At 42.3% G+C, this 288,358-nt stretch overlaps 8 protein-coding genes, 2 long non-coding RNA genes and 3 pseudogenes across 14 annotated transcripts; 9 read left to right on the forward strand and 4 right to left on the reverse strand.

Annotated features, from left to right (window-relative positions):
- Positions 1-2,416, reverse strand: part of LOC121403712 — a 13,226-nt pseudogene extending 10,810 nt beyond the window's left edge.
- Positions 2,417-4,536: 2,120 nt separating this feature from the next.
- On the forward strand, positions 4,537-29,045 carry LOC121393386 (filamin-B-like). The gene is made up of 14 exons (XM_041561840.1): positions 4,537-4,699; positions 6,307-6,435; positions 6,664-6,837; positions 7,761-7,919; positions 8,107-8,310; positions 9,368-9,520; positions 10,097-10,219; positions 17,602-17,868; positions 18,062-18,199; positions 18,306-18,421; positions 20,713-20,845; positions 21,988-22,164; positions 25,418-25,616; positions 28,904-29,045. The coding sequence occupies exons 1-13, from the start codon at positions 4,570-4,572 to the stop codon at positions 25,444-25,446; spliced, it is 1,932 nt and encodes a 643-aa protein (XP_041417774.1). The 5' UTR covers positions 4,537-4,569; the 3' UTR covers positions 25,447-25,616; positions 28,904-29,045.
- Positions 29,046-47,596: 18,551 nt separating this feature from the next.
- LOC121393393 (monoacylglycerol lipase abhd6-A-like) lies at positions 47,597-58,110 on the reverse strand. Its single transcript, XM_041561847.1, has 6 exons — positions 58,074-58,110; positions 55,895-56,027; positions 54,636-54,793; positions 51,570-51,624; positions 49,937-50,037; positions 47,597-48,647 (listed from the first exon to the last, which is right to left on the reverse strand). Exons 2-6 carry the CDS (start codon positions 55,971-55,973, stop codon positions 48,471-48,473), a joined length of 570 nt encoding a protein of 189 aa, XP_041417781.1. The 5' UTR covers positions 55,974-56,027; positions 58,074-58,110; the 3' UTR covers positions 47,597-48,470.
- A 9,219-nt stretch (positions 58,111-67,329) lies between these two features.
- On the forward strand, positions 67,330-136,148 carry LOC121393385 (filamin-B-like). Its single transcript, XM_041561839.1, has 28 exons — positions 67,330-67,468; positions 67,938-68,200; positions 71,000-71,597; positions 72,921-73,094; positions 76,812-76,974; positions 78,378-78,538; positions 80,860-81,027; positions 89,891-90,014; positions 93,496-93,652; positions 95,057-95,246; positions 99,502-99,749; positions 101,250-101,321; positions 102,238-102,340; positions 112,221-112,361; positions 113,978-114,106; positions 114,335-114,508; positions 115,436-115,594; positions 115,782-115,985; positions 117,043-117,195; positions 117,865-117,987; positions 124,708-124,974; positions 125,168-125,305; positions 125,404-125,519; positions 127,842-127,974; positions 129,069-129,245; positions 132,362-132,580; positions 133,748-133,951; positions 135,656-136,148. The coding sequence occupies exons 3-28, from the start codon at positions 71,258-71,260 to the stop codon at positions 135,841-135,843; spliced, it is 4,425 nt and encodes a 1,474-aa protein (XP_041417773.1). The 5' UTR covers positions 67,330-67,468; positions 67,938-68,200; positions 71,000-71,257; the 3' UTR covers positions 135,844-136,148.
- Positions 136,149-141,074: 4,926 nt separating this feature from the next.
- LOC121393396 lies at positions 141,075-143,721 on the forward strand (annotated as a pseudogene).
- A 1,497-nt stretch (positions 143,722-145,218) lies between these two features.
- Positions 145,219-152,782, forward strand: LOC121393388 (extended synaptotagmin-1-like). The gene is made up of 17 exons (XM_041561842.1): positions 145,219-145,708; positions 146,442-146,483; positions 147,138-147,272; positions 147,362-147,435; positions 147,522-147,591; positions 147,675-147,764; positions 147,900-147,955; positions 148,125-148,245; positions 148,740-148,901; positions 149,525-149,607; positions 149,713-149,761; positions 149,860-149,949; positions 150,038-150,142; positions 150,253-150,324; positions 150,599-150,685; positions 150,821-150,967; positions 151,148-152,782. The coding sequence occupies exons 1-17, from the start codon at positions 145,490-145,492 to the stop codon at positions 151,181-151,183; spliced, it is 1,638 nt and encodes a 545-aa protein (XP_041417776.1). The 5' UTR covers positions 145,219-145,489; the 3' UTR covers positions 151,184-152,782.
- A 2,851-nt stretch (positions 152,783-155,633) lies between these two features.
- Positions 155,634-162,845, forward strand: LOC121393390 (extended synaptotagmin-1-like). Its single transcript, XM_041561844.1, has 17 exons — positions 155,634-155,804; positions 156,536-156,577; positions 157,558-157,692; positions 157,782-157,855; positions 157,942-158,011; positions 158,095-158,184; positions 158,318-158,373; positions 158,543-158,663; positions 159,044-159,205; positions 159,790-159,872; positions 159,978-160,026; positions 160,126-160,215; positions 160,304-160,408; positions 160,519-160,590; positions 160,865-160,951; positions 161,087-161,233; positions 161,414-162,845. The coding sequence occupies exons 1-17, from the start codon at positions 155,697-155,699 to the stop codon at positions 161,447-161,449; spliced, it is 1,527 nt and encodes a 508-aa protein (XP_041417778.1). The 5' UTR covers positions 155,634-155,696; the 3' UTR covers positions 161,450-162,845.
- Positions 162,846-175,948: 13,103 nt separating this feature from the next.
- Positions 175,949-228,470, reverse strand: LOC121393401. 2 transcript variants are annotated; one of them, XR_005961043.1, is made up of 3 exons: positions 228,252-228,470; positions 177,080-177,212; positions 175,949-175,978 (listed from the first exon to the last, which is right to left on the reverse strand). It is a non-coding gene; the product is annotated as an uncharacterized LOC121393401 (long non-coding RNA). The 2 variants fall into 2 exon arrangements; XR_005961044.1 differs by lacking the exon at positions 228,252-228,470 and adding an exon at positions 179,247-179,306.
- On the forward strand, positions 183,308-252,441 carry LOC121393384 (filamin-B-like). Its single transcript, XM_041561838.1, has 28 exons — positions 183,308-183,449; positions 183,919-184,181; positions 186,981-187,578; positions 188,907-189,080; positions 192,812-192,977; positions 194,376-194,536; positions 197,133-197,300; positions 208,109-208,232; positions 209,822-209,978; positions 211,380-211,569; positions 214,940-215,187; positions 218,415-218,486; positions 219,404-219,506; positions 221,455-221,595; positions 223,201-223,329; positions 223,564-223,737; positions 224,661-224,819; positions 225,007-225,210; positions 226,268-226,420; positions 227,090-227,212; positions 238,277-238,543; positions 238,737-238,874; positions 238,981-239,096; positions 241,909-242,041; positions 243,498-243,674; positions 244,874-245,092; positions 248,264-248,467; positions 251,860-252,441. Exons 3-28 carry the CDS (start codon positions 187,239-187,241, stop codon positions 252,045-252,047), a joined length of 4,428 nt encoding a protein of 1,475 aa, XP_041417772.1. The 5' UTR covers positions 183,308-183,449; positions 183,919-184,181; positions 186,981-187,238; the 3' UTR covers positions 252,048-252,441.
- On the reverse strand, positions 249,515-251,798 carry LOC121393402. Of its 2 annotated transcripts, XR_005961046.1 has the most exons (3): positions 251,404-251,798; positions 250,099-250,226; positions 249,515-249,911 (listed from the first exon to the last, which is right to left on the reverse strand). It is a non-coding gene; the product is annotated as an uncharacterized LOC121393402 (long non-coding RNA). The 2 variants fall into 2 exon arrangements; XR_005961045.1 differs by lacking the exon at positions 249,515-249,911 and having other exon boundaries at positions 250,028-250,226.
- Positions 252,442-262,636: 10,195 nt separating the features above from the next.
- Positions 262,637-264,803, forward strand: LOC121393395 (annotated as a pseudogene).
- A 1,451-nt stretch (positions 264,804-266,254) lies between these two features.
- LOC121393403 (extended synaptotagmin-1-like) lies at positions 266,255-276,516 on the forward strand. Of its 3 annotated transcripts, XM_041561852.1 has the most exons (19): positions 266,255-266,993; positions 267,725-267,766; positions 268,380-268,514; positions 268,604-268,677; positions 268,764-268,833; positions 268,917-269,006; positions 269,141-269,196; positions 269,366-269,486; positions 269,920-270,081; positions 270,658-270,740; positions 270,846-270,894; positions 270,993-271,082; positions 271,171-271,275; positions 271,386-271,457; positions 271,732-271,818; positions 271,954-272,100; positions 272,281-275,370; positions 275,839-276,292; positions 276,376-276,450. In XM_041561852.1, exons 1-17 carry the CDS (start codon positions 266,775-266,777, stop codon positions 272,314-272,316), a joined length of 1,638 nt encoding a protein of 545 aa, XP_041417786.1. In that variant the 5' UTR covers positions 266,255-266,774; the 3' UTR covers positions 272,317-275,370; positions 275,839-276,292; positions 276,376-276,450. The 3 variants fall into 3 exon arrangements, with proteins under 3 accessions (XP_041417786.1, XP_041417785.1, XP_041417787.1); XM_041561851.1 differs by having other exon boundaries at positions 275,839-276,516; XM_041561853.1 differs by lacking the exons at positions 275,839-276,292; positions 276,376-276,450 and having other exon boundaries at positions 272,281-274,601; positions 275,329-275,370.
- Positions 274,506-279,274, forward strand: LOC121403713 (extended synaptotagmin-1-like). The gene is made up of 15 exons (XM_041591516.1): positions 274,506-274,601; positions 275,329-275,370; positions 275,839-275,973; positions 276,063-276,136; positions 276,223-276,292; positions 276,376-276,465; positions 276,600-276,655; positions 276,825-276,870; positions 277,352-277,537; positions 278,111-278,193; positions 278,299-278,347; positions 278,446-278,535; positions 278,624-278,728; positions 278,839-278,910; positions 279,185-279,274. Exons 1-15 carry the CDS (start codon positions 274,506-274,508, stop codon positions 279,272-279,274), a joined length of 1,284 nt encoding a protein of 427 aa, XP_041447450.1.
- Positions 279,275-288,358: the final 9,084 nt, after the last annotated feature.

Genomic DNA, 288,358 nt, shown 5'->3' on the forward strand with positions numbered 1-288,358 from the left:
ATTACTGATTATCAGATAAAATCAACAATAAATTGAAGTCACTTCTGCATTTTCTTACACTTGCAGACGTGTGATGCAAGATACACAAGTGCAAAGATTACGGGAGAAATTTTTCTGTAGCAGCGGCACAAGCACATAAGCTGCATTTTTATTAACTGAAACTTATTTAATTAGAAAAAATAGTAACAACAACATAACCCACAATATAATACTCCTCTCTTGTTGTACTGCAAATGCAGTACAATAATATGAAATAATAGATTCACATCTGTCTAGAGAATAATAAAAAGAGTTTAACCTGTACCAATGAGTGAATCGGGTATGGATCCAAACTGCGTCAAGTTTACCTTCATGTCATGAAAAAGATCCAGACATAGGAGATACAGAAAAAATACAGATGAGTATGAAACAGTAAAGTTAAAAATATTTGCTGTGGTTAAAAGTTCCTGAGCCAGCAGCCTGACAAAAGAGGAAGTTACAAAACAGTGAGAGAAGTTAAGCATCTGAAACATTGTGCAACGGAGGATTCTGGGAAGTGTAGTTTTTATGACAGTACCAGCAAATAGAATCCTTCTTGTTATTAATTAATTAGACAACTGACCATGATTTATTCGGTCGTCAAGTTTGTCTTCAGAAGTACTACTGTTAATATACTACTGTTAATATACTACTGTTAATAAGCTTAAAACATTCTGAACCATTAGCTCAATAAGAATCTTCATTACTGGGGGCTGCACCGTCTGTGAAACAAAAAGTTCTGAGACTGTGTAACCCTGTATCACTCTAAAATTGCCAATAGGCACATTCAAAATAGCATTTAATTGCTCCTTAGTATCCATATAAAGGACTGGATCTAAGTTTGCTGAGCAAGGAGCAGAGAATAGGTGTAATGTCTCAGCTGAAGTATATGTGAGAAATATCACTTTCTATTGTTGGCAAAAGCCTGCTAAATCTAATGGCATGTAATTTGTATAGTAAAATATTTACTCTTTCACATATCCTTTATCTGTCACAGCAGACTTTCAAGTTGTGAGAGGAGAGAAAACTATCGCATTCTGGCCAGGAAAACGCAGTCTTGTCCCCTCCACTGTGACACTTAACAAAGGCTTTGAAACTTAAAATGTTTTGGGCACTCAACTAGCATATCTAGGAGGATTGTTAGATATTCTAAACTGATGGAACATGTTTTTTTCTTTCAGATCACAAGTAAAACATAATACACTTAGAAAAGAGTTATCAATCTGACACATAAAGATAAAAAAGAGAAATAAGGTTTGTTTGAGACAAAAAACTTCAACAAAGAACATTTAAAGAGACAACACTAATATTTCTTCACAAGAAAGACAAGTGGAGTGAATTAACCTTATTCACGAGTAACCCATTCACAAACAGAAATACACAAGAGAACTAATGTTACTATGAGAATAATAACAAAGAAGACAATGGTAGGATAAGATACGAATAGTGACATGATAGTTAAAGACAAAAATGACAATATTGTAGTGACAGACACATAGAACAAATATTATATTACAAGAGGTACCTATGAAAACTTATAAACATTAACGAGAACCAAAAACAGTAAGGTAAACATATTCATTACAGACACATCAAAGTCATATAACTGTCAAGTCAAGTCAAGTCAAGTCCTTTTCTTTCTAACATACACACAAGTATTACATTCTAAATATGCTCTAACAGACCTGTAGGATGCAAAAAAGCTTAGCAGCGAGCTATTAACATTGGTTTATAAAACAAACAGGGCAAACAAACATACATATAAACTGGAGTCACCTGCAGGAAAAAATTATGTTATACTTTTCTCTGTAATTTAGAAGAGGCTTACAATTGAGTGTAAAGGGAGAAAACAGGTTTGAAGTTGCAGATACAATGTTTGTATGACTCTCGTTTTTCATCTGACAATTCAAACGGACAGGAAAGTGATTCACACTTCACACTCTAAAGAATTTCCTTCAGAAAACCTAGTTTTCCGTATTTCTGGCCTGCTAGGTCGCCCCATAAACAGGAACCGCAGAAAAACTCCTAAACAACAAGCAGACTCTGAGATAGAGCCACAAATTCTCTCATGTACACCATTACACATATGACAGTTACACTAAAGTTATTCACACACTCGGCTAGGCAAACATACAACATTCATGGATCCTTTTGCATACATCAAACAACATACAGTACACGTGTAATTTCTATTTCAAGATGTTTTAGACTACACTTCATGATAAGGAATAACAAACATACAAAATACAAAAACAGGAAGGAAACTTCGGATTCCTATCATGAATGGCAGATAATTTCAGCTGATTAACACAACAATTAACAAAACAATAGGCAAAAAGAAGAAGCTAGAAAAACATATATACCCCACCCAGGGGGGTACTTACGCGCGTGTATCCATCATCCGTTAAAGTAAAGCTTTACGGGGAAACCATCCTGGAAAAGAAAATATCCACGGGTATCTACAGACATCCGAGAACAAAGGTCCTCAGGTACACTCCAGTAAGACAGCCTGGAGCCCTCCATTGCCTGAAAAAAATGACTGGAAAAAACCGGATCACAGTCGTCGGGTCACCATATGATGGTATTTTTTGTAGTACCATCTTGACCTCGTGTAAGACAAAACTCAGTAAAGGAAAACCTTTAGTAATAGTCAGGCAATTTATTCTTACATAATACAACATAACAGTTTTGTCTGGGTAAGCTGTTGGAGTAACACACAGAATGTCACCCAAGGACTTACCAAAGACCCACCTCTTGGTCCAGGCATTATATAGCTTTCAGAAGGCTTTTACAATAAGTGTGACAAGGGTTTCACGGAAATACCATACATAGTCTGTCTCCTCCTTGTACAATTAATGTCTAAATGATTTACTTAGTCTTACATGTTATCAAAGGAATGTTGTAACATACTGTGCCTAGCTCCAACGGTCCACAGCCTCGCAATCAGCTATGGCTAACCAAGGCCATTGTGATATTTCAAGTAATTCGAGCAGCACGTCTGCAGGAGGGGGCCACACCAGACAGACTGGCGTTATGCTAACACTCTGGAATTTAAGTAACAGAGTGATGATCTTTTGTTTGTATGGCCTAGTATAAGCTATATGAGTGACCATTGTCCACAGTAGACCATTAGCCATAATAGTCCATCCTGCCTTGGGCCATATAGCGTTATGGCGTCATAGAGGGTGGGGGTGACAACTATCAACCCTCTGACACTAGCCATTCGTCCGTCATAGGAATTGGACCGTTCCAGATATTTTTATATTTACATGCTCTCCAACCCCTTGGATGTTGCTCCCAGTGGCCTCAAAGCAGGAGCTTATTTTTGAATTCCAGGCTTTTAGGCAAGTTTTAGTTTCATAAAAACCAGGTGCACTGCCAAACAGAGTCTTAATGTAGATTGACAATCCACATAGGGGCTACCAAATGGCCAATCACAGCACTTATTTGGCACCCCAAGAACATTTTTTATGCTAGTGTTGCTCCCCATCTCCTTTTGCTTCTGAATGTTGCTCACGGGTTCAAAAGGTTGGGGATCCCTGCCCTAAAGGAAGCTTATTGGATAAAAACAAATATGCCAGTGCAATAAAGTTAATATATGTAGGACGGGTCCAAGACAGTATTTTAAAGTTTCAGACAAGGCCCTTTATCAAGTGTGATGAATCAATAAAAATGAATTGCAGTGAAAACACTGCCTTGGACTCGTCCTACATATGTTAACTTTATCGGATGACCTTTTTGGGATATTTGCACAGGATATCCAGTGGGATGAGCTTGAACACTAATCGGTGAGCTACAGTTCAACCTCTTTGGAAATATGCCAGTGCATTATACTCTTTTAACTATATACGGATTTTCTTTAAAAAAAGATTTCTGCAAAAACCCTATTATTCCACTTCCTGCTGCCTCCTTTTCCAGACTGTGCAGGGAAGCAGGTGGCACTGTAGAATAGGAACCAATCAGAAGCTAGGCTGACCTAATAGGGAACTGAAACCTGTTTTCTGCCTGTGTGTGGGCCAACCCGCGGGTAAACCCTTATTGGGTTGACATCAACACAGCCATTGCAGGCTACGGTACTGGTAGCGCTGAATTTCGCCTTGCTCCCATCCTGACCGAACTGTGCCCAATTTCCACCAGTGGTGATGTCCTTTTATACTTTCATCCCTGCAGGGGGTATAAATACAAGCAATTGCCTGGTTAGGATCAGGTGTGGGTTCCAAATGACCAGGTTAGGGTCGGGTGCAGGTTGACTTTTAGTTGACTCGCAGGGACTGTTAGGGTATTCTCACCCATCGCTTTAAACATGGACAAAGACCATACAGATCTATAGTAGCTCCAATAAGGGAGACATTTTTAAAGATAATATTAATTTTTGGCCTAAAGTAAAACCAGCACCATATATTATTGCCTACAATTTGGAGGGTTTATTTTTTCAGTTATGGTATATTTGTCCTTTAAAATAATGTGGATAGTGTATTTTTTGCCTCAGTGTTATTTTACATGTTTTGGGAAAAAAAATGAGTTTTTGTTTGTTCCTCAGGGGAAGTTCACATGCCTTCTGGGAAGACAGCCCCCGCAGATATTGTTGACAACAAAGATGGTACTGTGTCTATTCGATACGTTCCCACAGAAACTGGACTGCACGAGCTGGCCATTAAATGTAATGGAGCTCACATCCCAGGTAAGGCATGGCAAAACTCTTACAACTATACACCTGTATGTCTGTGTGAATATATAAGAGCATGGCAAAGATGCAGGCCACCAGGTATTGCTATTATCTAATACCTAGAACCCCCTGACAGCCTAATTTAAAGGAACAGTTCAATGTAAATATAAAAACGGAGTAAATAAATAGGCAGTGCAAAATAAAAAATGTTTCTAATATAGTTAGTTAGTTAGCCAAAACTGTAATCTATAAAGGCTGGAGTGAGTGGATGTGTAACATAATAGCCAGAACACTACTTCCTGCTTTTCAGCTCTCTAACTCTGAGTTAGTCAGTGACTATAAGGGGGGCCACATGGGACATAACTGTTCAGTGAGTTTGCAATTGATCCTCAGCATTCAGCTCAGATTCAAAAGCAACAGCTATGTCCCATGTGCCCCCCCTCAAGTCACTGATTGGTTACTGCCTGGTAACCAATCAGTGGAAACCAAGAGAACTGAAAAGCAGGAAGTAGTGTTCTGGCTATTATGTTACACATCCACTCACTCCAGCCTTTATACCTTAAATTTTTGCCTAACTAACTATATTAGAAACATTTTTTTATTTTGCACATACTATCTATTTACCCAGTTTTTATTTTTATACTGAGCAAATTATTTAAAGATTCATTGTCACATAGTTATCCATTTTCCTAATTCTTACCAAATTGTTCAATTTAATCATGAGAATGTGATCTATCTCAGAGATTCATAAATATTGTTGTCATTTTAAGGAGAAGGAAAGCTACCGAAGCAGTTTATTGCCAATAGATATAACACTATATTTATTCTGCAGAAAGATTTACCATACCCGAGTAAACAGCTATAGAAGCTCTCTCTGTTTCTTTAGGATAGTAGCTGCCATATTAGCTTGGTGTGACATCACTTCCTGCCTGAGTCTCTCCCTGCTCATTCATATCTCTGGGCTCAGATTAGAGCAGGGAGAAGGAGGGAGGGGGGGAAAGGAAGGGAGAGAGGAGCAAACTGAGCATGCTCAAGCCCTAGCCCTGGAGGTTTAAGCTGAAAACAGGAAGTCTGATACAGAAGCCCATGAGTACACAATAGAAGGAAAGAAATGTGATGTTTCTTTTGACAGAGGACTCAGAGCAGCATTACTTTGAGGGTTTACTGGTATATTTATATAGACCTTTCTCATAAAGCTTATTTAATTTTAGCCTTTCCTTCTCCTTTAAAAACCAGAGTTGTCTACAAGCAGCAGTGCAGTAAATCAACCTTTCATATTATGTTTACATGATCCTGATGTGTGGTGATCTAGAACCAAAAAGCAACACAGAACTGCAGTTTATTGCTAGAGAGAATGTAGAAAAGGTCACGTGGCAACCAGCAATACATTTACATTTCCCACAAAACGACACTATTCTATATATTACATATTTTCACATGTAAGATAACTTTTTATTCTGCCGTCGGGATCCCTACAAGGGAGAATATATGGACTATAAATGGGATATGTATTATTTCCCTCAAACTTCAATATTGGTGGCATAAAGTATAGTGTCTTTGTTTTCTGGTTATATTTTTATTTTTGTCTCCATTATTGACATAACACTTGTGTTTAACCCCAGAAAGCCCACTGCAGTTCTTCGTGAATTATCCAAACACAGGAAGTGTCTCTGCATATGGACCAGGCCTTATCTATGGGGTCGCCAAGAAGCCAGCCACATTCACAATTATAACAGAAGATGCTGGAGAAGGTATTTTGTTTTTTATTTTTTCATTCCATTTGTTTATGTTGTATTGTATCAGTGCTCTTTTTGCCTCGGAAGGTTAATTATTCATTATATAAAATGTGCTTTGCTTCCCCTTGCCTTAAATGTAGGATAGGAGAAATGTAGGGGGGTGTAGTGTAGTAGAAAATCTGAAGAGGATTTCTAATTAATGATATTTGAATTTCATGTTGGCTTTGTTTCATCCCTATAAAGGGGGCCTGGATCTGGCAATAGAAGGGCCCTCCAAGGCAGAGATCAGCTGCATTGATAACAAAGATGGCACTTGCACTGTGACATATCTGCCCACCCTTCCAGGAGATTATAACATCCTAGTGAAATATAATGACATACACATCGCTGGAAGCCCTTTTGTTGCAAAAATCACAGGTAACTGTTTAATCTTTTTTCCCATAGCTCCCCATATCCCATTTGTAGGTATCCCATTTCTATATCCCCTGTGTCATAGTTTTAGGTATCCCGTTCCACGTTGTCTCATCCCTGCTATCTAATTCCTTGTATACTTTTGGTAGTTTTGTCCCATATGCCAGTTCTAGATCTCCTATCATCATCATTTATTTATATAGCGCTGTCAAGATACGCAGTGCTTATCTCCTATCCCTTCTATTCCATATATTCAAATATCATGTATCCTTTATGAGTATAAAATTTCCCAGTTGTAAGTATGCCATTCCCTTGATTCCAGTTTGAGGTATCCTGCTCCCCATATCTCAGTCCAGGTATCCTATTCCTCATATCATTGTTCAAGGTTTCTCTTATCCAAGTTCTCAGTGTCCTGTTTCCCATATCCCAGTTCTAGATACACAATCACTTCTGTTCTGTAGTCTCCATTCCATCATCTCAGTTTTATGTATGCTATTCCTAATATTCCAGTTCTATGTAGCCCACTGCTATATTTAATTTACTTTGCTAGGCATCCTTGGGAAGGCAAAGACTCCATTGGACTGCATCGGACTGGGTCCCTCTCCACCACCCCTTCAGCCCCCCTGACCCAGCCGCAACACCGTTCCTACCCCCGCTAGAGATTAGCTTTTGTTCTCCGCTCTTTGCGATTGGGGCAGGGAGGAGCAGCAGTAAGGTGCCGGGAGCACAATTTAAAGGGAGTGGGTCTGGACCAGTGGGGGGCTACTGGTTTTCTCCCTGCCAGCCCAGTCCTACACTTGGACCAGTTTTATTAATGTCCATAGAAAACACCTGTCTTAAGACTGGATATCTGTCTGTGTAAAATTGCAAACATGCCAAAAAGGAATATCTGTTTTCGATCATGTGAATTGATTTCTTTTCTTTCCCAGATGATAGCAGGCGGCGCTCACAAGTAAAACTCGGTTCCACGGCAGACTTTTTATTGGATATCACGGAGACTGATTTGAGCCTTCTGTCTGCCAGTATAAAAGCCCCATCTGGTCGTGATGAGCCCTGTCTTCTGAAAAGGCTTCCAAACAACCATATTGGTAAGGGCAGGTCTGAGTAAATGCGGTTACATTTTTATTAGGTCGATATATATGTTACATTGCGTGCTGTGTAGCTGCTTCTCCGATATGTTTTACCTTTATCCATTCCTATATCATCGTTAGCATCTTTAATTTACAAATATATATGCTAAGAGATAACACTGTCTCATTTTCTTGTTTATTCCAGGAATTTCATTCATCCCAAGGGAAGTTGGGGAGCACTTAGTCAGCATTAAGAAAAATAGCCGCCACATACCCAACAGTCCTATATCCATCATGGTTTACCAGTCAGAAATAGGGGACGCCAGCAAGGTGAAAGCCTTTGGGCCAGGTCTGATTGAAGGGCGGTCGTATGAGATGTCAGATTTTATTGTGGATACCAGAGAGGCAGGTCAGTACCATTTCTCACCGGACTCTCTACCCCTTTGCAGTTGTCTGTGCAAGGCCTATGCACTGTATCTTTTAGATTTTATTTTTATGAAAGCTGTTTTGCATTTCTGAGAACCAAAAAAGCAATAAAGTTTATTTGTTATACTAAAAATGTCGGAAAATAAGAGGAAAATATGCAGTTTTCCTCGCAGCTGTGATATTATCTATATTCGCGGGAGACTGATTTATCTGACATCTTCCCAAGGGGATATTATTGAGTACTGTCTGAGTAACACATGAGCACTTTCTTGAGTAGAGATTTTTGGCACTTACACAATCACAGCTGTTCTTGTACTGGAATCGTTGCTTTATTTATCATTCCATAATTATGCTGCTTTTGTTTGCTTGGCATAAGCAAATTACCAAAGCATGAGGTTTTTGTTTTTGGCCAATGTAAGATATTCTATCCTCAAACTGCCAGTACAGGATTTTATATTGACTGATTGAATTAAAAGGATTTGTGCAGACTCCAGGGCACCCAAAATAGGTTCAAAAACGTCTTTTTATTGCACCATTTAAGACGCCAACACTGTTCTTTTAAGGTGCACACTCCTTGTGTTAAAGACACCATGCCTTTTCCACTGTAAGCCGCCAATAGAGTGTACTAAACCCACAGCCTTCCTGTCCATCACCCATGGGCTTCCACTAGTATGTTTTAACCTGATGCACTGGTTGGTTGGTTCTAGTCCACCCTACTGGCTGAGATAAAGGCTCCGGCCTCTCAGCACCACCTTATATCTACAGCACAGCCATCACAGAGTTGTTGGAGCTCATTATTTCCCTTGCTTTGGAAGGGTAGAGAGATAGAAGTCATACTCTGTATGCACATGTAAAGCAAAATGATAATATATAGCCCTGCTATTAGTCTAAAATGTAGTGTTATGAAAAATACATACATTTTCCTTATAGAATTATAACTGATACAGATATACAGAATTCTGTTACTCTGCCCTGTGTTATATTGTATGTCATTTAATTGAAATACTCTTGAGTCCTTATTGCTACTACATCTGTTCCAGGCTACGGTGGGCTCTTGCTGGCAGTGGAAGGACCCAGTAAAGTAGACATCCAAACAGAGGACCTAGAGGATGGCACATGCCAGGTCTCCTATTGTCCAACAGAACCAGGAGTTTACATTGTATCCATCAAGTTTGCAGATGAGCATGTTCCAGGTATAATTCACAAATTATGTTTCTAGTTAAATGCTGATGTGTTAAAGGGGTAGTTCACCTTTAGGCTATGGCCACACTAGGCGATAGCGCTGCGATTTGACTCGCGGCGACTTTTAAGCCACAATCGCTGGGGAAACTTTTGCGCTGGCGTCTATGGGGAATCGCGAAAAATCGCCAGCGTAAAAACACACGCGGCGATCTTTTCTCTACTGTCGCTCGAAATTGCCTCGCTAGGCGATTTCGAGCGACAATAGAAAAAAGATCGCCGCTGAAACTGCTAACCGGAGAGCTGGTGAATATAAAGCTAAATAACTCAAAAACCGCAAACAAAAAACGAAAACCAATATCAAATTGTCTCAGAATATCACTCTCTACATCATACTAAACGTTAATGCAAAGGTGAACAACCCCTTCAAGATGAATTGCTCTTTATTAATTGGGTGGGGTGTAAAAGCTATTTAACTTATTGGCTGAGCATTTTTGAAATTGCCACCTTTGTCTTGGGTGCCGCACCTCCTTGTGTTCACGGTTATATCAGCCTACAAGGTCCTTCATCATTTCCATTTTATTTTGCAGGAAGCCCATTCACAGCCAAAGTGATTGGGGAGGGAAGAATGAAGGAGAGCATCACACGCAGGAGGAAAGCACCATCTGTGGCCTCAGTGGGTGGCCTTTGCGAGCTGAACCTGAAAATACCAGGTATTCAGGAGCTGTGTTGTGTTTGCAAGGGGGTGCAAGGATTTTCAGTTAGTTGCAGGTAGGTTAAAGGGGTTGTTCACCTTCATATAACTTTCAAAAATGTAACAGTTCAGGTAAAAATAAATAAGCTTTGCCATATAAATGTTTAACAAAAAATGTGCAGTTGATAGGGTTGCCACCTTTATTAAAAAATTTTAAGGGCCAGTGGGGGGGCGGTCACCAAAAGGGGCGGAGCTACGCGGCGTGACGCTAAAAGGGGGCAGCGCTACGCGGCGTGACGCTAAAAGGGGCGGAGCAACAGTGCTGGAAAAAAGGTAAGTTATTTTCTAATTGGGGGCAGGCCAGGGGCTTTTTTTAAAGGGTATTTCAAATTACCGGTAAATTTGCAATACCGGCCCTGGCCTTGGCAGGTGTTTTACCGGCTAGACCTGTAAAATACCGGCCGGGTGGCAACTCTAGCAGTTGATGCATACCTCCCAACATTTTGGAAGTAAAAAGAGGGGCAAAAATTTTTTTTACGCATGTAGTGCAGCAATTTTTTGACCACACCCCTTTCTGTGGCCACACCCCCTAATTACCATGTTTGTTTTAAAAAATTTGGCAGGTTATGAAAGTTTGAAAATATTTCTCCTTATCTAAACTGTGTTTTTGTGTCTCAAAATTGTTACAAAGTATCTTATTTGCACCTGTTAGCTGTTCTGGGCTCTCTGCTAAAAGCCAATTAAGTGAGAAACTTTGTTTCTTTTTCTGGCTGTTCAGTGCAGAGAAAAGAGGGACTTTCCAGTACAAATGAGGGACTTCGGGTTGAGCTGTCAAAAGAGGGACTGTCCCTCCAAAAAAGGGACAGTTGGGAGGTATGGATATTCACCTCAGATGGATCCCTTTGCAGATGGGGTCCTTTCATCATGGGCCCCCTGTTGGGGGGGTCGCCGACCCCCAAAAACACTACAGTGACTGTTGTACTTCCTTATTTTACATCATACACACTCCTGGCAGAAGCAGGTGCAGCAGTTTCTGAAGCTAAACTCTGATTGGCTGATTCTCCTGTCAGTCTCCTTCTGATCCCTAGTCAGTGTGGTTCATTTGCATACACACTGCTCTGTAGGGAGGGGCTGGGCCAGTGTGTGAGGAGAGGAGAAGTCTTCTGGTGGGACTTGGTGTGACAGTGTGTATGTACAGAGATGTTGAAGGGGCTGACTTGAAGGAGGTGAATGTTTAGTTGTGTGTGTATTGGGAGGAGAGGGTGACATTTTCACAGGGGGGAAGAGAAGTGTGTAGGGGCCCAGGCTTGTGTGGGGTTGGAGGAGGAGCTGCTGTGTGAAGGGACAAGTGATCTGTGACTGATCCACATGGAGGGAGGAGGGGCTTCATGGAGTGTCTGTGTGTGAGGGAAGGTAAAGTCAGTGCTGGCTGGAAGGTCTGTCACTTGTGGGGACGTGTGAGGAGAGAGAACTCTGTCTTGTGTGTGTGTGTGTGGGGGGGGTGACTGTGTTATAATGGGGTTTGTGAGGAGAAAATGTCATGTTTGTACTTGGGGAGGGCTGGTGAATAGTCTCATGTGGAGGGAGAGCTCAGTCACTTTCAGGCAGGGCTCAGCTGACATTTCTCACTGTTTGGGGGTCAGTTGTAAGTGGACAGACTCCATTTTGTAGAGGGGAATAAGTGTTGAGAGGGTGTCTTCATCTTGGTTATGGAGCGTGTCTTTCACATGATACTTAAATGTACCAATAAATGAGCAATACAAGCACATCACCTCAGCAGAGTGTTCTTATTGTGTCTGTATTCTACACTCAATGACTCTGCACTTTAACTTTCCAACACACAACTCTGCCCGTGTCACATACATTACATTTTAGCAGGATTTGCTGAAGTAAGAGGATTTCTTTTATTAATTACTCTATAATCATTACACCAGGCAGCCCTGAGATTTATTATAAACCTTCAACTCCTGTGTACCTGTGTCACTGAAGGAAAATATATATATATATATTTGTTTGATTAGAGAATTGGAAAGGACTTTGCAGTGGTATTTTTCATTTTTCACATACAGTAAGGGATTTCTGATAATTGTGCCAATATGAGGATATAAAGTAATAATATTAAAAGGCAATAGCAGAAGAACTGCTTGTTGGACAATAGTGAATTGTGTGTGTTTGTCAGATTTAATAGACAGATAATGACCTGTGTGCATCAATGATTGTCTAAGGGGAACTACCTTTGCTTGTACCAGAGAATACCACTTATATACACACAATGCTGCTAGAACTTAAACACCCGTTTTCTATAAGAAATTAGTCCCCATAGCCTGTGATATTTTTTTTCCTTTTAATAAAATTGCTATTTAATCTCATTTATACACAAACGACACACAATACCAGCTACAGGGATTTTTATGGTTCTGAAAAGTAGGGTATTATTCCATATTACAGAATTCCCAGAGTACTGGCACACATGGAGATTTGTTGTGGTACAGGTATGGGACCTTTTATCCAGAGTGCTCAGGACCTGGGGTTTTCCAGATAGCGGATCTTTCCAGAATTTGGATCCTTATACCTTAAGTTGACTAGAAAATGAAGAAAACATTAAATAAACCCAAATACAAGCTACTGTTTTATTACTACAGAGAAAAAGGAAATCATTTTTTTAAAATGTGGATAGAATGGAGTCTGTGGGAGATCTTTCTGGATAATGGGTTTCTGGATTATGCATCCGATACCTGTAGTTAATGTTTACTATGGGCAAGAAATCTCATAAAAATGCTTTCTCCTTGCCAAAAAATCATAGTGGTGATCCAGTTTAATATGAGGAAAAGAAGGCAATGTTACTGGGATTCATTTGGATTGCTGCATAATGTATTTTAGGCAAGTGGAAGGATTTTTGGCAGACAAATCTCTGTGTGTTTGGGCTATACTATAATATATAGCAAACCAAAAGTATGTCTAATTAGAGAAAATTCACTCCTGGGGCTCATACACAGGGGTATTATTTTATGCATTTGATGTGCAGGTTTGAGTGTTTCACACAGACACATGTAAGCTCTGAATGCAGGTGCAACATTCTGTGTTTGGCGCTTACACGGGCCTGTGTCACTACTAGGGATGCACCGAATCCACCATTTTGGATTCAGCTGAACCCCCAAATCCTTCTTGAAAGATTTGGCCGAATACCAAACCAAATTCTAATTTGCATATGCAAATTAGGGGTGAGAAGGGGTAAACATTTTTTACTTCCTTGTTTTGTGACAAAAAGTCACGCAATTTCCCTCCCCGTCCCTAATTTGCATATGCAAATTCGGTTCAGCCTGGCAGAAGGATTCGGCCGAATCCTGCTGAAAAAGGCCGAATCCCAAACCGAATCCTGGATTCGGTGTATCCCTAGTCACTACGGGGGCCATTTTAAAGAGTTGTGTGTGTTTCTTCCTGTGCTCCACCGGCTGAACGCACTGGATTTAATTATCTAAAGATGGTCAAGTTATTCTACTATAACCTCCAACCTGCTATCTATAGTCTGTGGGCAAGGAGAAAAGTGTCTTGTAAGTAAATCAGACTGAAAACCCCCAATAAGCACATCCACATGCATCTGATCCACTTGCTGTTTTGATTACCCCCTGACAGGATAAAATGTGCACTCATGTACTTCATCTATTACATATACTGGCCTTGTACACCTATAGCCCAAGGTTACTGTGTAATGATAGATACTACACCACCATTCTCATTCTTCCTCCCCTGTTCTAGTCTGGTGCATTTGCAGTAGATACATTGCAGGAGCATTATGTACTGTGCAGGCAAAAAACATGGTAGATTTTGTGTTTTGCATTTGAATCCTTCTCTGAACTAAAAATTGCAGCAAATCTCTGCACTCCAAAGCAAAGTGCAAAGACCTGCTTCCCCCAAAGAATACCGTACTACCTGCGTTTGAAGTTCTCAATTGAGCCCTATACTTTAACACTGTATATGCTGGCAGACAAGGGCTCTATCTGCCAAGAACGTACTAGGAACATTACTGACCAGATTTGAGTGTATGAGTGAGTGGGGTTAAATGTTGTAGTGGGATTACATGTATGAGTGAGATTAAGCATATGAGTGAGTGGGATTATGCATGTGAGTGGGGTTACATGTATGAGTGGGATTATGCCTATGAGTGAGTGGGATTATGCATATGTATGTTTGGGGTTATGCATATGAGTGAGTGGGATTACATGTATGAGTGGGATTACATGTATGAGTGGGATTATGCATATGAGTGAGTTGTATAAAATGTATGAGTGGGATTATGCATATGTATGTGTGGGATTACATGTATGGGTGGTATTAAGCATATGTATGAGTGGAATTACATGTATGAGTGGGATTATGCATATGTATGAGTGGGATTATGCATATGAGTGAGTTGGATTACATGTGTGATTCGGATTATATGTATGAGTGGGATTATGCATATGTATGTGTGGGATTACACATATGAGTGGGATCATACATATGAGTGAGTGGTACTACATGCGTGAGTGGGATTACATGTAGGAGTGAATAGGATTACACATACTTGTTAATAAAGTTACATAACAAAACTTCTGAGCAAGGACATCAGGCTGGATATACAAATATAAATGATGATGTAGCCGATAGAAAATGGCCGCCTGGTTGAAGCAGATCTTGTATTCAGGAAAACACTACAATGCGGCTAACGGAGGGGAAAAATACAGCGACAATGATGAATTTTGTGTGGGAAATATGTGCCCAATTTAAAGACATGGTAAGGGTTTATAGTAGGGGTCCCCAACCGCCGGGCCACGGACACGCCCGCACTGGGCCGCCAAGCCCAGTGCGCACAAACGAGGCGCATCGAATTGGACGCAGGCGCACCAAAATTGGACGCCGGCACTACAAATTTGCTGCCGACCCCACCCCTCGTCGCAAAAAAAAAAAATGACCCCTGGTTTATAGGGTTTACATGTCCATTAATGTATATGATTATTTGCATAGTAAAAATGTGTTCGATTTGGGCTCTTTTTGAGACTCAAGTAATGCACACAAGATGGCAGCCAATGCAAGGGAGAAATTAACCAATGGCCTTTGAATTTATGTGACTGCTTACAAGTGCACAAGCAACCAATGAATTACAAGGGGAGGGCAGTATCAATGGCCAATAAGAAGCAAGTAAGGGCAAAGCCTGAGAGTGATGATGTAATCAAATAGGAAGTGCAGGTGTAAAACAGGCCACTCCCATCCTTCAGAAAACTGATCAGTGAGACAGGAGAAGGACAGATTTAAATGGTATATAAACTAGCTTTTACATTGACCTTTTTACTTTTTTTTTTATGTCAAATGGGTTTTCTAACACAATGAGAGCATTTTTAGTGGTTTAATAAGATTTGGACATTGAAGGTGAACAACCCCTTTAAAGGAGAAGGAAAGGCTAAAACTAAGTAATTTTTATCAGAAAGGTCTATATAAATACTAAGTAATGCTGCTCTGAGTCCTCTGTCAAAAGAAACAGCACATTTCTTTCCTTCTATTGTGTACTCATGGGCTTCTGTATCAGACTTCCTGTTTTCATCTTAAACCTCCAGGGCTTGGGCTTGAGCATGCTCAGTTTGTTCCTCTCTCCCTCCCTCCTCCCATCCCTGCTGTAATCTGAGCCCAGAGCTATGAGTGAGCAGGGAGAGACTCAAGCAGGAAGTGATGTCACACCAAGCTAATATGGCAGCTTCTAGAGCTTTTTACTCATATATGGTAAAACTTGGTAGAGAATAAATATAGTGTTGTAGTTTGCACTTTTGTGGCTAATCTATTGGCAATATACTGCTTCGGTAGCTTTCCTTCTCCTTTAATAGGAGTCAATAATTTATGGTCCTTCTCCTTTAATAGGAGTCAATAATTTATGGTCCATCTGTCACATGTATCCAGGGGCATAACTACTGCAGGTGACTACACTTAGCCATTGTGAAATGAAAAGAAATGAAGATTTTTCACTTTAGTTGCCAGGAAACTTACTTAAACCCCTGTATAAGGCATATGTTGACATAATAGCCGGGGAGTAAAACTAACAAAATTAGAGACTTGTTCATTTGAACGACTAACCCGCTGGGCCTAAGTGTTTGTGGGTGACATGTGAAAGGTCATCCAAAACACAAGCACCAATGGAGCATATCTTCCAACACTCCTGATTTATTATGCCCCTCCTATTTATGGCAAGATCCACTCTTGTTGAGCTACCCCCCCTAAATTTGGAGAATAGAAGGTAATCTAAGTAAAATGAACCAGTGATTATATTGTATTTTAGGGGTATGGACCAACAAAATCAATTATCAGTCAATTTTAGTCATTAATACCAAGCATACGAGCTCTACCAGCTGAGAATGATGGTGTTTACTGATTATTCGCCATTAGATTATGCATCATTTTCAATTTGGTACTTGCGAAGAATATGAAATATGTTTTCATATTTGTGAGAGAGCAACAAGTCTCTGGAGTGGGATATTTAAAAAGTTGATGTTTATTGGGGATACGTATTTCCCAGCAGGCTATAGTTGTATGTCTGTTCCAAATAGCGCTTTCCTGGGAGATGCTGTTACTTGCCTCAAATTCAGTTCCCTGTGGCCAACCAAAGCCAAACAATCACACACCCATTTTATATATATATCTTAATATATATTTTTATATATATCTCAGGGCAGAGACAGCCTTCTCACAGCAGGAGCCGTTTGCTCAGAGGGATCAGTAATGTGTTTGGAGTGGGCAGATTTGCCTTTACATGGAGAGCTTTGTTCATTTACATGGATAGCTCACTGTATTGGAAAAATACCTCTGTTTCTTAGAATGTTAGTAATTCGTGCTTCGCTTCACCACCAAATATAAAAATATTCCCTCAGATGGAACACTGCATGTTTTTAAACTACATATGATTTGGGTGTGATACATGGGGGTCCTGTTTCCTGCATGTCCTTATTTGAGTTCTACAGAACTAAAAGATCCTGTGTTGTCCCCCCCCAACATTTTTTCAGGGGATCATGGCACTTGTAGTTTAAAATGAGTTAGTTTAACATTTGGCCTACCACAGGTTTTGACATAAATATTGTTAAATATCATTTGAACTTAGCTTTAATAATAAAGGACCATACTGCCTTCAACTTTTCCATCTGAATCTTTCTCAGTACTGGGATCAGCCAGCATGGACCTTTGACACCTGTTAATAAAGGCTATAAGAAAACCCAGATTCTTTCTAAAATTTGCATTTAGAAAGCAAACTGAAAATAAATAAAAGCCTTTGATATTTCCGTAAGGAGGGAGAAAACAGTAAAGGTGTATTGGCCCTTAAATGTGCAGTGAGTTACTGAATTGTTAATAATAAGGTAATTTTTTATTATGTAATTCCCCCAGAAATTGACCGACATGAACTGACGGCAAAGGTCATCAGCCCATCAGGGAGGAAACAAGAAGCAGAGATTGTTGATCTTGGACAGAACACGTCGTGTGTGCGTTTTGTGCCACAAGAGACCGGGATCCACACCGTGAGCGTAAAATACAAAGGGGAGCATGTGCCAGGGAGCCCATTCCAGTTCACCGTGGGACCCCTGGGAGACGGTGGAGCTGAGAAAGTGAAGGCTGGAGGCCCTGGATTAGAAAGAGGAGAGGCTGGAGTTCCAGGTAAGCTGACCATACACCTAATGACTTGTGTCTAAATTGGGCATCGACTTGCTAGGCCAAAGCAGACTGAACCAATCTTTTGGCCCCACCATATAACTCTGAGGATTACCCCATTTACAAGGATCCTATTGCAAATCAATAAATAGATCATGCTATGTTGTCTGTTAACACTGGTGGTTCTGTCGCTCTCTAGCTGAATTCAGTATATGGACCCGGGAAGCTGGTGCCGGAGGCCTCTCCATTGCTGTAGAAGGCCCAAGTAAAGCTGAACTTTCATTTGAAGACCGGAAAGATGGCTCTTCTGGAGTTTCCTATGTTGTACAAGAGCCTGGTAAGTCCAATTATGGGGAGCAAGTAAATTTTCAGTTGGCCGTTATGTTTTTGTTCTATTTTTTTTCCCCAATGTAATCTCTTTTTTTCCTTTCTACTTCCTACAGGTGACTACGAAGTGATTATCAAGTTCAACGATGAACATATTCCCCAGAGCCCATTCCTAGTTCCCATCGTTGCCACTTCGGACGATGCCCGTCGGCTCACTGTCACCAGCCTTCAGGTGAGGCACAAGGAAACATCGCTACACTTCACCACATTGACCCATTAACTCCTTGCCCTCCACAGATTACATTGACTAGATGCCTGCTTGGAACAGTCTTATAGTGCTAGCAGAGAATTAAAGGATAAGTAAACCTTTAAAATAAATGAATGTAAAATTGATGAGAGAAATTGAACATTCATTATTTATTTTGTTTTTATTCTGAGATATTAAGGGATACATGTACTGTTAATATAAATTTATTTTGTTACAACAGCGTCACCTGCTGGTCATTTTCCAATGGTGATGCACCGAATCCACTATTTTGGATTCGGCGGAACCCCCAAATCCTTTGCGGAAGATTCAGCAGATTGGTGAACCAAATGCGAATTAGGAGTGGGATGGGGGAAAAATTTTTACTTCCTTGTTTTGTGACAAAGAGTGCCGTCAATTCCCGCCCCTAATTTGCATATACAAATTAGGATTTGGTTCAGCCGGGCAGAAGGATTCAGCCGAATCTGAATCCATCTGAAAAAGCCCAAATCCTGGTGTCGCTGCATCCCTATTTTCCCACCAGTCTGACCAGCAAGTAGTCAAGGAAGTTGTCAGGAGAAAGAAAGAGGCTGATGTTCTTCTGCTTAGGAAAAAAATAGAAACCTTTCTCACATCTTTCCTAAGCAGAAGAACATCAGAGCAGCCTCTTTCTTTCTCCTGACAACTTCCTTGACTACTTGGTGGTCAGACTGGTGGGAAACTGACCAGCGGGTGGCGCTGTTGTAACAAAATTCAATCAAATTAACAGCACATGTATCCCTTAATATCTTGGAATAAAAATTTAAAAAAATAATGAATGTACTTTGCAAAATTTCTTAGAATAGCCCCCTCATCAATTTTACATTAACTTATTTTAAATTTTTACTTGAAATCTCTATCCCAGCAGGTGATGTTGCACGACATTTCCCCGTATACTAACTACCCAGGTGTTCAGGGATTTGCTGCAGGTTGTCGTTTAAAAGAGCTTCACCATTTCATTTGATTTGGTATATGATTGGGCAAAATGACCAAGCAAAGATGCACTTCCATTATTGCCGAATGGTTTGCTATGTAGCTCTGCCCATTGATAGTAGAAAATATAACGAAATATAACCATTTCTTGTAGTGCGAGGAGATAGCTGAACATTCTGATAATTGTAGGCCCATGTTTTTCCGTCATAAATATGGAGAATCAGCCAGGGCAGTCAGTAACAGGAGCCTGTCGGGAGACTGAATATAATCGAGATCCAATGTTACGGACACAATAGAGAACAAGGAAGGTTTCCGTAACTATGACTCTGGTCTCTGCAAAGATGTTAATTGGTCAATGTGGCACTTGGATGGTTTTCTTGTGTTTCATTTAAAAGCTTCTGACAGGAATTCTCTTCAGATGCTGCAGCTAAAAGCTAAAGAGGGTGACAGACAAACTACACAATGATCTTACCCCCATCACACCAACTAGTATTGCCCCTCCATTCTGTAGTTGTTCTGTTCCAACAGAATTCCGTCTCCCTCTTTCGCATTTAGCTGAGAATACGGTAATGTGATACACCTCGGCCTTTCTTTTTTCTTTAACTGCTGCACTGCCTCCGGGACTATTGGGTTCCCCTAATAGAACCGTGATTAAAGGAGAAGTTGACCTGGGTATGTTGTAGCCCAGTGATTCTCATTATCTGACTTTAATAAACTGGCTTTAAAAAGTTGGCTATTGCTGACCTCGGCATACAGAGAGTTAAAGTGAACTTCCTCCTTTCCTAATACTAATTTACCTTTCATTAAAATGGGGGAATCTGTTGTTTTACTTTTTACTGCAAAACAGGGTCTTAACTTCTGGTAGATGCAGGGAATATGAAGTCACTCAAATATCAGGGGTGTCTTGGTCAGGGCCTTCGGAGACGGAGCTCAGTTGAAAAATTAGCCCTGGAATCTACAGGTCCTAGTTATGATAGTACAGGTATGAGATCTGTTATCCAGAATGACATAGACCTGGGGTTTTTCGGATAACAGATATTTCTGTAATTTGGATCTTCTACTAGAAAATCATATAAACATGAAATAAAGCCAATAGGCTGGTTTTGCTTCCAATAAGGATTAATTATATCTTAGTTGGGATCAAGTACAAATTACTGTTTTATTATTACAGAGTAAAAGGAAATCATTTTTTAAACATTTGGATTATTTGGATAAAATGGTCGTCACACATCACAACTGGCCTGCAGAGACCCACTGAAACGCACTAGTTTGCCTCCTTTTTCGGATTGATTGAATTCTATTTTCAGGAATCTGGATTGAGAGTTAACCAACCAGCATCCTTTGCCATACGGCTTAATGGGGCTAGAGGCAAGATTGATGCCAAGGTTCATAGCCCGTCTGGAGCGGTGGAGGACTGCTTTGTCACTGAACTGGAACCAGGTAAATCTATTGCCTTGGAGGCCCATTTATCAAGGTCCGAATTTATCTCAATATTTTCTGAAACCAAATCCACACAGGTTTTTTCGCCTTATTTATAAATACACTTTTCCAAAAATTTTGTTAACAGGGAAAACACGCAAAAAATCGTGAAAAATACAAATCGTACACATTTTTCTGATTTTCCACCCGAAAACTCGGGTTTCTGATTTGTGCCCAAAAAACACAAACTCCTCGGATTATTGCACGAAACCCATCGCAGATCAAAAAATCTTTGGGACTTCTCCCATTGATTTATATGCAACCTCGGCAGGTCTGAGATGCTGGATTTTCGGAATCTGACTTTTTCCATCCTCGGGGTATAATAAATCCCAAAAATTTTGGGAGTTTTTCCCTCAAAAAAATCGGATTTTATACTAAAAAAAAAGCACACATTTTTGGGTTTTTTTGGCATTCGGAGTTTAGTAAATAACCCCTTATTGTGTGTCTAGATAGAACATTACCTCTTTTATATTTATATATTATAGTGGGAGCTTCCACCCTTACATATTAGGGATGCACCAAATCCACTATTTTCGATTTGCCCAAACCCTCGAATCCTTTGTTAAAGATTCGACCGAACCAAATCCAAACCCTAATTTGCATAAGCAAATCAGTGAGGGGGAGCGAAAAATAGAGGCACGCACGGAAAAAAACTTTTTACTTCCTTGTTTTGTGACGAAAAGTCACATGATATTAAGGATTTGTTGCGGCTAGGCACAAGGATTCGGCTGAATCCTGCTGAAAATGGCGGCGCACCATGGAAAAAAATGTTTTTTTTACTTCCTTGTTTTGTGACAAAAAGTCACATGATTTTAAGGATTGGTTCAGCCAGGCACAAGGATTCGGCCGGATCCTGCTGAAAATGGCCACGCACCATGGAAAAATTGTTTTTTTACTTCCTTGTTTGTGACAAAAAGTTACATGATTTTAAGGATTCGGTTCGGCTAGGCACAGTAATCTTGGCCGAATACCGAATCGAATTCTGGATTCGGTGCATCCCTAGTTCATATAAATACGAATATACTAAGAATGTTTCTTACATTGTGCATGATTTAAAATAATGTTATGCCAAAACCTGATAATTATTGCTGCTGTGCCAACAGATAAGTATGCTGTACGCTTTATGCCCCGGGAGAATGGGATCCACATGGTTGACGTCAAGTTTAATGGGAGCCACGTTCCTGGGAGTCCATTTAAAGTCCGAGTAGGGGAGGCAGGACAGGAAGGAGATCCAGGGCTAGTTACAGCCTACGGAGATGGACTGGAGACTGGTACTACAGGTGAGTAATGACTGCACCCTAATCATGGACATGACACCAGTCTGAAATGGGCCAGTGCACCCAGGGGTTTTTAGCCATGTCCATAGACCTTCAGTTGTGCCGGTGTCATATGGGGACAGCTGGATAAAGGAAGCTCACCTCAACCTTAAAGGGATACGGTCATGGGAAAAAATGTTTTTATCAAAACACATCAGTTAATAGTGTTGCTCCAGCAGAACTCTGCACTGAAATCCGTTTCTCAAAAGAGCAAACAGATTTTTTTATATTTAACTTTGAAATTAGCCATTCTATAATATACTAAAAGTTTACTTCAAAGGAGAACTAAACCCTAAAAATTAATGTGGCTAAAAATGCTATATTTTATATAGTGACCTCTGAGCAGCTGTTGAGAAGCTAAGCTTAGGGCTCGTCACTAATTATCCAGCAGAAAATGAGCTTCCCTGGCTGTAATATAAGCTGATGCTACAGGTTTGCTGATTATTCAATTCTGATGCTAATTGCACTGGTTTCTGTGCTGCCATGTAGTAAGTATGTGTATTAATTACTAATTAGCCTTATATTGTGACATTTCTATTCTATGTGTACTGTATATTGTGAGTGGCTCCCTAAGCTCAGTAAGTGACAGCAGCACAGAGCATGTGAATCAGTGAATCAGCTGTTTTCTGATAGAAAACAGCAGCATCAGACATCAGTCGGGGGCGGCACATTTATCAAGAGTCGAATTTCAAATTTTGATAACTCCCTTAAATTCGATTGAAGTCGAAATTCGACTTTGGCAAAATTATTAATAAATCCAAATTTTAAAAACTCGGACGCATTTAAAACGAACCGAAAACTTGAATCGAATTCGATCAAACTCGATTTGAGTTTTTTTCTCTGAAAAAAACTTGAATTGTCAGGAAGGCTACAATCATCCCCAAATTGATCCCTGGACCTCTCCCATTGACTGATACAGTAATTCAGCAGCTTTAAGGTGGCGAATAGTTGAATTTTAATCCTTAAAGGGCCAGAGTATGAAAAATCTCAAAAATCTAATTTTTTAAAAAACTTGAATTGAGTTTGAATAATTCCCTAGTCAATTTTGACAGTTTTGACATAAAACGAATTTGAATTCGAATTTTCAATTCGACCGTTAATACATCTGCCCCTAAGTTTTTGACAATTAGAAAGTTGGCTATATATTCTCAGATTTGTCAGGGCAGTTTGAACAATCCTTATTATACTGCCAGACATCAGCATTTATTAATCACATTTTACACTAAATTGTATGTATAAGCAGCTTGAAAGTAGGCAGGGCTATACTTGCATATATAGCCAATCAAAGCATTCGAATTCTAGCGTTTCATTGTAATATGGGCAGAAATTTACCCTGGCCTTAAGTCCTGCCGCAGATCGGGTACCTATGTGTTACCCGCAAAAAAAGCAGGCACCCTGCGAAAGGGGAGGATTTTCAGGTTTGGGTATAGCTGCGGGTCGGGTTGCGGGTATCGTCTAAATTTTTTATCTTATGTAATATTGTCTATATTTTACTCCTTTTAAAGTTTTACAAAATTGTGTCTGTCCCTGCCCACTGTTGATGACGTCACTTCTGGTTTGCAGCACCATCACTTCCTGTTTGATGGTGGTTGGCTGGTTGCGGATAAGGCAGTTGCGGGTCCGGGTCGGGTAGCGGATCAAAGTGGATAAAATATGCGGGTTGCGGTTCGGGTCGGGTCTGGGTCTTGGAAATTGGTTCCACACAGGACTCTACCCTGGCCTGATACCCATAGCAGCCAATCAGACATTTGCTTTTAACATTCTGTTACTTCTAGACCATTTGGATGCTGATTGGTAACTGGCTAAATTTCCTTACAGTATAACTGTACAAAACTGGCATATATATATATATATTTATTTATATGTGTATATATTCCGAGCCCTGTGAGTTACATTACGTGACATTTGTTATTAGGTGAAATTCCTGCCCTACAGCTGAATGAGGGAACAACCCAATATGTTGCTGCCAAGCACAATGCAGGTCAAGAAGGTAACGCTGTAGGTGTGGATATTGTATTTATTAATATAATTATGTTAATTAACCTTACGCTATAATGTTTTCTAACAGCAGCAGTGTTTGCACATAGATTAAACACTCTAATTCCAGGCAAACTATTTCACTTTCTCACTTCCATGTTCTGTCCGATTCCGTGAGGATTGTTATAAAATATTCCCATGAAGCAAAGTTGCTAACCTTTTCCCCTATGTCTGAACAGTATCTTAAACAACCCTCTCTCTATGGGCAAATTTATTAAAGGTGAAGTGTATGCTGATAAAATAAAATCACATCCTCCTCAATCTTATGTCAGTGAAATCATATCCTGTATGCTGATAAGATGAAGCTACATCAGCCTCAATCTTATGTCAGTGACATCATATCCTTTATGCTGAAAATTCATAAAAAACTACAGAACGCTGGCGTTTTTTTCCCCATATTTTAAAGTGCCATTATGTTTAAAAGTTGTAGCTGTTCAACCATTTGAAGGTCGGGCCACATTTGGGCTCATGTCATTAGAGTATCTCTGTAAAGACTTTGTAATAAATATATAAGGATCTCTAATAAATACATATATATATATAATACAGGTATGAGATCAGTTATCCAGAAAGCTCCGAATTATGGAAAGGCCCATAGACTCCATTTTAATCAAATAATCCAAATTTTTAAAAATTATTTTCATTTTTCTGTGTAATAGTAAAACAGTAGCTTGTACTTGATCCCAACTAAGATATAATTAATCTTATTGGAAGCAAAACCTGCCTATTGGGTTTATTTAATGTTTACATGATTTTCTAGTAGACTTAAGGTATGAAGATCCAAATTATAGAGAGATCCATTATTCAGAAAACCCCAGGTCCTGAGCAGTCTGGATAACAGGTCTCATACCTGTATATAATATAATAAATAAATATATAAGGATCTGTAATAAAGATATATACACGACCTATATGTACCCGCCCTATGTAAATTGACGTGTTTTAGTGAAATTTCGCTAGGAAGAAAGTAACGCTAGTGAAAGTTCGCTTAGAAATGTTCGTGCTGACGAATTTTCGATGGGGAAACATCTCGTTTTAATGAGTAATCATATAGGCTGCAAATTGACGTCTGATGAAGTTGCGCAACGTGTGGCGGAGCCAAAATTCACCTGTTAGTAAATTTCCCCTATGTCTTCAGCTGGTGGAACACTCTCTTACCCAGTGTGCATTTCTTCATCAGCGCCTTGTGGGTATCGGTGGTACCAGTGAAACCTCCTCTATCATCGTTCAGTCCGTAACCCGAGCTTCCACGGAGACCACGTACAGCGCTTTGCCGAGATTTGCATCAGATGCCACCAAAGTGACGTCCAAAGGCGCCGGCCTATCAAAAGCTTTCTTGGGACAAAAGAGCACTTTTACTGTAGACTGCAGCAAAGCAGGTAAGGACACTGATCGTTCTTTTGAGGAACCTGTCACTTATAAACTGTAACATCTGATAAAATACAGTAGTTTTCTAACTAGTCAGTGGGGGTCATTTATCAACACTGGGCAAATTTGCCCATGGGCAGTAACCCATAGCAACCAATCAAATTGCTGCATTCATTGTTCTACTTGCAGCTGGCTTTAAAAAGCTAATCACTGATTGGTTGCTGTAGGTTACTGCTCATGGGCAAATTTGCCCAGTGTTGATAAATGAGCCCCACTGTGTTTCATTCATGCCGGGTGCAAGTGCCCAAATAACTTTTATTGAGTTACCAGTGGTGCAAGTTACATGCCCAACACACAGATCTATTTGAGGTTATTTAATCCTAGTGGGAAAGGTGTGTGTGTTTTGCACACATATTGTAACAGTCAAAAAATTAAAAAAAAGACTAACTGCAAGTTGTCTAACAACAATGCAGTCTACATTTTGCTTAAAGTTTATTTTAAACCAAGCTGCACCTTTACGCTGGAGCCGGCCCATGTGCAACAATGCCCATGTGCCTAAATTAGTAGCGTTTTAGGGCCCCAGGCTGGAGTCACAGTCATACCTTTAGTATGATGTGGAGAGTATTATTCTGAGACAACTTGCATTTGTTATTTAGCCTTTTATTCAGCAGCTCTCCAGTTTGCATTTTCAGTAATCCGGCTGCTAGGGTGCAAATTCCCCTAGCAACCATGCACTGATTTGAATAAGAGACTGGAATATGAATAGGAGAGACCTGAATAGAAAGACGAGTAATAAAAAGTAGCAGTAACTATACATTCATAGTTTTACAGAGCATTTAGATGGGGTCAGTGACCCCTTATTTGACAGCTTGAAAGAGACAGAAGAAAATAATTCCAAAACTATAAACTGAGCTGCTTAGAATTAGCCATTCTATATAAATGCATGGTTGCTAAGGAAATTTTTGCCCCTTAAACCAGATGGCTGAAATTGCAAACCGGAGAGCTGCTGAATAAAAAGCTAAATAATTCAAAACACAAATAATAAAAAATGAAAAATAATTGCAAATTGTCTCAGAATACCACTCTCTACAACTACATCATGCAAAAAGTTACATTAAAGGTGAACAACCCCGTTAAGTGGGTGAACTTGCAACCCTAAGACAAATCAAACCAGATTAACCTTTTAAAGACAAAGGCCTATAAAATAAACTGAACCGATGATCCCTTTCACTATGTGTGTTTATTTTTAGAACTGAAAAATGCCGTCAGTTATAGTCCCACCCACAGCTTGTGTTTCAACTCCCCTCCCCCTGTAAGCTTCCATCGGCATGTTTTAGTCCCACCTCCTGCATTATACATTCCATGCCCCTCCCCCTGTAATCTGACATTAGAGCGTTCTAGTCCCACCTCCTGCGTTATACATTCCATGCCCCTCCCCCTGTAATATGACATCAGAGCGTTCTAGTCCCACCTCCTGCGTTATACATTCCATGCCCCTCCCCCTGTAATCTGACATCAAAACGTTCTAGTCCCACCTCCTGCGTTATACATTCCATGCCCCTCCCCCTGTGATCTGACATCAGAGCGTTCTAGTCCCACCTCCTGCGTTATACATTCCATGCCCCTCCCCCTGTGATCTGACATCAGAGCGTTCTAGTCCCACCTCCTGCGTTATACATTTCTTGCCCCTCCCCTGTAAGCTTCCATCAGAGTGTTTTGGTCCCACCTCCTGCGTTATACATTCCATGCCCCTCCCCCTATAATCTGACATCAGAGCGTTCTAGTCCCACCTCCTGCGTTATATTATACATCAATTGGGAGTCCACATCTGATTAACATTTAATTAAGCCTAAGGGACTCGCCCCAGTTCTCAGGCGATCACATATAAGAAAGTCCTTTATCCAAAGATAACTGTCCCAAGGCTTTTGTTTTCATAAAAAATATTGTTTTATTAAATTAGCATTAAAATTCAGTTACAAACAACCCCACCAGGCCCACCTTACGCGTTTCGCACCCTCCGGCGCTTAGTCATAGGTGTATCTGTGAACAGCATGTCCTCTGCGGGATTTATACCCTGTCAATCCCTCCCATTTTCTTTAAAACCAATCAAATTCTGTGAGGGATTAACCCTACTTTGTTAATTCCTTCCCAAACTTGCCTGTGTGGGGTATTTGTATTCTTTTACATGTATCACTGTTGGTAGATTCAGATATTATTTTAAATTTAACAATAACCATAGAATACATACATCATATATCACTTTAAGACAGTATAATTCCAAAAAATATAAATTGCCCTTACTTTTTTTGCACTTATTATTTATAAAACCCTCATTAGCTCTCTCTTTGTTCTAGACTTCACAACCCCAAAACCCTAAACATTATTAACCTCTTCAGGTATAGCAGGTAACGTCAAACTCATGGTTGAGGCCTAGGGGCAAACGTGTGCCCAGATGAAAGATCCAGAATACTTCTCTCCTTTCTAAAAGGCTCAACTGGTCACCTCCTCTCTCTCCCAATCTGACTCTCTCTATGCCTTGAATACTGAAAGATTCCAAGTCCCCCCCCATTACAGGCAGTAAAGTGTCTGGTAATATTACTCTTCTCCGCCATTCGTGGGTTTTTTATCTGGCCCATATGCTCCCTTGCTCTTTCCTTCAATTTTCTAGTTCTACATCCCACATATTGTATTTGGCATTTAAGGCACGTGATCAGATATATCACATAAGCAGTATTGCAATTTATATACCCTTTAATGTCAAACTCCCTCCCTGTCACCTCCTGCGTTATACATTCCTTGCCCCTCCCCTGTAAGCTTCCATCAGAGTGTTTTGGTCCCACCTCCTGCGTTATACATTCCATGCCCCTCCCCCTGTAATCTGACATCAGAGCGTTCTAGTCCCACCTCCTGCGTTATACATTCCTTGCCCCTCCCCTGTAAGCTTCCATCAGAGTGTTTTGGTCCCACCTCCTGCGTTATACATTCCATGCCCCTCCCCCTGTAATCTGACATCAGAGCGTTCTAGTCCCACCTCCTGCATTATACATTCCATGCCCCTCCCCCTGTAATCTGACATCAAAACGTTCTAGTCCCACCTCCTGCGTTATACATTCCATGCCCCTCCCCCTGTAATCTGACATCAGAGCGTTCTAGTCCCACCTCCTGCGTTATACATTCCATGCCCCTCCCCCTGTAAGCTTTTGCTGTTACAATGTAATTTATCCAACATTTATTTATTCCCGTTATATTTGCAAATGGAATTTATTTCTTAATATAAAATTTCTGTTGCTTTTTAAAGTTCCAACATTCTGCTGGTGGGGGTCCACGGCCCCACCCTGCCCTGCGAGGAGGTCTCTATTAAACACATGGGGAACAAACACTACACTGTCACTTACCATGTGAAGGAGAGAGGGGATTATTTGCTGGTGGTGAAATGGGGAGAAGAGCACATTCCCGGGAGCCCATTCCACATCACTGTCCCATAATTCCTGGATAAAAAAAAATCATAAAAATGAATTGATTATATGGAGCTGAGAAAAACATTGCGTAAAATTTTATATTTGACTTTTTTTATATTAGAGAAATTACAAATTTTATGTGCATTTTAGAAGACCGGACAATAATTGAAATACTGGCCCGTCCTACGCTGCTTATGGGTTTATTTATATGTTTAATATTATTAACCCCTGCGGCTCCACAGAACAACAACCAATCACGTTCCCAATGATGAAATGATATTAAAGTATGAATAAAATAAACTGGAATTATTCATTATCACATGATCCATAACTACTGACCCCTCCTCTTTTCTCATCTCTTAACCATGAACCAATAAAATCTCTCACTTTGGATTAATCCTTAACTGCCCCTGCAGCATTGGTCTCCTGTTCATTGTATGTACTGGGTGACAGTGGGTATAACTGGCTGACCGTACCATTATTATGAATAGGGATTACCTGCCATGTAGTTTGCATGCAGTAGGTATGACGGGTGCCTTATTTCATGCAAATAATGGTCGTTGTATTTATATACGTAGGGGTGAGAGCTGCCATATTGGATCTCTTAGAGGGTGAAGCTTGATATGTGCACACAATATTTATTCTCTGTATATTTGTACTTGGGTGGGAGCTACCATATTGTTTCCCTTATACATCCTATTAGTACACTATGGGGTTATAGGTATAGCGACTACATTGCTGCTTCTACAGATTCTCCATAAGGTGTAAAGAACAGCACTCCTACTGGTCCAAACTAATAAACCTGTGTTTTTACTGTCACTTTAGCCTTTCCTATATAACGGCCAGTACGGCTGGGCGCCCTAGGCAACCCAGCCGACCACCCCCTGGTGACCTGGGCACAACGGAGAGGGAGGAGACTGAGGGGAGAGAGGAGGGAGGGGACAGCGACAGAGGGGAGGGTAACAGGAGGGAGGGGAGAGTGACAGAGGGGAGGGTAGCAGGAGGGAGGTGGGAGAGTGACAGGAGGGAGGGGAGAGTGACAGGAGGGGGGGAGAGTGACAGAGGGGAGCGGAGAGTGACCGAGGGAAGGGTGACAGGAAGGAGGGGAGAGTGACAGAGGGGAGGGTAGCAGGAGGGAGGTGGGAGGGGAGAGTGACAGGAGGGGGGACAGTGACAGAGGGGAGGGGAGAGTGACCGAGGGAAGGGTGACAGGAGGGAGGGGAAAGTGACAGAGGGGAGGGTGACAGGAGGGGGGGAGAGTGACAGAGGGGAGGGGAGAGTGACCGAGGGAAGGGTGACAGGAGGGAGGGAAAAGTGACAGAGGGGAGGGTGACAGGAGGGATGGGAGAGTGAGGGAAGGGTGACAGAGGGGAGGGTGATGGGAGGGAGCGGAGAGTGAGGGGAGGGAGCGGAGAGTGAGGGTAGGGTGATGGGAGGGAGGGAAGAGTGACAGAGGGGTGGATGACCAAGGGAAGGGGATTAAGACTGGGGGCTGCGGACTAGGGGTAGGCAGAAGACTATTTTAGAGGTTGCTACCCTGCACCCCCCTATCATTGCACCCTACTCTTCTGCCTACCCCTAGTTCTGGCCCTGCTATACAATAATGCCCACACATAAGCACCCGTGCACTTGCCCTGTGGGCTAAATCCCTGCTTCCCATGAGGAGAGACCCTTTCCTACAGCTTGTGTAACACTATTCTGTATATCGTATTGTGTATTGTGTGTCAGATGAGAGAATTGGATTTGAGATCTACTGGAACAGCACTTTAATAATAGTATCTCCAAGAAACTCATGTACGAGTGATATGATTTCATAAATGGAGCTACAAGAAAATAGAGGGGCATTGCCATGTGTTTGGGAACCTCTGCCATAGAAACATTTCCAACATGAAGTCGCCTGTAATGGAACTCAATGCCCTGCTGCCTGATACTTGTACAGTCCTGATAAGGTTTCCTCTATATAGTAATAATGTGGTTGCAGACATGATTTTCCCATAATCCCCCAAGTCTGGGAGAGAGTATAGTCAGCCCACAGGATTAAGAAGCCCCTGGAATGTATCGTTTTATACGTTCAGCTTCTATACTGTATGAGGGCATGACTTTTTCATAGGCTTCTCCATAGGCCTTATGATTGTGTAGGTATTTAAAGGAGAACTAAAGCCTAACTAAAGAAGTAGGTAGAAATGTTGTACATGTTTTGTGCTTCTGTACCAGTCCAAGGCAACCACACCCCTTTAGCAGTAAAGATCTGTGTCTCCAAAGATGCCCCAGTAGCTCCCCATCTTCTTTTCTGCTGATTCACTGCACATGCTCTGTGCTGCTGTCACTTACTGAGCTTAGGGAGCCACTCACAATATACAGTACACATAGAATAGAAATGTCACAATATAAGGCTGATTAGTAATTAATACACATAATTACTACATGGCAGCACAGAAACCAGTGCAATTAGCATCAGAATTGAATAATCAGCAAACCTGTAGCATCAGCTTATATTACAGCCAGGGAAGCTCATTTTCTGCTGGATAATTAGTGACGAGCCCTAAGCTTAGCTTCTCAACAGCCAATCAGAGCCCACTGAGCATGTGAGTGTCACAGACACTTTCCAAGATGGTGACCCCCTGTGACAAGTTTGAAGTCCTGGATCATTGCTGCTATTGACAAGCTCAAACTTTAGCCTCGTGCAATAAGTTCACTCTATAAAATATGAAATTTTTAGCCATATTTATTTTTAGGATTTAGTTCTCCTTTAAGAGACCAATGGAGAAGAACACTAGGCGCTGGTGGATAACAGACCTATAACTCTAGTTTGCCTTTGGCTTTACAGTTGTTACTTTGGAATCAGCTGAGACAAGTAACATGGCGGCGCAGGAGAAGGAATATTTAGTGCTCATAATCCTCAAACCAAATAGAATTCAAGGCACATCATTAACAGGAATGAGCTGGGACACATTTTATATTCACTCACTTGTGATGGCTTATCTGAAGCAATTGTACTGAATTGCAACTCCCAGCACCCTCTAATAGCCAGTGGCTTCTCATATCCCGGGCTGGGCTGCTTAGATGCAGGTGAGGGCTGCAGAATATGGTCACATATGTTATCTGTGAATCAAGCTTATAATGCTGGTCCAGTGACCAATGGAAGGACAGAAACATTTTGGCTTATAGAGACCTATGGTACACAAGGTAAATGCCCCTTGGGGGGGGAGGGGTCACTTTCTCAACTGATGATAAAATCTCAATGTTATTGGCTAAATCCTTTGTACAGAATAACTCCCTAGTTACCCGGAGCAGCTCCGCCCACTCACCCTTGTAGGGTATTTAGTACTCACTTAACACTATGGAAACAATCGACTGTGAGTTTGTGATGCTTCTTATTGTGCTTTGCACCTCACTGTGAAATTCTCCATGTAACAAATAAACTGGAATAAATGCTGCAGTCTTCAATATAACCCCCGCCTTCTTCTCTTGTCTGTCTGTGAGCTCATTGGTTGTGTGTTATAAGGGATAATGTACCCCTACTGTAAATGATAAGGATATTAGAAGTCACTGAGGGGTTGTTCTGTGACCATATAAAGGCACAAGGCTGCAGGCTGATTTATACAGGGAACTCGGAGTATCACTCATGTATTATAAGGGATAATGTACCCCCTACTGTAAATGATAAGGATATTAGAAGTCACTGAGGGGTTGTTATGATAAGGATATTAGAAGTCACTGAGGGGTTGTTCTGTGACCATATAAAGGCACAAGGCTGCAGGCTGAGTTATACAGGGAACTCTGAGTATCACTCATGTATTATAAGGGATAATGTACCCCCTACTGTAAATGATAAGGATATTAGAAGTCACTGAGGGGTTGTTCTGTGACCATATAAAGACACAAGGCTGCAGGCTGAGTTATACAGGGAACTCTGAGTATCACTCATGTATTATAAGGGATAATGTACCCCCTACTAGGGATGTCGCGGACTGTTCGCCTGCGAACTAATTCGCGCGAACATCGACTGTTCGCGTCCGCCGAATGTTCGCGAACGTCGCGCGACGTTCGCCAATTTGGGTTCGCCTTAGCTGGCGCTTATTTTTGACCTCTCACCCCAGACCAGCAGATACATGGCAGCCAATCAGGAAGCTCTCCCTCCTGGACCACCCCTACACCCCCTGGACCACTCTCCTTCCATATATAAACTGAAGCCCTGCAGCGTTTTTTCATTCTGCCTGTGTGTGCTTGGAAGAGCTAGTGTAGGGAGAGAGCTGGTTAGTGATTTGAGGGACAGTTGATAGTAACTTTGCTGGCTAGTAATCTACTTGATACTGCTCTGTATTGTAGGGACAGAACTCTGCAGGGATTTGAGGGACATTTTAGGTTAGGTAGCTTTGCTGGCTAGTAATCTACCTTCTACTGCAGTGCTCTGTATGTAGCTGCTGTGGGCAGCTGTCCTGCTGCTGATCTCTCATCTGCTGACTGCTGCCTGTAACCCAATAGTCCTTGTAAGGACTGCTTTTATTTTCTTTTTTGTTTTTTTACTTTGCTACTATAAGAGCCCAGTGCTATTAGTCTAGCTGTGTTGGGGAGTGGGACTGGTGTGCTGCTCCTCCTAGTAGTTCACCACTACCAGCACCAACCAGAGTCAAAATTGTTACAAAGTATCTTATTTGCACCTGTTAGCTGTTCTGAGCTCTTTGCCAAAAGCTAATTAAGTTAGCTGTTCAGTTCAGAGAAAAGAGGGACTTTCCAGTACAAAAGAGGGACAGGGGGTTGAGTGGTCAAAAGAGGGACAGTTGGGAGGTATGCAAGTGCCACCTAGCTGTGTGAGCTTTTTCACATTCTGTCTAAATAACAATAATAATTCTGTGTCCGTAAAACATCACCTGAGTGATACAGCAGCAATAATATATTCCGTATCCACTACTGTATACGTTGCCCTTGCAGGCATTGGTTTGCCCAGTCTTTAACCAAGTGCCACCTCGCTGTGTGAGCTTTTTCACATTCCGTGTCCAGAAACATCACCTGAGTGACGTAGTGTGATTTCTGCCCTTTACAGCACAAAACGCAGCGCCTGTGTCAACAATGTATTTTTCAGATACATTTTTGCCCTTGATCCCCCTCTGGCATGCCACTGTCCAGGTCGTTGCACCCTTTAAACAACTTTAAAATCATTTTTCTGGCCAGAAATGTCTTTTCTAGCTTTTAAAATTCGCCTTCCAATTGAAGTCTATGGGGTTCGCGACGTTCGCGAACCGTTCGCATTTTTGACGCAAGTTCGCGAATATGTTCGCGAACATTTTTTCCGCCGTTCGCTACATCCCTACCCCCTACTGTAAATGATAAGGATATTAGAAGTCACTGAGGAATTGTTCTGTGACCATATAAAGGCACAAGGCTGCAGGCTGAGTTATACAGGGAACTCTGAGTATCACTCATGTATTATAAGGGATAATGTACCCCCTACTGTAAATGATAAGGATATTAGAAGTCACTGAGGGGTTGTTCTGTGACCATATAAAGGCACAAGGCTGCAGGCTGAGTTATACAGGGAACTCTGAGTATCACTCATGTATTATAAGGGATAATGTACCCCCTACTGTAAATGATAAGGATATTAGAAGTCACTGAGGGGTTGTTCTGTGACCATATAAAGGCACAAGGCTGCAGGCTGAGTTATACAGGGAACTCTGAGTATCACTCATGTATTATAAGGGATAATGTACCCCCTACTGTAAATGATAAGGATATTAGAAGTCACTGAGGGGTTGTTCTGTGGCCATATAAAGGCACAAGGCTGCAGGCTGAGTTATACAGGGAACTCTGAGTATCACTCATGTATTATAAGGGATAATGTACCCCCTACTGTAAATGATAAGGATATTAGAAGTCACTGAGGGGTTGTTCTGTGACCATATAAAGGCACAAGGCTGCAGGCTGACTGATACAGGGAACTCTGAGTATCACTCATGTATTATAAGGGATAATGTACCCCCTACTGTAAATGATAAGGATATTAGAAGTCACTGAGGGGTTGTTCTGTGGCCATATAAAGGCACAAGGCTGCAGGCTGAGTTATACAGGGAACTCTGAGTATCACTCGTGTATTATTAGGGATAATGTACCCCCTACTGTAAATGATAAGGATATTAGAAGTCACTAAGGAGTTGTTCTGTGACCATATAAAGGCACAAGGCTGCAGGCTAAGTTATACAGGGAACTCTGAGTATCACTCATGTATTATAAGGGATAATGTACCCCCTACTGTAAATGATAAGGATATTAGAAGTCACTGAGGGGTTGTTCTGTGACCATATAAAGGCACAAGGCTGCAGGCTGAGTTATACAGGGAACTCTGAGTATCACTCATGTATTATAAGGGATAATGTACCCCCTACTGTAAATGATAAGGATATTAGAAGTCACTTAGGGGTTGTTCTGTGACCATATAAAGGCACAAGGCTGCAGGCTGAGTTATACAGGGAACTCTGAGTATCACTGTAATAACTTACCCCGGTAGGGGTTGTGGAGTGCGACGGGGACGCTCGTCGCACTCCAAGCGGGGACGCCCGCAGGGATCTTCTGCGCCTAGGGCGCGCGCGCCGCTTCCGTCCGCGTCTTAAAGGCGCAGGCGCGCTGACGTGTGACGTCAGCGTGCAATGGCGCGAGTTTTGAATGTATTTAAAGGGACAGTTTGTAATTTTAGATTGCCCGTGATAGGATTTGTTCCTGGTGCTTTAGCTGTTGCTATTCTGTGTGAATCTGTTCCTGATTATCTGTTTTGACCCTTTGCCTGCCTGTTTGACTATTCTGATCTCTGGAACCTGACCCTTGCCTGAAACCGACCTTGACTCTGCTTAATCCTCCTGTTTGATGTTCCGGTTTGACCTCTGCCTGTTATTTGACTCTGATTCTGCCTCAACCCATCTGATTGATCACCTGGTTTTGACCCTTTGCCTTCCTGACGATTCTGTTATCCACCTGCCTTGATCCAGCCTGTCTGACCATCCGCTTGCCTTGACCTTTTGTACCGTGACCTTCGGCCTAAAGACTCTGCTAAACAGCCGTGCCCCTTTGCCAGCCAGAACATCTAGCCTTGCACCCCTCGTAAAGTCCAGGTGGCACCCAAGTAAGCTGAGGGCTCCTCCCGAAGCCCAACGGTGGTCACACTACTGGTGAAGCCGAGCCGAGACCAGGGTGCTTGGCATTTGTTCTGGTATCGGGTGCCGGCCGTGACAATCACTCATATATTATAAGGGATAATGTACCCCCTACTGTAAATGATAAGGATATTAGAAGTCACTGAGGGGTTGTTCTGTGACCATATAAAGACACAAGGCTACAGGCTGAGTTATACAGGGAACTCTGAGTATCACTCATGTATTAGAAGGGATAATGTACCCCCTACTGTAAATGATAAGGATATTAGAAGTCACTGAGGGGTTGTTCTGTGACCATATAAAGGCACAAGGCTGCAGGCTGAGTTATACAGGGAACTCTGAGTATCACTCATGTATTATAAGGGATAATGTACCCCCTACTGTAAATGATAAGGATATTAGAAGTCACTGAGGGGTTGTTCTGTGGCCATATAAAGGCACAAGGCTGCAGGCTGAGTTATACAGGGAACTCTGAGTATCACTCATGTATTATAAGGGATAATGTACCCCCTACTGTAAATGATAAGGATATTAGAAGTCACTGAGGGGTTGTTCTGTGACCATATAAAGGCACAAGGCTGCAGGCTGACTTATACAGGGAACTCTGAGTATCACTCATGTATTATAAGGGATAATGTACCCCCTACTGTAAATGATAAGGATATTAGAAGTCACTGAGGGGTTGTTCTGTGGCCATATAAAGGCACAAGGCTGCAGGCTGAGTTATACAGGGAACTCTGAGTATCACTCATGTATTATAAGGGATAATGTACCCCCTACTGTAAATGATAAGGATATTAGAAGTCACTGAGGGTTGTTCTGTGACCATATAAAGGCACAAGGCTGCAGGCTGACTTATACAGGGAACTCTGAGTATCACTCATGTATTATAAGGGATAATGTACCCCCTACTGTAAATGATAAGGATATTAGAAGTCACTGAGGGGTTGTTCTGTGACCATATAAAGGCACAAGGCTGCAGGCTGACTTATACAGGGAACTCTGAGTATCACTCATGTATTATAAGGGATAATGTACCCCCTACTGTAAATGATAAGGATATTAGAAGTCACTGAGGGGTTGTTCTGTGACCATATAAAGGCACAAGGCTGCAGGCTGACTTATACAGGGAACTCTGAGTATCACTCATGTATTAGAAGGGATAATGTACCCCCTACTGTAAATGATAAGGATATTAGAAGTCACTGAGGGGTTGTTCTGTGACCATATAAAGGCACAAGGCTGCAGGCTGACTTATACAGGGAACTCTGAGTATCACTCATGTATTAGAAGGGATAATGTACCCCCTACTGTAAATGATAAGGATATTAGAAGTCACTGAGGGGTTGTTCTGTGACCATATAAAGGCACAAGGCTGCAGGCTGACTTATACAGGGAACTCTGAGTATCACTCATGTATTAGAAGGGATAATGTACCCCCTACTGTAAATGATAAGGATATTAGAAGTCACTGAGGGGTTGTTCTGTGACCATATAAAGGCACAAGGCTGCAGGCTGACTTATACAGGGAACTCTGAGTATCACTCATGTATTAGAAGGGATAATGTACCCCTACTGTAAATGATAAGGATATTAGAAGTCACTGAGGGGTTGTTCTGTGACCATATAAAGGCACAAGGCTGCAGGCTGACTTATACAGGGAACTCTGAGTATCACTCATGTATTATAAGGGATAATGTACCCCCTACTGTAAATGATAAGGATATTAGAAGTCACTGAGGGGTTGTTCTGTGACCATATAAAGGCACAAGGCTGCAGGCTGACTTATACAGGGAACTCTGAGTATCACTCATGTATTATAAGGGATAATGTACCCCTACTGTAAATGATAAGGATATTAGAAGTCACTGAGGGTTGTTCTGTGACCATATAAAGGCACAAGGCTGCAGGCTGAGTTATACAGGGAACTCTGAGTATCACTCATGTATTATAAGGGATAATGTACCCCCTACTGTAAATGATAAGGATATTAGAAGTCACTGAGGGGTTGTTCTGTGACCATATAAAGGCACAAGGCTGCAGGCTGACTTATACAGGGAACTCTGAGTATCACTCATGTATTATAAGGGATAATGTACCCCCTACTGTAAATGATAAGGATATTAGAAGTCACTGAGGGGTTGTTCTGTGACCATATAAAGGCACAAGGCTGCAGGCTGAGTTATACAGGGAACTCTGAGTATCACTCATGTATTATAAGGATAATGTACCCCCTACTGTAAATGATAAGGATATTAGAAGTCACTGAGGGGTTGTTCTGTGACCATATAAAGGCACAAGGCTGCAGGCTGACTTATACAGGGAACTCTGAGTATCACTCATGTATTAGAAGGGATAATGTACCCCCTACTGTAAATGATAAGGATATTAGAAGTCACTGAGGGGTTGTTCTGTGACCATATAAAGGCACAAGGCTGCAGGCTGACTTATACAGGGAACTCTGAGTATCACTCATGTATTAAAGGGATAATGTACCCCCTACTGTAAATGATAAGGATATTAGAAGTCACTGAGGGGTTGTTCTGTGGCCATATAAAGGCACAAGGCTGCAGGCTGAGTTATACAGGGAACTCTGAGTATCACTCATGTATTATAAGGGATAATGTACCCCCTACTGTAAATGATAAGGATATTAGAAGTCACTGAGGGGTTGTTCTGTGACCATATAAAAGGCACAAGGCTGCAGGCTGACTTATACAGGGAACTCTGAGTATCACTCATGTATTAGAAGGGATAATGTACCCCCTACTGTAAATGATAAGGATATTAGAAGTCACTGAGGGGTTGTTCTGTGACCATATAAAGGCACAAGGCTGCAGGCTGACTTATACAGGGAACTCTGAGTATCACTCATGTATTATAAGGGATAATGTACCCCCTACTGTAAATGATAAGGATATTAGAAGTCATGAGGGGTTGTTCTGTGACCATATAAAGGCACAAGGGCTGCAGGCTGACTTATACAGGGAACTCTGAGTATCACTCATGTATTATAAGGGATAATGTACCCCCTACTGTAAATGATAAGGATATTAGAAGTTCACTGAGGGTTGTTCTGTGACCATATAAAGGCACAAGGCTGCAGGCTGAGTTATACAGGGAACTCTGAGTATCACTCATGTATTATAAGGGATAATGTACCCCCTACTGTAAATGATAAGGATATTAGAAGTCACTGAGGGGTTGTTCTGTGACCATATAAAGCACAAGGCTGCAGGCTGAGTTATACAGGGAACTCTGAGTATCACTCATGTATTATAAGGGATAATGTACCCCCTACTGTAAATGATAAGGATATTAGAAGTCACTGAGGGGTTGTTCTGTGACCATATAAAGGCACAAGGCTGCAGGCTGACTTATACAGGGAACTCTGAGTATCACTCATGTATTATAAAGGATAATGTACACCCTACTGTAAATGATAAGGATATTAGAAGTCACTGAGGGGTTGTTCTGTGGCCATATAAAGGCACAAGGCTGCAGGCTGAGTTATACAGGGAACTTGAGTATCACTCGTGTATTATAAGGGATAATGTACCCTACTGTAAATGATAAGATATTAGAAGTCACTGAGGGATTGTTCTGTGACCATATAAGGCACAAGGCTGCAGGCTGAGTTATACAGGGAACTCTTGAGTATCACTCATGTATTATAAGGGATAATGTACCCCCTACTGTAAATGATAAGGATATTAGAAGTCACTAAGGAGTTGTTCTGTGACCATATAAAGGCACAAGGCTGCAGGCTGAGTTATACAGGGAACTCTGAGTATCACTCATGTTATTATAAGGGATAATATACTCCTACTGTAAATTGATAAGATATTCGAAGTCACTGAGGGGTTTTGTTTCAGTGACCATATAATAGGCACAAGGCGCAGGCTGAGTTATATCAAGGGAACGCTGAGTATCACGTCGTATTATAAGGGATAATGTACCTCCCTACTGAAATGATAAGAATATTAGAAGTCACTGACACATATTAAAGGCAACAAGGCTGCAGGCTGAGTTATACAGGGATACTCTGAGTATACTCATGTTTTAAGGGATAATGACCCCTCTGTATAATGATAAGTGATATTAGAAGTCACTGGGGGGGGTTGTTCTGTTGACATTATAAAGGCATCAAGGCGCAGGCTTGAGTATATCTAGGGAACTCTGAGTATTCACTCATGTATTATAAGGATCATGTACCCCCTAACTGGTAATATGATAAGGATATAGAAGTCACTGAGGGTTGTTCTTTACCATTATAAAGATACAAGCTGCCGGGCTGAGTTATACAGGGTAACTCTGAGTTTCACTCATGTATTATAAGGATAATGTAACCCTACTGTAAATGATAAGGATATTGAAGTCACTGAGGGATTGCTTCTGTGACCATATAAAGACACACAGGACTGCAGGCTGAGTTTATATCAGGGAACTTCTTGAGATACACCATGTAATTTAAAGGATAATTGTACCCCCTACTGTAATGATAAGGATATTAGACAGTCACTGAGGTTGTTCTGTGACCATAGTAAAGGCACAAGGCGGCAGGCTGAGTTATACAGGGACTCTGAGTATCCCATGTATTATAGAGGATAATAATACCCCCTACTGTAAAATGATAAGGATATTCGAAGTCCACTGAGGGGTTGTTCTGTGACCATATAAAGGCCAAGGCGCCAGGCTGAGTTATACAGGGAACTGAGTATCACTCATGTATTATAAGGGATAATGTACCCCCTACTGTAACTGATAAGGATATAGAAGTCCAACGAGGGGTTGTTCTGTGACCAATATAAAGGCACAAGGCTGCAGGCTGAGTTATACAGGGAACGCTGAGTATCACTCGTATTATAAGGGATAAACTGTACCCCCTACTGTAAATGATAAGAATATTGAAGTTCACTGACCATATAAGCACAGGCTGCCGGCTGAGTTATATAAAAAGGGAACTCTGAGTATCACTCATGTTTATAAGGGATAATGTACCCCCTCACTGTAAATGATAAGGATTTAGAAGTCACTGGGGGGTTTGTTCTGTGGACCAATAAAGGCACCAGGCTGCAGGCTGCAGGCTGCAGCTAAAAGTTATACAGGGAACTTTTGGTACACTCATGTATTATAAGGGATAATGTACGCTCCTACTGTAAATGATAAGGATATTAGAAGTCACTGAGGGGTTTGTTCTGTGACCAATAAAGGCACAAGCTACAGGCTTAATTATACCAGGAAATCTGAGTATCACTCATGTATTATAAGGGATAAAATGTACCCCTGCTGTAAATTTCAAGGATATTAGAAGTCACTAAGGGATTGTTTCTGTGACCCTTAAAAGACCAGGGCTTTGCAGGCTGAGTTATATACAGGGAACTCTGAGTATCACTCAATGGTATATAGGGAATAATGTCCCCCCTACTGTAAATGATAAGGATATTAGAAATCACTGAGGGGTTGTTCTGTGACCATAATAAGGCACAAGGCTGGCAGGCTGAGTTATACAGGGAACTCTGAGTATCACTCATAGTATTATAAGGGGATAATGTACGCCCATAACTGGTAATATGATAAAGGATATTAGAAGTCACTGGGACCATATAAAGGCACAAGGCTGCGGCTGAGTTATACAGGGAACTCCTGAGTATCACTCATGCCACAAGCCTAATCAAACAATGATTTTATGCTTTCAAAGTTGGCCACAGGGGGTCACCATCTTGTAACTTTGTTATACATCTTTGCAAGACAAGACTGTGCACATGCTCAGTGAGGTCTGTGCTGCTTAGGGATCGTCATAAATGATCAAAACAGCACAAGTCAAATAATATCTGCCAGAAGCCGATACAGCAAGAACTGATTAATAATCAGAATATACAGACTGCACTGGCTCCTGTGTTGTCATGTAATCTAATGTGGATTTTATAGTTTTTCTATTTGTTAATACAATACAGTTAAACAAATGTCTTGCATTTAACTTGCTTCTGCCTAATGAGCTCCTTTAATTAGCTTTGAGCTCCTTTAATTGGCCTGATGACTAAATGCAAATCTGCCCCAGACCCATCCTGCAAATAACCGGGGCAGGAGGAGCTCCACCCCACGCGCCCGGAGACCAATAGAAGAGCCGAAGTTGTTATTATAATTTATTATCAGAAGTAGAAATGCTCTGCATGCGGCTGTGCATCATGGAGCCAGAATGTCAAGTCTCACCCAGATCATTGTCACAGTATTTTTGTGCATTTTGTGATCTCTATACAAAATACAGTTACAGTACTTTCATTAGTGTTACTCGTTAGGGTTAATTAGTGGCGCAGAACATTCCTACATTAACCCATCAAACCTCCAGTGATTGGGTCAGTCCATGTGACACAGGGGAGGGGGGGGACTTGTGACCTTCCAAATGTCGTTTTCATACAATCAGCCCAATTATTAACACTATGTGTGCACTATCTGTGCTCTCTGATTTAACTGGTTACATTATTATTGGCTGCTGGGGCCTTTCCCTGAAGTTACACACAGTATTGTAGACACACGTCCATCAAGTTCAACCTTTTCACTCTATTTCACCTGTCTAACTGCCAGTTATCATCTTACTATCATTGATATAGCGCCAACATTCCCTGCAGCGCGGTATCTAAGCCCAAATGAAAAATAAGAATTTCTAAAAGGACCAAAATGCCAGTTCTTGTTGAACTACATGCAAACAGGCTGAGAGCCTAAAGACATGGCAGACTATAATGGGTCTTATGGGCCATAATTCGGGTTTTCATGGTTTGGACCAGACACAGGTCCTACTGAGAATAACGAGATACAGAATTATCGGGCCGACGTCCGTATCTTCATCCCCAGTCCCAGAGGCTTGTGCCATTGGTCACCCTCCTCTGGCCTCAGATCAATTCCATTGGGGCATGTCGGGCCAAATATATTTTAATGATTTATTATAACTGACTTTATTGGGGAGGGGTGATGGTAGGGGGACAATCTATTATTAACCCCAAACAATGAATTGTTGTAAGCTAACTCAAGCAGCTTCCCTGATCACTCTTGCAATTTTTCAATCACTTTTTTATTCGTTTCTGAGATATTTGCATTTTTAGACTGCTAGTATTAGGCTTTGGTGCAACTGAGAGTCAGCACTGCAAGGGTTAAAGGAATTCTGGCGGTGCATAGAAAGTGCCAAGGGGCTGACACTCTGGACCTTCCCAAAGAGCTGTGGACAGGCCCGGACTTTGTGAGGTGGCGCCCCAAGGCCGCAGTGCCGGCTGCTTCTTGTGCGTCTCATGGTCCTAGCGCTGACCCAGCCTGGATCCTCCCCGCACAAGCGCAAGCAAGCGCACTTCTCAAGCATTTGAGCTTTGAGTCCCCAGTGCTCCTTAGGAAAGAGAACTGGATGGCATGCCGTCCCTATCATTTTGTTTGCCCTAGGCCTGGGGTCTCGCCACAAATCCGGGCCTGGCTGTTGAGGTGACCCCTGCCTAGCAGTATAAAAGTGCTGAAAACTGCTAATATGGCTGAAAACAGAAAAGGAATGGGGAAAATGATGAGAGCACCTACAGTGTAGGGTTGCCATCTATCCGGATTTTCTCCCAAAACAGCCCTGTTTTTGGATGGTCTGTCCCGTACTTCCAAATTAGGAAATCCAGACAGGACATTGAAGTTAATGACACGGCAATTAGCCAATCAATCGCCACATCATCAGCCCTGAACCCCATTATCCACCCTGTCCCAACACCACTGGCGCCGCCCCTGTCATTCGCACCGCCCCCAATTGAAAAGGTATCAACCCTAATACAAAATCATAAAAATGCTTCGCTGACAAAAAAAAAAAAAAAAAGCACATTTTGAAAACCAAAATCTTACAATGACAGACCTGCAAGTCCCAGCCCAGGGAAATAATGTATGTGTGTATCTATGTCTTTCAACTGGACCCATAACAATTCAAGCTGAATGTGATTGTGATTCTATTCCTCTTGCACCTTTGATGCTGCCCCATTGCTCCCCAGTGACAGGGCCGGACTGGGAGTAAAAAAGCAGCCCTGGCAAAAAAAATCAAAGCAGCCCACACTGGTCTTTTACTTACACACACGCATATTTCATATGTATATATAGATATATATATTATAGGGATGCACCGAACCCCGAATCAGTCGCGAAAGATTCGGACGAGAACCGAATCCTAATTTGCATATGCAAATTAGGGGTAGAAAGGGGAAAACAAAGGTTTGGCTGGGCAGAAGGATTCGGCCAAATCCCTGCCTGAAAAGGCCGAATTCCGAACCGAATCCTGGATACGGTGCATAACTAATATATTATATAGTGGATAATGTACCCCTACTGTAATTTATAAAGATATCACAAGTCACAGAGGAGTTATGTGACCATATAAAAACACGAGGCCGCATAACTCCAATGTGATCACATATCTATAAATTAGGGGGTACATTATGAATTATAATTTACAGCAGGGGTGTCCAACCTTTTGGCTTCCCGGGGCCACATTCGAAAATTTTTCTTGGGCCGCACATGAAATACATAACACTTTTGATTTCTAAAAATAAAGGAAATACACAGAAATGAACTACAATACCTGTGCAGTAAAAAAAAAAGTCTAGAAAATAAATGAATATATTTGAAAATATGCCTTTTTCAAATTTTGCAAATTTTTCCACGAAGCAAAATGGGACAGATTTGACCATCACCAGGGGTTGTAACTACAAACGGAGGGCGCCCAATAAGGCCCTAATTAGCTCTACTACCATTCCCTAGGACTGACCCAGTTCATCAAGCAGCTGCCACAGGTGGAAACTCACCTTTCTGCTTTAAACATCCAACACTGAGGCATGAGGGCCCCATAAAACAAATAGCAAGGAGTGAACTTATAATGGGGACTGGATGTCAGGATTTGGGGGTGTTGTACTTCAAAAACAACACATTTCCATTACAGATACACCTTGGGTAACACAATGTTCTCTAAGCCGGCAGTAATTGTAATACAGGTATGGGACCTGTTATCCAGAATGGCTCGGGACCTGGGTTTTCTGGATAACTGATCTTTGTGTAATGTGGGTCTTCATACCTTAAGTCTACTAGAAAATCATATAAACATTAAATAAAGCCAATAGGCTGGTTCTGCTTCCAATAAGGATTAATTATATCTTCGTTGGGATCAAGTACAAGCAATCCCAGTTGCCTCTTTAGCCTATAGGAATGTACCCCCTAATCTCACCCTTCAGTTTACATTTGTGAGGCCCCTGAGGGGGAAGCAATAGACTCTGGAAACTCGGATCAGAACACTGTAACATCTTCCCATAACAAGCAAATTTAACTGCCAGTGTTTTCTTATTGTCCACCACTAGGGCAGTGTCACCTGCAGACTTTACACATGATCCCCCCCAGGCTGAGCACATGATTCAAGTGAATTGTTCAGTGTAAAAATAAAAACTGGTAAATCGATAGACTGTGCAAAATAAATAATGTATCTAATATAGTTAGTTTAGGCAAAAATGTAATGTATAAAGGCTGGAGTGGTTGGATGTATATGTATTGATGTCAGTCAGACACTACTTCCTGCTTTTTCAGCTCTCTTGGTTTACACTGACAGGTTACCCTGGCTACAAGGCAGTATACCAATCAGAGACTTGAGGGGAGGTCACATGGGACATAACTGTTGCTTTTGAATCTGAGCTGAATGCTGAGGATCAATTACAAACTCACTGAACAGAAATGTACCATGTGGCCCCCCTTATAGTCACTGACTAACTCAGAGTTATAGAGCTGAAAAGCATGAAGTTGGATTCTGGCTGTTTTATTAGACATCTGTTCACTCCAGCCTTTATACATTACATTTTTGCCTCACTACTATATTAAAAACATTTTTTATTTTGCACAGCCTATTTATTTACCCCAGTTTTTCTTTTCACACTGAACTATTCCTTGAAATGATAAAGTCCACAGTGGGGGGGACTTACCTGACAAGGCCAAAGTCATATTATTAGTAATTGCCCCACACATTAGAAACATTCTGTGGCAACATGGAGCCAAGAGGATTTTCCTTGGGGAGGTACAATCGTAGTGAACAGCACAGATGCTATTGGTCACTTTGTAGCACAACTATTATCGCCACATTTACACTCTGGATATGGACAGGTTTATTCCCACCTGCCTGAGAGGCTGCAAAGAACTGGCCCAGAGCATTGCACAAAATATAAAGGGAGGGTGGGCGTTCTACAGGAAAATAATTTCTTCTCTCATTTTTTAAAAACCAAATACAGAAAAATGATGGATTTTAACAGGTACTGCAAATCTAATGCCTGGAATAAACCAAAAGGACCTTATCTTAATTGTTGAGGTATTATAATATATTTATATAGTGAATAAAGTACCCCCTCTTGTAAAATATAAGGATATTATAAGTTACCGAGGAGTTTTATGATCATATAAAAACACGAGGCCGAAGGCCGAGTGTTTTTATACAGGTCATGGAACTCCGAGGTAACTTCTAATATCCTCATATTTTACAACTGGGGGTACTTTATTTATTATAATACACAAATTTCAGTGCGTCATGTGACTGAAATGACATCAGAACTCACCGTTTATAACTGATGACATCAGAACTCACCGTTTATAAGGATATAATTTACAAGATATTCATGGCTTTTGTGTATTATATATATATACAGTGTACACTGAAATCACCTCAAACCAACGATAGAGACCGCTCTAAACTCACACTCCTATGGCTGCTCTTATATTATTATTATGCAGGTGATCTGTCCACAGGGCCTCCACCAACAATATGTAGCGAAAAGCAAAAAGAAGGACGTGAGGTTGATTTCAGTGCAGATGTAAAAAGTAAAGAGTAAAATAGAATAATACTAGAAATGCTGTATTTTGTATACTAAACATAAACATGAACTTACTGCACCACAAGCCTAATCAAACAAATGATTTATGCTTTCAAAGTTGGCCACAGGGGGCACCATCTTGTAACTTTGTTATACATCTTTGCAAGACCAAGACTGTGCACATGCTCAGTGTGGTCTGGGCTGCTTAGGGATCGTCATGAATGATCAAAACAGCACAAGTCAAATAATATCTGCCAGAAGCCGATACAACAAGACTGATTAATAATCAGAATATACAGACTGCACTGGGTCCTGTGTTGTCATGTAATCTAATGTGGATTTTATAGTTTTTGTATTGTTTAATACAATACAATTAAACAAATGTCTTGCATTACATTCACTTGCCTTCTGCCTAATGAGCTCCTTTGATTAGTCTGATTGCCTAAATGCAAATCTGCCCCAGGCCCATCCTGCAAATAACCCGGGGCAGGAGGAGCTCCACCCCACGCGCCCGGGAGACCAATAGAAAGAGCCAAAGTTGTTATTATAATTTATTATCAGAAGTAGAAATGCTCTGCATGCGGCTGTGCATCATGGAGCCAGAATGTCAAGTCTCACCCAGATCATTGTCACAGTATTTTTGTGCATTTTGTGATCTCTATACAAAATACAGTTACAGTACTTTCATTAGTGTTACTCGTTAGGGTTAATTAGTGGCGCCAGAACATTCCTCACATTAACCCATCAAACCCTCCAGTGATTGGGTCAGTCCATGGGACACAGGGGAGGGGGGGGGACTTGTGACCTTCCCAAATGTCAGTTTCATACAATCAGCCCAATTATTAACACTATGTGTGCCACTATCTGTGCTCTCTGATTTAACTGGTTACATTATTATTGGCTGCTGGGGGCCATTTCCCTGAAGTTACACACAGTATTGTAGTCACACGTCCATCAAGTTCAACCTTTTCACTCTATTTCACCTGTAACTGCCAGTTATCATCTTACTATCATTGATATAGCGCCAACATTCCCTTTAGCGCGGTATCTAAGCCCAAATGAAAAATAAGAATTTCTAAAAGGACCAAAATGCCAGTTCTTGTTGAACTACATGCAGCAGGCTGAGAGCCTAAAGACATGGCAGACTATAATGGGTTTTATGGGCCATAATTCGGGTTTTCATGGTTTGGACCAGACACAGGGTCCTACTGAGAAATAACGAGATACAGAATTATTGGGCCGACGTCCGTATCTTCATCCCCAGTCCCAGAGGCTTGTGCCATTGGTCGCCCTTATCTGCGGCACAGAACAAAGTCATTGTTGGGTCTCGGCCCAGGAACTACATTCTATTCCTAGTGGTTCTGCCGGATCCCTGAGAGACTCAACGCGACGGGAGAGAAGGACCAGAAATATTATTCGTGTTTCTTGTTGTTCTCTGTGCTCTGAATTGAAGACAAGAAGTCCGTCATGAGTTTGGCGCTTTTCCTGGGCCTTTCCATCACTACTGAGTGGCCGCAGTTCTCCAGAATCTCTACTTGGCACCCGCGGATAGAACCGGCCAAAACCTCAGCCCCAGATACATCCAGAACCTACAACAAAAGAAAGGTACTGCCATTGTTTCAGATGATTTTGATAAATATCTCACATCTGTGTCCCATTCCTCATTGAGCAAGAGATATTTTTATAGCCCCAAAACTTCTGGTTCTGGTGTTTGTAACACTCTTTGATCACTGGATAATTGATTCATTAGTTCATTAGGCTCTGGTTTACTCAACCAGCTGCATATAAATTCAGGCCCAGCATAGGGGATGACATTAGTGATAAAATTTTACTGCTTATAAATGGCAGTAAAAATGGCAGTTGGACAAGGCTCTAGGAACTGGATTCCATTCAATCAACATTGAACCAGCTGGGATATCAAGGAAACACTGATTTGTTTGTTACTTCCCACTTCAAAATGTTTACTCTGTATTTCTCCTCTTTGCACTTTCCTCTCTGCTCTTTGCAATCTCTTCTCTGCACGCTCTTCTCTGCACTTTGCTCTTTGCACTCTCCTCTTTGCACTCTCATGCTTCATAAACATTTTTTCGTCACTTCCTCCAACAAGTCACAAAGGGATAGAAATTTCAGCCTCTCTCCATTCCTCCAACTTTTTCCCAACCTTTCTGCTTTACATCTCTTTAAACTCTTTAGAGAAGCCTCCCCTCCCTCTGTTTAGCTACCAAATGTATTACCTTATGTTACATCTCTTACCTGCTTATTTCTGATCTTGCCACTCCCACACCTTGTGTCTCAATCCCTTCCCTTTAGATTGTAAGCTCTTTTCCACAGGGCCTTCCTCACCTGGTTGTTATATATGTTACTCTGTATGTTATATTATGCACAATATGTTGGCACTCTTAAAATACATGTTAATAATAATGTGGGACCTCAGGCCTCATTTATGTGTGACACAACATGACATCGGTAGAACACAACACTGGGGTGCACAATGCAGCCCTGGCCAAACCGCATGTACTAAGGAGTTCTTTTTGCAACCTGCACCAGGTGTTACAATCTCTAATGATATACAAGTTTGGGTGTGGGATAGGGACACACGCATAGCACCCACAGCCTGCCCCATGTAAATAAAGTGTTACTGAACTCAGGCTGCTCTGTATTCAGCTAAGGACTGGCCAGAGCATTCATACCTCACCTATCTGCCCAAAGCCACACCCACCAGCACCCTAATATTAGTCCTCCCTTGTTCCTCCAGATGGTGGCGCTGTATCCCAACTCTGCTTTAAACAAAGTGCTAATAATCCAGTGATTTTAGTCCCACCTGATGTTGCCCCTGAAAATCCCCCCAGCCCTGCACAAGTCTGATGGAGACTCTTACCTGGTCTTGTTTGCCCCAGATTATCTGAGTGGGAGCCACAATTTTGTTCATGTTTTCCTGCAAACTGTGTCTCGACTTCTCATTGACAAGAGCCATAAACACTAGAGAAAGAAAAAATAATGGGAATTAAAAGGAACCTCTCATAGCAGTGTCCCCAGTACATTTAGACCAGTGAATCCCAACTAATGACTCGTGAATAACATGTTCCTCCCAAACCCCTTGGCTGTTGCTCCCAGTGGCCTCAGAGCAGGCGATTATTTTTCAATTCCAGGCTTGGAGGCAAGTTTTAGTTGTATAAAACCAGATATACTGCCAAACAGAGCCAGTCCACATAGCGGTTACCAATAGCCAATCACAGCCCTTATTTGGCACCTCAAGGACTTTGTTTAATGCTTGTGTTGCTCCCCAACTCCTTTTATAATTGATTGTGGCTCATGGGTAAAAAACATTGGGAGCCTTGATCTAGACGGAGGACAGACTACAATTCCCTTTTCAAAAGCACTTCCTTCATCTGACAAAAGCCTGACTTCAACCAGGGAGCACAATCTGTTACTATATTGCCCCCATTGGGTTTAAGGTCCTGCCAATGAGTTAATGATGTCACTGCCAGGGATAATGACACGTAGTCAATGCCAATGGGTTTATGATGTCACTGCCAGGGATAATGACACTTAGTCAATGCCAATGGGTTTATGATGTCACTGCCTGGGATAATGACACGTAGTCAATGCCAATGGGTTTATGATGTCACTGCCAGGGATAATGACATGTAGTCAATGCCAATGGGTTTATGATGTCACTGCCAGGGATAATGACACGTAGTCAATGCCAATGGGTTTATGATGTCACTGCCAGGGATAATGACAACTAATCAACATTGCATCATAAATGCCTCGCAGCGATTCTTCTGTGCTTTATGGCTAATCTCTGCCTAAAGCTCTTATCCATTATACATCACTCTGTGTAATCAAATTGCACTTAATTATCCGTCTCTGCAGACAAAAAGCAGGTCACATCCAGCCGGGGAGATTGGCTCTTTGGTGAATGGGATTCATGGGAAGAATTGTCTCCAGTTCTGGTTTAAATCAATGTCCAATATGGGACCAGTGAGTTCAGTTTTGCTGCTCACAAATAAACTGTTACTGGTTTCTAATTGTCTGGGGAAGTGCAGGGGCTCTGGGGTCCATGCTAAAGCCCAGCATCCTTGTCTTGCTTTATGGCAGGGATTCTAGACATAAACTCAATCTCATAACAACCGTCTCATAGGAACAGTCGCCCATTAGCTGAAAGTCTCATTTACATTTACAGCACTGCTGGCTGGAAGCACCGGAGACGGATTTTGCTGAGAGAGTGAGGAAAGTGCAGCCAAACACTTCTAGTTGAGTAATTAGCCTCTCTAAGGGGGCCTGCAAAGTAAGAGGGGGTCGCAGGTGACCCACAAATCATGGGTGGCCCAGGCTAGAAGGCGATGCACGGTTTGCAGGGGGCCTGGACTCGGCTAATTATGTGACTGGTTTTGGATATGGAATGTGAAAGTAAGGGTTACATCAATGAGATGGCAGGATGGACTGGCAGGGCATTCTGGGATTTGTAGTAGCACATATACATGGTCTTGTGGTTCATCTTAACTTACATTGTCTGTAAAATTCATTATGGGGAATGCGCACGTCAACGAGCCCCTGCAGGACCTGGAAGGAAGGAGCAATAAATATTGACAGTCAGCACTTGGCTTTTAAAGGGCAACACACCTGCATAAACCCTGATAATATACATTTAAAGGGTAAGTAAAGTGTAAAATAGAATAAGGCTAGAAATGTTGTCTTTTGTATACTAAACATAAACTTACTGCACCACAAGTCTAATCAAACAAATGATTTATGCTTTCAAAGTTGGCCACAGGGGGTCACCATCTTGTAACTTTGTTAAACATCTTTGCAAGACCAAGACTGTGCACATGCTCAGTGTGGTCTGGGCTGCTTAGGGATCGTCATAATTGATCAAAACAGCACAAGTCAAATAATATCTGCCAGAAGCCGATACAACAAGACTGATTAATAATCAGAATATACAGACTGCACTGGGTCCTGTGTTGTCATGTAATCTAATGGGGATTATATAGATTTTGTATTGTTTAATACAAACTTTCTCCAACTCTGCAGAACCAGTGGCTGCAGCAAAATAATCCTCCAAATAGAATCCCAGTTTATCTGTTTAAATCTGGCTCCATGATCTTTGTCCCTGCAGCTGGAGTTGGAGACAGTAAAGGGGATGTAAAGGCAAAAATAAAATCCAATACAAATCTCTACACAGTCTCCGACTGCTCTACAGGGAAACAAACAAAGCTGCTTGAGTTCTGCATGGCTGGGAAGTAAGGTGGGGGCTCCCCCTGCTGTTCATAAGTATGATTGTTTCCCTGCAGAGCAGTTAGGGACCGTCTGACAATTCCTATCCACAGCATTAAATGAAGGGAGAATTTCACTGTATACAGTCAGGTTTCTTATAAAAAACGGTACACATTTTTTTTATTAAAGTATATTGGAGATAGGTTTCTTTTTCATTAAAGAAAGTAAAAATGGGATTTTATTTTTTTGCCTTTACATGCCCTTTTAGGTGTCTTTGCTTTCATTTTGCAGGATAATACAAACCTTACAGAAGGGTTTATTTGCACTTATAACATTGCATTTTGCCCTTTATGACATGGCTCAGTCACTTACTGAAACACTGACCTCAAAATGCACTGGCGCCACATTCAGTCACATTTATGCCAAAGATCCCCCTGCTAAACGTACCCCTGAATATTATGATATGATTCATCACTGTACAAAATAAAGACCAAATTATTAGAAAATTCAAATTCTATATAGAAATCTGTCAAATTCTGGGAGCTAGAGGCAAAATACAGTAATAGTGACAGACGTCAGTGTATCAGTGGGAGAGATAAGGAAGCCGAGTCAAAGCAGAGAAAACAAACCCACCGAACGTTTAATTTACTTAAATATATAAAATCCGAACCTCTAATGTGACACAAGTAAAAGTAACCGGATCATAAAAAGTTGAGAAATAGGACCTTTAAATAGTGACATTTTCTACTTCAAGTCAATCTTAAGAATGAGCAGTTTGGGTTGTGTTTGTGCTGCAGATATTCTGTACAATCCGAACCTGAAACTCAACAAATGACATCAAACCATGTCCCAAAATGATCAGTCAGTTCACATCTCTTTGGTCATTGGGCAGCGCCCCCTGCTGGCTCCATAAAAGGGGATTGTAGCACAACAGGAGGGCTAAGGGAGCTGATGCAGGAGCTACAGGAACAGTTTCATAGAGGAGGGGAATCATGATACTTTCATTATATTTCCTAGAAACAAAAATGTAAGGGGCAAATAAAATAAAATTTGAAGGCAGAATAGCTCCGCCATTACCCAGGATTGCAAAACCCAGAAGTGCAACAATTAATATGAAAAAGTAGGGATGCACCGAATCTAGGATTCAGCCAAATCCTTCTGCCCGGCCGAACCGAATCCTAATTTGCATATGCAAATTAGGGGCGGGGAGGGAAATTGCATGAAATTTTGTCAGAAAACAAGGAAGTAAAAAATGTAATCCCCTTCCCACCCCTAATTTGCATATGCAAATTAGAATCCGGTTTTGTTATTCGGCTAAATCCTTCGTGAAGGATACGTGGGTTCAGCCGAATCCAAAAAAGTGGATTCGGTGCATCCCTATCAAAGAGCAAAACGATGAATAATCTGCGCCCCATTTTATTGTATAACAGGAACCACTGGACTGTCCCCCTCAATACCCAATTGGGACCCGCAGGTTTGGGCCGACCCCGGAATCCCACTCGGCGAATTCAGGTTTAACTCTTCTGCTGTTCTCCCCACCCGCACCCTTACACTGCCAGCTTCCTTTGCGAAGCCGTTGCATAAGATTTGGCCAAATACCGAACCAAATTTTGTATATGCAAATTAGGGGTGGGAAGGGGAAAACATTTTTTACTTCCTTGTTTTGTGTCAAAAAGTCACGTGATTTCCCTCCCCACCCCTAATTTGCATATGCAAATTAGAATTCGGATTGCGGGCCGGGCAGAAGGATTCAGCCGAATCAGAATCCTGCTGAAAAAGGCCAAATCCTGGATTCAGTGCATCCCTATTAGGAATTAGTTGGGGCTGGCTGTACAGGTATGGGACCCGTTATTCAAAATCCTTGGGTACCGGGTTTTCTGGCTAATGGATCTTTCCGTAATTTGGATCTTCATACCTTAAATCCACAAAAAAAATCATGTAAACATGAAATAAACCCAATAGGCTGGTTTTGCCTCCAATAAGGATTAATTATATCTTAGTTGGGATCATGTACAAGCGACTGTTTTATTATTACACAGAAAAAGGAAATCGGTTTAAAAATTTTTGATTTTTTTTTTTTGGATAAAATGGAGTCTATAGGAGATGGCCTTTCTGTAATTCGGGGGTTTCTGGATAATGGGTTTCCATATAACGGATCCAATACCCGTACTTTGCTTCTCATTGTTGGACAATTGAAAGTAAATGATATTTCTGTACCCACTAAACCCTATTTCTTTCCTCTGAGTGATACAATGTAAACGGATTGTTGGCCCATGAGATGACGATTTTCTATAGAGACATAAATGTCTTTTCCAGGTGGAGAACAGGGGAGAGAGAACTAAGCAGCGCTCAGTTACCTGCTGGGGGATCTTGAAGCGAACACAAGAGCAGAGTCTCAGCATGTCCTCCATTTCTCCGGCTGTGGACGGGATGAGCAGGATCCTCTGGTCGTCGCCAGATTTTTCCAGGCCCTTCAGGTGTTTTAGGAACTTACTCTCGGTTGGATACATCAAACCTAATTGTCGTGGCCCAGGAGAGAGACATGTGCAACGAGTTAAACTCTTATTCCAGGTGTCATGTTCTCCTCTGCACAAGGTCTGGCCAACAACTCCCAGCATCTTACTCCAATGTCAGCTCAAGAACTATCCATGGGGAGCCTGGGGGGTTTATGGGGGATCAGAGACAAACAGACCTAACACCCCCATGTAAAATACCAAGGGTCACCTGGAGGGGGGTAAAGGCACCGGCACTGGGCCCCCTGATTCCAGTGAAGCATTTAAACTAAAGGGCACAATGACATTCCTGTGTTTCCTACTTTGTGGTTTGGGGGGCTCTTCCCTGTTTCAGCACAATAATGTCCCCCATACACAGAGCCAGGACCCTACAGAATGGATTTGTTGAGATGGGAAGAACCTGACGGCACAGAACCCTCAACCCAACTGAACCCCTGTGGTAGAGTCCTGGGTGGGTCCAGTTGGGAAGACCTAAGCCCAACCCGGACCCGCTCGGCAAGAGCTGAACCCGGACCCTCTATAAATCCCCCCTCTTCCTGCTCCCGAAACCAACCCGCAGTGTCTTAATTTTAGGCCTGACCCGGGACCCACGAAAACCTGAAGTGATGTCACTGGGGGACAGAAGTGACATCACTCCGGAGGTGGATCAACCAGGTCGGGGGAAATAGTTGCATTTAACTGCAGGACTCAACCCCTGTGGGATGAACTGGAACCCCGACTGTGAGACTGATCCCCAACATCAGGGCCCAACCTCATTCTTGTGGCTGAATGGAAGCAACTCCCAGCAACAATGTTCCAACATCTAGTGGGAACCTTCCCAGAAGCACCGGGGCAGTTATAGCAGCAAAGAGAGGGGCAACTTTCATTTAATCCTCTTGGGTTGCCAAAGGGCTGTTGGGTGTCAGAGGTCCCTGTATTTTGGGCCATATATTACATCCTTGGCTTATATCAGACAATCGCATGTCATTATGCAGTAACAAGCCGCGTCTATATGAGACACTTTATATACATTAAGCTCCCAGTCTTCTTCATGCCCATTCCCAGGATTCCCATTAGACTGTTCCTTTACAGAGAAGAGCAGCTTGTCTGGAGGAAGGATTTACCTGCAGGACAGATGAGGGTGAGGCTGCTGATATCAGTTGGGTGCTGGGCGGCATAAACACCTGCCACATTCCCCCCCATCCAGGTGCCGACCAAATGGAAAGGCCTCTTGTTCAGTCCGATGCTTTCCACAAACTGTAGGACAAATCATATCAATTATTTACACAACTGGATGAACAGTAAATGATACTTAGATACATGTATGTGGCAGTCCACTAGGGGGCAGTGACAGCACACGGGACAATGAGCAACATAACAAACAGCAATTGAGACTTTGCAATTATGTACTGATGTGAATAAGAGACTGGAATGTGAATAGGAGAGGCCTGAATAGACAGAGGAGCAATAAAAAGTAACAATAACAATACATGTGTAGCCTTACAGAGCATTTGTTTTTAGATGGGGTCAGTGACCCCCATTTGAAAGCTGGAAAGAGTCAGAAGAAAAGGGCAAATATTTTTACAAAAACTACAAAAAATAAATAATGGGGACCAATTGAAAAGTTGCTTAAAATTGGACATTCTATAACATATTAAAAGTTAACGTAAAGATGAACCGCCCCTTTAACCCTTTAAGTGCCACAGAACGTAGAATCTACGTTCTGTGGAAAAGTAACTTGAAATGCCACAGAACGTAGATCCTACGTTCTGCAGCACTTCCGGGTTGTGGAGCGGAGGAGCGGCTGTTAGAGCCGCTCGCTCCGTTCCGCTTCGATCCCCTGCCCCTAGGCAACGAGCAGAGCAGGGGATCGAGTGGCCCCTGGGGCGCGATCGCCCAGGGGCCCAAAAGCAGCAGCAGGCACGTGTTACTTACGTGTCCTGCTGCTGCAGCCTGCACTGCGCCGTCGATCTCCGCCCCCACAGCACAGGAACACGCAGATCGTCGCAGATGTCTTCCTGGGACCCCTCCACATCGTGTGCAACAGTCTTCAGCGACTTTTTCAGGTTAGTGCAACAATTACACACACAAACACACCAACACACACTTATTACAGTAATACACACTTAGATTCACACTTACACACACTTACACATACATTTTTGGGGATTGGGGGCGTCACTTACACTCACTGCACTTACACACACGTGCACACGCACACACGCGCACATAACATGTAATTTACCATTTGTACACACGCACATACATGGCATTGTGGCTTTTTTTTTTTTTTCTTATCGCATCGTCTCTTTTTTGGCTGAAAAAAATGTTTTATTGCCATTACGAATAGCGTATTCGCTAACCGTACTGTGCAATATCTTTTGTATGTTATTTCGGTGATTATATTGCAATTTTGGGTATTTTGGTGCATTTTTAGCCATTTTATTGAATTTTTAGCCATGTTATTGCATTTTCAGCTCTGCATATGTTGTGTTCACTTGTTTCTAGCCGTATAACCTGTTTGGCCCAGCTAAAATATTCAAACTGTGATTCTGACGACCGATAACACTAGTCTGGAAAAAAAGCATTGATTTTTGTGGTTTTATTGGATTTTTTTTCATTTCACTCTTTACTGCCTTATTTTGTTTTGCCTTGTAAATTTTATCTACTATATATCCATTTGGGGGTCTCTGTGCGCCACATAGTTTGGTATATCTGTAACACCTATTTGGGCTGCATAGCACACAAATAGTTAAACTGTCCAGCTAGCAGTAGAGTCATGGGTTACACGCGACTTCACACAACAGGGTCAGGGCCTTGGCCATGTGGAAGTGTTGCCTCTATGGTGTAGTGCAACTACATCCCCCAGGCTACTGTGCATACAACAAAAGATGGGCGCCAGGAGGTTCTTGCAGTAAAACAGAAAACGGTTTATGTAACTATGCACGAGGCAAGTGACCACAGGTTTAGTAGTCACACAGGAGCTGAGGCAATAGCACATTTCTCACACAGAGCTGCAGGCATTAGGCATTTCTCACAGAGGAAAGGTCTCCATTAGGCATTTGCAGAATTCACACACATTCCCTCCTGGAAGTTGTCAGGAAGCAGCTTGTACCCTACAGTCCCTCTTCACTGAGGTCCCTGACTGGAGGCAACACATAAAGCCTCTGGGAAGCTCCTCCCTTACTGCAAATCCTTGTTGGAGCTTCAGCTGCTCTTTCTCTCTCACCTCTCTGCCTTTCTCTCCTAGAGAGACTATAACAAGTCTGCCCTAGTGTAACTATTCCTCATTCACGAGGTTACCTGGTCCCCGACTTCTTCTTCCAAAGCACATGGGCCTTTCTGGGCCTAGCTGTACCCAGGCTCCCCTGAGCTCACCCAGCTGGATCACCATCCACAGGCCAAAGAGGAAGTGGCCACTCCCTACACTCACTATATAGCAGTGTAGCAGGGGCGTGGCATTCTCTCCTGGCAGATCACTCTAAGAAAAAGGTGGGGGCCTTAAAGCTGCAGGGCAGATTACCCAGTAGGGGTCCCTACATATCTATGCATATTGGGCATCAAAGTGTTCAGTAGACCCCTGGCGTTCATATTTAGGATGTTTTATGCTGATACGTTACGAAATGTGGGGCATATAATGGGGTAAAATTCAATCTTTCTGACGATTTTCAAAAATTTGATAAAAACTGTTATGTTCAGCATTGCTTTGCAGTTTGGCAGTTTGCAGTAGAAACACATATTTACCCATATTGGATTCGTCAGAATGTGTACTTTCTGAAAATATATGGTTTTCTGGGGTCTCTGTACTGTTAGGGGGGTCTAATGTCGCATAATACACACCAGGTGCTCATATTGCAGCAGCCAACGCGTCAGCCGTGAAAATGTATATTGATGTATTGATGTGACCGAAGCCATCGCTGGCAAATTTTCGGAGGTTAGTCAATTTGCCCCATAGGCTGACTATCTCCACAGTTCAAGTGTAAATAGTCATAATGAAGAATTGCGTCTTATACAGATGAGGTCTAATTCATCAAAAACCCATGGGATGGTGCAGTTTCTGGCATCCGCACATAATTCTTTAGGCAAAAGTCTTCTTCAAATTGTAAACAGGGGCCCCCCCCCTAATAAGGAATTTTAACATATATTGGCAAAACAGGACAATCTCTGGATATGTTGGGGGCCATAAAGTTAATTTGCTGTGGGGCTGAGTAACATCTAATTACCCTGGGGGGCCCAGCCCTGGACTGGAAATCTGTGGGTTCTGGCAAGTGCCAGAGGGGCTGCTATAAGGTCCCATAGAAAGTCAGTATTTAGTGGGCTGGTGGGGGCTGTTTGGGCCTCTATGTACCTGAAATGCCAGGGCCTATTTTAATTCTCAGTCCGGACCTGTCGGGGCCCATCGGGGCTTCTGCCTCAGGGCCCCACTCCGGACCCTGGGGGATGCTGCCTCGGCAACTCCCGTCCGGCAACCCACCCGACGCATGTGTGCGAGCGTCAGCGCGCATACTACTTTTTTGTGCCGTGAGGAAGAAAACCAGGGTGCGGATCTGGGCCGGTGGGGCCCACTGGAGCCGGGGGCCCACCGGGTTTTTTTCCGAGGTCCTGCTGACCCAGTCCGACCCTGTAGTTACTCCACTGGTTGTGAATGAGCCCTTTCACACAAGTGTGATATAATTATAATTACACTTTACCTGCAGGCGTGTTGTTTACAGGAATAAGTGAACCTTTTTAGCTCTCACGACTGTATTCCTTAAAAGAGAAAGATCGATGTATATTTCCAGGATTGAGTTGTTTCCTGAGTAACGATTGCCATAAATCTTCCCCCATAATGAGTTCTGGGTTTTTGTTGCTGAGGAGCAAAGTTTTCTGTTTCTATTCAGTGAAACCCAATATTCACCGTGTGAGCTTTCATTGCTACAAAAAAAAGCCACTTATAGATGAAAAAGGTACCTGGTTAAAGGCAAAATGTGAGCAAACAAAAAAATGTAATGCCCTAATTAACTAAAAAGTGAAATTGTGCTGCTTCCAAGTCAATGAATTGATCTCATAAATATCTTTCTCAGGCTGATTAAATACATAACAATTATACAAGATTCTGAGATGAGCTCCTGTTTCAAAATGCTTCATTTAACTATCTTCAAATTAGTTTTGCTTCATCAATGGTTATATGTAATGTGATATCAGTTGGTTCTGCATTTACAGTATGTTACATTAGAACTAACTGCACTGGGAGGTTGATAGACAGATTAAAGGAGAACTAACCCCTAAAAAATAATATGGCTAAAAATGGCATATTTTATATAGTGAATCTGTATTAATGACTAATCAGCCTTATATTGTGACATTTCTATTCTATGTGTACTGTATATTGTGAGTGGCTCCCTAAGCTCAGTAAGTGACAGCAGCACAGAGCATGTGAATCAGTGAATCAGCAGAAAAGAAGATGGGGAGCTACTGGGGCATCTTCGGAGACAGGCCCGGACTGGCCATCTGTGAGATCGGGCAATTGCCCGTTGGGCTGCCCTCTTCCTAAAATAAATGGGCCTCTGGGACCTTTCCATTATACAAATAGAGATAAAGAAGACTGATGTAATGTGACAGCATGTAAAAAGAATCGGAACATCAGTACTGACTTGAGCCTGTGCAGCAGGAATTGTGTGTGTGTGTAGGAGCCGATTGCAGACTGAGAAGAATTCCCTCCCCCTTCCTGGGTCCTGAACTGCTGCACATTTACATAATCACTACGCAGTCAGCCCAGCCAATGCTTTCTATAGGTCAGTTGTCTTACTCACTGACCTATAGGAGATGATACAATAGGGGACTGGTGCTGTGTGACCATACACTGATCGATTAACCCTCTCAGCCTGGATCTGCACAAGGAGGGATCAGTAAAGCAGCTGAGCATAGCAGGCAGGTTGAAGACTGACAAAACTGTAAGAACTTTTACCTGTAATTGGCAGCAAGGGCAAAATGCTCAAAATAGGAGATGTCTGCCTGATTTTTTATAATATAACTCTGTCATTAAAATAAAAGAAATGTTCAAGCGTCCATTGAATTGCCCACATTTTAATAGAATAGTTACCTAATTCAGCACATGCTAGCAGTGATTGTGTACATCATCCTGTTAAATGTGGTAGAACTACAGCTCTCAGATTTTGCGGGTATTCTAGCCTCTAATTCATTATTTAATCATTCTGCTTCCAACCACAATGAATTATCTGTAAAACCATTTGGAGGAACTGGAATATCGGTTAATGTTGTCCACCCATAATTAGAGAGTTGTAGTACAACCATATAAGGTATACCTTATTACTTCCTCATTAGGTATTATGTGTTGGTCAGACGCAGCCAGAGGGTCTTTAGGGAGAGTGTATTGCCTGCAGATAGAGATTTTTAGTTGTTTTGACTTCACTGTAATCGTTGTTGAATTTCAAGTCGCAGCATTTTATAGCAGCATCCAGTAGCGTAACTAGAGGGGGACGGGCCCTGGTGCGTGACATGCAGCCGGGCCCCTCCCCCCTCCGTACCGCCCGCATTTTCAGTGGCGCACGGGCTGCCGGGGGGCCCTAAGAGGGTGCGGGCCCAGGCCCACTCGCACCCCTTGCTCCCTCGGTAGATCCGCCACTGGCAGCATCTGAGGACCTGATGCTGTATAGCTAATCTATTTACTGCACTTGATAGCCCACTTTTCAAAGAATGTTTACAATAATGTCTTCTGTTTATATAGCCACTTATGCAGGGTGTTGATAAAGGCTTAATGGTTCAAAGGATGCAGCAGGTAATTACCATACTATTACTCACAATGCCTGTTATTTTAGGTGGTTTAAACTCTCTTGGTTTTTGGTGAATTTATACTTTATGGTGACCTTGTTATATTCAGAGAAATTCCACTGTGACTATGGGATAGCAGGTATAGTAGGGAGAGATGGTGCCTATAGTAACAGTGGATAATAGTCTCTGGGAAGGGAGTGTGACTGTGGGATAGCAGGTATAGTAGGGAGAGATGGTGTCTATAGTAACAGTGGATAATAGTCTCTGGGAAGGGAGTGTGACTGTGGGATAGCAGGTATAGTAGGGAGAGATGGTGTCTATAGTAACAGTGGATAATAGTCTCTGGGAAGGGAGTGTGACTGTGGGATAGCAGGTATAGTAGGGAGAGATGGTGCCTATAGTAACAGTGGATAATAGTCTCTGGGAAGGGAGTGTGACTGTGGGATAGCAGGTATAGTAGGGAGAGATGGTGCCTATAGTAACAGTGGATAATAGTCTCTGGGAAGGGAGTGTGACTGTGGGATAGCAGGTATAGTAGGGAGAGATGGTGCCTATAGTAACAGTGGATAATAGTCTCTGGGAAGGGAGTGTGACTGTGGGATAGCAGGTATAGTAGGGAGAGATGGTGTCTATAGTCAGGGCCGCCATCAGGGGGGTACAGGGGGTACACCTGTACCGGGCCCGGGGCTAAAGGGGGGCCCGGCTGTGCTGAAGACCCGAAGTCGCGCCGAAAATTGGATGTGGAGGAGAAGTGCAAAGTTAGGGATTATCTGCAAGTTCCACTATCAGTAAACTCAATTTCAAGCTGTGACACAATGCACAACTGAAGTTTTCATCAGCAGTATGAAATTTGCAGACGATCCCTAACTCTGCAATCTCGCCCTGCCCCAGTGCTTTTCAGCCAATGACAGCGTCTCCCTTCCTTATGTCCCGCCCCTGTAAGCACACGGTTCCTCTTTGGGCTCTTTTCTTTATGACACAGAGAGAGTTGAGTGGCAGCATCCTGGAGCTTGCAGAGAAACAGAACATGAGGGAGACAAAGCAGTTATGTGTATGTTGTGCTTAATATTTGCCTAACTATGACTCTTTGTAGTGTCATATATTTAACTACCACAGACCCTGTGTACAGAGTTTGCCTAGTGCTGGTATCAGTAGAAACCTGGATCCTGTTATATACAGTGTGTGCAATGCCCACTTATACAATGATTTTTTTTGTAGGGGGGCCCTGGCACTGATAGTTTTTTTTTAACTTATGGGGGGCCCTGACCACCAATGTTTTTTTAGAAAAACATTTACGGGGCCCCTGGTGCCAATAGTTTTTTTTTTTAACTTATGGGGGGGTCCTGACCACCAATGCTTTTTTATAAAACATTTATGGGGCCCCTGGTGCAAATAGTTTTTTTTTTAACTTATAGGGGGGCCTGACCACCAATGCTTTTTTAAAAAACATTTATGGGGCCCCTGGTGCCAATAGTTTTTTTTTTAACTTATAGGGGGGGCCTGACCACCAATGCTTTTTTAAAAAACATTTATGGGGCCCCTGGTGCCAATAGTTTTTTTTTATACTTATCGGGGGGGGCTGACCACCAATGCTTTTTTAAAAAACATTTATGGGGCCCCTGGTGCCAGTAGTTTTTTTTTTAACTTATGGGGGGGCCCTGACCACTAATGTTTTTTTAAAAAACTTTTATGTGGGACCCCTGTCGCCAATTTTTTTTGTTTTTTAAATTATAAGGGGGCCCTGACCACCAATGGCTTTTTTTTGTGAGTGGGGGGTTTACCATTTTAAGCAGTTGTGTCTTTGTGGACATTTTACTGTGGTGTGGGCGGGATCTGCGGTGGGCCTTGGGGGTGGGCGGGGACCGGGGGCCCAGAAAATTTTGCTGTACGGGGCCCCGTGATTTCTGATGGCAGCCCTGTCTATAGTAACAGATACCCTACAGTAAATAATAAGGATATTAGAAGGGGTTCTGGACCATATAAAGACACAAGGCTGCAGAATATTTAACATATTTTACATGAATTACACAAGCGAGAAAGACAGCTCTTTATGCACATAATTCTTTGCAGTTTTATCCCAATAAATGCGTGGATGTGTACAAGATGATCATAAGTTTACATGTGGGCTGCTTTGATGTTTTTGCCCGGGCTGCTTTTTACTCCCAGTCCGGCCCTGTTCGGAGACACAGATCTTTACTGCTAAAGAAGCACAAAAGATCATGTACAACATTTCTACTTTTTTAAGCTTTACTTCTCCTTTAACGCACCAGAAAAAAATACTTTTTGAAATACATTTCATTAGAAATGAATGCAGATTAGAAATTTCGGCGCACACAATCACCCCCTAATTCTTATTCTTGTTTTTCTTCATTTTTTCCTCTGTTTCTTTCTTTTCTTTCCTCCCCAGTATCATGTAAAACGGAGGGTGTTGTATTCCGTGTGTTTATAATGAGAAATGATGTGTAACGCATACAATAGTAACCTGGTTCTCTGCTTCAGTGAAAGTCCGGATTCCTCCTGCTCTGGGAACATAGAAACGGACTGTGTTGCTCTGTTTGCTTATGCTTCCAGTTATGTTCAAAAGGAATCACTCCGAATCAGCACCCGTATTAATGTAAATAGCGAGGTACCCTGGGAGGGAAATATGGTACCAATCATCTATACCCTGGTAACAATGCAAATAATAACAGAAGAATCTGATTGCCAGCCATACTGAATATTGCTGAGTGCTGATATTTATGAGGGTGATATTCAGATATTCAGCTAAAATCACAAAATATCAGATTTTAAGTTGAAGGAAGCTGATGCTAAACCACCGAGGGGCTGCAGAGTCGGAGCATAGCTGTGCCTCATTTGTTTTTAACCAGCCAAAGTGATGTGTTTTCAGGAAGTATCGCTATTTGCAAGCAAATTAATATATCATTTTTGCAGCTTTGGGCTGAGGCATTTCAGTAAGTGGGAAGATACAAGGATAATGACTGGAATTGGTAAAGAAATGGGATCAGTTATCCAGAAACCCATTATCCAGAAATTGAAAGGCTGTCTCCCATAGACTCCATTATAATCAAATAATCCAATTTTTTTTAAATGATTTCCTTTTTCCTGAAAAAACAGTAACTTGTACTTGATCCCAACTAAGATATAATTAATCCTTATTGGAAGCAAAACCAGCCTATTGGGTTTATTTAATGTTTACATGATAGCCTTAAAGGGGACCTGTCACCCAAAAAAATTATTCAAAATCCTATTTTATCACAGCCAAGCAAAATGAACTTTAATTACACTATATAAATTATTTGAATCTTGTTTCCTTCACTTTGGGAACTCATAATTATAACAAGCAGGCAGGAGCCCTTTTGTGGACACTGTTATTAAGACAAGACTTGTATCATCTCAGAATCTTATTTGTGCACCAGAATGGGGGACCTGATGTCCATCCCCATGTCCTGGCTACACAATTAAATGGTGAAAAGAACGAGGGAATGCGGGAAGAGCAGTGACATGTAGAGAGAGCTGAATGGAAAGTGAAAGTAATTGTCTGCCCCGCCTCATGGCATAGAGGAGGGGCAGACAATATTTGATTGACAGCTGAGATTTTTAAATGAGTTTACAACAGCTATGAATGCTTTAATAAAAAATAGAAATTGGAATTCATGTTTAATTTGAAAAGGATTTTTATTACACAGATTTTTGTGTCTGGGTGACAGGTCCACTTTAAGGTATGAAGATCTAAATTACGGAAAGATCCGTTATCCGGAAAACCCCAGGTCCCGAGCATTCTGGATAACAGGTCCCATACCTGTACCACAGTGCTGATCTAGGTACTACTCTGATATTTCAGAGTCAGGAAGGTACTTTTTCCTCTTGATGAGGGTAAACATGATTTAAAGGGAGTTATTTTAATGCCTTCTGTATTAGTGTTGGGTAGCATTGGCTTGAGCAAAAGGTTTAACTTGATGGATCCATATATTTTTCAACCTTGGCTACTATGCTCAAAGTAACACAAGGTGTAGGAAATATATTGCAGACTATCCATTCTTCAGAATGCCGGACCCGTTGAAAGAAAAAGAAAAAGCCCTGTGAGTTTGCGGTGCCATTAACCCTTGCTTCCCTGTATGCCCATGGTATAGGAGCTTGCTCTGTTGCTTGAGGCATTTTACTGTAGTTCTTTATTCACACAGTACAGACCCAAGAATTGTATCCGGTGCAGTTCTGATTGCTCGAGTAACATTCCCCCTCCAATGCTTCTCTGGGTTCAACTAATTCAATAGATGTAAATTGAAACAGAGGCAACTTGTACGGATTCCTCATGTGAAATGCCACACAGGGAATGTTTATATTCACGGCTAATTTATAAGGTGCCAGCTCTTGTGTAACGTGATGCACTCCCTGTTCTGGATAAAGACAAATGGAAAACGGATTTGGCAAGAAGAGAAGCACTTTGTTCAGCTTTGAGCATCGTAGCACTTTGGCAGCGAGCGAGATCCGTGTAGAATAAAATCAGAGCCAAACTGTGCAAAACAAGCTCCGTGAGTAATCTCAGTGGCAGCGATTTGGAACTGTCTTCCAGAAATGTGCTTGTCTGAGCCCAATTTGTGCGCGGCCCCTGAATGTCTTGGATTCTCAGTTGTTCAACAAAATATGGGCATTTTCTGTTGGTTCGGTGTGTAAGAACAAGGCTCTGATTTGTACATAATCTGAAACGTTGGTTTGGAGTTATCAGACTCCATACATTTACAACAGCCGGTTCATATTGATTAGGAAGTTGGGATAATTATCCCTTCCCAGATGTAGTGCACATGTGCATTATGCTATTGTTGCCATACGGGCCCTTTGTGGCTACTCAGCTTTCAGTTCCTGCAAATAAACCATTGTTTACAAAAAGGACCAGATTTTGGATGGCAGGGCCACATGTAGATGGCAAAACTGTCAAATAATAGGTTCCATTGCTCTTCTCATTAATAGAAATTCCGTTATCCCTTGTGTGGCATCATTTGGGATTTTTTAAAGGTTCAGTTCACTTGGTCTGATTCATTATCATTGGTTCAATTCCCAGTGTTATTCCCATGACCTGCGTTTTGACAAGACTCCCAGCTGACCTAGTGCACAAATTTTTGGGATTGTGGGGGGCTGTTTCGGTCTCTGTGTACTTGAAATTTCAGGGCCTATTTCAAATCTCAGTCTGGATCTTTGCATGAGCCGATAATTATTGTTGTATCATCTGGAAGGCCATGGCCATTAATACCTTGCACTACAAGTTGCTTGAGGTTTGAACTATGGAGCTCATAGTAATAATGGCTGCCAATTACTAATTTCCTGGCAGAACATCAGTCTGGGTATAGGGCCAAATCTGTCCCCTTATTTTGTCCTTCCAGTTTTTAACTAAAAAGGGATGGAGACGTCTTGTCTCTTTAGCAAATCATATCCCATTACAGGTTTAAGAAAAGGGATGTCAGAATCACCACCAGCTAAACATCTGGCTGTAACTGAAGTGGCTGCGGGGAATTGTAATTGACTGTTAACGGCCGCATAACATTCCTGTTTAATTTGAAGATTGAAATATAACATCCATATACCATGCCAGGTCCAGTTCTAGTTAATATTTCTATTGGTTACTGTTATTCTTATCTAATAATAGAATTGGCCAACCCATTGACTGCCATTAGGCTTTAGCGTCAGCAGCTAGAAAACCACAAACTAGTACTCTAGAGAGAGAGAGAGCACACAAAATACTCGTATACATTTCTGTAGAGGGAACATCACTAGCTCACCATCTTGCTTCCTACTGTGTTCTTTTGAACTCTTCTAGGGCAAAATGAAAGTGTCTGTGAATTACGGCGGTGACCCTATTCCGAAGAGCCCCTTTACCGTAGGGGTGGCAGCGCCGCTGGACTTGAACAAGATCCGAATAAATGGCCTGGAAAGTAGTAAGTTAAAGGGACATTATTTGAACCGGTTATAGATTTCATAAATCAGTGGTTTCTACAGAAACGTGTCTAACATAGTAAAACTGAGCTATTAACTACATCTGACAGACGTTCTATTCACAGTTTGTGGAAAAGCCAAGCATGCATTCCATGCCTCTCCTGTGCTTTTTCTGGATTGTAAGCGCCTATTGTAATTAACTTTTCACATCTCACCTCACACAAATAATTAAAATATTCCCAATACAAGTGTCACCTGCCAACTGCTATAGGAACAGCCAAAGAAACAACTGTATGAAGAGCAAACATCCAACTTGTTCATGAAAAGTCCATGACAGATCATCGTCTAAACTTACACTTACATTAGTACAGATGCTTTCCAAACAAGTGGTCCCAGTCTACAGAGCTGGCTCCCCCACAGGTGCCCAACTTTTCAACCGGTAAGGGTGACGTATGTCTTTATATTTAACAGGAGTGGAGGTTGGCAAAGATCAGCTGTTTACTGTGGATCCTAATGGAGCTGGTGGGCAAGGAAAACTGGAGGTGAAGATCTCCAGCCCTAGCCGAAAATCAGTCCCGTGTCTGGTGGAACCTGTTGGTGGTAAAGAGTGCAGCACTGTGAAATATATTCCCAAAGAGGAGGGTCTGTACAATGTTGATGTGACTTATGATGGGAATCCAGTTCCTGGAAGTCCATATGTAGTGGAAGCCACTTTGCCTCCTGATCCATCAAAGGTAAAATGACAACTCTCCTTGGAGAGGAACGCAACTCAATAGAACAAGTTTTCATTAATAAGTTATTGTATGTTGTACTGGCAGCCCAGTGTATCCCATGTTAAGTTTCTAATCCCCACACTAATACAAAGTTGCTCTTTGAAGCAATATTTAAAATACTTGATCTGAGCAGAAATGAACTGATAGAAAGGCAGCTGAGCTTCATAGGAATCGGGTAATAATATGAAGAAAGGTGTAAATACATTGAGGATCAGAAGAGGGATCTTATCAGGGAAACTTGTAATTCCAAGAACCATGCCATTCCTTATAATTGAAGGATGGTATCATTAGGTACCAGAAAAGGAAGGGGTTCAGTATCATTAAAGTCAATGTTGGCCTTTGTTTTGTAGACCATAAATAGAATTGGACCCTTGAAAGTTTGAATTTTATGGATGTTTATCTATTTATCAGCCTTTGCTGCTGCATTGCTATCAGTTTGATTCTGTGGTGTCCAATATAAATGGACAACGTTCTCACATATCTACAGTGGTGTGAAAAACTATTTGCCCCCTTCCTGATTTCTTATTCTTTTGCATGTTTGTCACACTTAAATGTTTCTGCTCAAGATAACATAATTGAACACAAAATGCAGTTTTTAAATGAAGGTTTACGTTATTAAGGGAGAAAAAAAACTCCAAATCTACATGGGCCTGTGTGAAAAAGTGATTGCCCCCCTTGTTAAAAAATAACTTAACTGTGGTTTATCACACCTGAGTTCAATTTCAAAGGTTATAAAGCCATTTCTAAAGCTTTGGGATGCCAGCGAACCACAGTGAGAGCCATTATCCACAAATGACAAAAAATGGAACAGTGGTGAAGCTTCCCAGGAGTGGCCGGCCGACCAAAATTACCCAAGAGCGCAGAGACAACTCATCCGAGAGGCCACAAAAGACCCCAGGACAACATCTAAAGAACTGCAGGCCTCACTTGCCTCAATTAAGGTCAGTGTTCACGACTCCACCATAAGAAAGAGACTGGGCAAAAACGGCCTGCATGGCACATTTCCAAGGCGCAAACCACTTTTAAGCAAAAAGAACATTAAGGCTCGTCTCAATTTTGCTAAAAAACATCTCAATGATTGCCAAGATTTTTGGGAAAATACCTTGTGGACCGACGAGACAAAAGTTGAACTTTTTGGAAGGTGCGCGTCCCGTTACATCTGGCGTAAAAGTAACACAGCATTTCAGAAAAAGAACATCATACCAACAGTAAAATATGGTGGTGGTAGTGTGATGGTCTGGGGTTGTTTTGCTGCTTCAGGACCTGGAAGACTTGCTGTGATAGATGGAACCATGATTTCTACTGTCTACCAAAAAATCCTGAAGGAGAATGTCCGGCCATCTGTTCGTCAACTCAAGCTGAAGCGATCTTGGGTGCTGCAGCAGGACAATGACCCAAAACACACCAGCAAATCCACCTCTGAATGGCTGAAGAAAAACAAAATGAAGACTTTGGAGTGGCCTAGTCAAAGTCCTGACCTGAATCCTATTGAGATGTTGTGGCATGACCTTAAAAAAGGCGGTTCATGCTAGAAAACCCTCAAATAAAGCTGAATTACAACAATTCTGCAAAGATGAGTGGGCCAAAATTCCTCCAGAGCGCTGTAAAAGACTCATTGCAAGTTATCGCAAACGCTTGATTGCAGTTATTGCTGCTAAGGGTGGCCCAACCAGTTATTAGGTTCAGGGGGCAATTACTTTTTCACACAGGTTTGGATTTCTTTTCTCCCTAAATAATAAAAACCCTCATTTAAAAACTGCATTTTGTGTTTACTTGTGTTATCTTTGACTAATAGTTAAATGTGTTTGATGATCAGAAACATTTTGTGTGACAAACATGCAAAAGAATAAGAAATCAGGAAGGGGGCAAATAGTTTTTCACACCACTGTATGTGTGACCCCAAAGTGAGAATTTATCACAAGTCACAACAAGTGAGCTCCATGTTAATCATATTCTGTACAGACCTGGGATTTGAGATACCCCAAGAGTGTAACCCAGCTAAGTGCCTGGTGCTCTGCAGAGTGTTACATGTGCTTGATGTGTGCTGATGCATTGATGGAAAACATGGATTTGTAACAAAAATTAATTGGCACGGCTTAGCTGTAATACCTTCCAAGCTTTTATTTCTTCATGTTCCCATGAGGTACAGAAATCCTCCAGTGAGAGAGGCCTTTGTTACATTTAAGCCAACAATGTTCAGCCAGTGTAAAGTCAACCATAGACTTTAATGGCAATGGCTTTTTGGGCCATTCTGTTCAGTGGCATGTAGATCAAGAAGTTCCCAACAGGGCAAGTGTCTGATATACTTTAAGGGGTATAATACTGTTATCAGTCCTTGATTGAGTTGCAGGACTAATTCATATTTACGTTACCAGAAGATATCAGATTATAAGGGATTTCAAGGTTTTGATGCAGACTATTTGTATTAATCACAGGATGCAAGTCAACACAAAAAGGCATGGCCAACCGTTTCCTTAGTGATTCCTATAGGGGATAGTGGGGCCCCTCAGGATAAGGGGGGTAGTCTGTACTGTGGATGGAAGCAGCAGGACAGAAGGGAGATAGTAACGCTTTATTAGGCTTGTCAAACTTACAGTCCCTCTTGTTGTTTTTGAAGTAAAACTCCCATTAAAAACTTAGGGTTTTCTGTCCAAGGATATATCAAAGTTCAGTACATGCAAACTATGGTCCAGAGATCTATTTTGGTCTATATTTTTGTAACTCTTGTTTTGTCTGCCCAATGGGCAACTTTCTATTTAGGTGAAGGCCTATGGACCAGGTCTCAAAGGTGGTCTTGTTGGAAAACCTGCCGAGTTTACCATTGATACAAAAGGAGCTGGAACTGGTGGTTTGGGTCTAACTGTTGAAGGACCTTGTGAAGCAAAGATTGAATGTTCTGACAATGGCGATGGCACATGTTCTGTCTCCTACCTCCCTACTACACCAGGAGAATATTTTGTTAACATCCTGTTTGAGGAAACCCACATTCCGGGGTAACCTTTTCAAGCAAATGTTGAAATGCCCTTTGATCCTTCCAAAGTAATCGCCACGGGTCCAGGCCTCGAGCATGGCAAAGTAGGAGAAACTGGCTTGATTCATGTGGACTGTTCCCAAGCAGGACCAGGTGACCTGGCAGTTGAGTCTGTCTCTGATTCTGGGTCACAAGCGGAGGTTAATGTACAGGATAACAAAGACGGGACATACACAGTCACCTACGTGCCACTTTTTGCTGGCATGTATACACTGGCATTGAAATACGGTGGAGAACAAGTGTCAAAGTTCCCTGCCCGAGTTAAAGTTGATCCAGCTGTGGATACCAGTAATATTAAAGTGTTCAGACCAGGAATTGAAGAAAAAGGTAAGCAAATTTGATAACCCTGATAGGGTTAGCTGTTAAGGTGAACTTTTTCATAAATTCTATGACACATAAGGCCATAGACGTAACAATTACGCTCTTTACAGGAAAAATTGTTCTTTTCAATACACACGTGTGGAGCTGAATCGTCAGATATACAGATAGAAACAATAGAATTCTGCCTGTATCTGATGATTCAGCACTAACAATGGGCGATGTTTGGGTGCCCAATCAAAATTTTCCGGCCAGCCCAAGTCTTCTGCCGATATCGGTCGGCTCATCTGCCACCATACACGCTCCGAAAATCGCACAAAAGTTTGTTTCATACGATATTATTGGTGCATCTATGGCCACCTTTAGACCGCTGAATGGGAGATTGCAGTGTTAAACTCCCACTTAGTTCCAATTAGTATGATCTTGATCCCTTGGAACATACAGAAAACAGAGGAGGAAGGTGCTGGGCACATAATTGATAATTCCTCCATAACTTTATCAGTACCCAGAGCTTGAAACAAATCAGATAGATGCAGCTTGCTTTTTGCTGGCGGGGACCCACCAACTCTGATCAGCCGTAACAGAGTAGACACTGGCGACTAGTGATGTGCGGGCTGGTCCAATAGCCGCAGGTCTGGCGGGTTTGGGCCGACCTCTCATGCTTCTTCGCAGGTGCGGGATGAGCTCAAATGCCATCCAGATTTGTCTTTTATAGACGATGCACCTGCTCGCCTCTTTTGTGATGGGGTGGGCGGGTCTATAAAAGCAACCCGGAAGTGCGGATGCAGGCGGGCTAAGGGAGGGCGGGTTAGGGTCGGGTGCTGGTCGGGGAAATCCCAAACCACACATCACTACTGGGGACTCCAGAATTCTTATCATTCTGTACAAAGCTGGCATTTGCTGGCTTTTCCAGGTTATTAAAATAGGTTGTTCACCTTTAAGTATGATGTAGAGAAAGAAAGTTGAATAATAAAAAGTAGCAACAAAAATACATTTGTAGCCTTACAGAGCATTTGTGTTTTAGATGGGGTCAGTGATCCCCATTTGAAAGCTGGAAAGGGTCAGAAGAAGAAGGCAAATTATTCAAAAACTAATAAAAATGAAAAAATAAAGACCAATTGAATAGTTGCTTAGAATTAGTAATAGTATAACATACAACGGTGAACACAAAGGTGAACCGCACCTTCAAGGGCAGATGGAATGTTTTACTCAAAAGCAGAATGTGCAGTTCCTGTCTATGGATTGTCATGGTGGCGCAATAAAATTAATTTCGGGATACATTCATTTTGATTGTGTGTTTTGCTGGGTGATTGCCATTTTCTTCCATCGCAGGGGTTTTTAGAGAAGCTACAACAGACTTTACCGTGGATGCCAAATCACTAGCCAAAACTGGAGGCGATCACGTCGAAACCAAAATCACTAATCCGTCCGGTGCGTCCACCGATTATGTTCTAAGAGATAATGGAGATGGAACTTACTTTGTGGAGTACACTCCCTTTGAAAAAGGTAACGTATTGAAGGAAAGATATACATCTGATACACTGGTTATATTTCTTCATGCTGTGTGGATGCCATTCAAGCAAACTCATTTTAAAGCCAGTATAATACAGATATTTACTAGGCATAGGAATATTTCTTTAAATCTTTTTGGATATATCCCTGACATTCAAAGCACTTCTTAACTCTGTCCCTCCCTACATCTCTGAACTCATCTGTAGATCTGTTCACTATGCTCCTCTACTGACCTGCTCCTCAACTCTTCTCTCATTACCTCCTCACACGCTCACATTCAAGACTTTGCAAGGGCTGCACTCCTCCTCTGGAACTCTCTCCCACAGTTGGTCCGACTCTCTCCCAAACTTTCTGCTTTCAAAAGATCTCTTAAAAACACAGTTATTTAGAGAAGCCTAGCCTCACTCTGTTTAGCTACCATATGTAATACCTTATGCTATATCTCTCACCTGCTTATTTTTGATTTATTTCGATTGTTGCCCACTACCACACCTTGTGTCTCATTCCCTTTCCCTTTAGATTGTAAGCCTTTTGGCACAGGGTCTTCCTCACCTTTTGTATCGGTTGTTATTTATGTAATTCTGTATGTTACATGTATGTAATTCATGTGATATATAAGCTAGGGATGCACCGAATCCACTCCTTTGCGAGAGATTCAGCATATGCAAATTAGGGGTGGGAAGGGGAAAACATTTTTTACTTCCTTGTTTTGTGACAAAAAGTCATGCAATTCCCCTCCCCGCCCTTAATTTGCATATGCAAATTCGGATTTGGTTCGGCAGGGCAGAAGGATTCGGCGGAATCCTGCTGAAAAAGGCCGAATCCCGAACCGAATCCTGGATTCGGTGCATCCCTAATATAAGCACATTCATTTCACAGGGCTAATAATAATAATAATAATAATAATATGTTCAAGGAAGCATTACATTTGCAGCAATTGTATAAAAAAATATATTTCCCTTTAGTTCACATTTTTTGTTATAGGATGGGGCACATTGTTTCTGAACCTGACCCAGTGTGAATTTTACCCAAAATAAATATCCCCCTCGGAAACTGAATTTATAGTTAAGTGCATGACTTAAATATACTCTATAGGCTGCTCTCCTGCCAGCATTAAGGTAGGGGGCTTGTAGGTGGGGCTTGTTCCTTTCCATACTTCCTGCGTCTTGGCTGTTCTCCTATCAGTATTAAAAGGGACCTGTCATCCACTCATGAAAATACTGTATGTATAATAAAAGTCCTTTTAAATTAATCAACCAAATTATTTTTTTTATTAAAGCAGCTATACTGGTTATAAACTAATTTAAAACCTTCAGCTGTCAATCATATATTGCCTGTCCCTCTTTTAAGCCTTAGTCATAGAGGCGGGGCAGGCAATTACTTTCACTTTCCATTCTGCAGTTCGTACATGTCACTGCCCTCCTTACATTCCCCCCATTAATTTTGTAGCCAGTGCATGGGCATCAGGTGCTCCATTATGGTGTATCAACATGATTTGGCAAGATTTTAGCTTGCCTTACTAACAGTGTAAACAAAATGGCTGCTGCCTGCTTGATGTGATTGTGATTTACAAGACTAAAAGAAATAAAATTGAAATCATGTATATGGTATAAGTGAAGTTTATTTTGCTTGAATAACATCATAAAACAGGATTTGAAATTATTTTTTAGGGTGACAGATCCCCTTTAAGGAAAAGAGGTGGAGTTTGGTTTTTATGTTTCCTGCTTTTTGGATGCTCTTGATAGGCGGAGCATAAATTATTTTTGTAGGCTGCTCTCCTCCCCAGTGTTAAGCCAAGGAGGCACAGCTTTGTCATAACTTTTCTAGTTCCCAATAATCAATTTAATTACATTTTTGAACCGGTATCTCCCGGAAATGACATTGCCCTTAGACTGAATCAGCTGGAGAAACTCAAAGCTACAGTTATATAGACTGTCCAGCATTATATATTCAGTACGCTCTGGCCCTTGTGATGTGTAAATTAGAGGGATTGTTATAAAATTTCAACATTATACATTAAGAGGGTTATTTATCAAGCTCCAAATTTATCTCAGTAATTCTAAGATAAAAATCAGAGCACCTCCGAATTCCCGAATGGACCTTATTTATCATTCAAAAAAAAAAGTTTGGGCGAAAACTTTTTAGGACTTTTTTGCAAAAAATACTTTTTGGCCCAAAATCATCAGATATCTGTATTGACAGCAGCGCAGACACTGGGACCTTTCCTATTGACTAATACAGGACCCCGAGATGCCGGGTTTTTGGATTCTGAGTTTTCATACCATCGTACTTAAATAAATTCTGAAAAATTAAGTTGTTTTTTTTTAAGGTCTGAAAATCCGAATTTTTTGGATTTCGGGTATTTGGAGCTTAATAAATAACCACAAGTGTAAGAGTGACATATCACTTGTGTATACAACATTGTAGAACACACTGACTTATGGACCCTTTTAATACAGAACTCCAAGAAGTCTGGATTTTAAAAGGCCGGTAATGCAGTTTCCCCCCCCACACACACTATGACCTCACGCTCGCATCGTAATTCATTCGAGCCTTGCGAGCCAATTAAAATACAGCTGTAACTCAGGCCTGTGTCAGTAACCAAGAAACCTTACCGAGGGGCTGCCATCGTCTGACTACTATAATGCTCACTTCTTGGAGCAATTAAAATGAATAAGGATGGGGGTGCCCTGGCGTTTATTTTATTTACTGTTGAAACCACATACTTTTTTCTTCTTTAATCCATCTAACTTCTCTATTTTTAATCTGTCTATCGATCTTAAAATGTAATCATTTCCTTGTTTACACTGCATGATCTACTGTTAAACATGCAATCCACTATCGGGCATATGGCTTTCTGTGTGCACAGAGCTCTTGCTCATTTGCACGTTTAAATTTAGCAGGGGAGCTGCCTTGCTAAGGTTTTCAAAAACAAAGGGTCATAGGGACTTTGAGGGTCGCTCATTGCTCAATCAGCAAAGACTGTGCTGGTTGGAGAGTGGACAGGACATGCTGTGGGCCAATGCCTAGGGCTGGATCTAAATTAAACTCTGGTTCCTACTGTGCAGTATATCCAGGCAACAAAGTAAAACACCTGCTTGACTGTGGGAGTAAGCCAACAGAGCTCCAGGCATGTTCTTGTGCTATTTGTCTTTATCATGATCCTTAATCATTGTCGGACTAGGACACGAGGGGCCCACCCAAAAACCTTAGACCAGGGGCCCACCAAAGAACCATAGACCAGGGGCCCACTCTGAGTACTATTATTATTCTTCCTCTCCTCACTCAACCTCTATTCTCCTAGTCTCTTTTCTTTACATACTATAATCTATTATTCCATCTACTGTATTTAGCATCTTTGTTCTCCTAGAAATAGGAAATGGCCATGAAATAGGCCAAATCTTTAGCAGCAGAAGGGCCTCCTGACACCTGGGCCCACCAGGAGTTTTCCTGGTATCCCGGTGGGCCAGTCCAACACTGTCCTTAATCACTTTATTCTAATTATTTTAAATATTTTTTTAACATTTAAAATATTCCCAGAACTTTATTTTTATTCTGATTAAAATAAACCTACAGCTATCAAATTGTAACCATTGAGAGAACGACATGACTTTCTACCACACATCCAATCACTGTTTTGTGAGTTGCAGATCAAAAGCAGTTGGAAGTTCCACGCCAAGTTTAACCCATACTCTATGTTTGATGTTTCAGGTGTTCATACAATTAAGGTGACCTATGATGATGAAGCCGTCCCCAACAGCCCATTCAAAGTAGGAGTGACAGAGGGGTGCTACCCTGACCGTGTGAAAGCCCAAGGTGCTGGACTCACAGAAGCTGTGACAAGCAAGCCAAACTTGTTCTCAGTCATTACAAGGTTAGTAGAGGACACCCCAGCCTAGTTCCATTCCTACCGATGCACTTTGTTGTTTTTATTGACTTGTACATGAATTAAATAATATACTATGATACTAATAGAATAGAATCTGCGTTCTAAGGCCAGCAGGGAGTTATTTTGTTGCACAGGATGATTTTGAGAGGTAGAAAGTAAAATGGTCTAAGGGTTTTGCTTAATTCTCTCCCAGTAGACAGCACTCCAGTTTCAATAAAACCGTCTTTATTGTGTATGGGACAGCAGCATAAAATTACAACGTTTCGAGTGGCACTCCACTCTTTGTCAAGCATGACAAAGAGTGGAGTGCCACTCGAAACATTGTAATTTTATGCTGCTGTCCCATACACAATAAAGACAGTTTTATTGAAACTGGAGTGCTGTCTACTGGGAGAGAATTAATGCAACAATGGAGCCTTGATGAACAGGCCACATGACGTGCACCCGATGATACACTGGCCTTTTCAGTAAGTGCGGTCTAACTGGAATTGTTTGTAAGGGTTTTGCTTATACAGTATAGTTCAGCATTAGATTCACTAGTAACGCTAGTGCCATTGCTCCTTGGCAAAATTATCCCCTTAGAAAACTTGAAACCACTCTGGGAACTCCATTTTCCTTCCATACGCCAAGAACATCCAGACACGTTAATTGGCCCATAATAAAATTGACCCTACTGTGTGTAAATATGGTAGGTTCCTTAGATTGTAAGCTCTACTGGGGCAGGGACTGATGTGTGTGTAAAATATGTGTGTGTTAATGTGTTGGCACTGTATAAGCAACATAATAAATAAGGCAAATTATACAGCACCTTCCACCCATATGTGTATATATATATATATATATATATATATATATATATATATATATATATATATATATATATATATATATATATACAGAAAATTGCCTAGTTACAGGAAATCAAAAGCAGATAAACACTAATTATAGACTGATGTTGGTTACAAGATTGATATTTATATACACTAAGAATTCATGCGTAAAGCTTTGGTTCCCATTTCTCACTGTATATTGTACAAGATTGTCTTTGATCTTCCCTTTGATTGCAGGGCGCACAAATAGAACATATTTTAAACTTGACCAGATATATTTTTAATTTCACTAAGCAGTCATGCATTGAACATAACATTGTAATTGCCCTTCCAACATAATAAAATGTGGGGACTTTTTAATTTCTGTTTCTGTACTTTTCTGCTCAGATATAATACAGGCAATGAACAATGAGGAGCTTTTGTGTTATAAACAGTAATGGGTATACCAGATAAAGGCAGCAGGGAGGAGAATGGGATTGTGGTTAAGTGGAGCACTATACAATACAGGGGCACAAAATATTTTGACTTGTAATTGTGCAAATAATATTTTTTTTGCAGGGGGGCTGGGATTGGTGGTCTGGGAATTACAGTTGAAGGACCCTCGGAATCCAAAATGTCTTGTAAAGACAACAAAGATGGCAGCTGCAGTGTGGAATACACTCCATATGTTCCAGGGGACTATGATGTGAATATAACATATAATGGAGAGCATATTCCAGGTATTAGGGAAACTCTATTGGTTATTCCAGTAATTGTTATTTCTTATTATTTTTACAATGGAGGAAAAGGTGTCATTTTAAACCTGTGTTTAGTTAAAGGGATTCTAGGTATTTTGTTGGGATTCTGGAGAACAGCCTGCAAAAATAGCTTGGATCTAAAAATAATGAAATGTATGTGTATTTAACCCAAGCCAGCATTCTGGGCATCCGGTAGATTTAGATTTTTACATTAGGGGCAGATGAGATGCATGGAATCCACTATTTTGAGATTTGGCTTAGGGTAGGACTGCACAGACGTTTTCGGCGCAATCCGACGCGCTGCAAAATAATACATGTGACGGAACTAAGGTAAGAGATAGAATGAAGGATGAAGTGGCAGTGTTGTTCCGACGCGACACTACTGTCGAATGCAGACGCAGCATTTGCATCCGACAGTTGTGTTGCGTCGGACACTCCCCCTCACTCTCATTAGCTGTAAGTGTTTCCCGGTTACCTCACAGGACACTCCCCCCTCACTCTCTCATTAGCTATAAGTGTTTCCTGGTTACCTCACAGGACACTCCCCCTCACTCTCTCATTGCTGAAAGTGCTTCCAGGTTATCTCACGGGACACTCCCCCTCACTCTCTCATTTGCTGTAAGTACTTCCTGGTTACCTCACAGGACACTCCCCATTCACTCTCTCATTTGCTGTAAATGCTTCCTGGTTACCTACCAGGACACTCCCCCCCTCACTCTCATTTGCTGTAAGTACTTCCTGGTTACCTCACAGGACACTCCTCCTCACTCTTTCATTTGCTGTAAGTACTTCCTGGTTACCTCACAGGACACTCCCCCTCACTCTCTCATTTGCTGTAAGTACTTCCTGGTTACCTCACAGGACACTCCCCCTTCACTCTCTCATTTGCTGTAAGTACTTCCTGGTTACCTCACAGGACACTCCCCCTTCACTCTCTCATTTGCTGTAAATGCTTCCTGGTTACCTCACGGGACACTCCCCCTCACTCTCTCATTTGCTGAAAGTACTTCCTGGTTACCTCACAGGACACTCCCCCTCACTCTCTCATTTGCTGTAAGTACTTCCTGGTTACCTCACGGGACACTCCCCCTCACTCTCTCATTTGCTGAAAGTGCTTCCAGGTTACCTCACGTGTAGGGTTGCCACCCGCCCGGTATTTTACCGGCCTAGCCGGTAAAATACCTGCCAAGGCCGGGGCCGTTATTACAAATTTACCGGCAATGTAGCTGCCGGTAAAGTTGTAATACGATTAAAAGGAGCCCTCGGCCTGCCCCCAATCCCCTGCAACTTACCTTTTCTTTTGCCTCTTCTACGTCCATGGTGTCTGTGGCCCTGCCCCTTTTGATGTCACGTCCCGCCCCTTTTGACATCACGTCCTGCCCCGTTGAGGCCCCGCCCCCCAGCAGCCGTTAAATTTTTTTATAAAAGGTGGCAACCCTACTCACAGGACACTCCACCTCACTCTCATTTGCTGAAAGTGCTTCCAGGTTACCTCACGGGACACTCTCCCTCACTCTCTCATTTACTGAAAGTGCTTCCAGGTTACCTCACAGGACACTCCCCCTCACTCTCTCATTTGCTGAAAGTGCTTCCCAGTTACCTCACAGGACACTCCCCCCTCACTCTCTCATTTGCTGTAAGTACTTCCCGGTTACCTCACAGGACACTCCCCCTCACTCTCGTTTGCTGTAAGTACTTCCTGGTTACCTCACAGGACACTCTCCCTCACTCTCTCATTTGCTGTAAGTACTTCCTGGTTACCTCACAGGACACTCCCCCTCATGCTCTCATTTGCTGTAAGTACTTCCTGGTTACCTCACAGGACACTCCCCCTCACTCTCTCATTTGCTGTAAGTGCTTCCCTGTTACCTCACAGGACACTCCCCCCTCACTCTCTCATTTGCTGTAAGTACTTCCTGGTTACCTCACAGGACACTCCCCCTTCACTCTCATTTGCTGTAAATGCTTCCTGGTTACCACATGGGACACTCCCCCTCACTCTCTCATTTGCTGTAAGTGCTTCCCGGTTACCTCACAGGACACTCCCCCCTCACTCTCTCATTTGCTGTAAGTACTTCCTGGTTACCTCACAGGATACTCCCCCTCACTCTCTCATTTGCTGTAAGTATTTCCTGGTTACCTCACAGGACACTTCCCATCATGCTCTCTTAATGGACCTATCCTCCCCTCCACCATTGAAGTATTTGTTGGAGGAAACACTTGTGTTCTAGAAAGCTGAATGTTGTCCTACTATGAGCCTTTGCTCCTGCAGACTTACATTTTTCTCTGTATATACTTTGCAGGCAGTCCATTCAGAGTACCAGTGAAAGATGTTGTGGATCCCGGCAAGGTCAAGACATCTGGGCCTGGGCTGGGCACAGCAGTACGAGCAAATATCCCCCAGCAGTTTACTGTGAATAGCAGCAAAGCTGGAATTGCTCCCCTGGCAGTGCAGGTGACGGGACCAAGAGGTAAGCAACCCTGAGAGACAACACCAGTTAATACATCCATGTTCTTTCTGAGCCAATCATAACTGTGTGTGTGTGTCTGGGCTTTGTCATGTCTCCAAACTGGGTCTAAAAGAGATTTTGACCTGTCAATACACCAAATTAAGATAATCATTTTCCAGAACATAAATGTTGAGCCTTTCACCTTCTGTATCTTGTTAACCTGCAACTCTCAGGTGGATATTTATTAATGTGCAATTTTTTTGTGGCGTCAGGGCGGATTTATTATGCAATGAGCTGTTTCAAGTCCGAATCCAAAAATACGCCATCTAAAAACCTGCCGAATTCATGTAAAAGTCAATGGCAGATGTCCCCTTAACCTCAAGAAATGTTCAGAGTTTTCAGGGGTTGACGCTTTTTTTTCCTCAAAAACTCAAACTCAACCCCAAATTTTTCCCGTTTGAAGCCCGAAAACAACTAAAAATTTTAGTTTCGGAGGAAAAACCAGTGTCAAACCCCGACAATCCAAAAAGGCTGCGTTTTTTCCTGATCCGATTTTTTTTCAAGTTTTTTTTATTGATAAATAAGGGCAAACCGTGTATTCTAGACTAAAAAATCCGATTCTCTTGGTAACTTTCATCTATTAGGGTATGTTGCAGATTTGTTTAGTTACCAATCCTATGGGGGGGGTCAGTTTGCCATCATTATCAGAGTTTAACTGCTGATCTGGCCAAAGTGTGACACCAAAGAAGTAGATTTGTCTTTGTATGAATAATGTACAAACTGCTCTAGCTATTTCATTTCACAAATTCCACACAAAAAAAGCCAAGTTGGGTGGCTCATAGTAAATACAACTCAATTTCAGAGTTTATTTTAGGGATGCACCGAATCTGGGATTCGCCAGGATTCGGCCAAATCCTTCTCCCCGGCCGAACCGAATCCTAATTTGCATATGCAAATTAGGGTCGTGGAGGGAAATTGTGTAACTTTTTGTCACAAAACAAGGAAGTAAAAAAAAATTTCACCTTCCCACCCCTAATTTTCATATGCAAATTAGGATTTGGGTTTGTTATTCCGCCAAATTTTTCGAAAAGGATTCGGGGGTTCGGCCGAATCCAAAATAGTGGATTCGGTGCATCCCTAGTTTATCTACAGGTCAAATTTAATATTTCCATTAGACAATGACAAAAAGAAAATAAAAAAACAATAGCATTTAAAGGTTTGCCATTTCTTTCCTATGCCTCATTCCTTTGGCCTTCCTCCCTTTAGTTGTTGTGAACTAAGGCTGGCTGGGGGAGCTGGGAGTTCTAGTTTCCAACAGATGGAAGCCATGCTTTTTTTTTTTATAAATATCCCTCCGAAGGCCACACTACAGGGGGGAATGTGGGAGGGGGAGTGGGATATTGTCGGAAGTATCCCTGGTGTCCTGTATAATGTCAGTCAGGAAAACATCAAGCAGATCCCTTATGAGTCTTGTTATTCTTTTCATCTGTTCGTACGTCCAGGGAAAATCCTGTGATCAGATACAAATATAGGTTCATGTGAGGTCACAATGCAGCAATATTTCCACTGTAGCCTCACTTAAAGCATAAGTAGAGCAATACATTCATAAATCACACAGGGATCATTCAGAGGAAAAGGGCTTTTGTCATTACATTTAGGTTATCTTACATGGGGCAGACTATATGGACATATCACAGCTCTACAGTGCTGTTAGCATGTTTTAACGGTGTAGTCTAAATTACATTTAAAGGAGAAGTCAACCATTTAAGAAAAAAACCCGTACCCCCCCACACCATGGAGACTCCCCCCCCAGCCTAACTCCCCCCCCCCGGGGAAATGCCCTATACTTTATAAATAACCCTCGTGCAGATTCTGGAATAGGAGTTCCACGCAGCCATCTTCCGGGTCTTCAGCAAGCTGAGTGGGAGATCGGCATGTTGGCGCATGCACAGTTGGTGCATTTTGCTGGTTCGCGACAACTGCGACTGTGCCGAAACTCACGAAAATTGCCGAAGCGCCAGAAGACACAGAAGATGGCTGTGTGGAACTCCGATGCCAGAATCTGCACTGAGGGGTAAGTATAAAGAATGGGGCAGTTAGGCTGGGGGGAGGGGGCCTCTGTGGGGTGGGGTACAGGTTTTAAAGGGTTGACGTCTCCTTTAAAGGCAGATTTATTAAGGGTCGAATAGTAAATTATAATTTTCAAATTTTTATTGGTGTCAAAATTCACACATTCAAATGTTAATCCCCCTATTCAAATGCAGGGTCAGACTGGCCTGGCGGGACACGAGGAAAAAACCCAGTGAGCCCCGACCCTCATGGGCCCCTGCCGGGCCAGACCCCCTCTACCCCAGACCCCCTCTACAGTGCATGCCCACTGAGAGGCGCGTCACAATAGGGGGGCCCTGGACAGCAGTCCTGGTGGGCCCCCCAGTCCGACCCTGTTCGAATGTAAATTCAAATGTGAGATTTATCAAACCTCGACCATGGAAACAGTCCTAATTCGAATATTCACCTCCTAAACTCTGCTGAGTTCATGTACAAGTCAATGGCAGAGGTCCGTTGAGCCATTTGAAGATGTTAATAGCCTTCTTGAAATTCGAGGTTTTTTCGGAGGGACGTTCAAATTTTTTCTTAAATAACCTCACATTATTTGCATATGCAAATTAGGGTTTGGTATTCGGCCAGATCTTTCACGAAGGATTCGGGGGTTCAGCCGAATCCAAAATAGTGTATTTGGTGCATTCCTACTTTTGAGTTATTTAGCTTTTTAGTAGGGATGCACCGAATCCAGGATTCGGTTCGGGATTCGGCCAGAATGTGTCCTTTTTCAGCAGGATTCGGATTAGCCCTAATCCTTCTGCCCTGCCGAACCTATTCCGAATCCTAATTTGCATATGCAAATTAGGGACGGGGAGATAAATTGCGTGACTTTTTGTCACAATACAAGGGAAAAATGTTTTCCCCTTCCCAACCCTAATTTACATATGCAAATTAGGACTCAGCTTTGGGTTGGTATTAGGCTGAATCTTTCGCGAAGGATTCGGGGGTTCAGCCGAATCCAAAATAGTGGATTCAGTGCATCCCTCAGCAGTCTGGTTGCTAGGGACCAAATTAGATTTAAATAAGAGACTGGAATATGAATAGGAGAGGCCTGAATAGAAGGATCAGTAATAAAAAGTAGCAATAACAATACATTTGTAGCCTTACAGAGCATTTGTTTTTTAGATGAGTTCAGTGACCCCCATATGAAAGCTGAAAAGTGTCAGAAGAAGAAGGCGAATAATTCAAAAACTATAAAACAATAAAGACCATTTGAAAAGTTGCTTAGAATTAGTCATAGTATAACATACTAAAAGTGAACATAGTATAACTATAACAAACAAGGGAAACTTGTGCTCACCACTAATTTTTGAAACCATTAGGCGGGGGTGCAATGAGGGTGTGACCACAAAATACATATAGACAAATACAAGAGTCCTCTGCACTCAACCCATTATCAATATATATAAGACAGAGACATTTTGTGCTACTGCTACTGAAAAATGCCTTACCCTTTAAACAAAACAGGGATTGTTTGTCCATATATTACAATATATTTAAGCTGAACAACTACGTCATAGTCATCCCATAACTGGCCAGTCCTACGCTTAATTTTATCTGATTCATTAAGAATTCTGTTGCTTCATTATACATTTTACAAAGGGACTAAGTTTTACCTGCAACTTACTTGCTGCTTTCAAAGTAAAACTCCCAAACTTGGCATTTTTCAGTAGCAGTAGCACAAAATGTCTCTGTCTTAAATATATTGATAATGGGTTGAGTGCAGAGGAATCTTGTATTTGTCTATATGTATTTTGTGGTCACACCCTCATTGCACCCCCGCCTAATGGTTTTAAAAAATAGTGGTGAGCACAACTTTCCCTTGTTTGTTTTATATAGATAGATAGATAGATACCTCCCACAAATATTCCAATGGAATGTTCTTGCATACAATAAGCAAATAAGCAGCCCTGTGTTTAAGAGAAAACGCATGACACTTTAATCTTTATGCTGCAAAATGTTGCCCGTCTAATCTCTTGATACCCCCTCCAGCCTGATATAAAATTGGTAAATCAGAGCAACAAATTCTTTCCCCCCAAGTACAAATACATTTTCTGCTCAGAACCCCAGGCACTGATATTGTTTTTACATGACTGGGCACAGGCTTTTTAACCATGTCGTGGGAATGCACCTTCCAGGCAGCAGGCTGTCCAATGCAATTGAGTGAGCTGACATATACAATGGCGTGGCTACTGCAAAACAGATTCAGACAGTAGCCCTTTTGTTTTGTAAAGCTGCTATGGCACTCTGGGATTTCAGAACAGGACTCCTGCCGAGTGCTGAAAACTAAATCTGATTGACAGTTTATGTGCATTGCGTGCTTGTACTGGGGAGTTCTAGCTTTGCCTTTGCTTTCTACCTGGACATGAGAAATAGCACTTTTCCATATGAAACGCTAGGCCCGTGTTGTAAGGGACATTTTTCACATAGTTGGGGCTTCTCTGCTGATAATTTTTCCATTTGGGAAGCGCCGGATTTGGAATCGTAGGGCCCAATCTATGCAAGAAAGAAAAATGTTTTTGTTTTTTTTTCAAAACACATCAGTTAATAGTGCTGCTCCAGCAGAATTCTGCTCTGAAATCCGTTTCTCAAAGATTTACACATGCAAATTAGGGAAAGGAAAGGGAAAAGAGCGCCTAGTGAGAGGCTAAATCTTCTTTTTACGTTCTTGTTGTATAATGAAAAGTCACATGATTTTTTGGATTTGGTTTGGCCAGGCTCTTGGATTCATCTGAATCCTGCTAAACAATGCAGAATACTGGCTGAATCCTAAACTGAATCCTGGATTTGGTGGATCCCTACAATGTACTGTAGTGTATCCGACATCTTCTGAATAACAAGACGATGCTCTAACCATGGGCTGACTCTGGGCCAGTTTTACCTGAATAAAAGGCATAGGAGATTTATAAATGCATATAGTTATGTCAAGGGTTTCTTAAAGGGATACTGTTGTGAGAAAACAATTTTTTTCAAAATGCAACAGTGCTGCTCCAGACTTCTACACTGAAATCTGTTTCTCATAAGAGCAAACAGATTTTTTAATATTTAATTTTGAAATCTGACATGGGGCTAGACATATTGTCAGTTTCCCAGCTGCCCTTGGTCATGTGACTTGTGCTCTGATCAACTTGCAGTACAGAAGTAAAGAGTGACTGAAATTTGAGTGATATCACCCCCCTCCCTTTCCCCCCAGCAGCCTAACAACAGAACAGTGGGAAGGGAACCAGATAGCAGCTCCCTAACACAAGATAACAGCTGCCTGGTAGATCTATGAACAGCACTCAATAGTAAAATCCAGGTCCCACTGAGACACACTCAGTTACATTGAGTAGGAGAAACAACAGCCTGCCAGAAAGCAGTTCCATCCTAAAGTGCTGGCTCTTTCTGAAAGCACATGACCAGGCAACTTGGATATTACAAATAAGAAAAAATACACTTGCAGAATTGTAGAATGAATTATTTGCATTGTAAACCGTGTCATTTAGAAATAAAAACTCATAAAAATCATGGACAGAATCCCTTTAAAGACGCACTGCTAGGGAAACTCCATCCAGAAATTCTAAGCTTCTTTCCATAACAAAAATAAATAGCAGTGATTTACACAAAGAAAAATAGGTCCATCATTGTTGTATAATAATCAGGGGCCCCCATAACTGGCCCACAGTATATGGAAATTTAAGGAAAAACATGTTGTTTATGTTTAGCAGAAGAAGAAGCTGCTCATTCCTCCCTGTTGAAAGGCTGTTGTAAAAAACACATGGGGAGATGCAATTGTTATTTGTTCGCAGGGACAACTCCAGAGACCGCTACAATGAGCCTAAGCGGAGACAAGCCATATAATACCTCTAAGGGTCTGGCTACACAAGAGATTCGGGGAGATCAGTCGCCACAGCGACAGATCTCCTCTTCTTCGGGGCGACAATGTCCCTGAACTGCCTTCCCCCTGCCCTCCGCCGGCTAAAATGAAAATCTCCTGCGGCAATGCACTTGCGGCATTTCGATTTCCGAAGTCACCCAAAGTTTCCTCGTGAGGCAACGTTGGGCGACTTCTGAAAACGAAGCACTGCGTGTGACTTCCCCCAGGCGATTTTAACTTCAGCCAGCGGAGGGCAGGGGAAGGCAGTTCGGGGAGATTTGTCACTGGGGCAACTAATCTCCCCGAAGCTGCTCGTGTGGCCAGACCCTTACACTCCGGTGCTGCACATGAGCAATCAATCTGTGCTGTTTATCTTTCAATATCGCATTACTTTACTAATAGGATGCAGATAAGCGTGTTACCTCAGATAACCTGGATAGCCTGCTGCTTCTGACATTAAATCATTATTCTGTGGTTTGTGAGCTGCTCCTTCCCATCCAATCAAACTCTCTGTGATTGTAAGAGCCACATAATGTGCTGCTGGAAAGGCTACTGGCCCCTTTGCCAAATAAATAGATCATGCTGAGAACTTCACTTATGTTAAAGGAGAAGGAAAGCTACTGAAGCAGTTTGCCAATAGATTAGCCACAACAGTGCGAGCTATAGCTATTTTTTCTGCAGAATGCTTTACCATACCTGAATAAACAGCTCTTGAAGTGTTCTCTGTTTGTTTAGGATAGCAACTGCCATATTGGCTTGGTGTGACATCACTTCCTGCCTGAGTCTCTCCCTGCTCACTTATAGCTCTGGGCTCAGATTACAGCAGGGAGGGGAGGAGGGAGGGAGAGAGGAGCAAACTGAGCATGCTCAAGGCTGTGCCCTGGAGCAGAGTCCTGCGTGGGTCCATTTTTTGGGACTCGTACCCGCAACCTGCAATCCGCAACCCGGACACGCAACCCGCATTCTTACCCGCTTGGACCCGCAAGTACCTTATCCGCAACCCAGACCCGCGACCCGCTGACCATCAAGAATCAGGAAGTCGGAAGTGACATCATCGAAACTAGCCGTAATCGGGAAAAAAAGGAGTAAAACATGAAGTGCTGTCGCAAACTGGAAGTGACGTCATCTGAAGTAGCCGTGACCAGTAAAAAGGAGTAAATATCACTATTGACATGACACGCGGCCCGACCCGCAGAACCGCGTCTATGCCCGCACTCGGAACTTCTATCCGCAACCCGCAGGGTGCCGCAGGTTCTTGCGGGTAACAGTACCCGACCCGCTGCAGGACTCTACCCTGGAGGTTTAAGCTGAAAACAGTAAGTCTGATACAGAAGCCCATGAGTACACAATAGAAGGAAAGAAATGTGCTGTTTCTTTTGACAGAGGACTCAGAGCAGCATTACTTAGTATTTATATAGACCTTTCTGATAAAGCTTACTTACTTTTAGCCTTTCCTTATCCTTTAATATTGACTAACAATTGGATAATAACCCCTAGCTCACAGTTCTGCCTTCTTGGTATTGTCCTTTCAACCCAATGTGCTCTAGAACGCTCAGCCTATGCTGTTGAAGAATGCTGGGAGTTGTAGTCCAACAGCAGATGAACGCTTTTCAAGTAACTGTTTCAGTTGCACGCATCTCCCCAGTAATCGCTTTTAATTGTTTCCTGGAGCACAGAAATTCTTTATGTAGATGCATTCGCAACTGATCAAAGCAGGTCCAGAGGATTGAACACTCTCCAGTTAAACTTCAGCTGGAGACCCTGACTTCCCCCTGTGCCTGCTGAGGATTGTGTAGTTCTTAAACTACAAGTTTGTTTTTTGGACAAACAATGGTTTTATTGTCTTGTTTCAAGGGGCTAAAAGATTAAAGGGGAAGTTCACTTTTCAATAACCTACAAAAAAAACCCCTTTTTTTATTCATTTAACATTACTTTTAAGTCGTTCAATAGATATTGAAATAAATGCAAGTTTGTGCTGTATCTGCACCTTCGCCCTTTAAGTTCAGAGGCATTATGTTATTCCAATACCCAATGTGTCACTGAATAGAGAGGAACTTAGGAAGGCAATGAAATCAAATAAACTGTGCCTTTGTCTGTAGCATTATAAAGGTGTTTTTTAAAGATGAGCTTCCTTTTTAAATGACAGCTATATCCACAAAATGAATACTTGAGATTGTTTATATCAAATTAAGTGTCATATTAAAGAATCTTATCTAACTGGAATATATATTTAAGTAGATATTGCCCTTTTACATCTCTTGCCTTGAACCACCATTTTGTAATGGTCTGTGTGCTGCCTCAGAGATCACCTGACCAGAAATACTGCAGCTCAAACTGTAACAGGAATAGATCGCCTGACCATAAATACTCCAGCTCTAACTGTAACAGGAAGAGATCACCTGACCAGAAATACTGCAGCTCTAACTGTAACAGAAAGAGATCACCTGACCAGAAATACTGCAGCTCTAACTGTAACAGAAAGAGATCACCTGACCAGAAATACTGCAGCTCTAACTGTAACAGGAAGAAGTGTGGAAGTAAAAGACAGAACTCTGTTAATTGGCTCATGTGACCTAACATGTATGGTTTGTCTGTGTGCACCATGAATCATACGATCCCAGGGGGCGGCCCTTGTTTTTTAAAATGCCAATTTTCTATTTATGATTACCCAATGGCACATACCACTAAAAAGTATATTATTGTGAAAATGGTTTATTTACATGAAGCAGAGTTTTACACATGAGCTGTTATATGCAATATCTTTTTATAGAGACCTAAATTGGTTGAGGGGTATAGTTTTCCTTTAATAGCTGTAAAGGGGATAGAAATAAAAGCTGCAACTTGTTCAAGTTGGGGCTTTATTAAGCTCTTTTCCTCGTCAGTCATTTCAGGGTGAGTTTTAAATCTTGCTTGTTTATTGTACAGGGACGGTGGAACCAGTAGACATAGTGGATAATGGAGACGGGACTCACACAGTGAGTTATACGCCCACGCTGGAGGGCCCCTATACCGTAGCTGTCCAGTATGCAGATGAAGAGATCCCACGAAGGTAAACTTGCTGTTCTCCTTGAACCTCAGATTTATTTATTTTTAATTCATCTGACAGCAACCCAGATATCTCATAGTATAACAATGCAGAGGCACAAGTTTTTTTCCTTTCTATGATGTTTGTTTTTAAGATGTGTTTTTAGGAACCCATGTCTCCTGGTACTACCAGTTCCAGCTTCATTTTATATGCAAAGCAATGTATCCAATAAGCCTGCTCGGCAGATTGTCAGGCTTCCTGCATGTGATAATGTGCTTCACAGTGAAAGGATTTGACTATCCTGTTATCCTTACACTTCTCCTCTTTATCCTGTTTAGGCAGAAATATCATTTTCTCTCTGAGCATGGTTTTGATTTGTCATGTATGGGTACCATATAGTACAGGTATGGGACCTGTTATCCAGAATGCTCAGGACCTGGGATTTTCCAGATAATGTTTTTTTTCCGTAATTTAGCTCTTTATATATATATATACCCTAATACTTCTAATAATAATACCCTAATAATATGAATAATTAATAATAATATTAATAATAATTGGTAATAATAATACCCTAAGTCTACTAGAAAATCATGTAAACATTAATTTAGCCATTTACAGAGTGTAAATCATCACAAATAAGAAATTGAAGTATTTGTTTAGGAAATCGAGAAAAAAAAAAGCAGAAAAATCTTGTGGGGAATGTTCCCAGAAAACGGAGGGAAAGGGAAACTCTGGGCAAGGTCTCAAGAAATGTCCTTGTGTAATCAAACGTGCTCATTAAGAGCTTTCCAAACGAGATGTTCTTTCATTGATACTTGTATTAAAACAATATTGTGCAGAAACATGTTACTTGATCTGGCTGTTTATTTAAACTGATTAATCAATCCCTCTGAGGTGGTTAGAAACGCAAGTCGCTGTACCCTATTTTTATAGCCAGCGGGTAGAATTTTCCAGGTTTTTTTTTTTTTTTAAATGCCTGTATATGAGATTTTTTTTAAACATTTTTAACATCTTTTGACTGTAGGATCAAGAAGGGAAGCCAAAGAAAGCACATATTCAGGACAACAATGATGGCACCTATTCTGTATCTTACATCCCAGACAGGACTGGGCGCTACCATGTTGCTGTGAAATATGGAGGAGATGACATCCCTTACTCCCCATATAGAATTCGTGCCATGTCCATAGGAGATGCCAGCAAGTGCACAGCAGCAGGTAAATGTGTATCTAAGGTGTTAGGAGGGTATGTCACTAATGGGTAGCCTTGTATGAAAAACAGCTCCATCTTTAAGCGTAGAAAAAAATGTTTTTTTTTGTAGAATTATCTAGTTATGCAAATACTTAAAGGATTACTGTCATGGGAAAACATGTTTTTTTTTAAAAAAAAAATTTATCCGTTAATATAGCTGTTCCAGCAGACTTCTGCACGTTCAAAAGAGCAAACATATTTTTTTATGTTTAATTTTTCAATCTGACATGAGATTAGACATATTCTCAGTTTCCCAGATGCCTACAGTCATGTGACTTGTGCTCTGATAAACTTCAGTCACTTTTAGGGTCTGGCCACATGGGCAGATTCCGGAAGATTAGTCACCAGACGACAAATCTCCTCCTCTTCAAGGCGACTTATCTCCCCGATCTGCCTTCCGTCGTCTAAAATGAAAATCACCCGGTGGCAGGCACTGGTAGCACTTTGTTTTTCGAAAACACCCGTAATTGCCTCACGAGGAAATTTCGGGCGACTTCGGAAAACGAAGTGCTCCTTTTCATTTTAGATGGCGGAAGGTAGATCGGGAGAATATTAGTCTCCAGGCGGCAAATCTCCCTGAATCTGCCCGTGTGGCCAGAGCCTTACTGCAAGTTGGAGTGATGTCACCCCCTCCCTGTTCCCCCCCAGAAGCCTAACAATAGAACAATGGGAAGATAACAGCTGCCTGGTAGATATAAGAACAGCACTCAATAGTAAAAATCCATGTCCCACTGTGACTCCTTCAGTTGCATTGAGTAAGAGAAAAAACAACCTGTCAGGAAAGCAGTTCCATCCTAAAGTGCTGGCTCTTTCTGAAAGCACATGACCAGGCAAAATTACATGCACCTTCACACCAATATTACAACTAAATGCATTTGTTAGTAGGAATGCTATATCTTTACATAGGGTTGCCATCTGGGGGGGGCCTCAAATGGGCGGGGCGTGACGTCAAAAAAGTCGGGGCCATGCGACGGAGACCCGCGGACGCTAGAAGAGCCAAAAAAAAGGTAAGTTGCAGGGGATTGGGGGCAGGCTGAGGGCTTCTTTTGATCGTATTACAAATTTACCGGCAGCTACATTGCCGGTAAATTTGTAATACTGGCCCCGGCCTTGGCAGGTATTTTTTTCCGTAATTTAGCTCTTTATATATACAGTATATATACCCTAATACTACTAATAATAATACCCTAATAATATGAATAATAATATTAATAATAATTGGTAATAATAATACCCTAAGTCTACTAGAAAATCATGTAAACATTAATTAAAGCCAATAGGCTGGTTTTGCTTCCAATAAGGATTAATTATATTTTAGTTGGTACAAGCGACTGTTTTATTATTATGGAGAAAAAGGAAATCACTTTTTAAAAATTGGATTATTTGATTATAATAGTGTCTATAGGAGATGGCTTTTCCATAATACAGAGCTTTCTGGTTCTGGTTTCCAGGATTCGGTTCGGGATGTGGCCTTTTTCAGCAGAATTCAGATTCGGCTGAATCCTTCTGGCCGGCAGAACCTAATCCTAATTTGCATATGCAAAATAGGTACATATGCAAATTAGGATTAGGGAAATTGCATGACTTTTTGTCACAAAACAAGGAAGTAAAAAATGTTTTCTCCTTCCAACCCCTAATTTGCATATGCAAATTAGTATTTGTTATTCGGCTGAATCTTTTGCAAAGGATTCAGGGGTTCAGCCGAATCCAAAATAGTGGATTCGGTGCATCCCTACTGGATAATGGGTTTCCAGATAATGGATCCCATACCTGTATAGAAAAGTCCACAGTTAAAGTTTTTGGCACCTTGAAGAAAAGTTAGCATAAAAGTTTTTGATATGCCAAATGTTTGTGTGATTGCTGTATCCTGGGGACCTGCTAAGAGCCTTATGGTGTGAAGGATCATGGCCTACACAGATGGTAAAACCACTCTAATCTGTATTGTTATCTAGCCACCATATTAGTATTATAATATTCTTAAAGAGATGGGGGAGTCTATGCTATGAGTCCAAAATCGGCAGCAGGGTAGTAGGGACGTGCCCCAGTTCCCAATGCACCATTAAATAGTATTAAACAAAATATATGTCCCATAGCCCATAATTCACAAAATTCAAACGTTTATTCAATTTAACATACTAACATGTTAATATTAGTACATACAGACCCCATATAACCCACCTATATTATATATTTATATAGATATGACTAGCATATTAGTATTGGTTCAAGACTAATTTTTGATTTGCTGTTCAAGTCCCTTTAAGGTGAAGGTCTTGCCAACGTATGATGCCAGCAAGGTGACTGCCAGCGGTCCTGGACTCTGCGCTCAAGGAGTTTCTGCCAGCCTGCCAGTTAATTTTGCTGTAGATGCCAAGAATGCAGGACTAGGACCTCTGTCGGTCCAAATCACGGTGAGTTGGATTGGGTGAAATGTGGGGCCATTGACCCCCTACACCAGTGGTCCCCAACCAGTAGCTTGTGAGCAACATGTTGCTCCCAGTAGTCTCATAAGCAGGTGCTTATTTTTAATCTCTGGCTTAGAGGCAAGTTTTGGTTGCTGCCAAAAGGTATACTGCCAAACAGAGCCTCCTATACGCTACCAGTTCATATAGGGGCTACCAAACAGCCAATCACAGCTCTTATTTGACATCCCCATGGACTTTTTCACGTTTGTGTTGCTCTCCAACTCTATTTTAACATTTAAATGTGGCTGACGAGTAAAAAAGGTTGGGGACCCCTGAAATAGAATGCAAAAGAAGCGCACACATAGAGTAGTATTGTCTCAATTAAGATAAGCAATTAACCCTCTTGAGCCACAGAGTGTTTAAAAAATGGTGCCTGGAGAGCTATATTGCAGAAGATCCACCAGTGTGATATTCTTCAAGATTCCCTCTTTCGGGTAAATACTCACAAGATTTCTTGGATTTTTGATGCATAAAGTAATGTTCGTTCTTCACCTTATAAGTTTTCTCCAGTCATCCTCCAAGTAGTATAATGAAGATATAAAGCAAAATATAGTATAATGAAAGCCCTACACAATGAAAGCACTGAATTCCAAATAAGGAGTGTGTAACTTTAAGAATGTCCAGAATTATCCAGCTAGTAGATATTGCATATTAGACATGGGTTAATTACCCTATAATTACCCCTGACACACAGTAGCACAGCAATAACAACCACTTACTTGTAAAATAAACTCTCGGAAAAAGGCTATAAACAAATATGTTGGTACCATATTACCACATGATGATTTTTCTCTGTTTGTTATTATTTTTAATTTCTCTTGCTGGCCTTTAAATGAGGCTTTTTTTCATCGGAATGTTTCCGGCAGCTCCAAGAGTGGCAGTTTTATTTCCCAGCCATCCCAGGAATCCGAGGATTACAGGATATTCCCTTTAGCCATTTACAGAGTGTAAATCATCACAAATAAGAAATTGAAGTATTTGTTTAGGAAATCGAGAAAAAAAAAAGCAGAAAAATCTTGTGGGGAATGTTCACAGAAAACGGAGGGAAAGGGAAACTCTGGGCAAGGTCTCAAGAAATGTCCTTGTGTAATCAAACGTGCTCATTAAGAGCTTTCCAAACGAGATGTTCTTTCATTGATACTTGTATTAAAACAATATTGTGCAGAAACATGTTACTTGATCTGGCTGTTTATTTTAACTGATTAATCAATCCCTCTGAGGTGGTTAGAAACGCAAGTCGCTGTACCCTATTTTTATAGCCAGCGGGTAGAATTTTCCAGGTTTTTTTTTTTTTTTAAATGCCTGTATATGAGATTTTTTTTAAACATTTTTAACATCTTTTGACTGTAGGATCAAGAAGGGAAGCCAAAGAAAGCACATATTCAGGACAACAATGATGGCACCTATTCTGTATCTTACATCCCAGACAGGACTGGGCGCTACCATGTTGCTGTGAAATATGGAGGAGATGACATCCCTTACTCCCCATATAGAATTCGTGCCATGTCCATAGGAGATGCCAGCAAGTGCACAGCAGCAGGTAAATGCGTATCTAAGGTGTTAGGAGGGTATGTCACTAATGGGTAGCCTTGTATGAAAAACAGCTCCATCTTTAAGCGTAGAAAAAAATGGTTTTTTTTGTAGAATTATCTAGTTATGCAAATACTTAAAGGATTACTGTCATGGGAAAACATGTTTTTTTTAAAAAAAAAATTATCCGTTAATATAGCTGTTCCAGCAGACTTCTGCACGTTCAAAAGAGCAAACATATTTTTTTATGTTTAATTTTTCAATCTAACATGAGATTAGACATATTCTCAGTTTCCCAGATGCCTACAGTCATGTGGCTTGTGCTCTGATAAACTTCAGTCACTTTTAGGGTCTGGCCACATGGGCAGATTCCGGAAGATTAGTCACCAGACGACAAATCTCCTCCTCTTCATGGCGACTTATCTCCCCGATCTGCCTTCCGTCGTCTAAAATGAAAATCACCCGGTGGCAGGCACTGGTAGCACTTTGTTTTTCGAAAACACCCGTAATTGCCTCACGAGGAAATTTCGGGCGACTTCGGAAAACGAAGTGCTCCTTTTCATTTTAGATGGCGGAAGGTAGATCGGGGGAAGATTAGTCTCCAGGCGGCAAATCTCCCTGAATCTGCCCGTGTGGCCAGAGCCTTACTGCAAGTTGGAGTGATGTCACCCCCTCCCTGTTCCCCCCCAGAAGCCTAACAATAGAACAATGGGAAGATAACAGCTGCCTGGTAGATATAAGAACAGCACTCAATAGTAAAAATCCATGTCCCACTGTGACTCCTTCAGTTGCATTGAGTAAGAGAAAAAACAACCTGTCAGGAAAGCAGTTCCATCCTAAAGTGCTGGCTCTTTCTGAAAGCACATGACCAGGCAAAATTACATGCACCTTCACACCAATATTACAACTAAATGCATTTGTTAGTAGGAATGCTATATCTTTACATAGGGTTGCCACCTGGCGGGGGCCTCAAATGGGCGGGGCGTGACGTCAAAAAAGTCGGGGCCATGCGACGGAGACCCGCGGACGCTAGAAGAGCCAAAAAAAAGGTAAGTTGCAGGGGATTGGGGGCAGGCTGAGGGCTTCTTTTGATCGTATTACAAATTTACCGGCAGCTACATTGCCGGTAAATTTGTAATACTGGCCCCGGCCTTGGCAGGTATTTTACCGGCTAGGCCTGTAAAATACCGGCCGGGTGGCAACTCTATCTTTACATGGTAGAGTGAATTATTTGCAGTGTAAACAGTGTCATTTAGAAATAAAAACGACACCATAAAAATCATGACAGAATCCCTTTAAAGCCATTTTTTGCTGCAAAAGGTGAATCTACAGAAATGCAAATATAACCCATTCTGTGTTTGTCAAAACATAAAATGAATGTGTGCCTGGGAACAAAAGATCGTAGTTTTGTATTTCAGTGTTTGGCCAAAGGGATGATTAGGGTTGATCACTTTTGCAAGGTAATTAGTATTTTCTCTCATGTTAGGGGCCTTCTTTCATCACCTAGGACCTTCATTTTGCATACTGTTGTCCCTGCTCCATACAAAAAATACAACTATTGGTTTGCTCCTCCAGTTGTTTCACCAAACGCTCCAATTTTGCAGCAGCTGCAGACTTTTAGCCACCACTTTCTGTGCAGCACGTGTTGTTTTTCTTCATTATCAGATCATTACTGTGGTATGGAACTTATCTGGTGACCGACAACATGTATTTGCTGTTAGTGTTCTGCAGAAATCCTGGCAGTGCGATGTGTAGAATGTCATTTGATACTTACAGATTCTTTCTGTCCTGGAAGTAAAAATATGCCAAATGTTCTAGGTTTTGTCTTAAGTAGGTTTGATCTACAATTTAAGGGCATAACTACTTACATTGTACTGATATTACAGTATCAGTGATTAAATTGTGTTCAAAACTTTGCTTGCCATACAGTAAGTATTTTACTTATTTTGTGCCCAGAACATTCCTTCTCTGTATATTTGTATTTATATATATGGGAGGGAGGTGCCATATTGATTCCTTTAGACAGTACAGTATGAGGGTATAGCTTATTGTGTGCCCAGAACATTCCTTCTCTGTATATTTGTATTTATACATATGGGAGGAGGAGGTGCCATATTGATTCCCTTAGACAGTACAGTATGAGGGTATAGCTTATTGTGTGCCCAGAACATTCCTTCTCTGTATATTTGTATTTATACATATGGGAGGAGGTGCCATATTGATTCCCTTAGACAGTACAGTATGAGGGTATAACTGATTGTGTGCCCAGAACATTCCTTCTCTGTATATTTGTATTTATACACATGGGAGGAGGAGGTGCCATATTGATTCCCTTAGACAGTACAGTATGAGGGTATAGCTTATTGTGTGCCCAGAACATTCCTTCTCTGTATATTTGTATTTATACATATGGGAGGAGGAGGTGCCATATTGATTCCCTTAGACAGTACAGTATGAGGGTATAGCTTATTGTGTGCCCAGAACATTCCTTCTCTGTATATTTGTATTTATACATATGGGAGGAGGAGGTGCCATATTGATTACCTTAGACAGTACAGTATGAGGGTATAGCTTATTGTGTGCCCAGAACATTCCTTCTCTGTATATTTGTATTTATACATATGGGAGGAGGAGGTGCCATATTGATTCCCTTAGACAGTACAGTATGAGAGTATAGCTTATTGTGTGCCCAGAACATTCCTTCTCTGTATATTTGTATTTATACATATGGGAGGAGGAGGTGCCATATTGATTACCTTAGACAGTACAGTATGAGGGTATAGCTTATTGTGTGCCCAGAACATTCCTTCTCTGTATATTTGTATTTATACATATGGGAGGAGGAGGTGCCATATTGATTCCCTTAGACAGTACAGTATGAGGGTATAGTTTGTGTGCCCAGAACATTCCTTCTCTGTATATTTGTATTTATACATATGGGAGGAGGAGGTGCCATATTGATTCCCTTAGACAGTATAGTATGAGGGTATAGTTTGTGTGCCCAGAACATTCCTTCTCTGTATATTTGTATTTATACATATGGGAGGAGGGAGGTGCCATATTGATTCCCTTAGACAGTACAGTATGAGGGTATAGCTTATTGTGTGCCCAGAACATTCCTTCTCTGTATATTTGTATTTATACATATGGATAAGGGATATGCGTATTGTGTGCTCAAATGGCTGCTAAGGTCTGTGAAAAGCACACAGCAGCTTCAGTTAAAAGCTGGATTGCTGTAAAATGATTAACTCATACAAATTGATAATAATAGAAATCTAACTGCAAAATGTCCTGGAATGTCATTCATTGTATATATTATACTGAATGTTTTGTGTAAGGGGATCTTCCCCTTGAAACTTGTGCAGTTCCAGATTTCTCGGATATGATTGGACAAGAGAGATACATTATACTTTGGGAAATGTGGCAGAATGAATGCTTTGCTTATACCTGCCTGCTCTTTCCCAGCCCTGGAGACCAAACCAGTTCAATACTGGGGCAGATCCTGTTTCCTTTACGATTCCACTTCATTTGACAAACTTCTTTCTTTGCTCTTGTATTGTAAAATAGAAGTTTCCGACCCCTTTTTTTTGTTTTTCCTTTAATTCCTCCTATACTTTAGGAATGTTATTCATAGTGTTTGTCTGATGGATTTCCTATGTACGATCGGCTTATTGTAACCTGTGACCGTGGGCAACAGTAATCAGTATAACTATTTAGCGGTGTGTTTTATGTGTATAATTTTTATCTCTTAAAACAAACTTCTAGCTGTGCCAAAGGAAACAATATGGCTACAGGCCTGTATGTACCGTATATACTCGAGTATAAGCCGAGTTTTTCAGCCCCCAAAATATGCTGAAAAACTCTACCTCGGCTTATACTCGGGTCAATCGCGAAAACGTTCGCCGGCGTCCAAGAATAGTCTCCAAGAATATTCGCCGGCATCCAAGAATGGTTGCCGGCATCCAAAAATGAGACGCCGGCACCTCCAATGGGAGCAGAAACCCTCAATTTTTTGATTGAAACTTACCAGAAGCTGCTGCATTTCTCACCCTAGGCTTATACTCGAGTCAATAAGCTTTCCCAGTTTTTGGAGGTAAAATTAGGTACCTCGGCTTATACTCGGGACGGCTTATACTTGAGTATATACGGTATAAATGCAAACATACAGAGAGGGAATGATCTGTGCACAAACTAAACGGATTTTATTCGTATAATCAGACTGTACATTTGAATTACGGATATTGGACAGACCTGTGTGTTTTTAGGTCCCGGTATCCAGGCAGCAGTAAAAACAGGGGAGGAAGTTGGTTTTGTGGTCGATGCCACAACCGCTGGTAAAGGGAAAGTCACGTGCAGCATCCTCGGCCCAGATGGGTTGGAGACTGAAGCAGATGTGATCGAGAACGCGGACGGCACTTATGACATTTACTACACTACAGCTAAAACCGGACCCTACGTCATCCACGTTCGCTTTGGTGGAGCTGACATCCCCAATAGCCCCTTTACTGTAATGGTAAGATGATTGTGTTGTTCATGTGCCCTCCCTTATCTGCCAAATTCTGACAGTGATGCCTTTCTGCATAGTCTGTATCTAATAGGCCCTGGAACTAAAGCTGATGGATTTAACAGGGCAGGATGTTCTTTCTTAGTCCTTCCAGAGGAACAGTTATGTATCTGTAGGCACAAAGGGATAACATTATAAATCAACTGCAACCAAACAATCGGTGTCTCTAGTCAGTTATCCAGAGCATGAAAAACAGGGCAGAGCATCATACCCAGCATTACACAAACTAACAGCATTATCCTAGCTATAGCAAATAGCTCCGGCTCAGAGCATTATGCTGGGCACAGTGCAGCAACACAGGTTTGGAGCATTATCCTGGACACTCCAACAAAGCACAGCAACACAGACGTAGTATAGTTTTCGATTAAAAAAACAAAAACAGCAAACTATACTACAACAGGTGTTATCCTGGGCACAGCAACTAAGGCTTAGTATGTTGTCCTGGGTACAGCAACTCGGGCTTAGAACGTTGTCCTGGGCACAGCAACTCAGGCTTAGAACATTGTCCTGGGCAAATTCAGCAACTCTGGCTTAGAACATTGTCCAGGGCACTGCAACTCAGGCTTAGAAAGTTGTCCTGGGCTCAGCAACTGAGGCTTAGAACGTTGTCCAGGGCTCAGCAACTCGGGCTTAGAACATTGTCCTCGGCACAGCAATTTAGTCTTAGAACGTTATCCTGGGCTCAGCAACTCAGGCTTAGAACGTTGTCCAGGGCACAGCAATTGAATCACCAGTTAAAGATTGCATTTTTATACCTGTTATCCTAAAACAATCCCCAGAGGTCTTAATGCAGACTGAAATTCTAACAGCCAAAGACTGGTGGTGGGGTTTACAGTAATTAAAGTTCAGCAACATCTTAAGGGCCACCGTCTGCCCATTATATACATTATGAGTATCAGAGATTTCCAACCCAGTGTCCTGCCTGAGGGGGTTGCTTAACTGTAAAGGGGATACTGGGAGGTGTAGTAAAACAAATAAAGGCTGGGGGTTGGAAATTAGTTTTCTGTACATGAATTAATTTCTAGGGTACTTTGGGTTACTTTAAAGGGTACAGCTTGGATAGTGAAATTCTTTAAAACAGAAGTGCAGGAAGAAAATGTAGGTATTGTTATAATAAATGGCTGTGTTATATACATGAGGAATGTGCTTACTCTTAGAGCCCATTAAATCCTACACAGAAATTGTTTTTGATGAATGGCCAGTTTATTCTCACAAATGAAACAGTACGTCGCCACCTCCTGGCTCTCAGTGGTAAAGCAGGACTTTGGGTTGTAAATAACAAACTGGGGACAACATTTAACCTCTATGATCAGTTTCTTACATTCTGCTCCAATGCACCAATTTGTTTTCCTTCTGCTGTTTGATAATAATATTTGTTGTTTTGTTCTTATGATCTGGGATTATAACCTATGTTTTGTGTCCTTGTGATCCCCTTGTTCCAAACACCAGGCTACAGATGAAGTCCCCGTACAGGTGCAGCAGCAGTCCCTTAGTGCATGTCCTCCAGGCTACCAGTCCTTGGTATATTTTTATTTATTGCCCACACCCTCTCTCTTTCCACATTTCTTCCCTCACAGCCAATCATGTTGCTGCTTTTTGGAACTGCTTGAGCCAATCTTGGCCCTCACTGATCACGTCTTCCATTTGATCCATGAACGTTTCACTTTTAGGGCACCAATCACATCTCAGCCGGACCCATTCTGCTTTGAGCATGGCTCCGTGCTCTATTGTTTCCTGATTCCCGGAGGGGTCTCTACTTTGGTTTTTGCTTTATGCTTATTTTTGAACCTCCGGTCTGCAAGTACTGGCCGCCCATTTCATTTCCAGCTGTTACCAATCATTAATGGGAATGTAATAAAAGGTGCATAGTATTTCTGGGTCTAGTAACCCATTGCAGCCAGTTATCTGGCCAGTAAATGCTGCATGCTAAGTGGTTGCCATGGGTTACTAGACCTGTGGCAAGTTTCACCCCATTATTACATTACCTATGACCTGTGTCACCATGATGGGATGTGGATTTTTTCACTCCTCCCGATCACCCTGCGGCACCAGATTAACTTTTTCTTTCAGATTTCCAGGAAATCTAAATATTCACATTTCCATGAATTGTTTTTTTTTTGCCTTAAATCCATACTTGGTAGCTAAGCAAACAGACTCAGACGGTGGTGTGGATCAACAAAAATTCTGTGTCAGTCCTATGGAAAAAAAATGCCAGTTTAACCCACCCTTCAAAATCTAGTTATATTTTGATACAAACTAATATGGGAATTGTAAGGGTTTATGACTTCTATTAGATTACTCTCTTGCACACTCCACTTCCTGTTCTGGAGAAAAAGAAGTCTCTGTTCTTGATCTGTTTGCATTGTCACCAGCATGGACGGGGCTCCTTGGTTCAGACACATTACTTTCAGAGACTAATAACATAATTTTTTTGTAGGTATCGGAGGCAGATTATGCTCCTGTTGGCTCAATGAATGGTCTGGGTTTCCGGCCTTTTGATTTGGTTATTCCATTTGCCGTACGAACTGGAGAGATAACAGGTAAGTGGTGTTTTTAAGCTGCTCTTTCACCTTTACATTAACAATTAGTATGATGTAGAGAGGGATATTCTGAGATGATTTGTAGATGATTTTTATTTTTTATTATTTGTGGAATTTGAGTTATTTAGCTTTTTATTCAGCGGCTCTCCAGTTTGCAGTTTGGTTGCTAGCAACCATACATTACTTTGTACAAGATACTGGAATATGAATAGGAGAGGTTTGAATATATGGATGAGTAATAAAAAGTAACTTAAAGAGCCATTGTTTCTTAGATGGAGTCATTGACCCCCATTTGAAAGCTGGAAAGCATCAGCAGAAATAGGCAAATAGTCCAAAAAAAGAAGGCCAATTGAAAAGGTGCTAAGAATTAGTCATTCCATTCCATTAACTTAAAGGTGAACCACCCCTTTAAGTTACTAATTTCCTCATAGAGATTTTCAATCAGCACATTTAGAGACAAGACAATTTGCTATTGATTTTCATTTTTTATTATTTGTGTTTTTTGAATTATTTAGCGTTTTATTCGGCAGCTCTTCAATTTGCATCTTAATTAATCTGGCAGCTAGGATCTAAATTCCCCTAAGTTCAATGCAAAATATCGTTCAAATGGGGGGATATTTATTGCAACCTTTTATTGCACATTTTGATCAGTAGGGAAGGGCACCTTAAAGCAGTGTTGCTCTCCAACTCCTTGGAAGTTGCTCCCAGTGGTCTCAAATCAGGAGCTTATTTTTGAATTCCAGGCTTTTAGGCAAGTTTTAGTTTCATAAAAACCAGGTGCACTGCCAAACAGAGTCTCAATGTAGATTGACAATCCACATAGGGGCTACCAAATGGCCAATCACAGCACTTATTTGGCACCCCAAGAACATTTTTTATGCTAGTGTTGCTCCCCATCTCCTTTTGCTTCTGAATGTTGCTCACGGGTTCAAAAGGTCCCTGCCCTAAAGGAAGCTTATTGGATAAAAACAAATATGCCAGTGCAATAAAGTTAATATATGTAGGACGGGTCCAAGACAGTATTTTAAAGTTTCAGACAAGGCCCTTTATCAAGTGTGATGAATCAATAAAAATGAATTGCAGTGAAAACACTGCCTTGGACTCGTCCTACATATGTTAACTTTATCGGATGACCTTTTTGGGATATTTGCACAGGATATCCAGTGGGATGAGCTGGAACACTAATCGGTGAGCTACAGTTCAACCTCTTTGGAAATATGCCAGTGCATTATACTCTTTTAACTATATAAGGATTTTCTTTAAAAAAAAAAAAAAGTTTTGTTTTTATTGAAGATTTCTGCAAAAACCCTATTATTCCACTTCCTGCTGCCTCCTTTTCCAGACTGTGCAGGGAAGCAGGTGGCACTGTAGAATAGGAACCAATCAGAAGCTAGGCTGACCTAATAGGGAACTGAAACCTGTTTTCTGCCTGTGTGTGGGCCAACCCGCGGGTAAACCCTTATTGGGTTGACATCAACACAGCCATTGCAGGCTACGGTACTGGTAGCGCTGAATTTCGCCATGATCCCATCCTGACCGAACTGTGCCCAATTTCCACCAGTGGTGATGTCCTTTTATACTTTCATCCCTGCAGGGGGTATAAATACAAGCAATTGCCTGGTTAGGATCAGGTGTGGGTTCCAAATGACCAGGTTAGGGTCGGGTGCAGGTCGACTTTTAGTTGACTCGCAGGGACTGTTAGGGTATTCTCACCCATCGCTTTAAACATGGACAAAGACCATACAGATCTATAGTAGCTCCAATAAGGGAGAAATTTTTAAAGATAATATTAATTTTTGGCCTAAAGTAAAACCAGCACCGGGGGAGTGGCCAAGATGGCGGATTGAGCAGACGTGCTTTTGTGTTGCTCCGCACTTTCAGCTAACATCCTGAATATACCTCTGAGGACAACGGTCTCCTGTGCGGCGACTAAACACCCTGACCACCCGGCAGCAATATGGGTAAACATGGGACCAGAGCGAGGTCTGAGAACCGCATGGACAGATATCTGAGTCCTTCCCAGGACGCTGACAAGGCCGCGGACGCGGACCCGCCAAATCCAGTGTCGGACAGCAACGACTCTGATTCTGTAGTGGCCGAGCCTTCCAACGCAGAGATCCTCATGGCGATAAAAGGCACTCATGCGTCCACCACCGCGCAGCTTGAAACCATTAAGGTGGATCTTTCGCTTCTGCGCCAGGACTTCCAGAACCTCCGCGAGCGTACGGCAGAGGCAGAGCGGCGAGTGTCGGAGTTAGAGGACACAGTCCGCCCCATCCCTGACGACATCGCCCAACTGCGGCAACAAGTGCAGATCCTTACCAACCGGGCCGAGGATCTGGAGAACAGGAACCGCCGCAACAACTTGCGCCTGGTGGGGCTCCCTGAAAAATCTGAAGGCGCTACCCCAGAAGCCTTTGCCGAGAACTGGTTAAGAGAGAACCTGGGAGCGGATGCCTTCTCACAGGTCCTGATCATCGAGCGGGCGCATCGTATCCCCACTAGGCCTCTGCCGCCTGGCGCTAATCCGAGGCCGTTCATCATGCGGTTCCTGAATTACAGAGACAGGGATGCGGCGCTTGTAACAGCTCGGAAGAAGGGCCCCATTACCTGGAATGGGTCCCCTATCAGCCTCTACCCAGACTACTCGCCAGCGGTACAAAAGCAACGCGCCTCTTTTCAAGGTGTCAAGAGAAGGCTGCGAGAAGTGGGATTAATCTACTCGCTCATCTATCCTGCGAAGCTGCGGATCGTAGACGGCGATTCTACACGGTTCTTTGGATCCCCCTCAGAAGTAGACCAGTGGCTTAATATGCGGCGGCAACAAAACAACCCGCGCCACAGTCCACCTCATCGTCAGTAACGCAACCCAGGAGGGTGTGTGAGTATAAGTGCCATTGCCTGTTCACTACATTATGTGGGGCTCCATGGCTATGTTTGGGGGGGTTACCCCCCCCTTTTTTTTTTTTGGTGCAATTTACCCTGAGAGTCGTGCCTGGTCCTGCAGTCCACTAGACGCGCAAGGCCGTCACATTACCATCGAGCCCTAGTACGTGGTTTAGTACTAACTCTGTCTGACTGTTCCTTAGGATCCCGTATACGGAAGGGCACGACTCCCCCCCCCCCCCCACACCTTTGTTCTGTCATTCGCCTGGAACGCTAGTTCTGCCACCGGCCAGCCTCATTTTTTCTTTCAGGAATGACCAGACTGTCCACTGTTGCCTTCTCAGCTACAGCAGGTGGCTCACGCTGCCGAATATGCTCCCCTTTTTTTCAGTTTTCCCTTGTTGTCCCATTGCCACTTGTAAACCTTCAGTTCCAGTCTAGTTTCATGCCGCAGCAATGGCCTACTCGCTGCAACAGGAGGCTGTTGTCCCGGCCCCCAGTGCGGTCGGCATGGCAGCGCTTCAAGAACTTAGCACTTGCTAACTCTTCTAATGGACTTCAGTTCGGGGTACAGGCCGTCTATGGGGTATAGTCAGGCAGGGTGGGTTAGGGAAAAAGTTGGGGCGTTTCATGTGTGTTATTTGTTGTGTACAGCTGGCTATGTACTTGTCCTCCTATCAGCTGTGTGGGCGGAGGAGGGGAGACAGACCCTCTGGAGTATTTGGCAGTATCCTGACACTACTTCTAGTAGCCATAAATTATGGGGGAAGTAAAGTTGCTATCGTGGAATGTGCGGGGGTTAAATTCCAAATTCAAAAGGGCACTCGTGTTTGACTATATTGGGAAATACAAACCTGACATTCTCCTGCTTCAGGAGACCCACCTGGTTGGTCACAAGTTGCTGGCCCTAAAAAAGAGATGGGTTAATCAGGTATACCATGCCTCCTACTCCACATACTCCAGAGGGGTCTCTATCTTGGTACGTAGGAACCTGCAATATGAACTGCTAAGTGTTAACACGGATCACTTTGGTAGATTTGTAATCCTCCATTGTAAAGTCAATAATCAGGAGCTGATAATAGTCAATGTCTATATGCCTCCTCCCTTCAAGCTGGATCTGTTAGACCTCATCTTTTCCAAACTCTCTGTTTACTTACCTTGTCCAATTTGTGTCATGGGGGATTTTAATACGGTGCTCGACCAAACGTTGGATAGGCTACATGCCTCCTCAACGCCTTCCTCCCCGCTCAACCAGTGGATGGAGGCAGTGGGGTTGACAGACATCTGGCGGCACAAATTCCCCGCAGAACAACAGTTCTCCTGCCACTCAGTGGGTAAAGGTTCACTATCCCGCATAGATATGGCCTTGGGCACCCCAGACTTCACCCAATGGGTTACGGAAGCCAAATACCTCCCAAGGGCCCTATCTGATCACGCCCCTCTATATCTGGTGTTTAGTGTCACACCCCGGGTCAAACATTTCCAGTGGAGACTCTCTCCCCTATGGCTCAATAACGCCGAAGTGGCCGAGACCTGTACTCAGGGCTACGGTGAATACTGGGAGACTAACTCCCACTCAGCGCAAAACAATACTTTATGGGACACCTCCAAAGCAGTAGCTAGAGGCACCCTGATCTCAGCAATTGCCAGAGCAAGAGCGGTAGCTAAGCAAGCAATTGATGAGGCTGCGGCTGTAGTCCTCACGGCCGAAAAAGCCTATTGTGTACATGGCACTGTAGAAAGTCACCAGCAGCTGATTACTGCCCAGAGAGACCTCGACTTGGCGCAAACTAACGCCACTAGGAAAAAATTACTGTATATCAACCAAAAGATATTTGATCAGGGGGACAAAAATGGCAAAACCCTGGCGTATCTGGCTAAACTTAACAACCCCCCCACGATGATAGCTCGCATTAAAACCACCGCTGGTGATTAAATGACGAGGGCGGAGGATATTGCAGACGTATTTGCTAACTACTATCAGGACCTCTACTCTGCGCACGCCTCCTACTCTAATGCAGAACTTGACCAATACCTACAAGGCATTTCCTTCCCTAGGCTTAGCCCAGCGGAGTCCTCATGTCTGGATGCCCCCATAACCTTGGGTGAAGTGGTGGAAGCCATAGGGAGCCTATCTCCAGGGAAAACCCCGGGTCCAGATGGTCTACCGACCGCCTGGTACCGCTTTCTTAGTGACCAGCTCGCTCCCAAACTCCACGCCACACTAGTTACGGCCAGAGAGTCAGGGTCACTTCCCCAATCCTTCTACAATGCTACCATAATTCTTATACTTAAAGAGGGGAAGGATCCTGACTCTTGTGACTCTTACCGCCCCATTTCTCTTATTAATACGGATGTGAAGGTCTTAGCGAAAATTTTATCCCAGCGCCTTAATAAAGTGATAGCCACGTTGGTTCACCCTGACCAAACTGGCTTTATGCCCAACAAGAGCACGTCTATTAATCTCAGGCGGCTGCACTCCCACCTCCAAATTACACACAGTAATGGGGGCAATAGAACGCTAGTATCGCTAGATGCCACCAAGGCTTTCGATTCCATTGAGTGGTCATACTTGTGGAAGGTGTTAGAGAATTTTGGGATAGGCGGCAATTTCATAAACTGGATTCAGCTACTCTATCGCTCTCCGACTGCCCGTATACAGGTAAATAATACCCTTTCTAGAGCCTTTCCTCTATCCCGTGGTACCAGGCAGGGATGCCCGCTTTCCCCCCTATTATTTGCTCTGGCGATAGAGCCCTTAGCCATAATGCTACGCCAAGCACCCGACGTGACTGGCCTTAAGTATGGGAGACTAGAAGAAAAGATAGCCCTATACGCGGATGATGTCCTTCTATTTTTAGCAGATCCCGAGAACTCGTTGCACAGGGCGTTAGAACTGATCGTGCTATCGTGGAATGTGCGGGGGTTAAATTCCAAATTCAAAAGGGCACTCGTGTTTGACTATATTGGGAAATACAAACCTGACATTCTCCTGCTTCAGGAGACCCACCTGGTTGGTCACAAGTTGCTGGCCCTAAAAAAGAGATGGGTTAATCAGGTATACCATGCCTCCTACTCCACATACTCCAGAGGGGTCTCTATCTTGGTACGTAGGAACCTGCAATATGAACTGCTAAGTGTTAACACGGATCACTTTGGTAGATTTGTAATCCTCCATTGTAAAGTCAATAATCAGGAGCTGATAATAGTCAATGTCTATATGCCTCCTCCCTTCAAGCTGGATCTGTTAGACCTCATCTTTTCCAAACTCTCTGTTTACTTACCTTGTCCAATTTGTGTCATGGGGGATTTTAATACGGTGCTCGACCAAACGTTGGATAGGCTACATGCCTCCTCAACGCCTTCCTCCCCGCTCAACCAGTGGATGGAGGCAGTGGGGTTGACAGACATCTGGCGGCACAAATTCCCCGCAGAACAACAGTTCTCCTGCCACTCAGTGGGTAAAGGTTCACTATCCCGCATAGATATGGCCTTGGGCACCCCAGACTTCACCCAATGGGTTACGGAAGCCAAATACCTCCCAAGGGCCCTATCTGATCACGCCCCTCTATATCTGGTGTTTAGTGTCACACCCCGGGTCAAACATTTCCAGTGGAGACTCTCTCCCCTATGGCTCAATAACGCCGAAGTGGCCGAGACCTGTACTCAGGGCTACGGTGAATACTGGGAGACTAACTCCCACTCAGCGCAAAACAATACTTTATGGGACACCTCCAAAGCAGTAGCTAGAGGCACCCTGATCTCAGCAATTGCCAGAGCAAGAGCGGTAGCTAAGCAAGCAATTGATGAGGCTGCGGCTGTAGTCCTCACGGCCGAAAAAGCCTATTGTGTACATGGCACTGTAGAAAGTCACCAGCAGCTGATTACTGCCCAGAGAGACCTCGACTTGGCGCAAACTAACGCCACTAGGAAAAAATTACTGTATATCAACCAAAAGATATTTGATCAGGGGGACAAAAATGGCAAAACCCTGGCGTATCTGGCTAAACTTAACAACCCCCCCACGATGATAGCTCGCATTAAAACCACCGCTGGTGATTAAATGACGAGGGCGGAGGATACTGCAGACGTATTTGCTAACTACTATCAGGACCTCTACTCTGCGCACGCCTCCTACTCTAATGCAGAACTTGACCAATACCTACAAGGCATTTCCTTCCCTAGGCTTAGCCCAGCGGAGTCCTCATGTCTGGATGCCCCCATAACCTTGGGTGAAGTGGTGGAAGCCATAGGGAGCCTATCTCCAGGGAAAACCCCGGGTCCAGATGGTCTACCGACCGCCTGGTACCGCTTTCTTAGTGACCAGCTCGCTCCCAAACTCCACGCCACACTAGTTACGGCCAGAGAGTCAGGGTCACTTCCCCAATCCTTCTACAATGCTACCATAATTCTTATACTTAAAGAGGGGAAGGATCCTGACTCTTGTGACTCTTACCGCCCCATTTCTCTTATTAATACGGATGTGAAGGTCTTAGCGAAAATTTTATCCCAGCGCCTTAATAAAGTGATAGCCACGTTGGTTCACCCTGACCAAACTGGCTTTATGCCCAACAAGAGCACGTCTATTAATCTCAGGCGGCTGCACTCCCACCTCCAAATTACACACAGTAATGGGGGCAATAGAACGCTAGTATCGCTAGATGCCACCAAGGCTTTCGATTCCATTGAGTGGTCATACTTGTGGAAGGTGTTAGAGAATTTTGGGATAGGTGGCAATTTCATAAACTGGATTCAGCTACTCTATCGCTCTCCGACTGCCCGTATACAGGTAAATAATACCCTTTCTAGAGCCTTTCCTCTATCCCGTGGTACCAGGCAGGGATGCCCGCTTTCCCCCCTATTATTTGCTCTGGCGATAGAGCCCTTAGCCATAATGCTACGCCAAGCACCCGACGTGACTGGCCTTAAGTATGGGAGACTAGAAGAAAAGATAGCCCTATACGCGGATGATGTCCTTCTATTTTTAGCAGATCCCGAGAACTCGTTGCACAGGGCGTTAGAACTGATTGATCAATTTGGCACCTTCAGTGGGCTGGTGGTGAACAAGGGCAAATCTACTCTTTTCTCTATTGAAGCACCCCGTACTGAAGGGGAGATCCTGGGTCTGAAGTGGGTGTCGAAATTTAAGTACCTAGGGATTATCATATCAAACAACCTTGATGATTATGTGGCGGATAATATTGAACCAGTAACGCATTCGTTCAAAGCTAAAGCGGGTCGTTGGGAATGCCTTCCTCTCACAGTGTGGGGCAGGGTGAATTTATTCAAGATGATTGTCTTGCCCAAATATATGTATGTGATGCAACATGCCCCAGTGTGGATTGCCCCGCAGGTACATAAGCACATAGACTCTATCTTGCTTCCCTATATATGGGCCCATAAATCCCCTAGGATCAGTAAGCTCTCGCTTATGGCCCCTCAGGAAAAGGGTGGCCTTGCCCTCCCACATCTCCGTTATTATTATTATGCCTCGCAACTAATGTATGTACACAACTGGTTCTGCCCAGACCCAGAGAACACGCTAACGGCACTTCATGCATCTATAGCAGGTTCCCTAGAGGCAATCAGAAATGCCCCTTACAGAAGACGCAGAGATACCCCGGAATTGCCACCAGTGCTGACAATCCCGCAAAGAATATGGGCTATAGTTCGGAAAATACTGACCCAAAATAGTCCTACACCCTCACCGTATACTCCATTGTGGAGGAACTCGAACCTCCAGCACCTAACACAACTGCCAGATTTCCATTATTGGCCTAGACTGGGGATTCGGCACTTGAGCGACTTGGTCATTAATGACAGCTTTCCGACCTTGTCCCAACTTAAGGAGAAACTGAACCAGCCCACAATTCAGGTATATCGGTTTCTGCAGCTGCGGCATGCATTTGTGTCCCAATTTGGCTCGCAATCGGTCTCTACTGTGGTTCCACAGTATGAGCGCAGATTATGGGACCCGAGCCCTAAGAAGTTGATATCTGACCTCTATAAATCCCTGATTCCTGCTCTAGGCAACCCGTTTGGGAAGGTAAAAGGTAAATGGGTTGTGGATATCCCTCATTTGGATGACACACTGTGGGAAGATGCGGTTGAGGGAGTGTATGATTTTCTGATTTCTACTAGGGACAAGATGGTTCAGTATCGGATTATGCATAGGACCTATATCACCCCACTGAGACTTAGAATGATGGGCAGGAACCCCAATGCCACATGCCCCAAATGTCAGGCCCCAGATGCTGGTTTCTTCCACCTATTGTGGACCTGTCCGCTAGTCCACGAGTTCTGGACTGCAGTGGTAAAATATCTCTCCGATCAGCTACTCCTCCCTGGGGTACTAGCCCCGGAGGTGTGCCTGCTAGGGCTTGTTGATGAGCTGGCCCCCCTAAACAAAACTAGGATACTGCTAAAGTCTGTGTATTTCTATGCAAAGAAACTTGTTGCAATGAAGTGGATGAGCCCTCAAGCACCTACAACCAAACAATGGGTCCAATTGGTAAATAGTAAGCTTCCTGTCATTAAGCTCACATACCTAGCCAGACGCTGTCCCCACAAATTTGAAAAGGTCTGGGACCCATGGCTAGATGTCAACTCAGCAGCAGCCCCCTAGCTCTGCGCTTCCTTAACAGTCCCACGTCCTTGGACCGAGGTGCCCCGTCCCCTCCCCTTGCCCATTCATGGATGTATGCTATATGCTCATACTAATTGTTGACTTATTTTGATGTATAACTGATTTGGATTGTCGTAGCCTCGCTGTACTTGTTACTGTGTGTGTTGTTTGTTGTGAAAACAAAAATAAAAACCTTTAAAAAAAAAAAAAAGTAAAACCAGCACCATATATTATTGCCTACAATTTGGAGGGTTTATTTTTTCAGTTATGGTATATTTGTCCTTTAAAATAATGTGGATAGTGTATTTTTTGCCTCAGTGTTATTTTACATGTTTTGGGGAAAAAAATGAGTTTTTGTTTGTTCCTCAGGGGAAGTTCACATGCCTTCTGGGAAGACAGCCCCCACAGATATTGTTGACAACAAAGATGGTACTGTGTCTATTCGATACGTTCCCACAGAAACTGGACTGCACGAGCTGGCCATTAAATGTAATGGAGCTCACATCCCAGGTAAGGCATGGCAAAACTCTTACAACTATACACCTGTATGTCTGTGTGAATATATAAGAGCATGGCAAAGATGCAGGCCACCAGGTATTGCTATTATCTAATACCTAGAACCCCCTGACAGCCTAATTTAAAGGAACAGTTCAATGTAAATATAAAAACGGAGTAAATAAATAGGCAGTGCAAAATAAAAAATGTTTCTAATATAGTTAGTTAGTTAGCCAAAACTGTAATCTATAAAGGCTGGAGTGAGTGGATGTGTAACATAATAGCCAGAACACTACTTCCTGCTTTTCAGCTCTCTAACTCTGAGTTAGTCAGTGACTATAAGGGGGGCCACATGGGACATAACTGTTCAGTGAGTTTGCAATTGATCCTCAGCATTCAGCTCAGATTCAAAAGCAACAGCTATGTCCCATGTGCCCCCCCTCAAGTCACTGATTGGTTACTGCCTGGTAACCAGGGTAACCAGTCAGTGTAAACCAAGAGAACTGAAAAGCAGGAAGTAGTGTTCTGGCTATTATGTTACACATCCACTCACTCCAGCCTTTATACCTTACATTTTTGCCTAACTAACTATATTAGAAACATTTTTTTATTTTGCACATACTATCTATTTACCCAGTTTTTATTTTTATACTGAACAAATTATTTAAAGATTCATTGTCACATAGTTATCCATTTTCCTAATTCTTACCAAATTGTTCAATTTAATCATGAGAATGTGATCTATCTCAGAGATTCATAAATATTGTTGTCATTTTAAGGAGAAGGAAAGCTACCGAAGCAGTTTATTGCCAATAGATATAACACTATATTTATTCTGCAGAAAGATTTACCATACCCGAGTAAACAGCTATAGAAGCTCTCTCTGTTTCTTTAGGATAGTAGCTGCCATATTAGCTTGGTGTGACATCACTTCCTGCCTGAGTCTCTCCCTGCTCATTCATATCTCTGGGCTCAGATTAGAGCAGGGAGAAGGAGGGAGGGGGGGAAAGGAAGGGAGAGAGGAGCAAACTGAGCATGCTCAAGCCCTAGCCCTGGAGGTTTAAGCTGAAAACAGGAAGTCTGATACAGAAGCCCATGAGTACACAATAGAAGGAAAGAAATGTGCTGTTTCTTTTGACAGAGGACTCAGAGCAGCATTACTTTGAGGGTTTACTGGTATATTTATATAGACCTTTCTCATAAAGCTTATTTAATTTTAGCCTTTCCTTCTCCTTTAAAAACCAGAGTTGTCTACAAGCAGCAGTGCAGTAAATCAACCTTTCATATTATGTTTACATGATCCTGATGTGTGGTGATCTAGAACCAAAAAGCAACACAGAACTGCAGTTTATTGCTAGAGAGAATGTAGAAAAGGTCACGTGGCAACCAGCAATACATTTACATTTCCCACAAAACGACACTATTCTATATATTACATATTTTCACATATAAGATAACTTTTTATTCTGCCGTCGGGATCCCTACAAGGGAGAATATATGGACTATAAATGGGATATGTATTATTTCCCTCAAACTTCAATATTGGTGGCATAAAGTATAGTGTCTTTGTTTTCTGGTTATATTTTTATTTTTGTCTCCATTATTGACATAACACTTGTGTTTAACCCCAGAAAGCCCACTGCAGTTCTTCGTGAATTATCCAAACACAGGAAGTGTCTCTGCATATGGACCAGGCCTTATCTATGGGGTCGCCAAGAAGCCAGCCACATTCACAATTATAACAGAAGATGCTGGAGAAGGTATTTTGTTTTTTATTTTTTCATTCCATTTGTTTATGTTGTATTGTATCAGTGCTCTTTTTGCCTCGGAAGGTTAATTATTCATTATATAAAATGTGCTTTGCTTCCCCTTGCCTTAAATGTAGGATAGGAGAAATGTAGGGGGGTGTAGTGTAGTAGAAAATCTGAAGAGGATTTCTAATTAATGATATTTGAATTTCATGTTGGCTTTGTTTCATCCCTATAAAGGGGGCCTGGATCTGGCAATAGAAGGGCCCTCCAAGGCAGAGATCAGCTGCATTGATAACAATGATGGCACTTGCACTGTGACATATCTGCCCACCCTTCCAGGAGATTATAACATCCTAGTGAAATATAATGACATACACATCGCTGGAAGCCCTTTTGTTGCAAAAATCACAGGTAACTGTTTAATCAGTCTTTTTTCCCATAGCTCCCCATATCCCATTTGTAGGTATCCCATTTCTATATCCCCTGTGTCATAGTTTTAGGTATCCCGTTCCACGTTGTCTCATCCCTGCTATCTAATTCCTTGTATACTTTTGGTAGTTTTGTCCCATATGCCAGTTCTAGATCTCCTATCATCATCATTTATTTATATAGCGCTGTCAAGATACGCAGTGCTTATCTCCTATCCCTTCTATTCCATATATTCAAATATCATGTATCCTTTATGAGTATAAAATTTCCCAGTTGTAAGTATGCCATTCCCTTGATTCCAGTTTGAGGTATCCTGCTCCCCATATCTCAGTCCAGGTATCCTATTCCTCATATCATTGTTCAAGGTTTCTCTTATCCAAGTTCTCAGTGTCCTGTTTCCCATATCCCAGTTCTAGATACACAATCACTTCTGTTCTGTAGTCTCCATTCCATCATCTCAGTTTTATGTATGCTATTCCTAATATTCCAGTTCTATGTAGCCCACTGCTATATTTAATTTACTTTGCTAGGCATCCTTGGGAAGGCAAAGACTCCATTGGACTGCATCGGACTGGGTCCCTCTCCACCACCCCTTCAGCCCCCCTGACCCAGCCGCAACACCGTTCCTACCCCCGCTAGAGATTAGCTTTTGTTCTCCGCTCTTTGCGATTGGGGCAGGGAGGAGCAGCAGTAAGGTGCCGGGAGCACAATTTAAAGGGAGTGGGTCTGGACCAGTGGGGGCCTACTGGTTTTCTCCCTGCCAGCCCAGTCCTACCCTTGGACCAGTTTTATTAATGTCCATAGAAAACACCTGTCTTAAGACTGGATATCTGTCTGTGTAAAATTGCAAACATGCCAAAAAGGAATATCTGTTTTCGATCATGTGAATTGATTTCTTTTCTTTCCCAGATGATAGCAGGCGGCGCTCACAAGTAAAACTCGGTTCCACGGCAGACTTTTTATTGGATATCACGGAGACTGATTTGAGCCTTCTGTCTGCCAGTATAAAAGCCCCATCTGGTCGTGATGAGCCCTGTCTTCTGAAAAGGCTTCCAAACAACCATATTGGTAAGGGCAGGTCTGAGTAAATGCGGTTACATTTTTATTAGGTCGATATATATGTTACATTGCGTGCTGTGTAGCTGCTTCTCCGATATGTTTTACCTTTATCCATTCCTATATCATCGTTACCATCTTTAATTTACAAATATATATGCTAAGAGATAACACTGTCTCATTTTCTTGTTTATTCCAGGAATTTCATTCATCCCAAGGGAAGTTGGGGAGCACTTAGTCAGCATTAAGAAAAATGGCCGCCACATACCCAACAGTCCTATATCCATCATGGTTTACCAGTCAGAAATAGGGGACGCCAGCAAGGTGAAAGCCTTTGGGCCAGGTCTGATTGAAGGGCGGTCGTATGAGATGTCAGATTTTATTGTGGATACCAGAGAGGCAGGTCAGTACCATTTCTCACCGGACTCTCTACCCCTTTGCAGTTGTCTGTGCAAGGCCTATGCACTGTATCTTTTAGATTTTATTTTTATGAAAGCTGTTTTGCATTTCTGAGAACCAAAAAAGCAATAAAGTTTATTTGTTATACTAAAAATGTCGGAAAATAAGAGGAAAATATGCAGTTTTCCTCGCAGCTGTGATATTATCTATATTCGCGGGAGACTGATTTATCTGACATCTTCCCAAGGGGATATTATTGAGTACTGTCTGAGTAACACATGAGCACTTTCTTGAGTAGAGATTTTTGGCACTTACACAATCACAGCTGTTCTTGTACTGGAATCGTTGCTTTATTTATCATTCCATAATTATGCTGCTTTTGTTTGCTTGGCATAAGCAAATTACCAAAGCATGAGGTTTTTGTTTTTGGCCAATGTAAGATATTCTATCCTCAAACTGCCAGTACAGGATTTTATATTGACTGATTGAATTAAAAGGATTTGTGCAGACTGCAGGGCACCCAAAATAGGTTCAAAAACGTCTTTTTATTGCACCATTTAAGACGCCAACACTGTTCTTTTAAGGTGCACACTCCTTGTGTTAAAGACACCATGCCTTTTCCACTGTAAGCCGCCAATAGAGTGTACTAAACCCACAGCCTTCCTGTCCATCACCCATGGGCTTCCACTAGTATGTTTTAACCTGATGCACTGGTTGGTTGGTTCTAGTCCACCCTACTGGCTGAGATAAAGGCTCCGGCCTCTCAGCACCACCTTATATCTACAGCACAGCCATCACAGAGTGGTTGGAGCTCATTATTTCCCTTGCTTTGGAAGGGTAGAGAGATAGAAGTCATACTCTGTATGCACATGTAAAGCAAAATGATAATATATAGCCCTGCTATTAGTCTAAAATGTAGTGTTATGAAAAATACATACATTTTCCTTATAGAATTATAACTGATACAGATATACAGAATTCTGTAACTCTGCCCTGCGTTATATTGTATGTCATTTAATTGAAATACTCTTGAGTCCTTATTGCTACTACATCTGTTCCAGGCTACGGTGGGCTCTCGCTGGCAGTGGAAGGACCCAGTAAAGTAGACATCCAAACAGAGGACCTAGAGGATGGCACATGCCAGGTCTCCTATTGTCCAACAGAACCAGGAGTTTACATTGTATCCATCAAGTTTGCAGATGAGCATGTTCCAGGTATAATTCACAAATTATGTTTCTAGTTAAATGCTGATGTGTTAAAGGGGTGGTTCACCTTTAAGTCAACTTTATGTTATAGAATGGCCAATTCCAAGCAACTTTTTAATTGGTCTTCATTATTTATATCTTGTAGTTTATTTTTAATTATTTGCTGCTTCTTCTGACTCTGTCCAGCTTTCAAATGGGAGTCACTGACCCCATCTAAAAACAAATGCTCTGTAAGGCTACAAATGTATTGTTATTGTTACTTTTTATTACTCGTCTTTCTATTCAGGCCTTTTATATTCATATTCTGGTCTTTTATTCAAATCAATGCATGGTTGCTAGGGTAATAAAGACTCTAGCAACCAGATTGCTGAAACTGCGAACCGGAGAGCTGGTGAATATAAAGCTAAATAACTCAAAAACCGCAAACAATAAAAAACGAAAACCAATATCAAATTGTCTCAGAATATCACTCTCTACATCATACTAAACGTTAATGCAAAGGTGAACAACCCCTTCAAGATGAATTGCTCTTTATTAATTGGGTGGGGTGTAAAATCTATTTAACTTATTGGCTGAGCATTTTTGAAATTGCCACCTTTGTCTTGGGTGCCGCACCTCCTTGTGTTCACGGTTATATCAGCCTACAAGGTCCTTCATCATTTCCATTTTATTTTGCAGGAAGCCCATTCACAGCCAAAGTGATTGGGGAGGGAAGAATGAAGGAGAGCATCACACGCAGGAGGAAAGCACCATCTGTGGCCTCAGTGGGTGGCCTTTGCGAGCTGAACCTGAAAATACCAGGTATTCAGGAGCTGTGTTGTGTTTGCAAGGGGGTGCAAGGATTTTCAGTTAGTTGCAGGTTGGTTAAAGGGGTTGTTCACCTTCATATAACTTTCAAAAATGTAACAGTTCAGGTAAAAATAAATAAGCTTTGCCATATAAATGTTTAACAAAAAATGTGCAGTTGATAGGGTTGCCACCTTTATTAAAAAATTTTAAGGGCCAGTGGGGGGGCGGTCACCAAAAGGGGCGGAGCTACGCGGCGTGACGCTAAAAGGGGGCAGAGCTACGCGGCGTGACACTAAAAGGGGCGGAGCAACATCGCACAGCGCTGGAAAAAAGGTAGGTTATTTTCTAATTGGGGGCAGGCCAGGGGCTTTTTTTAAAGGGTATTTCAAATTACCGGCAATTGCATTGCCGGTAAATTTGCAATACCGGCCTTGGCAGGTGTTTTACCGGCTAGGCCGGTAAAATACCGGCAGGGTGGCAACTCTAGCAGTTGATTCACCTCAGATGGATCCCTTTGCAGATGGGGTCCTTTCATCATGGGCCCCCTGTTGGGGGGGTCGCCGACCCCCAAAAACGCTACAGTGACTGTTGTACTTCCTTATTTTACATCATACACACTCCTGGCAGAAGCAGGTGCAGCAGTTTCTGAAGCTAAACTCTGATTGGCTGATTCTCCTGTCAGTCTCCTTCTGATCCCTAGTCAGTGTGGTTCATTTGCATACACACTGCTCTGTAGGGAGGGGCTGGGCCAGTGTGTGAGGAGAGGAGAAGTCTTCTGGTGGGACTTGGTGTGACAGTGTGTATGTACAGAGATGTTGAAGGGGCTGACTTGAAGGAGGTGAATGTTTAGTTGTGTGTGTATTGGGAGGAGAGGGTGACATTTTCACAGGGGGGAAGAGAAGTGTGTAGGGGCCCAGGCTTGTGTGGGGTTGGAGGAGGAGCTGCTGTGTGAAGGGACAAGTGATCTGTGACTGATCCACATGGAGGGAGGAGGGGCTTCATGGAGTGTCTGTGTGTGAGGGAAGGTAAAGTCAGTGCTGGCTGGAAGGTCTGTCACTTGTGGGGACGTGTGAGGAGAGAGAACTCTGTCTTATGTGTGTGTGTGTGGGGGGGGTGACTGTGTTATAATGGGGTTTGTGAGGAGAAAATGTCATGTTTGTACTTGGGGAGGGCTGGTGAATAGTCTCATGTGGAGGGAGAGCTCAGTCACTTTCAGGCAGGGCTCAGCTGACATTTCTCACTGTTTGGGGGGTCAGTTGTAAGTGGACAGACTCCATTTTGTAGAGGGGAATAAGTGTTGAGAGGGTGTCTTCATCTTGGTTATGGAGCGTGTCTTTCACATGATACTTAAATGTACCAATAAATGAGCAATACAAGCACATCACCTCAGCAGAGTGTTCTTATTGTGTCTGTATTCTACACTCAATGACTCTGCACTTTAACTTTCCAACACACAACTCTGCCCGTGTCACATACATTACATTTTAGCAGGATTTGCTGAAGTAAGAGGATTTCTTTTATTAATTACTCTATAATCATTACACCAGGCAGCCCTGGGATTTATTATTAACCTTCAACTCCTGTGTACCTGTGTCAGTGAAGGAAAAAAAAAAAATATATATATATATATATATATATATATATATATATATATACATTTTTTTTTGTTTTGTTTGATTAGAGAATTGGAAAGGACTTTGCAGTGGTATTTTTCATTTTTCACATACAGTAAGGGATTTCTGATAATTGTGCCAATATGAGGATATAAAGTAATAATATTAAAAGGCAATAGCAGAAGAACTGCTTGTTGAACAATAGTGAATTGTGTGTGTTTGTCAGATTTAATAGACAGATAATGACCTGTGTGCATCAATGATTGTCTAAGGGGAACTACCTTTGCTTGTACCAGAGAATACCACTTATATACACACAATGCTGCTAGAACTTAAACACACCCGTTTTCTATAAGAAATTAGTCCCCATAGCCTGTGATATTTTTTTTCCTTTTAATAAAATTGCTATTTAATCTCATTTATACACAAACGACACACAATACCAGCTACAGGGATTTTTATGGTTCTGAAAAGTAGGGTATTATTCCATATTACAGAATTCCCAGAGTACTGGCACACATGGAGATTTGTTGTGGTACAGGTATGGGACCTTTTATCCAGAGTGCTCAGGACCTGGGGTTTTCCAGATAGCGGATCTTTCCAGAATTTGGATCCTTATACCTTAAGTTGAAAAGAGAAAATGAAGAAAACATTAAATAAACCCAAATACAAGCTACTGTTTTATTACTACAGAGAAAAAGGAAATCATTTTTTAAAAATGTGGATAGAATGGAGTCTGTGGGAGATCTTTCTGGATAATGGGTTTCTGGATTATGCATCCGATACCTGTAGTTAATGTTTACTATGGGCAAGAAATCTCATGAAAATGCTTTCTCCTTGCCAAAAAATCATAGTGGTGATCCAGTTTAATATGAGGAAAAGAAGGCAATGTTACTGGGATTCATTTGGATTGCTGCATAATGTATTTCAGGCAAGTGGAAGCATTTTTGGCAGACAAATCTCTGTGTGTTTGGGCTATACTATAATATATAGCAAACCAAAAGTATGTCTAATTAGAGAAAATTCACTCCTGGGGCTCATACACAGGGGTATTATTTTATGCATTTGATGTGCAGGTTTGAGTGTTTCACACAGACACATGTAAGCTCTGAATGCAGGTGCAACATTCTGTGTTTGGCGCTTACACGGGCCTGTGTCACTACTAGGGATGCACCGAATCCACCATTTTGGATTCAGCTGAACCCCCAAATCCTTCTTGAAAGATTTGGCCGAATACCAAACCAAATTCTAATTTGCATATGCAAATTAGGGGTGAGAAGGGGTAAACATTTTTTACTTCCTTGATTTGTGACAAAAAGTCACGCAATTTCCCTCCCCGTCCATAATTTGCATATGCAAATTCGGTTCAGCCTGGCAGAAGGATTCGGCCGAATCCGAATCCTGCTGAAAAAGGCCGAATCCCAAACCGAATCCTGGATTCGGTGTATCCCTAGTCACTACGGGGGCCATTTTAAAGAGTTGTGTGTGTTTCTTCCTGTGCTCCACCGGCTGAACGCACTGGATTTAATTATCTAAAGATGGTCAAGTTATTCTACTATAACCTCCAACCTGCTATCTATAGTCTGTGGGCAAGGAGAAAAGTGTCTTGTAAGTAAATCAGACTGAAAACCCCCAATAAGCACATCCACATGCATCTGATCCACTTGCTGTTTTGATTACCCCCTGACAGGATAAAATGTGCACTCATGTACTTCATCTATTACATATACTGGCCTTGTACACCTATAGCCCAAGGTTACTGTGTAATGATAGATACTACACCACCATTCTCATTCTTCCTCCCCTGTTCTAGTCTGGTGCATTTGCAGTAGATACATTGCAGGAGCATTATGTATTGTGCAGGCAAAAAACATGGTAGATTTGGAGTTTTGCATTTGCATCCTTCTCTGAACTATAAATTGCAGCAAATCTCTGCACTCCAAAGCAAAGTGCAAAGACCTGCTTCCCCCAAAGAATACCGTACTACCTGCGTTTGAAGTTCTCAATTGAGCCCTATACTTTAACACTGTATATGCTGGCAGACAAGGGCTTTATCTGCCAAGAACGTACTAGGAACATTACTGACCAGATTTGCATGAGTGAGTGGGGTTAAATGTTGTAGTGGGATTACATGTATGAGTGAGTGGGATTATGCATGTGAGTGGGGTTACATGTATGAGTGGGATTATGCTTATGAGTGAGTGGGATTATGCATATGTATGTTTGGGGTTATGCATATGAGTGAGTGGGATTACATGTATCAGTGGGATTATGCATATGAGTGAGTTGTATAAAATGTATGAGTGGGATTATGCATATGTATGTGTGGGATTACATGTATGGGTGGTATTAAGCATATGTATGAGTGGAATTACATGTATGAGTGGGATTATGCATATGAGTGAGTTGGATTACATGTGTGATTCGGATTATATGTATGTGTGGGATTACACATATGAGTGGGATCATACATATGAGTGAGTGGTACTACATGTGTGAGTGGGATTATGCATATGCGTGAGTGGGATTACATGTAGGAGTGAATAGGATTACACATACTTGTTAATAAAGTTACATAACAAAACTTCTGAGCAAGGACATCAGGCTGGATATACAAATATAAATGATGATGTAGCCGATAGAAAATGGCCGCCTGGTTGAAGCAGATCTTGTATTCAGGAAAACACTACAATGCGGCTAACGGAAGGGAAAAATACAGAGACAATGATGAATTTTGTGTGGGAAATATGTGCCCAATTTAAAGACATGGTAAGGGTTTATAGTAGGGGTCCCCAACCGCCGGGCCACGGACACGCCCACACTGGGCCGCCGAGCCCAGTGCGCATAAAACGAGGCGCATCGAATTGGACGCCGGCACTACAAATTTGCACACGACCCCACCCCCTGGTCGTCGCAAAAAAAAAAAAAAAGGACCCCTGGTTTATAGGGTTTACATGTCCATTAATGTATATTCTTATTTGCATAGTAAAAATGTGTTAGATTTGGGATATGCTGCTCTTTTTGAGACTCGAGTAATGCACACAAGATGGCATTTTGAGAGCATTTTAAGTGGTTTAATAAGATTTGGACATTGAAGGTGAACAACCCATTTAAAGGAGAAGGAAAGGCTAAAACTAAGTAATCTTTATCAGAAAGGTCTATATAAATACTAAGTAATGCTGCTCTGAGTCCTCTGTCAAAAGAAACAGCACATTTCTTTCCTTCTATTGTGTACTCATGGGCTTCTGTATCAGACTTCCTGTTTTCATCTTAAACCTCCAGGGCTTGGGCATGCTCAGTTTGTTCCTCTCTCCCTCCCTCCTCCCATCCCTGCTGTAATCTGAGCCCAGAGCTATGAGTGAGCAGGGAGAGACTCAAGCAGGAAGTGATGTCACACCAAGCTAATATGGCAGCTTCTAGAGCTTTTTACTCATATATGGTAAAACTTGGTAGAGAATAAATATAGTGTTGTAGTTTGCACTTTTGTGGCTAATCTATTGGCAATATACTGCTTCGGTAGCTTTCCTTCTCCTTTAATAGGAGTCAATAATTTATGGTCCTTCTCCTTTAATAGGAGTCAATAATTTAAGGTCCATCTGTCACATGTATCCAGGGGCATAACTACTGCAGGTGACTACACTTAGCCATTGTGAAATGAAAAGAAATGAAGATTTTTCACTTTAGTTGCCAGGAAACTTACTTAAACCCCTGTATAAGGCATATGTTGACACAATAGGGGGTAAAACTAAGAAAATTAGAGACTTGTTCATTTGAACGACTAACCCGCTGGGCCCAAGTGTTTGTGGGTGACATGTGAAAGGTCATCCAAAACACAAGCACCAATGGAGCATATCTTCCAACACTCCTGATTTATTATGCCCCTCCTATTTATGGCAAGATCCACTCTTGTTGAGCTACCCCCGCTAAATTTGGAGAATAGAAGGTGATGAAGTTTGAGTAAAATGAACCAGTGATTATATTGTATTTTAGGGGTATGGACCAACTAAATCAATTATCAGTCAATTTTAGTCATTAATACCAAGCATACGAGCTCTACCAGCTGAGAATGATGGTGTTTACTGATTATTCGCCATTAGATTATGCATCATTTTCAATTTGGTACTTGCGAAGAATATGAAATATGTTTTCATATTTGTGAGAGAGCAACAAGTCTCTGGAGCGGGATATTTAAAAAGTTGATGTTTATTGGGGATACGTATTTCCCAGCAGGCTATAGTTGTATGTCTGTGTTCCGCTCCTGTAGCAACACGGTTCCAAATAGCGCTTTCCTGGGAGATGCTGTTACTTGCCTCAAATTCAGTTCCCTGTGGCCAACCAAAGCCAAACAATCACACACCCATTTTATATATATATATCTTTATATATATTTTTATATATATCTCAGGGCAGAGACAGCCTTCTCACAGCAGGAGCCGTTTGCTCAGAGGGATCAGTAATGTGTTTGGAGTGGGCAGATTTGCCTTTACATGGAGAGCTTTGTTCATTTACATGGATAGCTCACTGTATTGGAAAAATACCTCTGTTTCTTAGAATGTTAGTAATTCGTGCTTCGCTTCACCACCAAATATAAAAATATTCACTCAGATGGAACACTGCATGTTTTTAAACTACATATGATTTGGGTGTGATACATGGGGGTCCTGTTTCCTGCATGTCCTTATTTGAGTTCCACAGAACTAAAAGATCCTGTGTTGTCCCCCCCCCCCCCCAACATTTTTTCAGGGGATCATGGCACTTGTAGTTTAAAATGAGTTAGTTTAACATTTGGCCTACCACAGGTTTTGACATAAATATTGTTAAATATCAGTTGAACTTAGCTTTAATAATAAAGGACCATACTGCCTTCAACTTTTCCATCTGAATCTTTCTCAGTACTGGGATCAGCCAGCATGGACCTTTGACACCTGTTAATAAAGGCTATAAGAAAACCCAGATTCTTTCTAAAATTTGCATTTAGAAAGCAAACTGAAAATAAATAAAAGCCTTTGATATTGCCGTAAGGAGGGAGAAAACCGTAAAGGTGTATTGGCCCTTAAATGTGCAGTGAGTTACTGAATTGTTAATAATAAGGTAATTTTTTATTATGTAATTCCCCCAGAAATTGACCGACATGAACTGACGGCAAAGGTCATCAGCCCATCAGGGAGGAAACAAGAAGCAGAGATTGTTGATCTTGGACAGAACACGTCGTGTGTGCGTTTTGTGCCGCAAGAGACCGGGATCCACACCGTGAGCGTAAAATACAAAGGGGAGCATGTGCCAGGGAGCCCATTCCAGTTCACCGTGGGACCCCTGGGAGACGGTGGAGCTGAGAAAGTGAAGGCTGGAGGCCCTGGATTAGAAAGAGGAGAGGCTGGAGTTCCAGGTAAGCTGACCATACATCTAATGACTTGTGTCTAAATTGGGCATCGACTTGCTAGGCCAAAGCAGACTGAACCAATCTTTTGGCCCCACCATATAACTCTGAGGATTACCCCATTTACAAGGATCCTATTGCAAATCAATAAATAGATCATGCTATGTTGTCTGTTAACACTGGTGGTTCTGTCGCTCTCTAGCTGAATTCAGTATATGGACCCGGGAAGCTGGTGCCGGAGGCCTCTCCATTGCTGTAGAAGGCCCAAGTAAAGCTGAACTTTCATTTGAAGACCGGAAAGATGGCTCTTCTGGAGTTTCCTATGTTGTACAAGAGCCTGGTAAGTCCAATTATGGGGAGCAAGTAAATTTTCAGTTGGCCGTTATGTTTTTGTTCTGTTTTTTATGTAATCTCTTTTTTCCTTTCTACTTCCTACAGGTGACTACGAAGTGATTATCAAGTTCAACGATGAACATATTCCCCAGAGCCCATTCCTAGTTCCCATCGTTGCCACTTCGGACGATGCCCGTCGGCTCACTGTCACCAGCCTTCAGGTGAGGCACAAGGAAACATCGCTACACTTCACCACATTGACCCATTAACTCCTTGCCCTCCACAGATTACATTGACTAGATGCCTGTTTGGAACAGTCTTATAGTGCTAGCAGAGAATTAAAGGATAAGTAAACCTTTAAAATAAATGAATGTAAAATTGATGAGAGATTGAAGAGAGAAATTGAACATTCATTATTTATTTTGTTTTTATTCTGAGATATTAAGGGATACATGTACTGTTAATATAAATTTATTTTGTTACAACAACGTCACCTGCTGGTCATTTTCCAATGGTGATGCACCGAATCCACTATTTTGGATTCGGCGGAACCCCCAAATCCTTTGCGGAAGATTCAGCCGATTGGTGAACCAAATCTGAATCCTAATTTGCATATGTGAATTAGGAGTGGGAAGGGGGAAAAAATTTGACTTCCTTGTTTTGTGACAAAGAGTGCCGTCAATTCCCGCCCCTAATTTGCATATACAAATTAGGATTTGGTTCAGCCGGGCAGAAGGATTCAGCCGAATCTGAATCCTGCTGAAAAAGCCCAAATCCTGGTGTCGCTGCATCCCTATTTTCCCACCAGTCTGACCAGCAAGTAGTCAAGGAAGTTGTCAGGAGAAAGAAAGAGGCTGATGTTCTTCTGCTTAGGAAAAAAATAGAAACCTTTCTCACATCTTTCCTAAGCAGAAGAACATCAGAGCAGCCTCTTTCTTTCTCCTGACAACTTCCTTGACTACTTGCTGGTCAGACTGGTGGGAAACTGACCAGCAGGTGGCGCTGTTGTAACAAAATTCATTCAAATTAACAGCACATGTATCCCTTAATATCTTGGAATAAAAATTTAAAAAAATAATGAATGTACTTTGCAAAATTTCTTAGAATAGCCCCCTCATCAATTTTACATTAACTTATTTTAAATTTTTACTTGAAATCTCTATCCCAGCAGGTGATGTTGCACGACATTTCCCCGTATACTAACTACCCAGGTGTTCAGGGATTTGCTGCAGGTTGTCGTTTAAAAGAGCTTCACCATTTCATTTGATTTAGTATATGATTGGGCAAAATGACCAAGCAAAGATGCACTTCCATTATTGCCCAATGGTTTGCTATGTAGCTCTGCCCATTGATAGTAGAAAATATAACGAAATATAACCATTTCTTGTAGTGCGAGGAGATAGCTGAACATTCTGATAATTGTAGGCCCATGTTTTTCCGTCATAAATATGGAGAATCAGCCAGGGCAGTCAGTAACAGGAGCCTGTCGGGAGACTGAATATAATCGAGATCCAATGTTACGGACACAATAGAGAACAAGGAAGGTTTCCGTAACTATGACTCTGGTCTCTGCAAAGATGTTAATTGGTCAATGTGGCACTTGGATGGTTTTCTTGTGTTTCATTTAAAAGCTTCTGACAGGAATTCTCTTCAGATGCTGCAGCTAAAAGCTAAAGAGGGTGACAGACAAACTACACAATGATCTTACCCCCATCACACCAACTAGTATTGCCCCTCCATTCTGTAGTTGTTCTGTTCCAACAGAATTCCGTCTCCCTCTTTCGCATTTAGCTGAGAATACGGTAATGTGATACACCTCGGCCTTTCTCTTTTCTTTAACTGCTGCACTGCCTCCGGGACTATTGGGTTCCCCTAATAGAACCGTGATTAAAGGAGAAGTTGACCTGGGTATGTTGTAGCCCAGTGATTCTCATTATCTGACTTTAATAAACTGGCTTTAAAAAGTTGGCTATTGCTGACCTCGGCATACAGAGAGTTAAAGTGAACTTCCTCCTTTCCTAATACTAATTTACCTTTCATTAAAATGGGGGAATCTGTTGTTTTACTTTTTACTGCAAAACAGGGTCTTAACTTCTGGTAGATGCAGGGAATATGAAGTCACTCAAATATCAGGGGTGTCTTGGTCAGGGCCTTCGGAGACGGAGCTCAGTTGAAAAATTAGCCCTGGAATCTACAGGTCCTAGTTATGATAGTACAGGTATGAGATCTGTTATCCAGAATGACATAGACCTGGGGTTTTTCGGATAACAGATATTTCTGTAATTTGGATCTTCTACTAGAAAATCATATAAACATGAAATAAAGCCAATAGGCTGGTTTTGCTTCCAATAAGGATTAATTATATCTTAGTTGGGATCAAGTACAAATTACTGTTTTATTATTACAGAGTAAAAGGAAATCATTTTTTAAACATTTGGATTATTTGGATAAAATGGTCGTCACACATCACAACTGGCCTGCAGAGACCCACTGAAACGCACTAGTTTGCCTCCTTTTTCCGATTGATTGAATTCTATTTTCAGGAATCTGGATTGAGAGTTAACCAACCAGCATCCTTTGCCATACGGCTTAATGGGGCTAGAGGCAAGATTGATGCCAAGGTTCATAGCCCGTCTGGAGCGGTGGAGGACTGCTTTGTCACTGAACTGGAACCAGGTAAATCTATTGCCTTGGAGGCCCATTTATCAAGGTCCGAATTTATCTCAATATTTTCTGAAACCAAATCCACACAGGTTTTTTCGCCTTATTTATAAATACACTTTTCCAAAAATTTTGTTAACAGGGAAAACACGCAAAAAATTGTGAAAAATACAAATCGTACACATTTTTCTGATTTTCCACCCGAAAACTCGGGTTTCTGATTTGTGCCCAAAAAACACAAACTCCTCGGATTATTGCACGAAACCCATCGCAGATCAAAAAATCTTTGGGACTTCTCCCATTGATTTATATGCAACCTCGGCAGGTCTGAGATGCTGGATTTTCGGAATCTGACTTTTTCCATCCTCGGGGTATAATAAATCCCAAAAAAAAAAGCACACATTTTTGGGTTTTTTTGGCATTCGGAGTTTAGTAAATAACCCCTTATTGTGTGTCTAGAACATTACCTCTTTTATATTTATATATTATGGTGGGAGCTTCCACCCTTACATATTAGGGATGCACCAAATCCACTATTTTCGATTTGCCCAAACCCTCGAATCCTTTGTTAAAGATTCGACCGAACCAAATCCAAACCCTAATTTGCATAAGCAAATCAGTGAGGGGGAGCGAAAAATAGAGGCATGCACGGAAAAAAACTTTTTACTTCCTTGTTTTGTGACGAAAAGTCACATGATATTAAGGATTTGTTGCCGCCAGGCACAAGGATTCGGCTGAATCCTGCTGAAAATGGCGGCGCACCATGGAAAAAAATGTTTTTTTTACTTCCTTGTTTTGTGACAAAAAGTCACATGATTTTAAGGATTGGTTCAGCCAGGCACAAGGATTCGGCCGGATCCTGCTGAAAATGGCGGCGCACCATGGAAAAATTGTTTTTTTACTTCCTTGTTTGTGACAAAAAGTTACATGATTTTAAGGATTCGGTTCGGCTAGGCACAGTAATCTTGGCCGAATACCGAATTGAATTCTGGATTCGGTGCATCCCTAGTTCATATAAATACGAATATACTAAGAATTTTTCTTACATTGTGCATGATTTAAAATAATGTTATGCCAAAACCTGATAATTATTGCTGCTGTGCCAACAGATAAGTATGCTGTACGCTTTATGCCCCGGGAGAATGGGATCCACATGGTTGACGTCAAGTTTAATGGGAGCCACGTTCCTGGGAGTCCATTTAAAGTCCGAGTAGGGGAGGCAGGACAGGAAGGAGATCCAGGGCTAGTTACAGCCTACGGAGATGGACTGGAGACTGGTACTACAGGTGAGTAATGACTGCACCCTAACCATGGACATGACACCAGTCTGAAATGGGCCAGTGCACCCAGGGGTTTTCAGCCATGTCCATAGACCTTCAGTTATGCCGGTGTCATATGGGGACAGCTGGATAAAGGAAGCTCACCTCAACCTTAAAGGGATACTGTCATGGGAAAATGTTTTTTTCAAAACACATCAGTTAATAGTGTTGCTCCAGCAGAACTCTGCACTGAAATCCGTTTCTCAAAAGAGCAAACAGATTTTTTTATATTTAACTTTGAAATCTGACATGGGGCTAGACATATTGTCAGTTTCCCAGCTACCCCCAGTCATGTGCTCTGATAAACTTCAGTCACTCTGGAATATGAATTGGAGAGGTCTGAATAGAAAGATGTTTTACAAAAAGTAACAACAATAAATGTTGCTTAAAAGTTGCTTAGAATTAGCCAATATATAATATACTAAAAGTTTACTTTAAAGGAGAACTAAACCCTAAAAATGAATGTGGCTAAAAATTTCATATTTTATAAAGTGACCTCTGAGCAGCTGTTGAGAAGCTAAGCTTAGGGTTGTCACTAATTATCCATCAGAAAATGAGATTGGTCTGTAATATAAGCTGATGCTACAGGTTTGCTGATTATTCAATTCTGATGCTAATTGCACTGGTTTCTGTGCTGCCATGTAGTAATTATCTGTATTAATTACTAATCAGCCTTTATATTGTGAGTGGGTCCCTAAGCTCAGTAAAGCTGGCCATAGACGCAAAGATCCGATCGTACGAATCAACGTACGATCGGACTTTCCCATCTCTCGACCCTCCACTAACCATTCAGATCAAAGTCTTACCATTCCGATCAAATAAGAACAGATCAGCCAATGTTCTGCCCCTGACAGCAATCGTACGATACTTATGTCTGACAACACTAGTGACAGTCTCCCTCTGAAAATCGTACGATCGGCAATACACGCAGAGATATTATCGGCAGCCGACAGAAATTTTCTAACCTGTCTGATCGACCAAACGACCGAACTCCGCCGGATGAAAAATGTCGGGACTCTCCACACATGGTCTGAAAATAGTACGAATCCACGATTCGTACGATCGGATCGTTGCGTCTATGGCCAGCTTAAGTGACAGCAGCACAGACCAAGTGCAGTGAATCAGCAGAAAAGAAGCTACTGGGGCATCTTTGGAGATACAGATCTTTACTGCTAAAGGGCTGTGGTTGCCTTGGGCTGGTACAGAAGCACAAAACATCATGTACAACATTTCTACCTACTTCTTTAGTTAGACTTTAGTTCTCCTTTAAACCTCTTACAAATCAACCACTGCAGCCAGTTGAGCAGGCAGTAACATTCAGGCACATTATAAACTCATTAAAAGTTATAGGTTACGCCAAAATGGGTTCTGTTGTCTCACAACGTTTAATCCATAGCATCATACTGCCATCCTCTTATACTGTATATCATCCCACACTCACTACAAGCCGCTAGTAACTTGTTTAGGCAGTCACCGCCCACCTTTGCCAGATATTTCATTTGCAGGCCTCCAAAAAGTAAGTACATTAGTCACCTACTGTTCCTTGTTCTATCCTCTCTGACAATAACTGTGTACATGGGGTACTGTCCCCTCTGAAGGTGGCCATAGACTATGAAATCATATTCTATGAGATCTGCAAGGTTGCCAAATGAGCGGATCTTTTCCCAATATTCCCACCAATGGCAGAGCGATATTGGATTAATCCAAATGAATGATTGGATTACAACGAAGAGAACGGGCACCAACGGGTGATAGGAAGCATCAACTAGCCAACGTGTTCCTCGATCGCTAGAAGGATCAAACCTCCCTGATTGGTCTTGGGCAGATATGGATCGGGGAGATCGTCAGAAGCCCCCATACACTGGCAGATAAGCTGCTGAATCCATATAAAGGAACAATATTGGCAGCTTTAATTTGCAAATGTATGGCCACCTTAAAGGAGACGGAAAGGCTAAAATTAAGTAAGCTTTAGCAGAAAGGTCTATAAAAAATTTTCAGTAAAACCTCAGTCGTCAAAAAAACACCTAATTTCTTTCCTTTTAGTGTGTACACATGAGCTTCTGTATCAGACTTCCTGTTTTCAGCTTAAACCTCCTTGCCCCAGGCGTGAGCATGCTCAGTTTGCTTCTCTTTCCCACTCTCTCTCCTCCCCTCTCTGCTGTAATCTAAACCCAGAGCGATGAGTGAGCAGGGAGAGACTCTGGTAGGAAGTGATGTCACACCAAACTAATATGGCAGCTTCTATCCTAAACGGAGAGAGCTTCTAGAGCTGTTTACTGTTTATGGTAAATCTGCAGAATAAATATAGTGTTATAGCTTGTACTATTGTGGCTCATCTATTGGCAATAAACTGCTTCAGTAGCTTTCCTTCTCCTTTAAGTCTTAGATGGGGCAAGAGCCAGTCATACTCTTTGTCTCTACTTTTCTTTTACTGTTGAGTGAGCTGTGCCAATATCTACTTCTTACTCTGGCCAAAACTAAGTCTGTGTACGAATCTGCGCACCTCTTGGTCATAGTTCTCCCTTCAACAGAAGCTTCTAATGATCCCCAACCAGTAGCTCGTGAGCAACATGTTACTCTCCAACCCCTTAGATGTTGCTCTTAGGTTCCTCAAAGCTGGTGCTTATTTTTGAATTCCGAGCTTCAAAGCAAGTTTTAATTGCATGAAAACTAAGTATAGTGCAGAGTAATGCCTCTTGTAGGCTGCCAGTCCACATAGGGGCTACAAAATAGCCAATCACAGCCCTTATTTGGCACCCCAAGGGAATTTTCAGGCTTGTGTTGCTCCCCAACTCTTTTTACACTTGAATGTGGCTCACAAGGAAAAAAAGGTTGGGGGACCCCTGTTCTAAGGGATTCCTGTTGGCCACTACCAGTAGTTTCACACATTTTACAGTGATTCAGTTGGTTAACCCCACCTTGTGGTGAGACATAAATATTACAAGATCACATAATTGGCATTTTATGCTCTTTAACTGCAAGTAACCAAGCTGATGTTCCACTAGTCATTCCTCTACTATATTAAAAATGTATTTATTTGAAGAATGACGCTGCATTTCATTTATCCATTTTTTTCTGTGCAGGTAAACAATCAGAATTTATCATCAATACAAGTAAAGCAGGACCAGGGGCCCTCTCCGTGACAATTGAGGGGCCATCCAAGGTAACAATGGAGTGCAAGGAATGCCCAGATGGATACAAAGTTCTCTACACTCCAATGGCCCCAGGGATTTACATGATTGGAGTGAAATATGGGGGGCCCAACCACATTGTCGGCAGTCCTTTCAAGGCCAAGGTCACAGGTCAGTTTGTGCCGTGCTCACTACATGAGATGTTTTAAAGGAAAACTTTAAAAAGCTAAAATGTTAAAAATATAAAGGGTCACGAGATATTTAATTTATTTTTCATGCATCCAATCTCCCAGTCGGCCTGGCTGCTGTTTTCTGATAGAAAACAGCAGCATCAGACATCAGTCGGGGGCGGCACATTTATCAAGAGTCAAATTTCAAATTTTGATAACTCCCTTAAATTCAACTGAATTCGAAATTCGACTTGGGCAAAATTATAAATAAATCCAACTCGGACGCATTTAAAACGAACCGAAAACTTGAATCAAATTCGATCAAACTACAATCATCCCCAAATCGATCCCTGGACCTCTCCCATTGACTGATACAGTAATTCAGCAGCTTTTATAAAACTAAAACTGCATCATCCTCAATTGTCAGTGACATCATATCCTTTATGCCGAAAATTCATAAAAAACTACATATTTCCATATTTTAAATATCTCTAATAAATATATAAGGATCTCTGATAAATACATATATATAATACAGGTATGGGATCAGTTATCCAGAAAGCTCCGAATTAAGGAAAGGCCCATAGACTCCATTTTAATCAAATAATCCAAATTTTTAAAAATTATTTTCATTTTTCCGTGTAATTATAAAACAGTAGCTTGTACTTGATCCCAACTAAGATATAATTAATCTTATTGGAAGCAAAACCTGCCTATTGGGTTTATTTAATGTTTACATGATTTTCTAGTAGACTTAAGGTATGAAGATCCAAATTATGGAAAGATCCATTATCCAGAAAACCCCAGGTCCTGAGCATTCTGGATAACAGGTCCCATACCTGTATATACTATAATAAATAAATATATAAGGATCTCTAATAAAGATATATACACGACCTATATGTACCCGCCCTATTTAAATTGACGTGTTTTAGTGAAATTTCGCTAGGAAGAAAGTAACGCTAGTGAAAGTTTGCTTAGAAATGTTCGTGCTGACGAATTTTCGATGGGGAAACATCTCGTTTTAATGAGTAGTCATATAGGCTGCAAATTGACGTCTGATGAAGTTGCGCGAAGTGTGGCGGAGCCAAAATTCACCTGTTAGTAAATTTCCCTATGTCTTCAGCTGGTGGAACACTCTCTTACCCAGTGTGCATTTCTTTATTAGGTCAGCGCCTTGTGGGTATCGGTGGTACCAGTGAAACCTCCTCTATCATCGTTCAGTCCGTAACCCGAGCTTCAACGGAGACCACGTACAGCGCTTTGCCGAGATTTGCATCAGATGCCACCAAAGTGACGTCCAAAGGCGCCGGCCTATCAAAAGCTTTCTTGGGACAAAAGAGCACTTTTACTGTAGACTGCAGCAAAGCAGGTAAGGACACTGATCGTTCTTTTGAGGACCCTACTGATTGTCACTTATAAACTGTAACATCTGATAAAATACTGTAGTTTTCTATCTAGTCAGTGGGGGTCATTTATCAACACTGGGCAAATTTGCCCATGGGCAGTAACCCATAGCAACCAATCAAATTGCTGCATTCATTGTTCTACTTGCAGCTGGCTCTAAAAAGCTAATCACTGATTGGTTGCTGTAGGTTACTGCTCATGGGCAAATTTGCCCAGTGTTGATAAATGAGCCCCACTGTGTTTCATTCATGCCGGGTGCAAGTGCCCAAATAACATTTATTGAGTTACCAGTGGTGCAAGTTACGTGCCCAACACACAGATCTATTTGAGGTTATTTAATCCTAGTGGGAAAGGTGTGTGTGTTTTGCACACATTGTAACAGTCAAAAAATAAAAAAAAAAAGACTAACTGCAAGTTGTCTTACAACAATGCAGTCTACATTTTGCTTAAAGTTTATTTTAAAACAAGCTACACCTTTACGCTGGAGCCGGCCCATGTGCAACAGCCTAAATTAGTAGCGTTTTAGGGCCCCAGGCTGGAGTCACAGTCATACCTTTAGTATGATGCGGAGAGTATTATTCTGAGACAACTTGCATTTGTTATTTAGCTTTTTATTTAGCAGCTCTCCAGTTTGCATTTTCAGTAATCTGGCTGCTAGGGTCCAAATTCCCATAGCAACCATGCACTGATTTGAATAAGAGACTGGAATATTAATATGAATAGGAGAGACCTGAATAGAAAGACGAGTAATAAAAAGTAGCAGTAACTATACATTCATAGTTTTACAGAGCATTTAGATGGGGTCAGTGACCCCTCATTTGGCAGCTTGAAAGAGACAGAAGAAAGAGGCAAACAATTCCAAAACTATAAATTGAGCTGCTTAGAATTAGCCATTCTATATAAATGCATGGTTGCTAAGGAAATTTGGACCCTAGGAACCAGATGGCTGAAATTGCAAACTGGAGAGCTGCTGAATAAAAAGCTAAATGACTCAAAAAACACAAATAATAAAAAATGAAAAATAATTGCAAATTGTCTCAGAATACCCCTCTCTACAACTACATCATGCAAAAATATACATTAAAGGTGAACAACCCCGTTAAGTGGGTGAACTTGCAACCCTAAGACAAATAAAACCAGATTAACCTTTTAAAGACAAAGGCCTATAAAATAAACCAAACCGATGATCCCTTTCACTATGTGTGTTTATTTTTAGAACTGAAAAATGCCGTCAGTTATAGTCCCACCCACAGCTTGTGTTTCAGTTTTAGTCCCACCTCCTGCATTATACATTCCATGCCCCTCCCCCTGTAATTTGACATCAGAGCGTTCTAGTCCCACCTCCTGCGTTATACATTCCATGCCCCTCCCCCTGTAATCTGACATCAGAGCGTTCTGGTCCCACCTCCTGCGTTATACATTCCATGCCCCTCCCCTGTAATCTGACATCAGAGCGTTCTAGTCCCACCTCCTGCGTTATACATTCCTTGCCCCTCCCCTGTAAGCTTCCATCAGAGTGTTTTGGTCCCATCTCCTGCGTTATACATTCCATGCCCCTCCCCCTGTAAGATTTTGCTGTTACAATGTAATTTATCCAACATTTATTTATTCCCGATATATTTGCAAATGGAATTTATTTCTTAATATAAAATTTCTGTTGCTTTTTAAGGTTCCAACATTCTGCTGGTGGGGGTCCACGGCCCCACCCTGCCCTGCGAGGAGGTCTCTATTAAACACATGGGGAACAAACACTACACTGTCACTTACCATGTGAAGGAGAGAGGGGATTATTTGCTGGTGGTGAAATGGGGAGAAGAGCACATTCCCGGGAGCCCATTCCACATCACTGTCCCATAATTCCTGGATAAAAAAAAAAATGATAAAAATGAATTGATTATATGGAGCTGAGAATGTCGGGGAGTGGAAAACATTGCGTAAAATTTTATATTTGACTTTTTTTATATTAGAGAAATTACAAATTTTATCTGCATTTTAGAAGACCGGACAATAATTGAAATACTGGTCCGTCCTACGCTGTTTATGGGTTTATTTATATGTTTAATATTATTAACCCCTGCGGCTCCACAGAACAACAACCAATCACGTTCCCAATGATGAAATGATATTAAAGTATGAATAAAATAAACTGGAATTATTCATTATCACATGATCCATAACTACTGACCCCTCCTCTTTTCTCATCTCTTAACCATGAACCAATAAAATCTCTCACTTTGGATTAACCCTTAAGTGCCCCTGCAGCATTGGTCTCCTGTTCATTGTATGTACTGGGTGACAGTGGGTATAACTGGCTGACCGTACCATTATTATGTATAGGGATTACCTGCCATGTAGTTTGCATGCAGTAGGTATGACGGGTGCCTTATTACATGCAAATAATGGTCGTTGTATTTATATACGTAGTGGTGAGAGCTGCCATATTGGATCTCTTAGAGGGTGAAGCTATGTGCACACAATATTTATTCTCTGTATATTTGTACTTGGGTGGGAGCTACCATATTGTTTCCCTTATACATCCTATTAGTACACTATGTGGTTATAGGTATAGCGACTACATTGCTGCTTCTACAGATTCTCCATAAGGTGTAAAGAACAGCACTCCTAGTGGTCCAAACTAATAAACCTGTGTTTTCACTGTCACTTTAGCCTTTCCTATATAACGGCCAGTACGGCTGGGCGCCCTAGGCAACCCAGCCGACCTCCCCCTGGTGACCTGGGCACAACGGAGAGGGAGGAGACTGAGGGGAGAGAGGAGGGAGGGAACAGCGACAGAGGGGAGGGTAACAGGAGGGAGGGGAGAGTGACAGAGGGGAGGGTAGCAGGAGGGAGGTGGGAGGGTGACAGAAGGGAGGGGAGAGTGACATTAGGGGGGAGAGTGACTGAGGGAAGGGTGACAGGAGGGAGGGGAGAGTGACAGAGGGGAGGGTAGCAGGAGGGAGGTGGGAGGGGAGAGTGACAGGAGGGGGGACAGTGACAGAGGGGAGGGGAGAGTGACCGAGGGAAGGGTGACAGGAGGGAGGGGAAAGTGACAGGGGAGGGTAGCAGGAGGGAGGTGGGAGGGTGACAGGAGGGGGCGAGAGTGACCGAGGGGAGGGGAGAGTGACCGAGGGAAGGGTGACAGGAGGGAGGGGAAAGTGACCGAGGGGAGGGTGAGGGAAGGGTGACAGAGGGGAGGGTGATGGGAGGGAGCAGAGAGTGAGGGGAGGGAGCGGAGAGTGAGGGGAGGGTGATGGGAGGGAGGGAAGAGTGACAGAGGGGTGGATGACCAAGGGAAGGGGATTAAGACTGGGGGCTGCGGACTAGGGGTAGGCAGAAGACTATTTTAGAGGTTGCTACCCTGCACCCCCCTATCATTGCACCCTACTCTTCTGCCTACCCCTAGTTCTGGCCCTGCTATACAATAACGCCCACACATAAGCACCCGTGCACTTGCCCTGTGGGCTAAATCCCTGCTTCCCATGAGGAGAGACCCTTTCCTACAGCTTGTGTAACACTATTCTGTATATCGTATTGTGTATTGTGTGTCAGATGAGAGAATTGGATTTGAGATCTACTGGAACAGCACTTTAATAATAGTATATCCAAGAAACTCATGTACGAGTGATATGATTTCATAAATGGAGCTACAAGAAAATAGAGGGGCATTGCCATGTGTTTGGGAACCTCTGCCATAGAAACATTTCCAACATGAAGTCGCCTGTAATGGAACTCAATGCCCTGCCTGATACTTGTACAGTCCTGATAAGGTTTCCTCCATGGTAATTATGTGGTTGCAGACATGATTTTCCCATAATCCCCCAAGTCTGGGAGAGAGTGTAGTCAGCCCACAGGATTTAAAAACCCCTGGAATGTATCGTTTTATACGTTCAGCTTCTATACTGTATGAGGGCATGACTTTTTCATAGGCTTCTCTTTATAGGCTTCTACATAGGCCTTATGATGGTGTAGTTATTTAAAGGAGAACTAAAGCGTAACTAAAGCAGTAGATAGAAATGTTGTACATGATGTTTTGTGCTTTTGTACCAGCCCAAGGCAACCACAGCCCTTTAGCAGTAAAGATCTGTGTCTCCAAAGATGCCCCAGTAGCTCCCCATCTTCTTTTCTGTTGATTCACTGCACATGCTCTGTGCTGCTGTCACTTACTGAGCTTAGGGAGCCACTCACAATATACAGTACACATAGAATAGAAATGTCACAATATAAGGCAGATTAGTAATTAATACACATAATTACTACATGGCAGCACAGAAACCAGTGCAATTAGCATCAGAATTGATTAATCAGCAAACCTGTAGCATCAGCTTATATTACAGCCAGGGAAGCTCATTTTCTGCTGGATAATTAGTGACGAGCCCTAAGCTTAGCTTCTCAACAGCCAATCAGAGCCCACTGAGCATGTGAGTGTCACAGACACTTTCCAAGATGGTGACCCCCTGTGACAAGTTTGAAGTCCTGGATCATTGCTGCTATTGACAAGCTCAAACTTTAGCCTCGTGCAATAAGTTCACTTTATAAAATATGAAATTTTTAGCCATATTCATTTTTAGGATTTAGTTCTCCTTTAAGAGACCAATGGAGAAGAACACTAGGCGCTGGTGGATAACAGACCTATAACTCTAGTTTGCCTTTGGCTTTACAGTTGTTACTTTGGAATCAGCTGAGACAAGTAACATGGCGGCGCAGGAGAAGGAATATTTAGTGCTCATAATCCTCAAACCAAATAGAATTCAAGGCACATCATTAACAGGAATGAGCTGGGACACATTTTATATTCACTCACTTGTGATGGCTTATCTGAAGCAATTGTACTGAATTGCAACTCCCAGCACCCTCTAATAGCCAGTGGCTTCTCATATCCTGGGCTGGGCTGCTTAGATGCAGGTGAGGGCTGCAGAATATGGTCACATATGTTATCTGTAAATCAAGCTAATAATGCTGGTCCAGTGACCAATGGAAGGACAGAAACATTTTGGCTTATAGAGACCTATGGTACACAAGGTAAATGCCCCTTGGGGGGGGGTCACTTTCTCAACTGATGATAAATTCTCAATGTTATTGGCTAAATCCTTTGTACAGAATAACTCCCTAGTTACCCGGAGAAGCTCCGCCCACTCACCCTTGTAGGGTATTTAGTACTCACTAAACACTATGGAAACACTCGACTGTGAGTTTGTGATGCTTCTTATTGTGCTTTGCACCTGACTGTGAAATTCTCCATGTAACAAATAAACTGGAATAAATGCTGCAGTCTTCAATATAACCCCCGCCTTCTTCTCTTGTCTGTCTGTGAGCTCATTGGTTGTGTGTTATAAGGGATAATGTACCCCCTGCTGTAAATAAGGATATTAGAAGTCACTGAGGGGTTGTTCTGTGACCATATAAAGGCACAAGGCTACAGGCTGAGTTATACAGGGAACTCTGAGTATCACTCATGTATTATAAGGGATAATGTACCCCCTACTGTAAATGATAAGAATATTAGAAGTCACTGACCATATAAAGGCACAAGGCTGCAGGCTGAGTTATACAGGGAACGCTGAGTATCACTCATGTATTATAAGGGATAATGTACCCCCTACTGTAAATGATAAGAATATTAGAAGTCACTGACCATATAAAGGCACAAGACTGCAGGCTGAGTTATACAGGGAACTCTGAGTATCACTCATGTATTATAAGGGATAATGTACCCCCTACTGTAAATGATAAGGATATTAGAAGTCACTCAGGGGTTGTTCTGTGACCATATAAAGGCACAAGGCTACAGGCTGAATTATACAGGGAAATCTGAGTATCACTCATGTATTAGAAGGGATAATGTACCCCCTGCTGTAAATTATAAGGATATTAGAAGTCACTAAGGGATTGTTCTGTGACCATATAAAGACACAGGGCTGCAGGCTGAGTTATACAGGGAACTCTGAGTATCACTCATGTATTATAAGGGATAATGTACCCCCTACTGTAAATGATAAGGATATTAGAAGTCACTGAGGGATTGTTCTGTGACCATATAAAGACACGGGGCTGCAGGCTGAGCTATACAGGGAACTCTGAGTATCACTCATGTATTATAAGGGATAATGTACCCCCTACTGTAAATGATAAGGATATTAGAAGTCACTGACGGGTTGTTCTGTGACCATATAAAGGCACAAGGCTGCAGGCTGAGTTATACAGGGAACTCTGAGTATCACTCATGTATTATAAGGGATAATGTACCCCCTACTGTAAATGATAAGGATATTAGAAGTCACTCAGGGGTTGTTCTGTGACCATATAAAGGCACAAGGCTGCAGGCTGAGTTATACAGGGAACTCTGAGTATCACTCATGTATTATAAGGGATAATGTACCCCCTACTGTAAATGATAAGGATATTAGAAGTCACTGAGGGATTGTTCTGTGACCATATAAAGACACGGGGCTGCAGGCTGAGTTATACAGGGAACTCTGAGTATCACTCATGTATTATAAGGGATAATGTACCCCCTACTGTAAATGTTAAGGATATTAGAAGTCACTGAGGGGTTGTTCTGTGACCATATAAAGGCACAAGGCTGCAGGCTGAGTTATACAGGGAATTCTGAGTATCACTCATGTATTATAAGGGATAATGTACCCCCTACTGTAAATGATAAGGATATTAGAAGTCACTGACCATATAAAGGCACAAGGCTGCAGGCTGAGTTATACAGGGAACTCTGAGTATCACTCATGTATTATAAGGGATAATGTACCCCCTACTGTAAATGATAAGGATATTAGAAGTCACTGAGGGGTTGTTCTGTGACCATATAAAGGCACAAGGCTGCAGGCTGAGTTATACAGGGAACTCTGAGTATCACTCATGTATTATAAGGGATAATGTACCCCCTACTGTAAATGATAAGGATATCAGAAGTTATTTTACACCACCAGACATGCCCCTGGGCACAAGCCTTACTATAGAAACCCTCTCATGTTTGTTGTGCAATATGTAGAGGTGTTGGAGCAGTGTGTGACAGTCGAGTGTGATTTCATGTCGAGTCCTTGTCCCTCCCAACTCCTCCTCCTGTTTCACTCCAGTATCAGTCTTCCAGGAGACACACAGTAAACTCCACTCTGAGCAGCAAGACCTGTTTATCCCATTGCACAAGTCACTTGCTTTCTCTCTCTTGGATCCCATCCACCTCCCCAGCAAATTAAGGGCTTTATTACATAAGCTGCTCAGGTGCCGAGGATGATGGACCTGCTCAATACCAGGAACCAGAACTGCTGGAAGGAGATGATTGAGAAGGAAACGGCCTCCAGGATGTACTGGAAGCTGAGATACAAACAGGAGCATCCACAGAACTTCCAGGAGAAGAGCAGGAAGAGGAAAGAAGGGTCTCTTCCTAATATTAGGACCACCCTGCTGCCGCCTATTCATGTCCCCAGAAAAGCAGAAGTGTAGGAGCCGGCCTGTGGCCTCCCAGAAGAAGGGGAGTTGGGGGAGATGAGAGTTGCCTCGCCGCACACCTCCAGTTTACTCTATGATGGCTTCTCCAAGGAGGGCAAAGGCAGGTCCCTGTATCTGAGGAAGAGGAAGGAGTTTATCCCAGAGGAGAAATATCCTCATCCAGTTCTGTCCTACTGGGAGTATGGCTGGAGACTAGGTATGTACAGAAAAACTCTTAGTGGGACATTCACTAAGATTCGTAGGTCCGCTTCCCCGCACTTCGCCAGGCGTATTGTCGCCAGCGCTCCGTATATTCACTAAAATCCGAAGTTGCGCTCAGGGGTAACGTAAGGTTGCGAAGTTGCGCTAGCGTTAATTCGCCAAGCAAAGCGAAGTTACGCTAGCGATGGTTAATTTGCATACGGCGCCAAATTCAAGTTACAATGGAGGAATATGTAGCAGAACTACACAAGTCTGGGAAACCTTCAAAACAGCAAATAAAATTTTTATTTTGCCCTACACATGTGCCCACTGTATAGTTAAGGTGCCATGAGTTAGGAAATGTAGGGGGGAAGGAGGGGAGACCCAAAATATTTTTAGATCTTTTTCAGCCTATCACCCATAAAAAATGAAAAAACGCCAGCGTTTTTTGGGACTTAGAAAAAATGTTAACTTTTTTTGAAGCAATCTCTATCCACTCTATTGCGCTTCGCCTGGTCTGAGGTGGCGTAAAAGGTAGCGTTCACAATCATTCGCGCGTTAGTGAATTTGCGTAGTTACATCCGTTGCGCAAATTCGCCAGGCGTAAGGGTGCGAAGTAACACTAGCGAATTTACGCCAGCGTTTGTTAGTGAATCAGCGAATTACCGAAAATGCCCAACGCTGGCGAATTCACGCTAGCGTTAGGCGCTTCGGCGTTTAGTGAATTTGCCCCTTAAACTTGTCTATCCTGCCTGTCTATAAAGTGAAAAAATAAATAAAACATAATCAGTGCAGGTTGTATTGTTTAAGGTTATACTTACTGTCTCCATCTTGTCCTACTGTCTCCATCTTGTCCTACTGTCTCCATCTTATCCCACTGTCTCCATCTTGCCCTACTGTCTCCATCTTGTCCTACTGTCTCCATCTTGTCCTACTGTCTCCATCTTGTCCTACTGTCTCCATCTTATCCCACTGTCTCCATCTTGCCCTACTGTCTCCATCTTGCCCTACTGTCTCCATCTTGTCCTACTGTCTCCATCTTGCCCTACTGTCTACATCTTGTCCTACTGTCTCCATCTTGTCCTACTGTCTCCATCTTGCCCTACTGTCTACATCTTGTCCTACTGTCTCCATCTTATCCCACTGTCTCCATCTTGCCTTACTGTCTCCATCTTGTCCCACTGTCTCCATCTTGTCCTACTGTCTCCATCTTATCCCACTGTCTCCATCTTGCCCTACTGTCTCCATCTTGTCCTACTGTCTCCATCTTGCCCCACTGTCTACATCTTGCCCCACTGTCTCCATCTTGCCCTACTGTCTCCATCTTGTCCTACTGTCTCCATCTTGCCCTACTGTCTCCATCTTGTCCTACTGTCTCCATCTTGCCCTACTCTCTACATCTTGTCCCACTGTCTCCATCTTGTCCTACTGTTTTCATCTTGCCCTGCCCTTCTCTCTCCATCTTGCCCTGCTGTCTTCGTATTGCTCTGCTGTATTCATCTTGCTCAACTGAATCCTTCTTTTCCTACTGTCTCTCTCTTACTCTACTGTCTCTCTTGTTCCTCTGTCTCCATCTTATCCTACTGTCTCCATCTTGTCCTACTGTCTCCCTCTTGTCCTACTGTCTCTCTCTTGTCCTACTGTCTCCATCTTGTCCTACTGTCTCCCTCTTGTCCTACTGTCTCCATCTTGTCCTACTGTCTCCATCTTGTCCTACTGTCTCTCTCTTGTCCTACTGTCTCCATCTTGTCCTACTGTCTCTCTTGTCCTAGTGTTTGCATGCAAGTCTGTCACTATTGTGTCCTACAGTTTGCTATATATGCCAATGCACACTCTTCCTACCTACAACTCGGATGCTGTATTAAGGGCCCCATGTGACTTAGGGCCCATCATTATTTGAAACCCCTAAGACAAGTGCTGGCCTGAACACTCCCATGTCAATGACATTGAATCTTTCTGTTGCAGATGATATGGTGAACGAAGTTAAGTCTCCGATCCATGGAAGGTGCAAGATTGTGAGAGATACATTTTATAGCAGGAATGGTGTTGTTTCTTATCCCCAATACACCGACCGGATGCTCTGAATGTGCCGGTGATTTCCATACTTGTGTTTTACAGTCACTGTGTATGTGGCCTTTAATTCGCTGCTTGATGAGACCCCAGGAATGATGCTGCAATGAATTGTATAATAAACCCAATGGACTTTAGCTGCTTATTTACCTGTGTCTTGTCAATGTCATGTTTTTGTGACGCCCTCTAATCTCCAAGGTTATAGAACTACAGATCCCAAAATGCAGTGCAGACCCCGTAACCCACCCCAATATTTCTGTGCCAAATTTTATTGGCCAGTCGTTGTTAAAGGATAAGTAAACCTTTAAAATAAGTGAATGTAGAACTTTATACTGAAAATAATGATTGCTTTATTATCTGTTCATGCATATGCTTATATATGAATGTAAAACTAAAGAGGGGGCTATTCTTAGCACTTTTGTCATTTATATTTGTAATTTATTTTCTTTTTACTCCAAGATATTAAGGGGTACATGTGCTTTTAATATGAATGAATTTTGTTACAACAGCGCCACCAATTCATATTAAGAGTACATGTATCCCTTAATATCTTGGAGTAAAAAGAAAACAAATAATGAATGTAAATTACAGAAGTGCTTAGAATAGAACCCTCATCAATTTTACATTCACTTATTTTAAGGGAGCTAACACACGGGAAGATTTGGGGAGATTTAGTCGCCTGGTGACTAATCACCTCTTCTGCGGGGATAATCTCCCGATCTGCTGTAATGAGAAAACGCCAGCGCCTATGCACTCGCGTCGTTTCGATTTCCGAAATCACCCAAAGTTTCCTCGTGAGGCAAATTCGGGTGACTTTGGAAATCTAAGGGACCCGCTGCAGGACTCTTATCTAAAGGTTTACTTATCCGTTAATGGACCTCAACTGCCAAAATGTACAGTTATAAACTTAGGGACTGTTACTGCTGAATTGTGCTTAGTATATTAGTAACATTATGGCTCTGAATGAGCAACTGATAATTCCTCCACCAAGTCCCATGTTACAGTTATTTCATTTGCCAGAATGTGTTATTAAACTATTTGGGTGTCACAGTTTGCAGAGAACAGAATTGTACTTTGTTACTGTAACGGTCTCCAAGGCAACAGGGCAAAGGGTTAATGCATCATTCCCGGAATGTGTCCAGAAACAGGAGCCATAATGAGATGTATTGTTGCCACGGCAACCAAATTGTCCTGAAATGAGTCGGTATTGTCATTGTGATGGGACCTGAGTAATGTCACCCCTTGTGCAACTATATTCATATATTCTGTGTAACTTTCATTATTACCTTCATTTAAAAAAAAAATCTCAAGTGTTTGAACTATAAAATAGTGGGAATATTGAAAATAAACGTTCATTGATTTATATAGACATTCACCAGGTTTTAGTTGCTGAATTTATTTTATTTGCATTTTTGAGATTTAAAAAAAAAAAAGAAAAATTCCTCAGATCAGGACAAAATCATATTACAGATAATATATGCTGCTATTGAGTTTGCAGGAGGCATTATGATGTCATCAGTTTGAGTATGCAGGAGGCATTATGATGTCATCAGTTTGTTTTGCATTGTCTCCCTGTGAAAACAGCATCCATTATGACATCATCGCTTGGGATGACATAACAATGGGTAATTTGATCTGCTGACTCTGTAACCATGGCAACACCATTGTGAGGTAATAATGATGAAAACAGGCTTTAACAGCTGTCAGGTGTTTGCAGTCATTCTGAGTTAGGAGTTCGAGGAGGAAGGAGCTTGCTCTTTATTCCTTGTTCTTTTAACTCAATTTTTTTAAAATGTCCGATCAAAATATATTTTTAAATCATTTTTCATATACGAAATGGATCATTACCCTATTATTAGGCTTCTCTGCTGGAGTTTTGGACGTCAGCTTTTTTTATATAATTATGGGAATAGTGATGTGGATCTTGTACAGATGCTGGAAGCCAAGTACTGAGCCATCAGCAATAAAGTGTCAGGACAAAGCCAAGGAACAGGCAAAGGTCCCACACAAGGTAAGTCTCACCCCATTACTGATAACACAATACAGGCATTAGCAATGGAAATTCATTCCATTTTACAACTGCAGATTCTCATTTATTCAATTTATCATTTGAGAAGCTGCCGTCCCAAAAGCTTTGATTTAAGAGCAGACATATTGTGTGGCCGTTGGGTTGAGATTTCTGGTCAGTTGGGTTTTAGAGAGGCCAAATGTTGATAAAGTTCCTTTGGTAGAGAGTATAAATAGCAAATATACAGGGCCTTGTCATGTACATGTGTGTGTATATATATATATATATATTAACTGGGAATTGTGAGCTCATCAGGCCAGCCCTGGTTGTATCCAGTAAAATGCCATAGACTTGGTAACTTCTCCCTCCTCCTCTCTCACTTTACAAAAACTCAACTGTTTATGAACGTTCTTCTTTACAAATATAATGTTGCAATGTATTAAAGGAGAAGTAAAGTGGTTTAGCACTTGTTGAGCCAAATGTTCGGTACCCCCAAGTGAGAGCCAGAGATCAGAAAGGGACAAACAGACTTTTACATGAAACTTTGAACCTAATGAAGATTTTTAGTGACTGTAAATTGGGATCTTCCTCAGAATGACATTTTCTCTAATGATGCAAAAACTATTTTAGATGGAGTTTCCCTTTAATTCATCACTTTACTCATAAATGAGGGTCACATGTGATTCTTTACATTATTTTATTAGAAACCTAATTTGCTTGTGCCTCTCGTTTGCAGGTCACTGACCGAGAGTTTGAGAGACTCCGGTACCTGCAAGTGGTAAGTGATATACCGGCACTCTTTAACTGGATCTACATGTGTGTCTGTGTGTGTCTGTGTGTGTCAGCGTGTGTGTCAGCGTGTGTGTCTGTGTATGTCAGTGTCTGTGTGTGTGTCAGTGAGTGTGTCAGTGTGTGTGAGTCTGTGTGTGTCTGTGTGTCAGTGAGTGTGTGTGTCAGCGTGTGTGTCTGTCAGTGTGTGTCAGCATGTGTGTCAGTGTGTGTCAGTGAGTATGTCTGTGTATCTCAGTGTGTGTGTCAGTGAGTGTGTGTCAGTGAGTGTGTGTGTCTGTGTATGTGTGTGTGTCCGTGTGTGTGTCTCTGTGTGTCAGTGAGTGTGTGATGTGTGTCTGTGTATATGTCAGTGTCTGTGTGTCAGTGTGAGTGTCATTGAGTATCAGTGTGTCTGTGTGTGTGCGTGGGTATGTGTGTGTGTGTCAGTGTGTGTGTGTGTCAGTGTGTGTGTCAGTGAGTGTGTCAGTGTGTGAGTCAGTGAGTGTGTCAGTGAGTGTGTCAGTGAGTGTGTCAGTGAGTGTGTGTCAGTGTGAGTGTGTCAGTGAGTCAGTGAGTGTGTCAGTGAGTGTGAGTAGGAGTGAGCTGCTGAATTCCTGCCTTACACTAACGTGAGCCACTTCTGTTCTTTTCATCCCGGCAGTTAGTGAACAATTCGTGGCCGTACATAACAAAATATCTGGAGAAATTTCTAAGATGGAGAATTCAGCCGCTGATCAGATCAAGATTTAAATATTTAACCAATTTTCACTTCTTTGATATTGATTTTGGCAATAAGGTAAGTGTCCCGTGTATTTAATTGTCTCTCATGTTGCTCAGTGATTTCCCATCAGACCCATTGTAACCCATTGTGTGACTGTTCCACAGGCTCCACAGGTGACTCACATGAGAGTTCAGTCTGATCCAGAGAAGAAGCAGATTCTCCTGGATCTCAAAATCAGGTCAATATTGTCTCCTTCCCAACCTGTGTATAAGCCTCTCTTTAATCTTCCTTCCCACTCACTGACCGTTTGCTCCTCATTTACAGTCTCAACGCAGCGGTGATGGTTAATGTTGGAATATCTAAGACTATCATGGCCGGAGTGAAGTCTGTGAAGGTAAGTGACCCTCATACTGACCTTCTACATGTGCCCATGTGTTGCCCTTGAACATATAATCAATGTCATTTCTCCTCTGACAGCTGGAGGGAACATTACGAATAATTCTGGCTCCGCTGATACCAGACGTGCCCTTTACTGAAGCCGTGAACATTTACTTCCCTCGGCGGCCGGTGAGTCCGTATTATAAGGAGTTGCTTTGTGCAGCTATAAATATATATATTTCTCTATAAATACAATAAGTATCTCCAAGATATTCTATTTTCTTATTAACCCTTACACCATCGATCTTCCATTTTTTTTTGCAGGTGTTACATCTACAGTGGACAGGACTCACCAACCTGCTTAATATTCCCGGTCTTCAGTAAGTGACTAGATTTATATATATTTATATACTAGTGATTCTCTGCCCGTCCTTTCCCACACTTTAGTCTTTAATCCCAAAATCATTGTCCTTTATCCCTCCTCTTATATTTCCCTCCCATTGTACAATGATTCACTTATTAATGCCCTTCTCTCTCTGCCTCCTGCAGCACCATGACAGAAAGAATGATTGTGGACCAAATTGCCAACTTCATGGTTGCACCAAAATTTTTCACTCAGCCCCTGGCAGCCAACTTTGACATGAAAAATCTGCCCTTCGCGGATCCCTGGGTAAGAACCAGTATTTCTCTTTCACGACTGTGGGCTCCTGTCCCCCTCTGTTTCCCTGTACAGACTGGTCGGACTGTCCAGGGCCCCCTCCGGACCCCTACCACTACGCCGCACATGCGCAAAAGGAGCTGCACCATAGATGCACTAAAGGAGCTGCACCACATGCATGCACAAAAACAGCTGCTCCACACACATGCACAAAAGGAGCTGTGCCACACACATACACAAAAGGAGCTGTGCCACACGCATGCACAAAAAAGAGCAGCGAGAACGCGCCACAAATTTTTTTTTTGCCCAGGAGATCGGGAGAGGGGGTCTGGTCCAGCAGGGGACCATGAGGGCTGGGACCCACCAGGTTTTTTCCCAGTGTCCCACCGGGCCAGTCCGACCCTGTGTACAGAGATGTAGGGGGAGAGTGTCATTCAAAGTCTATGGGAAGTGACTGTTCCCACTGAGTTTATATTCTATAGTCTGACATTTTGTTTTACTTGCAGAACGCACTTCGGATTCATGTATTAGAAGCAAGAAATCTCGTTGCAAACGACTTCTTCTCCAAGAAATCAGACCCTTTTGTAGTTGTGCGCGGAGGAGGCACAGTTGGGAAAACCAGGGTCATATCTAAGAACCTCAACCCGCAGTGGAACCAGACATTTGAGGTACCGCATCCCCCCCAGGATTTACATCCACACAAACCCACATTTAGGGGAAGATTTATCAAAGGTTGAGGTGAATTTTTGAATTCAAAAAATTCCATTTTCGAGCTATTTTATGTGTACTTCGACTAGGGAATAGTCCAAATTCAGTTTGAATTTTAAAAAAATTGGAAAATTCGAATATCTAAATTTATCATGTGACTTCAACATTTTGCCATCTAAAACCTGCCGAATTACTGTTTTAGCCTATGAGGGACCTCCTTGAACCTATTTGGAGTCAATTCGTGCACTTTGAAAAATGAAAGTTTTTTTGGGGGAAAACGTTGATTTAAATTTGATCGTACGATTTGAATTCCCCGAATACAGACCTATTCGTATGAAAACAGACCTAATTAGGCCAATAAAAAACAACTTTGACTTAATTTCGGTTGGTCTTTATGAATTCGAAGTAGAAGAATTGAAATTCGACCCTTGATAAATGTGCCCCTTAACCCCTGTTCTTTTTCTATTCACTGATAATGTGATCCCAGTTTATTTTGTGTATTTTATAGGTGTGAATAGAAGTGTGCCACATGCAGCAGATATTCCCGTATCTAATGTCACCTCATTGTATGTTTTATTCCCAGATATTATTTTCAGATTTACCAGGGCAGGAGATTGAATTTGAGGTTCTGGACAAAAATGTTCAGAGAGATGATTCACTGGGCAGGTGAGTATTTCTCTTTGTATCAGGGTCTGGGCTTCCATTTATTTTATCTTTATTTCATCTTTTAATACATATACTGATTTTCCTTTTCTCTTCCCCAATGTCCAGCTGTAAAATTGCAGTTCCACATGTGCTAAAGAAGAAATTCATTGATAAGGTAAGTGAATGCAGCCGCCTCCCATGCTGATATAGTGTAATAATCATTCAGTGATTTCCCCTGTATCTGATGGAACTTGTGCTTCTCTCCCCCTGCAGTGGATCCGGTTGGACAATGTGAAGTCTGGGGAGCTCCATATCAAGGTGGAAACTCTCAAACTCTTTTCAGACCGTGACAAGCTGCAGAAGGTAAAGTCTCTGTTCCTTCTTATCTGACTGCATGGGGAAAGGTTGGGCTCTTTTGCCCTTTAATCCATCTACTTTGTTTGGTTTCCAGGTGTTAAATCTGAACAAAAGGCCGCGGCCCCCTAAGAGTGAGGAGTTGTCATCAGTTGCCCTTTACACCGTCATCCAAAAAGCCAGGGGTCTGCCAGTGATACGGGTGAGTCACAAGTGATGCCTCTCTCTTGGGCACATAATAGTGTAAATCTTCTTATATGAATCTCTCCTGTATTATTCACCTTATTAATCACATCTGTTCTTCTCTAACAGCCGAAGAAATGCAAATTAAACCCACTGGCCACCGTGGAAGTGTCAGTGACAGATACAGTCAAGAGGACGGGGGTAAGTCGCACATAACAGTGTCCAACCACACAAGGGTTTGGTCTCAAGTTTGTTTGTTTTCACATAAATAATGGGGTGAGGGGTAGGGGCATTTATTTGGAATGATCACTTAGTGCACCATAGACAGTAAAGCAGTGACATACTGTTGTTAGCTGATTGGCAATGGGCAATACCTGATTAAACAATAACACTGATTAAAGCATTAAATCACCAATAATAATTAGCAGACAGAACCAGTTCTCGTTTAGAATATCTCTAATTGTTCTTTTTCCAGGCCCAAATAAATTCCGGAGAGCCAGAGTGGAAGGAGAGGTTACAATTCCTCATAAAGGACCCACGCGGCGAGAGAATGCAACTAAATGTGAGTATAAATGTCCTTCCCTTATTGGATCCTTTACTCCTGCAGATCTAGATTGGGGCTTTGCACCTTGTGTGCTGGTTTTGTGTTTCTCTGTCTCCTTCCTTACTGGGTCACTTATACGTGTTCTTTTCACAGGTACTAAATCAGCGCAACAAGGTTCTGGGACACATCTCTGTTTCCCTATCAACACTCATGGCTGCCAAGGATATGACCATGGAGGGCTGGTTCCCTCTTGAGTCCACAGTAAATAACAGCGAGATTTGGCTGAAGCTGCAGCTGATGGTAAGTGACACATGCTATTTACAATAAGGTTCTACCCTTAAAGGGACACTGTTATAATAGTAAGTTGTCTAAAAGGGGAGGATGAGATGTAGAATAAGATTACATTATAGCACATAAGAGAATGGCATTTGTCTCTGCCACAAGTTTTCTTAATCCATTGCTGATTGTTTCTTCCCTCAGATTCTTGCCCCTCGCATTTTTCATGTGAAGCGATAGAACCAGAAAGAACTTCCAGAACCCAAATCCTGGACCAAGGAGGAACTGAGGAGGATGAAGAGGAGGAGGAAGGAGGAGGATGAAGAGGAGGAGGAAGGAGGAGGAGGAGGAGGAGGATTTAGCACAAAGATGAAGCTTTCAGCTTGAGGCAAAGGAGGCTCTGAAGATCCTTGCCCTGATGGACCTTCTGGATCAGGATAAAGGGACCTTCTCTAGCCCTGTGGCAAAGGAGGGTCCGAAGACTCTTAGCTACCTTTTTACCTCCCAAGAATTAAAAAGTAGAGGCATTGACTATAAATATAAGCAATTAAAAAAAATAAAATGATAAAATGAGTGAGCTTTATTAGTGACTGGGCATAAAGAGGCAGAGTAGGAAGGTTAATTATTTGAAACCATAAAAAATACACAGCTACTTAGAATAAGTCAATGTACAACCATCTAAAATCACGTTTAATGGTGAACTTTCCCTTTAAGGCCATAGGCAGTGACACATGGGAATCACTTGAAAGGGGAAACCTACAAATTTTACTCCATGTGTCTTGGGTCTAAGATGGGTCTATATTCTTTAAGTTGCCCAGCCTGGGAGCCACCTACCTACACACGTGTGGCTGATAGAGCTAATGATTGGCTCTTTACCCCTGTAGCTGGGGCAGGAATATCTAACTGGCGGCTTTCTTTGTGTCCCAATGCCATATTGTGGCCTGTGATGCTGATCAAACCAAAACACAAGGAATACAATAAAATTCTGTTCATAGTCACCTGACTTTTGGTTCAGCACGGAACCCCCCGAAAAAGTAATTTTGCAGTCGGTCTGCTTTTAACTTTAACACTAGGAGCTGATATATGTGAGCTTTCCGATTCCAATTTATTTTCCCAATTTACATCACGAGGTCAAACAATATGGAGAGAGAATTAGGGGCAAGTAAAAAATGTAGAATTTGTTGCTGAGCTCCCCTCCCTAAAGTGTTTTGCCCCTAAACCCCCTGCCCTATAAACACTCCCCCCCATGCCTGGTGATTGCTGAGACTAATGGTGGTGTAACCCTACGGGCCATTAAAGTAGAATGGGGCCCCAATTAAAAAAACTCTAGAACTTTTCCCAAGTGCTGCACTATTTGTGCTTGGGGCACAGTCGTGGCGTGAGTGTAGGTAACAGTGAATATTGGCTATATGGGGCTCTTATGTATAAAATTATTAGAAAACCCATGGGCGGATTTTAATGAAGGCTTGAGGAGGCTAAGCCTCCCCAAACCAGTCCAGCACGGTAAATGTCATTTCAACTGGGGGATTTGAAAGACTGATTCTAGCAATACCTTGCAATAGAAAGCAGTAACTTTGTTTCACTTGCAGCTCCCGTAGTCTCACACAGGCTGAGAGATCAGCTGACTGAGGAACGGGAGGGGAGTGGGCGGGACCTGCACAGCTCAGAGCTGATCTCCCTGGAAGAAGTGGCAGTTCTGTATGCTAAATGGAAGCTCAGGTTTAGCCATGTGCAGCATCTCCAGGACTACAGTGAGTTAAAAAGATGCCAAGTAGTTATAGATTTTTATTTATTCCACAAAGCAGGTTGCCAGTTGCTCATATATATTTATTTATAATACACAAAAGCCATGAATATCCTGTAAATTATATCCTTATAAACGGTGAGTTCTGATGTCATCAGTTATAAACGGTGAGTTCTGATGTCATTTCTGTCACATGACTCAATGAAATTTGTGTATTATAATAAATAAAGTACCCCCAATTGTAAAATATGAGGATATTAGAAGTTACCTCGGAGTTCCATGACCTGTATAACTCGGTCTTCGGCCTCGTGTTTTTATATGGTCATGAAACTCCTCGGTAACTTATAATATCCCTATATTTTACAAAAGGGCGTACTTTATTCACTATATTATATCACTGAAAGATTGCATATACATTCAGAGACTTTTAGGCAATGAGAAGGGAACAATTATTTCTGTATTGTCATAACTGTATTTGGAGCTCCCTTTATCCCATGGTTAGAATTAATTTAATCTGAGTTAGTTTGCTGCAGTTTTAGCCCTGACTGACATGCCAAGATGTGCTTCTCACATGGAACCCTGGTGACAAAACTAGAGTACAGGGAGGAGGACAGTGAGGTGAAATTGAGCAAGGAAACACTTGTGTGTGTGTGTTTTTATTTAGAGACTAGTCTCTGTATCTGTCTGTCTATCTGTTCCATTTAATCACATGACCTTACATTTTGAGGGAAATATATTTTCTGAGGTGAAGGCTTCCACTAGATTCACAAATTGTATTTCTGACACACTATGTTATTATACTTGATGTTTACTCTGCATTTATTTTGCTGTGTTTGTCAGGGATGTTATACACTATAGATGACACTATTTTATCTCTGCTCTTACTGGATTGTATAATGTATAAAAGTTGGTATACAAAACACACACACACACACACACACACACCCCTGTTCAAGAGGGTATTCAAGAATATTTATTGCAGCATCACTGTGCTTTTGTGGAAGTACAGTGATGTTGCAATAGATATTTGGTGAATTTAAAAAAAATCGGTGTGCTGGTCCCTCTTCAACAATTATATACATTTATTTGGCCAAGCACCCGTAAAGTGGAAGTCAGAGACAGAGTGCGGGTACCTTCCGTATTAATATATAATACACAAAAGCCATTAATATCTTATAAATGATATCCTTATAAATGGTGATTTCTGATGTCATCAGTTATAAACGGTGAGTTCTGATGTCATTTCTGTCACATGACTCACGCAATTGCGCTCTCTGCACTAGAAGAGCCGAATTTCCGGGTTGAAAACCGGAAATTCGGCTCTTAGTTACCAGGGGGCGCTGCCGCCTGAGGCGAGCGTCTCAACTCGCCTCATTGGTGGAGCGCCCCTGGTTCTCTTTTAAGAAATCTATCAAGCACTGTGGCTTGTTCACTGGGAGAGTCCTCCTGGTATGGAAGGCCTCATTGGGGCACACACATTTTCTTAATGAGGTGACTATAGCACTCTATAGGGGAATTTTCTTTAAAAAATGCTATTGTTTCCCCCATCTGCTCTGAAGGCCTTAACCTCCGCTAGGTGAAAAATTTTTTTGCTGATCTTTGATTAGCCTTCCCAAACTCAAAAGTCACCCTCCGCCTATGAGAAAACCGTTAGATAAATATCAAATGCAGAGGCAGCTGTATCCGGGCACACAGAGCATAGCAACACGAGAAAAGAATTGGGGTTACCACCTGTCTGGATCAAAATACTAACCTAATCTTAAATGCAAATGACAATGGGACGAGTCCCTGGCTCAGTATTAGAAAGAGATTGCGATTTGCTTGGCATCTCACAGTCCTGTTCACGCAAATCACTGGAAGGTTAAGGGTAGGGGCAACTTCGGGCGACTTCGGAATACAAAGCGATGCGTGTCCCATGCCGCAGGCGACTTTTCATTACAGCCGGCGCAAGACAGAGGGAAGGTGTTCGTGGAGATTGTTTCCACGGCAATGAGTCAGTATTGTCATTGTGATGGGACCTGAGTAATGTCACCCCTTGTGCAACTCTATTCATATATTCGGTGTAACTTTCATTATTACGTTCATTAAAAAAAAAAATCTCAAATGTTTGAACTATAAAATAGTGTGAGTATTGAAAATAAACGTTCATTGACTTATATAGACATTCACCAGGTTTTAGTTGCTTAATTTATTTTATTTGCATTTTTGAGATTTAAAAAAAAAAAAAAAAATTCCTCAGATCAGGACAAAATCATATTACAGATAATAAATGCTGCTATTGAGTTTGCAGGAGGCATTATGATGTCATCAGCTTGAGTTTGCAGGAGGCATTATGATGTCATCAGCTTGAGTTTGCAGGAGGCATTATGATGTCATCAGTTTGTTTTGCATTGTCTCCCTGTGAAAACAGCATCCATTATGACATCACCGCTTGGGATCATATGATAATGGATAATTTCATCTGTTGGTTCTGTAACCATGACAACATTATTGTGTTTAACTGCTGAATTCATTTCATTAGCATTTTTGAGACTTAAAACTTTTTTTCCTCAGATCAGGACAACATCATATTACAGATAATATATGCTGCTATTGAGTTTGCAGGAGGCATTATGATGTCATCAGTTTGAGTTTGCAGGAGGCATTATGATGTCATCAGTTTGTTTTGCATTGTCTCCTTGTGAGAACAGCATCCATTATGACATCATCGCTTGGGATGACCTAACAATGGGTAATTTGATCTGCTGACTCTGTAACCATGGCAACACCATTGTGAGGTCATAATGATGAAAACAGGCTTTAACAGCTGTCAGGTGTTTGCAGTCATTCTGAGTTAGGAGTTCGAGGAGGAAGGAGCTTGCTCTTTATTCCTTGTTCTTTTGACTCAATTTTTTTAAAATGACCGATCAAAATTTATTTTTAAATAATTTTTCATATACAAAATGGATCATTACCCTATTATTAGGCTTCTCTGCTGGAGTTTTGGACGTCAGCTTTTTTTATATAATTATGGGAATAGTGATGTGGATCTTGTACAGATGCTGGAAGCCAAGTACTGAGCCATCAGCAATAAAGTGTCAGGACAAAGCCAAGGAACAGGCAAAGGTCCCACACAAGGTAAGTCTCACCCCATTACTGATAACACAATACAGGCATTAGCAATGGAAATTCATTCCATTTTACAACTGCAGATTCTCATTTATTCAATTTATCATTTGAGAAGCTGCCGTCCCAAAAGCTTTGATTTAAGAGCAGACATATTGTGTGGCCGTTGGGTTGAGATTTCTGGTCAGTTGGGTTTTAGAGAGGCCAAATGTTGATAAAGTTCCTTTGGTAGAGAGTATAAATAGCAAATATACAGGGCCTTGTCATGTACATGTGTGTATATATATATATATATATTAACTGGGAATTGTGAGCTCATCAGGCCAGCCCTGGTTGTATCCAGTAAAATGCCATAGACTTGGTTACTTCTCCCTCCTCCTCTCTCACTTTACAAAAACTCAACTGTTTATGAACGTTCTTCTTTACAAATATAATGTTGCAATGTGTTAAAGGAGAAGTAAAGTGGTTTAGCACTTGTTGAGCCAAATGTTCGGTACCCCCAAGTGAGAGCCAGAGATCAGAAAGGGACAAACAGACTTTTACATGAAACTTTGAACCCAATGAAGATTTTTAGTGACTGTAAATTGGGATCTTCCTCAGAATGACATTTTCTCTAATGATGCAAAAACTATTTTAGATGGAGTTTCCCTTTAATTCATCACTTTACTCATAAATGAGGGTCACATGTGATTCTTTACATTATTTTATTAGAAACCTAATTTGCTTGTGCCTCTCGTTTGCAGGTCACTGACCGAGAGTTTGAGAGACTCCGGTACCTGCAAGTGGTAAGTGATATACCGGCACTCTTTAACTGGATCTACATGTGTGTCTGTGTGTGTGTGTCGGTGAGTGTGTGTGTGTGTGTCAGTGAGTGTGTATCAGGGTGTGTGTCAGCGTGTCAGTGAGTCTGTGTGATTCAGCGTGTGTGTGTCAGTGAGTATGTCAGTGAGTGTGTCAGTGTGTGTGTCTGTGTATGTCAGTGTATGTGTGTCAGTGTGTGAGTGTGTGTGTCAGTGAGTGTGTGTCATTCTGTTTGAGTCTGTGTGTATGTGTCAGTGTGTGTGTGTGTCAGTGAGTGTGTGTGTCAGTGTGTGTGTGTGTGTCAGTGAGTGTGTTTGTGTCAGTGAGTGTGTCTGTGTATGTGTCAGTGTATGTGTGTGTGTCAGTGTGTGTGTCTCTGTGTGTCAGTGAGTGTGTGTCAGTGTATGTGTCAGTGTGAGTGTTATTGAGTATGAGTGTGTCTGTGTATGTCAGTCTGTGTGGGTATGTGTGTGTGTCAGTGAGTGTGTATGTCAATGTCTGTGTCAGGGTGTGTGTGTGTCAGTGTGTATGTCTGTCAGTGTGTGTGTCAGTGATGTGTGTCAGTGAGTGTGTCTGTGTATCTCACTGTGTGGGTCAGTGTGTGTGTCAGTGAGTGTGTGTCAGCGTGAGTGTGTGTGTCCGTGTGTGTCTCTGTGTGTCAGTGAGTGTGTGATGTGTGTCTGTGTATATGTCAGTGTCTTTGTGTCAGTGTGAGTGTCATTGAGTATCAGTGTGTCTGTGTGTGTGCGTGGGTATGTGTGTGTGTCAGTGAGTGTGTCAGTGAGTGTGTGTCAGTGAGTGAGTCAGTGAGTGTGTCAGTGAGTGCATGAGTCTGTGTGTGTGTGTCAGTGAGTGTGTCAGTGAGTGAGTCAGTGAGTGTGTCAGTGAGTGTGAGTAGGAGTGAGCTGCTGAATTCTTGCCTTACACTAACGTGAGCCACTTCTGTTCTTTTCATCCCGGGCAGTTAGTGAACAATTCGTGGCCGTACATAACAAAATATCTGGAGAAATTTCTAAGATGGAGAATTCAGCCGCTGATCAGATCAAGATTTAAATATTTAACCAATTTTCACTTCTTTGATATTGATTTTGGCAATAAGGTAAGTGTCCCGTGTATTTAATTGTCTCTCATGTTGCTCAGTGATTTCCCATCAGACCCATTGTAACCCATTGTGTGACTGTTCCACAGGCTCCACAGGTGACTCACATGAGAGTTCAGTCTGATCCAGAGAAGAAGCAGATTCTCCTGGATCTCAAAATCAGGTCAATATTGTCTCCTTCCCAACCTGTGTATAAGCCTCTCTTTAATCTTCCTTCCCACTCACTGACCGTTTGCTCCTCATTTACAGTCTCAACGCAGCGGTGATGGTTAATGTTGGAATATCTAAGACTATCATGGCCGGAGTGAAGTCTGTGAAGGTAAGTGACCCTCATACTGACCTTCTACATGTGCCCATGTGTTGCCCTTGAACATATAATCAATGTCATTTCTCCTCTGACAGCTGGAGGGAACATTACGAATAATTCTGGCTCCGCTGATACCGGATGTGCCCTTTACTGAAGCCGTGAACATTTACTTCCCTCGGCGGCCGGTGAGTCTGTATTATAAGGAGTTGCTTTGTGCAGCTATAAATATATATATTTCTCTATAAATACAATTAGTATCTCCGAGATATTCTATTTTCTTATTAACCCTTACACCATCGATCTTCCTTTTTTTTGCAGGTGTTACATCTACAGTGGACAGGACTCACCAACCTGCTTAATATTCCCGGTCTTCAGTAAGTGACTAGATTTATATATATTTATATACTAGTGATTCTCTGCCCGTCCTTTCCCACACTTTAGTCTTTAGTCCCAAAATCATTGTCCTTTATCCCTCCTCTTATATTTCCCTCCCATTGTACAATGATTCACTTATTAATGCCCTTCTCTCTCTGCCTCCTGCAGCACCATGACAGAAAGAATGATTGTGGACCAAATTGCCAACTTCATGGTTGCGCCAAAATTTTTCACTCAGCCCCTGGCAGCCAACTTTGACATGAAAAATCTGCCCTTCGCGGATCCCTGGGTAAGAACCAGTATTTCTCTTTCACGACTGTGGGCTCCTGTCCCCCTCTGTTTCCCTGTACAGACTGGTCGGACTGTCCAGGGCCCCCTCCGGACCCCTACAACTACGCCGCACATGCGCAAAAGGAGCTGCACCATAGATGCACAAAAGGAGCTGCGCCGCACGTATGCACAAAAAGAGCTGCGCAGGAGATCGGGAGAGGGGGTCTGGTCCAGCAGGGGCCCATGAGGGCTGGGACCCACCGGGTTTTTTCCCAGTGTCCCACCGGGCCAGTCCGACCCTGTGTACAGAGATGTGGGGGGAGAGTTGCATTCAAAGTCTATGGGAAGTGACTGTTCCCACTTTATATTCTATAGTCTGACATTTTGTTTTACTTGCAGAACGCACTTCGGATTCATGTATTAGAAGCAAGAAATCTCGTTGCAAACGACTTCTTCTCCAAGAAATCAGACCCTTTTGTAGTTGTGCGCGGAGGAGGCACAGTTGGGAAAACCAGGGTCATATCTAAGAACCTCAACCCGCAGTGGAACCAGACATTTGAGGTACCGCATCCCCCCCAGGATTTACATCCAAATAAACCCACATTTAAGGGAAGATTTATCAAAGGTTGAGGTGAATTTTTGAATTCAAAAAATTTAAATTTCGAGCTATTTTGTGTGTACTTCGACTAGGGAATCGCCCAAATTCAATTTGAATTTGAAAAAAATTGGAAAATTTGAATATCTAAATTTATCATGTGACTTTAACCTTTTGCCATCTAAAACCTGCCGAATTACTGTTTTAGCCTATGAGGGACCTCCTAGAACCTATTTGGAGTCAATTTGTGGACTTTGAAAAATGAAAGTTTTTTTGGGGGAAAACTTTGATCTGAATTTGATCGTACGATTTGAATTCCCCGAATACAGACCTATTCGTATGAAAACAGACCTAATTAGGCCAAAAAAAAAAACCTTTGACTTAATTTCGGTTGGTCTTTATGAATTCGAAGTAGAAGAATTGAAATCTCGACCCTTGATTAAAGTGGTCCCAGTTTATTTTGTGTATTTTATAGGTGTGAATAGACGTGTGCCACATGCAGCAGATATTCCCGTATCTAATGTCACCTCATTGTATGTTTTATCCCCAGATATTATTTTCAGATTTACCAGGGCAGGAGATTGAATTTGAGGTTCTGGACAAAAATGTTCAGAGAGATGATTCACTGGGCAGGTGAGTATTTCTCTTTGTATCAGGGTCTGGGCTTCCATTTATTTTATCTTCATTTCATCTTTAAATACATATACTGATTTTCCTTTTCTCTTCCCCAATGTCCAGCTGTAAAATTGCAGTTCCACATGTGCTAAAGAAGAAATTCATTGATAAGGTAAGTGAATGCAGCCGCCCTCCCATGCTGATATAGTGTAATAATCATTCAGTGATTTCCCCTGTATCTGATGGAACTTGTGCTTCTCTCCCCCTGCAGTGGATCCGGTTGGACAATGTGAAGTCTGGGGAGCTCCATATCAAGGTGGAAACTCTCAAACTCTTTTCAGACCGTGACAAGCTGCAGAAGGTAAAGTCTCTGTTCCTTCTTATCTGACTGCATGGGGAAAGGTTGGGCTCTTTTGCCCTTTAATCCATCTACTTTGTTTGGTTTCCAGGTGTTAAATCTGAACAAAAGGCCGCGGCCCCCTAAGAGTGAGGAGTTGTCATCAGTTGCCCTTTACACCGTCATCCAAAAAGCCAGGGGTCTGCCAGTGATACGGGTGAGTCACAAGTGATGCCTCTCTCTTGGGCACATAATAGTGTAAATCTTCTTATATGAATCTCTCCTGTATTATTCACCTTATTAATCACATCTGTTCTTCTCTAACAGCCGAAGAAATGCAAATTAAACCCACTGGCCACCGTGGAAGTGTCAGTGACAGATACAGTCAAGAGGACGGGGGTAAGTCGCACATAACAGTGTCCAACCACACAAGGGTTTGGTCTCAAGTTTGTTTGTTTTCACATAAATAATGGGGTGAGGGGTAGGGGCATTTATTTGGAATGATCACTTAGTGCACCATAGACAGTAAAGCAGTGACATACTGTTGTTAGCTGATTGGCAACGGGCAATACCTGATTAAACAATAACACTGATTAAAGCATTAAAACACCAATAATAATTAGCAGACAGATCCAGTTCTCATTCAGAATATCTCTAATTGTTCTTTTTCCAGGCCCAAATAAATTCCGGAGAGCCAGAGTGGAAGGAGAGGTTACAATTCCTCATAAAGGACCCACGCGGCGAGAGAATGCAACTAAATGTGAGTATAAATGTCCTTCCCTTATTGGATCCTTTACTCCTGCAGATCTAGATTGGGGCTTTGCACCTTGTGTGCTGGTTTTGTGTTTCTCTGTCTCCTTCCTTACTGGGTCACTTATACGTGTTCTTTTCACAGGTACTAAATCAGCGCAACAAGGTTCTGGGACACATCTCTGTTTCCCTATCAACACTCATGGCTGCCAAGGATATGACCATGGAGGGCTGGTTCCCTCTTGAGTCCCCAGTAAATAACAGCGAGATTTGGCTGAAGCTGCAGCTGATGGTAAGTGACACAAGCTATTTACAATAAGGTTCTACCCGTAAAGGGACACTGTTATAATAGTAAGTTGTCTAAAAGGGGAGGATGAGATGTAGAATAAGATGACATTATAGCACATAAGAGAATGGCATTTGTCTCTGCCACAAGTTTTCTTAATCCATTGCTGATTGTTTCTTCCCTCAGATTCTTGCCCCTCGCATTTTTCATGTGAAGCGATAGAACCAGAAAGAACTTCCAGAACCCAAATCCTGGACCAAGGAGGAACTGAGGAGGATGAAGAGGAGGAGGAGGAAGGAGGAGGAGGAGGAGGAAGGAGGAGGAGGATTTAGCACAAAGATGAAGCTTTCAGCTTGAGGCAAAGGAGGCTCTGAAGATCCTTGCCCTGATGGACCTTCTGGATCAGGATAAAGGGACCTTCTCTAGCCCTGTGGCAAAGGAGGGTCTGAAGACTCTTAGCTACCTTTTTGCCACCCAAGAATTAAAAAGTATCAAAAGCATTGACTATAAATATAAGCAATTAAAAAATATAAAATGAGTGAGCTTTATTAGTGACTGGGCATAAAGAGGCAGAGTAGGAAGGTTAATTATTTGAAACCATAAAAAATACACAGCTACTTAGAATAAGTCAATGTACAACCATCTAAAATCATGTTTAATGGTGAACTTTCCCTTTAAGGCCATAGGCAGTGACACATGGGAATCACTTGAAAGGGGAAACCTACAAATTGTACTCCATGTGTCTTGGGTCTAAGATGGGTCTATATTCTTTAAGTTGCCCAGCCTGGGAGCCACCTATCTACACACGTGTGGCTGATAGAGCTAATGATTGGCTCTTTACCCCTGTAGCTGGGGCAGGAATATCTAACTGGCGGCTTTCTTTGTGTCCCAATGCCATATTGTGGCCTGTGATGCTGATCAAACCAAAACACAAGGAATACAACAAAATTCTGTTCATAGTCACCTGACTTTTGGTTCAGCACGGAACCCCCCAAAAAAGTAATTTTGCAGTCGGTCTGCTATTAACTTTAACACTAGGAGCTGATATATATGAGCTTTCTGACCAATTTATTTTCCCATTTACATTACAAGGTCAAACAATATGGAGAGAGAATTAGGGGCAAGTAAAAAATGTAGAATTTGTTGCTGAGCTCCCCTCCCTAAAGTGTTTTGCCCCTAAACCCCCTGCCCTATAAACACTCCCCACCCATGCCTGGTGATTGCTGAGACTAATGGTGGTGTAACCCTACGGGCCATTAAAGTAGAATGGGGCCCCAATTAAAAAAACTCTAGAACTTTTCCCAAGTGCTGCACTATTTGTGCTTGGGGCACAGTCGGTGTTGGCGTGAGTGTAGGTAACAGTGAATATTGGCTATATGGGGCTCTTATGTATAAAATTATTAGAAAACCGTTAGATAAATATCAAATGCAGAGGCAGCTGTATCCGGGCACACAGAGCATAGCAACACGAGAAAGGAATTGGGGTTACCACCTGTCTGGATCAAAATACAAACCTAATCTTAAATGCAAATGACAATTGGACGAGTCCCTGGCTCAGTATTAGAAAGAGATTGCAATTTGCTTGGCATCTCACAGTCCTGTTCACGCAAATCACTGGAAGGTTAAGGGTAAGGACAACTTCGGGCAACTTCAGAATACAAAGCGATGTGTGTGCCATGCCGCAAGCAACTTTTCATTACAGCCGGCGCAAGACAGAGGGAAGGTGTTCGTGGAGATTGATCACCGCAAAGACGAGGCGATTAGTCGCCAGGCGACTAAATCTCCCCGAATGCCCAGTGTGCCCCTACCCTAAGGCTTATGGAGCACCGGGCGTTTTGGCTGCTGCTGGAAAATAGCGACTGGCAGATTCTCAGTCTGGCGCTTGGAGCAGAGACTATTGCTTTGCAAAGGCCACACAGTGCAGAAATACTCCTGGCTTTCCCTCCTCCGGCCTCTCATCGATTCCCGATCCACAGGGCATGTCGGGCAAATTATATTTTAATGATTTATTATAACTGACTTTATTGGGGAGGGGTGATGGTAGGGGACAATCTATTATTAACCCCAAACAATGAATTGTTGTAAGCTAACTCAAGCTGCTTCCCTGATCACTCTTGCAATTTTTCAATCACTTTTTTATTCGTTTCTGAGATATTTGCATTTTTAGACTGCTAGTATTAGGCTTTGGTGCAACTGAGAGTCAGCACTGCAAGGGTTAAAGGAATTCTGGCGGTGCATAGAAAGTGCCGAGGGGCTGACACTCTGGACCTTCCCAAAGAGCTGTGGACAGGCCCGGACTTTGCGAGGTGGCGCCCCAAGGCCGCAGTGCCGGCTGCTTCTTGTGCGTCTCATGGTCCTAGCGCTGACCCAGCCTGGATCCTCCCCGCACAAGCACAAGCAAGCGCATTCTCAAGCATTTGAGCTTTGAGTCCCCAGTGCTCCTTAGGAAAGAGACTGGATGGCATGCCGTCCCTATCGTTTTGTTGCCCTAGGCCTGGGGTCTCGCCACAAATCCGGGCCTGGCTGTTGAGGTGACCCCTGCCTAGCAGTATAAAAGTGCTGAAAACTGCTAATATGGCTGAAAACAGAAAAGGAATGGGAAAATGATGAGAGCACCTACAGTGTAGGGTTGCCATCTATCCGGATTTCTCCCAAACAGCCCTGTTTTTGGATGTCTGTCCGTACTTCCAAATTAGGAAATCCAGACAGGACATTGAAGTTAATGACACAGCAATTAGCCAATCAATTGCCACATCATCAGCCCTGAACCCCATTATCCACCCTGTCCCCAACACCACTGGCCTACCCCTGTCATTCGCCCCGCCCCCCAATTGAAAAGGTATCAACCCTAATACAAAATCATAAAAATGCTTCGCTGAAAAAAAAAAAAAAAAGCACATTTTGAAAACCAAAATCTTAGAATGACAGACCTGCAAGTCCAGCCCAGGGAAATAATGTATGTGTGTATCTATGTCTTTCACACTGGACCATAACAATTCAAGCTGAAATGTGATTGTGATTCTATTCCTCTTGCACCTTTGATGCTGCCCCATTGCTCCCCAGTGACAGGGCCGGACTGGGAGTAAAAAGCAGCCCTGGCAAAAAAACCAAAGCAGCCCACACTGGTCTTTTACTTACACACACGCATATTTCATATGTATATACATATATATATTATAGGGATGCACCAAATCCACTATTTTGGATTCAGCCAAACTCCAAATCCGTTGCGAAAGATTCGGCCGAGAACCGAAAACAAAGTCAAGCGATTTCCCTCCCTGCCCTTAATTTGTTTATGCAAATTAGGATTTGGTTCGGCTGGGCAGGAGGATTCGGCCAAATCCTGCTGAAAAAGGCCAAATCCCGAACCGAATCCTGGATACGGTGCATCCCTAATATATTATATAGTGGATAATGTACCCCCTACTGTAATTTATAAAGATATTACAAGTCACAGAGGAGTTATGTGACCATATAAAAGCACGAGGCCGCATAACTCCGAGGTGATCACATATATATAAATTAGGGGGTACATTATGAATTATAATTTACAGCAGGGGTGTCCAACCTTTTGGCTTCCCGGGGCCACATTCGAAAATTTTTCTGGGGCTGCACATGAAATACATAACACTTTTGATTTCTAAAAATAAAGGAAATACACAGAAATGAACTACAATACCTGTGCAGTAAAAAAAAAAAGTCTAGAAAATAAATGAATATAGTTGAAAATATGCCTTTTTTAAATTTTTCCATGAAGCAAAATGGGACAGATTTGACCATCTCCAGGGGTGTAAATACAAACGAAGGGGCCCAATAAGGCCCTAATTAGCTCTACTGCTATTTCCCTAGGACTGACCCAGTTCATCAAGCAGCTGCCACAGGTGGAACTCACCTTTCTGCTTTAAACATCCAACACTGAGGCATGAGGGCCCCATAAAACAAATAGCAAGGAGTGAACTTATAATGGGGACTGGATGTCAGGATTTGGGGGTGTTGTACTTCAAAAACAACACATTTCCATTACAGATACACCTTGGGTAACACAATGTTCTCTAAGCCGGCAGTAATTGTAATACAGGTATGGGACCTGTTATCCAGAATGCTCGGGACCTGGGTTTTCTGGATAACTGATCTTTGTGTAATGTGGGTCTTCATACCTTAAGTCTACTAGAAAATCATATAAACATTAAATAAAGCCAATAGGCTGGTTTTGCTTCCAATAAGGATTAATTATATCTTAGTTGGGATCAAGTACAAGCGACCCCAGTTGCCTCTTTAGCCTATAGGAATGTACCCCCTAATCTCACCCTTCAGTTTACATTTGTGAGGCCCCTGAGGGGGAAGCAATAAACTCTGGAAACTCGGATCAGAACACTGTAACATCTTCCCATAAAAGCAAATTTAACTGCCAGTGTTTTCTTATTGTCACCACTAGGGGCAGTGTCACCTGCAGACTTTACACATGATCCCCCCAGGCTGAGCACATGATTCAAGGAATTGTTCAGTGTAAAAATAAAAACTGGGTAAATCGATAGACTGTGCAATATAAAAAATGTTTCTAATATAGTTAGTTAGGCAAAAATGTAATGTATAAAGGCTGGAGTGGTTGGATGTATATGTATTGATGTCAGTCAGACACTACTTCCTGCTTTTCAGCTCTCTTGGTTTACACTGACTGGTTACCCTGGTTACCAGGCAGTAACCAATCAGAGACTTGAGGGGAGGTCACATGGGACATAACTGTTGCTTTTGAATCTGGGCTGAATGCTGAGGATCAATTACAAACTCACTGAACAGAAATGTACCATGTGGCCCCCCTTATAGTCACTGACTAACTCAGAGTTATAGAGCTGAAAAGCAGGAAGTTGGATTCTGGCTGTTTTATTAGACATCTGTTCACTCCAGCCTTTATACATTACATTTTTGCCTCACTAACTATATTAAAAACATTTTTTATTTTGCACAGCCTATTTATTTACCCAGTTTTTCTTTTCACACTGAACTATTCCTTGAAATGATAAAGTCACAGTGGGGGGGACTTACCTGACAAGGCCAAAGTCATATTATTAGTAATTGCCCCACACATTAGAAACATTCTGTGGCAACATGGAGCCAAGAGGATTTTCCTTGGGGAGGTACAATCGTAGTGAACAGCACAGATGCTATTGGTCACTTTGTAGCACAACTATTATCGCCACATTTACACTCTGGATATGGACAGGTTATTCCCACCTGCCTGAGAGGCTGCAAAGAACTGGCCCAGAGCATTGCACAAAATATAAAGGGAGGGTGGGCGTTCTACAGGAAAATAATTTCTTCTCTCATTTTTTAAAAACCAAATACAGAAAAAGGATGGATTTTAACAGGTACTGCAAATCTAATGCCTGGAATAAACCAAAAGGACCTTATCTTAATTGTTGAGGAATTATAATATATATATATATCTACACACATACATATACAGTGTACACTGAAATCACCTCAAACCAACGATAGAGACCGCTCTAAACTCACACTCCTATGGCTGCTCTTATATTATTATTATGCAGGTGATCTGTCCACAGGGCCTCCACCAACAATATGTAGCCAAAAGCAAAAAGAAGGACGGCAGGTTGATTTCAGTGCAGATGTAAAAAGTAAAGTGTAAAATAGAATAAGGCTAGAAATGCTGTATTTTGTATACTAAACATAAACATGAACTTACTGCACCACAAGCCTAATCAAACACATGATTTATGCTTTCAAAGTTGGCCACAGGGGGTCACCATCTTGTAACTTTGTTATACATCTTTGCAAGACCAAGACTGTGCACATGCTCAGTGAGGTCTGTGCTGCTTAGGGACCGTCATAAATGATCAAAACAGCATAAGTCAAATAATATCTGCCAGAAGCCGATACACAAGACTGATTAATAATCAGAATATACAGACTGCACTGGGTCCTGTGTTGTCATGTAATCTAATGGGGATTATATAGATTTTGTATTGTTTAATACAAACTTTCTCCAACTCTGCAGAACCAGTGGCTGCAGCAAAATAATCCTCCAAATAGAATCCCAGTTTATCTGTTTAAATCTGGCTCCATGATCTTTGTCCCTGCAGCTGGAGTTGGAGACAGTAAAGGGGATGTAAAGGCAAAAATAAAATCCAATACAAATCTCTACACAGTCTCCGACTGCTCTACAGGGAAACAAACAAAGCTGCTTGAGTTCTGCATGGCTGGGAAGTAAGGTGGGGGCTCCCCCTGCTGTTCATAAGTATGATTGTTTCCCTGCAGAGCAGTTAGGGACCGTCTGACAATTCCTATCCACAGCAGTAAATGAAGGGAGAATTTCACTGCATACAGTCAGGTTTCTTATAAAAACGGTACACTTTTTTTTTATTAAAGTATATTGGAGATAGGTTTCTTTTTCATTAAAGAAAGTAAAAATGGGATTTTATTTTTTTGCCTTTACATGCCCTTTTAGGTGTCTTTGCTTTCATTTTGCAGGATAATACAAACCTTACAGAAGGGTTTATTTGCACTTATAACATTGCATTTTGCCCTTTATGACATGGCTCAGTCACTTACTGAAACACTGACCTCAAAATGCACTGGCGCCACATTCAGTCACATTTATGCCAAAGATCCCCCTGCTAAACGTACCCCTGAATATTATGATATGATTCATCACTGTACAAAATAAAGACCAAATTATTAGAAAATTCAAATTCTATATAGAAATCTGTCAAATTCTGGGAGCTAGAGGCAAAATACAGTAATAGTGACAGACGTCAGTGTATCAGTGGGAGAGATAAGGAAGCCGAGTCAAAGCAGAGAAAACAAACCCACCGAACGTTTAATTTACTTAAATATATAAAATCCGAACCTCTAATGTGACACAAGTAAAAGTAACCGGATCATAAAAAGTTGAGAAATAGGACCTTTAAATAGTGACATTTTCTACTTCAAGTCAGTCTTAAGAATGAGCAGTTTGGGTTGTGTTTGTGCTGCAGATATTCTGTACAATCCGAACCTGAAACTCAACAAATGACATCAAACCATGTCCCAAAATGATCAGTCAGTTCACATCTCTTTGGTCATTGGGCAGCGCCCCCTGCTGGCTCCATAAAAGGGGATTGTAGCACAACAGGAGGGCTAAGGGAGCTGATGCAGGAGCTACAGGAACAGTTTCATAGAGGAGGGGAATCATGATACTTTCATTATATTTCCTAGAAACAAAAATGTAAGGGGCAAATAAAATAAAATTTGAAGGCAGAATAGCTCCGCCATTACCCAGGATTGCAAAACCCAGAAGTGCAACAATTAATATGAAAAAGTAGGGATGCACCGAATCTAGGATTCAGACAAATCCTTCTGCCCGGCCGAACCGAATCCTAATTTGCATATGCAAATTAGGGGCGGGGAGGGAAATTGCATGAATTTTTGTCAGAAAACAAGGAAGTAAAAAATGTAATCCCCTTCCCACCCCTAATTTGCATATGCAAATTAGAATCCGGTTTTGTTATTCGGCTAAATCCTTCGTGAAGGATACGTGGGTTCAGCCGAATCCAAAAAAGTGCATTCGGTGCATCCCTATCAAAGAGCAAAACGATAAATAATCTGCACCCCATTTTATTGTATAACAGGAAGCACTGGACTGTCCCCCTCAATACCCAATTGGGACCCGCAGGTTTGGGCCGACCCCGGAATCCCACTCGGCGAATTCAGGTTTAACTCTTCTGCTGTTCTCCCCACCCGCACCCTTACACTGCCAGCTTCCTTTGCGAAGCCGTTGCATAAGATTTGGCCAAATACCGAACCAAATTTTGTATATGCAAATTAGGGGTGGGAAGGGGAAAACATTTTTTACTTCCTTGTTTTGTGTCAAAAAGTCACGTGATTTCCCTCCCCACCCCTAATTTGCATATGCAAATTAGAATTCGGATTGCGGGCCGGGCAGAAGGATTCGGCCGAATCAGAATCCTGCTGAAAAAGGCCAAATCCTGGATTCAGTGCATCCCTATTAGGAATTAGTTGGGGCTGGCTGTACAGGTATGGGACCCGTTATTCAAAATCCTTTGTAGTCACTTACATGTTCCGGCATTTCCTTAATATCTTTCTTATTCTACTTTCAAAATTAGCTGAGCATTATTACGTTAATATGTTTTGTTTTACTTTTGTTGTTTTTTTTTTTTTCTTTTTTTTTTTTTTTTTTTTTTACTTAGCTCTAATATCAGCTTAGGTGTATTCTCCATCATCAAATTCTTCTAGGACACCTAACTCCCTAAGCTGTATAAGATTGTGTTATAGTCCTTCAATGGACCAATGTTATATCTTGCTTGCTTTTGTAAAACCCAATAAAACTTTTTAAAACAAAATCCTTGGGAACCGGGTTTTCTGGCTAATGGATCTTTCCGTAATTTGGATCTTCATACCTTAAATCCACAAAAAAATCATGTAAACATGAAGTAAACCCAATAGGCTGGTTTTGCCTCCAATAAGGATTAATTATATCTTAGTTGGGATCAAGTACAAGCGACTGTTTTATTATTACACAAAAAAAGGAAATCGGTTTAAAAATTTTTGATTTTTTTTTTTTGGATAAAATGGAGTCTATAGGAGATGGCCTTTCCGTAATTCGGGGGTTTCTGGATAATGGGTTTCCATATAACGGATCCAATACCCGTACTTTGCTTCTCATTGTTGGACAATTGAAAGTAAATGATATTTCTGTACCCACTAAACCCTATTTCTTTCCTCTGAGTGATACAATGTAAACGGATTGTTGGCCCATGAGATGACGATTTTCTATAGAGACATAAATGTCTTTTCTCCTAGTCAGCTTGGGGGACACAGGGACCATGGGTATAGCTAGTACCACTAGGAGGCAGGACACAACCCTAAAACAAAACTGACTCCTCCTTCACTGGCTATACCCCCAGTAGGCGGAGCTTAGGTCAGTTTGAGTTGTGTCCTCAGGAGGTTAGGACGTTTTTTATTTTTTGCTCATACTTCTATGTCAGCTATGCTGACACCAGGGGCAATGCGGACCCTTTACACTGCGTAAAGGCTCTAATGTCATCCCCCCACGTGGGAGCCTGTCTCCGGGGTCACCTTGTGCTCTGGCACAGACCATCCAGCTCTACTGATGTCTCCCTTTCCTTGCAGGAGGAGCAAGCTGGCCGGCAGACAAGGAGAGTACTGGATGCCGTGGGCTTGAGGTAAGTCTGAATCCTCAGCCCCTATCCCTCCCATACCTGACAGGGCGCCAGTTTCTTCCCTATTCCCCTACAAGTCTATTAGGGCTGGGACTTATTCAGGGGGCGCTCAGGCAGAGCGCTCTATGGGCGCTGAACTTCTGTCATTCCCCAGGGGTGTGTGTGTGTACTACACGCAGCGGGTATGTCAGGCCGTAGGGTAGCGCCGCCATTACTACAATTGTACGGAGCGGCGCTTCCCTTCTTTCTTCCTTGGCGGTTTTTTCCCTGCGCTGCGCACACGCGCGCATGCGCAGCTCTGCCAATGACGCCATACGCGTCTCCTCCCCTCAGTGCGTGCCGCCATCTTGCAGCATAGGAGCGCACTGTGCAGATTCGCGCGCTTCCTCTTCTCTCACACAAGGGCTGCACGCAGGGGCACAGGGACCTCCACAGTACTCTCTGCCTTACCCGACCAGGCTACTCCTCCTTCCCTGCCTATACCTCGCAGGTTAGTGTGTAGCTCATAGATTGGGGGTGAGTAAGGTTTTTTTACTTGAACCAAAGTTCAACTACCTCTGACGCTTCCTAGCCATTATCATGTCTGAGGGGCCAAGTGAGGGCCTTTTTACCAGGGCAGCACCCAATGCTTCTGTTACTTATTTGGCCTGTGCCAAATGCTGCAAACGTTTGCCACGGGGCCACAAGGACCCCTTATGTACAAAATGTAAGCCTCAGGTTACTGAACCCTCAGTTCTTACTCCACCTCAGGGGAATCAGTCTCAACAAGGTGAATCCCCAGCCTCCAGCAGACATGCTTCCCCGATCAGAGGACCTTCTACTCCAGAATGGGCTTCTCAATTGGCCACCGGAATTCCAAAATTGGCTCAGTCACTAGATAAACTACTTTCCCGTCTAGATAACCCTAGGCATAGACCTTCCAAACGTAGAGCCCCTTCTCCATCCGATGAAGACAGCGATTCTCCTCCCAGACATCAGTCTCCCTTTCCACCAGACTCTGAGGATGAGGACCGCTCGGATGGGGAACTTTCTTGTGGTTCCGGCCATGATGCGGAGGATTCACATAAATTTTCCTCAGAATCCGTGGATTCCTTGATTTCCTCTGTATTGGAAACTCTTAACCTCCAAGAAACGGAGGCCACAGCTGAATCCTCAAAGGCTCTTTTTAAAAGACACAGTAAAACATCACCTGTTTTTCCCTCTCATTCTCAGCTTGACCAGCTTATTCAACACGAATGGGACAAACCAGAGAGACGCTTCCAAGCAAACCGACGTTTCCTTAAGCAATATCCTTTCCCGGCTGATATCACTGACAAGTGGTCGTCCCCGCCATCAGTCGATGCTCCTGTGTCTCGACTTTCCAAAAATACGGCACTGCCAGTCCCTGACGCTTCGTCTTTCAAGGACTCTATGGACAAGAAATTAGAGAGTTTGCTACGTTCTGTTTTCTCTGCTTCGGGTTCATCCCTTCGTCCAGTCATTGCCATGGCGTGGGTCAGCAGGGCCATACAATCCTGGTCCGATACACTCATCGCTGCTATAGCGGAGGGAGCTCCGCGTCACGAACTGTCTCAATTAGCCTCACAAATTAAGGAAGCGAACGACTACTTATGCGAAGCTTCACTAGACGCAACACAGGTCATCAGCAGGTCATCAGCTCTTGCAGTTGCTGCACGAAGATCCCTCTGGATGAAATTATGGTCCGCCGACCTTTCCTCCAAAAAGTCTCTTACCTCCATCCCCTTCAAGGGTAAGCTTCTCTTCGGACCTGACCTCGATAAGATCATTAGCCAAGCTACCGGAGGTAAGAGCACTCTGCTACCACAACCAAAGGCTCGTCCCACCTTTCGTAGAGGAAAGTTTTTTCGTGTCCCCCACTCCAAGGGATCGAGGTCTTCTCCTCCACGAACATCATTCACGAACAAGGGTCGGTTTGGGAACAAGCAACGACCTTCCTGGCAAAACCGGAAGCACACCTTTAAGTCCACAGACAAGACTACCTCAGCATGACGCTATGTCCCTGAGTACTACGCCAGTGGGGGGGAGGTTAAGACTTTTTTCAGAAACGTGGGTTACTATCACCCAAGACTCATGGATTCAAGAGGTCGTCACCAGAGGTTACCACCTAGAGTTTTCTTCTCCTCCCCCCCCACGGTTCTTCATGTCACGCCTTCCGCAGGAGCCAAACAAACGATTAGCCTTCCAGAATGTGATTGCCAGTCTTCTTCTCGCAGAAGTTATTATTCCCGTACCTCCTGTGGAGCAATTCAAGGGATACTACTCAAATCTTTTCGTAGTCCCCAAAAAGGACGGATCTGTTCGACCTATCCTGGACTTAAAAGAGCTAAACAAATTTATCCGTCCTCGCAAGTTCAAGATGGAATCCCTGCGGTCTGTTATCGCAGCGATGTCACCAGGCCAATTCCTCATGTCTCTCGACATAAAGGACGCTTACCTACACGTGCCCATTTTCCCTCCGCATCAGAAATTCTTGCGGTTTGCCTTCAAAAATCGTCATTTCCAATTCACGAGTCTGCCCTTCGGCCTCACGTCGGCTCCCCGAGTCTTCACCAAAATTATGGCGGCAGCCACGGCAGAGCTTCGCAGCGAAGGGATAAACATCACTCCCTACCTGGACGACCTGCTGATCAAGGCACCTTCCCTTCAAGAGGCTCAACAATCTCTTCGGACCTCCATCATCAAGCTGCAGGACCTGGGCTGGGTTCTAAACCTCACCAAGTCTTCACTAGTACCCAGCCACTCCATGATTTTTCTGGGTATGACGTTCAACACTCAATCACAAACGATCTCTCTTCCAATGGAGAAAGTCATCTGCCTGCAGAAGCTGGTGACGACACTACTCCAAAAGCCACGTCACACAGCGAGATTCTGCATGAAGGTTCTGGGAGTCATGGTATCCTCGATCGAAGCAGTGCCATTTGCTCAATTCCACCTCAGGGAACTTCAGTGGAACATTCTCTCATCCTGGAAACGAAAATCGCTTCTACAGGAGATTCAACTTTCTCAGCTGACGAGATCCTCTCTCCTCTGGTGGTTACAGATCCCACATCTCACCAAGGGGAAACGTCTAGGGGAACCCTGCTGGCGCATTCTGACAACGGATGCGAGTCTCTTCGGCTGGGGAGCAGTTCTCGAGGGCCAGTCTGCCCAGGGACGGTGGTCGCAATCCGAACGCCGGTTGCAGATCAACCTGCTCGAGATTCGTGCCATACGGCTGGGTCTCCTCCACTGGCAACACGTCCTCAAAGGCCAAGCGGTGAAGGTTCAGTCCGACAACTCAACGGCTGTGGCCTACATCAACCACCAGGGCGGTACAAGAAGCAGGGGAGCGCTCAACGAGATAAAGCTGATCTTTCGGTGGGCCGAAGCTCAACAAGTTCACTTGTCGGCCATCTACATCCCGGGGTTGCTGAATTGGGAAGCGGACTTTCTCAGCCGTCAGTCCCTAGACCCGGGCGAGTGGTCCCTAAACGACGACGTCTTCCAGGAGTTAACGCTAAAGTGGGGCGTCCCAGAAGTAGACCTCATGGCGACCAGGCACAACCGGAAGGTTCCGCAGTTCCTGGCTCGCTACCGAGATCCCCTGGCTCACAACGTCGATGCCATAACGGCTCCCTGGCCCTTTCGGCTGGCGTATGCCTTTCCACCTCTGCCACTCATCCCCAGAACCATCAGAAAGCTTCAAAGAGAAAGGACCACCCTCATTCTGATTGCTCCACGGTGGCCCAGACGGGCTTGGTTCTCGGATCTCCTCAATCTATCCGTGGCAGAACCGTGGACCTTACCATCACTTCCAGACCTTCTCACCCAGGGACCGATCCGGCACCCAAACCTAAGCAACCTCTCCTTAACGGCATGGCTCTTGAGACCAAGATCCTAACCCACAAGGGTTTTTCTGCAGCGGTTGCACACACTATGTGTGCAGCACGGAAACCGATTTCAGCCAAGGCGTATTATAGGGTTTGGTCCACCTACCGCCAGTGGTGCTCTAAATCCAAGGTGACGTTCCGGACCTTATCCATACCGCACATCCTGGAGTTCCTGCAAAACGGTCTCTCCATGGGCCTGTCCTTGGGGTCTCTGAAATCCCAGGTCTCTGCCCTTTCGGTTCTCTTCCAGAAACGGCTCGCTCTCCTTCCAGACGTCAAGACCTTCATGCAGGGAGTAGCTCATGTCGCTCCGCCAGTTCGCGCACCAGTTCCTGTGTGGGATCTGACCTTGGTTTTACATGCTCTTCAACTGCCTCCATTCGAACCACTCGCTTCTGTGCCTCTCCAGTGGCTCACCTGGAAGGTTGTTTTTCTACTGGCCATCGCCTCTGCGAGACGTGTCTCTGAACTCAGTGCACTATCCTGTACAGCTCCTTACCTCATCTTCCATCATGACAGGGCTGTTCTTCGGACTATTCCATCCTTCCTACCGAAGGTCGTCTCGGAATTTCACCTTAATCAGGAAATTGTCCTGCCGTCTTTTTGTCCTGCTCCAGCGAACCCTAAGGAACGAGCCTTGCACACCCTTGATCCTGTGAGAGCCCTAAAGTTCTACCTGCACAGGGTTCAGGACATCCGGAAGTGTGATGCGCTGCTGGTGATCCCTTCGGGACCGCGCCAGGGTACTCCCGCTACCAAGCAGATGATTTCCAGATGGGTCAAACAAGCTATCCAACGGGCTTACACGGCAAAGGGGAAGGATCCCCCACACAGAGTCACTGCTCATTCCACCAGGGGTGTGAGTACCTCCTGGGCGTTCCGTAACCAAGTTTCGGCTGAGCAGCTGTGCAAGGCAGCTACATGGACTTCTGTCCATTCATTTTCCAAATTTTACCACTTTGATACCTTTGCGGCATCTGACACTCGCTTCGGCAGACGGGTGCTGCAGGCCGCGGTGGTTTCTTCTTAGGCCTCTTATCCCACCCGGTTCTGGGGACAGCTTTGGTACGTCCCATGGTCCCTGTGTCCCCCAAGCTGACTAGGAGAAAAGGAGATTTTGTTTACTCACCGTTAAATCTCTTTCTCTTCAGTCGCTTGGGGGACACAGGGCTTCCCTCCCTGGTTTGAGGCCTTCACTTCCGTCAGATGTTTTCTGGTTAATAAGTGTTATAATTGTTTTGATTGTTTATTCCAAAATTGGTTTTATTATTCCTGTTGACTTTGGTACAAACTGACCTAAGCTCCGCCTACTGGGGGTATAGCCAGTGAAGGAGGAGTCAGTTTTGTTTTAGGGTTGTGTCCTGCCTCCTAGTGGTACTAGCTATACCCATGGTCCCTGTGTCCCCCAAGCGACTGAAGAGAAAGAGATTTAACGGTGAGTAAACAAAATCTCCTTTTCCAGGTGGAGAACAGGGGAGAGAGAACTAAGCAGCGCTAAGTTACCTGCTGGGGGATCTTGAAGCGAACAAAAGAGCAGAGTCTCAGCATGTCCTCCATTTCTCCGGCTGTGGACGGGATGAGCAGGATCCTCTGGTCGTCGCCAGATTTTTCCAGGCCCTTCAGGTGTTTTAGGAACTTACTCTCGGTTGGATACATCAAACCTAATTGTCGTGGCCCAGGAGAGAGACATGTGCAACGAGTTAAACTCTTATTCCAGGTGTCATGTTCTCCTCTGCACAAGGTCTGGCCAACAACTCCCAGCATCTTACTCCAATGTCAGCTCAAGAACTATCCATGGGGAGCCTGGGGGGTTTATGGGGGATCAGAGACAAACAGACCTAACACCCCCATGTAAAATACCAAGGGTCACCTGGAGGGGGGTAAAGGCACCGGCACTGGGCCCCCTGATTCCAGTGAAGCATTTAAACTAAAGGGCACAATGACATTCCTGTGTTTCCTACTTTGTGGTTTGGGGGGCTCTTCCCTGTTTCAGCACAATAATGTCCCCCATACACAGAGCCAGGACCCTACAGAATGGATTTGTTGAGATGGGAAGAACCTGACGGCACAGAACCCTCAACCCAACTGAACCCCTGTGGTAGAGTCCTGGGTGGGTCCAGTTGGGAAGACCTAAGCCCAACCCGGACCCGCTCGGCAAGAGCTGAACCCGGACCCTCTATAAATCCCCCCTCTTCCTGCTCCCGAAACCAACCCGCAGTGTCTTAATTTTAGGCCTGACCCGGGACCCACGAAAACCTGAAGTGATGTCACTGGGGGACAGAAGTGACATCACTCCGGAGGTGGATCAACCAGGTCGGGGGAAATAGTTGCATTTAACTGCAGGACTCAACCCCTGTGGGATGAACTGGAACCCCGACTGTGAGACTGATCCCCAACATCAGGGCCCAACCTCATTCTTGTGGCTGAATGGAAGCAACTCCCAGCAACAATGTTCCAACATCTAGTGGGAACCTTCCCAGAAGCACCGGGGCAGTTATAGCAGCAAAGAGAGGGGCAACTTTCATTTAATCCTCTTGGGTTGCCAAAGGGCTGTTGGGTGTCAGAGGTCCCTGTATTTTGGGCCATATATTACATCCTTGGCTTATATCAGACAATCGCATGTCATTATGCAGTAACAAGCCGCGTCTATATGAGACACTTTATATACATTAAGCTCCCAGTCTTCTTCATGCCCATTCCCAGGATTCCCATTAGACTGTTCCTTTACAGAGAAGAGCAGCTTGTCTGGAGGAAGGATTTACCTGCAGGACAGATGAGGGTGAGGCTGCTGATATCAGTTGGGTGCTGGGCGGCATAAACACCTGCCACATTCCCCCCCATCCAGGTGCCGACCAAATGGAAAGGCCTCTTGTTCAGTCCGATGCTTTCCACAAACTGTAGGACAAATCATATCAATTATTTACACAACTGGATGAACATAAAATGATACTTAGATACATGTATGTGGCAGTCCACTAGGGGGCAGTGACAGCACACGGGACAATGAGCAACATAACAAACAGCAATTGAGACTTTGCAATTATGTACTGATGTGAATAAGAGACTGGAATGTGAATAGGAGAGGCCTGAATAGACAGAGGAGCAATAAAAAGTAACAATAACAATACATGTGTAGCCTTACAGAGCGTTTGTTTTTAGATGGGGTCAGTGACCCCCATTTGAAAGCTGGAAAGAGTCAGAAGAAAAGGGCAAATATTTTTACAAAAACTACAAAAAATAAATAATGGGGACCAATTGAAAAGTTGCTTAAAATTGGACATTCTATAACATATTAAAAGTTAACGTAAAGATGAACCCCTTTAACCCTTTAAGTGCCACAGAACGTAGAATCTACGTTCTGTGGAAAAGTAACTTGAAATGCCACAGAACGTAGATCCTACGTTCTGCAGCACTTCCGGGTTGTGGAGCGGAGGAGCGGCTGTTAGAGCCGCTCGCTCCGTTCCGCTTCGATCCCCTGCCCCTAGGCAACGAGCAGAGCAGGGGATCGAGTGGCCCCTGGGGCGCGATCGCCCAGGGGCCCAAAAGCAGCAGCAGGCACGTGTTACTTACGTGTCCTGCTGCTGCAGCCTGCACTGCGCCGTCGATCTCCGCCCCCACAGCACAGGCACACGCAGATCGTCGCAGATGTCTTCCTGGGACCCCTCCACATCGTGTGCAACAGTCTTCAGCGACTTTTTCAGGTTAGTGCAACAATTACACACACAAACACACCAACACACACTTATTACAGTAATACACACTTAGATTCACACTTACACATACATTTTTGGGGATTGGGGGCGTCACTTACACTCACTGCACTTACACACACGTGCACACGCACACACGCGCACATAACATGTAATTTACCATTTGTACACACGCACATACATGGCATTGTGGCTTTTTTTTTTTTTTCTTATCGCATCGTCTCTTTTTTTGGCTGAAAAAAATGTTTTATTGCCATTACGAATAGCGTATTCGCTAACCGTACTGTGCAATATCTTTTGTATGTTATTTCGGTGATTATATTGCAATTTTGGGTATTTTGGTGCATTTTTAGCCATTTTATTGAATTGTTAGCCATGTTATTGCATTTTCAGCTCTGCATATGTTGTGTTCACTTGTTTCTAGCCGTATAACCTGTTTGGCCCAGCTAAAATATTCAAACTGTGATTCTGACGGCCGATAACACTAGTCTGGAAAAAAAGCATTGATTTTTGTGGTTTTATTGGATTTTTTTTCATTTCACTCTTTACTGCCTTATTTTGTTTTGCCTTGTAAATTTTATCTACTATATATCCATTTGGGGGTCTCTGTGCGCCACATAGTTTGGTATATCTGTAACACCTATTTGGGCTGCATAGCACACAAATAGTTAAACTGTCCAGCTAGCAGTAGAAGCATGGGTTACACGCGACTTCACACAACAGGGTCAGGGCCTTGGCCATGTGGAAGTGTTGCCTCTATGGTGTAGTGCAACTACATCCCCCAGGCTACTGTGCATACAACAAAAGATGGGCGCCAGGAGGTTCTTGCAGTAAAACAGAAAACGGTTTATGTAACTATGCACGAGGCAAGTGACCACAGGTTTAGTAGTCACACAGGAGCTGAGGCAATAGCACATTTCTCACACAGAGCTGCAGGCATTAGGCATTTCTCACAGAGGAAAGGTCTCCATTAGGCATTTGCAGTATTCACACACATTCCCTCCTGGAAGTTGTCAGGAAGCAGCTTGTACCCTACAGTCCCTCTTCACTGAGGTCCCTGACTGGAGGCAACACATAAAGCCTCTGGGAAGCTCCTCCCTTACTGCAAATCCTTGTTGGAGCTTCAGCTGCTCTTTCTCTCTCACCTCTCTGCCTTTCTCTCCTAGAGAGACTATAACAAGTCTGCCCTAGTGTAACTATTCCTCATTCACGGGGTTACCTGGTCCCCGACTTCTTCTTCCAAAGCACATGGGCCTTTCTGGGCCTAGCTGTGCCCAGGCTCCCCTGAGCTCACCCAGCTGGATCACCATCCACAGGCCAAAGAGGAAGTGGCCACTCCCTACACTCACTATATAGCAGTGTAGCATTATATGTAATGTGATATCAGTTGGTTCTGCATTTACAGTATGTTACATTAGAACTAACTGCACTGGGAGGTTGATAGACAGATTAAAGGAGAACTAACCCCTAAAAAATAATATGGCTAAAAATGGCATATTTTATATAGTGAATCTGTATTAATGACTAATCAGCCTTATATTGTGACATTTCTATTCTATGTGTACTGTATATTGTGAGTGGCTCCCTAAGCTCAGTAAGTGACAGCAGCACAGAGCATGTGAATCAGTGAATCAGCAGAAAAGAAGATGGGGAGCTACTGGGGCATCTTCGGAGACACAGATCTTTACTGCTAAAGAAGCACAAAAGATCATGTACAACATTTCTACTTTTTTAAGCTTTACTTCTCCTTTAACGCACCAGAAAAAAATACTTTTTGAAATACATTTCATTAGAAATGAATGCAGATTAGAAATTTCGGCGCACACAATCACCCCCTAATTCTTATTCTTGTTTTTCTTCATTTTTTCCTCTGTTTCTTTCTTTTCTTTCCTCCCCAGTATCATGTAAAACGGAGGGTGTTGTATTCCGTGTGTTTATAATGAGAAATGATGTGTAACGCATACAATAGTAACCTGGTTCTCTGCTTCAGTGAAAGTCCGGATTCTTCCTGCTCTGGGAACATAGAAACGGACTGTGTTGCTCTGTTTGCTTATGCTTCCAGTTATGTTCAAAAGGAATCACTCCGAATCAGCACCCGTATTAATGTAAATAGCGAGGTACCCTGGGAGGGAAATATGGTACCAATCATCTATACCCTGGTAACAATGCAAATAATAACAGAAGAATCTGATTGCCAGCCATACTGAATATTGCTGAGTGCTGATATTTATGAGGGTGATATTCAGATATTCAGCTAAAATCACAAAATATCAGATTTTAAGTTGAAGGAAGCTGATGCTAAACCACCGAGGGGCTGCAGAGTCGGAGCATAGCTGTGCCTCATTTGTTTTTAACCAGCCAAAGTGATGTGTTTTAAGGAAGTATCGCTATTTGCAAGCAAATTAATATATCATTTTTGCAGCTTTGGGCTGAGGCATTTCAGTAAGTGGGAAGATACAAGGATAATGACTGGAATTGGTAAAGAAATGGGATCAGTTATCCAGAAACCCATTATCCAGAAATTGAAAGGCTGTCTCCCATAGACTCCATTATAATCAAATAATCCAAATTTTTATCTAAATGATTTCCTTTTTCCTGATAAAACAGTAGCTTGTACTTGATCCCTACTTAGATATAATTAATCCTTGTTGGAAGCAAAACCAGCCTATTGGGTTTATTTCATGTTTACATGATAGACTTAAAGGGGACCTGTCACCCAAAAAAATTATTCAAAATCCTATTTTATCACATTAGTCAAGCAAAAAGAACTTTAATTACACTATATAAATTATTTGAATCTTGTTTCCTTCAGTCTGGGAAATCAAAATGATAGCAAGCAGGCAGCAGCCATTTTGTGGACACTGTTTTTAAGGAAAGCCTTGTATCATCTCAGAATCTTGTTTTTGCACCAGAATGGGGGACCTGATGTCCATCCCCATGTCCTGGTTACACAATTAAATGGTGAAAAGAACGGGAGAATGCGGGAAGAGCAGTGACATGTAGAGAGAGCTGAATGGAAAGTGAAAGTAATTGTCTGCCCCGCCTCATGGCATAGAGGAGGGGCAGACAATATTTGATTGACAGCTGAGATTTTTAAATGAGTTTACAACAGCTATGAATGCTTTAATAAAAAATAGAAATTGGAATTCATGTTTAATTTGAAAAGGATTTTTATTACACAGATTTTTGTGTCTGGGTGACAGGTCCACTTTAAGGTATGAAGATCTAAATTACGGAAAGATCCGTTATCCGGAAAACCCCAGGTCCCGAGCACTCTGGATAACAGGTCCCATACCTGTACCACAGTGCTGATCTAGGTACTACTCTGATATTTCAGAGTCAGGAAGGTACTTTTTCCTCTTGATGAGGGTAAACATGATTTAAAGGGAGTTATTTTAATGCCTTCTGTATTAGTGTTGGCTAGCATTGGCTTGAGCAAAAGGTTTAACTTGATGGATCCATATATTTTTCAACCTTGGCTACTATGCTCAAAGTAACACAAGGTGTAGGAAATATATTGCAGACTATCCATTCTTCAGAATGCCGGACCCGTTGAAAGAAAAAGAAAAAGCCCTGTGAGTTTGCGGTGCCATTAACCCTTGCTTCCCTGTATGCCCATGGTATAGGAGCTTGCTCTGTTGCTTGAGGCATTTTACTGTAGTTCTTTATTCACACAGTACAGACCCAAGAATTGTATCCGGTGCAGTTCTGATTGCTCGAGTAACATTCCCCCTCCAATGCTTCTCTGGGTTCAACTAATTCAATAGATGTAAATTGAAACAGAGGCAACTTGTACGGATTCCTCATGTGAAATGCCACACAGGGAATGTTTATATTCACGGCTAATTTATAAGGTGCCAGCTCTTGTGTAACGTGATGCACTCCCTGTTCTGGATAAAGACAAATGGAAAACGGATTTGGCAAGAAGAGAAGCACTTTGTTCAGCTTTGAGCATCGTAGCACTTTGGCAGCGAGCGAGATCCGTGTAGAATAAAATCAGAGCCAAACTGTGCAAAACAAGCTCCGTGAGTAATCTCAGTGGCAGCGATTTGGAACTGTCTTCCAGAAATGTGCTTGTCTGAGCCCAATTTGTGCGCGGCCCCTGAATGTCTTGGATTCTCAGTTGTTCAACAAAATATGGGCATTTTCTGTTGGTTCGGTGTGTAAGAACAAGGCTCTGATTTGTACATAATCTGAAACGTTGGTTTGGAGTTATCAGACTCCATACATTTACAACAGCCGGTTCATATTGATTAGGAAGTTGGGATAATTATCCCTTCCCAGATGTAGTGCACATGTGCATTATGCTATTGTTGCCATACGGGCCCTTTGTGGCTACTCAGCTTTCAGTTCCTGCAAATAAACCATTGTTTACAAAAAGGACCAGATTTTGGATGGCAGGGCCACATGTAGATGGCAAAACTGTCAAATAATAGGTTCCATTGCTCTTCTCATTAATAGAAATTCCGTTATCCCTTGTGTGGCATCATTTGGGATTTTTTAAAGGTTCAGTTCACTTGGTCTGATTCATTATCATTGGTTCAATTCCCAGTGTTATTCCCATGACCTGCGTTTTGACAAGACTCCCAGCTGACCTAGTGCACAAATTTTTGGGATTGTGGGGGGCTGTTTCGGTCTCTGTGTACTTGAAATTTCAGGGCCTATTTCAAATCTCAGTCTGGATCTTTGCATGAGCCGATAATTATTGTTGTATCATCTGGAAGGCCATGGCCATTAATACCTTGCACTACAAGTTGCTTGAGGTTTGAACTATGGAGCTCATAGTAATAATGGCTGCCAATTACTAATTTCCTGGCAGAACATCAGTCTGGGTATAGGGCCAAATCTGTCCCCTTATTTTGTCCTTCCAGTTTTTAACTAAAAAGGATGGAGACGTCTTGTCTCTTTAGCAAATCATATCCCATTACAGGTTTAAGAAAAGGGATGTCAGAATCACCACCAGCTAAACATCTGGCTGTAACTGAAGTGGCTGCGGGGAATTGTAATTGACTGTTAACGGCCGCATAACATTCCTGTTTAATTTGAAGATTGAAATATAACATCCATATACCATGCCAGGTCCAGTTCTAGTTAATATTTCTATTGGTTACTGTTATTCTTATCTAATAATAGAATTGGCCAACCCATTGACTGCCATTAGGCTTTAGCGTCAGCAGCTAGAAAACCACAAACTAGTACTCTAGAGAGAGAGAGAGCACACAAAATACTCGTATACATTTCTGTAGAGGGAACATCACTAGCTCACCATCTTGCTTCCTACTGTGTTCTTTTGAACTCTTCTAGGGCAAAATGAAAGTGTCTGTGAATTACGGCGGTGACCCTATTCCGAAGAGCCCCTTTACCGTAGGGGTGGCAGCGCCGCTGGACTTGAACAAGATCCGAATAAATGGCCTGGAAAGTAGTAAGTTAAAGGGACATTATTTGAACCGGTTATAGATTTCATAAATCAGTGGTTTCTACAGAAACGTGTCTAACATAGTAAAACTGAGCTATTAACTACATCTGACAGACGTTCTATTCACAGTTTGTGGAAAAGCCAAGCATGCATTCCATGCCTCTCCTGTGCTTTTTCTGGATTGTAAGCGCCTATTGTAATTAACTTTTCACATCTCACCTCACACAAATAATTAAAATATTCCCAATACAAGTGTCACCTGCCAACTGCTATAGGAACAGCCAAAGAAACAACTGCATGAAGAGCAAACATCCAACTTGTTCATGAAAAGTCCATGACAGATCATCGTCTAAACTTACACTTACATTAGTACAGATGCTTTCCAAACAAGTGGTCCCAGTCTACAGAGCTGGCTCCCCCACAGGTGCCCAACTTTTCAACCGGTAAGGGTGACGTATGTCTTTATATTTAACAGGAGTGGAGGTTGGCAAAGATCAGCTGTTTACTGTGGATCCTAATGGAGCTGGTGGGCAAGGAAAACTGGAGGTGAAGATCTCCAGCCCTAGCCGAAAATCAGTCCCGTGTCTGGTGGAACCTGTTGGTGGTAAAGAGTGCAGCACTGTGAAATATATTCCCAAAGAGGAGGGTCTGTACAATGTTGATGTGACTTATGATGGGAATCCAGTTCCTGGAAGTCCATATGTAGTGGAAGCCACTTTGCCTCCTGATCCATCAAAGGTAAAATGACAACTCTCCTTGGAGAGGAACGCAACTCAATAGAACAAGTTTTCATTAATAAGTTATTGTATGTTGTACTGGCAGCCCAGTGTATCCCATGTTAAGTTTCTAATCCCCACACTAATACAAAGTTGCTCTTTGAAGCAATATTTAAAATACTTGATCTGAGCAGAAATGAACTGATAGAAAGGCAGCTGAGCTTCATAGGAATCGGGTAATAATATGAAGAAAGGTGTAAATACATTGAGGATCAGAAGAGGGATCTTATCAGGGAAACTTGTAATTCCAAGAACCATGCCATTCCTTATAATTGAAGGATGGTATCATTAGGTACCAGAAAAGGAAGGGGTTCAGTATCATTAAAGTCAATGTTGGCCTTTGTTTTGTAGACCATAAATAGAATTGGACCCTTGAAAGTTTGAATTTTATGGATGTTTATCTATTTATCAGCCTTTGCTGCTGCATTGCTATCAGTTTGATTCTGTGGTGTCCAATATAAATGGACAACGTTCTCACATATCTACAGTGGTGTGAAAAACTATTTGCCCCCTTCCTGATTTCTTATTCTTTTGCATGTTTGTCACACTTAAATGTTTCTGCTCAAGATAACATAATTGAACACAAAATGCAGTTTTTAAATGAAGGTTTACGTTATTAAGGGAGAAAAAAAACTCCAAATCTACATGGGCCTGTGTGAAAAAGTGATTGCCCCCCTTGTTAAAAAATAACTTAACTGTGGTTTATCACACCTGAGTTCAATTTCAAAGGTTATAAAGCCATTTCTAAAGCTTTGGGACGCCAGCGAACCACAGTGAGAGCCATTATCCACAAATGACAAAAAATGGAACAGTGGTGAAGCTTCCCAGGAGTGGCCGGCCGACCAAAATTACCCAAGAGCGCAGAGACAACTCATCCGAGAGGCCACAAAAGACCCCAGGACAACATCTAAAGAACTGCAGGCCTCACTTGCCTCAATTAAGGTCAGTGTTCACGACTCCACCATAAGAAAGAGACTGGGCAAAAACGGCCTGCATGGCACATTTCCAAGGCGCAAACCACTTTTAAGCAAAAAGAACATTAAGGCTCGTCTCAATTTTGCTAAAAAACATCTCAATGATTGCCAAGATTTTTGGGAAAATACCTTGTGGACCGACGAGACAAAAGTTGAACTTTTTGGAAGGTGCGCGTCCCGTTACATCTGGCGTAAAAGTAACACAGCATTTCAGAAAAAGAACATCATACCAACAGTAAAATATGGTGGTGGTAGTGTGATGGTCTGGGGTTGTTTTGCTGCTTCAGGACCTGGAAGACTTGCTGTGATAGATGGAACCATGATTTCTACTGTCTACCAAAAAATCCTGAAGGAGAATGTCCGGCCATCTGTTCGTCAACTCAAGCTGAAGCGATCTTGGGTGCTGCAGCAGGACAATGACCCAAAACACACCAGCAAATCCACCTCTGAATGGCTGAAGAAAAACAAAATGAAGACTTTGGAGTGGCCTAGTCAAAGTCCTGACCTGAATCCTATTGAGATGTTGTGGCATGACCTTAAAAAAGGCGGTTCATGCTAGAAAACCCTCAAATAAAGCTGAATTACAACAATTCTGCAAAGATGAGTGGGCCAAAATTCCTCCAGAGCGCTGTAAAAGACTCATTGCAAGTTATCGCAAACGCTTGATTGCAGTTATTGCTGCTAAGGGTGGCCCAACCAGTTATTAGGTTCAGGGGGCAATTACTTTTTCACACAGGTTTGGATTTCTTTTCTCCCTAAATAATAAAAACCCTCATTTAAAAACTGCATTTTGTGTTTACTTGTGTTATCTTTGACTAATAGTTAAATGTGTTTGATGATCAGAAACATTTTGTGTGACAAACATGCAAAAGAATAAGAAATCAGGAAGGGGGCAAATAGTTTTTCACACCACTGTATGTGTGACCCCAAAGTGAGAATTTATCACAAGTCACAACAAGTGAGCTCCATGTTAATCATATTCTGTACAGACCTGGGATTTGAGATACCCCAAGAGTGTAACCCAGCTAAGTGCCTGGTGCTCTGCAGAGTGTTACATGTGCTTGATGTGTGCTGATGCATTGATGGAAAACATGGATTTGTAACAAAAATTAATTGGCACGGCTTAGCTGTAATACCTTCCACGCTTTTATTTCTTCATGTTCCCATGAGGTACAGAAATCCTCCAGTGAGAGAGGCCTTTGTTACATTTAAGCCAACAATGTTCAGCCAGTGTAAAGTCAACCATAGACTTTAATGGCAATGGCTTTTTGGGCCATTCTGTTCAGTGGCATGTAGATCAAGAAGTTCCCAACAGGGCAAGTGTCTGATATACTTTAAGGGGTATAATACTGTTATCAGTCCTTGATTGAGTTGCAGGACTAATTCATATTTACGTTACCAGAAGATATCAGATTATAAGGGATTTCAAGGTTTTGATGCAGACTATTTGTATTAATCACAGGATGCAAGTCAACACAAAAAGGCATGGCCAACCGTTTCCTTAGTGATTCCTATAGGGGATAGTGGGGCCCCTCAGGATAAGGGGGGTAGTCTGTACTGTGGATGGAAGCAGCAGGACAGAAGGGAGATAGTAACGCTTTATTAGGCTTGTCAAACTTACAGTCCCTCTTGTTGTTTTTGAAGTAAAACTCCCATTAAAAACTTAGGGTTTTCTGTCCAAGGATATATCAAAGTTCAGTACATGCAAACTATGGTCCAGAGATCTATTTTGGTCTATATTTTTGTAACTCTTGTTTTGTCTGCCCAATGGGCAACTTTCTATTTAGGTGAAGGCCTATGGACCAGGTCTCAAAGGTGGTCTTGTTGGAAAACCTGCCGAGTTTACCATTGATACAAAAGGAGCTGGAACTGGTGGTTTGGGTCTAACTGTTGAAGGACCTTGTGAAGCGAAGATTGAATGTTCTGACAATGGCGATGGCACATGTTCTGTCTCCTACCTCCCTACTACACCAGGAGAATATTTTGTTAACATCCTGTTTGAGGAAACCCACATTCCGGGGTAACCTTTTCAAGCAAATGTTGAAATGCCCTTTGATCCTTCCAAAGTAATCGCCACGGGTCCAGGCCTCGAGCATGGCAAAGTAGGAGAAACTGGCTTGATTCATGTGGACTGTTCCCAAGCAGGACCAGGTGACCTGGCAGTTGAGTCTGTCTCTGATTCTGGGTCACAAGCGGAGGTTAATGTACAGGATAACAAAGACGGGACATACACAGTCACCTACGTGCCACTTTTTGCTGGCATGTATACACTGGCATTGAAATACGGTGGAGAACAAGTGTCAAAGTTCCCTGCCCGAGTTAAAGTTGATCCAGCTGTGGATACCAGTAATATTAAAGTGTTCAGACCAGGAATTGAAGAAAAAGGTAAGCAAATTTGATAACCCTGATAGGGTTAGCTGTTAAGGTGAACTTTTTCATAAATTCTATGACACATAAGGCCATAGACGTAACAATTACGCTCTTTACAGGAAAAATTGTTCTTTTCAATACACACGTGTGGAGCTGAATCGTCAGATATACAGATAGAAACAATAGAATTCTGCCTGTATCTGATGATTCAGCACTAACAATGGGCGATGTTTGGGTGCCCAATCAAAATTTTCCGGCCAGCCCAAGTCTTCTGCCGATATCGGTCGGCTCATCTGCCACCATACACGCTCCGAAAATCGCACAAAAGTTTGTTTCATACGATATTATTGGTGCATCTATGGCCACCTTTAGACCGCTGAATGGGAGATTGCAGTGTTAAACTCCCACTTAGTTCCAATTAGTATGATCTTGATCCCTTGGAACATACAGAAAACAGAGGAGGAAGGTGCTGGGCACATAATTGATAATTCCTCCATAACTTTATCAGTACCCAGAGCTTGAAACAAATCAGATAGATGCAGCTTGCTTTTTGCTGGCGGGGACCCACCAACTCTGATCAGCCGTAACAGAGTAGACACTGGCGACTAGTGATGTGCGGGCTGGCCCAATAGCCGCAGGTCTGGCGGGTTTGGGCCGACCTCTCATGCTTCTTCGCAGGTGCGGGATGAGCTCAAATGCCATCCAGATTTGTCTTTTATAGACGATGCACCTGCTCGCCCCGCCCCTTTTGTGATGGGGGTGGGCGGGTCTATAAAAGCAACCCGGAAGTGCGGATGCAGGCGGGCTAAGGGAGGGCGGGTTAGGGTCGGGTGCTGGTCGGGGAAATCCCAAACCACACATCACTACTGGGGACTCCAGAATTCTTATCATTCTGTACAAAGCTGGCATTTGCTGGCTTTTCCAGGTTATTAAAGGGGTTGTTCACCTTTAAGTATGATGTAGAGAAAGAAAGTTGAATAATAAAAAGTAGCAACAAAAATACATTTGTAGCCTTACAGAGCATTTGTGTTTTAGATGGGGTCAGTGATCCCCATTTGAAAGCTGGAAAGGGTCAGAAGAAGAAGGCAAATTATTCAAAAACTAATAAAAATGAAAAAATAAAGACCAATTGAAAAGTTGCTTAGAATTAGTCATAGTATAACATACAACGGTGAACACAAAGGTGAACCGCACCTTCAAGGGCAGATGGAATGTTTTACTCAAAAGCAGAATGTGCAGTTCCTGTCTATGGATTGTCATGGTGGGGCAATAAAATTAATTTAGGGATACATTCATTTTGATTGTGTGTTTTGCTGGGTGATTGCCATTTTCTTCCATCGCAGGGGTTTTTAGAGAAGCTACAACAGACTTTACCGTGGATGCCAAATCACTAGCCAAAACTGGAGGCGATCACGTCGAAACCAAAATCACTAATCCGTCCGGTGCGTCCACCGATTATGTTCTAAGAGATAATGGAGATGGAACTTACTTTGTGGAGTACACTCCCTTTGAAAAAGGTAACGTATTGAAGGAAAGATATACATCTGATACACTGGTTATATTTCTTCATGCTGTGTGGATGCCATTCAAGCAAACTCATTTTAAAGCCAGTATAATACAGATATTTACTAGGCATAGGAATATTTCTTTAAATCTTTTTGGATATATCCCTGACATTCAAAGCACTTCTTAACTCTGTCCCTCCCTACATCTCTGAACTCATCTGTAGATACTCACCCAAATGTTCACTATGCTCCTCTACTGACCTGCTCCTCAACTCTTCTCTCATTACCTCCTCACACGCTCACATTCAAGACTTTGCAAGGGCTGCACTCCTCCTCTGGAACTCTCTCCCACAGTTGGTCCGACTCTCTCCCAAACTTTCTGCTTTCAAAAGATCTCTTAAAAACACAGTTATTTAGAGAAGCCTAGCCTCACTCTGTTTAGCTACCATATGTAATACCTTATGCTACATCTCTCACCTGCTTATTTTTGATTTATTTCGATTGTTGCCCACTACCACACCTTGTGTCTCATTCCCTTTCCCTTTAGATTGTAAGCCTTTTGGCACAGGGTCTTCCTCACCTTTTGTATCGGTTGTTATTTATGTAATTCTGTATGTTACATGTATGTAATTCATGTGATATATAAGCTAGGGATGCACCGAATCCACTCCTTTGCGAGAGATTCAGCATATGCAAATTAGGGGTGGGAAGGGGAAAACATTTTTTACTTCCTTGTTTTGTGACAAAAAGTCACGCAATTCCCCTCCCCGCCCTTAATTTGCATATGCAAATTCGGATTTGGTTCGGCAGGGCAGAAGGATTCGGCGGAATCCTGCTGAAAAAGGCCGAATCCCGAACCGAATCCTGGATTCGGTGCATCCCTAATATAAGCACATTCATTTCCCAGGGCTAATAATAATAATAATAATATGTTCAAGGAAGCATTAAATTTGCAGCAATTGTATAAAAAAATATATTTCCCTTTAGTTCACATTTTTTGTTATAGGATGGGGCACATTGTTTCTGAACCTGACCCAGTGTGAATTTTACCCAAAATAAATATCCCCCTCGGAAACTGAATTTATAGTTAAGTGCATGACTTAAATATACTCTATAGGCTGCTCTCCTGCCAGCATTAAGGTGGGGGCTTGTAGGTGGGGCTTGTTCCTTTCCATACTTCCTGCTTCTTGGCTGTTCTCCTATCAGTATTAAAAGGGACCTGTCATCCACTCATGAAAATACTGTATGTATAATAAAAGTCCTTTTAAATTAATCAACCAAATTATTTTTTTTATTAAAGCAGCTATACTGGTTATAAACTAATTTAAAACCTTCAGCTGTCAATCATATATTGCCTGTCCCTCCTCTATGCCTTAGTCATAGAGGCGGGGCAGGCAATTACTTTCACTTTCCATTCTGCAGTTCGTACATGTCACTGCCCTCCTTACATTCCCCCTCTGTCTTCAACATTTAATTTTGTAGCCAGTACATGGGCATCAGGTGCTCCATTATGGTGTATCAACATGATTTGGCAAGATTTTAGCTTGCCTTACTAACAGTGTAAACAAAATGGCTGCTGCCTGCTTGATGTGATTGTGATTTACAAGACTAAAAGAAATAAAATTAAAATCATGTATATGGTATAAGTGAAGTTTATTTTGCTTGAATAACATCATAAAACAGGATTTGGAATTATTTTTTAGGGTGACAGATCCCCTTTAAGGAAAAGAGGTGGAGTTTGGTTTTTATGTTTCCTGCTTTTTGGACGCTCTTGATAGGCGGAGCATAAATTATTTTTGTAGGCTGCTCTCCTCCCAGTGTTAAGCCAAGGAGGCACAGCTTTGTCATATCTTTTCTAGTTCCCAATAATCAATTTAATTACATTTTTGAACCGGTATCTCCCGGAAATGACATTGCCCTTAGACTGAATCAGCTGGAGAAACTCAAAGCTACAGTTATATAGACTGTCCAGCATTATATATTCAGTACGCTCTGGCCCTTGTGATGTGTAAATTAGAGGGATTGGTATAAAATTTCAACATTATACATTAAGAGGGTTATTTATCAAGCTCCAAATTTATCTCAGTAATTCTAAAATAAAAATCAGAGCACCTCCGAATTCCCGAATGGACCTTATTTATCATTCAAAAAAATAAGTTTGGGCGAAAACCTTTTAGGACTTTTTTGCAAAAAATACTTTTTGGCCCAAAATCATCAGATATCTGTATTGACAGCAGCGCAGACACTGGGACCTTCCCTATTGACTAATACAGGACCCCGAGATGCCGGGTTTTTGGATTCTGAGTTTTCATACCATCGTACTTAAATAAATTCTGAAAAATTAAGTTGTTTTTTTTTAAGGTCTGAAAATCCGAATTTTTTGGATTTCGGGTATTTGGAGCTTAATAAATAACCACAAGTGTAAGAGTGACATATCACTTGTGTATACAACATTGTAGAACACACTGACTTATGGACCCTTTTAATACAGAGCTCCAAGAAGTCTGGATTTTAAAAGGCCGGTAATGCAGTTTCCCCCCCCACACACACTATGACCTCACGCTCGCATCGTAATTCATTCGAGCCTTGCGAGCCAATTAAAATACAGCTGTAACTCAGGCCTGTGTCAGTAACCAAGAAACCTTACCGAGGGGCTGCCATCGTCTGACTACTATAATGCTCACTTCTTGGAGCAATTAAAATGAATAAGGATGGGGGTGCCCTGGCGTTTATTTTATTTACTGTTGAAACCACATACTTTTTTCTTCTTTAATCCATCTAACTTCTCTATTTTTAATCTGTCTATCGATCTTAAAATGTAATCATTTCCATGTTTACACTGCATGATCTACTGTTAAACATGCAATCCACTATCGGGCATATGGCTTTCTGTGTGCACAGAGCTCTTGCTCATTTGCACGTTTAAATTTAGACATTTAGCAGGGGAGCTGCCTTGCTAAGGTTTTCAAAAACAAAGGGTCATAGGGACTTTGAGGGTCGCTCATTGCTCAATCAGTAAAGTCTGTGCTGGTTGGAGAGTGGACAGGACATGCTGTGGGCCAATGCCTAGGGCTGGATCTAAATTAAACTCTGGTTCCTACTGTGCAGTATATCCAGGCAACAAAGTAAAACACCTGCTTGACTGTGGGAGTAAGCCAACAGAGCTCCAGGCATGTTCTTGTGCTATTTGTCTTTATCATGATCCTTAATCATTGTCGGACTGGGACACGAGGGGCCCACCCAAAAACCTTAGACCAGGGGCCCACCAAAGAACCATAGACCAGGGGCCCACTCTGAGTACTATTATTATTCTTCTCCTCACTCAACCTCTACTCTCCTAGTCTTTATTCTTTACAGACTATAATCTATTATTCCATCTATTTAGCATCTTTGTTCTCCTAGAAATAGGAAATGGCCATGAAATAGGCCAAATCTTTAGCAGCAGAAGGGCCTCCTGACACCTGGGCCCACCAGGAGTTTTCCTGGTATCCCGGTGGGCCAGTCCAACACTGTCCTTAATCACTTTATTCTAATTATTTTAAATATTTTTTTAACATTTAAAATATTCCCAGAAGTTTATTTTTATTCTGATTAAAATAAACCTACAGCTATCAAATTGTAACCATTGAGAGAACGACATGACTTTCTACCACACATCCAATCACTGTTTTGTGAGTTGCAGATCAAAAGCAGTTGGAAGTTCCACGCCAAGTTTAACCCATACTCTATGTTTGATGTTTCAGGTGTTCATACAATTAAGGTGACCTATGATGATGATGAAGCCGTCCCCAACAGCCCATTCCAAGTAGGAGTGACAGAGGGGTGCTACCCTGACCGTGTGAAAGCCCAAGGTGCTGGACTCACAGAAGCTGTGACAAGCAAGCCAAACTTGTTCTCAGTCATTACAAGGTTAGTAGAGGACACCCCAGCCTAGTTCCATTCCTAACGATGCACTTTGTTGTTTTTATTGACTTGTACATGAATTAAATAATATACTATGATACTAATAGAATAGAATCTGCGTTCTAAGGCCAGCAGGGAGTTATTTTGTTGCACAGGATGATTTTGAGAGGTAGAAAGTAAAATGGTCTAAGGGTTTTGCTTAATTCTCTCCCAGTAGACAGCACTCCAGTTTCAATAAAACCGTCTTTATTGTGTATGGGACAGCAGCATAAAATTACAACGTTTCGAGTGGCACTCCACTCTTTGTCAAGCATGACAAAGAGTGGAGTGCCACTCGAAACGTTGTAATTTTATGCTGCTGTCCCATACACAATAAAGACGGTTTTATTGAAACTGGAGTGCTGTCTACTGGGAGAGAATTAATGCAACAATGGAGCATTGATGAACAGGCCACATGACGTGCACCCGATGATACACTGGCCTTTTCAGTAAGTGCGGTCTAACTGGAATTGTTTGAAAGGGTTTTGCTTATACAGTATAGTTCAGCATTAGATTCACTAGTAACGCTAGTGCCATTGCTCCTTGGCAAAATTATCCCCTTAGAAAACTTGAAACCACTCTGGGAACTCCATTTTCCTTCCATACGCCAAAAACATCCAGACACGTTAATTGGCCCATAATAAAATTGACCCTACTGTGTGTAAATATGGTAGGTTCCTTAGATTGTAAGCTCTACTGGGGCAGGGACTGATGTGTGTGTAAAATATGTGTGTGTTAATGTGTTGGCACTGTATAAGCAACATAATAAATAAGGCAAATTATACAGCACCTTCCACCCATATGTGTATATATATATATATATATATATATATATATATATATATATATATATATATATATATATATATATATATACAGAAAATTGCCTAGTTACAGGAAATCAAAAGCAGATAAACACTAATTATAGACTGATGTTGGTTACAAGATTGATATTTAGATACACTAAGAATTCATGCGTAAAGCTTTGGTTCCCATTTCTCACTGTATATTGTACAAGATTGTCTTTGATCTTCCCTTTGATTGCAGGGCGCACAAATAGAACATATTTTAAACTTGACCAGATATATTTTTAATTTCACTAAGCAGTCATGCATTGAACACAACATTGTAATTGCCCTTCCAACATAATAAAATGTGGGGACTTTTTAATTTCTGTTTCTGTACTTTTCTGCTCAGATATAATACAGGCAATGAACAAAGAGGAGCTTTTGTGTTAAAAGCAGTAATGGGTATACCAGATAAAGGCAGCAGGGGAGAATGGGATTGTGGTTTAGTGGAGCACTATACAATACAGGGGCACAAAATATTTTGACTTGTAATTGTGCAAATAATATTTTTTTGCAGGGGGGCTGGGATTGGTGGTCTGGGAATTACAGTTGAAGGACCCTCGGAATCCAAAATGTCTTGTAAAGACAACAAAGATGGCAGCTGCAGTGTGGAATACACTCCATATGTTCCAGGGGACTATGATGTGAATATAACATATAATGGAGAGCATATTCCAGGTATTAGGGAAACTCTATTGGTTATTCCAGTAATTGTTATTTCTTATTATTTTTACAATGGAGGAAAAGGTGTCATTTTAAACCTGTGTTTAGTTAAAGGGATTCTAGGTATTTTGTTGGGATTCTGGAGAACAGCCTGCAAAAATAGCTTGGATCTAAAAATAATGAAATGTATGTGTATTTAATCCAAGCCAGCATTCTGGGCATCCGGTAGATTTAGATTTTTACATTAGGGGCAGATGAGATGCATGGAATCCACTATTTTGAGATTTGGCTTAGGGTAGGACTGCACAGACGTTTTCGGCGCAATCCGACGCGCTGCAACAAAATACATGTGACGGAACTAAGGTAAGAGATAGAATGAAGGATGAAGTGGCAGTGTTGTTCCGACGCGACACTACTGTCGAATGCAGACGCAGCATTTGCATCCGACAGTTGTGTTGCGTCGGACACTCCCCCTCACTCTCATTAGCTATAAGTGTTTCCCGGTTACCTCACAGGACACTCCCCCTCACTCTCTCATTTGCTGTAAGTACTTCCTGGTTACCTCTCAGGACACTCCCCCTCACTCTCTCATTGCTGAAAGTGCTTCCAGGTTACCTCACGGGACACTCCTCCTCACTCTCTCATTTGCTGAAAGTGCTTCCAGGTTATCTCACGGGACACTCCCCCTCACTCTCTCATTTGCTGTAAGTACTTCCTGGTTACCTCACAGGACACTCCCCATTCACTCTCTCATTTGCTGTAAATGCTACCTGGTTACCTACCAGGACACTCCCCCCCTCACTCTCATTTGCTGTAAGTACTTCCTGGTTACCTCACAGGACACTCCTCCTCACTCTTTCATTTGCTGTAAGTACTTCCTGGTTACCTCACAGGACACTCCCCCTCACTCTCTCATTTGCTGTAAGTACTTCCTGGTTACCTCACAGGACACTCCCCCTTCACTCTCTCATTTGCTGTAAGTACTTCCTGGTTACCTCACAGGACACTCCCCCTCACTCTCTCATTTGCTGTAAGTACTTCCTGGTTACCTCACAGGACACTCCCCCTTCACTCTCTCATTTGCTGTAAATGCTTCCTGGTTACCTCACAGGACACTCTCCCTCACTCTCTCATTTACTGAAAGTGCTTCCAGGTTACCTCACAGGACACTCCCCCTCACTCTCTCATTTGCTGAAAGTGCTTCCCAGTTACCTCACAGGACACTCCCCCCTCACTCTCTCATTTGCTGTAAGTACTTCCCGGTTACCTCACAGGACACTCCCCCTCACTCTCGTTTGCTGTAAGTACTTCCTGGTTACCTCACAGGACACTCTCCCTCACTCTCTCATTTGCTGTAAGTACTTCCTGGTTACCTCACAGGACACTCCCCCTCATGCTCTCATTTGCTGTAAGTACTTCCTGGTTACCTCACAGGACACTCCCCCTCACTCTCTCATTTGCTGTAAGTGCTTCCCTGTTACCTCACAGGACACTCCCCCCTCACTCTTTCATTTGCTGTAAGTACTTCCTGGTTACCTCACAGGACACTCCCCCTCACTCTCTCATTTGCTGTAAGTACTTCCTGGTTACCTCACAGGACACTCCCCCTTCACTCTCTCATTTGCTGTAAGTACTTCCTGGTTACCTCACAGGACACTCCCCCTCACTCTCTCATTTGCTGTAAGTACTTCCTGGTTACCTCACAGGACACTCCCCCTTCACTCTCTCATTTGCTGTAAATGCTTCCTGGTTACCTCATGGGACACTCCCCCTCACTCTCTCATTTGCTGAAAGTGCTTCCAGGTTACCTCACGTGTAGGGTTGCCACCCGCCCGGTATTTTACCGGCCCAGCCGGTAAAATACCTGCCAAGGCCGGGGCCGTTATTACAAATTTACCGGCAATGTAGCTGCCGGTAAAGTTGTAATACGATTAAAAGGAGCCCTCGGCCTGCCCCCAATCCCCTGCAACTTACCTTTTCTTTTGCCTCTTCTACGTCCATGGTGTCCGTGGCCCTGCCCCTTTTGATGTCACGTCCCGCCCCTTTTGACATCACGTCCCGCCCCGTTGAGGCCCCGCCCCCAGCAGCCGTTAAAGTTTTTTTATAAAAGGTGGCAACCCTACTCACAGGACACTCCACCTCACTCTCATTTGCTGTAAGTGCTTCCCTGTTACCTCACGGGACGCTCTCCCTCACTCTCTCATTTGCTGTAAGTGCTTCCCGGTTACCTCACAGGACACTCCCCCCTCACTCTCTCATTTGCTGTAAGTGCTTCCCTGTTACCTCACAGGACACTCCCCCCTCACTCTCTCATTTGCTGTAAGTGCTTCCCGGTTACCTCACAGGACACTCCCCCCTCACTCTCTCATTTGCTGTAAGTACTTCCTGGTTAACTCACAGGACACTCCCCCCTCACTCTCTCATTTGCTGTAAGTACTTCCTGGTTACCTCACAGGACACTTCCCATCATGCTCTCTTAATGGACCTATCCTCCCCTCCACCACTGACGTATTTGTTGGAGGAAACACTTGTGTTCTAGAAAGCTGAATGTTGTCCTACTATGAGCCTTTGTTCCTGCAGACTTACATTTTTCTCTGTAATTACTTTGCAGGCAGTCCATTCAGAGTACCAGTGAAAGATGTTGTGGATCCCGGCAAGGTCAAGACATCTGGGCCTGGGCTGGGCACAGCAGTACGAGCAAATATCCCCCAGCAGTTTACTGTGAATAGCAGCAAAGCTGGAATTGCTCCCCTGGCAGTGCAGGTGACGGGACCAAGAGGTAAGCAACCCTGAGAGACAACACCAGTTAATACATCCATGTTCTTTCTGAGCCAATCATAACTGTGTGTGTGTGTCTGGGCTTTGTCATGTCTCCAAACTGGGTCTAAAAGAGATTTGATCTGTCAAAACACCAAATTAAGATAATCATTTTCCAGAACATAAATGTTGAGCCTTTCACCTTCTGAATCATGTTAACCTGCAACTCTCAGGTGGATATTTATTAATGTGCAATTTTTTTGTTGCGTCAGGGCGGATTTATTATGCGCTGAAGCTGTTTCAAGTCGGAATCCAAAAATACGCCATCTAAAAGCCTGCCGAATTCATGTAAAAGTCAATGGCAGATGTCCCCTTAACCTCAAGAAATGTTCAGAGTTTTCAGGGGTTGACGCTGTTTTTTCTCAAAAACTCAAACTCAACCCCAAATTTTTCGCGTTTGAAGCCCGAAAACAACTAAAACATTTTAGTTTCCGAGGAAAAACCAGTGTCAAACCCCGACAATCCAAAAAGGCTGCGTTTTTTCCTGATCCGTTTTTTATTGATAAATAAGGGCAAACCGTGTATTCTAGACTTAAAACTCAGATTCTCTTGGTAACTTTCATCTATGAGGGTATGTTGCAGATTTGTTTAGTTATCAATCCTATGGGGGGGGTCAGTTTGCCATCATTATCAGAGTTTAACTGCTGATCTGGTCAAAGTGTGACACCAAAGAAGTAGATTTGTCTTTGTATGAATAATGTACAAACTGCTCTAGCTATTTAATTTCACAAATTCCACAAAAAAAAAGCCAAGTTGGGCGGCTCATATTAAATATAACTCAATTTAACTAAACGGAGTTTATTTTAGGGATGCACCGAATCTGGGATTCGCCAGGATTCGACCTTTTTCAGCAGGATTCGGATTCGGCCAAATACTTCTCCCCGGTTGAACCGAATCCTAATTTGCATATGCAAATTAGGGTCGTGGAGGGAAATTGTGTAACTTTTTGTCACAAAACAAGGAAGTAAAAATTTTTTCACCTTCCCACCACTAATTTTCATATGCAAATTAGGATTTGGGTTTGTTATTCCGCCAAATTTTTCGAAAAGGATTCGGGGGTTCGGCCGAATCCAAAATAGTGGATTCGGTGGATCCCTAGTTTATCTACAGGTCAAATTTAATATTTCCATTAGACAATGACAAATAGAAAATAAAAAAAACAATAGCATTTAAAGGTTTGCCATTCCTTTCCTATGCCTCATTCCTTTGGCCTTCCTCCCTTTAGTTGTTGTGAACTATGGCTGGCTGGGGGAGCTGGAAGTTCTAGTTTCCAACAGTGGAAGCCATGCTTTTTTTTTTATTATAAATATCCCTCCGAAGGCCACACTACAGGGGGGAATGTGGGAGTGGGATATTGTAGGAAGTATCCCTGGTGTCCTGTATAATGTCAGTCAGGAAAACATCAAGCAGATCCCTTCTGAGTCTTGTTATTCTTTTCATCTGTTCGTACGAACAGGGAAAATCCTGTGATCAGATACAAATGTAGGTTCATGTGAGGTCACAATGCAGCAATATTTCCACTGTAGCCTCACTTAAAGCATAAGTAGAGCAATACATTCATAAATCACACAGGGATCATTCAGAGGAAAAGGGCTTTTGTCATTACATTTAGGTTATCTTACATGGGGCAGACTATATGGACATATCACAGCTCTACAGTGCTGTTAGCATGTTTTAACAGTGTAGTCTAAATTACATTTAAAGGAGAAGTCAACCCTGTTCCCCCCACTCTATGGAGACCCCCCCTTCCCTCCTTCCCCCAGCATAACCCCCCCCGCACCCCGGGGAAATGCCCCATACTTTATACTAAACCTTCGGTGCAGATTCTGGCATTGGAGTTCCGCGCAGCCATCTACCAGGTCTTCAGCAAGCTGAGTGGGAGATCGGCATGTTGGCGAATGCGCAGTTGGAGCATTTTGCTGGTTCGTGACAACTGCGCATGTGCTGAAACTCACGAAAATTGCCGAAGCGCCTGAAGAAGACACAGAAGATGGCTGTGTGGAACTCCGATGCCAGAATCTGCGCCGAGGGGTAAGTATAAAGTATGGGGTATTTCCCCCAAGGGCAGTTAGGCTGGGGGGAGGGGGCCTCTGTGGGGTGGGTGTACAGGTTTTAAAGGGTTGACTTCTCCTTTAAAGGCAGATTTATTAAGGGTTCGAATAGTAAATTTGAATTTTCTAATTTTTATTGGTGTCAAAATTCACACATTTGAATTTTAATCCCCCTATTCAAATACAGGGTCGGACTGGCCTAGCGGGACACCGGGAAAAAACCCAGTGGGCCCCGACCCTCACGGGTACCTGCCAGGCCAGACCCCCTCTACCAATATTCATATTCTTAAAAAAAATTTCCTTCATGCATGCGCACTGAGCGGCGCGTCACAATAGGGGGGCCCTGGACAGCAGTCCTGGTGGGCCCCCCAGTCTCCCTGTAGTCCTGGTGGGCCCCCCAGTCCTACCCAGTTCGAATGTAAATTCAAATGTGAGATTTATCACACCTCGACCATGGAAACAGTCCTAATTCGAATATTCACTGCCTAAAACCTGCTGAGTTCATGTACAAGTCAAGTCATGGGAACATAGCTTTTCCGTAATTTGGATCTTCACACCTTAAGTCTACTAGAAAATCATATAAACATGAAATAAAGCCAATAGGCTGGTTTTGCCTCCAATAAGGATTAATTATATCTTAGTTGGGATCAAGTACAAGCGACTGTTTTATTATTACACAGTAAAAGGGAATCATTTATAAAACTTCCATAATTCGGAGCTTTCTTGATAACGGGTTTCCAGATAACCGATCCCATACCTGTACTGTAAAAAAAAATGTTTTTATTGTTGACCATAGAGGATGGGAATTCAGATCAGCCTGTGGGCATCTGGGTGGTGACTGCTAAATGATGATCCCACAATTAAAAACTCCCTGTAGTCCTGGTGGGCCCCCCAGTCCTACCCAGTTCGAATGTAAATTCAAATGTGAGATTTATCACACCTCGACCATGGAAACAGTCCTAATTCGAATATTCACTGCCTAAAACCTGCTGAGTTCATGTACAAGTCAAGTCCGTTGAGCCATTTGAAGATGTTAATAGCCTTCCTGAAATTTGAGGTTTTTTCTGAGGGACGTTCAAATTTTTTCTTAAGTAACCTCCCATTTGACTGTATTCGAATTTCGGCTGAATTCAAAATTCTACCTTTGATAAATCTGCCCATTAAAGTTACAATGATTTTACCTGCTGTTCTGTCACTTATCCTTCTAACCTTTCTTGCTCTTCTGCTAAAATATAATAGGGCCTCCCCTGCACAGTGGAAACGACGAATTATTTGAGTGTAGAGGATCAAGATGTTGCCTTTATATTGCCCTATAATAAAGATAACTGAAATCCAATTTTTAAAAAACAAAAAAGTTTTTTTTCCTCCAGCATGGCTCTTCTTTACACTATAATAAACTTTATTTTTGGGAACATAGCTTTTCCGTAATTTGGATCTTCACACCTTAAGTCTACTAGAAAATCATATAAACATGAAATAAAGCCAATAGGCTGGTTTTGCCTCCAATAAGGATTAATTATATCTTAGTTGGGATCAAGTACAAGCGACTGTTTTATTATTACACAGTAAAAGGGAATCATTTCTAAAACTTCCATAATTCGGAGCTTTCTTGATAACGGGTTTCCAGATAACCGATCCCATACCTGTACTGTAAAAAAAAATGTTTTTATTGTTGACCATAGAGGATGGGAATTCAGATCAGCCTGTGGGCATCTGGGTGGTGACTGCTAAATGATGATCCCACAATTAAAAACTCCCTGTACCTCTTGCTTGACGGGAGTTCTGCAGTGCTTTTTACATGTCGGACCATATAACCATCTTTATTCCTAGCGGAGGCAGATTTGCTAACAAGACGCCAGCCCTCTCAGATTTTTTAAAAGGTGAACTCAAGCAAAACACCAGTGAGCCAGGTTTGAGCTTCTCTCCTCTGCTCCAGGAAAAACAGACTTTTCCAATCAATCCCAATCCCACTTTTGTTTTTTCCTTTTCACCTTTTCCGCTGTATCTTTTCATCTGCTCAGTGCTTCTATGATCTACCTGGGAAACATCTATAAGTGGCACAGGGGTCTCCAGTTCCTGGTGCCTCCCCTTGTAACTCATGGATGGGAGGAAAATCTTACTGATTCCACTTAACAAATGTCAGTTTTAGAATTTAATCAAAGGTGCATTCTCAACCTTGTCCCTTGCATTTCCAACCAGAAATTGCTGCTGTTGCTTTAAAACATGCCTTATTTATTTATTTATTTACTTCATTTATTTCCCATATAACTTGGAGGGCTATTGTATTTGTAGTTCATTCCTCCTTTTCCACTAGAGTCAAACTGGGAGGCTGCAGTACAAACTATGAAAATTAAAAAAATTCATTCATTTTCTTAAAGGGGTTGTTCACCTTTAAATTAACTGTTAGTATGATGTAGAGAGGGATATTCTGAGACAATTTGCAGTTGGTTTTCATTTTTTATTATTCGGGCTTTTGAGTAGGGATGCACCAAATCCAGGATTCGGCCCGGGATTTGCCCAGGATTCTGCCTTTTTTAGCAGGAATCGGATTCGTCCGAATCCTTCTGCCAGGCCGAACTGAATCCTAATCCTAATGTGCATATGCAAATTAGGGGTGAGGAGGGAAATCGCTTGACTTTTTGTCACAAAACAAGGAAGTAAAAATGTTTTCTCTTCCCACCCCTAATTTGCATATTTGCATATGCAAATTAGGGTTTGGTATTTGGCCGAATCTTTCTCGAAGGATTCTGGGGTTTAGCCGAATCAAAAATAGTGTATTTGGTGCATTCCTACTTTTGAGTTATTTAGCTTTTTAGTAGGGATGTTTTCCCCTTCCAAACCCTAATTTACATATGCAAATTAGGACTCCGCTTCGGGTCAGTATTAGGCTGAATCTTTCGCAAAGGATTCGGGGGTTCAGCCGAATCGAAAATAGTAGGGATGCACCAGGAATCCAGGAATCCGTTCAGGATTCGGCCTTTTTCAGCAGGATTCGGATTTGGAATTCTTGTGCCTGGCCGAACCGAATCCTAAATTGCATATGCAAATTATGAGGAGGGCGGGATTTTACGTGACTTTTTGTTACAAAACAAGGAAGTAAACCAATTTTTTCCACTTTTTCTTCCAAGATGGATTCGGCCGAATCCAAAATTGTGGATTTGGTGCATCCCTACAAAATAGTGGATTCGGTGCATCCCTCAGCAGTCTGGTTGCTAGGGACCAAATTAGATTTAAAGAAGAGACTGGAATATGAATAGGAGAGGCCTGAATAGAAAGATGAGTAATAAAAAGTAGCAATAACAATACATTTGTAGCCTTACAGAGCATTTGATTTTTAGATGGGGTCAGTGACCCCCATATGAAAGCTTTTTTTTTTATATATAAAAAATAAAGACCATCTGAAAAGTTGCTTAGAATTAGTCATAGTATAACATACATAAAGGTGAACCACCCCTTTAAAAGGCCCTTATCTACATCAACACTTTATTCCAACGACTCTTCTAACTATACACATATATATATATATATATTTATATATATATCTATACCTCCCACAAATATTCCAATGGGATGTTCTTGCATACAATAAGCAGCCCTGTGTTTAAGAGTAAACGCATGACACTTTAATCTTTATGCTGCAAAATGTTGCCCGTCTAATCTCTTGATACCCCCTCCAGCCTGATATAAAATTGGTAAATCAGAGCAACAAATTCTTTCCCCCCCAAGTACAAATTATTTTCTGCTCAGAACCCCAGGCACTGATATTGTTTTTACATGACTGGGCACAGGCTTTTTAACCATGTCGTGGGAATGCACCTTCCAGGCAGCAGGCTGTCCAATGCAATTGAGTGAGCTGACATATACAATGGCGTGGCTACTGCAAAACAGATTCAGACAGTAGCCCTTTTGTTTTGTAAAGCTGCTATGGCACTCTGGGATTTCAGAACAGGACTCCTGCCGAGTGCTGAAAACTAAATCTGATTGACAGTTAATGTGCATTGCGTGCTTGTACTGGGGAGTTCTAGCTTTGCCTTTGCTTTCTACCTGGACATGAGAAATAGCACTTTTCCATATGAAACGCTAGGCCCGTGTTGTAAGGGACATTTTTCACATAGTTGGGGCTTCTCTGCTGATAATTTTTCCATTTGGGAAGCACCGGATTTGAAATCGTAGGGGCCAATCTATGCAAGAAAGAAAAATGTTTGTTTTTTTTCAAAACACATCAGTTAATAGTGCTGCTCCAGCAGAATTCTGCACTGAAATCTGTTTCTCAAAAATGTACACATGCAAATTAGGGAAAGGAGAGGGGAAAGAGCGCCTAGCGAGAGGCTAAATTTTCTTTTTACGTTCTTGTTGTATAATGAAAAGTCACATGATTTTTCGGATTTAGTTTGGATTCATCTGAATCCTGCTAAACAAGGCAGAATCCTGGCTGAATCCTAAACTGAATCCTGGATTCGGTGGATCCCTACAATGTACTGTAGTATATCCGACATCTTCTGAATAACAAGACGATGCTCTAACCGTGGGCTGACTCTGGGCCAGTTTTACCTGAATAAAAGGCATAGGAGATTTATAAATGCATATAGTTATGTCAAGGGTTTCTTTAAGGGATACTGTTATGGGAAAACATTGTTTTTCAAAATTCAACAGTGCTGCTCCAGAATTCTGCACTGAAATCTGTTTTTGAAAACAGCAAACAGATTTTTTAATATTTAATTTTGAAATCTGACATGGGGCTAGACATATTGTCAGTTTCCCAGCTGCCCCCAGTCATGTGACTTGTGCTCTGATCAACTAGGCAGTACAGCAGTAAAGAGTGACTGAAGTTTGAGTGATATCACCCCCCTCCCTTTCCCCCCAGCAGACTAACAACAGAACAATGGGAAGGGAACCAGATAGCAGCTCCCTAACACAAGATAACAGCTGCCTGGTAGATCTATGAACAGCACTCAATAGTAAAATCCAGGTCCCACAGAGACACACTCAGTTAAATTGAGTAGGAGAAACAACAGCCTGCCAGAAAGCAGTTCCATCCTAAAGTGCTGGCTCTTTCTGAAAGCACATGACCAGGCAACATGGATATTACAAATAAGAAAAAATACCCATGCTGGTTCAGCAATGACATTTTATATTGTAGAATGAATTATTTGCAGTGTAAACAGTGTCATTTAGAAATAAAAACTACATAATAAAAATCATGGACAGAATCCCTTTAAAGACGCACTGCTAGGGAAACTCCATCCAGAAATTCTAAGCTTCTTTCCATAACAAAAATAAATAGCAGTGATTTACACAAAGAAAAATAGGTCCATCATTGTTGTATAATAATCAGGGGCCCCCATAACTGGCCCACAGTATATGGAAATATAAGGAAAAACATGTTGTTTATGTTTAGCAGAACAAGAAGCTGCTCATTCCTCCCTGTTGAAAGGCTGTTGTAAAAAACACACTGGGGAGATGCAATTGTTATTTTTTCGCAGGGACAACTCCAGAGACAGCTACAAAGAGCCTAAGCGGAGACAAGCGATATAATACCTCTAAGGGTCTGGCTACACGAGAGATTCGGGGAGATCAGTCGCCACAGCGACAGATCTCCTCTTCTTCGGGGCGACGATGTCCCTGAACTGCCTGCCCTCCGCTGGCTAAAATGAAAATCTCCTGTGGCAATGCACTTACGGCACTTTGAAAAAGTTTCCTCGTGAGGCAACGTTGGGCGACTTCTGAAAACGAAGCATCGCGTGTCACTTCCCCCAGGCGAATTTAATTTCAGCCAGCGGAGGGCAGGGGAAGGCAGTTCGGGGAGATTTGTCACTGGGGCAACTAATCTCCCCGAAGCTGCTCGTGTGGCCAGACCCTTACACTCCGGTGCTGCACATGAGCAATCAATCTGTGCTGTTTATCTTTCAATATCGCATTACTTTACTAATAGGATGCAGATAAGCGTGTTACCTCAGATAACCTGGATAGCCTGCTGCTTCGGACATTAAATCATTATTCTGTGGTTTGTGAGCTGCTCCTTCCCATCCAATCAAACTCTCTGTGATTGTAAGAGCCACATAATGTGCTGCTGGAAAGGCTACGGGCCCCTTTGCCAAATAAATAGATCATGCTGAGAACTTCACTTATGTTAAAGGAGAAGGAAAGCTACTGAAGCAGTTTGCCAATAGATTAGCCACAACAGTGCGAGCTATAACTATATTTTTTCTGCAGAATGCTTTACCATACCTGAATAAACAGCTCTAGAAGTGTTCTCTGTTTGTTTAGGATAGCAACTGCCATATTAGCTTGGTGTGACATCACTTCCTGCCCGAGTCTCTCCCTGCTCACTTATAGCTCTGGGCTCAGATTACAGCAGGGAGGGGAGGAGGGAGGGAGGGAGAGAGGAGCAAACTGAGCATGCTCAAGGCTGTGCCCTGGAGCAGAGTTCTGGGCGGGTCCATTTTTTGGGACCCGGACCCGCAACCCGCATTCTTACCCGCTTGGACCCGCAAGTACCTTATCCGCAACCTGGACCCGCGACCCACTGACCATCAAGAATCAGGAAGTGCTGTCATTGTAAACTGGAAGTGACATCATCGGAAGTAGCCGTAATCAGAAAAAAAGGAGTAAACCATGAAGTGCTGTCGTAAACCGGAAGTGGCGTCATCTGAAGTAGCCGTGACCAGTAAAAAGGAGTAAATATCGCTATTGACATGACATGCGGCCCGACCCGCAGAACCGCGACCCGCGTCTATGCCTGCACTCGGAACTTCTATCCGCAACCCGCAGGGTGCCGCAGGTTCTTGCGGGTAACAGTACCCGACCCGCTGCAGGACTCTACCCTGGAGGTTTAAGCTTAAAACAGTTAGTCTGATACAGAAGCCCATGAGTACACAATAGAAGGAAAGAAATGTGCTGTTTCTTTTGACAGAGGACTCAGAGCAGTATTAATTTGAGGGGTTACTGGTGTATTTATATAGACCTTTCTGATAAAGCTTACTTACTTTTAGCCTTTCCTTCTCCTTTAATATTGACTAACAATTGGATAATAACCCCTAGCTCACAGTTCTGCCTTCTTGGTATTGTCCTTTCAACCCAATGTGCTCTAGAACGCTCAGCCTATGCTGTTGAAGAATGCTGGGAGTTGTAGTCCAACAGCAGATGAACGCTTTTCAAGTAACTGTTTCAGTTGCAAGCATCTCCCCAGTTATCGCTTTTAGTTGTTTCCTGGAGCACAGAAATTCTTTATGTAGATGCATTCGCAACTGATCAAAGCAAGTCCAGAGGATTGAACACTCTCCAGTTAAACTTCAGCTGGAGATCCTGACTTCCCCCTGTGCCTGCTGAGGATTGTGTAGTTCTTAAACTACAAGTTTGTTTTTTGGACAAACAATAGTTTTACTGTCTTGTTTAAAGGGGCTAAAAGATTAAAGAGGAAGTTCACTTTTCAATAGCCTAAAAAAACCCTTTTTTATTCATTTAACATTACTTTAAAGTCGTTCAATAGATATTGAAATAAATGCAAGTTTGTGCTGCATCAGTTTACCAATCGAAAGCTTGCATTCGGCATATAATTAAATGTTTCCTTCTTAATGGTTGCTTTGGGTTACTAGAAGGACTGAGTAGTAATTTGGGCATGTGAAAATCTGCAGCAGGCCAATTCACATGGCTTTGTATTGTTTGAGGCCCTCCTTGAAATTGAAGTCCCTTCGCTCCTTTAAGTTCTATGTACAACAGAGGCATTATATTATTCCAATACCCAATGTGTCACTGAATAGAGAGGGACTTAGGAAGGCAATGAAATAAAATAAACTGTGCCTTTGTTTGTAGCATTAAAAAGGTGTTTTTTAAAGATGAGCTTCCTTTTTAAAGGACAGCTATATCCCCAAAATGAATACTTGAGATAGTTTATATCAAATTAAGTGTCATATTAAAGAATCTTATCTAACTGGAATATATATTTAAGTAAATATTGCCCTTTTACATCTCTTGCCTTGAACCACCATTTTGTAATGGTCTGTGTGCTGCCTCAGAGATCACCTGACCAGAAATACTGCAGCTGTAACAGGAAGAGATCACCTGACCAGAAATACTGCAGCTGTAACAGGAAGAGATCACCTGACCAGAAATACTGCAGCTCTAACTATAACAGGAAGAGATCACCTGACCAGAAATGCTGCAGCTCTAACTGTAACAGGAAGAGATCACCTGACCAGAAATACTGCAGCTCTAACTGTAACAGGAAGAGATCACCTGACCAGAAATACTGCAGCTCTAACTGTAACAGGAAGAGATCACCTGACCAGAAATACTGCAGCTCTAACTGTAACAGGAAGAAGTGTGAAAGCAAAAGACAGAACTCTGTCTGTTAATTGGCTCATGTGACCTAACATGTATGGTTTGTCTGTGTGCACCATGAATCATACAATCCCAGGGGGCGGCCCTTGTTTTTTAAAATGGCAGTTTTCTATTTATGATTACCCAATGGCACATACCACTAAAAAGTATATTGTTGTGAAAATGGTTTATTTACATGAAGCAGAGTTTTACACATGAGCTGTTATATGCAATATCTTTTTATAGAGACCTAAATTGGTTGAGGGGTATAGTTTTCCTTTAATAGCTGTAAGGGTGATAGAAATAAAAGCTGCAACTTGTTCAAGTTGGGGCTTTATTAAGCTCTTTCCACGTCAGTCATTTCAGGGCGAGCTTTAAATCTTGCTTGTTTATTGTACAGGGACGGTGGAACCAGTAGACATAGTGGATAATGGAGAAGGGACTCACACAGTGAGTTATACGCCCACGCTGGAGGGCCCCTATACCGTAGCTGTCCAGTATGCTGATGAAGAGATCCCACGAAGGTAAACTTGCTGTTCTCCTTGAACCTCAGATTTTTTTTTTTTTAATTCATCTGACAGCAACCCAGATATCTCATAGTATAACAATGCAGAGGCACAAGTTTTTTTCCTTTCTATGATGTTTGTTTTTAAGATGTGTTTTTAGGAACCCATGTCTCCTGGTACTACCAGTTCCAGCTTCATTTTATCATGTTATCCTTACACTTCTCCTCTTTATCCTGTTTAGGCAGAAATATCATTTTCTCTCTGAGCATGGTTTTGATTTGTCATGTATGGGTACCATATAGTACAGGTATGGGACCTGTTATCCAGAATGCTCAGGACCTGGGATTTTCCAGATAATGTTTTTTTTCCGTAATTTAGCTCTTTATATATACAGTATATATACCCTAATACTTCTAATAATAATACCCTAATAATATGAATAATTACTAATAATATTAATAATAATTGGTAATAATACCCTAAGTCTACTAGAAAATCATGTAAACATTAAATAAAGCCAATAGGCTGGTTTTGCTTCCAATAAGGATTAATTATATCTTAGTTGGTACAAGCGACTGTTTTATTATTATGGAGAAAAAGGAAATCACTTTTTAAAAGTTGGATGATTTGATTATAATAGGAGCTTCCATAATACAGAGCTTTCTGGTTCTGGTTTCCAGGATTCGGTTCGGGATGTGGCCTTTTTCAGCAGAATTCCGATTCGGCTGAAACCTTCTGCCCGGCCGAACCTAATCCTAATTTGCATATGCAAATTAGGGACATATGCAAATTAGTTTTAGGGAAATTGCGTGACTTTTTGTCACAAAACAAGGAAGTAAAAAATGTTTTCTCCTTCCAACCCCTAATTTGCATATGCAAATTAGTATTTGGTATTCGGCTGAATCTTTTGCAAAGGATTTAGGGGTTCAGCCGAATCCAAAATAGTGGATTTGGTGCATCCCTACTGGATAATGGGTTTCCAGATAATGGATCCCATACCTGTATAGAAAAGTCCACAGAGACACCTATGACTAAGTACGAAACGCGTAAGGTGGACCATGTGGGGTCAGTATGTATCGTATTTTTAATGCAACTCAAATAAATAATTTGTTTTGACTAATGAAAAGCCTTGGGACATATATCTTTTGATATAAATTCTCTGTAGAAAAGTCCACAGTTAAAGTTTTTGGCACCAGGAAGAAAAGTGATATGCCAAATGTTTGTGTGATTGCTGTATCCTGGGGACCTTATGGTGTGAAGGATCATGGCCTACACAGATGGTAAAACCACTCTAATCTGTATTGTTATCTAGCCACCATATTAGTATTATAATATTCTTGAAGAGATGGGGGGGTCTATGCTATGAGTCCAAAATCGGCAGCAGGGTAGTAGGGACGTGCCCCAGTTCCCAAGGCACCATTAAATAGTCATTGAAAAAAATATATGTCCCATACATAGCCCATAATTCATAAAATTCAATTTAACATAATATCATGTTAATATTAGTACATACTGACCCCATATAACCCACCTATATTATATATTTATATAGATATGACTAGCATATTAGTATTGGTTCAAGACTAATTTTTGATTTGCTGTTCAAGTCCTTTTAAGGTGAAGGTCTTGCCAACGTATGATGCCAGCAAGGTGACTGCCAGCGGTCCTGGACTCTGCGCTCAAGGAGTTTCTGCCAGCCTGCCAGTTAATTTTGCTGTAGATGCCAAGAATGCAGGACTAGGACCTCTGTCGGTCCAAATCACGGTGAGTTGGATTGGGTGAAATGTGGGGCAATTGACCCCCTACACCAGTGGTCCCCAACCAGTAGCTTGTGAGCAACATGTTGCTCCCAGTAGTCTCATAAGCAGGTGCTTATTTTTAATCTCTGGCTTAGAGGCAAGTTTTGGTTGCTGCCAAAAGGTGTACTGCCAAACAGAGCCTCCTATACGCTACCAGTTCATATAGGGGCTACCAAACAGCCAATCACAGCTCTTATTTGACATCCCCATGGACTTTTTCATGTTTGTGTTGCTCTCCAACTCTATTTTTACATTTAAATGTGGCTCACGAGTAAAAAAAGGTTGGGGACCCATGAAATAGAATGCAAAAGAAGCGCACACATAGAGTAGTATTGTCTCAATTAAGATAAGCAATTAACCCTCTTGAGCCACAGAGTGTTTAAAAAATGGTGCCTGGAGAGCTATATTGCAGAAGATCCACCAGTGTGATATTCTTCAAGATTCCCCTTTCGGATAAATACTCACAAGATTTCTTGGATTTTTGATGCATATAGTAATGTTCGTTCTTCACCTTATAAGTTTTCTCCAGTCTTCCACCAAGTAGTATAATGAAGATATAAAGCAAAATATAGTATAATGAAAGCCCTACACAATGAAAGCACTGAATTCCAAATAAGGAGTGTGTAACTTTAAGAATGTCCAGAATTATCCAGCTAGTAGATATTGCATATTAGACATGGGTTAATTACCCTATAATTACCCCTGACACACAGTAGCACAGCAATAACAACCACTTACTTGTAAAATAAACTCTTGGAAAAAGGCTATAAACAAATATGTTGGTACCATATTACCACATGATGATTTTTCTCTGTTATTATTTTTAATTTCTCTTGCTGGCCTTTAAATGAGGCTTTTTTTCATCGGAATGTTTCCGGCAGCTCCAAGAGTGGCAGTTCTATTTCCCAGCCATCCCAGGAATCCGAGGATTACAGGATATTCCCTTTAGCCATTTACAGAGTGTAAATCATCACAAATAAGAAATTTAAGTATTTGTTTAGGAAATCGAGAAAAAAAAAAAGCTGAAAAATCTTGTGGGGAATGTTCCCAGAAAACGGAGGGAGAGAGAAACTCTGGGCAAGGTCTCAAGAAATGTCCTTGTGTAATCAAACGTGCTCATTAAGAGCTTTCCAAACGAGATGTTCTTTCATTGATACTTGTATTAAAACAATATTGTGCAGAAACATGTTACTTGATCTGGCTGTTTATTTAAACTGATTAATCAATCCCTCTGAGGTGGTTAGAAACGCAAGTCGCTGTACCCTATTTTTATAGCCAGCGGGTAGAATTTTCCAGGTTTTTTTTTTTTTATAAATCCCTGTATATGACATTTTTTTTAAACATTTTTAATATCTTTTGACTGTAGGATCAAGAAGGGAAGCCAAAGAAAGCACATATTCAGGACAACAATGATGGCACCTATTCTGTATCTTACATCCCAGACAGGACTGGGCGCTACCATGTTGCTGTGAAATATGGAGGAGATGACATCCCTTACTCCCCATATAGAATTTGTGCCATGTCCATAGGAGATGCCAGCAAGTGCACAGCAGCAGGTAAATGCATATCTAAGGTGTTAGGAGGGTATGTCACTAATGGGTAGCCTTGTATGAAAAACAGCTCCATCTTTAAGCGTAGAAAAAAATGTTTTTTTTTGTAGAATTATCTAGTTATGCAAATACTTAAAGGATTACTGTCATGGGAAAACATGTTTTTTTTAAAAAAAAATTTATCCGTTAATATAGCTGTTCCAGCAGACTTCTGCACGTTCAAAAGAGCAAACATATTTTTTTATGTTTAATTTTTCAATCTGACATGAGATTAGACATATTCTCAGTTTCCCAGATGCCTACAGTCATGTGGCTTGTGCTCTGATAAACTTCAGTCACTTTTAGGGTCTGGCCACATGGGCAGATTCCGGAAGATTAGTCACCAGACGACAAATCTCCTCCTCTTCATGGCGACTTATCTCCCCGATCTGCCTTCCGTCGTCTAAAATGAAAATCACCCGGTGGCAGGCACTGGTAGCACTTTGTTTTTCAAAAACACCCGTAATTGCCTCACGAGGAAATTTCGGGCGACTTCGGAAAACGAAGTGCTCCTTTTCATTTTAGATGGCGGAAGGTAGATCGGGGGAAGATTAGTCTCCAGGCGGCAAATCTCCCTGAATCTGCCCGTGTGGCCAGAGCCTTACTGCAAGTTGGAGTGATATCACCCCCTCCCTGTTCCCCCCCAGAAGTCTAACAATTGAACAATGGGAAGATAACAGCTGCCTGGTAGATATAAGAACAGCACTCAATAGTAAAAATCCATGTCCCACTGTGACTCCTTCAGTTGCATTGAGTAAGAGAAAAAACAACCTGTCAGGAAAGCAGTTCCATCCTAAAGTGCTGGCTCTTTCTGAAAGCACATGACCCGGCAAAATTACATGCACCTACACACCAATATTACAACTAAATGCATTTGTTAGTAGGAATGCTATATCTTTACATAGGGTTGCCACCTTTTATAAAAAAATTTACCGGCTGCTGGGGGGGGGCTCAAATGGGCGGGGCGTGACGTCAAAAGGGGCGGGGCCATACGACGGAGACCCGCGGACGCTAGAAGAGGCAAAAAAAAACGTAACTTGCAGGGAAAAAAAACGTAACTTGCAGGGGATTGGGGGCAGGCCGAGGGCTCCTTTTGATCGTATTACAAATTTACCGGCAGCTACATTGCCGGTAAATTTGTAATACCGGCCCTGCAGGTATTTTACCGGCTAGGCCGGTAAAATACCGGCTGGGTGGCAACCCTATCTTTACATGGTAGAGTGAATTATTTGCAGTGTAAACAGTGTCATTTAGAAATAAAAACGACACCATAAAAATCATGGACAGAATCCCTTTTAAAGCCATTTTTGCTGCAAAAGGTGAATCTACAGAAATGCAAATATAACCCATTCTGTGTTGTAGTCAAAACATAAAATCAATGTGTGCCTGGGAACAAAAGATCGTAGTTTTGTATTTCAGAGTTTGGCCAAAGGGATGATTAGGGTTGATCACTTTTGCAAGGTAATTAGTATTTTCTCTCATGTTAGGGGCCTTCTTTCATCACCTAGGACCTTCATTTTGCATACTGTTGTCCCTGCTCCATACAAAAAATACAACTATTGGTTTGCTCCTCCAGTTGTTTCACCAAACGCTCCAATTTTGCAGCAGCTGCAGATTTTTAGCCACCACTTTCTGTGCAGCACGTGTTGTTTTTCTTCATTATCAGATCATTACTGTGGTATGGAACTTATCTGGTGACCGACAACATGTATTTGCTGTTAGTGTTCTGCAGAAATCCTGGCAGTGCGATGTGTAGAATGTCATTTGATACTTACAGATTCTTTCTGTCCTGGAAGTAAAAATATGCCAAATGTTCTAGGTTTTGTCTTAAGTAGGTTTGATCTACAATTTAAGGGCAATACTACTTACATTGTACTGATATTACATTATCAGTGATTAAATTGTGTTCAAAACTTTGCTTGCCATAGAGTAAGTATTTTACTTATTGTGTGCCCAGAACATTCCTTCTCTGTATATTTGTATTTATACATATGGGAGGAGGGAGGTGCCATATTGATTCCCTTAGGCAGTACAGTATGAGGGTATAGCTTATTGTGTGCCCAGAACATTCCTTCTCTGTATATTTGTATTTATACATATGGGAGGAGGAGGTGCCATATTGATTCCCTTAGACAGAACAGTATGAGGGTATAGCTTATTGTGTGCCCAGAACATTCCTTCTCTGTATATTTGTATTTATACATATGGATAAGGGATATGCGTATTGTGTGCTCAAATGGCTGCTAAGGTCTGTGAAAAGCACACAGCAGCTTCAGTTAAAAAGCTGGATTGCTGTAAAATGATAAACTCATACAAATTAATAATAATAGAAATCTAACTGCAAAATGTCCTGGAATGTCATTCATTGTATATATTATACTGAATGTTTTGTGTAAGGGGATCTTCCCCTTGAAACTTGTGCAGTTCCAGATTTCTCAGATGTGATTGGACAAGAGAGATACTTTATACTTTGGGAAATGTGGCAGAATGAATGCTTTGCTTATACCTGCCTGCTCTTTCCCAGCCCTGGAGACCAAACCAGTTCAATACTGGGGCAGATCCTGTTTCCTTTATGATTCCACTTCATTTGACAAACTTCTTTCTTTGCTCTTGTATTGTAGAATGGAAGTTTCCGACCACTTTTTTTGTTTTTCCTATCATTCCTCCTATACTATAGGAATGTTATTCATAGTGTTTGTCTGATGGATTTCCTATGTACAATCGGCTTATTGTAACCGGTGACCGTGGGCAACAGTAATCAGTATAACTATTTAGTGGTGTGTTTTATGTGTATAATTTTTATCTCTTAAAACAAACTTCTAGCTGTTCCAAAGGAAACAATATGGCTACAGGCCTGTATGTACCGTATATACTCGAGTATAAGCCAAATTTTTCAGCCCCCAAAATATGCTGAAAAACTCTACCTCGGCTTATACTCGGGTCAAGCGCGAAAACGGTCGCCGGCGTCTAAGAATAGTCGTCGGCGTCCAAGAATAGTCTCCAAGAATATTCGCCGGCATTCAAGAATGGTTGCCGGTATCCAAAAACGAGACGCCGGCACCTCCAATGGGAGCAGAAACCCTCAATTTTTTGATTGAAACTTTCCAGAAGCTGCTGCATTTCTCACCCTAGGCTTATACTCGAGTCAATCCCAGTTTTTGGAGGTAAAATTAGGTACCTCGGCTTATACTCGGGACGGCTTATACTCGAGTATATACGGTATAAATGCAAACATACAGAGAGGGAATGATCTGTGCACAAACTAAACAGGGATTTTATTCGATAATCAGACTGTACATTTGAATTACGGATATTGGACAGACCTGTGTGTTTTTAGGTTCCGGTATCCAGGCAGCAGTAAAAACAGGGGAGGAAGTTGGTTTTGTGGTCGATGCCACAACCGCTGGTAAAGGGAAAGTCACGTGCAGCATCCTCGGCCCAGATGGGTTGGAGACTGAAGCAGATGTGATCGAGAACGCGGACGGCACTTATGACATTTACTACACTACAGCTAAAACCGGACCCTACGTCATCCACGTTCGCTTTGGTGGAGCTGACATCCCCAATAGCCCCTTTACTGTAATGGTAAGATGATTGTGTTGTTCATGTGCCCTCCCTTATCTGCCAAATTCTGACAGTGATGCCTTTCTGCATAGTCTGTATCTAATAGGCCCTGGAACTAAAGCTGATGGATTTAACAGGGCAGGATGTTCTTGCTTAGTCCTTCCAGAGGAACAGTTATGTATCTGTAGGCACAAAGGGATAACATTATAAATCAACTGCAACCCAACAATCGGTGTCTCTAAGCAGTTATCCAGAGCATGAAAAACAGGGCAGAGCATCATACCCAGCATTACACAAACTCACAGCATTATCCTAGCTATAGTAAATAGCTCCGGCTCAGAGCATTATGCTGGGCACAGTGCAGCAACACAGGTTTGGAGCATTATCCTGGACACTCCAACAAAGCACAGCAACACAGATGTAGTATAGTTTTTGATTAAAAAAACAAAAACAGCAAACTATACTACAACAGGTGTTATCCTGGGCACAGCAACTCAGGCTTAGAAGGTTGTCCTGGGCACAGCAACTCAGGCTTAGAAGGTTGTCAAGGGCACAGCAACTCAGGCTTAGACCGTTGTCCTGGGCACAGCAACTCAGGCTTAGAACATTGTCCTGGGCACAGCAACTCAGGCTTAGAACATTGTCCTGGGCACAGCAACTCAGGCTTAGAACATTGTTCTGGGCACAGCAACTCAGGCTTAGAATGTTGTCCTGGGCACAGCAACTCAGGCTTAGTATGTTGTCCTGGGCACAGCAACTCAGGCTTAGAATGTTGTCCTGGGCACAGCAACTCAGGCTTAGTATGCTGTCCTGGGCACAGCAACTCAGGCTTAGAATGTTGTCCTGGTCACAGCAACTCGGGCTTAGAACGTTGTCCTGGGCTCAGCAACTCGGGCTTAGAAAGTTGCCCTGGGCACATCAACTCAGGCTTAAAACATTGTCCTGGGCACAGCAACTCAGGCTTAGAACGTTGTCCTGCGCACAACAACTGAGAGTTGGATGGTTGTCCTGGGCACAGCAACTCAGGCTTAGAATGTTGTCCTGGGCACAGCAACTCAGGCTTAGAACGTTGTCCTGGGTACAGCAACTCGGGCTTAGAAAGTTGTCCTGGGCACAGTAACTCGGGCTTAGAACGTTGTCCTGGGCACAGCAACTCAGGCTTAGAACGTTGTCCAGGGCACAGCAACTCAGGCTTAGAACGTTGTCCTGGGCTCAGCAACTCTGGCTTAGAACATTGTCCTCAGCACAGCAATTTAGGCTTACAACGTTGTCCTGGGCTCAGCAACTCTGGCTTAGAACATTGTCCAGGGCACAGCAACTCAGGCTTAGAACGTTGACCTGGGCTCAGCAACTCTGGCTTAGAAACTCGGGCTTAGAACATTGTCCTCAGCACAGCAATTTAGGCTCAGCAACTCTGGCTTAGAACATTGTCCAGGGCACTGCAACTCAGGCTTAGAATGTTGTCCTGGGCTCAGCAACTCGGGCTTAGAACATTGTCCTCAGCACAGCAATTTAGGCTTAGAATGTTGTCCTGGGCTCAGCAACTCGGGCTTAGAACGTTGTCCTGGGCTCAGCAACTCAGGCTTAGAATGTTGACCTGGGCTCAGCAACTCTGGCTTAGAATGTTGTCCTGGGCTCAGCAACTCGGGCTTGGAACGTTGTCCAGGGCACAGCAACTCAGGCTTAAAACGTTGTCCTGGGCTCAGCAACTCAGGCTTAGAACGTTGACCTGGGCTCAGCAACTCTGGCTTATAATGTTGTCCTGGGCTCAGCAACTCGGGCTTGGAACGTTGTCCAGGGCACAGCAACTCAGACTTAAAACGTTGTCCTGGGCTCAGCAACTCGGGCTTAAGGTGCCCATACATGGAGAGATCCGCTCTTATGGCGATGTCACCAAACGAGCGGATCTCCCTCCGATATACCCACCTTGAGGTGGGCAATATCGGCTGATCCGATCGTGGGCCCTAGGGCCCAACGATCGGATCCTAACGATGCCCAAACGGGCGGTCGGATCGCGGGACCGCATCAACGAATAGATGCGGCCGCGATCCGACGGGATTTTCTGTCCCATCCGATCGAGATCTGGCCGACTTTCGGCCAGAACTCGATCGGTGAAGCCCGTCGTGGGGCCCCATACACGGGCCAATAAGCTGCCGACACGGTCTGTCTGCAGCTTTTATCGGCCCATGTATGGCCACCTTTAGAACATTGTCCTCGGCACAGCAATTTAGTCTTAGAACGTTGTCCTGGGCTCAGCAACTTGGGCTTAGAACGTTGTCCAGGGCACAGCAACTCAGGCTTAGAACGTTGTCCAGGGCTCAGCAACTCAGGCTTAGAACGTTGTCCTGGGCTCAGCAACTCAGGCTTAGAACGTTGTCCAGGGCACAGCAACTCGGGCTTAGAACATTGTCCTCGGCACAGCAATTTAGTCTTAGAACGTTATCCTGGGCTCAGCAACTCAGGCTTAGAACGTTGTCCAGGGCACAGCAACTCAGGCTTAGAACGTTGTCCAGGGCACAGCAATTGAATTACCAGTTAAAGATTGCATTTTTATACCTGTTATCCTAAAACAATCCCCAGAGGTCTTAATGCAGACTGAAATTCTAACAGCCAAAGACTGTTTGTGGGGTTTACAGTAATTAAAGTTTAGGAACATCTTAAGGGCCACCGTCTGCCCATTATATACATTATGAGTATCAGAGATTTCCAACCCAGTGTCCTGCCTGAGGGGGTTGCTTAACTGTAAAAGGGATACTGGGAGGTGTAGTAAAACAAATAAAGGCTGCGGGTTGGAAATGAGTTTTTCTGTACATAAATTAATTTTTAGGGTACGTTGGGTTACTTTAAAGGGTACAGCTTGGATAGTGAAATTCTTTAAAACAGAAGTGCAGGAAGAAAATGTAGGTATTGTTATAATAAATGGCTGTGTTATATACATGAGGAATGTGCTTACTCTTAGAGCCCATTAAATCCTACACGGATATTGCTTTTGATGAATGGCCAGTTTATTCTCACAAAGGAAACAGTACGTCGCCACCTCCTGGCTCTAAGTGGTAAAGCAGGACTTTGGGTTGTAAATAACAAACCGGGCACAACATTTAACCTCTATTCTTACATTCTACTCCAATGCACCAATTTGTTTTCCTTCTGCTGTTTGATAACTTAATAATATTTGTTGTTTTGTTCTTATGATCTGGGATTATAACCTATGTTTTGTGTCCTTGTGATCCCCTTGTTCCAAACACCAGGCTACAGATGAAGTCCCCGTACAGGTGCAGCAGCAGTCCCTTAGTGCATGTCCTCCAGGCTACCAGTCCTTGGTATATTTTTATTTATTGCCCACACCCTCTCTCTTTCCATATTTCTTCCCTCACAGCCAATCATGTTGCTGCTTTTTGGAACTGCTTGAGCCAATCTTGGCCCTCACTGATCACGTCTTCCATTTGATCCATGAACGTTTCACTTTTAGGGCACCAATCACATCTCAGCCGGACCCATTCTGCTTTGAGCATGGCTCCGTGCTCTATTGTTTCCTGATTCCCGAAGGGGTCTCTACTTTGGTTTTTGCTTTATGCTTATTTTTGAACCTCCGGTCTGCAAGTACTGGCCGCCCATATCATTTCCAGCTGTTACCAATCATTAAGGGGAATGTAATAAAAGGTGCATAGTATTTCTGGGTCTAGTAACCCATTGCAGCCAGTTATCTGGCCAGTAAATCCTGCATGCTAAGTGGTTGCCATGGGTTACTAGACCTGTGGCAAGTTTCACCCCATTATTACATTACCTATGACCTGTGTCACCATGATGGGATGTGGATTTTTTCACTCCTCCCGATCACCCTGCGGCACCAGATTAACTTTTTCTTTCAGATTTCCAGGAAATCTAAATATTCACATTTCCATGAATTGTTTTTTTTTTGCCTTAAATCCATACTTGGTAGCTAAGCAAACAGACTCAGACGGTGGTGTGGATCAACAAAAATTCTGTGTCAGTCCTATGGAAAAAAAATGCCAGTTTAACCCACCCTTCAAAATCTAGTTATATTTTGATTCAAACTAATATGGGAATTGTAAGGGTTTATGACTTCTATTAGATTACTCTCTTGCACACTCCACTTCCTGTTCTGGAGAAAAAGAAGTCTCTGTTCTTGATCTGTTTGCATTGTCACCAGCATGGACGGGGCTCCTTGGTTCAGACACATTACTTTCGGAGACTAATAACATAATTTTTTCTGTAGGTATCGGAGGCAGATTATGCTCCTGTTGGCTCAATGAATGGTCTGGGTTTCCGGCCTTTTGATTTGGTTATTCCATTTGCCGTACGAACTGGAGAGATAACAGGTAAGTGGTGTTTTTAAGCTGCTCTTTCACCTTTACATTAACAATTAGTATGATGTAGAGAGGGATATTCTGAGATGATTTGTAGATGATTTTTATTTTTTATTATTTGTGGAATTTGAGTTATTTAGCTTTTTATTCAGCGGCTCTCCAGTTTGCAGTTTGGTTGCTAGCAACCATACATTACTTTGTACAAGATACTGGAATATGAATAGGAGACGTTTGAATATATGGATGAGTAATAAAAAGTAACTTAAAGAGCCATTGTTTCTTAGATGGAGTCATTGACCCCCATTTGAAAGCTGGAAAGCATCAGCAGAAATAGGCAAATAGTCCAAAAAAAGAAGGCCAATTGAAAAGGTGCTAAGAATTAGTCATTCCATTCCATTAACTTAAAGGTGAACCACCCCTTTAAGTTACTAATTTCCTCATAGAGATTTTCAATCAGCACATTTAGAGACAAGACAATTTGCTATTGATTTTCATTTTTTATTATTTGTGTTTTTTGAATTATTTAGCGTTTTATTCGGCAGCTCTTCAATTTGCATCTTAATTAATCTGGCAGCTAGGATCTAAATTCCCCTAAGTTCAATGCAAAATATCGTTCAAATGGGGGGATATTTATTGCAACCTTTTATTGCACATTTTGATCAGTAGGGAAGGGCACCTTACAGCAGTGTTGCTCTCCAACCCCTTGGATGTTGCTCCCAGTGGCCTCAAAGCAGGAGCTTATTTTTGAATTCCAGGCTTTTAGGCAAGTTTTAGTTTCATAAAAACCAGGTGCACTGCCAAACAGAGTCTTAATGTAGATTGACAATCCACATAGGGGCTACCAAATGGCCAATCACAGCACTTATTTGGCACCCCAAGAACATTTTTTATGCTAGTGTTGCTCCCCATCTCCTTTTGCTTCTGAATGTTGCTCACGGGTTCAAAAGGTTGGGGATCCCTGCCCTAAAGGAAGCTTATTGGATAAAAACAAATATGCCAGTGCAATAAAGTTAATATATGTAGGACGGGTCCAAGACAGTATTTTAAAGTTTCAGACAAGGCCCTTTATCAAGTGTGATGAATCAATAAAAATGAATTGCAGTGAAAACACTGCCTTGGACTCGTCCTACATATGTTAACTTTATCGGATGACCTTTTTGGGATATTTGCACAGGATATCCAGTGGGATGAGCTTGAACACTAATCGGTGAGCTACAGTTCAACCTCTTTGGAAATATGCCAGTGCATTATACTCTTTTAACTATATACGGATTTTCTTTAAAAAAAGATTTCTGCAAAAACCCTATTATTCCACTTCCTGCTGCCTCCTTTTCCAGACTGTGCAGGGAAGCAGGTGGCATTGTAGAATAGGAACCAATCAGAAGCTAGGCTGACCTAATAGGGAACTGAAACCTGTTTTCTGCCTGTGTGTGGGCCAACCCGCGGGTAAACCCTTATTGGGTTGACATCAACACAGCCATTGCAGGCTACGGTACTGGTAGCGCTGAATTTCGCCTTGCTCCCATCCTGACCGAACTGTGCCCAATTTCCACCAGTGGTGATGTCCTTTTATACTTTCATCCCTGCAGGGGGTATAAATACAAGCAATTGCCTGGTTAGGATCAGGTGCGGGTTCCAAATGACCAGGTTAGGGTCGGGTGCAGGTCGACTTTTAGTTGACTCGCAGGGACTGTTAGGGTATTCTCACCCATCGCTTTAAACATGGAAAAAGACCATACAGATCTATAGTAGCTCCAATAAGGGAGACATTTTTAAAGATAATATTAATTTTTGGCCTAAAGTAAAACCAGCACCATATATTATTGCCTACAATTTGGAGGGTTTATTTTTTCAGTTATGGTATATTTGTCCTTTAAAATAATGTGGATAGTGTATTTTTTGCCTCAGTGTTATTTTACATGTTTTGGGGAAAAAAAATGAGTTTTTGTTTGTTCCTCAGGGGAAGTTCACATGCCTTCTGGGAAGACAGCCCCCGCAGATATTGTTGACAACAAAGATGGTACTGTGTCTATTCGATACGTTCCCACAGAAACTGGACTGCACGAGCTGGCCATTAAATGTAATGGAGCTCACATCCCAGGTAAGGCATGGCAAAACTCTTACAACTATACACCTGTATGTCTGTGTGAATATATAAGAGCATGGCAAAGATGCAGGCCACCAGGTATTGCTATTATCTAATACCTAGAACCCCCTGACAGCCTAATTTAAAGGAACAGTTCAATGTAAATATAAAAACGGAGTAAATAAATAGGCAGTGCAAAATAAAAAATGTTTCTAATATAGTTAGTTAGTTAGCCAAAACTGTAATCTATAAAGGCTGGAGTGAGTGGATGTGTAACATAATAGCCAGAACACTACTTCCTGCTTTTCAGCTCTCTAACTCTGAGTTAGTCAGTGACTATAAGGGGGGCCACATGGGACATAACTGTTCAGTGAGTTTGCAATTGATCCTCAGCATTCAGCTCAGATTCAAAAGCAACAGCTATGTCCCATGTGCCCCCCCTCAAGTCACTGATTGGTTACTGCCTGGTAACCAATCAGTGGAAACCAAGAGAACTGAAAAGCAGGAAGTAGTGTTCTGGCTATTATGTTACACATCCACTCACTCCAGCCTTTATACCTTACATTTTTGCCTAACTAACTATATTAGAAACATTTTTTTATTTTGCACATACTATCTATTTACCCAGTTTTTATTTTTATACTGAACAAATTATTTAAAGATTCATTGTCACAGTTATCCATTTTCCTAATTCTTACCAAATTGTTCAATTTAATCATGAGAATGTGATCTATCTCAGAGATTCATAAATATTGTTGTCATTTTAAGGAGAAGGAAAGCTACCGAAGCAGTTTATTGCCAATAGATATAACACTATATTTATTCTGCAGAAAGATTTACCATACCCGAGTAAACAGCTATAGAAGCTCTCTCTGTTTCTTTAGGATAGTAGCTGCCATATTAGCTTGGTGTGACATCACTTCCTGCCTGAGTCTCTCCCTGCTCATTCATATCTCTGGGCTCAGATTAGAGCAGGGAGAAGGAGGGAGGGGGGGAAAGGAAGGGAGAGAGGAGCAAACTGAGCATGCTCAAGCCCTAGCCCTGGAGGTTTAAGCTGAAAACAGGAAGTCTGATACAGAAGCCCATGAGTACACAATAGAAGGAAAGAAATGTGGTGTTTCTTTTGACAGAGGACTCAGAGCAGCATTACTTTGAGGGTTTACTGGTATAGTTATATAGACCTTTCTCATAAAGCTTATTTAATTTTAGCCTTTCCTTCTCCTTTAAAAACCAGAGTTGTCTACAAGCAGCAGTGCAGTAAATCAACCTTTCATATTATGTTTACATGATCCTGATGTGTGGTGATCTAGAACCAAAAAGCAACACAGAACTGCAGTTTATTGCTAGAGAGAATGTAGAAAAGGTCACGTGGCAACCAGCAATACATTTACATTTCCCACAAAACGACACTATTCTATATATTACATATTTTCACATGTAAGATAACTTTTTATTCTGCCGTCGGGATCCCTACAAGGGAGAATATATGGACTATAAATGGGATATGTATTATTTCCCTCAAACTTCAATATTGGTGGCATAAAGTATAGTGTCTTTGTTTTCTGGTTATATTTTTATTTTTGTCTCCATTATTGACATAACACTTGTGTTTAACCCCAGAAAGCCCACTGCAGTTCTTCGTGAATTATCCAAACACAGGAAGTGTCTCTGCATATGGACCAGGCCTTATCTATGGGGTCGCCAAGAAGCCAGCCACATTCACAATTATAACAGAAGATGCTGGAGAAGGTATTTTGTTTTTTACTTTTTCATTCCATTTGTTTATGTTGTATTGTATCAGTGCTCTTTTTGCCTCAGAAGGTTAATTATTCATTATATAAAATGTGCTTTGCTTCCCCTTGCCTTAAATGTAGGATAGGAGAAATGTAGGGGGGTGTAGGTGTAGTGTAGTAGAAAATCTGAAGAGGATTTCTAATTAATGATATTTGAATTTCATGTTGGCTTTGTTTCATCCCTATAAAGGGGGCCTGGATCTGGCAATAGAAGGGCCCTCCAAGGCAGAGATCAGCTGCATTGATAACAAAGATGGCACTTGCACTGTGACATATCTGCCCACCCTTCCAGGAGATTATAACATCCTAGTGAAATATAATGACATACACATCGCTGGAAGCCCTTTTGTTGCAAAAATCACAGGTAACTGTTTAATCTTTTTTCCCATAGCTCCCCATATCCCATTTGTAGGTATCCCATTTCTATATCCCCTGTGTCATAGTTTTAGGTATCCCGTTCCACGTTGTCTCATCCCTGCTATCTAATTCCTTGTATACTTTTGGTAGTTTTGTCCCATATGCCAGTTCTAGATCTCCTATCATCATCATTTATTTATATAGCGCTGTCAAGATACGCAGTGCTTATCTCCTATCCCTTCTATTCCATATATTCAAATATCATGTATCCTTTATGAGTATAAAATTTCCCAGTTGTAAGTATGCCATTCCCTTGATTCCAGTTTGAGGTATCCTGCTCCCCATATCTCAGTCCAGGTATCCTATTCCTCATATCATTGTTCAAGGTTTCTCTTATCCAAGTTCTCAGTGTCCTGTTTCCCATATCCCAGTTCTAGATACACAATCACTTCTGTTCTGTAGTCTCCATTCCATCATCTCAGTTTTATGTATGCTATTCCTAATATTCCAGTTCTATGTAGCCCACTGCTACATTTAATTTACTTTGCTAGGCATCCTTGGGAAGGCAAAGACTCCATTGGACTGCATCGGACTGGGTCCCTCTCCACCACCCCTTCAGCCCCCCTGACCCAGCCGCAACACCGTTCCTACCCCCGCTAGAGATTAGCTTTTGTTCTCCGCTCTTTGCGATTGGGGCAGGGAGGAGCAGCAGTAAGGTGCCGGGAGCACAATTTAAAGGGAGTGGGTCTGGACCAGTGGGGGCCTACTGGTTTTCTCCCTGCCAGCCCAGTCCTACCCTTGGACCAGTTTTATTAATGTCCATAGAAAACACCTGTCTTAAGACTGGATATCTGTCTGTGTAAAATTGCAAACATGCCAAAAAGGAATATCTGTTTTCGATCATGTGAATTGATTTCTTTTCTTTCCCAGATGATAGCAGGCGGCGCTCACAAGTAAAACTCGGTTCCACGGCAGACTTTTTATTGGATATCACGGAGACTGATTTGAGCCTTCTGTCTGCCAGTATAAAAGCCCCATCTGGTCGTGATGAGCCCTGTCTTCTGAAAAGGCTTCCAAACAACCATATTGGTAAGGGCAGGTCTGAGTAAATGCGGTTACATTTTTATTAGGTCGATATATATGTTACATTGCGTGCTGTGTAGCTGCTTCTCCGATATGTTTTACCTTTATCCATTCCTATATCATCGTTAGCATCTTTAATTTACAAATATATATGCTAAGAGATAACACTGTCTCATTTTCTTGTTTATTCCAGGAATTTCATTCATCCCAAGGGAAGTTGGGGAGCACTTAGTCAGCATTAAGAAAAATAGCCGCCACATACCCAACAGTCCTATATCCATCATGGTTTACCAGTCAGAAATAGGGGACGCCAGCAAGGTGAAAGCCTTTGGGCCAGGTCTGATTGAAGGGCGGTCGTATGAGATGTCAGATTTTATTGTGGATACCAGAGAGGCAGGTCAGTACCATTTCTCACCGGACTCTCTACCCCTTTGCAGTTGTCTGTGCAAGGCCTATGCACTGTATCTTTTAGATTTTATTTTTATGAAAGCTGTTTTGCATTTCTGAGAACCAAAAAAGCAATAAAGTTTATTTGTTATACTAAAAATGTCGGAAAATAAGAGGAAAATATGCAGTTTTCCTCGCAGCTGTGATATTATCTATATTCGCGGGAGACTGATTTATCTGACATCTTCCCAAGGGGATATTATTGAGTACTGTCTGAGTAACACATGAGCACTTTCTTGAGTAGAGATTTTTGGCACTTACACAATCACAGCTGTTCTTGTACTGGAATCGTTGCTTTATTTATCATTCCATAATTATGCTGCTTTTGTTTGCTTGGCATAAGCAAATTACCAAAGCATGAGGTTTTTGTTTTTGGCCAATGTAAGATATTCTATCCTCAAACTGCCAGTACAGGATTTTATATTGACTGATTGAATTAAAAGGATTTGTGCAGACTCCAGGGCACCCAAAATAGGTTCAAAAACGTCTTTTTATTGCACCATTTAAGACGCCAACACTGTTCTTTTAAGGTGCACACTCCTTGTGTTAAAGACACCATGCCTTTTCCACTGTAAGCCGCCAATAGAGTGTACTAAACCCACAGCCTTCCTGTCCATCACCCATGGGCTTCCACTAGTATGTTTTAACCTGATGCACTGGTTGGTTGGTTCTAGTCCACCCTACTGGCTGAGATAAAGGCTCCGGCCTCTCAGCACCACCTTATATCTACAGCACAGCCATCACAGAGTGGTTGGAGCTCATTATTTCCCTTGCTTTGGAAGGGTAGAGAGATAGAAGTCATACTCTGTATGCACATGTAAAGCAAAATGATAATATATAGCCCTGCTATTAGTCTAAAATGTAGTGTTATGAAAAATACATACATTTTCCTTATAGAATTATAACTGATACAGATATACAGAATTCTGTTACTCTGCCCTGTGTTATATTGTATGTCATTTAATTGAAATACTCTTGAGTCCTTATTGCTACTACATCTGTTCCAGGCTACGGCGGGCTCTCGCTGGCAGTGGAAGGACCCAGTAAAGTAGACATCCAAACAGAGGACCTAGAGGATGGCACATGCCAGGTCTCCTATTGTCCAACAGAACCAGGAGTTTACATTGTATCCATCAAGTTTGCAGATGAGCATGTTCCAGGTATAATTCACAAATTATGTTTCTAGTTAAATGCTGATGTGTTAAAGGGGTGGTTCACCTTTAAGTCAACTTTATGTTATAGAATGGCCAATTCCAAGCAACTTTTTAATTGGTCTTCATTATTTATATCTTGTAGTTTATTTTTAATTATTTGCTGCTTCTTCTGACTCTGTCCAGCTTTCAAATGGGAGTCACTGATCCCATCTAAAAACAAATGCTCTGTAAGGCTACAAATGTATTGTTATTGTTACTTTTTATTACTCGTCTTTCTATTCAGGCCTTTTATATTCATATTCTGGTCTTTTATTCAAATCAATGCATGGTTGCTAGGGTAATAAAGACTCTAGCAACCAGATTGCTGAAACTGCGAACCGGAGAGCTGGTGAATATAAAGCTAAATAACTCAAAAACCGCAAACAATAAAAAACGAAAACCAATATCAAATTGTCTCAGAATATCACTCTCTACATCATACTAAACGTTAATGCAAAGGTGAACAACCCCTTCAAGATGAATTGCTCTTTATTAATTGGGTGGGGTGTAAAATCTATTTAACTTATTGGCTGAGCATTTTTGAGATTGCCACCTTTGTCTTGGGTGCCGCACCTCCTTGTGTTCACGGTTATATCAGCCTACAAGGTCCTTCATCATTTCCATTTTATTTTGCAGGAAGCCCATTCACAGCCAAAGTGATTGGGGAGGGAAGAATGAAGGAGAGCATCACACGCAGGAGGAAAGCACCATCTGTGGCCTCAGTGGGTGGCCTTTGCGAGCTGAACCTGAAAATACCAGGTATTCAGGAGCTGTGTTGTGTTTGCAAGGGGGTGCAAGGATTTTCAGTTAGTTGCAGGTTGGTTAAAGGGGTTGTTCACCTTCATATAACTTTCAAAAATGTAACAGTTCAGGTAAAAATAACAAGCTTTGCCATATAAATGTTTAACAAAAAATGTGCAGTTGATAGGGTTGCCACCTTTATTAAAAAATTTTAAGGGCCAGTGGGGGGGCGGTCACCAAAAGGGGCGGAGCTACGCGGCGTGACACTAAAAGGGGGCAGAGCTACGCGGCGTGACACTAAAAGGGGCGGAGCAACATCGCACAGCGCTGGAAAAAAGGTAAGTTATTTTCTAATTGGGGGCAGGCCAGGGGCTTTTTTTAAAGGGTATTTCAAATTACCGGCAATTGCATTGCCGGTAAATTTGCAATACCGGCCCCGGCCTTGGCAGGTGTTTTACCGGCTAGGCCGGTAAAATACCGGCAGGGTGGCAACTCTAGCAGTTGATGCATACCTCCCAACATTTTGGAAGTAAAAAGAGGGACAAAAATTTTTTTTCCGCACGTAGTGCAGCAATTTTTTGACCACACCCCTAATTACCATGTTTGTTTTAAAAATTTTTGCAGGTTATGAAAGTTTGAAAATATTTCTCTGTATCTAAACTGTGTTTTTGTGTCTCAAAATTGTTACAAAGTATCTTATTTGCACCTGTTAGCTGTTCTGGGCTCTCTGCTAAAAGCCAATTAAGTGAGAAACTTTGTTTCTTTTTCTGGCTGTTCAGTGCAGAGAAAAGAGGGACTTTCCAGTGCAAATGAGGGACTTCGGGTTGAGCTGTCAAAAGAGGGACTGTCCCTCCAAAAAAGGGACCAGTGGCGGAACTACCAGGGGTGCGAAGGGTGCAACGGCGCCAGGGCCCGCCGAGCCCCTGCACCCCCAATGGGGCCCCGCTGAGCCCTGCTGCATCCCCGATAGGGCCCCGCCGAGCCCTGCTGCATGCCCGATGGGGCCCCGCCACAGCGCAGCCACTGCCCGCAACCAAGAGCAGCCAGAGAGCGTCACCTGAATCTCCTGGTGGCTGGTGACATCCGGCGCGCAGCGTGTGACGTCACAGCCGGCACCTTCCTGTGGCTGCCGTCTCTCCCCCACAGGCTGTGCAGCATATAGTGAAGCGTTTGGGCTGACTCCGTCCTCCCCTGCCCTCCCTCCCCTTCCTCGCTCTCTCTCTCGCAGCGCCAGCGCCACTCGCCAGCTTACTTTTACCGAACAGAGGCAGAGAGAGAGCAGCTGCAACTCCCCCCGCCCCCTCTGCTCCCAGGAGTACAGCTCTTGCCTTCTGTCCAATGAGAGTTAAGATAAGGGCAGGAGGCGGGGCAATGATTTACAAGAGGGGAGGGTGCGGCTGCAGTGCACGCAGCAGCTTTAATGCCTGCCTGGCACACTTCCAGAGTCTGACTCCTCTCACCTCACCAGGAGTTTTTCAGTCACTTGGAACTTCTTGGAAGTTGGAACCTACCTGACCAACAATTTACTTCAGGCACTGCACAATACCTGTGACCTGCTGTTGAACTTTAGTGTGTGGCTCACTCACTCACTCACTCACTGTGTGCAACTGTTTTTTACAGGTAAAGAGTTTGTTTTGCTCTGTTAATGTTGTGGCCTTGCAGGGTAGATAATGTAATTGTATAATATATTTCTGATCTGAAATAATATCCAAGCACAACAGTAAAATCTCAATTTTGCATAATTGCATTGCATGTCCTTGTCTACATTTTTTTGGGTCTCCTCAATTTATAAACCTTTCAGGTGGTGTTCTCTCTAATTTTACATTGCTTTCCTGTATTTTTATACCTGCATTTGTGCCCTGTTGTTCCCCAAAAAAATGGCTGGTCACTGTTTCTGTGAATTTTTTTTTTGTGGGTGTTTTCTCTGATTTTTACATTGTTTTCCTGTATTTTTATACCTGCATTTGTGCCCTGGTGTTCGCAAAATGGCTGGTGGTTGTTCTCTGTCAATGCTAAGTCTAATATATTTGCTGTGGTTCTGTATACAAGTCACCTGTTGCTTTTTGTATGTGATGTAACTTGCAGAGACACCTTGCACATGACCGAATAGTAAACCTTTAAAGGAGTGGGTCGCTTTCATGTTAACTTAGTATTTGGTGAATTTTAAGCAACTTTTCAATTGGTCTGCATTTTTTCTTTTTAATGGTTATTTGCCGTCTAAATTGTTCCAGCATTTTAAAAGGGGGGGGGTCACTGACCCCATCTACTTTTTAAAGAATTGTGTATCTTTCTATTGTCCCTCTCCTATTCATATTCCAGTCTTTTATTTAAATTAGTACATGATTGCTATGGTAATTGGACCCTAGTAATGGTTGCAACTTGGGGAGCTGCTGAATAAAAGTTAACTCAAAAACCACAAATTATAAAATAGAACCCATTGCAGATTTTTCTCAGAATATCCCTTTACACCATTAACCCTTGTTGTTAACACAGTAGATTTATGTGCTTAAATACTTAGTTTACTTGTTTGTGTACTGTAAAGTTGCATGAAAGCATTCCATTTATAAAGTTGTGGACATGCATAACTAGTATTCTGAATAGATTAATTTATGTATGCGATTAGCAGACCCATAATTACTGAGTTAACCTTCCAGGTCATTCAGTTTTGTTTTTAAAAACGATGTAATCCTTAATTCTCAAAATATCTTTCCCCATCTGGGGTAAAAATCATGTACAGATATATATTATATGATCCTTCTACATTAATAATGAAGTCGCAACTTGGCTTTACTTTTGCAGTGGTTGAGCTTGATTTTGGACATGCATTGCAACTATTTACTATTGTTTGTTCTTTTATTTAAAGGCTGCAACAGGAGGAGCTTCAGACCATATCACGCCGCGACCCGAAGCACCGAACTATCTCCCCGTGTGGACTAGCCCTAAAAGCAAGAAAGAAGTCGCACAGGTAGTGCTAAGAGCAATGTGTAGTTAGGCAGCTAAACTAAGGGCTCTTACAGATGGACATTTCTGGCTGCGTTCAGCCGCAGAGGAGCGCAGCTTTAGACGCAGCCAATTCATTTCAATGTGCCTGTACTCACACAGGTGCATGTAGGCACCGAACGCAGAAAAATGCAGCTGCGTTCGGCGCCTACATGCGCCTGTGTGAGTACAGGCACGTTGAAATGAATTGGCTGTGTCTAAAGCTGCGCTCCTCTGCGGCTGAACGCTTCAAAACGGAACGCAGGGGAGCGCAGCCAGAAACGTCCATCTGTAAGAGCCCTCAAACATGTCACCAGTAAATATATTAATGCAGAGTGGCTGTAATATGCATGCATGTCATAAAATTTAAGTAAGCTGGGGAATTAGGACAAAGAACCACTGGCCACCATGACTGGGGCAACGCACACTATTTATCTTAAAGGGCAATCCTGATTATATGCATGTGTCTGGTAACCAATAATTGGGTCAATTTGCATGTGTACTGCATATAAACTGAAGAACCACAAGTAATTAGGCCTCATGCATACTGGTGAAATTTAACAGAGGGTTGGTTCACCTTAAAGGGATACTGTCATGGGAAAACATGTTTTTTTTTTTTTTGTTTTTCAAAAACACATCAGTTAATAGTGCTGCTCCAGCAGACTTCTGCACTAAAATCCATTTCTCAAAAGAGCAAACAGATTTTTTTTATATTCAATTCTGACACAGGGCTAGACTTGTCCATTTCCCAGCTGCCCCTGGTCATGTGACTTGTGCCAGCACTTGAGGATGAAACTGCTTTCTGACAGGCTGTTTCTCCTACTCAATGTAACTGAAGGAGTTCAAGTGGGACATGGGTTTTTACTATTGAGTGCTGTTCTTAGATCTACCAGGCAGCTGTTATCTTGTGTTAGGGAACTGTTATCTGGTTACCTTCCCATTGTTCTGTTAGGCTCCTGGGGGGAGGGAGAGGGGTGATTATCACTCCAACTTGCAGTAAAGAGTGACTGAAGTTTATCAGCACAAGACACATGACTTGGGTCAGCTGGTAAACTTGATGACATGGGATACATGTCTAGCCCCATGTCAGATTTCAGGATGAAATCTAAAAAAAAATCTGTTGCTCTTTTGAGAAATGTATTTCAGTGCAGAATTCTGCTGGAGCAGCACTATTGGCTAATTCGTTTTGAAAAAAAAAAATGTTTCTCATGACAGTATCCATTTAAGTTGAATTTCTAAGCAACTTTTCAATTTGTCTTTTTTAAAAAGTCTTTGAAGAGCTAGAATAAGAAGTCAAATAGTTCAGCTTTCAAATGGGGGCCACTGATCCCATCTAAAAACAAATGCTCTGTAAGGTGATATCACTCCAACTTGCAGTAAAGAGTGATTGAAGTTTATCAGAGCACAAGTCACATGACTGGGGCAGCTGGGAAAAAGATGACTTTGAATAATGCTGTACCAGTTTCAGTAAGTAACAATACACTTTTACTTTTACACCCATTCCTGTATGACCCAATGTGCCATTGCCCTTGTGCACCCCCACATAGAGTCCTGATATTTAAAGGCTATCTGTTCCTTTGAAAAAAAACGTTCAACTCATTCCTATGGCATTAGATCAGTAATGCTGTGTGGGGGGTCCGGCGTGGGGGGCCCGGCGGGGGGGGGGGCCCAGTTGTAAATTCCGCACCAGGGCCCCAAGGGGTCTAGTTACGCCACTGAAAGGGACAGTTGGGAGGTATGGATATTCACCTCAGATGGATCCCTTTGCAGATGGGGTCCTTTCATCATGGGCCCCCTGTTGGGGGGGTCGCCGACCCCCAAAAACGCTACAGTGACTGTTGTACTTCCTTATTTTACATCATACACACTCCTGGCAGAAGCAGGTGCAGCAGTTTCTGAAGCTAAACTCTGATTGGCTGATTCTCCTGTCAGTCTCCTTCTGATCCCTAGTCAGTGTGGTTCATTTGCATACACACTGCTCTGTAGGGAGGGGCTGGGCCAGTCTGTGAGGAGAGGAGAAGTCTTCTGGTGGGACTTGGTGTGACAGTGTGTATGGTGGGACTTGGTGTGACAGTGTGTATGTACAGAGATGTTGAAGGGGCTGACTTGAAGGAGGTGAATGTTTAGTTGTGTGTGTATTGGGAGGAGAGGGTGACATTTTCACAGGGGGGAAGAGAAGTGTGTAGGGGCCCAGGCTTGTGTGGGGTTGGAGGAGGAGCTGCTGTGTGAAGGGACAAGTGATCTGTGACTGAGCCACATGGAGGGAGGAGGGGCTTCATGGAGTGTCTGTGTGTGAGGGAAGGTAAAGTCAGTGCTGGCTGGAAGGTCTGTCACTTGTGGGGACGTGTGAGGAGAGAGAACTCTGTCTTGTGTGTGTGTGGGGGGGGGGGTGACTGTGTTATAATGGGGTTTGTGAGGAGAAAATGTCATGTTTGTACTTGGGGAGGGCTGGTGAATAGTCTCATGTGGAGGGAGAGCTCAGTCACTTTCAGGCAGGGCTCAGCTGACATTTCTCACTGTTTGGGGGGTCAGTTGTAAGTGGACAGACTCCATTTTGTAGAGGGGAATAAGTGTTGAGAGGGTGTCTTCATCTTGGTTATGGAGTGTGTCTTTCACATGATACTTAAATGTACCAATAAATGAGCAATACAAGCACATCACCTCAGCAGAGTGTTCTTATTGTGTCTGTATTCTACACTCAATGACTCTGCACTTTAACTTTCCAACACACAACTCTGCCCGTGTCACATACATTACATTTTAGCAGGATTTGCTGAAGTAAGAGGATTTCTTTTATTAATTACTCTATAATCATTACACCAGGCAGCCCTGAGATTTATTATAAACCTTCAACTCCTGTGTACCTGTGTCACTGAAGGAAAAAAAAAAAAAAAAAAAAAAAATATATATATATATATATATATATATATATATATATATATATTTTTTTTTTTTTTTTGTTTCATTAGAGAATTGGAAAGGACTTTGCATTGGTATTTTTCATTTTTCACATACAGTAAGGGATTTCTGATAATTGTGCAAATATGAGGATATAAAGTAATAATATTAAAAGGCAATAGCAGAAGAACTGCCTGTTGGACAATAGTGAATTGTGTGTGTTTGTCAGATTTAATAGACAGATAATGACCTGTGTGCATCAATGATTGTCTAAGGGGAACTACCTTTGCTTGTACCAGAGAATACCACTTATATACACACAATGCTGCTAGAACTTACACTCACCCGTTTTCTATAAGAAATTAGTCCCCATAGCCTGTGATATTTTTTTTCCTTTTAATAAAATTGCTATTTAATCTCATTTATACACAAACGACACACAATACCAGATACAGGGATTTTTATGGTTCTGAAAAGTAGGGTATTATTCCATATTACAGAATTCCCAGAGTACTGGCACACATGGAGATTTGTTGTGGTACAGGTATGGGACCTTTTATCCAGAGTGCTCAGGACCTGGGGTTTTCCAGATAGTGGATCTTTCCAGAATTTGGATCCTTATACCTTAAGTTGACTAGAAAATGAAGAAAACATTAAATAAACCCAAATACAAGCTACTGTTTTATTACTACAGAGAAAAAGGAAATCATTTTTTAAAAATGTGGATAGAATGGAGTCTGTGGGAGATCTTTCTGGATAATGGGTTTCTGGATTATGCATCCGATACCTGTAGTTAATGTTTACTATGGGCAAGAAATCTCATAAAAATGCTTTCTCCTTGCCAAAAAATCATAGTGGTGATCCAGTTTAATATGAGGAAAAGAAAGCAATGTTACTGGGATTCATTTGGATTGCTGCATAATGTATTTTAGGCAAGTGGAAGCATTTTTGGCAGACAAATCTCTGTGTGTTTGGGCTATACTATAATATATAGCAAACCAAAAGTATGTCTAATTAGAGAAAATTCACTCCTGGGGCTCATACACAGGGGTATTATTTTATGCATTTGATGTACAGGTTTGAGTGTTTCACACAGACACATGTAAGCTCTGAATGCAGGTGCAACATTCTGTGTTTGGCGCTTACACGGGCCTGTGTCACTACTAGGGATGCACCGAATCCACCATTTTGGATTCAGCTGAACCCCCAAATCCTTCTTGAAAGATTTGGCCGAATACCGAACCAAATTCTAATTTGCATATGCAAATTAGGGGTGAGAAGGGGTAAACATTTTTTACTTCCTTGATTTGTGACAAAAAGTCACGCAATTTCCCTCCCCGTCCATAATTTGCATATGCAAATTCGGTTCAGCCTGGCAGAAGGATTCGTCCGAATCCTGCTGAAAAAGGCCGAATCCCAAACCGAATCCTGGATTCGGTGTATCCCTAGTCACTACGGGGGCCATTTTAAAGAGTTGTGTGTGTTTCTTCCTGTGCTCCACCGGCTGAACGCACTGGATTTAATTATCTAAAGATGGTCAAGTTATTCTACTATAACCTCCAACCTGCTATCTATAGTCTGTGGGCAAGGAGAAAAGTGTCTTGTAAGTAAATCAGACTGAAAACCCCCAATAAGCACATCCACATGCATCTGATCCACTTGCTGTTTTGATTACCCCCTGACAGGATAAAATGTGCACTCATGTACTTCATCTATTACATATACTGGCCTTGTACACCTATAGCCCAAGGTTACTGTGTAATGATAGATACTACACCACCATTCTCATTCTTCCTCCCCTGTTCTAGTCTGGTGCATTTGCAGTAGATACATTGCAGGAGCATTATGTACTGTGCAGGCAAAAAACATGGTAGATTTGGAGTTTTGCATTTGCATCCTTCTCTGAACTATAAATTGCAGCAAATCTCTGCACTCCAAAGCAAAGTGCAAAGACCTGCTTCCCCCAAAGAATACCGTACTACCTGCGTTTGAAGTTCTCAATTGAGCCCTATACTTTAACACTGTATATGCTGGCAGACAAGGGCTCTATCTGCCAAGAACGTACTAGGAACATTACTGACCAGATTTGAGTGTATGAGTGAGTGGGGTTAAATGTTGTAGTGGGATTACATGTATGAGTGAGATTAAGCATATGAGTGAGTGGGATTATGCATGTGAGTGGGGTTACATGTATGAGTGGGATTATGCTTATGAGTGAGTGGGATTATGCATATGTATGTTTGGGGTTATGCATATGAGTGAGTGGGATTACATGTATGAGTGGGATTATGCATATGAGTGAGTTGTATAAAATGTATGAGTGGGATTATGCATATGTATGTGTGGGATTACATGTATGGGTGGTATTAAGCATATGTATAAGTGGAATTACATGTATGAGTGGTATTATGCATATGTATGAGTGGGATTATGCATATGAGTGAGTTGGATTACATGTGTGATTCGGATTATATGTATGAGTGGGATTATGCATATGTATGTGTGGGATTACACATATGAGTGGGATCATACATATGAGTGAGTGGTACTACATGTGTGAGTGGGATTATGCGTGAGTGGGATTACATGTAGGAGTGAATAGGATTACACATACTTGTTAATAAAGTTACATAACAAAACTTCTGAGCAAGGACATCAGGCTGGATATACAAATATAAATGATGATGTAGCCGATAGAAAATGGCCGCCTGGTTGAAGCAGATCTTGTATTCAGGAAAACACTACAATGCGGCTAACGGAGGGGAAAAATACAGCGACAATGATGAATTTTGTGTGGGAAATATGTGCCCAATTTAAAGACATGGTAAGGGTTTATAGTAGGGGTCCCCAACCGCCGGGCCACGGACACGCCCACACTGGGCCGCCGAGCCCAGTGCGCATAAAATGAGGCGCATCGAATTGGACGCCGGCACTACAAATTTGCACACGACCCCACCCCCTGGTCGTCGCAAAAAAAAAAAAAAGGACCCCTGGTTTATAGGGTTTACATGTCCATTAATGTATATTCTTATTTGCATAGTAAAAATGTGTTAGATTTGGGATATGCTGCTCTTTTTGAGACTCGAGTAATGCACACAAGATGGCATTTTGAGAGCATTTTAAGTGGTTTAATAAGATTTGGACATTGAAGGTGAACAACCCATTTAAAGGAGAAGGAAAGGCTAAAACGAAGTAATCTTTATCAGAAAGGTCTATATAAATACTAAGTAATGCTGCTCTGAGTCCTCTGTCAAAAGAAACAGCACATTTCTTTCCTTCTATTGTGTACTCATGGGCTTCTGTATCAGACTTCCTGTTTTCATCTTAAACCTCCAGGGCTTGGGCTTGAGCATGCTCAGTTTGTTCCTCTCTCCCTCCCTCCTCCCATCCCTGCTGTAATCTGAGCCCAGAGCTATGAGTGAGCAGGGAGAGACTCAAGCAGGAAGTGATGTCACACCAAGCTAATATGGCAGCTTCTAGAGCTTTTTACTCATATATGGTAAAACTTGGTAGAGAATAAATATAGTGTTGTAGTTTGCACTTTTGTGGCTAATCTATTGGCAATATACTGCTTCGGTAGCTTTCCTTCTCCTTTAATAGGAGTCAATAATTTATGGTCCTTCTCCTTTAATAGGAGTCAATAATTTATGGTCCTTCTCCTTTAATAGGAGTCAATAATTTAAGGTCCATCTGTCACATGTATCCAGGGGCATAACTACTGCAGGTGACTACACTTAGCCATTGTGAAATGAAAAGAAATGAAGATTTTTCACTTTAGTTGCCAGGAAACTTACTTAAACCCCTGTATAAGGCATATGTTGACACAATAGGGGGTAAAACTAAGAAAATTAGAGACTTGTTCATTTGAACGACTAACCCGCTGGGCCCAAGTGTTTGTGGGTGACATGTGAAAGGTCATCCAAAACACAAGCACCAATGGAGCATATCTTCCAACACTCCTGATTTATTATGCCCCTCCTATTTATGGCAAGATCCACTCTTGTTGAGCTACCCCCGCTAAATTTGGAGAATAGAAGGTGATGAAGTTTGAGTAAAATGAACCAGTGATTATATTGTATTTTAGGGGTATGGACCAACTAAATCAATTATCAGTCAATTTTAGTCATTAATACCAAGCATACGAGCTCTACCAGCTGAGAATGATGGTGTTTACTGATTATTCGCCATTAGATTATGCATCATTTTCAATTTGGTACTTGCGAAGAATATGAAATATGTTTTCATATTTGTGAGAGAGCAACAAGTCTCTGGAGTGGGATATTTAAAAAGTTGATGTTTATTGGGGATACGTATTTCCCAGCAGGCTATAGTTGTATGTCTGTGTTCCGCTCCTGTAGCAACACGGTTCCAAATAGCGCTTTCCTGGGAGATGCTGTTACATGCCTCAAATTCAGTTCCCTGTGGCCAACCAAAGCCAAACAATCACACACCCATTTTATATATATATCTTTATATATATTTTTATATATATCTCAGGGCAGAGACAGCCTTCTCACAGCAGGAGCCGTTTGCTCAGAGGGATCAGTAATGTGTTTGGAGTGGGCAGATTTGCCTTTACATGGAGAGCTTTGTTCATTTACATGGATAGCTCACTGTATTGGAAAAATACCTCTGTTTCTTAGAATGTTAGTAATTCGTGCTTCGCTTCACCACCAAATATAAAATATTCACTCAGATGGAACACTGCATGTTTTTAAACTACATATGATTTGGGTGTGATACATGGGGGTCCTGTTTCCTGCATGTCCTTATTTGAGTTCCACAGAACTAAAAGATCCTGTGTTGTCCCCCCCCCAACATTTTTTCAGGGGATCATGGCACTTGTAGTTTAAAATGAGTTAGTTTAACATTTGGCCTACCACAGGTTTTGACATAAATATTGTTAAATATCATTTGAACTTAGCTTTAATAATAAAGGACCATACTGCCTTCAACTTTTCCATCTGAATCTTTCTCAGTACTGGGATCAGCCAGCATGGACCTTTGACACCTGTTAATAAAGGCTATAAGAAAACCCAGATTCTTTCTAAAATTTGCATTTAGAAAGCAAACTGAAAATAAATAAAAGCCTTTGATATTTCCGTAAGGAGGGAGAAAACAGTAAAGGTGTATTGGCCCTTAAATGTGCAGTGAGTTACTGAATTGTTAATAATAAGGTAATTTTTTATTATGTAATTCCCCCAGAAATTGACCGACATGAACTGACGGCAAAGGTCATCAGCCCATCAGGGAGGAAACAAGAAGCAGAGATTGTTGATCTTGGACAGAACACGTCGTGTGTGCGTTTTGTGCCACAAGAGACCGGGATCCACACCGTGAGCGTAAAATACAAAGGGGAGCATGTGCCAGGGAGCCCATTCCAGTTCACCGTTGGACCCCTGGGAGACGGTGGAGCTGAGAAAGTGAAGGCTGGAGGCCCTGGATTAGAAAGAGGAGAGGCTGGAGTTCCAGGTAAGCTGACCATACACCTAATGACTTGTGTCTAAATTGGGCATCGACTTGCTAGGCCAAAGCAGACTGAACCAATCTTTTGGCCCCACCATATAACTCTGAGGATTACCCCATTTACAAGGATCCTATTGCAAATCAATAAATAGATCATGCTATGTTGTCTGTTAACACTGGTGGTTCTGTCGCTCTCTAGCTGAATTCAGTATATGGATCCGGGAAGCTGGTGCCGGAGGCCTCTCCATTGCTGTAGAAGGCCCAAGTAAAGCTGAACTTTCATTTGAAGACCGGAAAGATGGCTCTTCTGGAGTTTCCTATGTTGTACAAGAGCCTGGTAAGTCCAATTATGGGGAGCAAGTAAATTTTCAGTTGGCCGTTATGTTTTTGTTCTGTTTTTTATTCCCCAATGTAATCTCTTTTTTCCTTTCTACTTCCTACAGGTGACTACGAAGTGATTATCAAGTTCAACGATGAACATATTCCCCAGAGCCCATTCCTAGTTCCCATCGTTGCCACTTCGGACGATGCCCGTCGGCTCACTGTCACCAGCCTTCAGGTGAGGCACAAGGAAACATCGCTACACTTCACCACATTGACCCATTAACTCCTTGCCCTCCACAGATTACATTGACTAGATGCCTGCTTGGAACAGTCTTATAGTGCTAGCAGAGAATTAAAGGATAAGTAAACCTTTAAAATAAATGAATGTAAAATTGATGAGAGATTGATGAGAGAAATTGAACATTCATTATTTATTTTGTTTTTATTCTGAGATATTAAGGGATACATGTACTGTTAATATAAATTTATTTTGTTACAACAGCGTCACCTGCTGGTCATTTTCCAATGGTGATGCACCGAATCCACTATTTTGGATTCGGCGGAACCCCCAAATCCTTTGCGGAAGATTCAGCCGATTGGTGAACCAAATCTGAATCCTAATTTGCATATGCGAATTAGGAGTGGGAAGGGGGAAAAAATTTGACTTCCTTGTTTTGTGACAAAGAGTGCCGTCAATTACCGCCCCTAATTTGCATATACAAATTAGGATTTGGTTCAGACGGGCAGAAGGATTCAGCCGAATCTGAATCCTGCTGAAAAAGCCCAAATCCTGGTGTCGCTGCATCCCTATTTTCCCACCAGTCTGACCAGCAAGTAGTCAAGGAAGTTGTCAGGAGAAAGAAAGAGGCTGATGTTCTTCTGCTTAGGAAAAAAATAGAAACCTTTCTCACATCTTTCCTAAGCAGAAGAACATCAGCAGGGCCGGCCTTAGGCCAATTGGACCAATTGGGCCCAATTGGGCCCCGCACCTCTGGGGGGCCCCGCACCACAGGGCAGCACAGATAATATTTCCCTCAGCACATGATGCTGCCTGGCCTGCCCCCAACTTTGAGAGTCCAGCCCATCCCCAAATCCATAGGTCTAGCCGCCCCCAACTCTCATAGGCCCAGCTTTCCTCCAACCTTGATAGGCCCTGCCTGCCCCCAATCCAACCAAGCCTGCTCCCAAGCTGAATCGGCCCAGCCCCAAACTAATTGGCCCAGTCCACTCTCCTATTTCCTCCCTCTCTCTCTTACCCTGTGTGCCCCTATTATGTTACCTTGTCTGCCCCTTTCCTTTCTATTTTGTGCCTGTATGCCCTTATTTTCCTAAATACTTGGTGTGTCAGTAGCCAGCAACACTTTGTCTAGGGGCCCCGCCAACATGGTCCCAATTGGGCCCCACATTTGATAGGACCAGCCCTGAACATCAGCCTCTTTCTTTCTCCTGACAACTTCCTTGACTACTTGCTGGTTAGACTGGTGGGAAACTGACCAGCAGGTGGCGCTGTTGTAACAAAATTCATTCAAATTAACAGCACATGTATCCCTTAATATCTTGGAATAAAAATTTAAAAAAATAATGAATGTACTTTGCAAAATTTCTTAGAATAGCCCCCTCATCAATTTTACATTAACTTATTTTAAATTTTTACTTGAAATCTCTATCCCAGCAGGTGATGTTGCACGACATTTCCCCGTATACTAACTACCCAGGTGTTCAGGGATTTACTGCAGGTTGTCGTTTAAAAGAGCTTCACCATTTCATTTGATTTAGTATATGATTGGGCAAAATGACCAAGCAAAGATGCACTTCCATTATTGCCGAATGGTTTGCTATGTAGCTCTGCCCATTGATAGTAGAAAATATAACGAAATATAACCATTTCTTGTAGTGCGAGGAGATAGCTGAACATTCTGATAATTGTAGGCCCATGTTTTTCCGTCATAAATATGGAGAATCAGCCAGGGCAGTCAGTAACAGGAGCCTGTCGGGAGACTGAATATAATCGAGATCCAATGTTACGGACACAATAGAGAACAAGGAAGGTTTCCGTAACTATGACTCTGGTCTCTGCAAAGATGTTAATTGGTCAATGTGGCACTTGGATGGTTTTCTTGTGTTTCATTTAAAAGCTTCTGACAGGAATTCTCTTCAGATGCTGCAGCTAAAAGCTAAAGAGGGTGACAGACAAACTACACAATGATCTTACCCCCATCACACCAACGAGTATTGCCCCTCCATTCTGTAGTTGTTCTGTTCCAACAGAAATCCGTCTCCCTCTTTCGCATTTAGCTGAGAATACGGTAATGTGATACACCTCGGCCTTTCTCTTTTCTTTAACTGCTGCACTGCCTCCGGGACTATTGGGTTCCCCTAATAGAACCGTGATTAAAGGAGAAGTTGACCTGGGTATGTTGTAGCCCAGTGATTCTCATTATCTGACTTTAATAAACTGGCTTTAAAAAGTTGGCTATTGCTGACCTCGGCATACAGAGAGTTAAAGTGAACTTCCTCCTTTCCTAATACTAATTTACCTTTCATTAAAATGGGGGAATCTGTTGTTTTACTTTTTACTGCAAAACAGGGTCTTAACTTCTGGTAGATGCAGGGAATATGAAGTCACTCAAATATCAGGGGTGTCTTGGTCAGGGCCTTCGGAGACGGAGCTCAGTTGAAAAATTAGCCCTGGAATCTACAGGTCCTAGTTATGATAGTACAGGTATGAGATCTGTTATCCAGAATGACATAGACCTGGGGTTTTTCGGATAACAGATATTTCTGTAATTTGGATCTTCTACTAGAAAATCATATAAACATGAAATAAAGCCAATAGGCTGGTTTTGCTTCCAATAAGGATTAATTATATCTTAGTTGGGATCAAGTACAAATTACTGTTTTATTATTACAGAGTAAAAGGAAATCATTTTTTAAACATTTGGATTATTTGGATAAAATGGTCGTCACACATCACAACTGGCCTGCAGAGACCCACTGAAACGCACTAGTTTGCCTCCTTTTTCCGATTGATTGAATTCTATTTTCAGGAATCTGGATTGAGAGTTAACCAACCAGCATCCTTTGCCATACGGCTTAATGGGGCTAGAGGCAAGATTGATGCCAAGGTTCATAGCCCGTCTGGAGCGGTGGAGGACTGCTTTGTCACTGAACTGGAACCAGGTAAATCTATTGCCTTGGAGGCCCATTTATCAAGGTCCGAATTTATCTCAATATTTTCTGAAACCAAATCCACACAGGTTTTTTCGCCTTATTTATAAATACACTTTTCCAAAAATTTTGTTAACAGGGAAAACACGCAAAAAATCGTGAAAAATACAAATCGTACACATTTTTCTGATTTTCCACCCGAAAACTCGGGTTTCTGATTTGTGCCCAAAAAACACAAACTCCTCGGATTATTGCACGAAACCCATTGCAGATCAAAAAATCTTTGGGACTTCTCCCATTGATTTATATGCAACCTCGGCAGGTCTGAGATGCTGGATTTTCGGAATCTGACTTTTTCCATCCTCGGGGTATAATAAATCCCAAAAATTTTGGGAGTTTTTTCCCTCAAAAAAATCGGATTTTATACTAAAAAAAAAAGCACACATTTTTGTTTTTTTTTGGCATTCGGAGTTTAGTAAATAACCCCTTATTGTGTGTCTAGAACAGTGATCCCCAACCAGTAGCTCGTGAGCAACATGTTGCTCTCCATCCCCTTGGATGTTGCTTCCAGTGGCCTCACACCAAGTACTTATTTCTGAATTCCAGGCTTGGAGGCAACTTTTTGTTTCATGAAAACCAGGTGCACTGCCAAACAGAGCCTCTCGTAGGTTTACAGTCCACATAGGGGCTACCTAATGGCCAATCACAGTCCTTGTTTGGCACCCCAAGAACATTTTTCATGCTAGCGTTGCTCCCCAACTCCTTTTACTTCTGAATGTTGCTCATGGGTTCAAAAGGTTGTGGATCCCTGGTCTAGAACATTACCTCTTTTATATTTATATATTATGGTGGGAGCTTCCACCCTTACATATTAGGGATGCACCAAATCCACTATTTTCGATTTGCCCAAACCCTCGAATCCTTTGTTAAAGATTCGACCGAACCAAATCCAAACCCTAATTTGCATAAGCAAATCAGTGAGGGGGAGCGAAAAATAGTGGCACGCATGGAAAAAAACTTTTTACTTCCTTGTTTTGTGACGAAAAGTCACATGATATTAAGGATTTGTTGCGGCCAGGCACAAGGATTCGGCTGAATCCTGCTGAAAATGGCGGCGCACCATGGAAAAAAATGTTTTTTTTTACTTCCTTGTTTTGTGACAAAAAGTCACATGATTTTAAGGATTGGTTCGGCCAGGCACAAGGATTCGGCCGGATCCTGCTGAAAATGGCCACGCACCATGGAAAAATTGTTTTTTTACTTACTTGTTTGTGACAAAAAGTTACATGATTTTAAGGATTCGGTTCGGCTAGGCACAGTAATCTTGGCCGAATACCGAATCGAATTCTGGATTCGGTGCATCCCTAGTTCATATAAATACGAATATACTAAGAATTTTTCTTACATTGTGCATGATTTAAAATAATGTTATGCCAAAACCTGATGATTATTGCTGCTGTGCCAACAGATAAGTATGCTGTACGCTTTATGTCCCGGGAGAATGGGATCCACATGGTTGATGTCAAGTTTAATGGGAGCCACGTTCCTGGGAGTCCATTTAAAGTCCGAGTAGGGGAGGCAGGACAGGAAGGAGATCCAGGGCTAGTTACAGCCTACGGAGATGGACTGGAGACTGGTACTACAGGTGAGTAATGACTGCACCCTAATCATGGACATGACACCAGTCTGAAATGGGCCAGTGCACCCAGGGGTTTTTAGCCATGTCCATAGACCTTCAGTTGTGCCGGTGTCATATGGGGACAGCTGGATAAAGGAAGCTCACCTCAACCTTAAAGGGATACGGTCATGGGAAAAAATGTTTTTTTCAAAACACATCAGTTAATAGTGTTGCTCCAGCAGAACTCTGCACTGAAATCCGTTTCTCAAAAGAGCAAACAGATTTTTTTATATTTAACTTTGAAATTAGCCATTCTATAATATACTAAAAGTTTACTTCAAAGGAGAACTAAACCCTAAAAATTAATGTGGCTAAAAATGCTATATTTTATATAGTGACCTCTGAGCAGCTGTTGAGAAGCTAAGCTTAGGGCTCGTCACTAATTATCCAGCAGAAAATGAGCTTCCCTGGCTGTAATATAAGCTGATGCTACAGGTTTGCTGATTATTCAATTCTGGTGCTAATTGCACTGGTTTCTGTGCTGCCATGTAGTAAGTATGTGTATTAATTACTAATCAGCCTTATATTGTGACATTTCTATTCTATGTGTACTTGTGAGTGGCTCCCTAAGCTCAGAGCATGTGCAGTGAATCAGCAGAAAAGAAGATGGGGAGCTACTGGGGCATCTTTGGAGACACAGATCTTTACTGTGGCAGCTTTAATTTGCCCATGTATAGCCACCATAAAGGAGACGGAAAGGCTAAAATTAAGTAAGCTTTAGCAGAAAGGTGCTTATTTTTGAATTCCGAGCTTCAAAGTATAGTGCAAAGTATTGCCTCTTGTAGTCTGCCAGTCCACATAGGGGCTACAAAATAGCCAATCACAGCCCTTATTTGGCACCCCAAGGGACTTTTTCAGGCTTGTGTTGCTCCCCAACTCTTTTTACACTTGAATGTGGCTCACAGGTAAAAATAGTTTGGGGACCCCTGTTCTAAGGGATTCCTTTTGGCCACTACCAGTAGTTTCACACATTTTACAGTGATTCAGTTGGTTAACCCCACCTTGTGGTGAGACATAAATATTACAAGATCACATAATTGCCATGTTATGCTCTTTAACTGCAAGTAACCAAGCTGATGTTCCACTAGTCATTCCTCTACTATATTAAAAATTGATTTATTTGAAGAATGACGCTGCATTTCATTTATCCATTTTTTTCTGTGCAGGTAAACAATCAGAATTTATCATCAATACAAGTAAAGCAGGACCAGGGGCCCTCTCCGTGACAATTGAGGGGCCATCCAAGGTAACAATGGAGTGCAAGGAATGCCCAGATGGATACAAAGTTCTCTACACTCCAATGGCCCCAGGGATTTACATGATTGGAGTGAAATATGGGGGGCCCAACCACATTGTCGGCAGTCCTTTCAAGGCCAAGGTCACAGGTCAGTTTGTGCCGTGCTCACTACATGAAGTCAGCAAATAGGATATGGAGCACACGGTGGTTTCGGAAAAATCAAACCTTCTTTATTGAAAAAATAGTTGTAAAATCATCAACTCAGTACATATGTGGATATGACCTCCCCCACACTTGTCGCGTTTTGTGGCGTCTCGCCACTTCCTCAGAAGCTTGTGAGGAAGTGGCGAGACGCCACGAAACGCGTCAAGTGTGGGGGAGGTCATACCCACATATGTACTGAGTTGATGATTTTACAACTATTTTTTCAATAAAGAAGGTTTGATTTTTCCGAAACCACCGTGTGCTCCATATCCTATTTGCTGACTTGATGTATAACACGTCTGGATCCGGGGACGCCTAATATGTTGTAGCACTGGTGTGGAATAGGACCCGTGGACACAAGTGGGTGAGTGCACGCGATTTGAAACCCTTAGTGCTCACTACATGAGATGTTTTAAAGGAAAACTTGAAAAAGCTAAAATGTTAAAACTATAAAGGGTCACGAGATATTTAATTTATATTTCATGCATCCAATCTCCCAGTCGGCCTGGCTGCTGTTTTCTGATAGAAAACAGCAGCATCAGACATCAGTCGGGGGCGGCACATTTATCAAGAGTCGAATTTCAAATTTTGATAACTCCCTTAAATTCGATTGAATTCGAAATTCGACTTTGGCAAAATGATTAATAAATCCAAATTTTAAAAACTCGGACGCATTTAAAACTAACCGAAAACTTGAATCGAATTTGATCAAACTCGATTTGAGTTTTTTTCTCTGAAAAAAACTTGAATTGTCAGGAAGGCTACAATCATCCCCAAATTGATCCCTGGACCTCTCCCATTGACTGATACAGTAATTCAGCAGCTTTTAGGTGGCGAATAGTTGAATTTTAATCCTTAAAGGGCCAGAGTATGAAAAATCTCAAAAATCTAATTTTTTAAAAAACTTCAATTGAGTTTGAATAATTCCCTAGTCAATTTTGACAGTTTTGACATAAAATGAATTTGAATTCGAATTTTCAATTCGACCGTTAATACATCTGCCCCTACGTTTTTGACAATTAGAAAGTTGGCTATATATTCTCAGATTTGTCAGGGCAGTTTGAACAATCCTTATTATACTGCCAGACATCAGCATTTATTAATCACATTTTACACTAAATTGTATGTATAAGCAGCTTGAAAGTAGGCAGGGCTATACTTGCATATATAGCCAATCAAAGCATTCGAATTCTAGCGTTTCATTGTAATATGGGCAGAAATTTACCCTGGCCTTAAGTCCTGCCGCAGATCGGGTACCTATGTGTTACCCGCAAAAAAAGCAGGCACCCTGCGAAAGGGGAGGATTTTCAGGTTTGGGTATAGCTGCGGGTCGGGTTGCGGGTATCATCTAAATTTTTTATCTTATGTAATATTGTCTATATTTTACTCCTTTTAAAGTTTTACAAAATTGTGTCTGTCCCTGCCCACTGTTGATGACGTCACTTCTGGTTTGCAGCACCGTCACTTCCTGTTTGATGGTGGTTGGCTGGTTGCGGATAAGGCAGTTGCGGGTCCGGGTCGGGTAGCGGATCAAAGTGGATAAAATATGCGGGTTGCGGTTCGGGTCGGGTCTGGGTCTTGGAAATTGGTTCCACACAGGACTCTACCCTGGCCTGATACCCATAGCAGCCAATCAGACATTTGCTTTTAACATTCTGTTACTTCTAGACCATTTGGATGCTGATTGGTAACTGGCTAAATTTCCTTACAGTATAACTGTACAAAACTGGCATATATATATATATATTTATATATATATATGTGTATATATTCCGAGCCCTGTGAGTTACATTACGTGACATTTGTTATTAGGTGAAATTCCTGCCCTACAGCTGAATGAGGGAACAACCCAATATGTTGCTGCCAAGCACAATGCAGGTCAAGAAGGTAACGCTGTAGGTGTGGATATTGTATTTATTAATATAATTATGTTAATTAACCTTACGCTATAATGTTTTCTAACAGCAGCAGTGTTTGCACATAGATTAAACACTCTAATTCCAGGCAAACTATTTCACTTTCTCACTTCCATGTTCTGTCCGATTCCGTGAGGATTGTTATAAAATATTCCCATGAAGCAAAGTTGCTAACCTTTTCCCCTATGTCTGAACAGTATCTTAAACAACCCTCTCTCTATGGGCAAATTTATTAAAGGTGAAGTGTATGCTGATAAAATAAAATCACATCCTCCTCAATCTTATGTCAGTGACATCATATCCTGTATGCTGATAAGATGAAGCTACATCAGCCTCAATCTTATGTCAGTGACATCATATCCTTTATTCCGAAAATTCATAAAAAACTACAGAACGCTGGCGTTTTTTTCCCCATATTTTAAAGTGCCATTATGTTTAAAAGTTGTAGCTGTTCAACCATTTGAAGGTCGGGCCACATTTGGGCTCATGTCATTAGAGTATCTCTGTAAAGACTTTGTAATAAATATATAAGGATCTCTAATAAATACATATATATATATATAATACAGGTATGAGATCAGTTATCCAGAAAGCTCCGAATATGGAAAGGCCCATAGACTCCATTTTAATCAAATAATCCACATTTTTAAAAATGATTTTCATTTTTCTGTGTAATAGTAAAACAGTAGCTTGTACTTGATCCCAACTAAGATATAATTAATCTTATTGGAAGCAAAACCAGCCTATTGGGTTTATTTAATGTTTATATGATTTTCTAGTAGACTTAAGGTATGAAGATCCAAATTATAGAGAGATCCATTATTCAGAAAACCCCAGGTCCTGAGCAGTCTGGATAACAGGTCTCATACCTGTATATAATATAATAAATAAATATATAAGGATCTGTAATAAAGATATATACACGACCTATATGTACCCGCCCTATTTAAATTGACGTGTTTAAGTGAAATTGCGCTAGGAAGAAAGTAACGCTAGTGAAAGTTCACTTAGAAATGTTCGTGCTGACGAATTTTCGATGGGGAAACATCTCGTTTTAATGAGTAATCATATAGGCTGCAAATTGACGTCTGATGAAGTTGCGCAACGTGTGGCGGAGCCAAAATTCACCTGTTAGTAAATTTCCCCTATGTCTTCAGCTGGTGGAACACTCTCTTACCCAGTGTGCATTTCTTCATTAGGTCAGCGCCTTGTGGGTATCGGTGGTACCAGTGAAACCTCCTCTATCATCGTTCAGTCCGTAACCCGAGCTTCCACGGAGACCACGTACAGCGCTTTGCCGAGATTTGCATCAGATGCCACCAAAGTGACGTCCAAAGGCGCCGGCCTATCAAAAGCTTTCTTGGGACAAAAGAGCACTTTTACTGTAGACTGCAGCAAAGCAGGTAAGGACACTGATCGTTCTTTTGAGGAACCTGTCACTTATAAACTGTAACATCTGATAAAATACAGTAGTTTTCTAACTAGTCAGTGGGGGTCATTTATCAACACTGGGTAGTAACCCATAGCAACCAATCAAATTGCTGCATTCATTGTTCTACTTGCAGCTGGCTTTAAAAAGCTAATCACTGATTGGTTGCTGTAGGTTACTGCTCATGGGCAAATTTGCCCAGTGTTGATAAATGAGCCCCACTGTGTTTCATTCATGCCGGGTGCAAGTGCCCAAATAACATTTATTGAGTTACCAGTGGTGCAAGTTACATGCCCAACAGACAGATCTATTTGAGGTTATTTAATCCTAGTGGGAAAGGTGTGTGTGTTTTGCACACATATTGCAACAGTCAAAAAATTAAAAAAAAGACTAACTGCAAGTTGTCTAACAACAATGCAGTCTACATTTTGCTTAAAGTTTATTTTAAACCAAGCTGCACCTTTACGCTGTAGCCGGCCCATGTGCAACAATGCCCATGTGCCTAAATTAGTAGCGTTTTAGGGCCCCAGGCTGGAGTCACAGTCATACCTTTAGTATGATGTGGAGAGTATTATTCTGAGACAACTTGCATTTGTTATTGAGCCTTTTATTCAGCAGCTCTCCAGTTTGCATTTTCAGTAATCCGGCTGCTAGGGTCCAAATTCCCCTAGCAACCATGCACTGATTTGAATAAGAGACTGGAATATGAATAGGAGAGACCTGAATAGAAAGACGAGTAATAAAAAGTAGCAGTAACTATACATTCATAGTTTTACAGAGCATTTAGATGGGGTCAGTGACCCCTTATTTGACAGCTTGAAAGAGACAGAAGAAAATAATTCCAAAACTATAAACTGAGCTGCTTAAAATTAGCCATTCTATATAAATGCATGGTTGCTAAGGAAATTTGGACCCTAGGAACCAGATGGCTGAAATTGCAAACCGGAGAGCTGCTGAATAAAAAGCTAAATAACTCAAAACACAAATAATAAAAAATGAAAAATAATTGCAAATTGTCTCATAATACCACTCTCTACAACTACATCATGCAAAAAGTTACATTAAAGGTGAACAACCCCGTTAAGTGGGTGAACTTGCAACCCTAAGACAAATCAAACCAGATTAACCTTTTAAAGACAAAGGCCTATAAAATAAACCGAACCGATGATCCCTTTCACTATGTGTGTTTATTTTTAGAACTGAAAAATGCCGTCAGTTATAGTCCCACCCACAGCTTGTGTTTCAACTCCCCTCCCCCTGTAAGCTTCCATCGGCATGTTTTAGTCCCACCTCCTGCATTATACATTCCATGCCCCTCCCCCTGTAATCTGACATTAGAGCGTTCTAGTCCCACCTCCTGCGTTATACATTCCATGCCCCTCCCCCTGTAATCTGACATCAGAGCGTTCTAGTCCCACCTCCTGCGTTATACATTCCATGCCCCTCCCCCCTGTAATCTGACAGAGTGTTTTAGTCCCACCTCCTGCATTATACATTCCATGCCCCTCCCCCTGTAATCTGACAGAGCGTTCTAGTCCCACCTCCTGCGTTATACATTCCATGCCCCTCCCCCTGTAATCTGACATCAGAGCGTTCTAGTCCCACCTCCTGCATTATACATTCCATGCCCCTCCCCCTGTAATCTGACATCAAAACGTTCTAGTCCCACCTCCTGCGTTATACATTCCATGCCCCTCCCCCTGTAATCTGACATCAAAACGTTCTAGTCCCACCTCCTGCGTTATACATTCCATGCCCCTCCCCCTGTGATCTGACATCAGAGCGTTCTAGTCCCACCTCCTGCGTTATACATTTCTTGCCCCTCCCCTGTAAGCTTCCATCAGAGTGTTTTGGTCCCACCTCCTGCGTTATACATTCCATGCCCCTCCCCCTATAATCTGACATTAGAGCGTTCTAGTCCCACCTCCTGCGTTATATTATACATCAATTGGGAGTCCACATCTGATTAACATTTAATTAAGCCTAAGGGACTCGCCCCAGTTCTCAGGCGATCACATATAAGAAAGTCCTTTATCCAAAGATAACTGTCCCAAGGCTTTTGTTTTCATAAAAAATATTGTTTTATTAAATTAGCATTAAAATTCAGTTACAAACAACCCCACCAGGCCCACCTTACGCGTTTCGCACCCTCCGGCGCTTAGTCATAGGTGTATCTGTGAACAGCATGTCCTCTGCGGGATTTATACCCTGTCAATCCCTCCCATTTTCTTTAAAACCAATCAAATTCTGTGAGGGATTAACCCTACTTTGTTAATTCCTTCCCAAACTTGCCTGTGTGGGGTATTTGTATTCTTTTACATGTATCACTGTTGGTAGATTCAGATATTATTTTAAATTTAACAATAACCATAGAATACATACATCATATATCACTTTAAGACAGTATAATTCCAAAAAATATAAATTGCCCTTACTTTTTTTGCACTTATTATTTATAAAACCCTCATTAGCTCTCTCTTTGTTCTAGACTTCACAACCCCAAAACCCTAAACATTATTAACCTCTTCAGGTATAGCAGGTAACGTCAAACTCATGGTTGAGGCCTAGGGGCAAACGTGTGCCCAGATGAAAGATCCAGAATACTTCTCTCCTTTCTAAAAGGCTCAACTGGTCACCTCCTCTCTCTCCCAATCTGACTCTCTCTATGCCTTGAATACTGAAAGATTCCAAGTCCCCCCCATTACAGGCAGTAAAGTGTCTGGTAATATTACTCTTCTCCGCCATTCGTGGGTTTTTTATCTGGCCCATATGCTCCCTTGCTCTTTCCTTCAATTTTCTAGTTCTACATCCCACATATTGTATTTGGCATTTAAGGCACGTGATCAGATATATCACATAAGCAGTATTGCAATTTATATACCCTTTAATGTCAAACTCCCTCCCTGTCACCTCCTGCGTTATACATTCCTTGCCCCTCCCCTGTAAGCTTCCATCAGAGCGTTCTAGTCCCACCTCCTGCGTTATACATTCCTTGCCCCTCCCCTGTAAGCTTCCATCAGAGTGTTTTGGTCCCACCTCCTGCGTTATACATTCCATGCCCCTCCCCCTGTAATCTGACATCAGAGCGTTCTAGTCCCACCTCCTGCATTATACATTCCATGCCCCTCCCCCTGTAATCTGACATCAAAACGTTCTAGTCCCACCTCCTGCGTTATACATTCCATGCCCCTCCCCCTGTAATCTGACATCAGAGCGTTCTAGTCCCACCTCCTGCGTTATACATTCCATGCCCCTCCCCCTGTAAGCTTTTGCTGTTACAATGTAATTTATCCAACATTTATTTATTCCCGTTATATTTGCAAATGGAATTTATTTCTTAATATAAAATTTCTGTTGCTTTTTAAAGTTCCAACATTCTGCTGGTGGGGGTCCACGGCCCCACCCTGCCCTGCGAGGAGGTCTCTATTAAACACATGGGGAACAAACACTACACTGTCACTTACCATGTGAAGGAGAGAGGGGATTATTTGCTGGTGGTGAAATGGGGAGAAGAGCACATTCCCGGGAGCCCATTCCACATCACTGTCCCATAATTCCTGGATAAAAAAAAAAAATGATAAAAATGAATTGATTATATGGAGCTGAGAATGTCGGGGAGTGGAAAACATTGCGTAAAATTTTATATTTGACTTTTTTTATATTAGAGAAATTACAAATTTTATGTGCATTTTAGAAGACCGGACAATAATTGAAATACTGGCCCGTCCTACGCTGCTTATGGGTTTATTTATATGTTTAATATTATTAACCCCTGCGGCTCCACAGAACAACAACCAATCACGTTCCCAATGATGAAATGATATTAAAGTATGAATAAAATAAACTGGAATTATTCATTATCACATGATCCATAACTACTGACCCCTCCTCTTTTCTCATCTCTTAACCATGAACCAATAAAATCTCTCACTTTGGATTAATCCTTAACTGCCCCTGCAGCATTGGTCTCCTGTTCATTGTATGTACTGGGTGACAGTGGGTATAACTGGCTGACCGTACCATTATTATGAATAGGGATTACCTGCCATGTAGTTTGCATGCAGTAGGTATGACGGGTGCCTTATTTCATGCAAATAATGGTCGTTGTATTTATATACGTAGGGGTGAGAGCTGCCATATTGGATCTCTTAGAGGGTGAAGCTTGATATGTGCACACAATATTTATTCTCTGTATATTTGTACTTGGGTGGGAGCTACCATATTGGTTCCCTTATACATCCTATTAGTACACTATGTGGTTATAGGTATAGCGACTACATTGCTGCTTCTACAGATTCTCCATAAGGTGTAAAGAACAGCACTCCTACTGGTCCAAACTAATAAACCTGTGTTTTTACTGTCACTTTAGCCTTTCCTATATAACGGCCAGTATGGCTGGGCGCCCTAGGCAACCCAGCCGACCACCCCCTGGTGACCTGGGCACAACGGAGAGGGAGGAGACTGAGGGGAGAGAGGAGGGAGGGGACAGAGGGGAGGGTAACAGGAGGGAGGGGAGAGTGACAGAGGGGAGGGTAGCAGGAGGGAGGTGGGAGAGTGACAGGAGGGAGGGGAGGGTGACAGGAGGGGGGGGGAGAGTGACAGAGGGGAGCGGAGAGTGACCGAGGGAAGGGTGACAGGAGGGAGGGGAGAGTGACAGAGGGGAGGGTAGCAGGAGGGAGGTGGGAGGGGAGAGTGACAGGAGGGGGGACAGTGACAGAGGGGAGGGGAGAGTGACCGAGGGAAGGGTGACAGGAGGGAGGGGAAAGTGACAGGAGGGGGGGAGAGTGACAGAGGGAAGGGTGACAGGAGGGGGGAAAGTGACAGAGGGGAGGGTGACAGGAGGGAGGGAGAGTGAGGGAGGGTGAGAGGGAGGGTGATGGGAGGGAGCGGAGAGTGAGGAGGTGATGAGGAGGGGAGAGTGACAGAGGGTGGATGACCAAGGGAAGGGGATTAAGACTGGGGCTGCGGACTAGGGGTAGGCAGAAGACTATTTTAGAGGTTGCTACCCTGCACCCCCTATCATTGCACCCTACTCTTCTGCCTACCCCTAGTTCTGGCCCTGCTATACAATAATGCCCACACATAAGCACCCGTGCACTTGCCCTGTGGGCTAAATCCCTGCTTCCCATGAGGAGAGACCCTTTCCTACAGCTTGTGTAACACTATTCTGTATATCGTATTGTGTGTCAGATGAGAGAATTGGATTTGAGATCTACTGGAACCAGCACTTTAATAATAGTATCTCCAAGAAACTCATGTACGAGTGATATGATTTCATAAATGGAGCTACAAGAAAATAGAGGGGCATTGCCATGTGTTTGGGAACCTCTGCCATAGAAACATTTCCAACATGAAGTCGCCTGTAATGGAACTCAATGCCCTGCCTGATACTTGTACAGTCCTGATAAGGTTTCCTCTATATAGTAATAATGTGGTTGCAGACATGATTTTCCCATAATCCCCCAAGTCTGGGAGAGAGTGTAGTCAGCCCACAGGATTTAAAAACCCCTGGAATGTATCCTGTTTTATACGTTCAGCTTCTATACTGTATGAGGGCATGACTTTTTCATAGGCTTCTCCATAGGCCTTATGATTGTGTAGGTATTTAAAGGAGAACTAAAGCCTAACTAAAGAAGTAGGTAGAAATGTTGTACATGTTTTGTGCTTCTGTACCAGTCCAAGGCAACCACACCCCTTTAGCAGTAAAGATCTGTGTCTCCAAAGATGCCCCAGTAGCTCCCCATCTTTTTTTCTGCTGATTCACTGCACATGCTCTGTGCTGCTGTCACTTACTGAGCTTAGGGAGCCACTCACAATATACAGTACACATAGAATAGAAATGTCACAATATAAGGCTGATTAGTAATTAATACAGATAATTACTACATGGCAGCACAGAAACCAGTGCAATTAGCATCAGAATTGAATAATCAGTAAACCTGTAGCATCAGCTTATATTACAGCCAGGGAAGCTCATTTTCTGCTGGATAATTAGTGACGAGCCCTAAGCTTAGCTTCTCAACAGCCAATCAGAGCCCACTGAGCATGTGAGTGTCACAGACACTTTCCAAGATGGTGACCCCCTGTGACAAGTTTGAAGTCCTGGATCATTGCTGCTATTGACAAGCTCAAACTTTAGCCTCGTGCAATAAGTTCACTCTATAAAATATACCATTTTTAGCCATATTTATTTTTAGGATTTAGTTCTCCTTTAAGAGACCAATGGAGAAGAACACTAGGCGCTGGTGGATAACAGACCTATAACTCTAGTTTGCCTCTGGCTTTACAGTTGTTACTTTGGAATCAGCTGAGACAAGTAACATGGCGGCGCAGGAGAAGGAATATTTAGTGCTCATAATCCTCAAACCAAATAGAATTCAAGGCACATCATTAACAGGAATGAGCTGGGACACATTTTATATTCACTCACTTGTGATGGCTTATCTGAAGCAATTGTACTGAATTGCAACTCCCAGCACCCTCTAATAGCCAGTGGCTTCTCATATCCTGGGCTGGGCTGCTTAGATGCAGGTGAGGGCTGCAGAATATGGTCACATATGTTATCTGTGAATCAAGCTTATAATGCTGGTCCAGTGACCAATGGAAGGACAGAAACATTTTGGCTTATAGAGACCTATGGTACACAAGGTAAATGCCCCTTGGGGGGGGGGTCACTTTCTCAACTGATGATAAATTCTCAATGTTATTGGCTAAATCCTTTGTACAGAATAACTCCCTAGTTACCCGGAGAAGCTCCGCCCACTCACCCTTGTAGGGTATTTAGTACTTGCTAAACACTATGGAAACACTCGACTGTGAGTTTGTGATGCTTCTTATTGTGCTTTGCACCTGACTGTGAAATTCTCCATGTAACAAATAAACTGGAATAAATGCTGCAGTCTTCAATATAACCCCCGCCTTCTTCTCTTGTCTGTCTGTGAGCTCATTGGTTGTGTGTTATAAGGGATAATGTACCCCCTACTGTAAATGATAAGGATATTAGAAGTCACTGAGGGGTTGTTCTGTGACCATATAAAGGCACAAGGCTGCAGGCTGATTTATACAGGGAACTCGGAGTATCACTCATGTATTATAAGGGATAATGTACCCCCTACTGTAAATGATAAGGATATTAGAAGTCACTGAGGGGTTGTTATGATAAGGATATTAGAAGTCACTGAGGGGTTGTTCTGTGACCATATAAAGGCACAAGGCTGCAGGCTGAGTTATACAGGGAACTCTGAGTATCACTCATGTATTATAAGGGATAATGTACCCCTACTGTAAATGATAAGGATATTAGAAGTCACTGAGGGTTGTTCTGTGACCATATAAAGACACAAGGCTGCAGGCTGAGTTATACAGGGAACTCTGAGTATCACTCATGTATTATAAGGGATAATGTACCCCCTACTAGGGATGTCGCGGACTGTTCGCCTGCGAACTAATTCGCGCGAACATCGACTGTTCGCGTCCGCCGAATGTTCGCGAACGTCGCGCGACGTTCGCCAATTTGGGTTCGCCTTAGCTGGCGCTTATTTTTGACCTCTCACCCCAGACCAGCAGATACATGGCAGCCAATCAGGAAGCTCTCCCTCCTGGACCACCCCTACACCCCCTGGACCACTCTCCTTCCATATATAAACTGAAGCCCTGCAGCGTTTTTTCATTCTGCCTGTGTGTGCTTGGAAGAGCTAGTGTAGGGAGAGAGCTGGTTAGTGATTTGAGGGACAGTTGATAGTAACTTTGCTGGCTAGTAATCTACTTGATACTGCTCTGTATTGTAGGGACAGAACTCTGCAGGGATTTGAGGGACATTTTAGGTTAGGTAGCTTTGCTGGCTAGTAATCTACCTTCTACTGCAGTGCTCTGTATGTAGCTGCTGTGGGCAGCTGTCCTGCTGCTGATCTCTCATCTGCTGACTGCTGCCTGTAACCCAATAGTCCTTGTAAGGACTGCTTTTATTTTCTTTTTTGTTTTTTTACTTTGCTACTATAAGAGCCCAGTGCTATTAGTCTAGCTGTGTTGGGGAGTGGGACTGGTGTGCTGCTCCTCCTAGTAGTTCACCACTACCAGCACCAACCAGAGTCAAAATTGTTACAAAGTATCTTATTTGCACCTGTTAGCTGTTCTGAGCTCTTTGCCAAAAGCTAATTAAGTTAGCTGTTCAGTTCAGAGAAAAGAGGGACTTTCCAGTACAAAAGAGGGACAGGGGGTTGAGTGGTCAAAAGAGGGACAGTTGGGAGGTATGCAAGTGCCACCTAGCTGTGTGAGCTTTTTCACATTCTGTCTAAATAACAATAATAATTCTGTGTCCGTAAACATCACCTGAGTGATACAGCAGCAATAATATATTCCGTATCCACTACTGTATACGTTGCCCTTGCAGGCATTGTTTGCCCAGTCTTTAACCAAGTGCCACCTCGCTGTGTGAGCTTTTTCACATTCCGTGTCCAGAAACATCACCTGAGTGACGTAGTGTGATTTCTGCCCTTTACAGCAAAAACGCAGCGCTGTGTCAACAATGTATTTTTCAGATACATTTTTTGCCCTTGATCCCCCTCTGGCATGCCACTGTCCAGGTCGTTGCACCCTTTAAACAACTTTAAAATCATTTTTCTGGCCAGAAATGTCTTTTCTAGCTTTTAAAATTCGCCTTCCAATTGAAGTCTATGGGGTTCGCGAACCGTTCGCATTTTTGACGCAAGTTCGCGAATATGTTCGCGAACATTTTTTCCGCCGTTCGCTACATCCCTACCCCCTACTGTAAATGATAAGGATATTAGAAGTCACTGAGGGGTTGTTCTGTGACCATATGAAGGCACAAGACTGCAGGCTGAGTTATACAGGGAACTCTGAGTATCACTCGTGTATTATAAGGGATAATGTACCCCCTACTGTAAATGATAAGGATATTAGAAGTCACTGAGGGATTGTTCTGTGACCATATAAAGGCACAAGGCTGCAGGCTGAGTTATACAGGGAACTCTGAGTATCACTCATGTATTATAAGGGATAATGTACCCCCTACTGTAAATGATAAGGATATAAGAAGTCACTAAGGAGTTGTTCTGTGACCATATAAAGGCACAAGGCTGCAGGCTGAGTTATACAGGGAACTCTGAGTATCACTCATGTATTATAAGGGATAATGTACCCCCTACCTGTAAATGAATAAGGATATTAGAAGTCACTGAGGGGTTGTTCTGTGACCATATAAAGGCACAAGGCTGCAGGCTGAGTTATACAGGGGAACTCTGAGTATCACTCATGTATTTTAAGGGATAATGTACCCCCTACTGTAAATGATAAGGATATAGAAGTCACTGAGGGGTTTTGTTCTGTGGCCATATAAAGGCAAAGGCTGCAGGCTGAGTTATACCACTCATGTATTTTAAGGGATTTAAAGTACCCCCCCACTGTAAATGATAAGGGGGGTAAAAAGTCACTGAGGGTATTATAAGGGATAATGTACCCCCTACTGTAAATGATAAGGATATTAAAGTCACTAAGGAGTTTTTTCTGTGACCATATAAAAAGGGACAAGGCTGCAGCTGATTATAACAGGGAACTCTGAGTATCCCCTGTATTAAAGGGATAATGTACCCCCTTACTGTAAAAGATAAGGATATTAGAGTCACTTTAAGGGTGTTCTGTGACCATATAAAAACACAAAGGGTTTCAGGCTAGACTTATACAGGGAACCTGAGTATCACTCAATTAAAGATAAGTACCCCTTTTCGTTTAAAAATAAGGATATTAGAAGTCACTGAGGGTTGTTCTGTGACCATATTAAAGGCACAAGGTTGCAGGCTGACTTTACAGGGGAAATCTTGAGTACACTCTGTATTAAAGGATAATGTACCCCCACTGTAAAAGATAAGGATTATTAGAAGTTCACTGAGGGTGTTCTGTGACCATTAAAGGCACAAGGCTGCAGGCTGAGTTATACAGGGAACTCTGAGTATCACTCATGTATTATAAAGGATAATTTTTACCCCCTACTGTTTAAAAGATAAGGATATTAAGAAGTCATAAAGGGTTTCTGGCCATATAAAGGCACAAGGCGCAGGGGTGGTTAACAGGGCCAAAATTCTGAAAAGGGGAATTCCCCCATTTGTAAAATTATAAGGGGATAATGGGTTTTACCCCCCCACTGTAAAAGATAAAGGGTATTAGAAGTCATAAAGGGTTTTCTGTGACCCTATTTAAAAGGCACAAAGGCTGCAGGCTTTGGGGGGAAAAAAAATTATACAGGAAACTCTGAGTATCACTCATTATTAGAAGGGATAATGTTTCCCCCCCACTGTAAATTTTTATAAGATATTTAGAAGTCACTAGGGGTTTTTCTGTGACCATATAAAGGGACAAGGCTGCAGCTGACTTATACAGGGAACTCTTGAGTATCCTCATGTTTATAAGATAATGTACCCTACTGTAAATGATAAGGATATTAGAAGTCAAATGAGGGTTTCTGTGCCAATAAAGGCACCAAGGCGCAGGCTGACTTATAAGGGAAAAAAACTGAGTATCACTCGTGTAAATTTTAAGGGGGTAATGTACCCCCTACTGTAAAATGATAAGATATTAGAAGGTCATGAGGAAATTGTTCTGTGACCATATAAAGGGACAAGGCTGAGGCTGATTATACGGAACTCTGAGTATCATCATGTATATAAGGGATAATGTCCCCCCACTGTAAATGATAAGGATTATAAGAAGTCACTAAGGAGTTGTTTCTGGGACCCTATAAAGAACAAGGCTGCAGGCTGAGTTTTTACAGGAACTCTGATAACACCATTATTTTTAAGGATAATGTACCCCCTTGTTAAATGAAAGGATATAAGAAGTCACTGAGGGGATTATAAGGGATTTAAATTCCCCCCACTGTAAATTGATAAGGATATTTTAAAAAGTCCCCTAAGGGTGTTCTGTGAACCAATAAAAAGGCACCCAAAGGGTGCAGGCTGAGTTATTTCAGGGGAACTCTGGTATCACTCCCTGTATTTATAAGGGATAATTACCCCCTACTGAAATGATAAAGGGTATTAGAAGTCACTGGAGGGGTTTTCTGTGACCATATAAAGGCACCCAAGGCTGCAAAGGCTGAGTTTTCTGGATAAGGGAACTCTGGGGGTATCATCGTGTATTATTAGGGATAATGTACCCCTTACTGTAAATGATTAAGGATATTAGAAGTCACGAGGGGTGTTCTGTGACCTATAAAGGCAAAGGGCCTGCAGGCTGAACTTATACAGGGAACTCTGGTATCACTCTGTATTAAAGGGATAATGTACCCCCCATGTAAATGATAAGATATTAGAAAGTCACTGAGGGGTTGTTCTGTGGACCATATAAGGCACCCCAAAGGCTGCAGGCCTACTTATTCAGGGACTCTGAGTATCACTCATGTATTAAAATAATGTACCCCTACTGTAAATGATAAGGATATTTAAAGTACTGAGGTTGTTCTGTGACCTATAAAGGCCACAAGCTGCAGCTGACTTATACAGGAACTCTGAGTATCACTCTGTATTAAAGGGTAATTACCCCCCACTTTTAAATGATAAGGATTTTTAAACACTGGAGGGTTTGTCTGTGACCATTAAAAGGACAAGGCTGCAGGCTGATTTAACCGGAACTCTTGAGTTATCACTCTGTATTATAAGGGATAAAGTACCCCCTAACTGTAAATGATAAGGGTATTAAGAATCACTAAGGAGTTGTTCTGTGACCATATTAAAAAACACAAGGCTGCAGGCTGAAATAAAACAGGGAACTCTGAGTAACACTCATGTATTATAAGGGAAAAATGTACCCCCTACTGTAAATGATAAGGATATAAGAGTCACTGAGGGTATTATAAGGGATAATTACCCCCTACTGTAAATGGATTAAGGATATTAGGAAGTCACTAAGGAGTTTTTCGTGACCATATAAAGGCAAAAAAGGCTGCAGGGGTGAGTTATACAGGAACTCTGAGTATCCAACTCATGTATTAAAAAGGATAATGTACCCCCTACTGTAATGATAAGGATATTAGAAGTCCACTGGGGGGTTGTTCTTGTGACCATATAAAGCGGGTGCAGGCCTAGTACTGGATACAGGGAACTCTGAGTATTTACTCGTGTATTATTAGGGAATAATTACCCCCTACTGTAAATGAAAAAGGAATAAAGAAGTCACTAAAGGGGTTGTTCTGTGACCAATTTTTAAAGCCACAACGGCTGCAGGCTAGTTATACAGGGAACTCTGAGTATTACTCATGTATTATAAGGGGATAAAGTACCCCCTACTGTAAATGATAAGGAATTAGAAAATCACTGAGGGGTTGTTCTGTGACCATATAAAGGCACAAGGCTGCAGGCTGAGTTATACAGGGAACTCTGAGTATCACTCATGTATTATAAGGGATAATGTACCCCTACTGTAAATGATAAGGATATTAGAAGTCACTGAGGGTTGTTCTGTGACCATATAAAGGCACAAGGCTTGCAGGCTGAGTATTATACAGGGAACTCTGAGTATCACTCATGTATTATAAGGGATAATGTACCCCTACTGTAAATGATAAGGATATTAGAAGTCACTGAGGGGTTGTTCTGTGACCATATAAAGCACAAGGCTGCAGGCTGATTTACAGGGAACTCTGAGTATCACTCATGTATTATAAGGGATAATGTACCCCTACTGTAAATGATAAGGATATTAGAAGTCACTGAGGGTTGTTCTGTGACCATATAAAGGCACAAGGCTGCAGGCTGAGTATACAGGGAACTCTGAGTATCACTCATTATTATAAGGGATAATGTACCCCTACTGTAAATGAAAGGATATAGAAGTCACTATTGTGTGTTAAACACAGGCTGCACTAGTTTACAGGGAATCTGAGTATCACTATGTATAAGGGGAAGTACCCCTATGTAATGATAAGGATATTGTCACTGAGGGGTTGTTCTGTGACCATATAAAGGCACAAGGCTGCAGGCTGATTATACAGGGAACTCTGAGTATCACTCATGTATTATAAGGGATAATGTACCCCCTACTGTAAATGATAAGGATATTAGTTATGATGTTCTGCCATTGGGACAAGTGCAGTTGGTTTCACTCTGAGTATCACTCATATTAAGGGATATGTACACTAATAAGTATTAGAAGTGTGAGGTTGTCTGTGAATATAAAGAACAGGCTGCCTGAGTTATACAGGGAACTCTGAGTATCACTCATGTATTATAAGGATAATGTACCCCTACTGTAAATGATAAGGATATTAGAAGTCACTGAGGGGTTGTTCTGTGGCCATATAAAGGCACAAGGCTGCAGGCTGAGTTATACAGGGAACTCTGAGTATCACTCATGTATTATAAGGGATAATGTACCCCCTACTGTAAATGATAAGGATATTAGAAGTCACTGAGGGGTTGTTCTGTGACCATATAAAGGCACAAGGCTGCAGGCTGAGTTATACAGGGAACGCTGAGTATCACTCATGTATTATAAGGGATAATGTACCCCTACTGTAAATGATAAGGATATTAGAAGTCACTGAGGGGTTGTTCTGTGACCATATAAAGGCACAAGGCTACAGGCTGAATTATACAGGGAAATCTGAGTATCACTCATGTATTATAAGGGATAATGTACCCCCTGCTGTAAATTATAAGGATATTAGAAGTCACTAAGGGATTGTTCTGTGACCATATAAAGACACAGGGCTGCAGGCTGAGTTATACAGGGAACTCTGAGTATCACTCATGTATTATAAGGGATAATGTACCCCTACTGTAAATGATAAGGATATTAGAAGTCACTGACCATATAAAGGCACAAGGCTGCAGGCTGAGTTATACAGGGAACTCTGAGTATCACTCATATATTATAAGGGATAATGTACCCCTACTGTAAATGATAAGGCTATCAGAAGTGATTTTACACCACCAGACATGCCCCTGGGCACAAGCCTTACTATAGAAAACCCTCTCATGTTTGTTGTGCAATATGTAGAGGTGTTGGAGCAGTGTGTTGACAGTCAAGTGTGATTTCATGTCGAGTCCTTGTCCCTCCAACTCCTCCTCCTGTTTCACTCCAGTATCAGTCTTCCAGGAGACACACAGTAAACTCCACTCTGAGCAGCAGACCTGTTTATCCCATTGCACAAGTCACTTGCTTTCTCTCTCTTGGATCCCATCCACCTCCCCAGCAAATTAAGGGCTTTATTACATAAGCTACTCAGGTGCCGAGGATGATGGACCTGCTCAATACCAGGAACCAGAACTGCTGGAAGGAGATGATTGCGAAGGAAACGGCCTCCAGGATGTACTGGAAGCTGAGATACAAACAGGAGCATCCACAGAACTTCCAGGAGAAGAGCAGGAAGAGGAAAAGAAGGGTCTCTTCCTAATAATTAAGACCACCCGCTGAGCGCCTATTCATGTCCCCAGGAAAGCAGAAGTGTAGGAGCCGGCCTGTGGCCTCCCAGAAGAAGGGGAGTTGGGGGAGATGAGAGTTGCCTCGCCGCACACCTCCAGTTTACTCTATGATGGCTTCTCCAAGGAGGGCAAAGGCAGGTCCCTGTATCTGAGAAGAGGAAGGAGTTTATCCCAGAGGAGAAATATCCTCATCCAGTTCTGTCCTCCTGGGAGTATGGCTGGAGACTAGGTATGTACAGAAAAACTCTTAGTGGGACATTCACTAAGATTCATAGGTCCGCTTCGCCGCACTTCACCAGGCGTATTGTCGCCAGCGCTCCGTATATTCACTAAAATCCGAAGTTGCGCTCAGGGGTAGCGTAAGGTTGCGAAGTTGCGCTAGCGTTAATTCGCCAAGCAAAGCGAAGTTACGATAGCGATGGTTAATTTGCATACGGCGCCAATTTCAAGTTACAATGGAGGAATATGTAGCAGAACTACACAAGTCTGGGAAACCTTCAAAACAGCAAATAAAATTTTTATTTTGCCCTACACATGTGCCCACTGTATAGTTAAGGTGCCATGAGTTAGGAAATGTAGGGGGGAAAGAGGGGAGCCCCAAAATATTTTTAGATCTTTTTCAGCCTATCACCCATAAAAAATGAAAAAACGCCAGCGTTTTTTGGGATTTAGAAAAATTTTTAACTTTTTTTGAAGCAATCCCTATCTACTCTATTGCGCTTCGCCTGGTCTGAGGTGGCGTAAGTGAATTTGCGTAGTTACGTCCGTTGCGCAAATTCGCCAGGCGTAAGGGTGCGAAGTAACACTAGCGAATTTACGCCAGCGTTTGTTAGTGAATCAGCGAATTACCGAAAATGCCCAACGCTGGCGAATTCACGCTAGCGTTAGGCGCTTCGGCATTTAGTGAATTTGCCCCTTAAACTTGTCTATCCTGCCTGTCTATAAAGTGAAAAAATTAATAAATCATAATCAGTGCAGGTTGTATTGTTTAAGGTTATACTTACTGTCTCCATCTTGTCCCACTGTCTCCATCTTGTCCTACTGTCTCCATCTTGCCCTACTGTCTCCATCTTGTCCCACTGTCTCCATCTTGTCCTACTGTCCATCTTGTCCCACTGTCTCCATGTCTACTGTCTCCATCTTGTCCCACTGTCTGTCCCACTGTCTCCATCTTGTCCTACTGTCTCCATCTTGTCCCACTGTCCCATCTTGTCCTACTGTCTCCATCTTGTCCTACTGTCTCCATCTTGCCCTTCTCTCTCCACCTTACCCTGCTGTCTCATATTGCTCTGCTTTCTTCATCTTGCCCAACTGAATCCTTCTTGTCCTACTGTCTCTCTCTTACTCTATTGTCTCTCTTGTCCTAGTGTCTTCTTATTGTTCCTCTGTCTCCATCCTACTGTCCTACTGTCTCCATCTGTCTCCATCTTGTCCTACTGTCTCCATCTTGTCCTACTGTCTCCCTGTGTCCTACTGTCCTACTGTCTCCATCTTGTCCTACTGTCTCCATCTTGTCCTACTGTCTCCATCTTGTCCTACTGTCTCTCTTGTCCTAGTGTTTGCATGCAAGTCTGTCACTATTGTGTCCTACAGTTTGCTATATATGCCAATGCACACTCTTCCTACCTACAACTCGGATGCTGTATTAAGGGCCCCATGTGACTTAGGGCCCATCATTATTTGAAACCCCTAAGACAAGTGCTGGCCTGAACACTCCCATGTCAATGACATCTAATCTTTCTGTTGCAGATGATATGGTGAACGAAGTTAAGTCTCCGATCCATGGAAGGTGCAAGATTGTGAGAGATACATTTTATAGCAGGAATGGCGTTGTTTCTTATCCCCAATACACCGACCGGATGCTCTGAATGTGCCGGTGATTTCCATACTTGTGTTTTACAGTCACTGTGTATGTGCTTGATGAGACCCCAGGCCCGGATTTGTGGAAAGGCCACCAAGGCCCGGGCCTAGGGCGGCAGGATTTTAGGGGGGCGGCATGCTGCCCAACCTCACCCACATTGGTTCAAAAACACTGGGGATGCGCTGGAGAGACAATCATTTATTTAATTCCCCGTGCGCCAATCCCCATTGCTCCTGTCCCCCTGGAGGCGACAGGGGTGACGAACGGTAGTGGGCCTAGGGGCGCCCCCTATGTAAATCCGGCCCTGTGAGCCCCAGGAATGATGCTGCAATGAATTGTATAATAAACCCAATGGACTTTAGCTGCTTATTTACCTGTGTCTTGTCAATGTCATGTTTTTGTGACGCCCTCTAATCTCCAAGGTTATAGAACTACAGATCCAAAATGCAGTGCAGACCCCGTAACCCACCCCAATATTTCTGTGCCAAATTTTATTGGCCAGTCGTTGTTAAAGGATAAGTAAACCTTTAAAATAAGTGAATGTAGAACTTTATACTGAAAATAATGATTGCTTTATTATCTGTTCATGCATATGCTTATATATGAATGTAAAACTAAAGAGGGGGCTATTCTTAGCACTTTTGTCATTTATATTTGTAATTTATTTTCTTTTTACTCCAAGATATTAAGGGGTACATGTGCTTTTAATATGAATGAATTTTGTTACAACAGCGGCACCAATTCATATTAAGAGTACATGTATCCCTTAATATCTTGGAATAAAAAGAAAACAAATAATGAATGTAAATTACAGAAGTGCTTAGAATAGAACCCTCATCAATTTTACATTCACTTATTTTAAGGGAGCTAACACACGGGAAGATTTGGGGAGATTTAGTCGCCTGGTGACTAATCACCTCTTCTGCGGGGATAATCTCCCGATCTGCTGTAATGAGAAAACGCCAGCGCCTATGCACTCGCGTCGTTTCGATTTCCGAAATCACCCAAAGTTTCCTCGTGAGGCAAATTCGGGTGACTTTGGAAATCTAAGGGACCCGCTGCAGGACTCTTATCTAAAGGTTTACTTATCCGTTAAAGGACCTCAACTGCCAAAAATGTACAGTTATAAACTTAGGGACTGTTACTGCTGAATTGTGCTTAGTATATTAGTAACATTATGGCTCTGAATGAGCAACTGATAATTCCTCCACCAAGTCCCATGTTACAGTTATTTCATTTGCCAGAATGTCTTATTAAACTATTTGGGTGTCACAGTTTGCAGAGAACAGAATTGTACTTTGTTACTGTAATGGTCTCCAAGGCAACAGGGCAAAGGGTTAATGCATCATTCCCGGAATGTGTCCAGAAACAGGAGCCATAATGAGATGTATTGTTGCCACGGCAACCAAATTGTCCTGAAATGAGTCGGTATTGTCATTGTGATGGGACCTGAGTAATGTCAACCTCTTGTGCAACTATATTCATATATTCTGTGTAACTTTCATTATTACGTTCATTTACAAAAAAAAAAATCTCAAGTGTTTGAACTATAAAATAGTGGGAATATTGAAAATAAACGTTCATTGACTTATATAGACATTCACCAGGTTTTAGTTGCTGAATTTATTTTATTTGCATTTTTGAGATTTAAAAAAAAAAAAAAGAAAAATTCCTCAGATCAGGACAAAATCATATTACAGATAATATATGCTGCTATTGAGTTTGCAGGAGGCATTATGATGTCATCAGTTTGTTTTGCATTGTCTCCCTGTGAAAACAGCATCCATTATGACATCATCGCTTGGGATGACATAACAATGGGTAATTTGATCTACTGACTCTGTAACCATGGCAACACCATTGTGAGGTAATAATGATGAAAACAGGCTTTAACAGCTGTCAGGTGTTTGCAGTCATTCTGAGTTAGGAGTTCGAGGAGGAAGGAGCTTGCTCTTTATTCCTTGTTCTTTTAACTCAATTTTTTTAAAATGTCCGATCAAAATATATTTTTAAATCATTTTTCATACACGAAATGGATCATTACCCTATTATTAGGCTTCTCTGCTGGAGTTTTGGACGTCAGCTTTTTTTATATAATTATGGGAATAGTGATGTGGATCTTGTACAGATGCTGGAAGCCAAGTACTGAGCCATCAGCAATAAAGTGTCAGGACAAAGCCAAGGAACAGGCAAAGGTCCCACACAAGGTAAGTCTCACCCCATTACTGATAACACAATACAGGCATTAGCAATGGAAATTCATTCCATTTTACAACTGCAGATTCTCATTTATTCAATTTATCATTTGAGAAGCTGCCGTCCCAAAAGCTTTGATTTAAGAGCAGACATATTGTGTGGCCGTTGGGTTGAGATTTCTGGTCAGTTGGGTTTTAGAGAAGCCAAATGTTGATAAAGTTCCTTTGGTAGAGAGTATAAATAGCAAATATACAGGGCCTTGTCATGTACATGTGTGTGTATATATATATATATATTAACTGGGAATTGTGAGCTCATCAGGCCAGCCCTGGTTGTATCCAGTAAAATGCCATAGACTTGGTTACTTCTCCCTCCTCCTCTCTCACTTTACAAAAACTCAACTGTTTATGAATGTTCTTCTTTACAAATATAATGTTGCAATGTGTTAAAGGAGAAGTAAAGTGGTTTAGCACTTGTTGAGCCAAATGTTCGGTACCCCCAAGTGAGAGCCAGAGATCAGAAAGGGACAAACAGACTTTTACATGAAACTTTGAACCCAATGAAGATTTTTAGTGGCTGTAAATTGGGATCTTCCTCAGAACGACATTTTCTCTAATGATGCAAAAACTATTTTAGATGGAGTTTCCCTTTAATTCATCACTTTACTCATAAATGAGGGTCACATGTGATTCTTTACATTATTTTATTAGAAACCTAATTTGCTTGTGCCTCTCGTTTGCAGGTCACTGACCGAGAGTTTGAGAGACTCCGGTACCTGCAAGTGGTAAGTGATATACCGGCACTCTTTAACTGGATCTACATGTGTGTCTGTGTGTGTGTGTGTGTGTGTGTGTCAGTGTGTGTGTGTCAGCGTGTGTGTCTGTGTATGTCAGTGTCTGTGTGTGTGTGTCAGTGAGTGTGTCAGTGTGTGTGAGTCTGTGTGTGTCTGTGTGTCAGTGAGTGTGTGTGTCAGCGTGTGTGTCTGTCAGTGTGTGTCAGCATGTGTGTCAGTGTGTGTCAGTGAGTATGTCTGTGTATCTCAGTGTTTGTGTCAGTGAGTGTGTGTCTGTGTGTCAGTGAGTGTGTGTGTCAGCGTGTGTGTCTGTCAGTGAGTGTGTGTCTGTGTATGTGTGTGTGTCAGTGATGTGTGTCCGTGTGTGTGTCTCTGTGTGTCAGTGAGTGTGTGATGTGTGTCTGTGTATATGTCAGTGTCTGTGTGTCAGTGTGAGTGTCATTGAGAATCAGTGTGTCTGTGTGGGTATGTGTGTGTGTGTGTCAGTGAGTGTGTGTCAGTGTGTGTGTGTGTGTCAGTGAGTGTGTCAGTGAGTGTGAGTAGGAGTGAGCTGCTGAATTCTTGCCTTACACTAACATGAGCCACTTCTGTTCTTTTCATCCAGTTAGTGAACAATTCGTGGCCGTACATAACAAAATATCTGGAGAAATTTCTAAGATGGAGAATTCAGCCGCTGATCAGATCCCGATTTAAATATTTAACCAATTTTCACTTCTTTGATATTGATTTTGGCAATAAGGTAAGTGTCCCGTGTATTTAATTGTCTCTCATGTTGCTCAGTGATTTCCCATCAGACCCATTGTAACCCATTGTGTGACTGTTCCACAGGCTCCACAGGTGACTCACATGAGAGTTCAGTCTGATCCAGAGAAGAAGCAGATTCTCCTGGATCTCAAAATCAGGTCAATATTGTCTCCTTCCCAACCTGTGTATAAGCCTCTCTTTAATCTTCCTTCCCACTCACTGACCGTTTGCTCCTCATTTACAGTCTCAACGCAGCGGTGATGGTTAATGTTGGAATATCTAAGACTATCATGGCCGGAGTGAAGTCTGTGAAGGTAAGTGACCCTCATACTGACCTTCTACATGTGCCCATGTGTTGCCCTTGAACATATAATCAATGTCATTTCTCCTCTGACAGCTGGAGGGAACATTACGAATAATTCTGGCTCCGCTGATACCAGACGTGCCCTTTACTGAAGCCGTGAACATTTACTTCCCTCGGCGGCCGGTGAGTCCGTATTATAAGGAGTTGCTTTGTGCAGCTATAAATATATATATTTCTCTATAAATACAATTAGTATCTCCGAGATATTCTATTTTCTTATTAACCCTTACACCATCGATCTTCCTTTTTTTTTGCAGGTGTTACATCTACAGTGGACAGGACTCACCAACCTGCTTAATATTCCCGGTCTTCAGTAAGTGACTAGATTTATATATATTTATATACTAGTGATTCTCTGCCCGTCCTTTCCCACACTTTAGTCTTTAATCCCAAAATCATTGTCCTTTATCCCTCCTCTTATATTTCCCTCCCATTGTACAATGATTCACTTATTAATGCCCTTCTCTCTCTGCCTCCTGCAGCACCATGACAGAAAGAATGATTGTGGACCAAATTGCCAACTTCATGGTTGCGCCCAAATTTTTCACTCAGCCCCTGGCAGCCAACTTTGACATGAAAAATCTGCCCTTCGCGGATCCCTGGGTAAGAACCAGTATTTCTCTTTCACGACTGTGGGCTCCTGTCCCCCTCTGTTTCCCTGTACAGACTGGTCGGACTGTCCAGGGCCCCCTCCGGACCCCTACCACTACGCCGCACATGCGCAAAAGGAGCTGCACCATAGATGTGCAAAAGGAGCTGCTCCACACACATGCACAAAAGGAGCTGTGCCACATGCAAGCACAAAAAAGAGCAGCGAGAACGCGCCACAAATTTTTTTTTTGCCCAGGAGATCGGGAGAGGGGGTCTGGTCCAGCAGGGGCCCATGAGGGCTGGGACCCACCAGGTTTTTTCCCAGTGTCCCACCGGGCCAGTCCGACCCTGTGTACAGAGATGTGGGGGGAGAGTGTCATTCAAAGTCTATGGGAAGTGACTGTTCCCACTGAGTTTATAGTCTGACATTTTGTTTTACTTGCAGAACGCACTTCGGATTCATGTATTAGAAGCAAGAAATCTCGTTGCAAACGACTTCTTCTCCAAGAAATCAGACCCTTTTGTAGTTGTGCGCGGAGGAGGCACAGTTGGGAAAACCAGGGTCATATCTAAGAACCTCAACCCGCAGTGGAACCAGACATTTGAGGTACCGCATCCCCCCCAGGATTTACATCCACATAAACCCACATTTAGGGGAAGATTTATCAAAGGTTGAGGTGAATTTTTGAATTCAAAAAATTTCAATTTCGAGCTTTTTTATGTGTACTTCGACTAGGGAATCGCCCAAATTCAATTTGAAAAAAATTGGAAAATTCGAATATCTAAATTTATCATGTGACTTCAACCTTTTGCCATCTAAAACCTGCCGAATTACTGTTTTAGCCTATGAGGGACCTCCTTAAACCTATTTGGAGTCAATTTGTGGACTTTGAAAAATGAAAGTTTTTTTGGGGGAAAACTTTGATCTGAATTTGATCGTACGATTTGAATTCCCCGAATACAGACCTATTCGTATAAAAACAGACCTAATTAGGCCAAAAAAAAACCTTTGACTTAATTTCGGTTGGTCTTTATGAATTCGAAGTAGAAGAATTGAAATTTCGACCCTTGATTAAAGTGGTCCCAGTTTATTTTGTGTATTTTATAGGTGTGAATAGACGTGTGCCACATGCAGCAGATATTCCCGTATCTAATGTCACCTCATTGTATGTTTTATCCCCAGATATTATTTTCAGATTTACCAGGGCAGGAGATTGAATTTGAGGTTCTGGACAAAAATGTTCAGAGAGATGATTCACTGGGCAGGTGAGTATTTCTCTTTGTATCAGGGTCTGGGCTTCCATTTATTTTATCTTTATTTCATCTTTTAATACATATACTGATTTTCCTTTTCTCTTCCCCAATGTCCAGCTGTAAAATTGCAGTTCCACATGTGCTAAAGAAGAAATTCATTGATAAGGTAAGTGAATGCAGCCGCCTCCCATGCTGATATAGTGTAATAATCATTCAGTGATTTCCCATGTATCTGATGGAACTTGTGCTTCTCTCCCCCTGCAGTGGATCCGGTTGGACAATGTGAAGTCTGGGGAGCTCCATATCAAGGTGGAAACTCTCAAACTCTTTTCAGACCGTGACAAGCTGGAGAAGGTAAAGTCTCTGTTCCTTCTTATCTGACTGCATGGGGAAAGGTTGGGCTCTTTTGCCCTTTAATCCATCTACTTTGTTTGGTTTCCAGGTGTTAAATCTGAACAAAAGGCCGCGGCCCCCTAAGAGTGAGGAGTTGTCATCAGTTGCCCTTTACACCGTCATCCAAAAAGCCAGGGGTCTGCCAGTGATACGGGTGAGTCACAAGTGATGCCTCTCTCTTGGGCACATAATAGTGTAAATCTTCTTATATGAATCTCTCCTGTATTATTCACCTTATTAATCACATCTGTTCTTCTCTAACAGCCGAAGAAATGCAAATTAAACCCACTGGCCACCGTGGAAGTGTCAGTGACAGATACAGTCAAGAGGACGGGGGTAAGTCGCACATAACAGTGTCCAACCACACAAGGGTTTGGTCTCAAGTTTGTTTGTTTTCACATAAATAATGGGGTGAGGGGTAGGGGCATTTATTTGGAATGATCACTTAGTGCACCATAGACAGTAAAGCAGTGACATACTGTTGTTAGCTGATTGGCAATGGGCAATACCTGATTAAACAATAACACTGATTAAAGCATTAAATCACCAATAATAATTAGCAGACAGAACCAGTTCTCATTTAGAATATCTCTAATTGTTCTTTTTCCAGGCCCAAATAAATTCCGGAGAGCCAGAGTGGAAGGAGAGGTTACAATTCCTCATAAAGGACCCACGCGGCGAGAGAATGCAACTAAATGTGAGTATAAATGTCCTTCCCTTATTGGATCCTTTACTCCTGCAGATCTAGATTGGGGCTTTGCACCTTGTGTGCTGGTTTTGTGTTTCTCTGTCTCCTTCCTTACTGGGTCACTTATACGTGTTCTTTTCACAGGTTCTAAATCAGCGCAACAAGGTTCTGGGACACATCTCTGTTTCCCTATCAACACTCATGGCTGCCAAGGATATGACCATGGAGGGCTGGTTCCCTCTTGAGTCCCCAGTAAATAACAGCGAGATTTGGCTGAAGCTGCAGCTGATGGTAAGTGACACATGCTATTTACAATAAGGTTCTACCCTTAAAGGGACACTGTTATAATAGTAAGTTGTCTAAAAGGGGAGGATGAGATGTAGAATAAGATTACATTATAGCACATAAGAGAATGGCATTTGTCTCTGCCACAAGTTTTCTTAATCCATTGCTGATTGTTTCTTCCCTCAGATTCTTGCCCCTCGCATTTTTCATGTGAAGCGATAGAACCAGAAAGAACTTCCAGAACCCAAATCCTGGACCAAGGAGGAACTGAGGAGGATGAAGAGGAGGAGGAGGAGGAGAAGGAGGAGGAGGAGGATTTAGCACAAAGATGAAGCTTTCAGCTTGAGGCAAAGGAGGCTCTGAAGATCCTTGCCCTGATGGACCTTCTGGATCAGGATAAAGGGACCTTCCTTAGCCCTGTGGCAAAGGAGGGTCCGAAGACTCTTAGCTACCTTTTTGCCACCCAAGAATTAAAAAGTAGAGGCATTGACTATAAATATAAGCAATAAAAAAAATAAAATTATAAAATGAGTGAGCTTTATTAGTGACTGGGCATAAAGAGGCAGAGTAGGAAGGTTAATTATTTGAAAGCATAAAAAATACACAGCTACTTAGAATAAGTCAATGTACAACCTTCTAAAATCATGTTTAATGGTGAACTTTCCCTTTAAGGCCATAGGCAGTGACACACGGGAATCACTTAAAAGGGGAAACCTACACATTTTACTCCATGTGTCTTGGGTCTAAGATGGGTCTATATTCTTTAAGTTGCCCAGTCTGGGAGCCACCTACCTACACACGTGTGGCTGATAGAGCTAATGATTGGCTCTTTACCCCTGTAGCTGGGGCAGGAATATCTAACTGGCGGCTTTCTTTGTGTCCCAATGCCATATTGTGGCCTGTGATGCTGATCAAACCAAAACACAAGGAATAGAACAAAATTCTGTTCATAGTCACCTGACTTTCGGTTCAGCACGAAACCCCCCGAAAAAGTAATTTTGCAGTCGGTCTGCTTTTAACTTTAACACTAAGAGCTGATATATGTGAGCTTTCCGACCAGAGAGAATTAGAGGCAAGTAAAAAATGTAGAATTTGTTGCTGAGCTCCCCTCCCTAAAGTGTTTTGCCACTAAACCCCCTGCCCTACAAACATCCCCCCCCCCATGCTTGGTGATTGCTGAGACTAATGGTGGTGTAACCCTACGGGCCATTAAAGTAGAATGGGGCCCCAATTAAAAAAACTCTAGAACTTTTCCCAAGTGCTGCACAGTCGGTGTTGGCGTGAGTGTAGGTAACAGTGAATATTGGCTATATGGGGCTCTTATGTATAAAATTATTAGAAAACCTTTGGATAAATATCAAATGCAGAGGCAGCTGTATCCGGGCACACAGAGCATAGCAACACGAGAAAAGAATTGGGGTTACCACCTGTCTGGATCAAAATACAAACCTAATCTTAAATGCAAATGACAATTGGACGAGTCCCTGGCTCAGTATTAGAAAGAGATTGCGATTTGCTTGGCATCTCACAGTCCTGTTCACGCAAATCACTGGAAGGTTAAGGGTAGGGGCGACTTCAGGCGACTTCGGAATACAAAGCGATGCGTGTGCCATGCCGCAGGCGACTTTTCATTACAGCCGGCGCAAGACAGAAAGAAGTTGTTCGTGGAGATTGTTTCCACGGCAACTGAAATGAGTCAGTATTGTCATTGTGATGGGACCTGAGTAATGTCACCCCTTGTGCAACTATATTCATATATTCTGTGTAACTTTCATTATTACGTTCATTTAAAAAAAAAATCTCAAATGTTTGAACTATAAAATAGTGGGAATATTGAAAATAAACGTTCATTGACTTATATAGACATTCACCAGGTTTTAGTTGCTGAATTTATTTTATTTGCATTTTTGAGATTTAAAAAAAAAAAAAAAAAATTCCTCAGATCAGGGCAAAATCATATTACAGATAATATATGCTGCTATTGAGTTTCCAGGAGGCATTATGATGTCATCAGTTTGAGTTTGCAGGAGGCATTATGATGTCATCAGTTTGTTTTGCATTGTCTCCCTGTGAGAACTGCATCCATTATGACATCATCGCTTGGGATGACCTAACAATGGGTAATTTGATCTGCTGACTCTGTAACCATGGCAACACCATTGTGAGGTCATAATGATGAAAACAGGCTTTAACAGCTGTCAGGTGTTTGCAGTCATTCTGAGTTAGGAGTTCGAGGAGGAAGGAGCTTGCTCTTTATTCCTTGTTCTTTTGACTCAATTTTTTGAAAAATGACCGATCAAAATATATTTTTAAATAATTTTTCATATACAAAATGGATCATTACCCTATTATTAGGCTTCTCTGCGGGAGTTTTGGACGTCAGCTTTTTTTATATAATTATAGGAATAGTGATGTGGATCTTGTACAGATGCTGGAAGCCGAGTACTGAGCCATCAGCAATAAAGTGTCAGGACAAAGCCAAGGAACAGGCAAAGGTCCCACACAAGGTAAGTCTCACCCCATTACTGATAACACAATACAGGCATTAGCAATGGAAATTCATTCCATTTTACAACTGCAGATTCTCATTTATTCAATTTATCATTTGAGAAGCTGCCGTCCCAAAAGCTTTGATTTAAGAGCGGACATATTGTGTGGCCGTTGGGTTGAGATTTCTGGTCAGTTGGGTTTTAGAGAGGCCAAATGTTGATAAAGTTCCTTTGGTAGAGAGTATAAATAGCAAATATACTGGGCCTTGTCATGTACATGTGTGTGTATATATATATATATTAACTGGGAATTGTGAGCTCATCAGGCCAGCCCTGGTTGTATCCAGTAAAATGCCATAGACTTGGTTACTTCTCCCTCCTCCTCTCACTTTACAAAAACTCAACTGTTTATGAACGTTCTTCTTTACAAATATAATGTTGCAATGTGTTAAAGGAGAAGTAAAGTGGTTTAGCACTTGTTGAGCCAAATGTTCGGTACCCCCAAGTGAGAGCCAGAGATCAGAAAGGGACAAACAGACTTTTACATGAAACTTTGAACCTAATGAAGATTTTTAGTGACTGTAAATTGGGATCTTCCTCAGAACGACATTTTCTCTAATGATGCAAAAACTGTTTTAGGTGGAGTTTCCCTTTAATTCATCACTTTATTTAGAAATGAGGGTCACATGTGATTCTTTACATTATTTTATTAGAAACCTAATTTGCTTGTGCCTCTCGTTTGCAGGTCACTGACCGAGAGTTTGAGAGACTCCGGTACCTGCAAGTGGTAAGTGATATACCGGCACTCTTTAACTGGATCTACATGTGTGTCTGTGTGTGTGTCAGTGAGTGTGTGTATCAGTGAGTGTGTGTCTGTGTGTCAGTGAGTCTGTGTGTCAGTGTGTATGTCTGTCAGTGTGTGTGTCAGTGGTGTGTGTCAGTGAGTGTGTGTCAGCGTGAGTGTGTGTGTCCGTGTGTGTCTCTGTGTGTCAGTGAGTGTGTGATGTGTGTCTGTGTATATGTCAGTGTCTTTGTGTCAGTGTGAGTGTCATTGAGTATCAGTGTGTCTGTGTGTGTGCGTGGGTATGTGTGTGTGTCAGTGTGTGTGTGTGTCAGTGTGTGTGTGTGTCAGTGAGTGTGTGTCAGTGTGAGTGTGTCAGTGAGTGAGTGTGTTAGTGAGTGTGAGTAGGAGTGAGCTGCTGAATTCTTGCCTTACACTAACGTGAGCCACTTCTGTTCTTTTCATTCCGGGCAGTTAGTGAACAATTCGTGGCCGTACATAACAAAATATCTGGAGAAATTTCTAAGATGGAGAATTCAGCCGCTGATCAGATCCCGATTTAAATATTTAACCAATTTTCACTTCTTTGATATTGATTTTGGCAATAAGGTAAGTGTCCCGTGTATTTAATTGTCTCTCATGTTGCTCAGTGATTTCCCATCAGACCCATTGTAACCCATTGTGTGACTGTTCCACAGGCTCCACAGGTGACTCACATGAGAGTTCAGTCTGATCCAGAGAAGAAGCAGATTCTCCTGGATCTCAAAATCAGGTCAATATTGTCTCCTTCCCAACCTGTGTATAAGCCTCTCTTTAATCTTCCTTCCCACTCACTGACCGTTTGCTCCTCATTTACAGTCTCAACGCAGCGGTGATGGTTAATGTTGGAATATCTAAGACTATCATGGCCGGAGTGAAGTCTGTGAAGGTAAGTGACCCTCATACTGACCTTCTACATGTGCCCATGTGTTGCCCTTGAACATATAATCAATGTCATTTCTCCTCTGACAGCTGGAGGGAACATTACGAATAATTCTGGCTCCGCTGATACCAGACGTGCCCTTTACTGAAGCCGTGAACATTTACTTCCCTCGGCGGCCGGTGAGTCCGTATTATAAGGAGTTGCTTTGTGCAGCTATAAATATATATATTTCTCTATAAATACAATTAGTATCTCCGAGATATTCTATTTTCTTATTAACCCTTACACCATCGATCTTCCTTTTTTTTTGCAGGTGTTACATCTACAGTGGACAGGACTCACCAACCTGCTTAATATTCCCGGTCTTCAGTAAGTGACTAGATTTATATATATTTATATACTAGTGATTCTCTGCCCGTCCTTTCCCACACTTTAGTCTTTAATCCCAAAATCATTGTCCTTTATCCCTCCTCTTATATTTCCCTCCCATTGTACAATGATTCACTTATTAATGCCCTTCTCTCTCTGCCTCCTGCAGCACCATGACAGAAAGAATGATTGTGGACCAAATTGCCAACTTCATGGTTGCGCCCAATTTTTCACTCAGCCCCTGGCAGCCAACTTTGACATGAAAAATCTGCCCTTCGCGGATCCCTGGGTAAGAACCAGTATTTCTCTTTCACGACTGTGGGCTCCTGTCCCCCTCTGTTTCCCTGTACAGACTGGTCGGACTGTCCAGGGCCCCCTCCGGACCCCTACCACTACGCCGCACATGCGCAAAAGGAGCTGCACCATAGATGTGCAAAAGGAGCTGCTCCACACACATGCACAAAAGGAGCTGTGCCACATGCAAGCACAAAAAGAGCAGCGAGAACGCGCCACAAATTTTTTTTTGCCCAGGAGATCGGGAGAGGGGGTCTGGTCCAGCAGGGGCCCATGAGGGCTGGGACCCACCAGGTTTTTTCCCAGTGTCCCACCGGGCCAGTCCGACCCTGTGTACAGAGATGTGGGGGGAGAGTGTCATTCAAAGTCTATGGGAAGTGACTGTTCCCACTGAGTTTATAGTCTGACATTTTGTTTTACTTGCAGAACGCACTTCGGATTCATGTATTAGAAGCAAGAAATCTCGTTGCAAACGACTTCTTCTCCAAGAAATCAGACCCTTTTGTAGTTGTGCGCGGAGGAGGCACAGTTGGGAAAACCAGGGTCATATCTAAGAACCTCAACCCGCAGTGGAACCAGACATTTGAGGTACCGCATCCCCCCCAGGATTTACATCCACATAAACCCACATTTAGGGGAAGATTTATCAAAGGTTGAGGTGAATTTTTGAATTCAAAAAATTTCAATTTCGAGCTTTTTATGTGTACTTCGACTAGGGAATCGCCAAATTCAATTTGAAAAAAATTGGAAAATTCGAATATCTAAATTTATCATGTGACTTCAACCTTTTGCCATCTAAAACCTGCCCGAATTACTGTTTTAGCCTATGAGGGACCTCCTTAAACCTATTTGGAGTCAATTTGTGGACTTTGAAAAATGAAAGTTTTTTTGGGGGAAAACTTTGATCTGAATTTGATCGTACGATTTGAATTCCCCGAATACAGACCTATTCGTATAAAAACAGACCTAATTAGGCCAAAAAAAAACCTTTGACTTAATTTCGGTTGGTCTTTATGAATTCGAAGTAGAAGAATTGAAATTTCGACCCTTGATTAAAGTGGTCCCAGTTTATTTGTGTATTTTATAGGTGTGAATAGACGTGTGCCACATGCAGCAGATATTCCCGTATCTAATGTCACCTCATTGTATGTTTATCCCCAGATATTATTTTCAGATTTACCAGGGCAGGAGATTGAATTTGAGGTTCTGGACAAAAATGTTCAGAGAGATGATTCACTGGGCAGGTGAGTATTTCTCTTTGTATCAGGGTCTGGGCTTCCATTTATTTTATCTTTATTTCATCTTTTAATACATATACTGATTTTCCTTTTCTCTTCCCCAATGTCCAGCTGTAAAATTGCAGTTCCACATGTGCTAAAGAAGAAATTCATTGATAAGGTAAGTGAATGCAGCCGCCTCCCATGCTGATATAGTGTAATAATCATTCAGTGATTTCCCATGTATCTGATGGAACTTGTGCTTCTCTCCCCCTGCAGTGGATCCGGTTGGACAATGTGAAGTCTGGGGAGCTCCATATCAAGGTGGAAACTCTCAAACTCTTTTCAGACCGTGACAAGCTGGAGAAGGTAAAGTCTCTGTTCCTTCTTATCTGACTGCATGGGGAAAGGTTGGGCTCTTTTGCCCTTTAATCCATCTACTTTGTTTGGTTTCCAGGTGTTAAATCTGAACAAAAGGCCGCGGCCCCCTAAGAGTGAGGAGTTGTCATCAGTTGCCCTTTACACCGTCATCCAAAAAGCCAGGGGTCTGCCAGTGATACGGGTGAGTCACAAGTGATGCCTCTCTCTTGGGCACATAATAGTGTAAATCTTCTTATATGAATCTCTCCTGTATTATTCACCTTATTAATCACATCTGTTCTTCTCTAACAGCCGAAGAAATGCAAATTAAACCCACTGGCCACCGTGGAAGTGTCAGTGACAGATACAGTCAAGAGGACGGGGGTAAGTCGCACATAACAGTGTCCAACCACACAAGGGTTTGGTCTCAAGTTTGTTTGTTTTCACATAAATAATGGGGTGAGGGGTAGGGGCATTTATTTGGAATGATCACTTAGTGCACCATAGACAGTAAAGCAGTGACATACTGTTGTTAGCTGATTGGCAATGGGCAATACCTGATTAAACAATAACACTGATTAAAGCATTAAATCACCAATAATAATTAGCAGACAGAACCAGTTCTCATTTAGAATATCTCTAATTGTTCTTTTTCCAGGCCCAAATAAATTCCGGAGAGCCAGAGTGGAAGGAGAGGTTACAATTCCTCATAAAGGACCCACGCGGCGAGAGAATGCAAAAGAATTAAAGTATGTAAATGTCCTTCCTTATTGGAAATCCTTTACTCCTGCCTGCAGATCTAGATTGGGGCTTAACCTGGGCCTTGTTGGGGTTTCTCTGTCTTTTCCTTAGTGCTCACTATTTGTGCTTGGGTCACAGTCGTGTTCTAGGTAAACAGCGCAACATTGGTTCTGGGACTCTTCTGTTTCCTATACACTCATGGGCCAAAGGATATGACTTGAGGGGCTGGTTCCCTCTTGAGTCCACAGGTAAATAACAGCGAGATTTGGCTGAAGCTGCAGCTGATTGGTAAGTGAACACATGCTATTTACAATAAGGTTCTACCCTTACACAGGGGAATAGTGATAGGAAAGGGGAGGGGGGGAAATAGAGATAAGAAGATTTTATGCACATAAGAGAATCAGGTTTGCATTCTCTGCCACAAGTTTTCTTAATCCATTGCGATTGTTTCTTCCCAAAGATTCCTTGCTCATATTTTTCATTGTGAATAGACAGAAAGCCATGAACTTCCAGAACCCAAATCCTGGACGGTGAGGAACTGATGATCAAGAGGAGAAGGGAAGGAGGAGACAGGAGGAGGAGGAGGATTTAGCAATAAAGCTTTCAGCTTGAGGCAAAGGAGGCTCTGAAGATCCTTGCCCTGATGGACTCTCTTCGGATCAGGATAATGGCACAAGCCCTCGGAACTTTAATACCTAATTTTAGCTACTTTTTACTAAATTATATCAAAAGATTGCATTACATAAATATAAGCAATAGAAAAAATATAATTTATAAATGAGTGAGCTTTATTAGTGACTGGGCATAAAAGGCAGAGTAGTTTCTGGTTTAGCAAATGAAAAATAAAAATAGCACAGCCTTACTTAAATGTTACACCAACCTATCTAAATCTGTTTAATGGTTTAACTGGTGAACTTTCCCTTTAAGGCCATAGGCGTGACACACGGGGAATCACTTGAAAGGGGAAACCTACAAATTTTACTCCATGTGTCTTGGGTTCTAAGATGGGTCTATATTCTTTAAGTTGCCCAGCCTGGGAGCCACCTACCTACATACGTGTGGCTGATAGAGCTAATGATTGCTCTTTACCCCTGTAGCTGGGCAGGAATATCTAACTGGCGGCTTTCTTTGTGTCCCAATGCCATATTGTGGCCTGTGATGCTGATCAAACCAAAACACAAGGAATACAACAAAATTCTGTTCATAGTCACCTGACTTTTGTTTCAGCACGGAACCCCCCCAAAAAAGTAATTTTGCATCGGTCTGCCTATTAACTTTAACACTAGGAGCTGATATATATGAGCTTCCTGACCAATTTATTTTCCCATTTACAAATTACGAGGTCAAACAATATGGAGAGAGAATTAGGGGCAAGTAAAAAATGTAGAATTTGTTGCTGAGCTCCCTCCCTAAAGTGTTTTGCCTAAACCCCTGCCTATAAACACTCCCCCCCCCCTGCCTGGTGGATTGCTGACTAGGTGGGTGTAACCCTACGGGCCATTAAGTAGAATGGGGCCCCAAAAAAACTCTAGAACTTTTCCAAGTGCCGCACTATTTTGGAGCGGCAGTCGGTGTTGGCGTGAGTGTAGGTAACAGTGAATATTGGCTACTATGGGGCTCTTATGTATAAAATTATTAGAAAACCGTTAGATAATATCAAATGCAGAGGCAGCTGTATCCGGCACACAGAAGCATAGCAACACGAGAAAGGAATTGGGGTTACCACCTGTCTGGATCAAAATACAAACCTAATCTTAAATGCAAATGACAATTTGACGAGTCCCTGGCTCAGTAATTAGAAAGAGAATTGCAATTTGCTTGGCATCTCACAGTCCTGTTCACGCAAATCACTGGAAGGTTAAGGGTAGGGACAACTTCGGCAACTTCAGAATACAAAGCGATGTGTGTGGCCATGGCCGCAAGCAACTGTTCATTACAGCCGGCGCAAGACAGAGGGAAGGTGTTCGTGGAGATTGATCATCGCAAAGACGAGGCGATTAGTCGCCAGGTGACTAAATCTCCCGCAATGCCCAGTGTGCCCCTACCCTAAGGCTTATGGAGCACCGGGCGTTTTGGCTGCTGCTGAAAAATAGCGACTGGCAGATTCTCAGTCTGGCGCTTGGAGCAGAGACTATTGCTTTGCAAAGGCCACAACAGTGCAGAAATACTCCTGGCTTTCCCTCCTCTGGCCTTCTCATCGATTCCCGATCCACAGGGCATGTCAGGCAAATTATATTTAATGATTTATTATAACTGACTTTAATTGGGGAGGGTGATGGTAGGGGGACAATCTATATTAACCCCAAACAATGAATTTGTTGTAAAGCTAACTCAAGCTGCTTCCCTGATCACTCTTGCAATTTTTCAATCACTTTTTTATTCGTTTCTGAGATATTTGCATTTTTTAGACTGCTAGTATTAGGCTTTGGTGCAACTGAGAGTCAGCACTGCAAGGGTTAAAGGAATTCTGGCGGTGCATAGAAAAGTGCCAAGGGGCTGACACTCTGGACCTTACCAAAGAGCTGTGGACAGGCCCGGACTTTGCGAGGTGGCGCCCCAAGGCCCGCAGTGCCGGCTGCTTCTTGTGCGTCTCATGGTCTACGCGCTGACCCAGCCTGGATCCTCCCCGCACAAGCGCAAGCAAGCGCATTTCAAGCATTTGAGCTTTGAGTCCCCAGTGCCTTAGGAAAGAGACTGGATGGCATGCCGCCCCTATCATTTTGTTGCCTAGGCCTGGTCTCGCCACAAATCCGGGCCTGGCTGTTGAGGTGACCCCTGCCTAGCAGTATAAAAGTGCTGAAAACTGCTAATATGGCTGAAAACAGAAAAGGAATGGGAAAATGATGAGAGCACCTACAGTGTAGGGTTGCCATCTTATCCGGATTTCTCCCAACAGCCCTTTTTTGGATGGTCTGTCCGTACTTCCAAATTAGGAAATCCAGACAGGACATTGAAGTTAATGACACGGCAATTAGCCAATCAATCGCCCACATCATCCAGCCCTGAACCCATTATCCACCCTGTCCCCAACACACTGGCACCGGCCCGCCCTGTCATTCGCCCGCCCCCAATTGAAAAGGTATCAACCCTACTTACAAAAATCATGAGAAAATGCTCTTCGCTGACAAAAAAAAAAAAAAAAGCACATTTTGAAAACCCAAATCTACAATGACAGACCTGCAGGGGGGTTTCGTTTTTTTTTCCAGTGTGAAAGACATAGATACACACATACATTATTTTCCCTGGGCTGGACTTGCAGGTCTGTCATTGTAAGATTTTGGTTTTCAAAATGTGCTTTTTTTTTTTTTTTTGTCAGCGAAGCATTTTATGATTTTGTATTAGGGTTGATACCTTTTCAATTGGGGGCGGGCGAATGACAGGGGCGGGCCAGTGGTGTTGGGGACAGGGTGGATAATGGGGTTCAGGGCTGATGATGTGGCGATTGATTGGCTAATTGCCGTGTCATTAACTTCAATGTCCTGTCTGGATTTCCTAATTTGGAAGTACGGACAGACCCATCCAAAAACAGGGCTGTTGGGAGAAATCCGGATAGATGGCAACCCTACACTGTAGGTGCTCTCATCATTTTCCCATTCCTTTTCTGTTTTCAGCCATATTAGCAGTTTTCAGCACTTTTATACTGCTAGGCAGGGGTCACCTCAACAGCCAGGCCCGGATTTGTGGCGAGACCCAGGCCTAGGGCAACAAAATGATAGGGACGGCATGCCATCCAGTCTCTTTCCTAAGGAGCACTGGGGACTCAAAGCTCAAATGCTTGAGAATGCGCTTGCTTGCGCTTGTGCGGGGAGGATCCAGGCTGGTCAGCGCTAGACCATGAGACGCACAAGAAGCAGCCGCACTGCGGCCTTGGGGGCGCCACCTCGCAAAGTCCGGGCCTGTCCACAGCTCTTTGGAAGGTCCAGAGTGTCAGCCCCTTGGCACTTTCTATGCACCGCCAGAATTCCTTTAACCCTTGCAGTGCTGACTCTCAGTTGCACCAAAGCCTAATACTAGCAGTCTAAAATGCAAATATCTCAGAAACGAATAAAAAAGTGATTGAAAAATTGCAAGAGTGATCAGGGAAGCAGCTTGAGTTAGCTTACAACAATTCATTGTTTGGGGTTAATAATAGATTGTCCCTACCATCACCCCTCCCCAATAAAGTCAGTTATAATAAATCATTAAAATATAATTTGCCTGACATGCCCTGTGGATCGGGAATCGATGAGAGGCCAGAGGAGGGAAAGCCAGGAGTATTTCTGCACTGTGTGGCCTTTGCAAAGCAATAGTCTCTGCTCCAAGCGCCAGACTGAGAATCTGCCAGTCGCTATTTTCCAGCAGCAGCCAAAACGCCCGGTGCTCCATAAGCCTTAGGGTAGGGGCACACTGGGCATTCGGGGAGATTTAGTCGCCTGGCGACTAATCGCCTCGTCTTTGCGATGATCAATCTCCACGAACACCTTCCCTCTGTCTTGCGCCGGCTGTAATGAAAGTTGCTTGCGGCATGGCACACACATCGCTTTGTATTCTGAAGTTGCCCGAAGTTGTCCCTACCCTTAACCTTCCAGTGATTTGCGTGAACAGGACTGTGAGATGCCAAGCAAATTGCAATCTCTTTCTAATACTGAGCCAGGGACTCGTCCAATTGTCATTTGCATTTAAGATTAGGTTTGTATTTTGATCCAGACAGGTGGTAACCCCAATTCCTTTCTCGTGTTGCTATGCTCTGTGTGCCCGGATACAGCTGCCTCTGCATTTGATATTTATCTAACGGTTTTCTAATAATTTTATACATAAGAGCCCCATATAGCCAATATTCACTGTTACCTACACTCACGCCAACACCGACTGCGCTCCAATAGTGCGGCACTTGGGAAAAGTTCTAGAGTTTTTGGGGCCCCATTCTACTTTAATGGCCCGTAGGGTTACACCACCGTTAGTCTCAGCAATCACCAGGCATGGGGGGGGGAGTGTTTATAGGGCAGGGGGTTTAGGGGCAAAACACTTTAGGGAGGGGAGCTCAGCAACAAATTCTACATTTTTTACTTGCCCCTAATTCTCTCTCCATATTGTTTGACCTCGTAATGTAAATGGGAAAATAAATTGGTCAGAAAGCTCATATATATCAGCTCCTAGTGTTAAAGTTAATAGCAGACCGATTGCAAAATTACTTTTTGGGGTTCCGTGCTGAACCAAAAGTCAGGTGACTATGAACAGAATTTTGTTGTATTCCTTGTGTTTTGGTTTGATCAGCATCACAGGCCACAATATGGCATTGGGACACAAAGAAAGCCGCCAGTTAGATATTCCTGCCCCAGCTACAGGGGTAAAGAGCCAATCATTAGCTCTATCAGCCACACGTGTGTAGGTAGGTGGCTCCCAGGCTGGGCAACTTAAAGAATATAGACCCATCTTAGACCCAAGACACATGGAGTAAAATTTGTAGGTTTCCCCTTTCAAGTGATTCCCGTGTGTCACTGCCTATGGCCTTAAAGGGAAAGTTCACCATTAAACATGATTTTAGATGGTTGTACATTGACTTATTCTAAGTAGCTGTGTATTTTTTATGGTTTCAAATAATTAACCTTCCTACTCTGCCTCTTTATGCCCAGTCACTAATAAAGCTCACTCATTTTATAATTTTATATTTTTTAATTGCTTATATTTATAGTCAATGCTTTTGATACTTTTTAATTCTTGGGTGGCAAAAAGGTAGCTAAGAGTCTTCAGACCCTCCTTTGCCACAGGGCTAGAGAAGGTCCCTTTATCCTGATCCAGAAGGTCCATCAGGGCAAGGATCTTCAGAGCCTCCTTTGCCTCAAGCTGAAAGCTTCATCTTTGTGCTAAATCCTCCTCCTCCTTCCTCCTCCTCCTCCTTCCTCCTTCTCCTCTTCATCCTCCTCAGTTCCTCCTTGGTCCAGGATTTGGGTTCTGGAAGTTCTTTCTGGTTCTATCGCTTCACATGAAAAATGCGAGGGGCAAGAATCTGAGGGAAGAAACAATCAGCAATGGATTAAGAAAATTTGTGGCAGAGACAAATGCCATTCTCTTATGTGCTATAATGTAATCTTATTCTACATCTCATCCTCCCCTTTTAGACAACTTACTATTATAACAGTGTCCCTTTAAGGGTAGAACCTTATTGTAAATAGCATGTGTCACTTACCATCAGCTGCAGCTTCAGCCAAATCTCGCTGTTATTTACTGTGGACTCAAGAGGGAACCAGCCCTCCATGGTCATATCCTTGGCAGCCATGAGTGTTGATAGGGAAACAGAGATGTGTCCCAGAACCTTGTTGCGCTGATTTAGTACCTGTGAAAAGAACACGTATAAGTGACCCAGTAAGGAAGGAGACAGAGAAACACAAAACCAGCACACAAGGTGCAAAGCCCCAATCTAGATCTGCAGGAGTAAAGGATCCAATAAGGGAAGGACATTTATACTCACATTTAGTTGCATTCTCTCGCCGCGTGGGTCCTTTATGAGGAATTGTAACCTCTCCTTCCACTCTGGCTCTCCGGAATTTATTTGGGCCTGGAAAAAGAACAATTAGAGATATTCTAAATGAGAACTGGATCTGTCTGCTAATTATTATTGGTGATTTAATGCTTTAATCAGTGTTATTGTTTAATCAGGTATTGCCCATTGCCAATCAGCTAACAACAGTATGTCACTGCTTTACTGTCTATGGTGCACTAAGTGATCATTCCAAATAAATGCCCCTACCCCTCACCCCATTATTTATGTGAAAACAAACAAACTTGAGACCAAACCCTTGTGTGGTTGGACACTGTTATGTGCGACTTACCCCCGTCCTCTTTGACTGTATCTGTCACTGACACTTCCACGGTGGCCAGTGGGTTTAATTTGCATTTCTTCGGCTGTTAGAGAAGAACAGATGTGATTAATAAGGTGAATAATACAGGAGAGATTCATATAAGAAGATTTACACTATTATGTGCCCAAGAGAGAGGCATCACTTGTGACTCACCCGTATCACTGGCAGACCCCTGGCTTTTTGGATGACGGTGTAAAGGGCAACTGATGACAACTCCTCACTCTTAGGGGGCCGCGGCCTTTTGTTCAGATTTAACACCTGGAAACCAAACAAAGTAGATGGATTAAAGGGCAAAAGAGCCCAACCTTTCCCCATGCAGTCAGATAAGAAGGAACAGAGACTTTACCTTCTCCAGCTTGTCACGGTCTGAAAAAAGTTTGAGAGTTTCCACCTTGATATGGAGCTCCCCAGACTTCACATTGTCCAACCGGATCCACTGCAGGGGGGAGAGGCAGCAACAAGTTCCCATCAGATACAGGGGAAATCACTGAATGGATTATTACACTATATCAGCATGGGAGGCCGGCTGCATTCAACTTACCCTTATCATGAATTTCTTTCTTTAAGCACAGTGGAACTGCATTTTACAGCTTGGACATTGGGGAAGAGAAAAGGAAAATCAAGTATATGTATTAAAAGATGAAATAAAGATATAAATAAATGGAGAGCCCAGACCCTGAATACAAAGAGAAAGTACTCACCTGCCAGTGAATCACTCTCTCTGAAATTTTTGTCCAGAACCTCCAAATTCAATCTCCTGCCCTGGTAAATCTGAAGAATAATATCTGGGGATAAACATACAATGAGGTGACATTAGATACGGGAAAATATCTGCTGGTCATGTGGCACACGTTCTATTCACACCTATAAAATACACAAAATAAACTGGGACCCACTTTAATCAAGGGTCGAAATTTCAATTCTTTCTACTTCGAATTCAATAAAGACCAACCGAAATTAAGTCAAAGGTTTTTTTTTTCTTTGGCCTAAATTAGGTCTGTTTTCATATGTATAGGGTCTGTATTCGGGGAATTCAAATCGTACGATAATTCAGATCACAAGTTTCCCCAAAAAAAACTTTCATTTTTTCAAAAGTCCAACAAATTGACTCCAAAATAGGTTTAGAGGTTCCCTCATAAGGTAAAACAGTAATTCGGCACGGTTTTAGATGGCAAAAGATTGGAAGTCACATGATAAATTTAGATATTCAAATTTTTCCCAATTTTTTTTCAAATTCAAATTGAATTTGGGCGATTTGAGGGGAGGGAGTCACACAAAAATAGCTCGAAATTGAAATTTTTTGAATTCAAGAAATTCAACCTCAACCTTGTGATAAATCTTCCCTTAAATGTGGGTTTATTTGGATGTAAAAGTCCTGGGGGGGATGCGTGAGCCCTCAAAATGTCTGGTTCCATCTGCGGGTTGAGGCTTCTAGATATGACCCTGGTTTTCCCCAACTGTGCCTCCTCCGCGCACAACTACAAAGGGTCTTGGATTTTCTTGGAGAAGAAGTCGTTTTGCAACGAGATTTTCTTGCTTCTAATACATGAAACGAAGTGCGTTCTGCAAGTAAAACAAAAATGTTCAGACTATAGAATATAAACTCAGTGGGAACAGTCACTTCCCATAGACTTTGAATGCCAATCTCGCCCCCACATCTCTGTACACAGGGTCGGTACTGGCCCGGGTGGGACACTGGGAAAAAAACCCGGTGGTCCCAGGCCCCTCATGGGCCCCTGCTGGACCCGACCCCTACTCTCCCGCGATCTCCTGCGCAGCTACATTTTGTGCATACGTGCGGCGCAGCTCCTTTTGTGCATGTGTGTCGGAGGCAGCTCCTTTTGTAAATGGTGCAGCTGCCTTTTGCGCATGTGCGGCGTAGTGTAGGGGTCCGGGAGGGGGCCCTGGACAACCGATCCAGTCTGTACAGGGAACATGAGGGGGACAGGAGCCCCACAGTCGTGAAAGACGAATAGCTGGTTCTTAACCCCCAGGGATCCGCGAAGGGGCAAGATTTTTTCATGTCAAAGTTGGCTGCCAGGGCTGAGTGAAAAATCTTTGGCGCAACATGAAGTTGGCAATTTGGGATCCACAATCATTCTTTCTGTCATGGTGCTGCAGGAGAGCAGAGAGAGAAGGGCATTAATAAGTGAATCATTGTACAATGGGAGGGAATATAAGAGGAGGGTCAAGGACAATGATTTTGGGACTAAAGACTAAAGTGTGGAAAGGACGGGCAGAGAATCACTAGT

The sequence above is a fragment of the Xenopus laevis genome, chromosome 4S (genome assembly GCF_017654675.1).
Source record: "Xenopus laevis strain J_2021 chromosome 4S, Xenopus_laevis_v10.1, whole genome shotgun sequence".
In the NCBI taxonomy this organism is placed as follows: domain Eukaryota; kingdom Metazoa; phylum Chordata; class Amphibia; order Anura; family Pipidae; genus Xenopus; species Xenopus laevis.

Coding starts and splice junctions, on each gene's coding strand:
- LOC121393386 (XM_041561840.1), top strand. CDS start 4,570: ATGCCTTCTGGGAAGACAGCCCCCGCAGATATTGTTGACAACAAAGAT. Junction 10,220..17,601: donor GCTGAACCTGAAAATACCAG/GTATTCAGGAGC, acceptor TAATTCCCCCAG/AAATTGACCGACATGAACTG. Junction 22,165..25,417: donor ACTGGAGACTGGTACTACAG/GTGAGTAATGAC, acceptor TTTCTTCATCAG/CGCCTTGTGGGTATCGGTGG.
- LOC121393393 (XM_041561847.1), bottom strand. CDS start 55,973: ATGGGGGGGAATGTGGCAGGTGTTTATGCCGCCCAGCACCCAACTGAT. Junction 54,794..55,894: donor CACCCTCATCTGTCCTGCAG/GTAAATCCTTCC, acceptor CACGACAATTAG/GTTTGATGTATCCAACCGAG. Junction 48,648..49,936: donor TCTGGGGCAAACAAGACCAG/GTAAGAGTCTCC, acceptor CTTTTGTTGTAG/GTTCTGGATGTATCTGGGGC.
- LOC121393385 (XM_041561839.1), top strand. CDS start 71,258: ATGCCCTTTGATCCTTCCAAAGTAATCGCCACGGGTCCAGGCCTCGAG. Junction 95,247..99,501: donor CAGCAAGTGCACAGCAGCAG/GTAAATGCGTAT, acceptor GTGTGTTTTTAG/GTCCCGGTATCCAGGCAGCA. Junction 114,509..115,435: donor TTTTGTTGCAAAAATCACAG/GTAACTGTTTAA, acceptor TTTCTTTCCCAG/ATGATAGCAGGCGGCGCTCA.
- LOC121393388 (XM_041561842.1), top strand. CDS start 145,490: ATGTCCGATCAAAATATATTTTTAAATCATTTTTCATATACGAAATGG. Junction 150,686..150,820: donor GCGAGAGAATGCAACTAAAT/GTGAGTATAAAT, acceptor TTCTTTTCACAG/GTACTAAATCAGCGCAACAA. Junction 150,968..151,147: donor GGCTGAAGCTGCAGCTGATG/GTAAGTGACACA, acceptor TTCTTCCCTCAG/ATTCTTGCCCCTCGCATTTT.
- LOC121393390 (XM_041561844.1), top strand. CDS start 155,697: ATGGGAATAGTGATGTGGATCTTGTACAGATGCTGGAAGCCAAGTACT. Junction 158,185..158,317: donor TTTACTTCCCTCGGCGGCCG/GTGAGTCTGTAT, acceptor TTTTTTTTGCAG/GTGTTACATCTACAGTGGAC. Junction 161,234..161,413: donor GGCTGAAGCTGCAGCTGATG/GTAAGTGACACA, acceptor TTCTTCCCTCAG/ATTCTTGCCCCTCGCATTTT.
- LOC121393384 (XM_041561838.1), top strand. CDS start 187,239: ATGCCCTTTGATCCTTCCAAAGTAATCGCCACGGGTCCAGGCCTCGAG. Junction 187,579..188,906: donor ACCAGGAATTGAAGAAAAAG/GTAAGCAAATTT, acceptor CTTCCATCGCAG/GGGTTTTTAGAGAAGCTACA. Junction 223,330..223,563: donor AACAGAAGATGCTGGAGAAG/GTATTTTGTTTT, acceptor ATCCCTATAAAG/GGGGCCTGGATCTGGCAATA.
- LOC121393403 (XM_041561851.1), top strand. CDS start 266,775: ATGTCCGATCAAAATATATTTTTAAATCATTTTTCATACACGAAATGG. Junction 268,678..268,763: donor CTCCTGGATCTCAAAATCAG/GTCAATATTGTC, acceptor CCTCATTTACAG/TCTCAACGCAGCGGTGATGG. Junction 270,895..270,992: donor AGAAGAAATTCATTGATAAG/GTAAGTGAATGC, acceptor CTCCCCCTGCAG/TGGATCCGGTTGGACAATGT.
- LOC121403713 (XM_041591516.1), top strand. CDS start 274,506: ATGTGGATCTTGTACAGATGCTGGAAGCCGAGTACTGAGCCATCAGCA. Junction 276,137..276,222: donor CTCCTGGATCTCAAAATCAG/GTCAATATTGTC, acceptor CCTCATTTACAG/TCTCAACGCAGCGGTGATGG. Junction 278,911..279,184: donor ATACAGTCAAGAGGACGGGG/GTAAGTCGCACA, acceptor TTCTTTTTCCAG/GCCCAAATAAATTCCGGAGA.